The 215,300-nt window shown below is 40.7% G+C and overlaps 15 protein-coding genes across 42 annotated transcripts; 8 read left to right on the top strand and 7 right to left on the bottom strand.

Annotated features, from left to right (window-relative positions):
* The first annotated feature begins 26,335 nt into the window (after nucleotides 1-26,335).
* hs6st3a (heparan sulfate 6-O-sulfotransferase 3a) lies at nucleotides 26,336-47,816 on the top strand. Its single transcript, XM_077015281.1, has 3 exons — nucleotides 26,336-26,414; nucleotides 26,595-27,682; nucleotides 46,807-47,816. Exons 2-3 carry the CDS (start codon nucleotides 27,126-27,128, stop codon nucleotides 47,546-47,548), a joined length of 1,299 nt encoding a protein of 432 aa, XP_076871396.1. The 5' UTR covers nucleotides 26,336-26,414; nucleotides 26,595-27,125; the 3' UTR covers nucleotides 47,549-47,816.
* Nucleotides 47,817-49,378: 1,562 nt separating this feature from the next.
* Nucleotides 49,379-61,027, top strand: LOC143521851 (DDB1- and CUL4-associated factor 6-like). 9 transcript variants are annotated; one of them, XM_077015274.1, is made up of 19 exons: nucleotides 49,386-49,531; nucleotides 49,711-49,767; nucleotides 49,881-50,022; nucleotides 50,171-50,232; nucleotides 50,312-50,404; nucleotides 50,486-50,668; nucleotides 50,855-50,968; nucleotides 51,076-51,211; nucleotides 52,111-52,322; nucleotides 53,730-53,820; nucleotides 54,168-54,281; nucleotides 54,413-54,589; nucleotides 55,605-55,749; nucleotides 56,573-56,614; nucleotides 58,424-58,562; nucleotides 58,847-59,003; nucleotides 59,220-59,308; nucleotides 59,926-60,031; nucleotides 60,179-61,027. In XM_077015274.1, exons 3-19 carry the CDS (start codon nucleotides 49,932-49,934, stop codon nucleotides 60,229-60,231), a joined length of 2,004 nt encoding a protein of 667 aa, XP_076871389.1. In that variant the 5' UTR covers nucleotides 49,386-49,531; nucleotides 49,711-49,767; nucleotides 49,881-49,931; the 3' UTR covers nucleotides 60,232-61,027. The 9 variants fall into 9 exon arrangements, with proteins under 9 accessions (XP_076871395.1, XP_076871390.1, XP_076871389.1 ...); XM_077015272.1 differs by having other exon boundaries at nucleotides 49,711-50,022; XM_077015273.1 differs by having other exon boundaries at nucleotides 49,386-49,767.
* A 1,307-nt stretch (nucleotides 61,028-62,334) lies between these two features.
* gpr161a (G protein-coupled receptor 161a) lies at nucleotides 62,335-66,985 on the bottom strand. Of its 2 annotated transcripts, none has more exons than XM_077015269.1 (6): nucleotides 66,795-66,985; nucleotides 65,845-66,271; nucleotides 64,672-65,393; nucleotides 64,025-64,132; nucleotides 63,802-63,921; nucleotides 62,335-63,540 (listed from the first exon to the last, which is right to left on the bottom strand). In XM_077015269.1, the coding sequence occupies exons 2-6, from the start codon at nucleotides 66,201-66,203 to the stop codon at nucleotides 63,281-63,283; spliced, it is 1,569 nt and encodes a 522-aa protein (XP_076871384.1). In that variant the 5' UTR covers nucleotides 66,204-66,271; nucleotides 66,795-66,985; the 3' UTR covers nucleotides 62,335-63,280. The 2 variants fall into 2 exon arrangements, with proteins under 2 accessions (XP_076871384.1, XP_076871385.1); XM_077015270.1 differs by having other exon boundaries at nucleotides 65,845-66,268.
* A 4,047-nt stretch (nucleotides 66,986-71,032) lies between these two features.
* atg3 (autophagy related 3) lies at nucleotides 71,033-76,042 on the top strand. 2 transcript variants are annotated; one of them, XM_077015268.1, is made up of 12 exons: nucleotides 71,033-71,446; nucleotides 71,968-72,009; nucleotides 72,107-72,156; nucleotides 72,590-72,660; nucleotides 72,840-72,947; nucleotides 73,028-73,077; nucleotides 73,216-73,306; nucleotides 73,405-73,439; nucleotides 73,556-73,711; nucleotides 73,844-73,971; nucleotides 74,512-74,588; nucleotides 75,249-76,042. In XM_077015268.1, the coding sequence occupies exons 1-12, from the start codon at nucleotides 71,375-71,377 to the stop codon at nucleotides 75,422-75,424; spliced, it is 1,056 nt and encodes a 351-aa protein (XP_076871383.1). In that variant the 5' UTR covers nucleotides 71,033-71,374; the 3' UTR covers nucleotides 75,425-76,042. The 2 variants fall into 2 exon arrangements, with proteins under 2 accessions (XP_076871383.1, XP_076871382.1); XM_077015267.1 differs by having other exon boundaries at nucleotides 71,046-71,446; nucleotides 74,512-74,580; nucleotides 74,997-75,364.
* A 1,208-nt stretch (nucleotides 76,043-77,250) lies between these two features.
* On the top strand, nucleotides 77,251-84,107 carry nhej1 (nonhomologous end-joining factor 1). 3 transcript variants are annotated; one of them, XM_077015265.1, is made up of 8 exons: nucleotides 77,251-77,527; nucleotides 77,925-78,118; nucleotides 78,216-78,431; nucleotides 78,564-78,702; nucleotides 78,819-78,877; nucleotides 83,219-83,420; nucleotides 83,518-83,585; nucleotides 83,843-84,105. In XM_077015265.1, exons 2-8 carry the CDS (start codon nucleotides 77,936-77,938, stop codon nucleotides 83,936-83,938), a joined length of 963 nt encoding a protein of 320 aa, XP_076871380.1. In that variant the 5' UTR covers nucleotides 77,251-77,527; nucleotides 77,925-77,935; the 3' UTR covers nucleotides 83,939-84,105. The 3 variants fall into 3 exon arrangements, with proteins under 3 accessions (XP_076871380.1, XP_076871378.1, XP_076871381.1); XM_077015263.1 differs by lacking the exon at nucleotides 77,251-77,527 and adding an exon at nucleotides 77,600-77,657 and having other exon boundaries at nucleotides 83,843-84,107; XM_077015266.1 differs by lacking the exon at nucleotides 77,251-77,527 and adding an exon at nucleotides 77,632-77,750.
* Nucleotides 84,108-84,555: 448 nt separating this feature from the next.
* On the top strand, nucleotides 84,556-91,136 carry ihhb (Indian hedgehog signaling molecule b). Its single transcript, XM_077013646.1, has 3 exons — nucleotides 84,556-85,549; nucleotides 88,249-88,510; nucleotides 90,179-91,136. Exons 1-3 carry the CDS (start codon nucleotides 85,250-85,252, stop codon nucleotides 90,865-90,867), a joined length of 1,251 nt encoding a protein of 416 aa, XP_076869761.1. The 5' UTR covers nucleotides 84,556-85,249; the 3' UTR covers nucleotides 90,868-91,136.
* A 514-nt stretch (nucleotides 91,137-91,650) lies between these two features.
* bin1b (bridging integrator 1b) lies at nucleotides 91,651-110,946 on the top strand. 9 transcript variants are annotated; one of them, XM_077015254.1, is made up of 18 exons: nucleotides 91,651-92,114; nucleotides 98,433-98,513; nucleotides 100,778-100,832; nucleotides 101,005-101,099; nucleotides 101,636-101,731; nucleotides 101,830-101,937; nucleotides 102,210-102,302; nucleotides 102,556-102,641; nucleotides 102,763-102,838; nucleotides 102,958-103,013; nucleotides 103,150-103,176; nucleotides 103,409-103,469; nucleotides 105,858-105,983; nucleotides 106,475-106,555; nucleotides 108,529-108,555; nucleotides 108,676-108,741; nucleotides 108,853-108,954; nucleotides 109,119-110,946. In XM_077015254.1, exons 1-18 carry the CDS (start codon nucleotides 92,034-92,036, stop codon nucleotides 109,218-109,220), a joined length of 1,419 nt encoding a protein of 472 aa, XP_076871369.1. In that variant the 5' UTR covers nucleotides 91,651-92,033; the 3' UTR covers nucleotides 109,221-110,946. The 9 variants fall into 9 exon arrangements, with proteins under 9 accessions (XP_076871369.1, XP_076871370.1, XP_076871371.1 ...); XM_077015255.1 differs by lacking the exon at nucleotides 103,150-103,176 and having other exon boundaries at nucleotides 91,652-92,114; XM_077015256.1 differs by lacking the exon at nucleotides 106,475-106,555 and having other exon boundaries at nucleotides 91,652-92,114.
* Nucleotides 110,947-111,829: 883 nt separating this feature from the next.
* LOC143521845 (tubulin alpha-1A chain-like) lies at nucleotides 111,830-115,991 on the top strand. The gene is made up of 5 exons (XM_077015253.1): nucleotides 111,830-111,971; nucleotides 112,183-112,429; nucleotides 113,427-113,649; nucleotides 114,644-114,792; nucleotides 114,915-115,991. Exons 2-5 carry the CDS (start codon nucleotides 112,427-112,429, stop codon nucleotides 115,890-115,892), a joined length of 1,353 nt encoding a protein of 450 aa, XP_076871368.1. The 5' UTR covers nucleotides 111,830-111,971; nucleotides 112,183-112,426; the 3' UTR covers nucleotides 115,893-115,991.
* A 1,491-nt stretch (nucleotides 115,992-117,482) lies between these two features.
* On the top strand, nucleotides 117,483-121,124 carry LOC143521843 (tubulin alpha chain-like). The gene is made up of 4 exons (XM_077015251.1): nucleotides 117,483-117,642; nucleotides 118,853-119,075; nucleotides 119,379-119,527; nucleotides 119,973-121,124. The coding sequence occupies exons 1-4, from the start codon at nucleotides 117,640-117,642 to the stop codon at nucleotides 120,948-120,950; spliced, it is 1,353 nt and encodes a 450-aa protein (XP_076871366.1). The 5' UTR covers nucleotides 117,483-117,639; the 3' UTR covers nucleotides 120,951-121,124.
* A 1,727-nt stretch (nucleotides 121,125-122,851) lies between these two features.
* On the bottom strand, nucleotides 122,852-133,643 carry map3k20b (mitogen-activated protein kinase kinase kinase 20b). Its single transcript, XM_077015252.1, has 12 exons — nucleotides 133,496-133,643; nucleotides 132,311-132,501; nucleotides 131,355-131,442; nucleotides 129,646-129,747; nucleotides 129,478-129,543; nucleotides 128,717-128,745; nucleotides 128,419-128,556; nucleotides 128,212-128,298; nucleotides 125,764-125,838; nucleotides 125,121-125,227; nucleotides 124,117-124,258; nucleotides 122,852-123,795 (listed from the first exon to the last, which is right to left on the bottom strand). Exons 2-12 carry the CDS (start codon nucleotides 132,467-132,469, stop codon nucleotides 123,451-123,453), a joined length of 1,338 nt encoding a protein of 445 aa, XP_076871367.1. The 5' UTR covers nucleotides 132,470-132,501; nucleotides 133,496-133,643; the 3' UTR covers nucleotides 122,852-123,450.
* Nucleotides 133,644-133,752: 109 nt separating this feature from the next.
* Nucleotides 133,753-158,932, bottom strand: rapgef4b (Rap guanine nucleotide exchange factor 4b). Of its 5 annotated transcripts, XM_077015246.1 has the most exons (30): nucleotides 158,223-158,579; nucleotides 155,485-155,627; nucleotides 155,286-155,374; nucleotides 153,109-153,255; nucleotides 144,853-144,925; nucleotides 144,411-144,475; nucleotides 144,005-144,111; nucleotides 143,531-143,652; nucleotides 143,083-143,266; nucleotides 142,828-142,912; nucleotides 142,574-142,634; nucleotides 142,235-142,311; nucleotides 141,989-142,135; nucleotides 141,796-141,902; nucleotides 141,609-141,694; nucleotides 141,406-141,484; nucleotides 141,079-141,229; nucleotides 140,725-140,813; nucleotides 140,545-140,575; nucleotides 140,364-140,442; nucleotides 139,144-139,290; nucleotides 138,422-138,519; nucleotides 138,223-138,348; nucleotides 136,641-136,819; nucleotides 136,424-136,514; nucleotides 136,293-136,343; nucleotides 136,088-136,175; nucleotides 135,725-135,789; nucleotides 135,082-135,136; nucleotides 133,753-134,804 (listed from the first exon to the last, which is right to left on the bottom strand). In XM_077015246.1, the coding sequence occupies exons 1-30, from the start codon at nucleotides 158,288-158,290 to the stop codon at nucleotides 134,677-134,679; spliced, it is 3,018 nt and encodes a 1,005-aa protein (XP_076871361.1). In that variant the 5' UTR covers nucleotides 158,291-158,579; the 3' UTR covers nucleotides 133,753-134,676. The 5 variants fall into 5 exon arrangements, 4 of the variants coding, with proteins under 4 accessions (XP_076871361.1, XP_076871364.1, XP_076871362.1 ...); XM_077015249.1 differs by lacking the exons at nucleotides 153,109-153,255; nucleotides 155,286-155,374; nucleotides 155,485-155,627; nucleotides 158,223-158,579 and adding an exon at nucleotides 146,110-146,688 and having other exon boundaries at nucleotides 144,411-144,521; XM_077015247.1 differs by lacking the exons at nucleotides 153,109-153,255; nucleotides 155,286-155,374; nucleotides 155,485-155,627; nucleotides 158,223-158,579 and adding an exon at nucleotides 145,751-146,033.
* An 8,392-nt stretch (nucleotides 158,933-167,324) lies between these two features.
* rin2b (Ras and Rab interactor 2b) lies at nucleotides 167,325-184,507 on the bottom strand. 3 transcript variants are annotated; one of them, XM_077015244.1, is made up of 13 exons: nucleotides 182,551-182,619; nucleotides 182,364-182,446; nucleotides 180,864-180,967; nucleotides 180,413-180,596; nucleotides 180,177-180,288; nucleotides 178,606-178,678; nucleotides 178,329-178,420; nucleotides 175,913-177,175; nucleotides 174,683-174,991; nucleotides 174,262-174,393; nucleotides 168,854-169,017; nucleotides 168,684-168,770; nucleotides 167,325-168,613 (listed from the first exon to the last, which is right to left on the bottom strand). In XM_077015244.1, exons 2-13 carry the CDS (start codon nucleotides 182,421-182,423, stop codon nucleotides 168,470-168,472), a joined length of 2,724 nt encoding a protein of 907 aa, XP_076871359.1. In that variant the 5' UTR covers nucleotides 182,424-182,446; nucleotides 182,551-182,619; the 3' UTR covers nucleotides 167,325-168,469. The 3 variants fall into 3 exon arrangements, with proteins under 3 accessions (XP_076871359.1, XP_076871358.1, XP_076871357.1); XM_077015243.1 differs by lacking the exon at nucleotides 182,551-182,619 and adding an exon at nucleotides 184,369-184,507 and having other exon boundaries at nucleotides 167,325-168,770; XM_077015242.1 differs by having other exon boundaries at nucleotides 167,325-168,770; nucleotides 182,551-182,618.
* A 510-nt stretch (nucleotides 184,508-185,017) lies between these two features.
* dtd1 (D-aminoacyl-tRNA deacylase 1) lies at nucleotides 185,018-187,740 on the bottom strand. The gene is made up of 5 exons (XM_077015245.1): nucleotides 187,610-187,740; nucleotides 187,011-187,101; nucleotides 186,684-186,919; nucleotides 186,062-186,159; nucleotides 185,018-185,837 (listed from the first exon to the last, which is right to left on the bottom strand). The coding sequence occupies exons 1-5, from the start codon at nucleotides 187,650-187,652 to the stop codon at nucleotides 185,682-185,684; spliced, it is 624 nt and encodes a 207-aa protein (XP_076871360.1). The 5' UTR covers nucleotides 187,653-187,740; the 3' UTR covers nucleotides 185,018-185,681.
* A 1,552-nt stretch (nucleotides 187,741-189,292) lies between these two features.
* On the bottom strand, nucleotides 189,293-192,934 carry LOC143521838 (small integral membrane protein 26-like). Its single transcript, XM_077015241.1, has 2 exons — nucleotides 192,661-192,934; nucleotides 189,293-189,569 (listed from the first exon to the last, which is right to left on the bottom strand). Exons 1-2 carry the CDS (start codon nucleotides 192,776-192,778, stop codon nucleotides 189,394-189,396), a joined length of 294 nt encoding a protein of 97 aa, XP_076871356.1. The 5' UTR covers nucleotides 192,779-192,934; the 3' UTR covers nucleotides 189,293-189,393.
* Nucleotides 192,935-193,414: 480 nt separating this feature from the next.
* Nucleotides 193,415-203,928, bottom strand: sec23b (SEC23 homolog B, coat complex II component). Of its 2 annotated transcripts, none has more exons than XM_077015240.1 (19): nucleotides 203,905-203,928; nucleotides 200,421-200,659; nucleotides 199,530-199,587; nucleotides 199,360-199,446; nucleotides 198,995-199,231; nucleotides 198,825-198,907; nucleotides 198,451-198,595; nucleotides 197,335-197,493; nucleotides 197,121-197,236; nucleotides 196,828-196,951; nucleotides 196,509-196,589; nucleotides 196,301-196,390; nucleotides 196,082-196,188; nucleotides 195,613-195,766; nucleotides 195,321-195,398; nucleotides 195,070-195,231; nucleotides 194,707-194,793; nucleotides 194,337-194,558; nucleotides 193,415-194,110 (listed from the first exon to the last, which is right to left on the bottom strand). In XM_077015240.1, the coding sequence occupies exons 2-19, from the start codon at nucleotides 200,639-200,641 to the stop codon at nucleotides 194,021-194,023; spliced, it is 2,301 nt and encodes a 766-aa protein (XP_076871355.1). In that variant the 5' UTR covers nucleotides 200,642-200,659; nucleotides 203,905-203,928; the 3' UTR covers nucleotides 193,415-194,020. The 2 variants fall into 2 exon arrangements, with proteins under 2 accessions (XP_076871355.1, XP_076871354.1); XM_077015239.1 differs by lacking the exon at nucleotides 203,905-203,928 and adding an exon at nucleotides 202,774-202,958.
* Nucleotides 203,929-215,300: the final 11,372 nt, after the last annotated feature.

The following is a 215,300-nucleotide window of genomic DNA, read 5'->3' as shown; positions in this document are numbered from 1 at the left end:
CAATTTTCGGAATTTTCGCCAACCCGGAAGTGAGATGGTACACCGGCTACGACGCGATTCTACGTACTGTGAGTGACAATGGATAATTTTTCATAAGCGATATTGTACAAAATATATATTCTAATACTAAACATTAACTAAGCGTTAGATTATAAACAGTTTTAGAGCGTTTGAGTGCTGCAGCACTCTGTATCGTGTCGGATGCTACCGGAGTTGGCTACGGTAACCTAGCTTATGCTGTCGGACTATATTGGACATAAATATGATATCATAACGTTCATATTTGGACATGGAATTTATTCATTGGAATTTTCTGGTCTTTCTGTAATATGTGCAGCGTTGTTGTTTGAAATGGCTCATCGGTTTCGTGTATGGAATTTGTTAGCATGTTAGCTTGGTTGACTAAGGGTGTGTACCGGGTGTGGCACATACTTAGCACATTTGGACAGGGTGTGGTGAACTGGACATTCCTTGGAACAAAGTGGAATAACTTTGCAATGCTTGCATGGATTTGCTTCATTTTTTCTGTGTTGTTAGAAAAGACCCTAGCGAAACTTTTTGCAATTTCCAATAAGAGATTTGAATAACTATGTGAATATACATTCCAGTCATGTTCAAGTTCAAGTCAAAATTTTTGACATTCCTGGCATTTTAGCATTTGTAATAGAGGCTCTAAAATAAACCAAATTATGTGAATATGATATTGAAGTGAATCAGTATGTTCCCCCAACTGTCTACTTCAGTTTGAGCCATGAATGATGATTTTCCTATATGTACAACTTGAGATATCTAGTGTTGAAGTGTACTAGTACCATTCGCTCAAAGATGGCTGCCAAACAGCGTAAAGCATCAAGGGCTAGTAAAACTGCAGTATAAGGTTAATGCCATTAGAATACTACAAAGTTCTGAGTTTCGAGGCCTGGTAGCTATCTGCTGCTTACAACTTACTCTGTTACATATCTCATTCTGATAGATATGCAGGAGGTAGTGTAACGATGTAGTGTGTATCATTTTTGGTCTTTTATTTTGAAAGACCGGAAATGCTCTGCGCACCCGCGAAAAATATATTGTGCTGCCTCCCCCCCCACCCCCTCACAGTTAGGGGTGGGCGATACTCGGAATTTTGGTATCGATACGATACCGATACGATACTGGTCAGTATCGCCGATACCGATACCGATACTTCCAAACCGTTGGGGGGGCGATACTTTTTACTTGAAATTATAATCCATTAATATAATAATTTATATTAAATTATATATATTTTTGCTGATGCTGGTCCAGCGTGTCGCGTGCCAGTGATTATGCCTCGTGCCAATGGTGGCACGCGTGCCATAGGTTGCCGACCCCTGCTGTAGACGGTCAACCAGTTTCAGCTGTGGAAAATTTAATTAAAACAGGCGAATACACCACAATTAAGCCAACTACAGGAAAGTCTGATGTATGGAAGTCATATTCCATTGTAATTAATGGAGAGGGAAATCGGCTTGTGATTGATATCAGAAAGTGTTGGTGTACGTCACCTGACGGCATGTGTTTGGACTGTGGTAAGAAATGGGACAGCGCAATCCATCGCTATATTGCTGTTTTAATAAATACATAAAATTTCAAGTACTAAATCTAATTAATTTAATTCATATTAGGATTGCGGGCAGGGGCGACAGAAATGTGTATGTGGCGGGCGGGTGCGGGATTAAAAACAAGCAATTTTTTGGCCGGTGCGGGCGGGAGCGGGACTAAAACAAGCAGGTGCGGGCGGGAGCGGGATTAAAACAAGCGATTTTTTGGCGAGAGTGGGATTAAAACAAGCGGGAGCGGGATTTTAAAAGCAGTCCCGCGCAGACCTCTAAACTGCAGCAAAAGAATCGATATTTTCGCCGTGGTATCGATCCGATACCGATCCTCACCTTTGTATCGATACTATCGATATAAATATCGATCCGCCCACCCCTACTCACAGTGGCATTTTACACTGATGAGGGTAAGTTTGCCCTCGTAACGTTATATTTATTTCATTCATTTAATATATTCATGCTGTTTTCACACGAACGAATGTTGTGCAGAAAATATTGTAAGTTGTATTATTACCGTTATTGCGTACTTTGGTGGGCTGATGAGAGTGTAAAAAGGATTAACGTTTTTAATCAGTCTTGATTTTATTTTAGCTAGCTAGCTTCAAGCTAATAGGGCAACCTTACGACAGTTTTATTTAATAGGGAGCCTGAGTGTGCCCGACGTATATATGAAGACTAAAATTGTGATTTTATGTCTGCCACAGTTATGTTTGTGTATTATATTTTCTTGTGAAAAACGACACCTCCACACAAGGGAGTTTTATATAGAATGATTTATTATTACAAGTTTGTACATGGTTCATTGGTATCATATAATACGAGTTAGCGTAATTCATACTGTGTACTAACGTAATATTGTGGCCTCTCTTAAATAGGTCTAGCCTCGGTGAAGATCAGACCAGAGAGAGAAATTGATGGCTGGTCAAGGTATTTAAACACCTGGGGCCTCATGTACGAACGGTGCGTACGCACAAAAACATTGCGTATGCTATGTTTCACGCAAACGGTCAGATGTACGAAATGTGATCTGAACGTGAGAAAGTGCGTACACCCACGACACTTTCACTTCAGGCGTATGCATGTTTCTAATGTGTTTTCGTCAATTAGCGGCACTTAGAGGTGATGCATTGAAATTACAACTATTAAGATATCCTTCACGCATACATTGTAGTAAGCCCTTATTAGGTAACATAAAGTAAATTAATCAGAAAATTTCACTGCCTTACTGAAATAATCATTCAAATAATGTTTCCACTTAGCCTAGATTATATAAACATGCATTAAATGTTGCGCTGGAGTTCTTACGTTTTTTTATGTATGTATTTTTCATGTTGCATGTATTCATTTGGCTACCTTCTATCTTTCTTACAGTGAAGCGGATTCACACTGCCCCCCACAGAGAGAATATTGCACTTTTGTTCCACTGCCAGGGCCATCAACCTCCACCCTCCCCCCAACTGCAGACACTCCTCACACTTCTGCTGATGGACAGGTTAGCGGCAGCTCCATCAGGCGACCTGCAAAGAGAAGAATGCCTACACCACCTCCAACACCTAGCACTTCCCAACAATGTAGTGCTAGAGGAAGGAGCATGAGCATGACTCCAGCACTGTGGTCCACAACCCCACCACCACCTGTTATGGCATGATGCTACAGAAGAGGATGAAGAACCTCGTCCACTGCCGTACACTCTGCAGAAATACCAATAGATATGCAGCACAAGAAACCACAGCAGGCAGGAAGAATCAGTGGATGGACGTTGATTCTGATGAAATGCAGAGGTTTATCAGCATGACAATCTACCTCGGACTGGTAATGCCTTCAGTGATTCAGGACCTATGGAGGAAGGACCATCTTCACAGCCATCCCTATCCCACCTCTGATGCCAGGGTACTGGTATGAGGCCATCAGCTCATACCGTCACATCAGCAACCCAGTGGAAGATGCCAAAAATGATCTGCAGCGAGGTCAACCTGGGTATTATGTCCTGTTCCACCTGAAATCACTGCAGGACCAGATCCTGACTGCCTACCAGGCGTACGATCATCCTAATCAGAACATGGCTATAGATGAGCATATGGTGGCTACCAAGGCAAGGACTGGGATGAAGCAGTACATGAAGGACAATCCAATCAAGTGGGGGTACTAACTCTTTGTCCTGGTTGACAGCTCCAACAGCTATACTCATAACTTCATTGAGTATATGAGGGGAAGGCAAGAAGACCATCAGGGAATGGACTCAGCTTTGATGCCATCACCAACCTTATCTATGTGCCTTCCATGGGACCAGGGTACAATGTATATGTGGACTTTTACACAACTTCACTACTGTTCTGTGGCATGGAATTGGCTTTGGAGCCTGTGGAACCATCTGGGAGACCAGGCTTGGCTTCCCAAAAATGGTAAATCAGGGATGGCCAATTGTGTTTTGTGAAGTGGAGGGACACTCATGATGTAACTGTGTGTTCCACTGTCCACAAGGCAAACAGCAGACAGTCTGTGCAGCAGTGGCTAAGAATTCAAACTGGTGCCTGGTCTACCAAGCAGATCCCTGTATCGGACACTGAAAGTGTACAACAGTGAAAGTCTGACGCTCTCATCGAATACTTCTCCGAAACATAGAAGACACGCAGATGGTATGTGAAGCTATTTCTCCACTTTATTGACATCACAGTGGTGAATTCATTATTCACAAGGACATGGTCCAGGCAAAACAGAAGCCCCTCACCCAGAAGTGCTTCAGGGAGGTGCCATGCATGGAGATGGCTCGTGCTGGGAAGCCACAGTCCCCAGAAGAGGATGCCAGTGAGGCATCTATATCATCTCTGCCTCAAGTCCCGCAGGAGAGACCACAGGGTTGCGTCCCTGTTACAGTTTGCAATGCAGTGACCGATCCTCACCTGAAATCTACACAAGGCAGGAGGAGATGTGTTCAACTACTTGATGTAATGAACACTAAGTTTAGGAGCACTGGTCTGCCCTCTTTCACTGTGTTCAACCCCCATGTGTCGACCAGACCACCACTTGAGGCCAGGGAGAGCTACATCCAGCTAGCTCAGTCTTGCGCCCCTATAGGGCCTTTTGTGCACTTGCATGTGTAATATTTTGTAATTGTTCTAAATATTTGTAGTTGTAATGTCACACTTGTAATTGTTCTAAATAGTGTATAGTTTCTGGTTTTGTAGGGAGTGGTGCCTTGTATTTTTGAACTTTATTGATGTAGGATTGTATCATTATTATTATTATTATTATTATTGCTATTTATTTTAGGTTAGCTTTAGCATTGTGGGGGTGGGGGGGTGTTTGCTATTTTAGGAACTTAGCCAGTCCTGACATCATAGCAGTGTTTATAACACATTTTTTCTAAATTGTTTTGTTTGTATTATAAATTAGTTTTTTGTAATAAATTGTAATAGTTGTTTGCCATACATTTGTTTGCTAGATTATTTATATTCATATTACATTCAACAAAGCGTAATATATTTCGGGCACTTTACACTAGTTATGGACATTGCAGACTGGTTATGGGCATTTTGGAGATGTTATGGGCACTATGGAAACGGCTAAGACTTCAAATAGAGCTGTGTTCATGCTCCTCCTTCTCTTTGTTCAAAGCTGGTCTAAAAGCACATCTGTTCCAGTTACCTTATGGATGAACATTTTATCATGTTTATCATTTTATTTTCTATTTTTATCTTGGTTGAATTCTCACTTTTTATTCTTAATGTATATTTTTTTAACCTTTGTGCAGTGTCCTTGGGGTTTCTTGAAAGGTGCTATATTTAAATAATTATTTTTTTTAACGGTTTATTATAATTAGCTTTAGCGATTGAGCAGAATGTACTGCATTGAAATGTAGTGCCTACTGCTTAAGTATAGCATTTCGGATTCAGTCATAGACATGCCCAAAAGGAGGAGGAGTCAGGGGCTGTACCGTGACTTGCAAGGACCCGTGATCACGCAGAACAGACTCTTTAACAGCACACGAAACATGAGGGAATTTCATTGACAGGGTGGCATCACACATACATGGCAGGAAATAACTCACACGGTACAACTACATAAGCAGGTACAAGGCAACTTAATTAAACAGTTCACATAATCCAATACAATAACGAACACACGTCTTTACACTACACATAACCTTGAACAGTATCATGGGGGATCATGGGTACTACCGTCACTCCCCGGTACCCCCATTGTGCTGACACTACAGTATAATTCTATGAATATGGGAAATATTCAAACCATTAAAACGAAATTAGCTGTAGCAAAGTTACATATTAAATATGAAATGGAAATGGCCCAGAAATGCTGAAATACAAATACAACCATGGCAGCATAGAAGAGACATATAAAAACAATATTTCCAAGACAACCCATGACCCCATTATTGAAGATAAACAACACACATCAAAGAAGAATCAAAGAAAAGGAATGCTTGGAAATCTATCTTTATCTATCATAAATTCAACGCAAATGAACACATCTAGAAGAAAAATACAACTCCAGAATCACCAGATTTATTAGCTTCCTCTTTTGTAAAATCACTGAGTTGACATTAATTATTGACACACAATTTAATTCAGACGCGAGGGGTTTAAGACTGGTTGAGGACCTGAAAATAAAGATACTGATCAGTTGGATGAACTACTGACAGGAATAATGAAGAGCCAGCAACCTTTGGAGGAAAAACCACATGATGACCATCTAGGCAGTTCACGAGGTTGAATCTTGTTCATGAATTCAATTTAATCTTGCTTTTTACTTTTCACCTTTAAGACAGTATTTGTGTCTGTGTCATCTAATGCGAAAACTTCAATTATCAATCTGCATTTATCTGAACAGTTATTGTTTCAAGGAGAAAGTCATATGGACATAAATGAAGAAGCAAGGATGGCAGTGTCTGCCAGTACACCTACTAGTCATTACAACAAAAGATTCACCCAGTAAGAGGTTGGAACTTGAATTTCATGAACATAAGATCAATTATGTTAATGAAGAACATGAAATGAAAAGAAGATACTGCAAGTAGAACTGGTAATAAGGATACAGGAGTAATATGGAAGTGTATGTACTGGCCTCTTAGTTCACAAATGGCCCTGCATACTCTGTGAATGACCTTACATACTGTTGGTTCAATAACACCAAATAATCCCCAGTATCTCAATGAAAGGTGCCACCTTAAAGTTATGCACGTCATGGTACTGCTCCCTTCAGGTATGTCTGTGTGTCTGGATTTGTTTGTCTACATCTATTTGTGTGTTTACTTTTGTGTGTGCTTTGTAGTGTGTATGTGTCTATCTTATCTGTATCACCTCTCTTCTCTTGTGCATTACACTTGATTATTGTTGTCATCTGTGTATTTGTCTCGTCCTTGTTCCTTCTAGTGTATATTACACCTATATTTGAGATCAGTATCAATAAATCTTTCTCACGTCTTGGCTGTTGAACTATCGCTCCATCAAATTGGACTCTTGATCCGCATGCAGAAAAGGTCTGAGAGCATGAATCAAATGCCAAGAACACACCTTACCTGTTTTTCACCTCTGTTTGAATTTTTGCAATCACAACTACTATATAAGTATTCATTTCTAACACAACTGCAAACACAGCTAACTATCTTAAAATTTATGCCTGTGTGGTGTACATAAATAAAAGTAGAAAATGTTCAAGACTGTTGCATTTCACTGACATTTGGACTATAGCAGCCTGGGAGAACTCGAGGAGAAATCATCACACTCACTGCAAAGTTTGAGCCATAGCATTAAGAAGAAAGAACATTGCTATGACGACTCTGTGCTGTTTCAGCAGTCTAGATTCTCTTCTACTTTTAGATTGTTCACCTCCAGAAGTCTAACAGGAACAGAACAGTAATTGGCAAGGGAATTTCTATACTGCCTACTTATGAAATCTATGTCAGTGTTCCCTCTTTCCCTTTCTTTCTCTCTTGCCTTCTGTGACATGATTTTTCTCAGTTTTTCTACGGAGGGACCATTATGGTGGTTAATTAACACGGCAGTTTTGGGCATTTCAATTAGTACAACATGGGGAAAGGTTTAACTAAATCTAAACTGATTACTTTTTAATTCTATTGTGGTTCTTTAAGGTTGTTAACAGTTTGGCCCAATTTAATTGCCTATGTTCTTATGCATTACATTTTTTTTTACATCAAGTCTATGAACTTGTATTGCAAGTCCCTAAGCTGTAGTACCCTACATGTGTGGACTATTTTCAGGCTGCATTCTCTGGGTTTTGGGTGTGACCAGTGTTGGTGCATTAATGCAAGAATCCCTCGTGAACAGGGCTTTTAATTTGGGTTGTCAGGCCTTTCCCAGTCAGTGAGCAAGGCCTGAGGCAGACAGGGGATGGCTGTCGTTAGACTGCTCACCATTCAGTCAGATTCCTCAGATGGTGACTTCTCAATGAAACTCCACTTTGCAGGAACAGCACCTGAAGATACGCAACCGAAAAAAAATATCCTGAGGGCATAATATTCAGAAGTAATGGTATGTAATCATTGTGACTGGGGCCTAGGGACAAATTACCACATTACTCTCTAAACATATAAAAATCTTTGTTTTTTAAACCTGCTGCAACCAGAGAGATTTGAAGGTATAACTAGTATGACTTGAATGTCAATAAGCTTGCTTAGAAAGGCTGTAAATCTTTTACCATGTTCCACTTTTTCATCCAGTGTCATTTGCCATTTTTATGAATGACAAACAAGCTTGCTTAACTCAACAGTACTTACCTTTATACATTACTGTTTGCCATGTGTGAGTGTGAAAATGCCTTACAGCTTTGTACAATAACTTCACAGAGCTATCAGCTTACTTACAAGGAACCAACTTTACAACGTCACAATCTCTCTCAAGATGCAGCACAGCATTGTTGCTGGTTTTTGAGATTGCAATTTATGTGATGGTATTCATCCATGTGTAGTACCTGCATGAAACAAGTATATCCAAAAAGAGTAGCTGAGAAGAGATGAAAGGAGATTAAAGGTGACATGTTAAAGCAAGCTTGGAACCACTCACCAGTGACTCACCCTTCTGGCACATGGCATCCCATTATTATTATTGCTTCTGCTAGACTCCTAATTCATGTTTTGCAGATTCAAAACTCTGGCCGCATTATAGTAGTTATTATGCAGCCAGAGTTTTAAATCTGCAAAACATGAACTAAAACTCAAAGCTGATAAATCTGAATTTTTACTAGTTAGAGCCATATCACTACTTTCTTTTGTCTCTGTTTTCTCTGTTGACGTGGAGACGTTGCTAGCGTCTCCACCAGCCCAAGTTATTAATATCCTCGGTTGTCTCTTTGATTCCTCTCTCACCTTTGAGTCTCACAAGTTAATCGCTAAAACTCCATTTTACTTTTAGCACACTTTTGCACCCTTACATGTCATGCTCAGTGAAAGTAGCTCTACAATGTTGATTAATACCTTATTTCTTTCCTGTATTGATTACTTGATGTATGTTCTATTGCCTTCCTGTCAAATTGATCAACCCTTAACGGTATATCCAAAACTCTGCAGCTAGAGCTGTTACATCTGCCAAGCACACTGCACATATTACATCTGTTCTGGGAAAATTCACTGGCTCCCCATCATTTCTCAGATAAAGTACAAAATTCTTCTTCTAACATTCAAATATTTACATAGTCTGGCTCCTCTCTATCTTTCTGAACTTCAGTCTCACATGTCCTTGCACATTTAGATCTTCCAACTCTGGACTTGGCTCTGGCTCCCCAAACTAGACATTCAACCATGGGTGGCAGATCCTTGAGTGCCTCTGCCTCTGGAGCTCTGTACACCAATCTCTCTGTTGTCAGTGCTGGCCCTGCTATACACACACCAGACCATCAGAGGGCGCACTCCCCAGAATTCTAGTGTCCAGGACAAGTGAACACTTTCACTTGTCTTGGATAATTACATAACTACATAAGCTTCCGGAAATCTCTGTCATTGCAAAATATTGCCAGCATTATTGTCTGCTTAACAAACCTTTCTCTCAATTGATCGCATCTATAAGTGTACTGATTTTTGCCTGTTTATTGTGATTCTTGGATTTTTGCTTTGCCCTTTTTGTACTGTTGCTATGTCTGCCTGGTTACTTTGATGTCAGCTTGACCCATACTACTCTTCTGCCTCTTGCCCCTTTTTATCTTATAATTATTAAAACCCCCCTGCAAATGAATCCTGCTTCTATGTCTAGAATGACTTCGTTACAACTGTATTCTTTCAAATCCCTGCTTAATACTTAGCTATTTTCTTTTATTTAATTTTTTCTTTTCCCTATGTGTACTATGTATTATGTGAAAGGAACTATATAAATCCAAGTCTAAAGTGTAGAACCTACTAAATGGAAAGTAGAAGAGTTTTTTTTTGGATAAGCTGACCACTCCTCTATGGCTGCAATACCAACACACATTTATGCCAATTACCAGCAATCAGCGTGCAATGTAAATATAACAGCAAAACTCGTTTAAATAGATCTCCTTGCCACTGTAAAATCATAGCTGCAGCTCCTGACCCATGGGCTGGCATGCTGCCAAATGAAGGCTGCAATGAAGCTTATAGTGCAGGCTTGTTCAGTGTAAACAATGCACTGTTAAGGCCATTCCTTTGGGATCAACCCATTGAAACAGACACAATACACCACACAATACTATGGGATACAAATGTATTTATATTTCTTTTTCTTGTACTTTCTTTTTTCAAACTTATTTATTTTAGCATTTAGCTCAATTCCTGTAGATTCATGTAGGCTATATGTACAAAAAAGCAGTGTTAGTATTCATCATAGAGTTTTTTGGGGGGACTCTATCAGAGACTGGGAAGATTGAGGGTCCTACATAGTATCTTAGCTGCTCCCAGGACTGTGCTCTTCTGGATGGAGATCTTGGATATTTGTTCTGAAATCTGTTGGAGCCATTCTCACATTCTGGGCCCTGGACTACTATTATCGACCATCAAGAAGTTTAGGACTGAATATGAATTACATAGAGAACTCATGTATATAAATATACACAAAGATGAGATTTATTTATCCTTCCCCATCTTTTCTTTGTTTTCTACCGTTGTTATAGTGACTGGCGTCGGCCAGAGGAGGATGGGTTCCCCCCTGAGACTTGGTTCCTCAAAGTTTCTTCCTCATGCCCTTAGGGAGTTCCTTTGCCACTGTCGCCCTTGGCTTGCTCACTGATGGCTTGGACCCGGACACTTGTGAAGCTGCTTTATGACAACAACTGTTGTAAATACATTTTGATTGATTGATTGACAACCCCTAATAAGGTTCTGATAACCTTAGGAATTGCTGTTTCCTTCATCTTCCATATCTTGACAAGCCTGTCAGAGACCTCTCCCCTGGCCACCAGAGGTCCCCGTTGCCAGAATACTAGTGACTACCATGGTACCCCAAATCATATCCCAGCTGTTCCCTACTGGCCTATTCACCTTGTCAATATAAATCCATTCAGCTATATCATTCCTTGTGAAGTAATGGTGACAGTTTCTGTGAGTGTACCAAGCTAGTTCCTTTGCCCTCTGTGTTCTGCCTGGTTACCTGCTTTGCCTCCTGACTAGCCCTTTTGTACCTTTGCCTGTTTTCGATTGCTTTCCTTGTATTTTTTTTTTGCCTTTGATCTGCCCTTGTTTGTTCTTTGCACAACTTGCGTCTGGGGTCCTGCCTGGTGTACAAGACCCTAACCTCCTATTGATCTTGTATTCAGAGTTTCCATTATTAGCCAGCGGTACATGCCATGCAGTGAGCTCTGCTCCCATGAAGGTTCCACCTCATTCCCATCCACCTCTGCTGGGTTTCCACAGTCTGAGGAACTTAATAAGCACTTCATCACTAAGTACCTCATCAATCTCTAGTTGTGACATGTGTTGTGCTGTTTGTGAATGTTGGAACACTGATCTGTGATTGTTTTTGTTTTAGTCTAGGTTTTGGGTTTTGCAGCATCCATAGTTCCCATATAGTCTGCATATGCCCTCTCACACCCTCTCATGTGAACGGACTGAAAGAAACATGTGGAAACTAAAACAAAAAAAGCTAAGGCAGAGCTAAAGGGAGAACAAAAACAACAATAACAGGTGGGGGCTGAGCCAGGCATGACAATATACATATTGCATCAGAATATAACATTGGTAACATTGAAAGGCCTAAGTAGTTGAAAGTAAAATGATTGTGGCAGAGGATAGAGCTGTTCTACAGTACACCAGAGCACTGATTGGAGCTGTATCAACTTTTCATTCAGAATGCACATTGGAAGGTTGAGACAAATTTTAGGCTATTACTTCCAGATGTAATATAAGTTGTTTATGTTAAGCTAATGAAAATGCTACTTAGCTGAGCTTGCTAGCTATGTTACCAATTTAGTTGACCTGTATCACTAGCTTCACATGTTAAGCAATGATCCATTTGTGTGTAATATGAAAAATGTATTTTGAACAATGTTGTCAAACAATAATATAAATGATTACTTTATACCCACCTTATTTTTATCACAAGGTTATCATAACTTTAAATTCTTCGTAAGCTTCTGTTATGACCCAGCCAGGTAAGTTGCAGTATTAAAATGAAAGTCTTCCTCAGCCCATTTGTCTCCTATTACCACCAGCTAGATATCTGGGACTATCTCTGTGGTGAGATCCATTTAGTTACCTGTCTTTAGTTTAAACAGGGTCACTGGCCGCTGTGCTATTTTTCCACTGAGAACCTTGCTAACACTGGCAAAGTATGAAAGGCAGGGGGTGAAAGACTTTATAAAAGACTTTATGTGTATTTTTACATAGTGTGTCTCTGCAAACAAAATGGTACAGGATTATGGAGGTATAGCAACAGAGATGGTGGGTTTAGATGTTTAATCTCACGTCTAAAATAGTAAATAGCTATGCTATTGTCAGAATCCACGGCCATGGCTCTTCTATAGAAGCACAGCTATGGTGTATGGAGGTAATGGCCTGTAAATGCAGGACACCCAGCTTCAACTTCCCTGTTAATCCATGAAATCTAGATTTTGCTCTGGTATCTAGGGAAGTCTGTGTAAGGTGAGGTGTCATTTTGGCTTTGTCTATTGTTAATGGCTTTTGTCAAGATTGGAACACACTGTTAAAACATGAAAACAAGGAACTTGAAGGCAATGGATGACTCAAAATGATGTGGAATAATTGATTCAAGACAGACCAAGATAAATGGTAATGGCTAGGAAGTACAGGTACATGACAGTCCTAACTGTGAACAGGTGTCAGTACTCAGGGAAGGTGGAATACTGTGGTAATACTGGAGAGGAGGGCAGGAGCAAATTAGAAGGCTATTTTTGTATGCTGCAGCCTGGAAAGCGAGATCTCTGGCTTCTTGCAGGTGAAAATTTAATTGTGTGGGTGGAGGTGCTATTGAGAGCTGAAGTGAGGTATAAGTCATAAGAATAGACGACTGCTTGTCATAGCCATTGAAAGATACCCCAAAAAGGCTCATCAATAGCATTTGTAAATGTGTCAAGGGAAGATACAGTGTCTTTCTGACATTCTGGACATGCTGTTTCCACCTACATTATCTGTACTATCAATGCAGAGCCTCAAGGCTTTATTTAACTAAAGAGCAACCTGTTTTATTCACCTATTCGGTGATATACTGTAATAAGTAGTACTGGTAGTTTGTGGCAGTCCATTGGTGAGGACACTGATTCCAAAATATTTGTGCTCTAGTACATTGTAATCACATTCTTACAAAAAGCCCACATCTGTAAGTATGTTATGGATTATGTTCTCTATGGATTGCTTCAGAAGTTTTAATTATTCCAAAGTGTGAACTCCTCTTCAAACAAGAATAATGTTCTCATAAAGGTAGAGGTCTCTACAACATTATCCACAATTCCCAAAATGCCTGCAGCCGATCACTTGCCACAGTATGACAAATGGCTGAAAGGGGCCAAACTAGCCACAGGTAGAGGAAAAGCACTATGTTATCAGTATTCAACAGAGCAACTAACTGCAACTCCTCCTTTTCAATTCACCAGTGGGCAAAGTCCCCTCTCTCTCATAACTATGTATGACCTATTTACAATCCCACTGCAAATGAAAATCTGTCAACCTTTTGGAACAACTAGTCAAAATTCTGAGCTTCTACAGGCAAGCATGCAAAGATAAATGTCCAATCCAAATATGATTTCTAAAATATGAACAGCGTTAGCTAAATGCTCCTGTTCTCAGACCCTTCAGATTCCATCAGCTTTCAGAAAAACAAGAAAGTTTCAAGGCAAGAAAAAAGTCTAACTGTATATTTATATATAATCTGAGGACATAATAAAAGTATGTAAAGTAAATTCTTCAAGTGATCTGTTTTGATAATTAAATGACAATGAGATTGAATGTCTGGCATAAGGTTTTATTCACATTTCCTCCCTGAGGGAATAATAGCAAGTTTTTCATTTTGCTTCAGAAGTTGATGTTGAAAGCTAATTTGGGGGTTCATTTCTGAAAGGCCTGGAAGATGAGAGGCAAGTCTGGCAGCTACTGTCATGACTCCTGAGGGCACAATGACTCACTACACGTCAGAGAACACACAGCTCTGTCCAAATCCCATTCTCAGCTAGATGAATTTCTTCAAGCATGTCGTCATCAAGACCACAGAATAAAGCAAAGTCCTGCACTCTGCCTGTGATCTGTGATTAGTATCAGCCTATAAATGAATCAAATGCCATGGTCATCTGTCTGCTGAACACATCTGATCATGTCCAAAATGCCTCCATACTTTCCAACAATATGTAGCTAAACCGTATTTCTTCAGTCCACCAGCACAATGTGCTTAGATTTATTTGCTTCAATTTATTGTCTATTTCTATTTCAGGGTGGTGTAACGAGTAGCCCCTCCCTGTGTCTGCCTCTCTTGTTTTTCCTTGGTTTTCCATGCCTTTCATTTAATTTGGGTTGTTATTACTTTCACCTGTGTTGCATTTAATTCTGTGTCGTTCTTCTATTTAGTTCTCTCGCGTTTCTCCATTGTTGTCTGTTATTTCGTCTTGGCAATGAATGTACGTCTGTGTTCACATAAGAATTACTGATGAAAATCTGCTAAGAGTAACCTGATCCTAGTCACGCTCTTGTCTAGTTATATTTGATGGTTTTGTCATTTGGTCTTTTATGTTTTGTCTCCTTGAAGTAATCGGTGTTTTTTCATGTCCTCTGTTTGAATTGTTTATGTGTATCGGAGTTGTTTTGAGTCGCGGTGTTTTATGTGATTGAGAAGTCTTCAGTTTACTCTCGTCCTGTTGTTCTTGTTTAAAGAGTGACTGTTTGTAATTGTTGTAAATATAAGTGTTCTGTGTGATCCCTATGTTGCTTAAGTAATCGTGTTGAGTGTTCTTTTGATAGTTGTCTTGCCTGATGCACTTGGTCAGATTGATTCAGTTATGTAGCCGTATTCTTTGTGCCTGTGTCTAGTGTATTGTTCAATTGGTGTCCGTTTGTATTAGAATTGTTATGATGTTGTACATGTGTATATTTTGATTGTGAGTTTTGCGTGTGTGTGATTTCTAGGATTGTGTTTGTTACTGTATATTGGGTTAATCATGCCTCGTCGATCCCGGAAGGGTTCGTCAAGCGTTCGTGTGGGTTATTCGTCTCTCTCCGTTGTTACGGAGAGTTTAACCCCTTGTGTACTGAATAAAAGTAAGCTCTCTTCGCAATTGTGTTCGCCCTCCGGTTTTTGCGAGTCTAAGATGTTACAGGTGGCTGCCTGAGGGTGACAGGCAGAAGAGAAATAATAGATCCCAGCACTTCTTTATTGTCTCCTACTTACAAATCCAAGTGGGGTCAGAGTGAACTCCAAAAACAACAAGGGAAATTTTTCCCATTTATTTACAAAATTTCCTTTCATGGACATCTTGATGTAGTAGTAGTAGTAGTAGTAGTAGTAGTAGTGGTAGATTTGGAAATCACCATGTATGTGAGTAGTGTAGGATACTTTTACAGAGTCCACTGTGGCATTTGTTTCTATCTCCTCCTGGCCTGCCTCCAAAAAGCTAATGTGATTATCCTATTGAAATAGCTCTGACACAGCCAACTATCAGCTCTCGAACTGCTCTTCTCATCCTGCTTCCAGGAATGCTCAATTATCTACCCCTTATCCAATAAAACACAGCTATAAAACAATCAATCACAACTTTAGAGTACCCATTTATCTTTGATAACCACTACCATACCAAGATGGAGTATTCGCATAGCACTCCACAACCACATGGAATATGAAATTTGAGATAACTGCATAATTTTCTTGCAGTAAATATAAAATACCCCTTCTAGCATTCTCTGATAATTAATTGGACTAATTTCTTCCAATTTGCTGCATGGTTTGAACTTGGCTCAAGCTTTTACGAATTACCACAGCTATAAATGTGATTAGGAACACGGTGTAGAAACAACAACACTAGTGTTGTTTCAAGAAAAACAAAACTCCATCACACAATTGTTTTCTTCTGAAAAATTCTTTATTGTGGTGCAATTTCCCATAATCTGAAGAGATTCAAGAAAAATGCAACAAAAATCAAGACTGCACTAAAAGTTGAGAACGCAGTTGTCCAGAAGCAGGGGAGCCTCATTTGGAAGATGCACCTGAGGTCACTGCTTCCCTCCACTAACCTCAGTTCAGTTATGATGTTTAAAAATGCATCTCACTTCTTCATCTCACTTCTTGGAGGTAGACATCCATTCATATAGAATTCATATAGGGGAGAGAGGGTCATAATGAGCTATTTTGTACATTTTGTTCACCTGTAACCAAGGGTATATGAGACAGGAATGAACCTCAGGATGTATGCCATCAATTTACATTTACGGCATTTGGCAGACGCCCTTATCCAGAGCGACTTACATTTTTATCTCATTTTTATACAAGTGAGCAATTGAGGGTTAAGGGCCTTGCTCAGGGGCACCTCAGTCATGGCCTCAGGTCTACGGTAGGTTGTCTACGTCTAGTTGTCTGCGTCTGTGGATCTCCGTGGGTGTGGTTATGTCTTTGTGGGGTTTGTGTTTTGTGGGTGTGCTCGTCGTTGTTTGAGTGATACACGTTCAACGTAATCGTGTTTTATGTGCGCCGTCTGCGCTTTATTTGTATAATTAAAAGTAACGTTTGCTGCACATGTTGGACTCGTGCCTTGTCCTTCAGCCAGCCGCCAGCATTATAGAACGATGAGCCAACCAGAGACCAAGATGCCAGGCTATGCCACCCGGGCCAAGAAGGGGAAGAGACCCAGCAGGCACCACCATGCCTCTTCCCCTGCCCAGTACCGTGGAGCACAAGTACACCCCGAAGAGATGCAACAGGACCCCTTGTGTAACATCATGCTGCTTCGGGCTTGAGAAGCCAAGACAGAGAACATGGCTGACTATTTTCGCGAGATAGTGGTGCAGATGTGGAGGGAGCGACACCCCTCTCCTTCCCGAGACCTCTCGCCACTGAGGTTAGGTGTCTTTGAGCGCTGCTCTATCGCTAAGACCCCGGAGAGCGAGTTCGAGGACGAGGAATCGGAAGGCGAAGAGGAAGAGGAGGGCAAGGACTATCCCCCCTCCATGTGCTCCGCCCCCACTGTAGATTATGGTGAGAGTGAGGAGGAAGAAGAGGAAGAAGACCATCCTCCCTCTGTGTGCACCGCCCCCACCGAGTACTACGGTGAGGCCGAGGAGGAAGAAGACTATCCTCCCACCGTGTGCTCCGCCCCCACCGAGTATTAAGGTGAGGGCGAGGAGGAAGAAGACTATCCTCCCACCGTGTGCTCCGCCCCCACCGAGTACTACATTGAGGGAGAGGAGGAAGAGGACTGTCCTCCTTCCGTGTGCTCAGATTTTACCGAGTACACGGACAGTGAGCAAGTTACGGAGGAAGAGGAGGAGGGGAGTTCGCTTCATTCGGAGTACTCCGCCGGGACCGTGAAGGGGAGGAGGAATCCGGAAGAGGGCGTATCCCCCGAACGCTCCAAGGGAAGCGCTATGTACGACTCCAGGGGTGACAGCCCGGAGGAGCCCATGAGCTGGAGCCTGGGCAGTGAGGAGGAGATGGAGGTTGAGGACAACGCTCCCACTGCCAGTTCCGGAGGGCGATCGCTAGGAGGAGGGGGATTTCCCCGATGTGGTCCACAAGAGAGAGAGAGTGAGGGTCGGCAGACCTACCCCGTGGCAGGCCCCCCAAGGGCTTCCACAGAAGCCGGTAACGTGCCCACCGAGAGGGCTGGAGGAGCATCCGCCAGCCGCACCGCGCCCGGTGGAGGGTTTGCGGCGAGGGCGGGGAGAAGACCGCCCACCACAGCTCCCACAGCTCCCGTGTTCTCTCCACTGGCAGCTCTCCTCCAGGCGCGAAGCCTGGCTCCGTTTATGTGTCTGTCTGTGCCTGTGTTCGTGTTTATCCCTGTGTTTCTGCCGAATCCCCTTTTCCCTTTCGTGCCTGTGTGTATCAATGTTCCTGTCTGTGTGTTTGTGAATGTTCCAGTGTGTATGTCTTACGTGTTTTGCCCTGTCTTCCCAGGGAGGGTGTTCTAAGCTGTTCGTGGCGGACTCTCCACCGAGGGTGTTCATCTCCCAGACGCAGGGCTGAGCGCTTCGGATCTGCCCATCGATGTGGGTTCGGGGCACTTGGTCCTGTTGGCACCCCGGGACAGGTAGTGCCCTTGGTGGGGGCATCTGTCACGTTACGGTCCCCGACCCCTCCCTTTTGTATGTGTGTTTACGTTGTCTACGTCTAGTTGTCTGCGTCTGTGGATCTCTGTGGGTGCGGTTATGTCTTGCGTCTGTGGCTCGTCTCGTCATCACTTGGGGTTTATGTGGTTTGTCTATTTAATGGGCGTTTGCGCAGTGTCCTGTGCTCGGCGTTGTTTGAGTGATACACGTTCAATGTAATCGTGTTTTATGTGCGCCGTCTGCGCTTTATTTGTATAATTAAAAGTAACGTTTGCTGCACACGTTGGACTCGTGCCTCGTCCTTCACCCAACCGCCAGTGTTACAACTACCAGTAAAGTCATTATTTGTTCATACATTCTTTTGTTTGTATCGTTTTGTATTGTTATAAAATGTTCCTGAATAAATATTGTTAAAAAAAATCAACCAATATCATGCTAGCATATTATTGTTATGTGTCACGTAGGGCTATGCCCCTCTCTCTTAGCTGTCACTCCGGTGTCTCTGTCCCTAGTGTCTGTGTTGTTCCCTGCTCCTTGATCCCGCCCAGCTCGTCTGTTGCCCTGGTTTCCCCTGTCTGCCACGCCTTGTTATCATCGTCCTCACCTGTGTCTTGTTAGTTCCATGTTCATATAGTCCCTGTATTTCCCCAGTCTGGTTATCGGTGGTTTTTTGCATTCATGTTCTTTGTGTTCCTGAATCCATGCAAGTGTGTTTCTGTGTTCATGCCTGTGTTATCCTGGTTCTGTGAGTACGTCTTGTTTTCGCTGCCCAGTCGCTCTGTGTTTTCAGTTTCCTGATTGTTTCGTTTGTTCTACGTGTATCCATGTTTGATTTCAAAGTATTCGTTCAGTCATGCCTCTCAGTGTTTCGTGTTCAGACTCCCTCACTGATCTGACCAATGCCTTTCTCTTCGTCCCTGATTTTGGAATTCCCTTTATTAAATCTCGCTCTCCTCAGCGTTTGTGTCCGCCTCCTCACTCCGCAGCGCGTGCTGCGTTACATTATGACATTATTTAGAATGTATTTTTAGAATTTACAATGTAAACAATGCATCAAACATGACTGACCGAATGTTATACCCTTAATCACCTACATTATGATTGGCCAATGTGTTGCTTTTCAGACACTCAGGATCATACATATAAATATTCAGAGGCACACAAACTCTGGCTGACCCCTTGCCCTGGCTGACGGTTCTGTGTCCTTTCTTTATGCCCTGGTTTCTTTGCTCTTGAATACATTATTTTTTGCTGACACGTTTTTGTTATCCTTTCGTTGAAGTGTTAGTGTAATGTGCGAGGAAGAAAGGATGCAGAGACAAATATCATGGAATGCGTAGAACGTTTAATGAGTTGCGGTATCATAGCGCATAAAGCACATGAAACACATAAAGGTGCAGACTCTGACAAATACGAGCACAGGACACTGTGTAAACCCACATTAAACAGGTAAACTAAACAAGCAATAGCAACAGGTGAGATGGATGAACACAGGCATATATAACCACATTTAAGGAAATGCACATATGGACATAAGCAGACGTAGACTACACTTACACACGCCCAGATGGAGGGGTCTGGGGCTGTATCGTGATGGTTAGAAGGGCCTGACTCCTCACCACTGACTACAGTTTACCAGTCCAAATAAACATGTGTATGGTCTGACATGTTTTGAAGGGAGTATGTACAAAAATCTCCTCCCAGACACTTGGCTTTGAGAGGCATTGATTCTAAATGCAGTGTAAATATACTTGGAATTAATATACTTGGCAGTAACGAGCCCTTTGTTGAGTTCATGGAAAATATGAGGAACCGTTTTCAGCACAGAGTGAAATGTCACTCATAGCTTACATACTGAGCTTCCATTTTTGTACCATAATTTTCTCTCAAACCTCAGAGTTGACATGAGATTGTCCTTAAATATTTCACCAGAGATTCCAAAAGTGTCAAAGGGTAACCTAGCCACCCCTCCCCCACACCCCTGCTAAAGCAAACGGGGAGCAAGGGGCACATGTAAGCCACTCACATCTTCAGTGGTTGTTCAGTGCTCAGTGCCAGTGGGAACCACCATCAAAGACATCCACATGGACAGCAACTGCACACTTAAACACTTCTTGCTGAATCATATAATACACATCTTAAATTATGCATGAACTTTTGAGTGCATATGGGAGATATCATGTGTTAGCAGCCTTTTCATTCCCCTTGTGAAATGCCAAGTGTAGAACAGAGCTCTAAATAGAGCTCTAAATGGCTTGGCACTCTTGGCTTACCAGTTTTGTCCACGGAAAGGGCAGACATAATTATATATTATACAAGCTGGAAATTGGGATGGTTTTAAAATTGTAGATTACATACTAATGTGTAACTGTCACACACATGCAGCAAACATGCAGGTATTTTAATTTATGTAAATGCTCTCACTCTCACTGGCCAATGTATCACCTCCCTCTCTCACACTTGGCAAAGTCACTTCTATAGAGGTGGCAGACACCTGAGAGTAGACTATCCCTTGCTGTGGCTGCCTGCTTCCTGTCCATGCCAATGTGGTCATGTGAACCCAGAGACCGAGGCCCAGCTCTCTGCCATTGCAGCCTGGCCTGCTGGGTAAGAGGGCTTTAATATCATGCCAAGTAAGGATGAAGGAGGGAACTGGCTCATGCTCAAACCAGTGGTGGTGGAAAGCTGGCACTAGGAACCTGGGAGCTGGCTCAAAGGCCCTGGGAGAGCAGGATAAGGCCAGGAACAGCCATGCATTAAAATCCCTTGTCCACATCCTTCACATAATATATGATGCATTATATCATACACAATGTCACACATGATCCAGTCTCATTATGTGACTGAGTCACCTTCAGATTTTAGGTCATTCCCAGGCTTGATTATGTCAGGAATCCAGTATATGGACTTGAATTAAAAATCTATATCACCCTTCCTGTCTGACAGTAGTCCATCTAAAGCTGCCCATCACCTTCCTATGCGTTTTTCTAAAGAAACAAGAATACAAAGTGCATTACTCATTCCAGACTTCATTCAACACTTGTCAACCACTGAAAGTCAGCCACGTATTTAGGTGGATTATAACAGTGCTTATTTGTAGTAGTTATACTATACATATAACTACAGTTATACTACGTCTATTAGAATTTTTGTGTTACAAGTAGTGGAATATTACTGCAGTTTAAAACAAATTGCTATTTTGTATGGAAGATGTGTATTTCACTGATTATAGATGTCTAATATAAACTCAAACATGTTCTGACGTTGTTGCCCATTTCCAGTCTCAGTGTGAGTTATGTCAGTAATCACCACGTACAGTAGCCATGTGTGTGTGTGTGTGTGTGTGTGTGTGTGTGTGTGTGTGTGTGTGTGTGTATGCGTGTGTGCGTGCATGCACAAGTATTTGGAGGATGGGGTTGCAGGGAGCCCTAAATTAAATTTTCCCAGAATCTCTGCCACCTTTGGGTTGTATATACTGTATCTGTGACCGTGAGAGGCGCTGACTCAGTTGTCTTTGGAGGGCTATTTCTCATGGTACTGTCTCAATGGATAGCTCTATAAAAACCACTGGCAGTCGAAGTGCATCATGGCACATTACTGAGCTGTAAGTAAACAGTGCATGGTGAGATGCTACACTGAAGGATCAGCCTGCTGCCTGGCTCCTGACCCTCATGCTGTTCATGGAAACCATTACTGCACACTGTAGCTTCAGCTGTTACTCTAAAATTAACATGAATACAACAATAAATTAAATGAAAATTTTATTCTTTGTGCAATTGACAGCTTTTATTTCATAATTAGTTGTAACTCTGATATAGGGTCTTTGTATTTTTATGGGGACCTTGTGCAAATTGGGACAGAGACTACTGAGTCAGCTGGGGTATGGTGGCTTCGACATTTGTATGGATGTCCTGGGGTCCTTAGGGGAGCTTGACTCATTCTGGTGATGCTATCGCAACAGTGTAGGGACAGGATTTGGAAGTACTTTGCTGTTTTCATTGAACATTTGTCATTTGAAGGTACCAGTAGGGACAGGTACCAACGAGACGCCCTGAGCTCCAGTAGCGTATGCTGTTTGGAACCGCTGTTTTGGTGCATGTCATGACAGCTGTGATGTACACATTGTGACCACACAGAGTTGGAAGATATGCAGACGGGGCACGCTTGACTGGACGTCAGCGTAGTTCGTGACTGATACTGGTTGTACTTTTAGTGCAGGCCCATTATGTTGATTTTAGATTAAAGCCTGTTTTTTGAGTCACACTCCTCCCCTCAATAAAGTTGATCCATGCAATGACTGGGTTTCCAGCTTCATTTCTCTTGTACTCTTTTTTTCAGAATTACCCTTTTCAGGTTTTATAGACTATCTGTGTTATTGCTGCTCAATGTTAAGTGTGTCATAGTGTTTTTAAAGTGTTCCTCCAGCTTGAGTTCAAATTGATTTAATTTGGTTGTCTGACTTTAAACGTTTTATTCGCCGGGGTCTTTTTTTAGTAATGTGTAGATTACGCTCGGATATTTGATCTTGACGCTCACTAATTGTGTGGAGTTTGGGATCCTACTCGAATTGTGGTGTGATTGTGTTGTGTTCACTTGTGTGAAGGATTTGCAATGCAGTATAGTGTGAGTGTAACGTTGGGGAGCTAAGAGGCGGACACAAGTGCTGAGGAGAGCAGGGTTTAATAACTGGGGTGCTGACATGGAGGGTACAAGAACGACGGGACAAAACTAATACAAACAAAGAACAACAAAACAAGAAACCAATAACCAGACAGGTAACTCACAGACCAGGAATACAATACACCAGGGATTACTAACACAATCACTACCCACAGGGAATCTAACACAAGTATAGTGCATAACACATTGACTGAAACACAGGGAGCATAGGTATCAAACAAATCAAAAGTAAAACCAGAAACACCTGAGAGCAAAGCAGGGGGAAGGATAGACAGGACAAGAACATGAGGGACAACGGAATACATGGACAGGACTAACTGAGGAACGGATCTGGAAGTGACTAAACAGAATACATGAACAGGACTAACTGAGAAACGGATCTGGAAGTGACTAAACAGAATACATGGACAGGACTGACAGAAGGAGTGAAACCATTTGTGACAGTGAGACTTTGCTGTGAGCTGCAGAATGCAATGTCCTTATATTCTGAATGTATTCACTTGTGCTACTGAGACTATATCTGTGTGGTAAATTACTCCTGTAATTCTTGCAAGCGTATGAAGTTTTAAATGTTATTGTTTTTACAGCGATATTTACAACTAAGATTGTCCAATAAAAATCTTCTGTATTTTCCTAAATACAAGGGTAGGTTAGGGTACAGTTCAAGCTCCATGACCAGTAGTAACCTTGGCTGAAGTGCACTTGAGCAAGGCACATAACCCCTCAGTGGGTCCCTGGATCCTGGTGATGGTAGCTGCCCACTGCTCTGGGTATGTGTGTGCACTCCAGGTGGGTTAGATGCAGAGAGGAATTTCCCTAAGGGGATTAATAAAGGTACTTCTTGTATGTTCAACAAGGACATGGGCATAGTTACAACCAGATGTTACAGAACATTTGCCTAAAAAAAATTATAGAGCAAAAAAAATAATAGAGGGGTGTGTATGTGTCTGAGTGTTGTGTGTAAGAGAGCAGAATATCAATCAATCAATCAATCAAATTTTATTTATATAGCGCTTTTTACAACAGTTGTTGTCACAAAGCAGCTTTACAAGTGCCGAGTCCTAGCCCCCAGTGAGCAAGCCAAGGGCGACAGTGGCAAGGAAAAACTCCCTAGTTTTATAATATAAGATGAAGTATTCTATGCCTTGGGCCTTGTCCAACCTTCTCTTGTTCTATCTCTTTCTGCTCCCTCTCAGGAGCAGGAAAGCAGAAACTAGGCCAGGGGCTAGAGCATTAGTAAAACTTCATGTATGGATTATTGATTCCTTACAGACATCCCCAGGATTCCTTACAGATGACCATAGGTCTGGGGACTCCTTACAGACTTTCATAGGTCTGCAGAGTGGCTGACTACCACTACACTTATGGAAATAACCAAAAAGACCAGTCTTTTCATAAAAACTTATTCATGCCTCATCAATGTTCATGGTAAGAGGCAACTCTGTCTCATCATTTTTTACTTCACACAAAATGTTAGGACTTTTGCCATAGCAAAAGGCACAACGTTTTCCTCAGTGACTCAGTGTCCCTTACATTCTCCTTAACTCTCTCTGCAGAGGCACGGAGGCCTTTGGTCAAACACCCACATTTAATATACAGCATCTCAGCCAAACAGACATTGTTCACAATCACTTCACAAACCCAGAGTTTCAGGGGCTAGCTGTAGCAGGAGGCTACAACATTGACAATGATAATAAGATAATAGATAATAAGATCTCATTATAGCATATATATATAGCATATAGCATACACGCACACACACATGCACAAATGCACACAAACAGACATACATACATACATAGAGAGCGAGGCAGAGGTGTGTTAAGGAAATGCTCTCAAATTTCACTTTTCCTATCTCAAAAAATCCTATCGTCCCATATATGTCTTCACAGAGTACATCAGTGAACACCTGCTGTGCTGTTTCGTAAACTGTTCCAGATTAATTGCATTTATCATGTCACCACGGCACTTGTGTTTATTTACTCTTTTAATTACTTGCATTGCTGTAAATAAAATAAACAATCCAATTAGCAGAAAGACTCATTCGTAACTTCTGGTTTCTAAAGATGAGTGTTTGCATGCATTCTCAGGCATTGCTGTAGAGTCAGTTTATCATTGGACTGTCATGGATGTCTCTCACTGCATATTGCAATGCATTTCTGCCTTTTAAATCTGTCACTAGGGAGCTATAATTATGAACGTGATGATGTGATTTGAACAGAGAAGAAGAAATTCACAACACAGAGTGCAGTGGAAAAAATTTTGTAGAATAGAATAGACTGCCAATAAATTACATTTAATTGGGTCATGCAAATCTTAGATGTTTTTTTATATGAGATTTATGTGACATTAGATACACACAGGAATAGAGGATCTGAAACATACATGCAATCCATTTTTCTTTCGTAAAACCTGCCTTAGGTACAAAGTGAAACTTTATTATGTTATTTGTGAATCTCTTTTGCTCCGATTCTCATTCTGTCACGCATGTGAGCAGACAAAGAGCCTGTGATATATAAAAGCCCCTATGCCTTCTTTTACTGGGGAGGGTGCGTTGGGACGTGTCTGTGGGCGAAATGCAGGAACTTTAGTCATCCTACCTCATTATTTCACTTCAACTGAAAAACAGGGGAAATAACCTCAATCTCGTGCTCTTTTCACTGTATGTACCTTCATAAGTGGGGGCAAAGGAAAAATACACCTGTTCTGTTGCTACAATCCACTACAGATAGCAAAGCTACTGCGAACGACTTATTTTCTTTTAAATATGACAATTTGCAGGTCTACGTTGGCATTGGCGTTACTCTCGTAAGTGTACAGCACAGACTATGATTAAAGCCTGTTGTGAACTGTCCTTAGTGCTGAAAAATCGCCAATTTTGTGGTGAGTGTACGTTACCAGATTTTGATCAAGTATAGTGTTTAGACTATTTGATTATATATATATATTCCCAATCACTGGACACTACGACATCTCCAAAGTGGAACTATATGTGGTGAACCCTTCAGAGTACAGGATAAAAAAGCTGGAAAGAAAAAATGTTAAAACTCGCATGAAACACGTATGTTTAAATACCAGTTATTGAAGACGTAAAAGCACGCATCAATTGGTCTTTTGGAACGTACACTAAACCTTTATATAACGTTAAACTTTATAATTCTATCGAAATAAAACAGCTTACATTAGGCTATATGCACATTCTACATGGTGTTCTGACTTTTTAAGTCATTCACTGCAAAGTAAAATACGTCGCAACTCCCTCGGTAACAGTAGCCGTCCATAACTATTTTGTTAAATCAACGGGTAGGCTATTACATTGTTTGAATCGGCTGAAGTAGGTCGTAATGTTTTTGCATTAATCAACAATTCTGTTTATCTCTATTGTGATTGGATAATTACTCAGGCTCGTGCTACGTTTGGTTCCAATTTCCGTCTTGATAGCTGGGACTGCAACGCTTCCTCGCTTTTCTGCAGATGAAGTAGGCTATGCATGAACGCTTTAAACTTTTTTCCATAAAATCGTGCGCTGAAACGGGGTGTTTAACAGCAAATACATAATTCTCAAATAAGTATATACGATCTGATAAACTGCTTATAGAGCTTTAAATAGCCTTTCCGTTGTGCTGGTATTTAAATTGGGACTCGCTCTATCGCTGCAGGACTTTAGTGCGCTTGGCCGTCCTCGCCTGCTGTGAAGGTTTTCCATCACGAAGTTCCACATTCGAAAGGAAACATTAACTAAATGGGGAAAGGACTGGACGATAAAAATATCTGTCAACAGAAGCCGGAGTATGCGTTTCTTGGATGGACGCCAGAGAGTGGGAACTGTTTGTTGTAAAGCGCTTTCAGTCTTGTCCTTTGGAAGAAGTAATTTCAAAGTTAGAATTAATGAATATTAGCTAATTATAATAAAGACTCTCTCGTATGCAGGCTTCAATTTGATGTAATATGTGTTTTTTTTCAACTACTGACAAAAATATGCAATTAGCTTTATATAGATTTAAGCATGGGTAGCCAAACTTGTTCAGCGTCGCATAATGAAGAGTGTCCGTCATTTATTTGAATGGAATAATTTTACAGTGAACCAACAGCTCGACGTCGATATGTTGTGCTATCAGTGTAATCCTCCACGGCGACTATCGCAGTGAACTGAGAATCGCAAATGGCATAGTCTTCTATTTGATTTTACAATGGATGATAAATCCAATAAACTATTTTTTATTCCTGTTCTGACCGTTTTATTTGTGATGATCGGCTATCAGTATATCTGTCCAGCAGGTAGTACCTCTTGCCGATTCCGGACTGCGCAGAGTTCGACAGGTTTGAGTTTTTTGCTGTCCAGACATACACCGGAGGTTGATCAAGACACGGAGGCTCAAGAGACTGACGAGGATGGTTCAATAACATTCCAGTCGAAATTCAACTTTACACTCGAGGATCTTGAACGCCACGTGGATTTTGACATGAAAGGAAACGACGTGATCGTTTTCCTTCACATTCAGAAGACCGGGGGAACTTCGTTTGGGAGGCACCTGGTAAGAAACATTCGACTTGAGCGCCCGTGCGACTGTAAAGCAGGGCAGAAAAAATGCACCTGTCACCGTCCAGGGAAAGCGGAGTCATGGCTTTTCTCCCGCTTCTCAACTGGATGGAGTTGTGGATTGCACGCGGACTGGACGGAGCTGACAAACTGCGTACCGGCTATCATGAACAAAAAACAAAGAAAAGATTCTCCACTTAACCAAAGGTAGGTGTAGATACCAGAATTTACTCAGTAGAAGTGATAGCTTGCATCAAGTAGCCCAGTGTTCCTACTGAAACAGTTGCATTAAATTACTAAAAGTATTCTTTTTGTAGAATATCGCTTTTTGATCCCTCAATGTCCCAAAGGCTTTCCATGGATGGTGCAAGCACATGTTTACAATCCTCTACTAAAGTGACCCCTTTCCACTGAAGATAAATGGCCCCTTTTAAAAGCGTGCAGTAGGCTGTTTCTCAAATATTTAGACCTCTGTGTCACACTTAAACTTATGGTGGCAAGCACACTGGTCAGCTGAAACAAGAATGTTTTTTAAAACCTCATTTGAATGTAGTAAAGTGAGGTAATGGAGTATAGTTAGGTACTATAGTTAGGTAGTTGCTGCTCTTGATTCACACTAATAAATTGTTTGCATCTTTTCTATTTACTTGTGTATGTGTGTAAAAGGGTTTAAATCATTCTGTAGTTGATGATTCAACTGAAGCAGAAATTTTGTATAAGAATGGGATATATTGATTATAATAATCTTCAATAAATTAAGCACCTTTGTTCAAAGCAAAATTCTCAGGATATTTTCAAATGTAAAACTGAATCAAGAAACATGGGTCTGCTCATTGTGTGTGCTCAGAGAAGCGTGTGTTAGAAGTAAGCAGGCCTTTGTGTCGGAGCAGAGGCAAAATATAGGCATCTTCAGTGCTGTTAGCCTAGTTGCTTGTGTACATACATAAATCCAGGTGTACATACAATGTAATTTATCACACTTAGTATAGCTTTTGACATACCTATAGCTGCAATCTGTTGTTAAATATCTCTGGATGGTGTGTGTATATAAGTGCAAGTGTTTGCAAGGATTAACCATAACCTACATGTGGTGGGAGTGCCTGTGTCATGGCTGATATAATCAGAGAGGCAGTGAGTTAATCCAACAAAGAACTGAGGGGATTTTGTAATCTGCAGCTTCTTTCAAGGAGATTAGTGCTGGCTAGAGGACGTCTTATCATCCAGGGGGAGATTACAGTCCAGATTTAAGCAAAATCTCTGGTTTGATATAACTGGGCACCTTCCAGTGCCGTACCAAAGATAGCTGCTCTTGGCATTTACAGTCTCTGACTAATGTGATTTTTGTGCCATGAGCACTGAGTTGTAAGCTTTTTTTCAGCAGTGATCTCACTACTACAGTGACTACTACAGTTCTTAAACAGAATAAAATCCAAGGGTGACACAACAACATGGCAATTTTTCCGAAATGCTATCTATAAGTATAGATATGTTCAAACTCAGACATTACTTTGGCACAATATTTTGTTACATACTGTATATCCTGGTTGCCAGTTTATCAGATTCAATTTGTGATGGGTAATTTAGGTTAAATATAGCTGACAAACTCTATTCATTCTGGGATACAGAGTGCATTTTTATCACAGGCAGACATTAATGACTGTTAGTGTATTGGACTCAGCTAACACATTTTGTGTTGCTTTGTGTTTGTTGTGTACTGTGAAGGTGAAGTTTGCAACTTGCCACAGTAACACAGTAAAGAGAAAAACTAAACTGGATATTACACATGCCTCATTATTGGCTCTGTTCAAAGTTGATGCCATGCATGTCCCTCCTAGTGTATCTCATGGACTACATACCCCATAATCCTCCTATTTATTCCCAATTCCTTTTCTATTGATCACGTGTCGTGTTTTGCTCTTCATGTGTATACTCCTTGTGTTTGTCTTGTCTTTTGCAACTTTGTCTAGTGATACAAAGCCATTTTGACTTCTCTGTTTCTGTGCTCTTGTTTTGAACTTATGGCTGTTTTCTCTGTTATTTCATTTAAGGCTTGTCTGTTTGGTTCTCCTGTAATCCTATGCGTGACCTTAGCCTGCCTTTTATATTGTTTATAGATTGCCACTTTTGTTGTACATTAAATCTGGGTTCATGTTGTGAGACAGAAGATTTACGTTCCCAAGCTATGGAGTCAGCTGGTTATGGGCTGTTATCAGACACTCAAGTGACTCGGTGACATTTTTTTGGTCAGCATCACTAGTACCTGGAATCCCTCTGAATATGGTAGAGCAGCTTTTGAGGCAGACTCAGCAACTTGCCACCCTTATCCCCTTCATAACTGAACTTACACTGCCTTGCTTCTCTTGCACCTGGCGAGGGAAGAGCCCTGAGATCTTTACTCTCTCTGCTCCTGTTCCCTTTCCTTTCCCCCTCTCTTTTGTATTGCTTTATATGACACGTATGAAGATAAACTCAGTTTCTAAGGGGTTTAGTTACAATGCTCATTACATTTCACCCACAAACCACCTTCCACTGAGGCCACATGCACTACATTCATCATTTCACTTTTGAATGGGACAGCATTCATGGACAAAAGCAGTATGGAGACAGGAGGGAGAGCTCACTAGAGACTATGAACATTTTACTGCCCAGTTCACAGCTGATTAATCATCCCTTAGAGGGTAAGGCCAGTTGAAAACTTATCTTGTTGTAGCAATGTTCTCGTTCAGCAGTGGACTATGCACTGGATTTCCACATTTTGACTTATGCCCCGAGTTATTTTAATTGTCTATCAAGTTGGACAACCTTTGTGAAAGAAAGGGGTCTGCATACTCTACGTTTCATTCTCATCTGCCTGCTTAGCACTTAGATTACATTAAGAAGATGCAAGAAGACCATATACACCTGCACCATATACAAAGAAGGCTATGAGTGGGGCTTTGCATCTACTGCCCTCTACCCCCAAGGAGCATAACGCTGTTTTGCCCAAGGTTTCCTTGCTCACTACTACAGTGAGTATATCCCCTGTTTCTTCTTTATCCTGTCCTTTTCTCTTTGAGACCATGAATCTCCACAATGGTTCATGTTGTCATTCTAGTACTGATTGCCTACAAAGATGCTGGTCATTTAACCACTACTGAATATGGCTACCACATGGCTCACCTGGTTCATTGATCAAAAGTGGAGGCAAAGCTTCAAAGACTAGAAGAAAAGGATATTTTGAAAAGGAGGACATTTTGTGCAACGTGGACTCAGACTGGGTCTTCAGTGATTCTGTTTGTAAAAAGAAAGTGGTGCAGTGCATATCTGTGTGGATTTCAAAGTCTGTGAATCCTGTACTGAAAGTTGAATAGTCCTACACTGCATCTTTGTATTAGGCTGAGGAGAGCTTTTCTAAAATATATTTTTTGCACAAGCATACCTGAAAATGAAACTCAATTACTTGTTGGTTAACACAAGATTACTGCAAATGATCATGAATGTATTGGCTAGGGATTATCATAACACCCAAAAATGGCTGTCAGACACAATTCTTTCACAGAATAGATCTGTGTGGTCTAAATGTGGTACGGCATGCTGGATGCAGCTTAACCAGGACCGACCATCTCCTAAATGCACAAACGGACCATCCCAAGTCAGTCTGAGTTTGATGATCTTGTACCTGACAATGATGTAGTGAAGTAACAGACTAAGTGACAGACTAACTTTAAAGAAGTGTTGCAAAACTTCCTGAAATGTTTAAAATGTATAAGAAGAAAAAGAAAAAACGGTGTGAGAAAGAAATATCCCTGATATAAAATAGTGGTTATTGTTGAGGTTATTATTTAGTTTGTTAGTAGACATCAATGCTGCAAGGGATCAATTGTGTATTGGACCAAGATAACACAATTTTTTGTAATGTGTAGTGTGCATTTATATCTCTGTATTCTGTCCAGATGTGTTTAGTGATTTATTCACAACTTGTTCACAGCTTGCAACTGTGACGCTTGAAGGAGGAGGCACGACGAGCATCTAACGGTGCAACAACAAACATTTAATGTGGACAAAAATCATGTGTAAAACACTCTCACACAGGCACTCTCACACAGGTACGAAACTTTAGACAAAGACGAGCACAAGACATTGCGCGAACGCACATTAGATAGGTCAGTGGTTCTCAAACTTTTTACACAAAGTACCACCAACTGTCAAACGAAAAACCTCCACGTACCACCCCCCCCCCCCCCCCCCCCCCCAAAAAAAAAAAAGAAAAAGCTGTTTGGCGAGTTTAAGTTGTTGACGGGGGGTTAGCGAACGTAAATTGTTACCGGGAGGATGTAAAATGGACACAAGATAAGTATTATATCGCGGTGGTTGGTGCCAGAGCAAACTAGTAACTCATTGAATCATAGATGTGGATCAGAGGTAAATAAACTAGATTTTTTTTTTGTCGGCGTGAGAAATCGGATGTGTGGCGTGTGAAGACGGTCAAATGCGTGTCTCTCACGCTCAATGCGTGAAAGTTGGCAACCCTGCTCATTACACACATATGTTATAATGTAGTTCTCCTGTAGTTCGTGTTGGTAGGGGTTTACAGCACAAAAAGTCTTCGTGCGACATGCCCTCATACTCATATCGCACGGAAACGAGCAAGTTGGCTAAATCTGCGACATCTATGGATTCATCTAACTGCAGTGAGAAGCATTTACTCATTTTAATTCTCTCGGTCAATGTTTGTCTGACGTTGTTCGCCATTTCATCAATTCTGCGAGTGACTGTGTCGTTTGAAAGATGCACCAGATCGAGCTGTTTAGCGACATTTTCTCCGCAAATAATACGAGTCATCCCTTTTAGTTTCTGAATTTCAGGACTTGTCATAATTCTGTTTTAATTAAAAAAATGTGTTGTGTGTGTGTAAAAAAAAAAAAAAAAAAAAAAAAACTCAAAGCATCTTTTATTTTCCGAGCTCATCTGGCGTACCACCGCGGGGTGCTCTGCGTACCACCAGTGGTACGCGTACCACAGTTTGAGAACCACTGAGATAGGTGATTGACACATACCCTCGTGATCTCGAGACAAGGTACACGTGCGACTACGAACACGCTCACAAACGACCCACACCCACGGAAGTACAAACATGGACATAACTGTACGCAGACGACATAACGACACGCCCACAGGGAAGGGTCCGGGACTGTGACCGTGACAGCAACAGTAAAGAGAAAACGAAATTGTATATTATAAATTGATTATTGTTAATTGTATATTATAAATTGTATTCATGAATTCATTCAAAATATTCAAGAATTGAATATTATTGACTCCCCACCCTAATTTGAATGCTGCATAGAAGATACGACATTTCTGCTTTGTGTATTTTAATAGGATCAGAAGGCACACGAGCAGCAGATTTGAGTTATTGCTTTGCCCCTTGGTCACCTGTAAGAGAAAAATGAAGTTGGTTCAATAGCATAGCACTGTTTTAGCCAAATCACAACAATCTATAAATGCCTACCATCAGACTGATTGGAGGGTGGCCACCAATCAACTTAAGAGCTAATGGTGAAAGAAAAGTGAGGGAGAGAGGTCTGAGATTCATAGATGGATTGACTCTGGCCCAAGTGCCATGGGAGTTTGCCACTTAGATGGAGTTTAACTGTTCTCCAGTTTCCAAGCATTCTGTTTATGTTGTTGAGATTTATGTGCGAGCACTATTGCAGCTAACAGGCATACACCTTCATATGTATACACAGACATATACACATTGTTCTCTCTCTTCTCACCTCTCTCATGCACACACCCTAGATGAAATATGCTAATGTTCTTCTAACTCCTGGCCCTATTCTCCAGGGCTTCCCTAGGTTGCCCAGAATAGCTTACTTGAAGGTCTAGGATCAGCAGTGAGGAACACTGTACAGGATGCGTTGAAACTGATATGTGTGTACCATAAAGTAGCACGCACACCTACACACTCTACACTGACTCTTCTCCTCAGCTCAAAATGTACAAGGAGAACCTCCACCTTTGTACATGGTCTGTTCTCTCTTTCCTTCAGCCTCCTCCTGAGACTGAACAGATCACATGTAGTGGACCCCTAATAAGCACTCTTGTACTAGAGTATGTTTTTTTTATTTTGTAATCACTTACATATTCCACTTATGTCTTCCTTCTGGCCTGCTGTTATAAATCATTTTTTTCCATGCAACACTCTAAAGATTCCAGGGAAGAAAGGCATACTCAGAATTAATTTAAAATGTAACCACATGCCTGAATTACTGTCGGTCAGATGCATGTGAACCTGAAAAATTAAAAGCAAGACATCCACATATTGTGAGGCTTAAACATGTGAGGTCTGAGCCAGTGATCATATCCCTACTTAATAGCAACCCTTCCATGTGTCACGTCTAACACCTAAGATGGTCTCAGATGTCCAAACTGAATTTTAGCCATATACCACTGACAGCATGCCATCTGCTTTGAAAAGAGATTTTGCATCCATTTTAGTCTGACAGATCAAACCGGGCCAGAACAGAACTGTTTTTATGCACGTTTTTGTAGTACATACCGACTAGCTAAAAAGTTACTTCCTCACTAGCAAGCCTCTTTTCTCTGTCAGTGTGTATGTGTGTTTCAGTGTGCAATGGTGTTTCTTGTGTGCACCAGGGTTATCTGTGTCTGTTGTTGTGTGTGCCAGTGCAGTGTTTGTGTGAAGTATGCCGAGTGCATGTCAGGTGTGTGTGTGTCTGTGTATGTGTTTCAGTGTGTTATAGTATGTATGAATGTATGTGCGCTATGGTAAGTGTTATGGTATATATGCTGATAAGTATGCTGTGATGCATGTCCCTTGCTGTGGTCTTCACCTTCACAAATCAGTATACCAGTATGTTAGCTGTACCCAGCTATAGTTGGAGGGAGTTGTGTGTGGTGTGTTTGTCTATCTGATGCAGTTCTGGTTTCGTTGCAACTAATTACGCAGGATCCATGCCTCATTGATCCTGATTGGGTGACGGGGCAGTGGGACGAACTGTAAAATGGAAGTAGATGCCATAAAAGGAGCCGTGTATCCCTTGGAAAGAAGCCTGGGGCTTGATTTTGATATTGGATTGTGTTTAGGGGGAAAAAAAGGTTGGTGTGGTTTTCATTGGTTTCATTGGTTTTCCGTGAGGTTTTGTAGTACTTGGTATAGATGGAGGGGTTTGTTTGTTTATACTATTGTTTTCAGCATTGGGTCATCCCAAAGTCATTGGCATTTGTTTCAGTGCAGATTATACAATAACAATCATCTATTTTTACAACTTGACTCCCGTTTTGTTGTAGTTTTCTATTTCCTATTTAGGTGCTATAGGGCTGTTCAAATAAAAGTGCGATTTGCACTGAATCAACAGTTAATCTGTCACACCTTGACACTGACCCCAGTTACCACATCAAACATGCTGCATTGTTCTTTAACTTTCACACAATATGCTTTGGAATGACACTTTTTAAATGACATGCGTAAAGTTTTATGTAAACTCAATTCAATTAGTTATTTCATTCTCAGAAGAACTAATTTCATTTTCATTCTGACTTTCCTCTATTGCAGTAACACAGGCTTAGTAAACTCCTCCCATGGGAAAAATTAAGGTTGTTATGCCAAACATAGCTGATGCTTGCAAATATTCATGTACATTATAACATCTCTGGCACACACACACACACACACACACACACACACACACACACACACACACACACACACACACACACACACACACACACACACACACTCTACTTTGAGCTTTAAAGATGAGCCATTTTTCATGGTAGAACAGCATGTGGGAGTGCAGTGGGGTAAGTCTGGTCTGCCCCTCTTATCTAATGAAAATTTATCAAAGTGAAACTCCATCTCAAATAGAGCACTTTGCTGCTAAAATGTGCTAAATAAGTAGACTAGCCTTATCTCCTCTCAGTTCTCTTCCTCTTAGCATGTGTGGAGGCAGTTCTTTCTACCAGTCCTTGTGCCATTGCATCAAACACTTCACCCTATGTTTACAGGAGAGACTTAGAGAGACCCTGTGAGAGTGATGGAGAAGCTTACTATCAATGAGCTAAAACACTGTGCACATGCAGTGTATTTGATTTCCAAGCCCTGGAAATAAAGCCCATTACAATTTAACAGCAGAAAACAATTCTGTCCAGTTTTTTTTACTAGCCATTTTAATCAATATTCTCATTTAAACTATATTTGAACATCAAATGCTTCAACAGTGCCATAATGAATAGTACTGTTTCCCATTTCAGGCAATTACCGAGCTTGTACAAATTCACACAAAAACACTTCTAAGTGGATTATTGGCACACATTATTGCCAACAGTGGACCCAATAAAGGGCCAGCTCAAATCAGCAAAAATCAAAGCATCAATTAGCTGTGTTGGAATCCTATGAAGAATAAAACCCTGGTCTGATTGTGTACTAGATTGAAAATCTCTGTTTTATGTACACCTGTATTCTACATGTTTCTAATTTTAAACTTTTTGCTACTTTTTCTTTTTCATTTTACGTGTTTCTCAACAAAAGTGCTGCACAGTGTTCTGCTTCCACATTCTGACTCACCCTTCCCTTGAGTTTCACCATGGATGATGCCACCAACAGACATTCAAGAGCAGGTGATGTCCTGTACTGAAGATGTGATTTCACTATTCAGATACTCCTGATTTCTATGTGGTCGTCAGGTCAGGTTGTGGCTAGTGGTTCTTAGTGGAGTGTTGGTGACTGAAGTGCTTGTAATCACTTAAATGGACTGTGGATCTGTTTCCCATCATTAAGTGGGGCAATATGTTCTTGTCACGTTTGATTCACAGTCGTGCGATAGCAGCTGCTCTCTAGTTTCTCTTCAGTGCTTTGTTGTAAAATTAGCAGATCGCCCACATGCTAGATAATGATCTAATATGTTACTGTAAAATCAATTGTTTTCTAGAGTCCATAATTTGGAGGCATAATCGCTTTAATAAGGAAGTAAACGGATATCTCTCATTTGTGGTGACTAGTCAAGAACAGCATTCAAAGGTTGAAACATCTATGCCGCAGACCTGGGACATCCCCACATTTTCCCTGGTGTACAGCATCATAATTAAATTTGCTGAATTTCACTATTCAATGTTTCTAATATTATGAACATCTGAAGACTATTCACTGTGGATTCCCCCAGCCTGTCTCTTAATTCTAACCCTGTATCCTTCATTCATTTATTTGTGAAGTATTGGCTGCTATGCCATACATTTCTTGTGAAACATTTGCATACATTGGTGCCTTAGAGATGCTGATATAATTATTTGAGAAGACAAAAAAAAAAATCACAGTAAGCATTTATCTGCTCCAGATATTGTATAATGTAAATCAATTTTGCAGTGAATCTGGGTCAGTTGATAGAATTATGCATGTATATAAATGGTTCTCTGCAATGTCATTAGGGACCACATATTGATTAAGATGCTTTTGTATTTACTTACAGATTAATGAGGAAATGTAGCTTCCTACTTCAGTACAGCTGCTAAGCATCTAAGTGACTATAGCTCCGTGATGATCACTATGCCAATTAAGGGCTTTGAGCTTTGACCTCTCTTTAGTGAATTAGAAACATAGAGGTGACCGTATTCTCCATTGCTTTAATTCCTATATAGCTACATGTTCTTCTCTCTGTCTGTACTTGTGCCTGTTGGAGTATGACCCTGGGGCACCTCAGACCTCTGTGGCTAGCCAATAATGAGTCAGCGTGTCTAAGCAGAGTAGGTGGAAGTGGCCTTTGGAGGGATTTGTGCTTTGCTATCTGTATGGTAATGGCAAGCTGTTCACTCTGTAGCCACACCCTGTATGACTTGAGCCTAGCTGCATGCCTGATTGACTGTACAACCCACCATCTGCTCAGATTCTCCAGGAATGCAGCTGAAAGGAAAATACAATTTCCTGAAGCCCTGCAGCACACAAGGGCAGTCAGACTTTTCAGAATGCATTTATGGTCAGAATATGAATTTAATTATGATCCAATATCAGTCACTGCCAGATTATGGATTGAACATGTACAAATGATGAAGGATAGATTGAGCAATAGTAGTGAGTCATCCATTCATTTTAGAATCGCAACGCAATGTTTTGTTACCTCATTGCAATTTTTTTTTGTTTGTTTTTTTTGCTAATATCAACAAACTCTGAATATATTAAATTATCATCTGTTAAATTAATGTTTAGATTTGGAGAAAAATGTATAGAGCAATAATAGCAAACAATTACTGTTGGATACAAACAATATTATATGCATTATTATCCATATACAGTAAATTTTGATGTGCACTTTACAGACCCAAAAGCAGTTCAGCCCAACATAAATGTGAGAGACACATTTTTAAAGAGATTAAAGCTCTCTCCTCTAGCCCGACTGCTGGCTCTTACAGCTCCAACTGCTGCCTCAGCTGTATCTCCTCCATCCCTGATGCTATCGTCAGTCATTGCCCCACTGGCTCAATTCTAAGCTGTTGATGCCTGCTGATGATACATATTGTCTAGTTTACATTTAGATTTATGGCATTTAGCAAGTGCTCTTATCCAAGTGACTTACAAAAATCTTTGCTGTCTACTCAGAGTATCCAACAAAATTCAAGAGCAATTACAAATATAAGGGCAATTTAAATCTTTATCAAGAACCTGATGAGGTTTAATAAACGTGTTTTTAAAGTGATGGGTGTTCGTGTCATGGTACGGAGGCCCCCTGCCGGCCACCTCTGTCACCACCAGCAGTAATAATGTTGTCCTGTTGTAATGTGTTTGTTCCTCAGGTGGGCGGGGGCCATTATGAAACCCGACACCTGAGGGGCGTTTGTCTGTCTTTATATGTCTTGTCTTTGTATCAGTTGACTGCTGATTATTGAGTCCTTCATTTGGATGTCATTTGGACTGGTGTGATCACTTACTTTTTATTTGCACTCTTCTGTCACAGTTCGGTTCCAAGGATTCCATTGTTCAGAAAGTTATTGGAACAATATTGGAATCTTGAAATACTGTGGGTCTAACAGGTGGGTGAGCCACAGGTACCGGTGTCATAGAACCAAAAAAGGGCACAGGCTGAAACGCAGGAGCAGATTGAAGGGACCAAGACCAAGCACAGTCTGAGACACAGAAGAGGGGCCAGATGAAACCGGAACAGGAACAGGCAGGGACACGGGGATGGGACCGGATGGGGCAAAACTGGGCACTGAAATGCAGGAGTGGGATTGGAGACAGAGGATGAGGCGAGGATTGAGGCAAATATTTCAAAAACAACACAGGCACAGGGACGAAATGAGTAACAACTTCGGGGACTAACACAGGGGATGCATAGGTTTCTCATACGCATCACGGATCTTACTGTCACGTAGGGCTATGCCCCTCTCTTCTAGCTCTCACTCCGGTTCCATGTTCCTCATGCCTGTGTTCTTTACCTGCTTGTCGACCCCGCCTTGTTATCTGTTCCTATGGTTTCCCTCCATCTGCCACGCCCGTGTCGTCAGTATTTGCACCTGTGTCTCTGCTTGTATTCATTTTAAAGCATTAACGTTAAAGCATTAAGCATTAAGGTTGCCCTAGGAGAGATCCAGTAACGGCGCGTGTCCAATCCCGCCAAACAATCCCTCTCGGCAGCAGATCAGCGCGCGCTGTACTGTTTCCCCTTATAAAAATACTGCCTGTTCTTTCGTTCATTATTGGCTGTAATACTTATAAACTATAGCTATTTTACTAATTTACTGCCATTTTAATACACAAGAAAAATATTCCATATTGCACATTAACAAGATGGAAAAGAAGGTAAACAAAAGTAGCTTAATGTTTGAAACTTAGGCCACTGGTGAGTACTGGCCTACATGTTTGCCTCTACCTCTACCAACTGCTTATCTCATGAATAGGTGAGGAGTAGTCATAAATTGATTGGCACCCTTTACATATTTTTATTATCTGAACCTTCCAGATACTGATGACATTCAAATCTAAACACATAGGATAGTTTTTTTATGGTTATCTATTATGAAGCTCTCTACATTCTATATATGACATATGTCACACAGTACATACATTTAATACATACATGCCATATATTGGAATTTATATGATATGGGTAAAACTCATAAGACTCATATGTGATTAAAAAAAAACTTTTCCATATAGGTAAGAGGAGCCAGGGCAGTGGGTTGATTTTTCATCATAACTGGTTAGGCAGGAGGTGGCTGGCCCAGGGTGGATCTCTCCTCACCTCATCAGGTAGGTGGACAGCCATTTGGGAAAAAAGAAGGGACTATTAGCTCTGTATGGAACTACATGTGGGACAGAGGAACTGTAAACATTTCTGGAGTGTGGTAGCAGCTCCGGCATTAAATTATTACAGTCTAGCTAAAAAGGCAGAATCAGAAGGTAACACAGACTTGGGAGCATCTTGATTTTTTACATCAATCCACTACACTGTCAACTGACTTGAGTGATCACGTGCAGTGACGGGATTATAGCACCACCGCCAAAGTTTACCAAATTAATTACCAAATGCTAAACGAAATAAGTAAGTTTTCAACCTAGACTTAAAGGTTGAGACTGTGTCAGAGTCTCGGACACATTCTGGAAGGTTATTCCATAGTTGGGGGGCCATATAAGAAGGCTCCCCCCCCCCCCCCCCCCCCCTGCTGTTACCTTGTTAATTGTTGGAACTAATAAGAGGCCAGCACCCTTTGATCTTAGTGGACATGGGGATTCATAATAGGAGATAAGCTCTTGGAGGTAGTCAGGAGCAAGCCTGTGCAATGCTTTATAGGTCAATAGAAGGGTTTTAAAATCGATACGGAATTTAACTGGTAGCCAATGCAGGGCTGATAAGACTGGGTTGATATGATCGAATTTTCTAGTTCTAGTTGGAACTCTGGCTGTGGTATATAAAACTACTTGAAGTTTATTAAGATTCCTATTTGAGCATCCTGATAATAATGAGTTACAGTAATCTAATCTGGAGCTAATAAAGATGTGTACTAATTTTTCTGCATCATGCTGGGATAATGCATTTCTTTGCTTGGCGATGTTACAGAGATGTAGAAAACCTATCTTAGTAGTATTATCTATGTATTTATCAATTGATACAGTCAGAGTCGAGTATGATGCCTAGATTTTTGGCTCCTGAGCCAGGAGTAATGGGGTAGTCTGCGAGATGTAGAATTAGATCTGGTATTTTCTTGCAGTCTTTTGGCCCAGAAGGAGAACCCCCGTTTTGTCATCATTAAGTTGAAGGAAGTTTAGCGACATCCAGCATTTAACATCTCTTACACAGGTCTCAATTTTTCCATATCTGTCATCAGATTTGGCTGATATGTAAAGTTGGGTGTCATAGGCGTGACATAGGGCAGCAGTTTAACATGTCCACAGGATGGCTGTCATCTCCAGCTGAAGAAGTCAGTAGGTTACAATATTGGTTACAGGTTTCAGTTAGCATATTGAGGCGGTTTTAAGAAATTCTGTGCATTTCACTGACTTTCTGTTTGTATGGATTATTACTGTAAGATCTCAAATTATTTGTCTGGTTCAGTGTTCAGAATGAATTGATTCACTTTGGTTTGAAAAAGGTTAACAAAATGTTAACAAAGCTTGTTAAAATATTAAAACACTGAGGCTACTATATCTTTTTGAACTCATTGTCTACCTCAGACATATAAGAATGCCCATGGAAGACCCATGGTTATATGCATTAAGAGTCTATCACGCATTACTCCTCTCCGCTTAGACCATTTAAGTAAGTACCTCTCCCAGAAGCTGCAGGCATCTCAAAAACTCTCCCTAACCATATTAGCATCCTGCACTGCTCTGCTCTCTCACACCCTTCTCTGCCTAATGGACCCCTCTGCCCATTTCTTCCAAAGCAGCACATTGAGTTATTTGGTGGATCAAAGCAGATCTCCAGATACTAGATCATAAATACACAAACTTGATTATATATGTAAGATTGCTGCCCTCCTGAGGTTAATCTGAGGTAATCTGGCAAATTTTTATATATGCATAAAAGTTATATAAACATTTTATACAAAATATATGCAAACCTTAGCAAACTCATAGGATTTACGTATGTATAATGTTACATCGATGTAACTGTCTCTCATCTGCAATCATCTTTGCTTTAGTGGACTTTCTTCATTAATTGGTATATCTGGGGTATCTAAAGTGGGCAGTGGGGCATTAGAGACTGCCAGTGTGTAGATACAGTAGTACTGCATCATGATTATATTAAGAGTGAGAGTGTGCTATTAGAGACTGAAGAGAATGACTTAACTGTATTAGCAATGTGGTAGATATCTGTGAAAAATGGAGAGATCATATTTTTGTGTTCCTCTTTATGTGTGTGTTTCTGTGTTCACACGTACCTGTGTTTATTCATGCATTTGCATGTGCTCATTAGGATAATGTTGTCCCAGATTTTGATATCTCCAGGCCCATCTCCTCTAATATATTTATAAAATAATTTGAACATTTTTATAATTGCTACCTGCAACAAGAGCTGTACATATTATGTCCTGTGCCTGCTGTCTTGACCTTCAGATCATGTTTAATCATGGCTTGATTATTGAGCAGGTTAGCATTTCAGTAGATCTTTCCGATAGGTCAAAGCTTAAGGGCAGATGGGTGGTTTTGGTGCAAGCATATTGATTTAGCTACATTACTAGCCAGATATGCTGGATTGTAATTTGACATTGATGTGATAGATTAGTTAATGAGACTAATGCTCATATAAATGTCAGAGTTTTTCTGCAATGCCCAGTTATAGGCAGCAGTATCCAACTACAGAAGCCATGGGTTATCTAAAATGCCTTTTAACTATAATCTTATACCAGAATTGTTTCTCATTTTATTAGACCTCTGAGGTTTTCTAAAATTTGTTTTTATGTTCACAATCTCAGCCTTCATTCTAATGAGGTTACATTTGATCTAGAATACTGTATAAATAAATAATATGGCCCTAAAGCTGAAAATGAGGTCTGATTTTCAAATTATTTTCAAATCCTATCATTTTGATGTTTGAAATATGTTTATCAAAGTGTTTGCCGTGTTTGTTTGATTACAAAGGTAATCAAATATATAAATAGAATTATGGAAATGTTTTTAAGCATAAAAGTATATATATATTTTTTCCAACCACTTAAAAGTGTGGTCTGAGGGACAGAGAACAAATTTGACTGATAAATGATTATTATATCTCGAGTATCAACATGTAAAGATTCATGTGTACAAGTGAAAACAATTTATGGAAACTATTTTACAAAAGAACAAAAAAATGAGAACATATCCATTAATCTATACTATTACTCTACGCTACACTTTCAGACACAGAAACCTACCAAGTAAAGGCGTATTGGTCAGTCATTCTGTAACATTCAGACTGGGCAGGAGTGATGCAAGTGCGTAATAGGAAGTTTTTTTTTTTTTTAAGTTTACATTTTTTTTGGGAAGTTTATTAAAGCAATAAGACACATAACTCAACAGAAGGGGAAAAACGGGTAATGGGAAATGCACATGGCTATGGGGCTAATAAAAAAAGACACGGCAAATGGGCAAAACACTCCACATAACAGAAACACTACAACAATTAACGCATACTGTAACTACAAATTACACTATAAGGGATTATAACACGAATGAGAACAAAAAAGCGGGATTAACATACAGAGCAAAGGTAAACCACATAGCAAAAGATAGCTTGCACGTGGGCACAGGGATCAGAGAACACAATATAAACGCAATAATAGGGAGATGGGGGAAACGACGTACCAGAAAGCGAGTTGGTACAGCTTAATAATGAACCAGGAAACAAACAATGACCAACACGGAGACTCTAAACAACGAGGATTAAGTACTTTGAAACAGTATGGATCAAATAAGACACAGCTGGGATCGGTAAACCCACCTGTGTCTTATTTGATCCGTACTGTACTGGGAAAAACATTGGCTGTGTTCGAAATAGCCTACTACATACTACTGGCATACTGCTTGGGCCCCAAATCAGTATGCAGTATGCGAATCAAAAGAATTTTACTCGAAACATCCCCAGATGACATACTATCAATCAATCAATCAATCAAATTTTATTTATATAGCGCTTTTTACAACAGTTGTTGTCACAAAGCAGCTTTACACGTGCCGAGTCCTAGCCCCCAGTGAGCAAGCCAAGGGCGACAGTGGCAAGGAAAAACTCCCTAGTTTTTTTTGCATGAGGAAGAAACCTTGAGAGGAACCAAGACTCGGGGGGGGGGGGGGGGGGGGGGAGCCCATCCTCCTCTGGCCGACACCGGTCACCATGACCACAACAACAATTTAGACAGAAAGAAATTAAGAAAAGGAAAAGATGTAATAATGTCCACCTTGGTGTAGGCATATCCGGTTAGGCAGGAGGTGGCCGGCCCAGGATGGATCGCTTGTCTCTCCTCATCTCATCGTTCCTCAAGCAGGCGGGCAGCCATGTGGAGAAAGTAAAACAGGGAAAATTAGCTCCGTATGAGGACATGTACAGGACAGATGAAATCATAAACATTTCTGGAGTGTGGCTGCAACTCCGGCATTAAGTTAAATTATTACAGCCTAGCTAAAAAAGGCAGAACCATACTACTACTACTACTACCATACTACTTCCGCAAAATATTCCAGTACGCAAACAGAGCTATCTTCTATCTCATCATGCAACACTATGTTCATGTGACCCCATATTATGCTTTTCTTTTGTCGCATACTGGAAACTGTACTGCATACTACTACGAGGACCAGTATCCAGTATATACTGAGTGCAGTATATGTAGTAGGCTATTTCAAACACAGACACCAACATGGCCAGGACGACAGGACAACAGTAAGTTTTTATTATATATTTATTTATTTATTTATTTATTTTTTACATCTATGCAAATGTATATATGTAATATTTGTAATTTGAATAAGTACATTCAGAGTTATTTAACATTAATGAGTAGTTACATTTATAAGTTAATTATTGGACCTCTGTGGGCAACGATTATGCTCATGTGGCCCGCTGTGAAAATGATATTGAGACCCCTGGTCTACAGTATCAAAAGCTGCACTAAGGTCAAGTAGGAGTAGAACAGACACACATACTTCCCTTGGTCATGGTACAGCCCCTGACTCTTCCCTTCAGACATGTCCGTGTGTGTGTGTTCGTCTACGTTTATGTCTGGGTTTACTTCCGTGCGCGTCTTGTGTGTCAGTGTTTATCTGTATCACTTCTCCATTGTTTTTTCATACTATGCTGTACGTGTTGCTTTTTGTCCTCTGTGTATTTAAGTTGTGTCTGGGCCTTATTGTTTGTCAATTGTTGTTTTGACTACGTGGCATTTGCGTGTTGCTTATTTGCTGTTTAAAGCGCTAAACCTGAATGTCATTAATTACCTTAATTAGAGCAGTCTCAGTACTATGAACAGGCCTAAATCATGACTGAAATTTGTCTGGACAGGCAGATAGGAAATCAGTAAGTTGCTTGAAGATGATTTTCTCAATTTTGCCAATAAATGGTAGATTTGAGATAGATCTGTAATAACTGTGCACAGTTGCTTCCACATTTAGATTTTTTCACCACTGCTGTTTTTAGTGCATTAGGAAAAACATCCGATAAGAGCCAAGTGTTTACTATTTGAAGTATTTCATCTACTCAGTGAAACACATTTTTAAAGAAAGTAGTAGGTAGAGGGCCAATGTTGCATGTAGGTGATTTAAGGTGCCTCACTGTCTCAATTAAAATTTAATTGTTTTCACTAAATTGGGGCATTTCTATGATATTTTTCTGTGGTAATGGCCAAGTCACAGCTTGATTTGTGGGTAGAGACAGTTTAATAGCTTGTCAGGTATTAAGAATTTTAAGAACTCATTGCATTTGTTAAATCAATATTACTTCAGGGGCCATTTGTGCATTTGTGTTTGTTAATTTGTCTCCATTGAGAATCGATTGCTATTGTTAATGGTATTGTTGATGATCTTGGAGAAAAATGTTTGTCTTGCTTTACATATTATTATATTGTACACATGCAGCATGTCTTTGTAGATTGTTTTGTGTATCTGAATTTTTGTTTTACGCCATCTGCGTTCAGCCTTCCTGCATTCTCTTGAGTTTGAACTACAGTAGCATTTCTCCATAGTGCTCTCTGTTTACCTGAAATAGTTTAAGTGGAGAAATTTCTTATATAACGATAATAGTTTGAGTTGAAATTGTTAAGCAAGTCATCAACAGATCCAGATGCTTTCTATGGTGCTATACTGATTTTGTGAAAAGCTGCTCTGAAAAGCTGGTCATTGATAAACCTCTTCTTAAAATTGACATGCCAGGTCTTCTGTTCTGTTGAGGCCCGTGTATCAAAGAACACACTGTAATGATCTGATAAAGCTACATCCTAAAAAGAGGCTGATATGTTGAAATATTTTGAAATAACCAGATCCAGAGTGTGACCATGACAGTGCGTAATCCCAGCTACATGCTGAGAGAGCCCAAATGAGTCTAGTATGGCACAGAGCTCCTTGGCGTAACTGTCCTTCGGACTGTCTATGTATGTGTAAAAATCTCCAGCAATTATAAAATGGTTGAAATCTTTGGAAATGAGAGATAGCAAATCTGAAAATACATCAACAAAATCTGCATTGTACCTTGGAGGCCTATAGACCATCACTAGTAATATTTTTGGGATTCTGGTTAGAACTACACAGAGATACTCAGAGATGTAAAGAGATTTCTACCTGCAGTTATGCAATAATGCATCATGAAAGAGTTTTTTTGTGTGTAATGTAAAGTAGGCCTACATTTAATGTGAATTTTCATGTCATGTTTCTGCCAGAAATCTTACAGTGACAGTATAGACCTGCTCCATATTTCTGTTCTGGGCTAAGGGCTGAAATCAGTAGGAGCATGTAAATTTATCTAAACTATGACATTCTTTTTCCTCCCAAGTTCTGACAGACTGTCACACAGCTAGCAGTATTATGACACTAAGCAGTCATCCCAGGGTAACTTTACGGTAATTTGACCAGTTAGTTTATTTTGGTGGCAGGATGCAAATACTGATATCTATTTTTGCAATTTGCTCTACATTGCCAGAGAGGCTCATTATAAAGTACTTTACAACTTACAACTTTAGATAAAGTATATATAATTTTTTGTATTTTGTATTAAAGTTTGGAATTTTGGAGATTTCATACTAATTTGCAATCACCTCACAGTTAGGAAACAAAATTAACTAACCTAATGTGTTGTATGACCATTTCAGTAAGGTTGCTGCACTGATTACCTAGTGAATGAACCACCTTAAACACTTTCCTGTGTGTGTATTAACAGGAACTTCTACTACATAACACTGCTGCGCGACCCCGTGTCCCGCTACCTCAGCGAGTGGAAGCACGTGCAGCGGGGTGCCACGTGGAAGACGGCGGTCCACATGTGCGATGGACGCCCGCCCACGCCCGCCGAGCTGCCAGCGTGCTACAGCAGCGCGGACTGGACAGGGGTGTCCCTAGCGGAGTTCATGGCGTGCCCGTCCAACCTGGCCAGCAACCGGCAGTCGCGTATGCTGGCCGACCTGAGCCTGGTAGGCTGCTACAACCTGTCGTCCATGAGCGAGGCGCGGCGGGCCGAGATCCTGCTGGAGAGCGCCAAGCGCAACCTGCGGCGGATGGCGTTCTTCGGCCTGACCGAGTTCCAGCGCAAGACGCAGCTGCTGTTTGAGTGCACGTTCGGCTTGCGCTTCATGGAGCCCTTCACGCAGCAGAACAGCACGCGGGCCGGCGCGGTGGGGGCGGCGCTGACCACGCGACGCCGCATCGAGCGCCTCAACGCGCTGGACGTGCAGCTGTACGAATACGCACGCGACCTCTTCCTGCGGCGGGTGCAGCACTGCAGGCGCACGCTCCGGGAGAGGAGGCAGCAGGAGCGCCAGGCCCGGAGGGAGGAGAGGGCCTCGAGGGACAGGAGGTGTGAGGAGTCTGAGGTCAAGAGGGAGGGAGGAGAGCCAAAGAGACACAGGGGGAAGGGGAGGACGGGTGTTTCGGAGGACTACAGTGGTCAGGTGGTGCGGTGGTGAGGGTGTCTCCCTCCACACGTATGGTACCTGTTTGATTCCCCATCAACTACTCCACCTCTATACGCAGGAGGTCTGCTACCGTAGGGCTGCATGAGCAGTGCAAGAGCTTTCAAACAAAGGGAGGAAGAGTCTCATGTACTTGTTCATGTAATGGTTTAACCCTCCCATACCTGCACAGCCTTCCAAAGAAATGGGTGTATTTGTAATGGAACTAATTAGACTCAACAATGACTTTAAAAAGAACTTTAAAGATTTTTAGGTCCCATTTGAAAACATACTCATTTACACTTTTTTTTTGGGGGGGGGGGGGGGGGGGTCTGGAATTGTAATTTATTGAGATTGTACGGTATTGGTATTGAAATGAGGGCAGAGATGGAATTTGAGCCAGTACTCCGTTCCAAAACTCAATGCCATCATTGCAAATTGCTGTTATATAAGTGTACTTAATGACCAAAATAAAAAGATATGATCCACATTAATAATATAGAGATGGCCAGTAACATTTCTTAAACATACCACATAAATGGATTCCTTTGTTGTCCACTTAATAAATACAAAGTGGTGAGTTCGTAATAAATACAAAGTGGAGTCCTGGAGCCCTGATGCCTTTCCCTGGAATACATTCATTGTAAGATGCTACAATAATTCAGTAGTTTGAAATTTAAATTTAAGACCAAACTGTGTTCCTTGCAGAGCCAAGACTATGTGTACAATGTGTCATGGAGTTGTCAATTAAAAAAAAAAAAGCAATCAAAATTTATTTATATAGCACTTTTTACAACAGTTGTTGTCACAAAGCAGCTTTACAAGTGTCTGAGTTCAAGCCCCCAGTGAGCAAGCCAAGGGTGACAGTGGCAAGGGAAAAACTCCCTAAGAACATGAGGAAGAAACCTTGAAAGGAACCAAGACTCAAGGAGGGAACACATCATCCTCTGGCCGACGCCGGTCACCATAACAACAATTAGAGAGATACATAAACAGAAAAGATGGGAATAAAGAATTCTCATCTTTGTGTGTATTTATATACATGTATTCGCTATGTAATTCTTATTCAGTCCTAAACTTCTTGATAGTCGTTAATAGTAGTCCAGGGCCACAGAGATACAGCCATAGCAGGAGAGAATTTGGGGTGGTGAGTGGGGCCAGGGCTGTGATCCTTCATCCACAGCTGGTTAGGCAGGAGGTGTCTGGCCCAGGGTGGATATCAGTTGTGTGAAAAGGCAGCTAACAGAATATATGGAGTATTTAATTCATTGGACTGAAGTTTCAACTAATCCATAATGGGATTGACATGCACTAAAATCTTCCTGTCTGTAAATTTCTGTGTTATTATATGGCCATATAGCAAAGGAGTTACCATTAATCCAGTAAGACAATGTAACTGACAAAGAAGAAGTCACTGATCAACAACACATTCTTGGGGATCTATCCATTTGCAGCTGTTGCAATAATTACTGCTAAGATACAACCTAGTGCCTACATCTGTCACAGAAAGTGACTGAAGTTCGTGCCTCAACTGTGTTGCTGCAGTGTTCTCTGTTGTGGGTTTGTGGAGTGGAGAAGGGTTCACTTGTGTGAATAAGGGCTTGCATGAGTGTGTACTGTCTATTATGAGTCACAATACAGTATGGTGCATGGTCTTATACAACTGAATCCACTGTTATTAGTCATCCACTGCTTTTTAGACCAAGGTGCATCTGACGAGGTTAAGGTGACTAATTTCAACTTCATCTGAAAGAAACGGAGAACTCCCCTTCCCACTCACCGAGACATATTTTAGTTTTTGCCCAGCGGGGAGGCCCACTCAAAGGCGTTTATACGACTTTAAAAGACATGTGATGTAACAGGATCCGACCTGCGCCACAAGAAGGGGCCGTTGTACTTTCACACGGAATTTGACGGCTTTTTTCAGCGGTTAAATAAGACACTTTCTGCGTCACAAAAATGCTCATTGTGCATGTGATGTGGATTTACGAAAAATAGGTGAATTAGGTTTTAACTTGTTAAAAATTATTAATCATTACAGACAGCGGTTCTTGGAAATTTGCACGTGTACTGTGGGCAAGTAAATGAAATACACTGAGCATACCAGTACGAGCGTTTAAAACAGCACTTGTGTTTAAATCGTATGTTTTTACACTGACTTTATAACCATTTTACAGTGACTTTTAGCACATTTGGATAGCCATTTACAATGTTTGTCCAGGCGCTTCATTGTGGTAAGTGTGTGACTATCTGTCCGCGCCGGTGACGGTGGCGACAGCTGTAGTTTCATACGTAGTGTGTACAGTTGCACAACTTCAAAAACAGCAGCAAATTTGTGATAAACAAGGTTCCACAGCCACGATAGAATAAGAGTCATTTCAAGACACCGGACACAATCATGCCTCGCACGAGTAAACTAATTTGGGATTTAAGGAATCGTTCACTCGGCTTGGATGAAAGAGCTAATTTTGTGCGAGCTGGTTACATAGGTAAGAAAACGCTGTTTTGTAGTCCGTGTTCTGTAGCTACTGATTTCATAGTGGCTCGCTATTCACAGGATATTGCCTGTCATTTGTCGACCTGGCTGTAACAATTTTAAAATAAAGTCAATTTAGTTAATTTGTGTACTCTTTATAGGCACACGAGAATTTGTCCAAAGACTAAAACTTGAAGCTTCTTTAACTGTCCATGATGGCTGTGTGAGTAGTCCATAATACATTTAAGGAAGGATTCAACCTGCATAAAGGAATGTAAAAGTATTATTGCCTTTTTGCCCAGGTAAATACAATCTGCTGGAATGATACAGGTGAATACCTCCTTTCAGGATCAGATGACACCAATCTTGTCATCACAAACCCTTATTCTAGGAAGGTAAAAGTAGTTTTATTATAATTTATGGTTTTTTAAGCCGTCCAAATGTTATACCAACCTTGTGCTTTCTGTATTCACTAGGTGCTGCTTGGTTTTCCCTCTCATCACCAGTCCAACATCTACAGTGCCAAATTCATGCCAGAGTCCTGTGACAACTGGGTTGTGTCCTCAGCAGGGGATGGAAATATCCACTATACAAACATCAGCCGCAGCCCTGACATCACTCAGTACAAGTTTACATGCCATCATGGAACTGTATACGAGGTACAGCATCATTCAAAGGAACCCTTTTTTAGCTTGCAGAGGATTAGATGCTGTGTTCTAGATATATCTGTAAGTTTTAAAGACATCTTGGATCGTTGAAGTGAGAATTTTATCTTTTTACATGTAGGTAATGTACTATTAGTCCCTCATAGTTGGTTTTCCCTTTGGAACTAATGTTTCCTACAGATTCTTACAGTGCCAAAGGACCCACATACGTTTCTCACATGTGGAGAGGATGGAACTGTCAGATGGTTTGATGTCAGGTTAAAAAGGGAATGCAACAAAAGTAGATGCAAAGAGGTAACAAGTACATGCTTCTCTCTGTGTTTTCTGTGTACTGGTTCAATATTTACATACAGAATGTTCTGTTTATTGGTGTTCATTATCATTCTGTTGTGTTGCATCAGGATGTCCTCATAAACTGCCATAGGGCTGTCAGCTCCATGGCCATCTCACCTGTAGAGCCCTATTGCCTAGCTCTGGGTTGCTCTGATAGCTCAGTACGCATCTACGACAGAAGGATGCTGGGGACAATCACTACAGGTGTGACAAAAGATGTCTGAGGGTAAAAGGAAGTCATTGAGTTCATGAGTGTTGGATTTAAATGTTGTATTCAGAGAGCAGAAAACTACACTGTATTGCCAAAAGTATTCACTCACCTTCCTTGACTCACATATGAGCTTAAGTGACATCCCATTCATAACCCATAGGGTTCGATATGACGTTGGTCCACCCTTTGCAGCTAGAACAGCTTTAACTCTTCTGGGAAGGCTGTCCACAAGGTTTAGGAGTGTATTTATGGGGATTTTTGACCGTTCTTCCAGAAACGTATTTGTGAGGTCACATACTGAGGTTGGACGAGAAGGCCTGGCTCTCAGTCTCTGCTCTAATTCATCCCTATGGTGATCTATTGAGTTGTGGTCAGAGCTCTGTGCAGGCCAGTCAAGCCTTTCCATTCCATTCTTTCACTGTTTGTAAAAACAGTCTGCATGTCTAGGTGCTTAATTTTACCTGTGGCCATGGAAGTGATTGGAACATCTGATCCTGATATTTGGATGGGTGAGCGAACACTTTTGGCAATATAGTGTATGGTAATCCTAATCTATATATATATATATATATATATATATATATATATATATATATATATATATATATATATATATATATATATATATATATATACATATATATATATATATATATATATATATATATATACATATATATATATATATACATATATATATATATATATACATATATATATATATATATATATACACATATATATATATATATATATATATGTGTGTGTGTGTGTGCGTGTGCGTGTGTGTGAACACAAAAGATCTGCCTGAACACAAGATCAGAGACTTTCCAACGTATGAGACAATGTACTAAGAATTTAGTATTCTTTATTCTTCTGTAATATGAACCAGGGAGCTTCTCCAGTGGTGGAGCTACAGGTATCTGCCTACGCTTTGTGCCTCCTCATCTGCTCAGCAGGTCATGCCGTGTGACCTCACTGTGCTACAGCGCTGATGGGCAAGAGGTACTTGCCAGCTACTCGTCAGACTACATCTACCTTTTTGACCCCAAGAATAACCAGGCTTCCAAATTAAAGGAACTGTCTGAGTCCAAGAGAGAAGAGGTGAGGTTAAGGAAGGGAACTGGCAAGACCAATTTCTGTAAATACAAAAAAACTTTTCAAACAGTGGGAGGTTAAGCTGGTTATGTTACCTGGATCTTGGTGGTTGAGACCAGACAGTATCTCAGTAGTTAGTCAGAATGATGTTAGGAAAGATGATGTAACTGGACAGTCTCAGACAATTTACTTCATTTAAAAGGGGTCCTTGCTGAATCTCTTTTCACAAGATATATCAAGTAATATTTATTATGCCACTGTACAGTCTTACACCATTGCTACTAAACTGTAATGCTTACATTCTGTTTTAAACCAGTTCTGATGGGGACCTGTTCACATTTTGCTGTGGAACAAAATGTGCTGATGCCACATGATGCCACATTCTTCCCAGCAGGCTTTGCGTATTCTAAGCTGTGTGTCAGAGTGGAGAGCTTAGATGCCTTTCCCAAAACAGCCTTCAATGCAGGCAGCTAGCTACTGTAGACAGAAATAAACTAGAACTGGCTACCACCATCACAGTAGTCTTTTGAGCATGCTTGACTTATTTGTCAAGTATCACTCTCTTATTTCATTTACTGTAACTCAATTATGGGGGGATACATGACTGAGAAACCTAGAAGGAATAATAATTGTGTAGCTGAGCACTGATTACTTCTTATCAGTTTTTATCCCTCTGTTTGACCATTTGTTCCCATAGACTTCTCATATATTTTAACACAATTCAAGCTAAAATGACCAAACTTGCTGGGTGATCAGTGGATTGTTGGCGATGACATGTCCACTTTTCACACCTGGATCATTCATCCCTTCTCCTCTATCCTTCATTCTTCCTCCAACTTTAGAAACAGAACCACTACATTTGCTTATTGAACTACTAGGTCCAGTCACCAAATTGCATTTTATACTGACTGCACTAATCTTTCTACATCTTCTATCATTTGATTTAACCCTCCGTACTTCCATAGGAACCTATAAATTTTATAATTCTCTTAATTCTCAAGCTTTTGCCATCAAAGACTCAGCAGTTGACCCCAAGCTGTGAACTTATTATACCGATATCCTTCATCTGTCCCTCACTTCCACCCTTTTTTCTATTCCTTAATCCTCCAATTGAAAATTTATTTTAAAGATTTTTTCATTTCTAATGTAGTTATCAGGTTTATGTTCAATTTGTGATAAAATCATATATCTTCATAATAATTGCATTACTGATTGGCAGTTACCATAGTCATAGTTTTCATACTGTTACATCTCAAAGTTTAGGATTTGTTATTTGTTGCTGGAACTATATTAAGGAATGCAAAGCTAACTAAGGATGCCACTGGAAAGTTATCTGAGCCAGTACTGGCAATAGGAATATTTTTGTCATTTATGTGAACCCTGACAGATCTTTGGTTATGTCACCTCTAACAGCAGAAACCATCTGTAAAGCGACTGAGACTGAGAGGTGATTGGTCAGACACTGGTCCCAGGGCCCGTCCAGAAAGTGAGAGGGACCGAGATGGTAAGTGGTACCTAAAGCCTCACCCACAATAAAACCTCACTGCACACAAATACACAAACACATTAAAGCATAGGGGAATTAGCTTTCTGGTATGCTTAGAAAACTGTGTGATACATGCTGCTCAATTTATTTTGAGCAATTTGCCCTAAAGTAAGGGTTTGAAAACACTTTTGAGCTTGAGTAAAGTCAGCTCTCTTTACCATTTCCAAAGAAAGGTTTTTTTTAATCTCATGTCTCTCTCATATAGTCCCTCCATCACTGCAGCTCTCCAATGTGTAGAACAACTCTGTTTCCTTAACATGTGTGATATGAGCAGATGTCCACCCATGTGCTTCTTCTCCCATCAGGAGAGTCCAGCTCAAATGTGTCACTGATGCAGAGGATGTCAGGCATGTTGTCGCATTGGTTTGAAGAAGCCATTGAGGCTCATAGTGGCGGGGTCCGCTCCTCACACCCAAGTGGTGAGTCTTCCCATAACGGGGCATTTCCAGGACATGTCATGCTATAAGACCAAATCTGCATATATGTGCAGTGCACACCTTGGCCACCGGTAGCCAGGTGTGTGTGACGTCATTGTGGATACGTTTTTTAGGGGCAGTCACTCAGTCAGCTGATACCAGCATGGTTTCTGCCGGAGCTCAAGCAGAGTCCAGTGTTGAGGATGGTGTGCAGGTTCAGGCTACCCCACACCCCGTGTCTTTCCACACCTCTGGTGCAGGCTCCGCCTCCTCATCAGGCCCCACCTCATCTCATACTGCTCAGCATGATGGTGAGTTCCACTTCGTTTCACACATGGAAAAAATGTGGTTTTATGTAATTAGCCAAATTCATGTTTCAAGTTTGTTAACTAGATGTACAAGCATGGAGTGTGATTTTTACTGGGAGTTCATTGTAGTGTTCACTCAAAAATCCACTGATTTTAAACTTATCAATATTTTCACTGCCTGTGAGAATGTGAGTTTAAAGGTAGATAGAAGTTATACAGAATTGGCATTTATTTAAATAATGTCTAATCAATAATTTGATTAATCTAATTAAATGTCAGTGTTTCCTTTGCCTCTTTATTTAGATTATTTATTTAGATTATTATTCAGGTTTATACATTTTATTATAGTGTATGTCAGCAAACCTTTAATCAATATGAAACCCGTTTCCTCTTTTGAATTACATCATGGGACAGTGATGTAAAAGTGTATTGCAGATAAATAAATAAATACAGAAATCAGGATGTGTGCAAGGATGTTCTTTCCACTTTCATCAGTGGCAACAAAGGATTTGTTCTTCAATGAACAACTTCCTGACAGCCATTATTGATATATAATTTGAAAGCCACAGATTAATACATTTTTCAAGACTTGTGAAAACCATTAATTGATAATTCAGCAATTGTATGTCAGGGTTGGGTTCTTACCCTGGTGGTGTTCCTCCATAACCAGAGCATATCTTCAGCCTGCAATACAGCATCATCAGACTTCCAACAGCAGTTGAAGGTGAAGCTCACCCTGGACTGTCATCATGCATAAGTGGACAGACAGGGTTTTTTTAATGTATATGTTTAACTGGGCATGGCCTAATTAATAACCAATCAGGACTGAGTTATAGAGCTCCGTGCAGCAGGAGGCTCAGTATAAGAGAGAGCAGAAGACATGCCCAGAGAACAGGGCTAAGCAAGTCAGGTGAGGCCTCCAGAAGACAGGATGTAGGAAATAGACATATCAGTCAGTCTTAAATGTGCCAGTCATAATCATATGACAAATGTTGCATGTGTGTGCACACTGGGACAGAGATGGAAGGGCACAGCAGAGTGGAGGCTGAGGGACACTCTCACACAGAGCTGAGTGCAGCCGTCCAAGGGTCAGGCACTGAAGACAGCGGAGATGAGACAGTACAAGCTCCCTCCACACACACCCTTAGAGGATCATCTGCAAGGTATACACACAAACACACTGGCCACTTTATAAGGTACACCTGTTCAACAGCTTATTAAAACAAATATCAGTGCATATAGACATGGTGAAGATTATGTGCTAAAGGAATAAGGCCTTGTTGATGTCAGAGGAGAATGGTCAGACTGGTTCAAGCGGTTAGAAAGGCAACACTAACTCAAATAAGTACTCTTTGCTGAGGTATGCAGATGATCATCTCTGAAAACACAGCATTCTTAATAAATGATTAATAAAAACATTTAGTATCTTTCAAACCACAGCTCACCTGTGCTGTTGCTGACCATGTCCATCCATTTATGGCCTCAGTTTTCTGATGGATATGTTCAGTATGATAACACATCACGTCACAAAGCTCAAACCATCTCAAACTGGGTTCTTGAACATGACAATGTACTCAAACGGCCTCAACAGCAGATCTCAATCCAATAGAGCATCTTTTGAGATGTGCTGGAACCAGAGAATTGGCATTATGGATGTGAAACCAACAAATCTGCATCAACTGCATAATGTTGTGATCATGTCAGTATGGACCAAAGTCTCTGAGGAATGTTTCCAGCATGATGAATCTGTACCACAAAGAATGAAGGCAATTAAGAATGGAGAAGGGCTCCAACCCAGTACTAGCAAGGTGTATCTAATAAAGTGACTGGTGAGAGTGTGTGTGAGAGTGTTTGTGTGTGAGTGAGAGCATGTATATGTATGTTTGAAATACACATTAACACAATGCAACATGTAATACTAACAGTCAGATTGTCAGTTACACTGACTCCCATTTGTTTTATGATCTTTTTTTTTCTGCCCCAAAGATTAAACTTAAGGGGATCAACTATAGGAGATCGGGTTCTCAGGTAAAGATTCATTATTATATTACATTTGTGTGTGTTCGTGCATGTGTAAGAGAAATCATTCTTCAGTACCACATCAATAACAAAACAAACCTGTACATCTAAGTTGCCACATTTAGTCAATTATGATTTTCACCCCAATCGAAATTTGTCCTCCACATTTACCCATCTATGCAGTCAGAACACACACACACTAGTGATTACTAGGGGCCTGTGGTGCACGCGTGACCAAAGTGGTGTGCAGCCCGCTCTGACTACACTCACAGCCACTTTATTAAGTACACCTGTGCAACAGTTCATTAACACAAATGTTGAATCAGCCAATCACATGACAGCAACTCAATGCATTAATGCATGTAGAAACGGCCAAGACGATCTGCTGCAGTTCAAACCGAGTATCAGAATGGGGAAGAAAGGTGATCTAAGTGACTTTCAACGTGGCATGGTTGTTGGTGCCAGACCGGCTGCTCTGAGTATTTCAGAAACTGCTGATGCTGGGATTTTCATGTACAACCATTTCTACAGTTTACAGTGAATGGTCTGAAAAAGAGAAAATATCCAGTTAGCGGCAGTTCTGTGGGTGCAAATGCCTTGTTGATGCCAGAGGTCAGAGGAGAATGGCCAGACAGGTTCGAGCTGATAAATCAGCAACAGTAATTCAATTAACCAACCATGTCGTTACAACCGAGGTATGCAGAAGAGAATCTCTGAACACACACGTCAAACCTTGAGGCAGATGGGCTACAGAAGCAGAAGACCACACCGGGTGGCCCACTTGTCAGCTAAGAACAGGAAACTGAGGCTACAATTCGCACAGGCTCACCAAAATTGGACTATAGAAGATTGGAAAAACGTTGCCTGGCATGATGAGTCTCGATTTCTGCTGCGACATTTGGATGGTAGGGTCAGAATTTGGCGTCAACAACATGAAAGCATGGATCCATCCTGCCTTGACTCAACGCTTCAGGCTGGTGGTGGTGCAATGGTGTGGGGGTTATTTTCCTGGCACACTTTGGGCCCATTAGTACCAAATGAGCATCGTGTCAATGCCACGGACTACCTAAGTATTGTTGCTGACCATGTCCATTCCTTTATGACCACAGTGTACCCATCTTCTAATGGCTAGTTCCAGCAGGATAACGCGTCATGTCATAAAGCGCGAATCATCTCAGACTGGTTTCTTGAACACGACAATGAGTTCACTGTACTCAAATGGCCTCCACAGTCACCAGATCTCAATCTAATAGAGCACCTTTGGGATGTGGTGGAACGGGAGATTCACATCATGGATGTGCAGCCAACAAATCTGTAGCAACTGCGTGATGCTCTCATGTCAATATGGACCAGACTCTGAGGAATGATTACAGTACCTTGTTGAATCTATGCCATGAAGGATTAAAGCAGTTCTGAATGCAAAAGGGGGTCCAACCTGGTACTAGTAAGGTGCTTCTAATAAAATGGCTGGGGAGTGTATGTCCTGAACATCATAATAGTCAGGTTTGTATCATAATAGTCATGTGCTTCTGATGATAGCAACAGCAGGGCCTTAAAGTCTTGGTGCTCATGTACGTTTCTCACACTTAACGTTTCTCAGCATTAACACAGAACATGTACAGTAGCTTATCTTCAAGTTTCTGATTGTGTGGTATTGAGTAGGACTGCTGCCATCTACCTTCACTGCACACTTTTAAATGTTCATAGCTTAGTATTCATATCTCCTCAAACACAAACGATTGCTTGTGTCCTTGTGCTTCTTCAAATGGCCGCCAGGTGTATTTCCTGCATGTCTTCATGGCTCTTCCTCTGGTTTAGACGGGCAGCAGCTGCCAGGATTCAGGAAATTTTCCGCAGAAGGAAGGAGCGAGAGGAGATGGAGGAGACTGAGGCTCTGAACATCACAAGGCCTATTGCAAAATTATCCTTCAAGGGCCACCGTAATTCCCGAACCATGGCACGTTCACAGTGAACAGTGACAGACCTAGATATTAGTTCATCAGGATTTTAGAAGTATAAAATCCCAGGAATGTTGATCATTGATCACCTCTTTGTGTTGTGGAGCTGGAGTTTAACGAAACTGCATAGAAAATCTCAACAATATGTGGTTAACAATCTGGCATACGCTGAGGCATGTCAGTATACTGTAGTATTGTATCGAAATGATGAAAAGTTAAGGAATACATTACAGTGATGTTCCTTCAGCCTTTGAGGACACTGATTATATATTTGCTACAGTAGATTAAAGAGGCATGTTTCTGGGGCAACAACTTTGTGCTGAGTGGTTCAGACTGTGGCCACATCTTCATATGGGACCGCCACACTGGAGAGCATGTGATGCTGCTGGAAGCAGATAATCACGTTGTCAACTGTCTACAGCCGCACCCATATGAGCCATGTAAGCATTCCCAGCATCCTAAGCACTGCTCAGCTGAAGTTTTAAACACTGAAATGCACAGTATATGAATATATCGCATATATAGCAACATATAAAATACAGGTATACAATAGAGTTCTATGATCATTATTACATTTGGATGCATGTATTTTAGACCACATATATAATGTCTTAAATGTATGCCTTATAATGTCTTTGTGGGTTGTTTTTTGTCAGTGCTGGCATCATCTGGAATTGATTATGATATAAAAATATGGTCCCCTATGGAGGAGTTTCCATCATTTGACAGGGTGCTGACTGAAGAAGTAAGTTCCTTCTGTTTCAGGTCTGACTCCATCAAATGAGTGGCCAAATTGTAATACACACAATACATTATAAGCTATTTGTCCGCAAAAACACTGTCCAACATATCAATAAACATTAGTGCAATAGCATTTACTTTATTCATATTGTATTGATGTAAATAAACATTCACACATTAAGAAGCCACAGCAATTTTGTTGTGTTTTTTGAAAAGGTTGTAATATGTTAGGAGAATGGCAACACAATCACGTTTAGTTCCCATACCTAATTGTGACTAATTATACATTTTGGCTTCAGTGTTCAACATGGGAATGACTTTATACACAATAAACATTTCAGTTAAAACCTACAGATTAAACATTTGCAAACTGGCCAAAACACATAACAGAAGTTGTGTAGAAGTGTATAAAAGAGCAAAAACTAAGTATGTGGGTTGTCTGTTTCTTTTATTTAAATCAGATGAACACTTACAGCTCAAATAAATTTTTCCTGTTAAATAACTTTTATTTAGTGACCTAAGATATTTCACATTACTTTAAACGTGTACCTCAGACCAAGTAGTATTTCAAGCAAAACCATTTTAATACACGTTTATGGGATGGTTTGTCTCCCCCTGCAGGTAATTATGCGTAATGAGCGGATGCTGGAGGAGAACAGAAGCACTATAACAGTACCAGCATCGTTCGTGCTCAGAATGTTGGCCTCCCTCAGCCACATACGCTCAGGTGAGTTTACCTTCCGCCTCTGCAGTAACACATCAGCTTTAGTTCTGATTTGTTCAGCAAGAGGTCCATTATATTGCCTTATATTTTTTTACAAAACTCAGATCATGTTGTCTTCATTCAAGCTCACTGTAGTCATTTTCTTTTCAGATCGATTCGAAAGAGATTCAGCTGAAGGCTCAGGACAAGAGAATGAACACTAATCCACAGTTTGGCAAATGATGGCCAATGAGATCTTATGTGTTATGCAGTATTTATTTTGGCAAGAGCTTAATTTGCTAACTTGTAAATGTGCCATATTTTGTCAATTGTGATTTTTTTTTCACCACAATCGAAATTTGTCCTCCGCTTTTTACCCATCTGTGTAGTTAGAACACACACACACACACACACACACACACACACACACTAGTGACTACTAGGGGGCTGTGGATCACACGTGCCCAGAGCAGTGGGCAGCCAGCCCGGCACCCGGGAAGCAGTTGCTCAAGAGCACCTCAATCATGGCCTCAGGTCTGGGAATCGAACCCACGACCCTCCGTTCACAAGACCAGTTTCCTACCACCAGGCCATGACGGCCCCATAACTTGCTTAGTGTTGACATCCACATGCACAAATATTCACTATTTACTAAAGACATTTATCATTATTTATTATTTACATTTATCAAATGGAACAAATATGAATGCTTGATTGAATAGTTTTGTTGTTTAAAAATGGTAATGTGCCACTATCCTAAAAGCATCACCCATATTAAAGAGATTTATAATGATCCCCTGATGGGTGGGGCACACCATAGTAGCTTCTGTGTTTCACATAAGTGACGTGCTGTTCTTTCCTTTGAAGACAACATGAGGATGTATGCATTTTAAAAAATGACTTCAAGATGCATATTGTAAAATCAGATACACAATGCTTTAAATTGCATAGTTGGTCACCTGAGACAACTATGTTAAAGCAATGTAATAGGGTAGATTGTAAGTTTTTTTAATAAAAAATGTATCTGCTTAAAACAAAAATATTTCAGGTTTCTGCAAATTGTTTATTTTAAGAATGCTTCAGCTAAACCAGGTGTACATCCTGATTGCTATTACTAAAATAGCTGGGGGGAAAATGAATGCCTCTGTGCACATCCTGGGCTCAGCAAAAAAAAAAGAAAATAAAAAAAAACATATCCCAGTCGTTAGCCAATAAGGAAATTTCTCTACAAAGAGGTCTTTCCTGCCTTTCAATTGTACATGTGTATGCAGCAAATAAAAGTGCAAGGATGAAGAATGAAGAGGGCATGGAGTGAAGTGGACCTTCTGATATTTCTAGAATAATAAAATTAATTAAAACTGATTTAGTTTTTAAATAGAAACACTGCTAATAGCTGCATAGTTTTAGTTGATAATGGAAAACAGTTTGATTTGTTCCTCTGCAATCACTGCATGGAGTGGATGCCAGAATATGACGATACAATTCTGCTGTTGAAGAATATGGGTCCATTTAAGATTTCACTCCAATCCTATTTTTTTTATATTATAAATACAAAACAGAAATTACTCCTCTATCCTGTCCAAAGCATGTGTAAGCTCTGGATCCAGTGATGAATTATCAAAATAATGGATTTTTTAAAACAAACAACAATTCTAATAAAGTCATATTGATTTTTATAACAAGCACATGGGTCCAGATACCTAGTATGCACCAGCACAACTAGAGTGAACACATAATAACATGACTGGATGACAGCATCAGCTTCTCAGATTACCAAACGACTCAATGACAGGGTCCCTGAGCTCCACACCTTCATATGTAGTCCATTACCTTGATTAAGGTAAGTCTTGAGTCTAGATTTAAAGATTAGGACTGTGTCAGAATCTCGGATTGGAGCTGGAAGACTGGGGGACTTTAAAGGAGAAGGTTCTGCCTGTAGTTTTGATCACTTTTGGAACTAAGAAATCCTGCATTTTGAGAGCACAGCAGGCAAGGCAGGTTATTGTATGCAATGAGTTCACTCAGATAGTGTGGGGCAAGACCATTTTAGACTTTGTTTAACCAGAAATTTTACCAGAAGCCATTGCAATGCAGAGAGTAGGACTAATGTGACTGAATTTTCTAGCCCTAGTTAAGACTTTGGCTGCTGCATTCTGTACAAGTTGGAGTTTCTTTAGGGACTTTTTAGAGTATCCAATTAAAAGACCATTACAGTAATCCAATCTTGATGAGGCAAAAGTGTGGACCAGTTTCTCTGCATCTGAAAATGAAGGTAAATGTCTCAATTTGGCAATATTACATAAAAAAAAGTCAAACACATCAATAAATGTGACAAAAAAATTACAATTTTATTTAGACTGCTTTATAAGAATGTTGAACTAGTGGTATAAAACAGTGTATAATCTTTATTATAGAATACAAAATTTCAGTGAAATATAAACCTTGAATAACATTATGCTTAAAAATTTCCACATCATGAAATGTGTTTTTATCCATCTTCATTTTGGCAGGCTACATAACAATACTTAACCATTAAATAAGTATTTTCCTTATTCACATATGTATTTATGCCACTACTGAAAACAGCAGGAAGAATTAACCAGCGCTCTAAAGTCATATATGGACTAAAATGGTCTAAAACGTTCCAAAACGGCTCCAGTTCTTTTGCATATACTACTACTTTTTTACAATAAGTTAAGTAGTGAAATGGTGATTTGATGTAATTTGATGATTCAGAACTCAGTATTTGGCACTGCACTGACAAACAAAACAAATAATTTACAGTCAGTTGTATATACGAGAGTTATTTTGGTGTCGGATGTCATAGTATATCATTTTATGTCAGTTCTTAAAATGAAAGTCCAAGGCTGTGTTCGAAATAGACTACTACATACTGGATACTGCATACTGGACTCAGTATATACTGGATACTGCATACTGGTCCTCGTAGTAGTATGCAGTACAGTTTCCAGTATGCGACAAAAGCAAAGCACACTACGGGGTCACGTGAACGTAGCGTTGCATGATGGGATGCAGTACACCATGAAGATAGCTCTGTTCGCGTACTGGAATATTTTGCGGAAGTAGTAGGTCATCCGGGTATGTTTCGCGTACTGGAAATTTTCATTTTGGTCACATACTGCATACGGCATACTGATTTGGGGCTCGATCAGTATGCCAGTAGTACGTAGTAGACTATTTCGAACACAGCCCAAGACAGTTCAATATGTTATGTCACTGACATGCAACTGGCACTGTGTACATTCAGCACTACTATGCACATATTTCTTCTATTTCATCTTCATCCTTCACTATTCCTTCATCAATGCTCTCTAGACGGATCCTCTGGCCATTGTGATAACGGGGACCTCTTTGTGGCGGGCGTGCGAGCAAAATGCTCTCAGTCAGGAGTTCACCTCCAAACAGCTGCAGCTTGACATCACTCTCAATAGACTTTGCTAATAGGGACGCATAGCTGTCAATTGTTTGGTGGTTCTCAATCGTTACCTCATGAGTGCACTGGCTGAGATCACCTGAGCAGGAGCAGAGTCAATAAAATCACATTATATTACAACCACTACACACAACATTATTCATCACACATTTCGGTAGTTTCTTACTTTGTAAGTTTAAGTTCTTACTTTTTTTATTTTATGGTGTTCCTTAAGACTCGAGAGAACAGTACGTTTGTGTGTAGCAAAGCATTTAGTCTATTTAGTCTATATGTCTAATGGATTTAAAAGCCCAAACACACATTCTGCACCATTCATGCAACAAGGGCCATTCTGCCGTACCCTTAGAATGATGATCTGGCTGATCCTCAAATGTCACAGAGCTCCTGCGTTTGCTGAATAATCCACTGTAGTGTGACGTGTTTGATGTCTCAGAATTATCCAACAACATGATGTCAGTGCCTGCACAATCATCCTTAAAATAACTACATGGAACACCTAAGCAAATTATACACCAGCCATTCACCAGCCTGCCATGACATAATATCCCTGATGTAGAAGATACCTGACTCCTGGGAGAAGCTAAATCCAGTGTCTTCTGTACTGCTTCCTGGTCCTAACATCTGATCTCCACCCACCAACATGGCCGTGAGATGCGGCGACATACCAAGATCTGCAGAATGTGAAGAAAATCTATTTTTTTGCCTGCTTTTAAAGTCATAGAAACCTCAGCAAGTGAGCAAGTCAGTCATTTTCAACATTACGTGAAAAAATCTTTGAACATTAGCTCTAGTTTAGTTCAGATTTTGCAAACCCTTGCATACCCATTTACCTTCTCAAAATAAGAATTGGCTTCCTTTTCAGTTATGCAAAGGAACAATATCAGCACTAGCCAGACGCTTATTCATCACAGGCATTTCAATGAAGTGCAGACAAAGAATGGAAACCCTAAATCTAGCCAGAACAATAGAAGGTGTTAAAAGGTTTAGCATTTGTGGATAAGAACCACACAGTCAAAACAAAAGCCAGCCTCACTTAAGTATTCATTAGAAATGTTTTACAGCCTTTTAAAAATATCTTTAGGGTATTTTTGAATTACAACTGCCTCTGTGGGTTTATTTCAATTTCCTTTTTAAAAAGAGAAGATAGATGCAGTATATATCTGCATGTATGGGCATAATGTTTAGTGTGCTATAATCAATACCACCTGACCTGTGATCCGGTTTGAGACGCTGAAGAGGCCGGAGCTTCTGTGGTGGCTGATGAATGACTGTCGGTAGTAACGGTCACCAAAGCACATCCCCATCAACTCCTTACGCACAGTTTTATTCCACAGCCCATAGATGACAGGATGGCATACAGCACTTACAAATGACAGCCAGGTAACCAAAGTCTCAATCCGTGGAGACACACTCCCCTTCCCCGACATTGCCTCTGTGCTAATCACAATTACGTATGGCCCCCACGTCAGTAAGAACGTCCCAATCACCACTAAAATAGTAACCAGAGCCTTGCACTGGCTGCCAGCATACATCAAGTTCCTCCGATTGCCAAAGGAAGAGCTGGAGGTGGTGGAGCTCTTGCGCCCGTTTTTCTGTGAAGAGGACGTGCCATCCTGGTCCACAACTACAGTTCCACAGTGCACCTTGCGTGCTTTGTGGCGTGCCACGCGGAAAATGAGACCATAGCACACCACCATAGCCACAAGTGGAAGTAGGCAGCACCACACTACCCAGAATACAGTGTAGCTGGCCTCCTGATGCCAGGCCGCCATGCATGCCCACTTGGAGTGGTCAAACTCAAAGGTGGACCAGCCAAAAAGGGGTGGAAGACATCCCACCAGGGAGTGCAGCCATACATACACGATGGCCACCACTGCCCGGTTCCCTGTGATCTTAGTAGGGTAGATCATTGGATGTACTACGGCATAGTACCTAAACAAACACACAGGAAACAGCCATATTGTTTTTTGTTAGTTAGCATACTAGAACTGTCAACTGTACTGCTGCACTAATAAAGCTTTTAAAATAATTACAGAATTACTACATAATTACTGTGAAATAATGTACTGAATCATATAATTTGAATAAAGATATGATGCAGTTTCCGCCCACTGTAAACTACAAAGGGTTTATGCCCCAGTATAACAATTGGGCCGATCACTTCCATTTCCATTTCAGGATGCCTTGAGCACAGATTTGAATTTAACTGAAAAGGTCCTATGTCACAGAACAGTGGAGGAACACATACTGTACATATAAAGGACAATAATAAAAACTTAACCAGATAATTAACCATATTCGATTTGTACATCACTCTTACATATGACACACCATTACATTTTCACCATGAATCTAAAATCTAAAAACAGAAGACGAACCTTACCGGTCAATGGCAATGGCTCCCAATGTGAGCATGCTTGCAGCACTGATGAGCAGATACAACAGTGCTGTGAAGTTGCACCAAACTACACCAAATAGCCATTCCTGCTGCAGAGAACTGGCAACTACAAATGGAAGCACCAAGACAGACAGTAGGAGGTTGGACAATGTTAGGCTGAAGACAAACTTGTTACTGGGGGTCAGCAGATATGGTTTCCGGTAGAGGGTTAATACTATGAGCAGGTTGCTAAGACAAACTAAAAGAGCAATGGCCAAGACAAAAACTGATTCAGTAATCCTGCTGCTGTTGTCGTTCGTGCTGGTGGCATTCCTGAAAAGGGTGTCGTTGCTTGTATTCATCATAGGAAAGGTGTAGTTCACCCAAGTGGTGAGCGAGGCTTAAGATCCATGACTCGGTCATCTCAGACCTGCTTTGGAGAGAATAACACCTTAGACCCTGGTAATGTTAATACGACGCTGCAATTAACCGGTTCTGAAAATTACAGGAAACTCTGGAAACTACCTTATCTTTACAGTCACATACCACGAAAAATGTGCATAATGGACATTTTGCATCGTTCTATACAAGTATGCGCAAATAACGTAATCTTATTGACGTGAAAGTAATATTTAAGCTACCTATGCAGCCATGGAGCGGAGTTTTAATGCATTTTTAAACAAGATGTAACAACAAAAATCAGATTTCTGACTGCAGAAATTCAGTTAATGCTCCAACGACTCCCCTGACTGTCGAGTCGGTGAAGTTCTCGGTCAAGTTTGGCCAGTACCTTACAATAAAGTCGTCAAAAGATTTTTTAAACTCAGCTTTCAATTAATCCAACAACACTTCTTAAATGAGCTGCTAGCTAATGTTGAATCTTTACGTTCTTTAGTGTTAAGTATTTACGCTGCTTGAAGAATGGTAGCGATTTATCTACTTTGAAAATAACTCACCATGGTATTGCGCCGTATTAAATCCTAGTTTTAAACATCGTTACAGTACACTACACGCTGACGTTTGGTGTCCGGCAAATACACATTGATGGAGAGGGACGGGGAAGGAGAGTCGCCTACTACTGCAATGGCGCCGAACTTCTCTCTCTTTTCCTCATATCCCAGCCTGTAAGTCTGTGTGTGGTCTTCATTCGCCATTGTGTGTAAGTGAATATGGGGAACTCTAAACTATCAGGAGAATGTATCCTGAAGCTCATTTTAACAACATCGAAAATTAGGCAACAAACGTTTTATTGGTAGTATGTAGTACCAGAATGCATTTTTTTACTTCTGAGGTGTATTGTAATGTAACTCGTGTTACATATGGCATGAACCCGTTTGCACAGAATTACATCTGGGCAAACGGGTTCAGTGCTAATGGCTCACCAACACTTGTTATAATTGGTGCGTAACTGTTTATTTTGATAGTTGTTATTAAGAAAGATTTCCGACCACCAAAGACCATTAAAGGTTCCCGCAGACTACGTCATGACGGTCATGTGATCACTCTTGACCAATTATTAATGGATATACACCCTAATTTAGAAGATAACGCCTTGGTTTATCTTGACCAATCAAACTCATCCGTAGTATTGCACAACACTCCTCTTTTGGAATAAACTCCTTGCTTCAGTATAGGATACACACTCATAATCATTAAATCTATAGCCTACTGAAAACGAGCCGCACTTTCACGAACCTTTGGCTAATGTATTTACAAAAACGCAACAGATGACCTGTTAACATCATTTAATGTATTGTGTGCCACTTCAAAGAAATCCTTACCTGTATTTCCAATTACCCTCCAGAAGGACGTGCACAGTCTAGATAACATTGGATACTCATGAATTTGAGTTTCGATCGATCTCTCGTTATACCGTGTCTGTGAGACTGACATGTAATCAGAGTTCCTACCCTTCCAAATCATATTTTAGTTAAATAAAAGTTAATTATTATATTAATCATAATCGATCTTCACTTTTCTTTTCCTTTTTTTATTTTCATGTGCCCTAGTAAAATGTTTCCATGCTATAAACACAGGGTTTAACCCTCCTGTCGTGTTCGGGTCAAATCTGACCGATTTACAACTTAAACCACTCATAAATATTGTGTTTTACATCTGATTGCTGCAAGGCCTTATGCCATCCTCCACACTATACACTGGAACATATAAAAGTGATGATCATCTTTTTCATTGAATTTTGAGTGTTTTAAACCAACGTTTTACATCTGTGTTGTTGCCGGTCAAGCGTGACCGTCACAGGAAATGAATGGGTATTCAGAATATATTCATCTATCAGACAGAAAACATCCCCATACACACTCACACACACACACCTACACACACCTACACACACACCTACACACACAGACACACACACACTCACACACACACACACACCTACACACACAGACACACACCTACACACACACAGACACACACACACACACACACACCCACAGACACACACCTACACACACACACACACTCGCTCTCTCACACACACACACACGCACACCTATACACACACCTAAACACACACACACACACACACCCACACACACACACACACCCACACACACACACACACCTACACACACACACACACACCTAAACACACACAGACACACACACACACACCTATACACACACAGACACTCACTCGCTCGCTCACTCACTCGCTCACTCACTCACTCGCTCACACACACACCTACACACATACAGACACACACATATACAGACACACCTACACACACACCTACACACACAGACACACACACACACATGTTATGCCTATGTTTGCAAGGCCCCTCTGATCTGAGTGTGACATGCCACTCATGTGCATGAATTCACACACACACACACACACACCTACACACACAGACACACACACAGACACACATACACACACACCTACAGACACAGACACACACACATGTTATGCCTATGTTTGCAAGGCACACTCTGATCTGAGTGTGATGAATTCACACACACAGACACTCACTCGCTCGCTCACTCACTCGCTCACTCACTCGCTCACACACACACCTACACACATACAGACACACACATATACAGACACACCTACACACACAGACACAGACACACACACACACATGTTATGCCTATGTTTGCAAGGCCCCTCTGATCTGAGTGTGACATGCCACTCATGTGCATGAATTCACACACACACACACACACACACACACACACACACACACACACACACACACACACACACACACACACACACACAGACACACACACACAGACATACACACACACACCTACAGACACAGACACACACACGTTATGCCTATGTTTGCAAGGCACACTCTGATCTGAGTGTGATGAATTCACACACACACACACACACACACACACGCACACACACACACTCACTCACTCACTCACACACCTACACACACACCTAAACACACACACACTCACTCACTCACACACACACACACCTACACACACAGACACACAGACACACCTACACACACACCTACAGACACAGACACACACACGTTATGCCTATGTTTGCAAGGCACACTCTGATCTGAGTGTGACATGCCACTCATGTGCATGAATTCACATGCGCGCGTGCACACACACACACACACACACACACACACACACACACACTCTCACTCACTCACACACCTACACACGCACCTAAACACACACACACACACACACACCTAAACACACACAGACACGCACACACACACACACTCACTCACACACACACACCTACACACACAGACAGACACACACACACACACACACACACACACACACACACACACACAGACACACCTACACACACACCTACAGACACACACACGTTATGCCTATGTTTGCAAGGTGGTGAAAATTTTTTTTGTGTGTTAAAACAGACCGGTCTCTGAAGACCGGGAACACTAAAGTAAAAAACGTGAGGTCAACAAAACCGAAGGGTTAAAAGTCAATATGATAGCCATAATGCCTTAAATTTAACCTGGGTTATTGAGCATAACTACACAACACATTTAACACCATGCAATTTCAGTGATGTGCTTGATTTAGGGACATTTTCAGTGGAGGTGAACACTGGAAAAGCAAGCGATTAATCTCAAGTACATTTCACTTCACACGTTTTTCTGTGGTTCATTGACGCAATAATACACGAGAGGGAGTGCTATAACGGGTAATATCGGCACTGCTGTGCTGCGGTCGTAGGCACGAGGCCGCAGGCCGAGTGCCGTAGATCAGCACAGCAGTGCCGATATTACCCGTTATAGCACGAACCTCGAGTGTATTATTGCGATTATACCACAGTTCCATTATCGCTGTTTATTGAAAGATTTTGAGTAAAAGAGGATGAGAAAATACGACCTGTTTGGTAAAATACTCCGCCAGTTAAAATAGTTCCATTCAATGGCTCGCTGCTAAACTTACACAACACTGGAATAGCCTTACCCAATAAATATTATAGAGGTAAATATACACAAAAACAACTATTGATAAAGTTGAATTTATTAAAAATAAAGTACAACAATTATTGTCCATCCACGGCTGATCGGATGTTCGTTCAGGTATCTGTTCAGTCCAGCTCTTAAACCAACGAAGCTGCTGATGCTATATAACTCTCCCTTCACGTTTCTGACGGATCCATAAAAACGGCGTAAAAGCTGATTCATTTCATTTTTGTTGATAATACTAAAATCGACTGCAATGTCATTGCTTTTTAACCAGGATGTAAATATATTAAGAGCCCAGGACGTTTGTTTTACGGTATTAACTTCGTTTCTCTGAATTTCCAGCTCATCCAAATCATTGTTTGTAAGCGTGACAAACCTTGGCTCATTGGAGGAATCAGGCTGGTCATTTATAGCTTCATCCTCCAGTTTCAGATCGAAACAAATGCTTTCGAAGCCAATAGATTTAACGAACTCCCTGTAATTCATTTTGATAATGTTGCTGCTTGTTTATAGTTGCGCTGTTTGGCTTGTAAACGCTGCTTCGTTGCTAGGTTACCTGTTTGTGGCGGAGTAATACATGGAGAGCTTCGGTTACAGTGCTATAACATGTAATATCGGCACTCCTAGATCGCCTCTCAGCCAATCACATTGTAGGGTCGGAACTAACTGTGGTATAATATTCCTTGTTCAGCACGAGGTCACAACTTGGGACAAATGCGTTGAAAAGTTACTTTCATTCACCCCATCAAATGTTACATTCATTAAAATATGGTATTCGAGAGCATGGTGTGTCCCTGGAGATGCAAACACGAGAAACATTTTAAAGAAAATACTTCAAAGATCAGCACATTTGCCCAAAACGCCTCGAAGGACAGCGTTCTCGTTAAGAACAGCGGTGTTTCGCGAGATCTTCGTGGCGGAAATAATAGTCAGATGGTGTCGGTCATGTGACTTATGGTGTGCTTGCTGGATGCTGGAGAAGTCAGTAAACAGTGCTCGTTTGTTCCTGTCGTTGAATCCAAAGCGTCGTTGCGGTGTAGGGGTTTCTATTGTGTAAACGGTACTTTGGCATTATGCAGAACGTGATTAATTCAGTCAAAGGCACAGCTCTGGGGGTGGCCGAGTTTCTAACGCCAGTTCTGAAGGTAAGAGTACGTGTGCTAGCTTGTCATGTTTCCTACCTATCTCGCTATCTAACGTAGCCAGCTGTCTAGGTCGGAACACCAGCCAGGTGCACTTCAGAGATGTTGTTTGGCAGTATGTTTCCTCTGTCCCTCCATCAACCAGCCGGGAGGTATAGATCACTCCAACACTGCCAAATTGCTCATTTCGAAGAACGACGTGTTAATCCTACATTCTGTAAACTCGTAAAGGGAAACTAGCATTGCCAGCCGGCACAAAGTTCAGTGACAAGCAGGCAATTAATTCTTCTCCTGGGTAAATCAATATTTGATAGATAAGAACCTGAATTGATTCTAACTGATTCTATTAGTAATATAACTCGCATGCATTAAGATGTCTACAAGCGTTACTGTTAGCAGCAGCCGACCCACATGAGTCTGGTTCTCATGTATGTGTGAACATTTCTGCCGTAACTGCAACGTTTCGCTTTATCTCGAAAGCGTTTTTCAGAGTTTGTTTCATTGTTCTTTGTTCTCCATTTCAGGAATCCAAATTTAAGGAAACTGGAGTTATAACTCCAGAAGAGGTGAATGGTTTATTGTTGTTGTTGTTGTGATTAAGTTTTTAGGAATAGACAAACTAGACTGTAAACTAAAAATAATCATTGTAAACGTTTTGTGCAGTTTGTTGCTGCAGGAGATCACCTTGTTCATCATTGCCCCACATGGAAATGGTAAGAACTACTGTAGTTTGTTTTTAGTGTCTGAGACCCTGTTACAACGTTCACTTGGGTGTGACCTTTGACTGGTATACACTAAAGTTCTAGAGCCAGTTTAGTTCTAGTTTGGTGTAGTCTTATGTAGCAAGATGCTGTGCACATCTGCTGGACTCTCCTGAGGTCATTACTTCAACTGCACAACATTAGATGTTCTGAAATGTTCTGAAAATCCTGAATTTTGAGTTCTGCTGTCCTGTGGACAATTTGAAACTAAACTGACCACCAAAAGAGGCATTTTTAGTTGCTATGTTAGAATATTGATTGTGGGTTTGCATTGAATAATGTCCATATAATTCAAATGAGAATTTGATTTGACATAAACAAAATATAGGTTTGCTCTGATCAGTCAGCATACACAGTTAAGTGAAATGTATTTATTTTTATGTAGGGCATCTGGAGAAGAAGCAAAGGTGAAGCCTTACTTGCCTAAAGACAAGCAGTTCCTCTTAACCCGAAATGGTAAGGAAGAGGGCCATTTAAGCTGTGAAATTCTAGTACTTATTCCCATATGCAAAACAAATCTAAATGGAATTAGATTTTTTTACCTGCTGGTGCTCATAAAATGGTACTATGTACATAAAACAAGTCTTGAGATGCCATTGAGATGAAAATTCACAGTACAGCCTTTTCCACTTCAGTTCCATGTTACAAGCGCTGTAAACAAATGGAGTACTCCGATGAGCTGGAGGCCATTATAGAAGAGGATGATGGAGATGGAGGCTGGGTTGACACCTATCATAATGCTGGTAGGACAACATTGACATGTGTGTATCCTTTCTTTGTGAGGAAATGTGGCTCACCAAATGTATAACTTCGACATTGCCAGGTATCACGGGCGTTACAGAGGCAGTTCGGGAAATCTCTTTGGATAACAAAGTAAGGCTGTACTTTAATGAAATACTCAAATTTCTTTTGATTTTCAGAAAATCCGGTGTTTAAGTTTTGCAGCTATGCAACATGATCTGGACAATTCATAATTTAACATGACAATTGACTGTTTTATTAATTCTGTAGGACAATTTGAACATGAATGTACAACTTAATAGTGGAAATGGAGATGATGATGACGAGGATGATGAAGAAGGGGAAGCAGCAGATATGGAAGGTTACTGCAGAAAGCTTTGCTTCTTTTTGGTTGGAACGTTGACTGTCTTCTTGAAGTGAACATGTGCTCTGGATATAAACATAGACTTTATATTTCAGAATATGAAGAAAGTGGGCTTTTGGAAACAGATGAGGTACAGTGTAAAAGAGTTACTACCAGAGGTCTTCCTAAAATTCCTAATGTTAATCCCTCTTCTTCTAAAATCCTTTTTTGTTTTTTGCTTGTTTTTTTTGCCCTTCATCTGAATAGGCCACCCTTGATACCAGTAAATTAGTAGATACAGCCAAAGGCAAGGCTGAGGCAGGTGGTGAAGATGTCATTCTCCAGACAAGAACCTATGACCTATACATCACATATGACAAGTACTATCAAACTCCCAGGCTCTGGCTCTTTGGATATGATGAGGTTCGTGTACAGCCCTCACAGAAAGATGCAAAAGTTTTAAAAAGTAAAAAATGTTGTGCATATGTAGTGTATTCATGTCATCAGTCATTGTGTGTGTGTGTGGTTGTGTTGTGTTGTGTGGTGGTTGCTTAGGAAAGGCATCCTCTCACTGTAGACCAGATGTATGAAGACATCAGCCAAGATCATGTAAAGAAAACGGTCACCATTGAGAACCATCCACACCTGCCTCCTCCTGCAATGTGCTCTGTGCATCCATGCAGGTAATGAAGTACTGACAGGATGCTTTGCCGACTCTTCTAGAACATTCCTTTGTGACAGGAATGAAAGATGTACTCTGTTGGCCAGATCAAATATTGCATTCTTTAGGGCAATTATTCATTACATATATATCATGATTACTGATATAGTCTTGCCTCCATATCCTGTTTAAATATGAAATGTGGAAATGTAGAAATGTCAGAATTTTATTAAATATTCATAACAGCTGCTTAACACTGTCAACATTGCAATTTATTATTTTTTCTTCACATGCCCTTCACTTATGTTAAAGATATGCTTATGTTGTACATGCCCTGAAATATTTACAACCTTTTGTTTAGACCCTTGTGTCTATATATGGAAGAACAACTCTAATCCAATTTAAAAACCCCATAACAATTCATGGGTCGGTAGTTGGACTGTGATGCTTTGCCTAGTGCATTAATATTTGTCCGCTGCTCCCTGGATCCATGAGTTTGTAAAACTGCTTTACAACTACTTGTGTTGTTAAAAAAACTTGACTTTGCTTATGTCCTCCCAAGACATGCAGAAGTGATGAAGAAGATCATCGAGACTGTGGCTGAAGGTGGAGGAGAACTTGGGGTTCATATGTATCCTTTCATAGTCAATAACCAGTACACATCAACAGTTGTAGTACATTGTGAGTACAATGTTTAGGCTGGGATTACAGCTACAATTACCTTGAATGTATCATGTTTTTAGATAAAAAGTTTAGCCCAGTGTGTATTGTATTAAAATGTTTACACTTTATAGTTTATAGACCACATAAATTCATTTTAAATTGAGGGTTTTTGCTTTTGGCTCCTCATGTCTCTGAACATAAGTTTATAACGTAACTTTTTAAGTTCTTTAACGGGGACCAAAATTACATGTTACATTCTTTGTCTCAGAGTCTTGACATTTCTTCACTACTGCTTCATTCTATAGGGCATTAATGGCAGAATGAAAATAATTATTAGTCATAGGTTCTTTTACATTTTAATGCTTCCTTAACTATGACCCCCAGGTACCTCCTGATTTTCTTAAAATTTGTGCAAGCCGTCATTCCAACAATAGAATATGATTACACAAGACACTTCACCATGTAAACTCCAGACTGCCCAAAATTAGCTGTCATCAACTTTTTTAATAGGAGCTATATGTCACTATGCAGACAATGTCAAGTAACATGTAGACAAGTCTGAAATATTTAACATTACGTGTCGTATGAAATGGTGTATTTGCATGGGAAAAGGATCTGCTGAATGGGTGACGGCTACACTATTCCAAAATGTAATATCACCATGGCTGCCTCCCATTTTCTATGAAAGGCACATAGTTGCTCTTTTCCTGTTGCTGTCTTCATGCTTAAAGCATTTAGTACTCATATTGGAATTAAACATGTGCTACCACAGTACTAACTGTACTATTCTGTTACACATTACTGGTAAATGAACTGCTTCAGAAAGTGGCTATAATATGCTTTATTGGTCTAATCAACATTACGTATGCCATCTGTAGCCTCTGACAGGGTGTGCAATAAATTTCAGTGATTGACCTGTTGATCTTGTAAAATGGTCTAATTTATGCCAGTCTGTCTTACTATGTTACTGTGTGAATGTTGGAACTAGTGTCTGGTCTCCAGGCCACTATAGTGTTGAGATGCTGTACATCTGCTGTAATTTCTTTTAACATTTTTTTTATTTAATATTGCACAGCCCTTATGAAGTTTACACCAAATGTTTTGTGATGTATTTACTGTGTTAGATGTAAAAATCTGCATATTGATTTGCCATTAGCACTTTAACCTGTAGCAATGGCTTTGAATATACATCACTGCAGAAGTGTGAAAAAAGAAAGCAAAATGACAGTTGTTTTGCCAGTGTCATTCAAAACATTAGTCATCAGGGACACAACAGCAGATCATCTTTTGGTGTTGGCAGAATCATCTGCTGTTCTTTGAATGTGCTTTTGGCAGTTTTGGAATAACTCTTTTGGCTGTGCTTAATTGTTTTTCTGTCAATTTTAATTTTTGAAATGTGAATGTATGAATAAAATTGTAATTTTATAGTTTATTTTCTGTTTTCTTTTGAAATAAAAAGTTATAACAGTATAAAATACTTCTACTGAGTTTGTCTAAGTTTGTATTTTAAGTTTAAGAACCTTTTTATTAAATTAATGCATGCTTTTCTTTCTGTTTCGAGTTGCTTATTTTTCCCGATGAAGAGCTCTGCGAATAAATTGAGCTTCAATATCCACAGGATCCTCGAGGAAAGAGCATGCCACAATGAAGTGTATTTGTAACTCAGGCATAGGTTTAAGTAAACCTGCCAACAGGCAGGTTAGCTTCAGAGTTGCTACAGCAACTGACACTGTGTTTGTTTTAACCTGTTTTCTGGAACAGAAAATCTGGGTTTTAGTGAACTCAGAGTTAACATACCCTGAGTTGGACACTTAACCTGCTTCTGGAACACCCCCCAGATGTCCACAATGTGCCCATCACAGACTATATGGTTAACTGCAGAAAAATGTGTGTCTGTGTGTATATATACACATGCACAACAGATATATAGATCAAGTGGTCTTAAACTATATATATAGTTTAAAAAAAATAAAGGGAACACTTAAACAACACAATGTAACTTCAAGTCATCCACACTTCATGTTCAGATAGGAAGCAACACTGATTGTGAATCAATTTCATCTGCTCTTGTGCAAATGGAACAGACAACAGGTAGAAATGAGAGATTTTCAACTGATTTCAAAGATTTTTATTAATTGAGGTCTAGGATGTGTTATTTTAGTGTTCCCTTTATTTTTTTGAGCAGTATATGATCTCTTCCCAGTGCTTTTATTCCTCATATGTGAAACTGTGATATTATATCTAACCTCTGTATTTTCCTTTTAATGAGAAGTGTCCAGAGGCAGGCATTTGATTTCAGTATGCATCCATGTTGTCTTGGCCTTTAAATGCATTTTAAGACCTCTGGTTTGCAGAAAATAATTACCATTCAAAATAACAAGCAACATATCAACACACACAACGTTTAAAACACAACAGTTTAAAAAAACTGAAAAAACAAATAGCCAAATGTGCTTCCATTTATATCTTATCCACATAGTCCAAAGTTTACAACACTCAACAATCTAAAAGATTACGTTTCGGAGTTTGTATAAAGAGCTTGTTTGGAAGAGCTGTTCAAGAAGTCTGAGGTATAAAAGTGTCCCTTCTACGAACAGTCTTGCATATTTTACAGTGAAGATGACTGATGCACACCACTGAATGACAATGTACCACTGGAGACACCATAGTCTTCTTTGGGAGGCAACAGGGTGCGTGTTTCTCAAGCCTTTTATTTGACTGAACGTAAGCGACTTTTGAGGTGAATCCAATCCAATATATGGTGCATTTTGCTCAAATACAATATATCCGCCCCACCACAAAGATACGATAAACATTACACTAAATAGATAGCCGCCCCTCATCAAAAGAGGAACGTTTTGGTCTAGGTTGACGTTTATAGAGGATCAGTACGTGCGGCGGAACGGTCCCCACCGGTGAGTATTCATTTGGGATGGTTTCTCGACTACGAGTTTGATTGCAATCCTCTTTAGAACTTATATTCGCTTTAAAACACTCTGGATATGTCACTGGAGTCCTCAAACAACCTGACAATATATAATTATGGTGGTTATCTCTGGTCTTGAGTCAAAACTCGAGATTACATCTAGCTAGCCAGTTGGCTAGCTAACTAGCTATCTCAGCTAACTGATTTGACATGTATGTGTGGAGTGTAATTATGCCCAGTTGCAAATGTCGTGAAGTTGATACTATTTTTGTACTATTTTTTATTATAAGTTGATATATTTTGTCATGAAATTTGTAAACAGAGCCGAAGTCTAGCTGCAATTGTAGAGACTACCATCGCTGATGTGTTACGTTGTACAACCACAGGTGTCGTGGGTATGGAGAGCACGGGTCACGACGCAGCCGTAGCGGCGCTACCGTGGGTCCCCGTGGATATAGGGGACTCCAAGCTGCTGGCCAAAGCCTGGTTCGGGGACACCGAATATCGAGTGCTGCTCAGCGACCTGAGTAGCGTGTGGGAAGAGGACATGAGCTCGGAGAGCATCCGGAGTCGAGCACAGGCAAGAGTGTTGGCATGCTGGCCGACAACATCACGGACAGATTTCACAATCCCTTGAAATGGACAGTTGGACAGCCGTCTGCGTCTTTCTCTTTCAGGATCTGAATAAGCGTCTAAAGGCTCCAGTGCAGGCGTTCTTTGCTCACCTGAGCTCCGTGGCTCGGCCATGTCTCTCTGGTCAGTTATATGACCAGAGCACAGCACATTTCTCCCTCGAGCATCACGACAAGCGCCTAACCGTCAGACTCAAGAGTGAACTGGCAGGAGTGCCTTTCTACTGGGAATTTCGCTGCGCTCTTGCCCCTGTAGCAGTGGTAAGATCCATAGGTTTGACACTGTAGATAAAATAACATTATAGGCGTGATTACATCTATAAGGTGAAATTACATGTGCAGAGAACGTGCATGTGTATAAAGTTGAACTAATATTTTTGTGTCGTGTTAAAGGTCTCCGCACAACTGGTGCGCCCTCTGCTGGCTGTAACCCGAGTGCTGCAGAGGCAGGTTGGAGAACTGGCTGCCCTGCTGGTGAGGAAAGATGCAGAAATACTGGACTACAAAGAAAATGGAGCCATGCTCAGCAGAGGTTCAGCCTCCACTCCACACAAACACACAGTTATATACTCTCTCTTTCCCATGCACAGATGCTGGTAACCCTGTTGATTCTTTAAATGCTGCCTACGTATGTTTGTGATTCTGCAGCCAGGCTACAGACTGAGCCATTTGAGGAGGAGACATACCGAAAAAACTTCATCATCCAGGTGAGAGACACACAAAGCCACTTTTAGAAGAGCTTCACACTTACTCAGAAATGTACAAATTTTAATGTGTGCCCTTTAATTAATGTGTGTGATTGCTCAATATGTTGACAGTATAAGCTTATTTCACATAATTTAAATGGTGTGATGGTTTTGGTCCGCTGGGGCTAGAGAGAGTTTTGTGTGATGTAAAACTGAGCATCACTGAAAATGTGCTAACATACTGTCACCTGTTTTCATCTTAAAGAAATTGATTGCCCTCTCTCTTTCTTTCTCACACACTTAAATCATGGAGAAGCAAAGAGCATCGCACATATTTATCATAAAAACTCTTCAGCAACCTTAATTCTTGGTCATCTTTCAGGGTGTTTTATTTCTCATCAAATGGATGAGTGAGAGACACTCATCTTGTCCTAATTATCATTTTCGACCACTTTGCCTACCCAAGTATTTAAATCACATACCTACCCAGCAGACCCAGTTAAGGTCAATTAAGAATATTTATTTGTGCATGTGCGCGTGTTCTCCTGATGTATACCAGAATGATCTTGTGACTGATAGTAGTTGTCAGGAGTGGCATCAGGGTTTGTGTCTGCTTTTTCTTAGTCTTGCTTTGTCCTTTGATGTGTCTGTGTCCTTTGCTTGCAAATGTATGTCTGTTGCTTGGCTGTTGCATTTCTCAGTACTGTGCTGATTCCTACATGGCAATGACAAACCGTTTTTAACCTAATTCAGAACTGAAACGGACACGTTTTTGAAAAATTTCTTATGTAAGTGCTAACCAAACATTGGCAGTTTGCATGTACCTGAAAAAAATGTGACAGTTCCTGAGACAAAAATGGCATGTTGAACCTGTGTGCTCATGTGTCTCCATGAATAGCTGTGCATACTTAAGGTGAAGAAATAGCCAGAACCAAGTTCATTTCCTGCAATGACCATATACGGTAATGTGGTCCAGTGAGGTGACCTCACTATGACTCAAGCAGTGTCTGTTTGGAAAGTTTTTTTTGGAGTCATGACGCATGCCGTGGGTCTGTATAATGCTAAATGTGTGTATGTACCCATGTCTTGGAGAGAGAGGTGTGTTTGGACCATGACGTATGCTTAGGTTTTGAGGGAAGAGGATGGTGGATGTTTTAGTGGTGTGTGTGTCTGTGTATCTGCTAGATAGACAGAAGGACAGTATGTATGTCTGTATATTCTTCTTTTTAGTGAAGCATGCTATTGGTTTTGGGGTTTAAGAGGGAGGGGGGCATCTGAAACTGAGCAAGTTGTGAAAGTACTGGGGTTTTGGCACTAGAGCCTTTATCCTACCAATCTAAACTCCAGCACAACAAGCTCACACACAATGTAATGTTTTTGGGGGGTTTTTAAATTGCATTTGAAGTAGCTTATGCTCAAATGTGCAAGTCAGACTTCTCAAAAGGTGTTGGGTCTTTTAGGAGTCTGTCTCTTTCCACACCGAGGTGCGGAAGGCTCAGTACCGCAGGTTAAACGTTGGCGGCTTCACTCTGAGCCTGCAGGTCGAACCACAGGGGCCCGAGGAATTTCTGCCTTCTGTGATAAAGTGGTGTGACTTCATAGGAAAAAAGAGTTATACACCAGGCTCCTTCTCTGAAATGTTGTCCTGCAGCAGTGCTTGGTTTTGAGCCTGCTTCTTTTTTGTGGCTGGTCTTCCACACAGACCTTGCTTTTGGAAAGGAGGAGTTTGAGTGTAAAATTCTAGAAGTGTGTAGGATGTTGATTTTGGATATTCGCAATTGAACCCAGAAGTCCATAATACATGTGTCCTGTACAGCTATGCAGAGTGTATTCAGTCAAGGTGAAATGCATCCAGGCCGCTGAGTGCAGCTCTGTAGAGTAATGTGAGCTTGTGGGTCGGGCAGTGGTTCGGGCTTCAGGTTTGACTATAATGTGGACGAGAGGGGCAGTTGCTGCCTGTAACTGAGACCCTAGTCCAAGCTTCATAATCACCCCTAACTGATGAGCATGAAACGGGCTAAGAGCCATACTGGAGGCCTTATGTCATTGTGGGCAAGAAGAGAAGGCAATGAACAGGGCTTATCCCTTTCCTGTCCTCCTTTTTCGTTTTTGTCTGTCTGTCCTTCTGTGTCCTCTCTCTCTTTCTCTCTCTCTCTCTCTCTCTCTCTCTCTCTCTCTCTCTCTCTCTCTCTCTCTCTCTCTCTCTCTCTCTCTCTCTCTCTCTCTCTCTCTCTCTCCCCCTCTCCCCCCCCCCCTGCCTGCCTGCCTGTTTTAGGTTTTTCACAGGGCCACATCTGGTTTGTAATTAGTGCTCGCTGTGGCTGCTCTGTGGCTAACTGCTATTTTATTTTATTTTATTTATTTATTTTGAAGTTCGTCATAGAGCATCACTGCCAGTCATTCAACTCCAATGAGAGCATGTCCGTCTCCAAAGTGCCCCCAGTTGTGCATTCCTTATTTTAACCCCGTCAAATGTGGACTAGCGTCCCCGTCACCGCCTGCCCTGCATTTCCTCTCTAAGGGAGCCTGACGATCTGACATGAAGAAAGCAAGTGTAGCAGGGAAAAGGCAACATTACGGTTCCATGGTTATTCCTAAGACTTCACAGCAGTGCTCTGGAGTCGGGATCCTAGAGTCCTTTTCCCCAGATAAAACATACCTGTTTATTAGCTGATGAGTTCAGACGGGTATATTTGGAGTCAGGAAACCCCTAAACCTTGCGGTGTGGAGTGTTCTCGAGGAACGGCACTTTAGAGAAGGGAGTGAAAGTGCACAGCGGGGGACGGGGAGAGAGAGAGAGAAGACAGTCAAGATGAGGGCGCGTGAGGGTGAGGACAGATTTATGGGGCCATGTAAAGTGAGGCTCTTTTCAGAGTTCCTTTCGTGGCGCTCCGTTAAAACTTCACCTGCCTCTGTTTGTTTTTTTTTTTTTTTTTGAGCGTTTGAGCGCACACTGGCACGCGTATTAATACAGGCAGCCGGAGACTTTTCTGTTGTCCTGGTATCAGTATGTTAGACTCCAGTATGGTGCTGTTTCCAAATGTTACCCATTTTGATCTATATTTGTGAAGAGATTAAGGTTGATGTTACTGTTTTCCACTCTGCAGTTGAGTTGAGTTCAGATTAATGCTTTGTGGACAGACTTTATATGATAGGATGATTGTATCAAGCAAAGCTTTGTATCAAATTTTGGAATTTGGGAGATTTTCTAATGCAGCTTTCTGGAAAGGTTACCCTTGAATTGAAGGTATTGCTTGGATGCTCCGCCTCAGTCTTCTGGAATCTTCCATGAGTTGGAGTGGAGTGTGAAGCCAGGGAAGGAGAGCCACAGACAAACAAAAACTACACAACAACTGCTGCAAAATCACCACTGTTGTGTGATTTTGAATAGTGGAGTTTCAGCGCTGCACAAGCACATGCACGCCCCTATAGTCCCACACACACACACACACACACACACACACCCCCTCTTATATTCCTCTCTGCTGTATGTTATTTATGACACCTCTGTCTGTTGTTCTGTCTCCTATTAATTGTGTGTGTGTGTGTGTGTGTGTGTGTGTGTACGCGCGCGCGTGTGTACTTATGCTGGCGAAATGGTAAAAGAATGTGTTAGACACCAAAATTAATAAGCTCTTTCCTGACTATGAAGTGTAGCTGACTACATATTAAACAGTCTACAAGCAGTTGCCCAACTGATTCTCAGACACGATGCTCCTAAGCAAGAATATTTAGATGCAGAGAAAACTGAGTCACTGAGAAGAAGCAGAGAGGAGGGAGGAAGGTCATGTTGGTCCACTGTATCTCTGTTCCTTCACATTGCTCGCTCTGTGCCCAAACAGGAACACTAAGCAGCCAGAGCATACATTTATTTTCACTGTATTTAAACAAATAAATAATAAAAATAAATCTGTGCAAAGCCCCAAAGCCTTGTTTGTATTTTAGGAGCTCCTCACTGGGATAGCAGAAGGTTACCACTGATTTCACCAGGTCAATATTTGGAGAGCTAATTTCGAGGGCTTGTCCCCGTCTCTGTTGTGAAAGTGTGTGTTTGAGTGCACATGGAAGTGAGTTCATCCGTGTCTGTGCAAGCGTACATGCACTTTTAAATGTGAGTGTGTGCATGGGGGTGAATGTGTTGTGATCTTCGCAAAGGCACATTCATTGTTTGTGTGCGTGTGCAGGCTCTCTTGCTGCACCGAGCCCTCCTAGTCATTCTGGGTATTCTCATACACAATAAAGGACTAAAAGGTTTAGTTTTAGTTTAGTCTACTAATCCATAAATAATGCCCACTCACCCCCAGTCTCTTATATATGTATAATTATTTTTGTTTTTTTGTGTATTCTTTTGCTATTTCTAAGACTCTTCCTCAGATGAGTATTCTTCAGGACAGTCTGGAGTTTAACTCTGAGCTTCGGGAGCTGTATGTTGCTGTGAGCACCGTGAGAAACACCTTGAAACGAAAGCGTCTTGGCGAACACAGCTCGGCCTCGGTGGACAGCTTCAGCTTTGTACCTGAGCACCCTGCAGCTGAGCAGGACCAGGCGTCCGCCGTGCCCTCAGGTCATTCTCCTGTTCCTACACATCAGAATACCAAACCAGCACTGCATGTGTGCTGCTGCCAAGTTTTCCATTGTCTTCTGGTTGGATAATTTTGCAGATATGAAGTCTCCCGTGTCTGATGTAGGGCAGCTGCTGGAACAAACACAGGATGCCGACAGTGAACAGGTGTGAAATTAACCTACAACATTATTTTTTCAATCCTCATTATTTTTTTCAATCCTACCTCAGTAACATCACAGCTTGGTTCAATTTTCATAGTCCTGGTTCCTCTTTTGTTTGGTGAATTTGCATGGGGAGTGATGGCTGAGTTAAATATGACTAGTGCCTTAATTAGTGTAAAACCCCTTTAGTCTTTTATGACCAATGCAGTGCTTTCCTTTGTAGCGAGACATCACTGTAGCCATTTTTTATGTCTCATTTAGACTGTGCCACTTCTCCCTGCTGCGTTAGCTGCAGCGCCTACAGACCGGTCGACCATGCGCCCCAAGAAGAAGAAAGCAGTGGGGCTCTTCCGATAACCTGTTGTTTTTACTCCACCTTCAAACTGTATGAAATTCTCATCACTGGACTATTATTTATACCTTTTACTTGTTTAAGTCCATTCATCAATTTTTAAAAGATACATTTGCATTTTTAATTTTGTATGTTTATTTTTAATTGTTCTATGACGATGAATAAAATTCAGTTATTTCAATCAAAATTCCATGTAATATGATAGTTTCTTAAACAGGGTCTTTGGTAATAACAATAATTTTACAGATGGCGTCAGTGCACGTAAGAAGAAAAGTTACAATCGCAGTCCCACCCCTGTCGCCCCCTGTTGGTTGCTAGCGGAATTGCATTGCGCACCGTGCTTGGTCTCGTTAACAGATAAGTTATGTGTAATCTTATTAACGCATTTTAATAGCTTTCCTTTCTTTAAAAACATGCGTCGGAATTCTGCCATTAGAACGACTGATGGAAGAGATGGATTATGATGGCCGTTGCCGGGTGTAGAGTGTTCAGTCTCCATTAATGAAACCGGACCTGACGGCTACGATTTATCTCGCTTCTCTCTGTGCTACGGCTCGATTCTTGCGTGAAATTCGCTCTTATATATAGTGCTGACTTTACTCTGCAAAAAAAAAAAAAAAAACATCTGTTGCTAGTGTTCGTGGACTCCGAGGTCCAAGAGTTTAAATGGCACTTGGCTGGCCAGCCTCTGGTTGTAGTGGAGAGGAGAGCGGGTAATAACGTGAGGCCGATAGGAGGGGAGGAGAGGTAGGCTGGGACTGGCAGGGTGCGGTCTGCTCCACTGGCATCTGACCTCTCCGGTCTCTTCCATTTCCATCTTAGCTGAGAGCTGTGCGCCACAGGGCCGTATTCAGAGCCAAGCCGGGAGCCAAAAACCACTGCGGGGACACCCTCTAACCACGACCCAAAAGCGCAGCGAAGTCTATGCACCTGGACCCGCCTGTAGACGCTTCTCACCACCACGGAGGCTTTGAACGCATTTGCCAAGATAAACGGAAATTGGCTATTTATTCTGCTGCCTGAGCGTGTACAGAGAGAGCGAGCTTACGAGACCCGAGACGAGGACGTACTGACACCTAACAACCCGCAACTCTGTTCACAAAACCCCTGAAGAAACCCTGCGTCTCACGATCTGTCCTCTCGTGCGCAAGCATGGTGAGCAGAGGGGGCACAGCGACACGGTGGTAAAGGTGACCTCCTCCCCCTTCAGTGACCCTGCCTGGGGACAGAAACCGCTACTAGGGGGAGGAGGGGTGTCCTCACGTCTTTTACCGATTTTGACACTCCGACTTGGAGTGCCCTCCAGCGTTCTTGTAATGAGACTCTCCACAGTGGTAACGTTCTTAACGGGGTGCGTCTTTGTCCTCTCGTCGGCGTGTGATGGTTGCGGTCCAGGCAGAGGTTACGGGAAGAGAAAACCTCCGAGGAAACTTACACCCTTGGCCTATAAGCAATTTAGCCCCAAAGTTGCCGAGAAATCTTTGGGTGCAAGTGGCAGATACGAGGGTAAAATTACTCGGAATTCTGAGCGTTTCAAAGAATTGACACCTAACTACAATCCAGACATCATCTTCAAGGATGAGGAGAACACAGGTGCAGACCGGATGATGACACAGGTAAGGCAGGAATACTTGGGCCATTGCAAAGGAATAAGTATAATTCTGAAAGGAACAGACCGAGTTGGTACGACATTATCCATTTTGCATCGTCGTTTCCTTTTTCCCTTCCTTTTCAACGTCTTGATTTTTTTATTAAGTGGCGCGTTGCGAGACCGATGAACGACATGCCCGTTTATGTTGGGATGGTGGGAATGACATGAAACCATTGTAACAATGCGGGGAGGCGGGGTAGCTGCTTTAGTTTCAGTAATAGATGACAAAGGGCAGCTATCTGACATTTTAGCAGACACAACATTACTTGGCTAAATATCACACTGGAACTCTCTCCGAACTAGGCTATATTGCACGGTTTTTGAATTAAAAAAAATAGGCTAAATCACAAGTGCGCAAATATGACATTTGAAATCACTTTGAAAATTAGGAAACTTGAGATGCATTAAAACACTGTTCTAAGTTATAACTGCGTTTGGAAAAGATAACATTAAATCGACACATTTAGACTGAGCATGACCTAGTGTTTGAATGTTTACTGTAAGCTTAGGCGCGACTGCTCAGGGGTGCTCCCTTTTGGGATTGTCAGACATTTTTACGACGCCTTCATTGATGTGGTTCTAACTGGAATTTATTCGACTCCTATTGCGTAGAATAAAGGTATTTATATCGGCGCTCTCCTGACCGTCAGCTTTCTCTAAATGCCCCGACGTTTATGTCCATGTGGGAAATGGAGAGGGGGGCATAGATCTCACCCCGTCTTTACCTGTCACCTCTCCGGCGCGCTCGCACAGTGCGGCACGTTTACCTGACTTGAGCACAATTTATGAGGGCCAAACTGTGGCAACCGCCGCCGACCGCGAGAGACAACCTCTGGTCTGTTTTTTTATTTTGTGTTATTTTTCTGTTTGTTTTTCTAGCACACAAGTGTAAAAATAGCCCACTTCACATGCATTTAAGCCTTAATTATACACATATTTTCACCCCTTAGTTTTGATTCAGTGGCGACTCTCCCGCCTGCGAGTGGCACCGACTCGTTATAAGACGTGACTGTTCAGCGCCCCGGTCGTCACTGCGTACAGGCGCGTGTTGTCAGCGCAGCAGCCAATGTTTGTATAGCCCGCGGTCAGTGCGAAACCGCTCCTCCTGAAACGCCGGCGATCTGTACCTTGAAAGCTAAACCAACAGTTCTTGGGCTGATTTATGATGTCCAGTTCACTTTTGCAACCGCAGTGAAAAAAAACGGGGCCTGAAATCCACACCAGCATGAATAGGCATCTATTTTAGCTTCGCTAGACTCTATTCTTATTCTGAAGTTCGGAGACAGAAACGGAAAATGACGAATATATAAATATGATTTGTTTAATGATTAGACAGGGTAGCTTATCTATCTATAGATAAGCATACATACCATAACCGCCCCCCACCCTCCCCGCGAAAAAAGTAACAAATCTGGTCATCAGATCTTGCCGCGTAAAAGACACATAAATGATAAGCGTCAAATAAATTCGTTATTGACCCTAAAGCCTTCCATTAAAACGATGGACAACTGCAACACGTTCACGTGTGCAGGCATTTCATTTTTAAACAATTGGCTTCACGTTCTTTGAAATATTAACCTATCAGAAATCTCAGGGCTTAAATTAATTTTGTGATAAAAACATCCTAAATGATTCATTCTAGCTTTTTAGTAATTTACCTAGATATGACGATAATGAAAAGCAATGTATTTTAAACACTGTTTAACATTTAATATTAAAAGGGCATGTGAAATTGTATGTTTTTGAGACCAGTACTGTATGCTCTGATGGCAGTGTAACCCTGCACATGCACAGTGTGGGAGAATACATATGTTATCATTGTTGATGCATTGGCCACAGTCTGGGAATGTGCTGTCCCACCTGTTTTGACTTCAGTCACCCTCTCAAGTGATTCAGTGTAACAGAGGTTAATGCAAGGTTTTGAAGCATTTGCTTTAGACCATTCAGTACCCTATTCTGTCTGTCTGTCTGTCTCAGTTCTCTGAGAACTTGGCTGGCAACGGAGAGCACACACAGGTCTATATGAGTTACTCACTGTGGGGGCCCCAAGAAAGATGCTTTGAATTTTCAGATGAGGCAGAGAATGTGAGAAAGTTGGAAATGTCCCAGTAGTCTTTTAGCATTAGAAAATGCACACATCATTTATTAACACCGATGATGGGATCAACAAAGTATTAAATTGGAAGAACAATGACCTTTTAATAAGGGAACACTGAATATTTTTTTTATGTTACATCAACTCATTTTTTCAATAAGTTGCAAACTGTGGTTCACTGTACACTCCTGTTTGACATCTTTGATGTCTAATTTGACTGTTCAGATTTCCAACATGTCACGATATTATATACTATTCTTATAATTGTTTTCATATAAAACTGATAATTATTAGAACCATATACTTTCCAATTCCACATTTTCAGAACACTCATGTATAATCCTGGTTATCATTTTGATTATCCTCGTTAAACTATTGCAGATACTAAATGATTATATATGTTATGCACCAAGTTACTTGGTCAACATTTTCACTAACTACAGCTATATTTTATGCTACATTTTTCTCAGTCAGCATAATTTTGGCTAATAAATTATTTTCTTATAAACAACAGGTAATTGTTTATCAAAAAGCCTACAAATTAAGTGTTGTGCTGTGTGTCTCCGCAGCGCTGTAAGGATAAGCTGAACTCTCTGGCCATCTCAGTAATGAACCTATGGCCCGGGTTACGTCTGCGAGTGACTGAGGGCTGGGATGAGGATGGCCATCACTCTGAGGAATCTCTGCACTATGAGGGCAGAGCTGTGGATATCACCACTTCAGACCGCGATCGGAACAAGTACGCCATGCTGGCCCGACTGGCCGTAGAGGCCGGCTTCGACTGGGTGTACTACGAATCCAAAGGCCACATCCACTGCAGTGTCAAGTCAGGTGAGAGAGAGAGAAAGAGAGAGAGAGACAGTGGGAGAGGGGGTGCTGTGGGCAGGGAAGTGAAAGAGAATAAAAGGTGGGAGAGGGAGAGAGAAAGAGAGAGAGGTGGGAGAGAGTAAGGGATTTGAGAATTAAGATTGAATCAAAAGGGAAAATGGGAACAGCGTAGCTGCAATCCAGAGCTTGAATGTATAATGTCCATCTAACCATGACTAACGTAGCAGCTTCTCAAGGCACTTGTGCATACAGCACGTTACACATGCTGGAAGGGCTAGCTTGCCACAACAGATATTCATATAACAGAAAGACTGACCAATTCCATGCCAACAAACACAACATTATTCTGCTCCTCTGCTGTGTCTCCAATCCAGGAAGGAATAGACAAGAAGAGAATATTTGTAAGTGCTTCTTTTCTTGTCTTGTGATTATTTACAAATTGGCCTTGTTTTGCATCACCATGTACCACTTGTATAACCTGAAGCAGGACTGGGCTCTTTGTTACGCATTCATCTGCACATTCTCTAACCTTTTCCAAATTCCTCTTTTGACTTTACTATGCTTCAACTTCTTTGACACATCACAGCCCGTGCTATCATGGGCTTTAGGCAAAATGCTCATTAACATCTGAGAAGAAAAATAAGGAATGTCTAAGAATGTGTAACTGGTTAGGAAAGTGGATCAGCTGGTCTTGCATAGATACATAGATTAAAATCACTGTAGTAGTTGAATAAATGGTGATAAGTTTGTTTGACAGAATGGTAGCTACTGGTACTTTATGACTTTAAGACCCTCTTTTACAGAATACATTCATGACCCAGCAAGTTTTTTGTGTGTATTCATAATAAAAGCAATAATGTTATTTATTTCTCTTTCTCCCCTTTTCTGTTTCCTTTTCTTTTGTTTTCCCTTTTCATCAATTTATTATACTTTCTCTCTTTCCTGTTCTTACTGCCCAGATCGTTATGCGAATTCGCTGTCTTTGACATGACTGGAAGGAAACACAGCAATCTTATCTTTAAATTAATTGCCTAATTTTATATTTTACACTTTTATATATTATTGTTTTGAGGTCAGAAGCCACAGCATATTTATTTTTCTTACATAAAATCAAGAAGATAAATATAAGGCAACTGTTGCTGGCAATACTGATCTTAAAAAAGGATGCGCTGCTACCCACAACTTGTAGAATTGAATAGGAAGGCCAAAGCATTATCCACCACAGTGGGAAGCCATTCTCAGAGGCCTTGTGGATCCTATAGCAGCTCCACCAGTGAGGGGAAAGGAGGCCAGAGGTATTAGGCATGGTCATTCTTAACATTTTTTGAAGGTGCAAAGGAGAGGACTTTATATTACAAAAGCAATTAAGATCTGCTGAAATCCTTACATAGACGCAGTCTGACATTTAACTTCTAGCTCTTTGAGTGTTGCAAAAAAACATCCATTCCTATGTCATATTCTTTCATGTGCTATGAATTCAGTACACAAATAGCTATAATGTAAGTATAAGAGATTATATATAATACATTTTACATTAACACCCTCTGTTAAGACTCTGTTCTTAAACTGTTAACCTGACCATCTCATTTTTCTGATATACTTCCTCTCTTCCCCACTCTGCACACCCTGGCCTGTTTCCTATCTATGTCCACTTCTGACCCCTGCCTCTAGAGCATTCTGTGGCAGCTAAGACTGGGGGCTGCTTCCCAGGCAGGGCATGGGTGACGCTGGAAAACGGGCACCGGAAGCCAATCCGGGACTTGCAGGCTGGTAATCGTGTCCTGGCATCAACAGAAAGAGACAGTAATGGCAATCTCATCTACAGCGAGGTCCTCACATTCCTGGACCATGATCCCACGACCCAGAAACATTTCTACGTGATTAGTACGCAGAACGGGGCCACCGTTTCCCTGACTGCAGCCCATTTGTTGTTTGTGTGGGAAGGAAACTGTACTGGAACTACTCAGCCAGCAGAGGGAGCCATGCGGACGATATTTGCCAGTGATTCCCATGCGGGACAGTGTGTATTGACTGTAGGGGATAAGGGGTTGCTTAAAGGGCGACTCTCGCGCATCACTAGAAAGCGTGTGTGGGAGGATCAGGGTGCATATGCTCCGCTCACTGCCCACGGGACCCTAGTGGTCAATGGAGTGATGACCTCCTGTTATGCTGCAGTGGAGAAGCATCAGCTCGCTCACTGGGCCTTTGGCCCATTGCGCATGCTGTACAGCTGGACTGGACCAAAGCAACTCCAGGGAGGCGGGCTACACTGGTATGCTCATATCTTACACTGGGTGGGCAAATTGCTGCTGGCCTCAGAACTCTTTCACCCTTGGGCAGTGGAGGACACTGAGAGATGAAGGCCTGGAACAAGTGGAGGAGAGTGATGGAGAAAACAAAGAAAAAACAGTGTGTGTAAGCTCATGACTGAAAGAATGCAGGTTTTGGACAGCCTAAAAGGACATAAAGGATTATTTTGGATAAATTGAGATCCAGGAGCAAAAACAAGACTTAAAAGACTAAACACCTGTTGTTTTGTGCTTTGTAAGAATACACTGAACAAATATTTTGTGTCCGTTTTGTTAAGTCGCAATTATATTTTAATGGTAATTAAAGGCTCCCCTCCAAGTAAAATTCTTCTCATGACCTAATAATGTACATGTAATAATTTAAATAAATAAATAAATTGAAAAAAAAATCTGTTATAATAAAATGTCATTTTCAAAGATTCAAAATATTTAAAATATTTATCAATTTAATTTTTTTTATTAAACTTTGTACAGATATGATGTGGATTAGTCTTCAAGTTTGTAAATATCCCGTTCCTCTAAATATTTAGTTCCTCTTTTATCGGAAATTGCTCATTAATCTCGTTTGTTCCTACTGTACTGCCAACTTCCTATCGGGAGATTTTTAGCACTGGAATATGTAACCGATTTATGGCTAAACTTCTCTTAAGTATTTGACTCTGAATTTCAAGAGCTAAACTGTTGTCGACTAAAATAAAAGCATTTGACAAGCTAAAGTTATATATATACAGGCCCACATCCTTCCTATGTCGGCAATGTATGCAGTGTCGGCACACGTTGGTTTTCTCTGTCCCTTTAAGGGGGCGTCCAGCAGGAGGGACCGTAATCCATTCCGTTATTTGTGTTACGAGTCATTTTTAAGTCACATTAAAGTTGACAGAACCAACAGCCATGTGGATAGCTGTAGCAGAAAGAGTCGAGCTATACTGATCTCTACCTCACAACACGTAGTTTAATCGATATTAAGAGAGCTCGCCGAAGTAGTTTGTCGGAATCGCCTTTAAAGGGGCTGTCGTGTGGGACTGCGCTCTGGTACCGCCATCCCTTTAAGAGGTTTACCATCAAACCCAGTGCTGATCCAGGCTCTCTGGCTGGAGTTCCTCTCAGCAGTGCGCTTTTGTTTTTGTTCATCCGCGTAATTCTCGCAGTTTCTCTTCTGTGTCTATTCCTCTGTTAGTTTATTAACTGCGTCTTCGGGGAGGCTAAAAACGCACATTATGTCTGAGACAGGGAAAGGGGTCAACGCCGGTAAACTGGCTAGTAATGTACAGAAGAGGATAACTCGAGCACAAGAGAAGGTACGAATATGAAAACCTATTATTTCCACACTTTCATGTTGTTGCCACAGTTCTGATTCAGTTCGTAGGGCTTCAGTATTTGTGGTTAGACAGAAGAGGTTGTAATGGTAGTCTGTTTCTACTTCAGTCGGTTCCTTGGCCAACTTAAATGTCAACGCAACAGGAACGCTGCTGTTTTCACGGTCGCTCCGAGGAGGAGTGAAGCCAAACCGCAGTATCAGTGACTGTGTTTGCTGTTTTTACGCTCATAAACATAGAAAACATGTTATAATTAATCCCATCTACTGTTTTAGTTTGTTTTCTATTATTTTAATGTGATATACAAGTGCTTGGATAGCTTCCCTTTAGTTAGTTTTCGAACTAAACCGATCATGAACAGCGAAGACGGGTCACAGCTGTTATTTAGGTCTGGATGGGTCGGGTTGGGGCGTCTGGATTTGAGGCAGTACCGTTCGTCCGTCAGTTAGGACAACTAAGTAGTCTTGACACTGAAGTTTTAAGCCTCCTGTCCTGAACCAATAAACGTATTTAGCACTACATCCGTTCTAAAACAACAAAGCCGATTTAATGAAAGTGCCTCACGCCACCCGCCTAATGTTCATCCTAAACACACTTACCTGGCGCACATGCCCTGATTGTGCGTCTGTTCGCCGGAGCTATGGACATACCTGGCGGACGCTAATTTCGTTTCACTTTCTTTAATGTATATATGAATGATAGAAACCTTATGTACTTTTTCAGCGTTTGTTGTTGCTTAGATATCATAACTGCGGATGACCTTTCGTGCCACGTATTAATGATGAATGACTTGGCATTGTTAGATCTCCAACTTACAGCTACGTGTAGGTTTTAGGGAACAATCCCAATTGATTGTTTTTGTTGCTTATGTAGAGCGGAGAGGATTTAACTTATTTGTGACCGCATGTTATGAAGAATCGGGTGCAAGAAGGAGGGGGTATAATTGCAGGTTACAAAGAAAAAGGCAATAATGTCATTCTGCTGGCTGGATCCTAGCCTGCACCCTGCTACATAATGTGTGTGCGTGCGTATCTGTGTCTACATCTAATTAAGGGACAAAGAGTTCATTAACGTCTCTGTCTGCCTGCAGTCTAATCATCTTCAATATGCTGTTCATTAGCAGATCACTTTTCTCTTTCTCTTGTATTCTTGTGACGTCTGTGTCAAAATCTACAAAAGAAAACATAAGACTTGAAAATAAGAGCCATCGAAGACCAATGTGCTGCCGATATGCATATCTCAGTACTGACAAGTTGACATGCTGTATATAATATTCAAAAGAGTCATTCATTCATTTTAATCCTTAACATGTAGGATGATAATGGCTGTAAATGTACTTGCCCATTTTCTAATACATTGACCGACTATCCCAGTATAAGTATTGTTTATTCATTGTACATTGTCTGTTCGGTATTAGTTTATAATTGTGGCACAACCTAGAAACACATCAGAAATGTGAACGTGTGTATTCTCCCTCTCTATGATATGACACACCTGTGTGATTTCTCCGAGGGGAGGTCGTATGAGATGAGCCGAGACATTAATCAAACCCGCATCTTCTCACATCTCTTGCAGTCTTTTCTTACCCACCGCCAATCTGCCCCGTACCTCTTACGTCACAACCCGGCACATGTATGCTCCCACTGTCAGCATCACTTCTCGCTCAGTCATTTCCCTCCCAGGCCAGGGTGCTGTTGTTAAGTTGGGAAGTTTCTAAAATCGTTGGTATGACCAGTTGCTATAGAGACATGTGTGATCTCAGGTCACTGTGATATGTGTGATATGTCACTGTGACATCAGAGCAGGGAGAAATGGGAGTGGAAAGCCACCAGGCATCAGATTCACACAGGCATCTGCTCCCAAATTAGACACTCATGAGGGCGCCCATAGTCATGACCCTGCCCCATGAAGGAAATGCACATCTAGCCTTCTCTGTTCTGCCTACTGCTAACAGTGAACACACCATATGTCAATCAAATTATCCCAGACCAGCCCTTCTTATAGGCGCACACCTGTCCTGTCCCAGAATGCCTTTGGTCAGGACATGAAGAGAAGCTAAGCTATGAATAGCAGACAGGCTGTATCCTGCGAGTTAATCTCTTAGAACTATACCCCTCAATATAGTTACCCCCTTGAGTGACACACAGATGGCTTGGTAAATGTGATGAGGGTTTTTAGATCTGCGAAGAGTTAACTGAGTCTCGTGTGTATTTTTGGACCTGTCACTGGACACCGGTTCCCTTTAGCCAGACGCCAGTGGCTCCTATAAAGCACAAAACGTATCTGAACACACACATAGAGAATGACTATTATTACATAGACATACATATTGTTAAACCTGAATGACTCCTGGTAGATATCACCTAACCTAAACCTCATTGGTTTGATGTGGAAAACTACAGGAAAACCAGGCATAAAATAAATAAATACACAAACAATAAAAAAGTTCTGTATGCATATTAGCATTAGCACATTATTTTACATCTTTTTAAAGTAACTAATATTTCATCTACAATATGCATAAATGTCTTTTTGTTTGCCTTTCCATCTCATGCTTTTTTACATATACACACAGGACTCAGACAGCTGCAGCAGGGCAGTCAGTGTGTTGAGAGCAGCGTGAATGAGAGACAGCTGACTCAGACTGCACAGAGGGGCCTTTCCAGTCTTCCTGGATTTAAGAGCTGCCTAGCAGATCAAGATTATTGATACAGTCCATCCCAACATTACAGCTTAATGCAAACACCAAGTTATGTTAAACGAAGGCTTATCATAGGACCATTTCTTTTCTTATGTGTATATTCCAGATGCACATTTTGGAAATATTAACTGTTTTCACACTGTTTGGGACCATTGTATAGGGCCTCAGATGTCAGAGGTATGAATATTGTGCCCAATAAGATATAAAGCTCATGTTGGGGATTTGATGGAAGAGCATTGCACCCACACAAGGAGTAGTTCTTAGAGTTGATAATATGACTGGATATCTGTAATATAGGACTGGATAGATTACACAATAATATATTATCTAAGCTGTGTCCAAAACTGTATCTGAATCACTACATAGAGAACTATATTAAGAAATAAAATTTGTCAATGTAGTGAATGTTTTCAGAAACTAAGCATGTTAGTACCTCATTGTGACAGGAGATTGCTTCACATAATCTGATCATCATACTATAGTCCGCCGTAACAAATATGACAACATGTTTTTTTTATTTCATACAAAGTTATGACATACACACACACACACACACTTTTTTATATTTATTTGTATATATGTATATGTGTGTGTGTGTGTGTGTGTGTGTGTGTGTAAATGCATATATTAATATATTTATGCCACAGTTGTTAGGAGTCACTGAGGTTAAGCGTGTTGAGTGGCACTGTTAAGCAGATGTGGTTACCGTTGATCATAGTTTTAGTTTGATGGTACTTCTCTGCAATCTGCAAGTGGCAGACGTCAGCAGTGCCTCAAATAATATTAACACATTTTGGTTATCTGCCTTAAAACTTTTTTGTTTTGTAGCCTACATTTGTATCTAGCGTACTCCTGTGGATTACTTTATAATTGGTGTGTTTCTGTATACTTTTATTACTTTTTTACAGTAGGGTACATTTGATTGTCCATCTGTTCTCCATTGCTGTTATCCATTAAACAAGCATTCATCTTTGTCTGGTTGTTTATCATCACTACATTAAGTTAATTTAACAAGCTAACTGTCATTAACTATGTATTCTCCAGATATTTTCATATGTTAATTTAACAAGCTAACTATCATTAACTATGTATTCTCCAGATATTTCATTCAGGCTCAAGGCTTGACAATGAAGAAAATGTAGCTAGTAACTTATTGTGATGTGAATGCATATTACGTATATAATTGTTTACATAATCACAGATGGCACTGGAAATTACTGGACAATAATAGTTTCTCAAGCAACAAAGGACAAACCAAAAAACTTTGCTAAAGTTATTGGCTTATATTTGAAAATGTGCCAAATGCAGCGAAAAACACCACAAACCACCAGCATAACTAACAATAAATAAAGCCAACTCTGTATAATTCCTGAATCCCTTCAGGTTGCTGTAAACTCTGATAAGTCAACACAAGCTCTGCCCTTTTAGCTTGCTGGCTTTTCCACGTTTGTTTGACCGCAGGTAAAGCCACAGAAAATGATTGGGTTTTCCATTCCAGTGTCCAGTATCTTTCTCCTAACTATTCACTAACTTTAATTGCTGTACAGATCAGCACTGTTGAGCCATACCTGTTACTTATGTTACTCTGGTAACCTGTCAGACCATCTTTCTACATTAATACATGAAGGCGACTGTTGTTTTCTGAAAAAATTGTGCCAAGCAGACCAAGTAAAGCCAGTACACAGCTAGTTAGCTACCTAGCATTAGGGACACTTGTTATTCAATTACTGGGCATAACAAGATGGCGGTGCTGTAACTTCAAGATTATTACGTCATTGCCAGTCAGTTCTACATTATAGATCAGTGGTTCCGAGTCACAGTCCCTTTTTGCAGGTCTTGCAATCGCTTTATTAGTCAAATATTTCTTTGCACCAAATCCTTTTTTAACGCAGGTTTAATTAATCAACAAAACCATGCAATTAATAAATAAACAGTACAAATAGAAATTAAACATCTCCTTAGTAGGATGTTCCATTCATGTGTTGTGTACTGGGGTGTGAGGTATGATTAGTAGAGCTCAAGTACACATCCTTAGATCCACGAGTTCCTGGAAGATCTTGTAGTGCAGCACACCCCCCAGATACAGATGCTCCATGTAGAAAGTTGGCAACAGGCTAATCAGTGTTGTTGTATTTTAAACAGTGGGGTTGAAGAAAGATAGGTTTTAACAACACAATTTGTTGTGACAATTAGTGAACCTTGCATCAGGCTGTAGCGTGCCCCAGCTTGGGTCAGCCTAATCTTCTCTTCTGCATTTCTGTATACAGTGGTTAGGATATATAGAGATACAGAGTCATAATTCTCTGAAATTGAGCTACAATACACAGACTGTTTGAAAGGGGCATCTAAGTCATTCCTAAAGGCCAGTACCTAAGGGAGTTCTGTCTAGAACCAGGTGTGGATGTGGTTATTTTGGAGCTTGCCGTTTGTTCCTTTGGGGGATATTCTTCACAGAACACACCGAGTACAACCCTTGCCTTTGAATATGGTGTCATAATATGTGCCTGACAGGTTGTGCCACTGTTGCTTCTTCTACTGTTTCTGAGCAGCTTTAATGTCTGTCTAGTAGGAGTAGGTGTCTATCTAAAGGGTTGCGTTTTGTATTCAGCTGACTACACACAAAAAGAAACAGACTCAGAGGGAAGTGAGTCAAATGCCTTTCCTGGACTCTGAAGAACTGTTTTATGCATGATTGTCTGGCTGTGTCACAGAGGAAGTGTCTCTCCTTCTGGTTCATAGCTTACTCATGTGGTTTGGATTAAAAGAACAGATTGCTCTTAAGACTGGCTAAGGCTAATCTCTTCATCCTTATTCTTACCACTTTTGGCATTTTCCTCGTCTTGCCCTTTGTCCATTTCAAAATGTTCTGACTTTTGCTATCTTTCTGTCAGCGCTGAGGTTTGCAAGATATTTTGCATAACCCAGTTTGATGAGTCAGGGATTTTGTGGAAATGTACAAATGTTGAAATGAAACCCTGACAATAATGACATTTAGGAGCACTCGTCAGAGGCACAACATTACAGACACATTATATACTTTACAAATAATTGTTTCATTATGGTACTCAATTGAGCAATCATTTTGCCACATGTAAAATGTGTCTATAGTTAAATCTATGACCAGTTTAACCAGTAAATTTGTTTAATTTTTAAAAAGGCATTAATTACCTTAAACATCTGTTTCTGTCCATTCCTCTCTAAATTCATGTGTGCAAAGGCAATGGATGTGATATGAGATACATATTACATAATAGCAAGTGTTACTGTATATATGAAATATGGAAACGTGGACATGAATGGAATAAGAAATTGTCTTATGTGATTACTAAAGTCCAAGGGAATTATACAGCAGCAAACAGCACAAACTGCTTTAATCATATCTGCTTTAACTATCAGTTTTCATGGTTATCAGCTAGAGAGTATAAATGTTTCCTACATTTTAGGAAGGTGCAGGAATATAGCACAACAATATAAAAAGTAAATGCATTGTTGAATGACCTCATTAAGATAAAGTAAAACAGGGCAGTTTTTAGATTGATCCTCAACTCAGTTTGAAATCTTGTGTGTGGGTCTGTGTATATGCTTGGTCTGATTTCTAGATGATGCAGAAGTTGGGAAAGGCTGATGAGACCAAAGACACAGTATTTGAGGAAGGTGTGGCTAACTTCAACAAGCAGATGGTGAGACTCACTCCCCTCCTTCACATCAGAGTTCGAAACCCAACACTTCTGCTTGGACGAATCTTTGTGCAGGGATTAAACCATGAATCCTTGTACAGGGATTCTTTAATGTTGAATGATAAGCTCAGTATTTTTGATCTGTAGTTAGTTTACTTCACTTTTCACATTGTAAAAGCATGTCAGTCATCCAGCACAGTTATTTCATTGACTAAACCTTCAGTAATTTCTTTCCATTGAGGTTTACAAAAAGGGGCTTTGGGGTAGCAGTGTCAGGCAGTCTGAAATGTCTGTGTACTGCCAAGGGGCACATTTATCCTGCATCCTGCTTTTACAGTATACAGTGGGTATGGAAAGTATTCATACCTTTAAAATTTTCACTCTTTGTTTCATTGCAGCCATTTTGCATTTTATTTCTCATTAATGTACACTCAGCACCCCATCTTGACAGAAAAAAACTATACCGTAAAAAGCTTTGCAAATGTATTAAAAAAGAAAACCTGAAATATTATATGGTCATAAGTATTCAGACCCATTCAGACCCCTCTTATATTTAACTCACATGCTGTCCATTTCTTCTGATCCTCCTTGAGATGGTCATGCTCCTTCATTGGAGTCCAGCTGTGTTTAATTAAACTGATTTGACTTGATTGGGAAAGGCACACACCTATCTATATAAGACCTCACAGCTCACACACCTGTCTATATAAGACCTCACACCTCACACACCTGTCTATATAAGACCTCACAGCTCACAGTGCATGGCAGAGCAAATGAGAATCGTGAGGTCGAAGGAACTGCCCGAGGAGCTCAAAGACAGAATTGTGGCAGCACAGATCTGGACAAGGTTACAAAAGAATTTCTGCAGCACTTCCACAGCAAGGTTCCTTCTGCAGTAAGGTTCCTTCTACAGTAAGGTTCCTTCTACAGCAAGGTTCCTTCTACAGCAAGGTTCCTTCTACAGCAAGGTTCCTTCTGCAGTAAGGTTCATTCTACAGCAAGGTTCCTAAGAGCAAAGTGACCTCCGTAATCCTTAAATGAAAGACGTTTGGGATGACCAGAACTCTACCTAGACCTGGCCTTCCTGCCAAACAGCAATCGTGGCAGAAGAGCCTTGGTGAGAGAGGTAAAGAAGAACCTGTCTGAGCTCCATAGATGCAGTAGGGAGATGGAAGTTCCACAAAGTCAACTATCACTGCAACCCTCCACAAGTCAGGGCTTTATGGCAGAGTGGCCAGATGGAAGCCTCTCCTCAGTGCAAGACGTATGAAAGCCCACATTTTTTACATTAATTCTAGTGGTATGTGTAGAGAAAACCAGGCACTGCGCATCACCTGCCCAGTACAATCCCAACAGTGAAACATGGTGGAGGCAGCATCATGTTATGGAGGTGTTTTTCAGGTGCAGGGACATGACCAAGATATCCTGGAAGAAAACCTCTTTCAGAGTGCTCTGGACCTCAGACTGGGCCCGAAGGTTCACCTTCCAACATTTAACGCACAGCTAAAATAACAAAGGAGTGGCTTCGGAACAACTCTGTGACCATTCTTGACTGGCCCAGCCAGAGCAGCTGGCTAAACCCAATTCAGCATCTCTGGAGAGACCTGAAAATGGATGTCCACCAATGTTCAACCATTCAACCTGACGGACCTGGAGAGGATCTGCAAGGAAGAATGGCAGAGGATGCCCAAATCCAGGTGTGAAAAACCTGTTGCATCATTCCCAAGAAGACTCGTGACTGTACTAGATCAAAATGGTGCTTCTACTCAACACTGAGCAAAGGGTCTGAATACTTATGACCATGTGATATTTCAATTTTTCTTTTTTAATAAACTTTTACATTTTTGTTTTTTTCTGTCAAGATGGGGTGCTGGGTGTACATTAATGAGAAATAAAATTTACTTTTTTGAATGTAGCAAATGGTTGCAGTGAAACAGTGAAAATTTTAAAGGGGTCTGAATACTTTTAATACCCACTGTATGGTCATAATTACTGGCTTCTGAATGTAACATTTGTATAAGGTTTTAAGGCACCCATGTGCCTTTTATCTCAAATGTGAGCATACTACAGGGACTTTCTAAGGCAGATCATTTTTATTATTAACTCAATAAATAAATATTCCACAATATTTCTACATAAGACTCTGATGTGTGGAATGACATTATGAATAAGGAAAAATCAAGTGAACCTAGAAAATCATTTAAAATCAGTAACATGAAATAACGTGGAATGTGTAAATGATAGCTAGTGTTCTCTTCTGTGCACAGGCTGAAGGCACAAAATTACAAAGAGACCTGCGGGCATATCTGGCAGCAATCAAGAGTAAGTGAGATTATGATTAAGATTATGACCCTGACGGTGCACTTTAGCTGTAGCTGTGTGTGTGTGTGTACAGATGTTTGAGACACATAAAGGCGGATTGTATTGTTTGCTTTCCGATGCTTGGGTGTGCGTCCTCTGCCTGCAGTCTAGCTCTGTGTTTGTTTCTCCTCAGCAATGCATGAATGCTCCAAGCATCTGCAGGAATGTCTAGCAGAGATGTATGAGCCAGACTGGTTTGGGAAGGAGGAGGTAGACTCCATCGCAGAGGTGTGTAAACACGTCACTGTCAAGTTTCTTTTTGGAGGCATGAGGGGTTTCAAATTGGTATGGAGGCTATGCTAAAATGGCATGTTGCGTCATCAAAGCAGGTAAAATCTAGATGAAATGCTTTAATGGAGTTTTTTTTAGGGTTCTGCACTCAGATGTCATCCACATTCTATAGTTTCTGCTGTGTCACAACCATTTGCTTTACCTTGGCTACCTTTTCCCTAACATCTCTTCGTTGAACCCAGTGTTTTTCTCATTCTGTCATTCACTCTGCTTATTGACACTGTCTCTCTGTGTAAAGGAGATGATCGAAAAGATGATGGATAGTAATTTTGAGGTAAAGGTGATAGGCTGCTCTTCCAGCATATAGGTGCTTATAGATTGATGTAGTGCAGTTGCTGCGTTAGAGACAGCTTGGTACCATAGCATCCTGTATGGTATTTAGATATTTGTGATTTATGTAGCATACAGAAAGGGGGTATATACGTGCCCGTGTGCCTACAGTTGTAGCATTTTTGATCAACACTGCATTGTAGGACACAGATCTCCTATGGGGAGACCTCCATGAGAAGCTTGTGGACACTGCTCTCATCTCCATGGATACGTACATGGCTCAGTTTCCTGAAATTAAGGTTGGTATCAGCTGTAATTAGTGGAGTGTTGTTTATTTGGACAGAGGGGGCTTTTTTTTCTTTTTTTAGCTAAGCTCTGCTCGACTCTTCCCACTTAGGCCCGCATTGCTAAACGTGACAGGAAGCTGGTTGACTTTGACAGTGCCAGACATCACTTTGCCTCCATACAAAAGTCCAAGAAGAAGGATGAGGTCAAAACCGCCAAGGTACACCTTGCAGTGCGTTTCACTAAAGCAGCAACATGTCCACTGCCTTTGTGTGTTTTTCACACAATTCTTGAATAATCAGTGTAATAATTAGAATTGGTGTTCTTAATCTTTCGGGTGTGTGTGTGTGTGTGTGTGCATTTCTCTGCAGAATCTGCATGGGATTGCTCTCCTGTTTTGAATTTCCTGACAAAATCTGTGTGTACTAACAAGAATGCTCGTTTGGCTTGCCTTTGTCTCTTCTGTTTGTCTCTCTCTCTGTCCGTGTGTAGCCCTTGACTTTAATGGAGAAAGCTGCTCCAAGTTGGGCTCAGGGAATAATCTCAGCACATCAAATTGCACAAACTAACCTCACCCGATGTCAGGTGACTCACTGTCAGACTTTACACTACAGAGCCTTAATGCTCTAAATCCTGCCTGCTAATTCACAGCCCTGGCACTGTAAGCTATCCCATGAAAGAACTGCAGCACTGGTGTAACTGCTCTGAAGTGAAAATGTTCCACCTGAGGTGTATCTTTTGACGTCATTCTAATTCTGATATTGTGTTTGTTTGTGTGCGTGTATGTGTGCGTGTATGTGTGTGTGTGTGTGTGTGTGTGTGTGTGTGTGTGTGTAAGGCAGAGGAAGAGTTGGCTCGAGCTCAGAAGGTGTTTGAAGAGATCAACTCTGATCTCCAGGACGAGCTTCCATCATTGTGGGATAGGTACATCCCATATCCTCATATTTCTGCTACATCTCATCTCTTAATAATAAGACGTTTTCTTCAGACTGGTTCTAATATGATCCCTCTGTTTCTCTTGCTTCTGTTCTGTGCATCCTCACAGTCGTGTTGGTTTCTATGTGACCACCTTTCAAAGTATAGCGGGACTGGAAGAGAAGTTTCACAGAGAGATAGGCAAAGTAAGAGCTCAGTGAATTCATCTTCCATAGCAGTCGATCCTGCCCTACATCAGTTATATGGGTTTCCTTTGAAATCTCCTTTCTTTGCTTTCATTCTCATGTTTTTAATTAATTCCCAGCTCAACCAGAATCTGTGTAATACACTGACCAAAATGGAAGAACAGCAAGAGATCAAGTGAGTGGACATTGTCTTTTGTTTCGTCTGGTCTATAGAAGTCCATTACCTCTAGTATATCAAACGTCAGAGCTATGCGTTGTGAGCACCTATATTCCCTATAGACTAAAACAACCCTCCCCAAAACTTCCTACAGAAAAGCTGACAAGACTACTGGGAAGAGGTAATTTACTCTAGGGCTGTGTTGCTGTGTGTGTGTGTGTAAAGCACACCTGAAGGCATGCATTTGACGATTTATATTAATGTGGTGTTACATGAGAAATACAGGTTAGTTTGTCGTGAACTTTTAATATGTGCATGGCTTTGGTCTCTTCACCAGTGCTGCCCCCCAGTGGTGCATGAATGTTGTACTTCTGATTTTCTTTCCTTATTTTTCCTTCTTTTCTTTTCTGCAGTGGAGCAGCAGCCAACCACAATGCTACAGTAGAGTCAGACAGCACTAAATCTGCATCCAAGGTATTGTGTGTGTGTGTGTGTGTGTGTGTGTGTGTGGGGGGGGGGGGTGGGGGGTGCTCTTGACCAAGGCACTTAAGCCCAACTGCTCTCTGGGCTAGGGCTAGGGCTAGGGCTAGGGCTAGGGCAGCCCACCGCTCTGAGCACGTGTGCATCACAGCCCCTAGTGATCACTAGTGTGTGCACGTGCTCTCACTGCACAGATAGGTAAAATGCGGACGACAAATTTTGATTGGGCTGAAAATAGCAGATATGGCAACTTAAACTAATAGTTTTGTAACATGTTGAAAAGGCAGATGTGTGTTGAATTGTGAATGCTAAAATGCACTTGTACAGTGGGATGCGAAAGTTTGGGCACCCTTGTTAATTTTCCTGATTTACCTTTATAAATCATTGAATGTTTGGATAAAAAAATTCAGTTAAATATATCATATAGGGGACAAACAAAGTGATATTTGAGAGGTGAAATGAAGTTTATATGATTTACAGTAAGTGTGCAATAATTGTCTAAACAAAAATAGGCAGGTGCATAAGTTTGGGCACCCAAAAAAAAACCTTAACTTAATATTTAGTAGATCCTCCTTTCACAGAAATAACAGCCTCTAAACCAGGGGTACTCAAATAGAAATGATGACGGGCCACATTTTATTTTTTCAATGAATGAAGGGGTAATTTCCCGCCTGGGGGGGGGGGGGGGGGTGGCAGCGAACGTAAATTGTTAAGGGGGGGGGGGGGGGCATTTGGGCATCTGCTGTCTGTTTATTGTTTCCATAGAGGCAATCCCCAGCCCCAGCAGTGCGCGCGATTTCAAAATAGGAGCGGATAGCGCGATTGAAAAAATAAAATAAAAAAACTTTTCAAAACAGCTCGCGGGCCAGAAATAGATGCAGCCTGCTATTTGAGTATGGGGGCTCTAAATGCTTCCTATAGCTTTTAATCAGAGTCTGGATTGTGGCTGAAGGTATTTTAGACCATTCTTCTTTACAAAACATCTCTAGTTCATTCAGGTTTGATGGTTTCTGAGCATGGACAGCTCTCTTTAAGTGACACCACAGATTTTCAATAATATTCAGGTCTGGGGACTGAGATGGCCATTCCAGAATGTTGTTCCTCTGCATGAATGCCTTAGTAGATGTTGAGCAGTATTTAGGGTCGTTGTAGATGTTGAGCAGTGTTTAGGGTCATTGTAGATGTTGAGCAGTGTTTAGGGTCGTTGTAGATGTTGAGCAGTGTTTAGGGTCGTTGTTCTGTCGGAAGATCCAGCCCCTGCGCAGTTTGAGCGTTGTCATTGATTGCTGGACATTGGTCTCCAGAATCTGCTGATATTGATTGGAATCCATGCGTCCCTCAACTTTAGCAAGATTCCCAGTCCCTGTACTGACCACACAGCCCCACAGCATGATGGAACCACCACCAAATTTTACTGTAGGTAGCAGGTGTTTTTCTTGGAGTGATGTGTTCTTTTTCCTCCATGCATAATGGCCCTTGTTATGGCCAAATAACTCTATTTTAGTTTCATCAATCCACAGCATCTTATTCCAAAATGAAGCTGGTTCGTCCAAATGTGCTTTAGCATACCTCAAGCGGCTCTGTTTGTGATGTGGGTGGAGAAAAGGCTTCCTCTGCATCACTCTTCCATACAGCATCTCCTTGTGTAAAGTGCGCCGAATAGTTGAACGATGCACAGTGACTCCATCAGTAGCAAGATGATGATGTAGGTCTTTGGTGCTGGTCTGTGGGTTGACTGACTGTTCTCAACATCCTTCACTTCTGTTTATTCAAGATTTTGCTTGGTCTACCACTTCGAGCCTTGACTTGAACTGTACCTGTCTTCTTCCATTTTCTCACAATGTTTCTCACACTGGAGACTGAAAGCTGAAATCTCCAACATAGCTTTCTGTATCCTTCCCCTAAACCATGATGGTGAACAATCTTTGTTTTCAGGTCATTTGAAAGTTGTTTTGAATCTCCCTTGCTGCAACTCTTCAGAGAAGATGCAAAGAGGAGAAAAACATAAAATTGCCACCCTTAACTACCCTTTCTCATAATTGGAGTCACCTGTGTATGGAGGTCAAGGGTCACTGAACTTACCAAACCAAATTTGAGTTCCAATAATTAGTTCTAAATATTTTTTTTGTTTAGACAATTATTGCACACTTTCTGTAAATCATATAAACTTCATTTCACCTCTCAAATATCACTGTGTTTGTCCCCTATATGATATATTTAACTGATTTTTTAAATCCAAACATTCAATGATTTATAAAGGTAAATCAGGAAAATTACCAAGTGTGCCCAAACTTTCGCATCCCACTGTATAACTCTGAAATGCTCTTTGAATAACTTAACGATCTGCATGTGTGTCTTCTGTCTGGCACACTTGTGTGGCAGCTAAGTCCAGGGCTGCCTGTGCCCCGGCCCCTGGGGCCATCTCCAGCTAAAGAAGAGAAACAAGACATCATTAACCTCTTTGAGGATGAGCTGACTCCCAATATTAACTTTACCACCCCATCACAGGTCAGAGGTCAAATAACCTTCTTGTCGGTACTGAGCGCCCTCTTTATCCAGCCTTCACCTGTGCACCTGTAGCCTTACATTCCTCCTTCTCAGCTTGGAGCCGACCATGTGCCAGTCATAATAACCATTTTCTCGACCACCCATAAAAAATTGCTATTGTGCGTTAGGAAACCCTTGCCCTCCACCTTTCCATGAATGCTGCTGTTCTTCCGAGCCTTTACATCGTCTTCCTACTCTGGCATCGTTCCCTCACCAGCACACCCACCCAGCATGGCTCCCTGCGCCCATCCTGCCAGACTTGAGCTTTTTCTCCACCTGCTTTTGAATGAACTCCTGTGAGCTTGCAACCCAGTGCCTCCAGTGAATGTGTGTAATTTTGCCTGGGATCAGCTTCTTCCTATTAGCCTTTCCTTAAAAGCTGCTGTGTGTTATTCCCGTGTGTGTGTGTGTGTGTGTGTGTGTGTGTGTGTGTGTGTGTGTGTGTGCTGCAGTTTGACAGCCCCAAAGTGGGCAGTCTGCTGGACATGGACGTAGATGCTGTACACGTGGTCAACGCTTCCGTTGCCCCCCAGGTGGGTGCAGCAGTTTAAGACGGGTCGAGAGGACCAAGGCTGAAGATCAGAGAGTGGGAGAGGCTAGACCCTAACCAGTGTGCCTACGCAGATTCTCACTTTAGGCTGCGAGGCCCTGGAGTGGCAGGAAAACCAGGGGGAGATGTGTGAAGTTCTTTTTGATTTGATGTGGAAAGGTCCTATCAGAGTGTGCTCCTACATGAAAGAACCTGGGATTGACTGCTTTACTCTGGACAACAATAAGAACCCAAAGCTGTCTCCACAGTTATCATTGCTAGATACATCAAGCCTCTGGGTTTTGATGCAGATTCCCTTATCCACCACACCAGTCATCCTGGAAAAATACATGAGTTGAAGTTCATATTCATTCTCATTTGGGCTGATGGATTTGTTCAGCTCGAACGTTCCCCCTGGTTAATCTGCACTCTTTCTGCATGTATATAGCCCATTCACAGCATGCAAGGGAAGAGTTAACCACTAATCGCCACGGTAAGAAGGCCAGACCAGATCGAAGCGTTTAATATGCAAGAATATCACACATGGTGAAGATCAGACATCCATATTGAAATCACATGTTCCATCACGTTACAAACTTGAATGCTTTGATTGTCTGGTGTTGCCAGGGACTGAGAGAGAGGATAGCACATCGTTATTCTGAAAGAACCTCTGTTTAGGAACCTTACTCCTCCCACCTTGGCCTTATGATGTCGGTTGCCATGCTGGAATTAGCTATTTTTGCTAGGTTTTTATTGTTCGTTTATCTTGCTCCCTCATTCCTTAATGCCTTACGGAAGGTGGATTATTGGGACTCGTGGGAGGTAAGAACATTCTGGTTAAAGCGGATGCAGTTTTTAAGATTGGCAATCTATGAAAAGTTCCATTCATAACCATCATACAGCTTAACTGAACAAATGTCTGCCAAATTGACTAATTTTGTGTTCAGAACTCAAAATACTTAGTGATCAACACCACCTACATAAATATAAAAATCTATTTCTAAAGTTATCCTTAAAGGTGAATTCATAATGTCAAGTCATAATGACATCATGTTGATGACCCAATACAAAGCATATCACAATGTACACATTATGAATGAAAGATAAATCAGCTATAGTGTCTCCATGGGTGTGTGCAGAGGTCCTGGACTAGTTTGTTGAAATTTTACTCTGAAAGTGAAAGTGAAAATGGATTTATATTTGTAACTAATGGATGCAAAAACTGCAAAAAGCTGGAAGGGTACCCACAGGGGGAAGGATCAAAAACAGATCAGAATGATTTACATGAATATTTTTCTCTTTCACACACCCGTACCTTCATCTCCTCCCCCATTGTCCCTGGGTGTAATTTTATACCAAAGCTTCCAATTATTCTGAACCCCCCCCCCCCCCCCCTCCCCCATAACATGCCCCACCCTGACGGCCCCCATGCACGGGACCTGGTTGAAGGGACACCTGCCCACGTGCAGCTGTGCTCTTCATCTCTGAAGCCAACTAAGACCTCAGGCTGGGCCCATGAGGGCTCTGTCACTGTGTATCTGGATCAGGCACCTATCTGTAATGCCCAGTGCCCTGCAGTGGAGGCAGCAGTCAGCCAAGCAGGCTGGGGCAAGGAAGGGGGGTGAGTGGGGAGAGGGGGAACTAGAAAAGCTTATGAGGAAGTGAGAGTGTGGTGGATTTCCTTTTTGATGGGTTCCCTTTTGAGTCTTGGTCCTCCCGAGGTGTCTTCCTAATCCCTGCCATCTTAGGGAGTTTTTCCTTTCCACTGTCGCCTCTGGCTTGCTCATTTGGGATCTGGACCCATACAATTGTAAAGCTGCTTTGTGATAACGTGTTGTAAAAAATAAATTTGACTTTGACTTTGGGTAACCGCTGTGGATTAAGAATGTGTATGTAAGGTCTATGTTTATGTTTGACTAGTGTGATGTAGGTGAACATTTATGTGTGCATATGTATTCATTCCATGATATCTTTCAGGCTGACACAACTGCTACTACCAAACCAGTGAGTACATTTTAAATCTTATACAAATTTACACATGAAATTATCCCACAATAGAACATTGGATATAACCATCTCTTTAGCCATTCATGATCCAGGCACTTATCATGTTTTTATGCTCAGAATGCTGATGCTTCCGTGACCAATGGCTCCTCAGATGCTGAACTTCCATCAGGATTTCTCTATAAGGTTAACGTCACTCTGGCTACTCAGTAGGGTAGACAGTTAATGTCTTATTAGGTGACTCTGCATTGATGTATTTGTGTGTGTCTGGGTGTGTGTTTAATTGTGTGATGGCAGGTTAAAGCACTACATGATTATGGTGCCACAGACAGTGATGAGCTAGAGCTCAAAGCTGGAGAGGTCGTATTTGTGATGCCCTTCAACAACCCCGATGAGCAGGTCAGTAAGTGATCCACCCACAATGTGACGAGGCATGACGAGACATAACACATTGCTGTGGATCTAAAAGTTACTGATGAATATGTTGGTATGTGCATATAGCCACATAGAACTGTTCTCTCAAATGCAGTGTTTATCTTGTGTCTCTGCATATCCACGTGTAGGATGATGGCTGGTTACTTGGTGTGAAGGAGTCTCACTGGCTTCAGAAGAAGGACTTTACAGCTAAAGGGGTATTCCCTGAGAATTTTACCCAGAGATTGTGAGCAGGACATCCATCTGTATTTGTTCTCAACTCCATTTCATCACACATTTTTCCCCGTTATATAAACATATTTCTTGTTTGAAAAACAAGGGCTTGTTAATGAAACCTAACCTAGGTTTTCTTCTGAGTACACTAATCCTGTAGTTTATATCGTGTGGGTGGGGGTGGAGTGCATTGCAAAGGGAAACGTGTGAGCGGAGCTCCCCTTTATCTTTGGGGATGATCTCAGCACAGCACCATGATGTTCCAGAACGCTGAAAGTGAAGCTGAGTGGATGCATTTAAACCTTTGTACTGATGCATATTAAATGTGTGAGATGGGTGCATTTAAACCCTTGCATATTAATTGTGTGTGTGTTTTAAGAGTTTCAAAGAAATAGATAAATACAGTGCCAGTGAGATTAATTGTTGGATAAATGACACATACCATTGTTGAAATCAATCAGTAAAGTAATACATTTATATAATTTGGTTGGAAGCACACTTTTGATTAGTAGATTTCTGTGTACCTTATTATTGTGATCTGGATTTTTCATTACTTGCATGAGAAAAAAAAACCCAGTAACTATAATGGACTATGGCATTGTATCTTTTAAGGTTTTAATATGTTTGAGTCTGTATATTATTTTATTGTTAACCTAAGTTCAGAATATTATTTGAAATGAAAATCACCAAAGAAACCATCTGGGGAAAAAATGTACACTGTATGAAAAAGTATTGCTTGAAATGTTTGTTGCAGTGTAATTATTTTCAACTTTTTGTTATGACTGCATGATTATTTTATAGTGTTTTGTTGAACGGGGCAAAAATTGCCTCAAACTCTCTTAAAAATCTGGAATAGACTGGACACAGATGCCACCTGAGTGAGTTAGTCTAATATCAAAAGTGTCATGACGTTGCATTTCTTATCTCTCATCTTGGCAGTCAGCTGATGTTGGCCAATGATGGCACTCAGAATTCCAGTTGGCTTACATTCATTTTTCTGTGAAGCAAAAAAATGCAAAGCTATAACTGTATTATCTGCTGATGTACTGTGAAACCTTTGCTAGGGCTGATTAGCCTGCACTGTAGCCTATAATCTATACTGTATTTTCTGGCTTATCAGCCTCTGTCAGAATGAGAGTGAAAACTTTTAACTTTCTCTCTCTTACTACCCTCATGCATGTTTACAGAGCTGTAATTATACCTGATGATAAGTCTCAAAGCTTTATATTTTTATATCAGTTTTGATACTAGTTTTATCAGGCCATCGAAATGAACAGTCAGGCCCAAAAAGGGAGAATGTTACTTTAACCTGATATATACTATGTATTTTAATCTTTACGCTTATCATGTTTATTTTAAATGTATTTGACTCTCTGAATGTCAGGATGATGAAAGTATTTGAAACATATTTTTTAGGCTTCCACATCAATTACAGTGACTTCTTTGAAGCCCCAAAGATCCGTTACCTCCAAGTACAATTTCTTATAAAACCAAACATTGATCTCTAGGATGTTCTATGCAACAAGTGGCTGTATATGAAATTTGCAATCAAGACATTTTTATATTAAGAATGAATCCTTATACAAGAAAGACTTTTCCAGCACATGAGTAAGCACAATTTCTGGCCAGATGAAAAACTGAGGCAGCTTTGTTTGACCTGCCCAAACATGCTGGGATTCTGTAAACACATCCTCTGTCTCACAAACTGTGAGCGTTTCAATATTAAATGTTGATTTACCACCAGCTGTGACCTTATGCCTCTCATCCTTCATTAGAAATACTTTATTTCTAATTATACTTCTAATTTCTAAGAAATACTTTATTTCTAATTAATACATGGTTTGAAAAAAAACACTGATGCTTGATACTTTGATCAGTTGATATTTTTAGGATATACAGTCATGTCCTGTATAATCTGCATTATCTCCACTGACTGTTATAATCCAGTACACCTTTTATTACCAGTCTCTATATCAGCACATCAGTTATACGTATTTATAACAGCTTTTTATTAGACAGATATTTCCTCTGAATCTGGAGAATTCCCAGTGCCTATAATTTAACCTTTTAAAAAAATTTTATGTAAGGTTATGTCTGATCTCTCCACCAGAGGGCATAATTACTTAAAAACAACAGCAGGATCTCCAATTACAGATGTATGACAACCTGCACTCTCAACAGTCAAACTACACCAAAATCAAGACCCAGGTATCTGAGGCCAAGGAAAAAAGGACTAAATGACTCAAACCAGTGTTTGCCAAATTCACACCATTTTGCTGCCTACCCTGGAGTCCCAAATGTTCACTTGTTCTGCTAGAATTCATATTGTGGAACGCCTGGTCTAGCAGTAAATGTATTTTCCTTTGTTGGCTGAAGTGGTGGGAGTAAACTATATGAAAGTAGTCTCTGGTGAGGCAGGTTTATCATAGCTCATGTTGAGGAAGAGAACCCAGTTCACCGAGTCCCACGGAGAAGAGTAGAGCTGAGCTGTGAGTTGTTGGGTAGGTAGGGGTCACCATGGCAATGGTGGTTTCCAATGTCAATATGTAAGCTTATGATGCAGCCAGCTGGGTGCTAAAATACAACAGAGATTCTGCATGCAGGGGGTAGGAGTCTGGAGTGGAGAGAGGTAGGTGGGGGCCAGTGTTAAAGGAGCAACACCACAATGGCAAGAGACTGGAGGAGGAGGGGTATAGAATAGTGAGAGCTGGGAGAAGGAATTTGCTTATGAACAAAGGATCGCCAGCTGAAATTGAAGTTTGAAGCAGGTAAGTGTAACCCTACACCTTGGGCCAACTCCACTGTCTATGTGCTATCCCCCCTCTACATGTACCTTCCACTCGTGTCTTAGTTTTGTTGTTTAGTTTTCTTTGTCTTTGGTTGCCTAAATGTTCATTTATCTTTGCAAGCCAGAGTTGAACATTAATATATGTACATGTATGTGTGTGCATACTTGTTTGTTTTCATGTATTCTAACAGAGAGGAGGGGCACTGAGATGTAACTGTTTATTCAGTAAACTAAGGACTTGTATGACTGGCTCACCTCTAAATCACGCAAGCAACAGAGCAGTACATGCAAACGGGTTTAACCCCTTTGTTGCCAACAACAAACCTCGTTTCCACGACATCATCGGGGGCCTATATATACCAAAACCATTCCCAGACACCTAAACACAAGATTTCTCCTCCGAACTCCTGACAGCGGTCTGAGAAAAGAATTAAAATGGTAAGGAATTTCAGCAGCTTAAAGGTTTAGCCACAAATGTTTTGAAGAATTTCAGCATAAGTTGTGATTTTAGGAGAGGTAGTACAAACATTTGCATAACAAGGAAGTTTCTTTGCCATATATTATTTATCAGACAATGAAAGAAGCTAGCTTCAAGGGGAAATGAAGGAATTTGCAGTTATGAGAAAAGGTTTCTGAAAATGAGTTCATTAGTCATGATTAAAAATAAATCCATTAATTTTAAGCACATAACTGTATTTTAAATTGTTATTTATTCATTTAACTTTATTAAGACATTGTTTATGGTTTAAACCAAAAATTATTGATGGTAAAAGAACTCTTATGATGATCTCTTATAAGCACATTTAGTAAGTAGGGACAATAACCTCAGAGAAATGCTTTCTTGTAGCTATGTAGATTTCGTCTAGCTTTTGGTCTGTTCCTTTAAAATAAAACTCTATCGGTTCATGTACATGTTTGGCATGGCTTGCTTTAATGATCAACTAAATTTCTGCTCTCAGAGCATAGTATTTAGTGAAAGAATGGGACTTTGACTTGCCAATTCTAAAATACAGACTTTCTTCTGTTTGAGCCACTAGGATGTTAGGATGACCTAACCATCCTTTGAGTTGTACAACACATCTTAACATCTTAACAACGGTTCCTAATGATTGCACTGATTTCTTTAGATAATTGTTCACTGTTAGTTTTAAATACTCATGAAAACACATGGTCCCAAATGCAAGATATGCTCACATATCCTGTGCTAACTAGGGCTCTTCCTTACTTTTGTTGTACCCTTGCACAGATTTTTGTGTTGGGCACTGTCACCAGAGGACAGTAACTGTACTTAATTTCACTTAACTGATTCTCTGCCTCATATCAGTTTATTAATCTGCCTGCATGTACGGTAGATTGCACTCTAGTCTTTAAAGTGCTATTGCTTTGTAAACTGTTTTGTAAACTCACCTTGGAAGCTCTTTTCAACTCTCCCCAGCGTGAGTGTATTTCAGTCCATGTTGGCCAAGCAGGTGTACAGATGGGCAATGCATGCTGGGAGCTGTATTGTCTGGAGCATGGGATCCAGCCAGACGGACAGATGCCTAGTGACAAAACCATCGGTGGAGGAGATGACTCCTTCAATACTTTCTTTAGTGAGACTGGAGCTGGAAAACATGTTCCAAGAGCCGTGTTTGTAGACCTGGAGCCCACCGTCATTGGTAATTTAATTTATATATATATATGGAGCACAGTACTGGAGCCCACAGCCTAGAGCACTCAAATGTGGCCCGCAGCTTCATTTTGTGTGGCCCGCGAGAGCTTAAAAAGCCAAATTGTATTTAAAAAAATCAAATACGTGCAGTGATCAAGAACTACATTTCCCACTATTATGTTACCCGCGAGGTGACGGTATCTCGACACTGTTGTTTCCGCATCGATGCGATTTTCCCAAAAGGCTAAGTGTAATTGATAAAAAATGATCCCAAAATGTCCAGGAAGAGAACAATCGATACAGATGGAAGGGTGTTTCAATAAAGATGGGAAAGCGAATACGTTTGTGCTTCAAGGAGAAAAACCGGTATGTCTTTTGTGTTATGAAGTGATGGCTGTCAAACAACATCAGCATTTTGAGACCAAACACGGGGCCCTATGCCAAAATAGCCAACGAGAAAAACAACAAATTGACAAAGAATTAAGGCAAACTGATCGCAACAGAATCCGTTCACAACCACAAACAATGCGGCAATAACAGTTAGCTTTGTTGTGGCTGAAGAAATCGACCACGCAAGTATTTTTCAGAGGGAGCATGTTTGAAGCACAATTGCTATTTTCAGTTATTTGATATTTCAAGTTTTGAACAAAGTAAATGTGATATCTTTGGTGTTATTTTTCTCTATTTACTTGGATAGTTTATCGTTGATTGGTGGAGTAATGTGGGTTTCATAACCTAACAAAAGGATTTGTTATAATAACAGAGCAACAAGCAAACATATATATTTTTTACATCTATGCAAATATATATGTAATTGTAACTTGAATAAGTAATACATTCAGAGTTATTTAACTTTAAGGAGTAGTTACATTCATAAGCTACATATGGCCCTCCGTGGGCAATGATTATGCTGATGTGGCCCGTGGTGAAAATGAGTTTGACACCCCTGGAACATTATATTACCAGAGCATTAAAAAAATGCTGTTTGTATGACTCTGTAGACGAGGTCCGCACAGGTACCTACCGCCAGCTCTTCCACCCGGAGCAGCTGATCACAGGGAAGGAAGATGCTGCCAACAACTACGCCCGTGGCCATTACACCATCGGCAAAGAGATCATTGACCTGGTGCTGGACAGAACCCGCAAACTGGTGAGAGACTAAACGGTGTTTGGAGGGCACTCGGAGCAATAGTGTATTACAGTATAGAATGTTCAAGTCACTGAATTTGTATGTAAAGCAAACACATATCAACTTCTTTCTGGACCATCTAGGCTGACCAGTGCACAGGACTGCAGGGCTTCCTGATCTTCCACAGCTTTGGTGGAGGTACAGGCTCTGGCTTCACCTCTCTGCTGATGGAGCGCCTGTCTGTTGATTATGGCAAGAAGTCAAAATTGGAGTTTGCCATTTATCCTGCACCACAGGTCTCAACAGCTGTGGTGGAGCCCTACAACTCCATCCTGACCACACACACCACTCTGGAGCACTCCGACTGTGCTTTCATGGTGGATAATGAGGCCATCTATGATATCTGTCGTAGAAACCTCGATATTGAACGCCCCACCTACACCAACCTCAACAGGCTCATTGGCCAAATTGTTTCCTCCATCACGGCCTCCCTCCGCTTTGATGGAGCGCTGAATGTTGATCTGACTGAGTTTCAGACCAACCTGGTTCCGTACCCTCGCATTCACTTCCCCCTGGCTACCTATGCCCCTGTAATATCTGCAGAAAAAGCATACCATGAGCAGCTCTCTGTTGCTGAGATCACCAATGCTTGTTTTGAGCCAGCCAATCAGATGGTGAAGTGTGACCCACGTCATGGCAAATACATGGCCTGCTGTCTGCTGTACCGTGGCGATGTTGTGCCCAAAGATGTCAATTCTGCAATCGCTACCATCAAGACAAAGCGCACCATCCAGTTTGTGGACTGGTGTCCCACTGGCTTCAAGGTGGGAATCAACTATCAGCCCCCCACTGTGGTTCCTGGGGGAGACTTGGCCAAGGTGCAAAGAGCTGTTTGCATGCTGAGTAACACCACAGCCATCGCTGAGGCCTGGGCTCGCCTGGACCACAAGTTTGACCTCATGTATGCTAAGAGGGCCTTTGTGCACTGGTATGTTGGAGAGGGCATGGAAGAGGGAGAGTTTTCAGAAGCCAGAGAAGATATGGCTGCTCTGGAGAAAGATTATGAAGAGGTGGGCACAGACAGCATTGGAGATGAGGGAGAAGAAGGAGAAGAGTACTAATACCCCTCTTGTTTTAATAAAAAAAAAATTGTACATTTTGCATGAAAGCAAATTACACAAATGCAGGATTTTCATTTGATTAAAATGTTATCAACATTACTTTCATCTACTGAACATATTTCTTTTCCCATTGTCTTTTCACTACCATAAAATTCCTTGAAAATCGTTAATATCTTATTCTACTACTATATTTATTAGAAGATTCCAAAGTTTCTACATAAAGTTGATTACCTGATCACAAATGACAATAAAGCTGATTACCTGATCACAGGTGAAACAGTAACAAACATGCCAGCTGCTCTCATAGAAATAGCTGAAACAACTGATGATTTTTTAAATATGAGTTTGAGATAAAGAACTGAATTTAAATGCTGAGACTCATTGTTGTGGCATAAATTTTATACACAAAAAAGTACTATATGTTTGCATCTTGGAATTAATTTGACATTTAAAAGGACAGCAGAGATTCAGAATGGCCAAATACTGTCATATGTTAAGCCTAATAGATTACAGCTTGACTTTAATGTACTCTCACTGTCTGGGGAGTTTATTGAACAGGGCTGTAACTCTTTGTATTGACATGATGTCATCATTATTACCAGCACATTTCAGACATTTTTACAAATAATTGTAGATTATGTTAGAAAGACTTAACATGCATTCTGAATCACAGAGCTTTAAATTTTAAATAGTAATAAGTTGAAAACACTCAAATCACAAGGACAGGTTACAGGTTTCTTTCTCTCTCTTCAAGCCACATAATACATGGTACAGCGTTACCAAATATAAGTACATGGACAGTGGCACAGAACACAGAAACTTTTGTTGTTTTGGATCAATACTTAAGGTCACTACTCTAAAAAAGAAAGAAAGAAAACATTTTAGGTTAGAGTGCAGAATGTCAGCTTTGTTTTGTGAAATTATCTGTGAAATTCTAGTGAACAATAGGAATAGCTTTGAAACTAGCACAACACATAAGTAATTTCAGTCGGTTTGAATATTTTGTTCCGCATGCTCCCTACATTTCCAACAGGTCAACACACCAGATCTTGTGATGATATGCAATGATTGATGGGTCCATTTTAGTTTTGATGTCGGGATTATACAGGTAGCTGTTACAATTTGCTGGGCATTGCTGCCTGTCGCACCTCTACCGGTGCCCATTGGTTAGACGCAGGTTCGTCATCAGCAAGAAACCACCATTCACCAACGTTTCGCTCCTTTATTTCTGGTACGTCTCCTGGTGGCGGAGCAGTGACAAGGACGTCTCCCTGTCACCCCTTGTGTCATATAATAATAAACGGTTATTGTAGTCGAATTTAACGTCTATGGAGAAAACTACTACAGCGAACGGAATGCACCTGCATTGTTTGTACCCTGCCATATGGAATATCCATGTTGATGCGTGTTTACTGATGTATTAGCCTGATTTTAATCTCTATGGCGGTTTTTTTGTAAGGCCTGTGGGTCGGGAGTATATTAATATGCGATTTACAAAAGGTTTTCTAAACGCCGGTATCTGGCTTTCTTTGTCCAATCGGCAGACCGTTTGCCATTCAAATTAAACTCCCGCCTACAATTTTCAGCGGCAAGTCACTGGCGCCAATAGAAAATGAAGCTCAGTGCGTCTAGAGCTCTACCCCAGCCCGCCCCCAGGGTATATAACACCACCCAACACACGTCTCAGTAATACTTCCCTCGTTCTCCGATTCATCGACGTCGGTCTGAAGGAAAAACAATTGGAATAATGGTGAGTCTTTTGTGCATTGTAAACCTTATAATAGGTTGTATGTAAAAAAAAAAAAGATTCATAATGACATTTTTCCTTATTGTGCAATTTTTTTATCGCCCACGAATCTGTATTTTGTCATTCTTTATGATCGGATTGGATGAGAATTTTCGAAATATATGGGAGGAAATACTTTCGCTTTAGAAAATAAGTAAAAAAATATATAAGCTCGTAGATGCAGTAATTGAGGAGTGCGCAACAACGTCCCTACACAAAAGAGATGGACAACATGTATCGCGATAAGTGTAACGTTTTAATCGAATGACTAGCGTGGACGTGCTTCTCTACCATTGTTGAGGGATGTATGTGGACTAAATAATCGCACCACCGCCCTGTTTGGTCCGCCTTGTTCCTACCGTTGGTTTTTGCTTCCCTCCATTTCTGAACGCGTGATGGAGGACGCTGGTGGAGGAAGGCGGGCTCTGCCCCGCGGCCTTCTCTAGTGCGCGCCTAATCGTGCACCAATTCCTCTCCTTTTCACGAAATAAGTCACTGTGAGAAACGTGTTTGTCTTCACTGAAGGGACGTGAAATGGTTACTATGAAGGGTTATTTTACACGGGTTGAGTCCGTTCGGGTGCTTAGAAACCGCATGAGTCATTTCCTCCTCTAATGTAGGCCGAACATCCCGTTCTGTAAACTGAGACGCAGTTTCGGTGCGGCTGCTACAGATAACGATGATGAACACGAAGTTAATGTTTCAGTTGGTTTCCTGAAGTATAGTCTGTGTACCTGAAAATAAGGACACGCTTATTCCAGCTCTCGCAGGCCATGCATATAAAATATATTAAATTGAAAGACTTTCGAGTGACTGAATTTTGGAGTCGGGTGTTCGGGCTCGACAACGATCGGTCAGATCTGATTCGTGTTCGCCGTGAAGGTCCTTTAGTTCGGATGAAATGGTGGATGAAATGGTTGAACAGTACAAAGCGGGACACGTCACCGTCCTCCGCTAATGGCAGGAACAGATGTGCGACAGGGTTGTTCCCCTTTTAAAAAGACAGACGAGAAAGAGCAGTTCACGAGCTCATCTGGTGATAACACTAAAATTGGTGTCTGTACGCGTTTTATCTGTCTAAAGATTGCCTAAAAATTGTCAAATTTTTTGCTGTACAATGCGTTTTGATGTAGCAAGTAGTAGCTGAAGCTAAACGTGCCTCTTCTCTCCCCAGCGTGAGTGTATCTCCATACATGTCGGCCAAGCCGGTGCTCAGATGGGCAATGCATGCTGGGAGCTGTATTGCTTGGAGCATGGCATCCAGCCAGACGGCCAAATGCCTAGTGACAAAACCATCGGTGGGGGAGACGACTCTTTCAACACGTTCTTCAGTGAGACTGGAGCTGGCAAGCATGTTCCAAGAGCCGTGTTTGTAGACCTGGAGCCCACCGTCATTGGTAAAGACTGCTACTTATTGTAGTTTTATTTTTATTGGAAATGGATTAGTCATTTGGCTGATGGGTCTGCATTGTTTGCAAGACGTTTTTGTGTGTTGATTAATAGTAATGAGAAACAGAACAATGAGAGATTTGCATTAGCTCTTTCAAAATATCAGTTTTAGCCTATGCTCAAAACCTTGAGCAATGAACTAATTGAACTGTTAAATGGTTGATCAAATATCATAGAATTGAACTTTTGAGTAACAGATTGGACTAATTTTTTTTTTTTTTTTTTTTTTTTTACTTTTTTGTCTCCCCCAGACGAGGTCCGCACAGGTACCTACCGCCAGCTCTTCCACCCAGAGCAGCTGATCACAGGGAAGGAAGATGCTGCCAACAACTACGCCCGTGGCCATTACACCATCGGCAAAGAGATCATTGACCTGGTGCTGGACAGAACCCGCAAACTGGTGAGAGACTAAACGGTGTTTGGAGGGCACTCGGAGCAATAGTGTATTGTACAGTACAGAATGTTCGTCACTGAATTTGTATGTAAAGCAAACACGTATCAACTTCTTTCTGGACCATCTAGGCCCATGACCATAGGGGGGGGGGACTGTTTGGCCCAAAGCCCGTGTTTGAGTATGCAAAGACCTTGTTTACATTTGCAGATGCTGAAGTACATCTTGCATATTTCAGAGCTGTGTTTGTTAAAACATGGAACAAATGTTTACAAATTTACTAACTTTCCCCATTGACTTGCATAAACATTCTTGGAAGTTACTTAATGAGGATATTGGTCTGTAGTGGCATCATCTACAGTTTAATTACCTTTATTTACAAAAGTGGAAGTTTGGATTAACAGTTTTAAAACTATTAAATGATTCCTCACTGCATGTTGTCCAATTTCTTCAGGCTGACCAGTGCACAGGACTGCAGGGCTTCCTGATCTTCCACAGCTTTGGTGGAGGTACAGGCTCTGGCTTCACCTCTCTGCTGATGGAGCGCCTGTCTGTGGACTATGGAAAGAAGTCCAAACTGGAGTTTGCTGTGTACCCAGCCCCCCAGGTCTCAACAGCTGTGGTGGAGCCCTACAACTCCATCCTGACCACACACACTACTCTGGAGCACTCCGACTGTGCTTTCATGGTGGATAATGAGGCCATCTATGATATCTGTCGTAGAAACCTCGATATTGAACGCCCCACCTACACCAACCTCAACAGGCTCATTGGCCAAATTGTTTCCTCCATCACGGCCTCCCTCCGCTTTGATGGAGCCCTAAATGTTGATCTGACTGAGTTTCAGACCAACCTGGTTCCGTACCCTCGCATTCACTTCCCCCTGGCTACCTATGCCCCTGTAATATCTGCAGAAAAAGCATACCATGAGCAGCTCTCTGTTGCTGATATCACCAATGCTTGTTTTGAGCCAGCCAATCAGATGGTGAAGTGTGACCCTCGTCATGGCAAATACATGGCCTGCTGTCTGCTGTACCGTGGCGATGTTGTGCCCAAAGATGTCAATTCTGCAATCGCTACCATCAAGACAAAGCGCACCATCCAGTTTGTGGACTGGTGTCCCACTGGCTTCAAGGTGGGAATCAACTATCAGCCCCCCACTGTGGTTCCTGGGGGAGACTTGGCCAAGGTGCAAAGAGCTGTTTGCATGCTGAGTAACACCACAGCCATCGCTGAGGCCTGGGCTCGCCTGGACCACAAGTTTGACCTCATGTATGCCAAGAGGGCCTTTGTGCACTGGTATGTTGGAGAGGGCATGGAAGAGGGAGAGTTCTCAGAAGCCAGAGAAGATATGGCTGCTCTGGAGAAAGATTATGAAGAGGTGGGCACAGACACCATTGGAGATGAGGGAGAAGAAGGAGAAGAGTACTAAAGATAACATGGTTCACTTTCCTTTTGCTCTAGCTTGTGAATGTTCTAGCATTTAGCATAAAAAGTCAACTTTATGGGCAAGCCAAAAAGCATGAGAATCATTCCATTGTATAAGCATTCCGTGAAGCTCTTGTCTTTTTAAAATGATTTCTCAATAAAAATTAATTCCTGCTTATGTGCATTTTTGTGAGTTAAGCAGCATATACCTGATTCAGCGAGTCAATCATGACATTGCAAACCTAACTTTACTTCCTGCATATTGACCTGGACTAACTTCTAGAACACTTATATTTGTCCATCGTCATGGACAATAATTCTTGGTCATTCTCAACTGCCTTTTGATTCAGAAATGGTGAACAGGACATGCTGTAGTTTATGGGATACATTCAATGTCCAGGATCTACCCATAATGTTGCTAGGTAAAGCAACAAATGTAGTTCTTGCATGTTACCACTGCAACACAGCAGTATTAGCAGTGTGACTTAAAGTTTGATGGCAGCAAAACAGTTCTTGTAACAGACTAAACAAATTTTTATATAAACACCTAATGAAGGCTTTATTGCTCTATGTAACATGAGAAATATTGACAATCATTACTTTTGTATAGGGTGGCGTTGGTGGTTAAGCGTTGTTGCCTCACAGGAGGGTGGACTGGGTTAGATTCTCGGTCTGGTCTGTACAGCATTTGAATGTTCTCCCTGTGCCTGAGTGGGTTTTCTCCAGGTACTCCAGTTTCCTCCCACAGTCCAAAATGTCCAAAGACGTGTGTTGGTTGGTCACTCTAAATTTGCCTATAGGTGAGTGTGTGTGTGGGCCATGTGGTGGACTGGCGACCTGCCCATGGTATACCTGCCTTCGCCCGATGCTGCTGATTGGCTCTTGCCCCACCATGACCTCGACTAGTTATTGTTTTATTATTATGGACTACTTTGTATGCCACACACCAGATGATTATATTATAATACTTAGTTATTTGGCATTCATTCATTTCCACTGTCCATATATCTTTGGATGTCTGCTTTGAAGGCACATCAGTAGAAATGTGAGCTGTAAGTTCCCTACACACGCACATTTTTGAAACTAAACTTTTAAGTCCTCAGCCCCTGCTGCTAAAGCCCTAAGAATCTGCAGCCACCCATTTCACACTTCATTTAACCAAGTTCTCAGATCCCACGTCAGTAAGGCTACGTCTACAGCAGAGCTGTACTGGACAGCCCTGTGCTGATTACACACCAACAAAATGGAGGGAGACATCTAATTTAGGCTTTTAATGGCCCAGGTCTGCAGCTAAATACATCCAGTTCCTAAATTCCAGTTCTACTAGATATCAGAAGAATGTCAATTGAACATTTCCATAATTCATAATTTCCATGAAGGAAACATCCTTAAAGGATCAATAAAGTATGAATCAAATCAACTAACATTTTTGTCAATGAATGTGTATACCATGAACAACAGACCTGACTATCATTGACCATGTCTTAAATTGGCACTCAGCCTATCTGTTTCACACATGCAGTAGAGATGTGGTCAGCCAACCGTTAGCTGTCCCGCGCAAAACATGAAGTGGGGAAAAAAAACAAACTAGACATGCTTGTCATGATTCCAGTAAGAGGAACTGTGGTATCTGCTCATATGCAAGCAGGGTTTTAGCCCAAGCTTGAGCAGAAAAGTTATGGCCTAAGATCTCAAAGAGAAGATCCAGAAGAGAAGGCACAAGGCAAAGACATTTTACTGCCAGTACATGAGCTGAGAACAGCTGGAAAGGAAAAATGTGTTAAGTTCATCAGATTTTGAAAACATTTAATATCAGCAATTCTTTGTGACTACAACATTTTTATTTATTTGACAAACATAAGCACTGTATATTTCCTTGTGTACTTGGAAAGGAATTCAAATGCACAGCAGTAATACCTTTATTTAAAAAATAAGGGCTTTACAAAATCACCTTCACAAATCCCCCTCACAGCCTTCTGCTCACAAACAGTTCAACAGCCAACAACAATGAATTTGCTCATGTTTGCTCATGTAGAATTTGCTTTCATAGTTTGATGCAATAAGGACCTCACAATTCACTTTGAATATGCAGATTAACACAACTGCTTATATAACTGAGGTGGCTGAGGTAAAACCCTGATTATAGTACATAGTTTTATAGCTTTACACCTGTCTGCTTGGATTGGGAAAGTGTAATTGCAGTTCTTCCTTAAAACAGACAGAATAGCAATTCTATTACTCACAGAGCCAGTGCAGTGTCGAGGTCTGCTCAGTATTTAATAAAACAATGGGCCACAGCAGACTTGGGCAAAACATTTAAAGTATTTCTAAAAATATTCTTCATCCTCTTTCAATTTTGTTTTCCCAAATAATAGGATGGATCATCCTATCATATTACCTCATTTATAGTATTTAAACATTTTAGAGATATGCAACATTTGATCTAGCTCAGACCTAATGTCCGCTCACATATCTGGTCACGCTCACATCCATTATAAAAGCCTCTAGTCACTGTCGTCCGACCAGCCAAAGGCATCCATGGCGATGGCCATGTTGAGTTTGCGGCCCTCACGCACACAAGAGGACTTTGAGGAGTTTTGCTTGGCCTGCATGTTTACCTGCATGCCTGACTGGCGCATGGGGCCGCACCCGGTCACGCCCACGTCCAGGTCGAACACGCCCCCGAAGCCACGCATTAGTGCCTGCAGACTGGCACCACCTAGATCACCGTTGCTGCAGGAGGATGAGATCTGGCAGCTTACTTCTGAGCTGTTGCTCTCCTCAGAGCGAGACTCGTAGAAAGATTCGGCGCTCAGTGTGGCAGCCATGGGGGATATGGGAGAGAAGAACTGAGAGAGAAGGAGACAGAACAACACCAACAATAATGATAAAAATTCAATTAAACCTGAGGATAGCTGCTGAATAGTGTCTGTAGTACTGCAAAAGTTAGAATAAAAACACAATACTGAGATCATTTTAATCTTCAGTCGCCCCCTAGTGGTTCTAAGTTATGTTTGCAACCAAGATTTGTCTTGAAATGGTGCACAAAAATACATCTTGTATTTTTGAATGTTCACAATTGTTCAAAGTGTATATACACAAGATACACAAGTCTTGTAATTATTCTTATAATAATATATTTCATTTAAGTTATTTTGTATGTTTCTTACAGGAGTGCACGATCTAGATCTTTCCATGAGTCTGTTCTCCCATTCTCGTAGTCTCCTCTCCCTCTCCTCCAGCTCTTGTTCCTTACAGGTCAACTCTCTCTCAAGCCTCTTCAGCCGCTCCAGAGTTGCATCAATTTCACATCTTACAAAGAATGAGAAAAGAAGGGAGGAAATAACGCTGAATTGATGGCTCTAACAAAAGAGGTGTTTTAAGGCTCAAACAACACTGGTCCAGGAAGGCTGCTAACATTGCACCAAGGAAGCCACACCATCTCACCAACAGGGGTCGCTCTGTGCCATGCTATAAACAAGTGCCATGTCTGCTTACACAAAGCCTTCAGTGCAGCTATTTATAAACAGGTATGTGCTACAGGGCCAGGAACCCCCTCCTCGTATATTTTAGCCCCGAAGCCATGTCTGCTCGTGCCAAGCTCACTCCCCCCACACACACACACACACACACACTCTCCAAACGTCCCTCTTACTGCTGAAATTGGTCGCTAGCCCTACCATGCTCATGGCAGACCCTCTCAGAATTTCTCACCCTCTCTCTGTCTCTCTATTTCTCTCTCATTGGCTTGCTCTCTACACTTTTTCCCTGTCTCTAGATCTGCTAGAGCGAAGCTCTCTTCATGTCCCTTGCTGTTCAGCCTTTATTAGCTCTCATGACTCCAGAATGTACTCCCATAACAAATGCTAGCCTATTTTTGCCCCTCACCCATCTTACTGATACATCTGTCCCAGCTGTCTTTCTTTCCCTTAACCTCTCATTCCTCCTCAACTCTTTATGCACTCTTTCCCAACCTTAATATAGATTGTGGACTGGAGTGATCAAAAAACAATTCTGACTTCTTGAGAGCCATGTGAGTCTGTGTATGCTTTTGGACATGTTTGATTATGAGTTTGTGTGCATGTGAGGGACACCTTTATGTCTTTCACTGTTTCTGTCTCTCTACATGTGTCTCTCTGTATGTGTGTGTGTGTGTGTGTGTAAGCATAAATACCTCCACTCTGCTTTGTTGTGTAGGAAAGAATTACACTGGTCAGGAAGCTTACTGTCATTACACATAGATTCTAAAGTGGTCAGGATCTGTTTAAACTCCGGTCTCTCCTGAGAAAAGGGCATAACAATTTTCTTGTAATTCATTACTCAAATGCAGTTCATTACTTCAAATGCATTACTAAATATTCTTCAGAATCATAACAATTTTAAGTTAAGTTACATTTTATAACCAATTTTATATTATCATAACAAGAAAATACCTCAATGTTTCCTCAGTGTTTCCTACAGTTTCATATCTGCTTTATTTACATATCTGCTTTATTTAGTGACTAATTTACATTGTGAACTAAATGATACTGAAGCTGATCTTCTTCATTGGAAATCCTGTTTAGTCTAGACTTATGCCTAGTCTGTGTCTCTAATGTCAGTTTTGAAAGATAAATGTCTATAGTAAGCTGACAAGAGAGAAGACAAAGTCTCGAAAGAAGACTGAAATCCCTATTTTGTCTTCTCTCCAGTTCCTAAGATGTAGTCATATTCTCCAAAATCTCTTTTGTAGCACAAAACCCCAAACCCAAACCACACTAAAATCTCTATAAATGTTCTTCAAGGAGAATGACATGTTGGACCTGCAGGGCACTCACCTTGGGTTCAGCCACCCAGCATGATCTCATCAGCTCTGCAAAACTGGCAGGGCAGCTGCTTGGAATGGTTGGCCTCTGATACACACACACACACACACACACACACACACACACACACACACACACACACACACACACACACACACACACACACACACACACACACACACACACAAATCATTATGGCCATCCTTTTTTCAAATTTTAAGTCTAATTATAGCATGCAAACTCAACTGCTGGAAAAAACTCTCTCAGGACTGTTTATAATAATGCATCAGCAGTTTAGTGTGGGGTGGTGCTTCATCATATCCATACAGCATTAGGATTAACAACATATGTGATACATATGAATCATAAAATGCTGCCAAACAATCACATTTACTTGAAATTAATTAATACTACTGAAAATGTTTAGAATGTAGATGTGCTGCACACTCACACTGGTGAGCTGAACAAAAAGTGCAGGTCTTATGTGTGACATGTATTTTACTGATAAACCCAAAGCACATATCACAACAAATATCTTGACCTTGAAGCAAAATATCTTTCTGTCCTCTCCCACTCCAGACTATGTGACTTTTACTGCTTTTAGAATCCATTTGTCTTCCCATTTCTCTCTCTCTCTCTCTCTCTCTCTCTCTCTCTCTCTCTCTCTCTCTCTCTCTCTCTCTCTCTCTCTCTCTCTCTCTTTTCCTCCCTCCCTCTTTGACTAACTAGGCTGTTTAGATAAGGTATGTTTCCTGATTGTTCTCTCGTTCTGAAGTCTCTATGGTCTAATTTACAAGAGCCCACATTAAGTAAGCTGGCTGTCTTACCACTCAGCAACAGCAGCAACAGCCAACAACAAGAACACCCAAACAACAACTAGCAACCACCACCAACAAAAGTACCAAAACAAAAACAACAACATCAAAATAACAATAAACAATAACAATAACATCAAAACAGCTGCAACAACAACAGCCATATCCTGTGGACAAGATTTTCACTGAGTAAAGTGAGCGTGTATTCTATTAAAGCAGCAGAGACTTCACTTGCTCAGTCACTCTAAGTGTGAGATCAACCAACTATAAATACTAAATGAGAACCACCCAGGAATCCTTTATCAGTTGGTTCTTCTACATAACTGAGAGGGTGCAGCGCTTCAGAACGTAATGCGAAGTGTCATGGAGTCATAAATAATCATTCAGTCCATTTCATTTTGCTACTAGAATTATGGAGATACACTTGCCAGCCACTTTGTTAGGTACACCTTGCTAGTACCGGGTTGGACCCCCCTTTTCCCTTCAGAACTGCTTTAGTCCTTCGTGGCATAGATTCAGCAAGGTACTGGAAACATTCCTCAGAGAGTCTGATCGATATTGACATGGTAGCATCACACAGTTGCTGCAGATTTGTTGGCTGCACATCCATGATGCGATTCTCCTGCTCCACAAAATCCCAAAGGCGCTCTATTGGATTTAGATCTGGTGACTGTGGAGGCCATTCGAGTACATTGAACTCATTGTCATGTTCAAGAAACTAGTCTGAGCTGAATCGTGCTTTATGACATAGCGCATTCTCCTGCTGGAAGTAGCCATCAGAAGATGGGTACACTGTGGTCATAAAGGGATGGACATGGTCAGCAACAATACTCAGGTAGTCTGTGGCATTGACATGATACTCAAGGAAAATATTCCCCACACCATTGCAGCTCCACCACCAGCTTGAACTGTTGATACAAGGCAGGATGGATCCATACTTTCACGTTGTTGACACCAAATTCTGACCCTACCATCCGAATGTCGCAGCAGAAATCGAGACTCATCAAACCAGGCAACATTTTTCCAGTCCCCTATTGTCCAATTTTGGTGAGCCTGTGCGAATTGTAGCCTCAGTTTCCTGTTCTTAGCTTACAGGAGTGGCACCTGGTGTGGTCTTCTGCTGCTGTAGCCCATCCGCCTCAAGGTTTGACGTGTTGTGCATTCAGATGCTCTTCTGCATGCCTTGGTTAACGTGGTTGACTGGCTATTTGAGTTACTGTTGCTGTTCTATCAATTCTATCAGTTCTACCAATTCAAACCAGTCTGGCCATTCTCCTCTGACCTCTGGCATCAACAAGGCATTTGCACCCACAGAACTGCTGACTGGATATTTTCTTTTTCAGACCATTCTCTGTAAACCCTAGAGATGGTTGTGCATGAAGTAGATCCCAGTAGATCAGCAGTTTATGAAATTCTCAGATCAGCCCATCTGGCACCAACAACCTTGCCACGTTCAAAGTCACTTAAATCATCTTTCTTCCCCATTTTGATGCTCAGTTTGAACTGCAACAGATAGTCTTGGCCATGTCTAAATGCGTAAATGCACTGAGTTGCTGCCATGTGACTGGCTGATTCGACATTTGCGCTAACGAGCAGTTGAACATGTGTACCTAATAAAGAGGCCAGTGAGTGTATAATGCTTTACCTCATTTTTCTCCACAACCAGCCAGGCCACCTGCAAGCCCTCAAATCCTTTAAAAGGCACCTCTCTGGTCAGCATTTCCCATAAAACCTGAAGTAGAGATTAAAATTCATGAAAGCTCAAAAGTGTAAGCAACACATACATGCACAAATGTGTCATTGAACAAACCCTCATATGTGCACGTACACATACACACATTAAAATACTCACCACACCATAGGAATATGTGTCGCATGTTTCAGAAACAGGCAAGCTCTGGATCACCTCTGGGGCCATCCAGGGGAACGTGCCCACCAAAGACATATGTGTGGTATGAGACAGGAACTTAGATGCCCCAAAATCACAGATCTGACAGATCGAAGTATCAGTGGTTTGGAAAGGGGGGGGGGTGTTGACATAATTCATACAGACAAAAAAAACATTAAGACACAGATGTATATTACAACAGACAGAATGTCAGGTGTTTATTTGAACAGAAATATTGAACCCTCATTAAAATTATGTATACCTTGAGAACGTTGTCTGCAGCTAGCACCACTAGAAAGAAAAAGTCTAAATTAGTACATTCATTATACTTCCTGTTATATAAAACACACACTTACACAGACACACACAGTGTTTCTCCAATACCAGAAGTAATATTTTATAGCCCGTTATATCTTCATAGTTAAACATAATATATCCATATGAGATCCAGTACAAAATTGTCTATTGTTAGTGATGTAACACATGTTAAACTATGGAGCAATGTTTGACATCTGCATAATAGCAAGTGGCCTATGGATAAACAACTCAAATTAATATGATATATTTGTTCTACCCTAAGAAAACACCCTTATTAAGGTGTCTTTTAGTTACAAATGTTTTACATTGTTAAATCAATTAAATTGACTAAATAATAAATGAATGAATGAATGTTCGATTTATATAGCGCCTTTCAAGATACCCAAGTTCACTTTACAATTTTAACACAGGTAATACAGGTACAAGTACATGTAAATAATCATATATATATTGAATATATTGCAGCTACAAGAGTATTCCTGTTCAAAGTCTTGCTAGTGGTGGAGCTGACCTAACAATGTCTGTAAAGTGAATAAGACTGGCAACAGTGTCAACACATGCTCCCAGCATTACGCAATAAGCATCATCCACCAGCAAAAGTGCGCTTGGTCTCTCCCCAAAAAGGTGTTGTTAACTATTTTACCCTTCATACGCCCGGGATCAGGAAAATTACATGGAAAACATCTAAATGAACAAAGATCTTACCATTCCGTGATTTTAGGTCCCGGTGAATGACCTTCACTGGAGCTTCTGCATGTAAATAATGCATTCCTAAGAAGAAACATCAGTCCATAAGTCACATCTATTACAAGAATTACATGAGAATTTGCTAATGACACATACAAATATGCTCATGCATGTACATGTCCCTACCTTTAGCAATGTCCAATGCCCATGTCATGACTTGATCCATGTCCATCTCCTCACTGTCTGTACTGGACAGATACTCATACAGTGACCCCCCGCTGGCAAATTCTTATACACACACACACACACACACACACACACACACACACACACACACACACACACACACACACATCCAGAATTAAAGGTCCAGCATCACATGACAAATTTACATCTTTATTTTGAAAAAAAGGAGAAAACAGAAGTTGATAGGAAGAAACAGAGAGTAGAGAGAACCACTGACACAATAGTGATCACAATCACAAGTTCACATTCATTACAATAGTGATCACAATCACCACATCATCACAATCGCAAGGACTAACAATTATCACGTGTCAGGAGAACCATAAGTTAAGTTGCCATATTGTTAATTGTGATTTGCACCCCAATCGAAATTAATCCTCCACATTTACCCATCTGTGGAGTGAGAACACACACGCTAGTGATCACTGGAGCACTGTGGTGCACAAATGTCCAGGGCAGTGGGCAGTGTTAGCCCAGCACCCAGAGAGCAGTTGGGGTTTAAGTGCCTTGGTCAAAGGCACTTCAGTCAATCGAAATGGTTCCCTAACAACCAGGCCAGACCATGACTCCCCCATAGCCAGGCCACGCAGAACCACACATAGCCATGCAGAATCACACAGCCACATCTGTGCTTAGCACAGTGTTTTCTACTTTCTGTCAATCCCAGCTCAAATGAACATCGGGTAATTCACAAATCCTACATATGAGTAGACTTAGTTGTGTTACGGCATAGGAAGCCCAGGACTGGGATTAGGGATTAAGAGAGTCACAAAAAACACAATAATTAACAGCCTATGACTACAACCATTAAGTGTTTTTCACCCGCAAAATAAACAGCCAAGATCAACTTTCAAATGTACTGCATAGCCACAAGTCCACCAAGCAACAGGAGAGACTTTATTATATAGACACAAAAGGAGAGAGAGAGAGAGAGAGAGAGAGAGAGAGAGAGAAAGAGAGAGAGAGAGAGAGAGAGAGAGAGAGAGTGGATGGGTGACAATGATGGGGGTCATAATCATAATCAGAAAACAGTTCAGTTTGTTATGTATTAATATGATTTTAAATACCACAGCTGCTAAAAAGCACAGATAACAGAAAAAAACATCTTTGTCATCATGCAACTCAGTGACTGCCAATTTTTGTAAATTTGATGAATGTAGATTAAATACATCTAAGATGATTTACATCTCTGAAACCAGAGATCACAACAGAATGTTTACAAATGAACTCATGGCCATGTTCATGGCCAGCTTTAAAGCACTAGCTATATTACTGCCACAAAGTACAGCTGAAGGATAAAAGAATATGGAAACTCCTGCTCAGTAGAGGAAGGCAAAGTTGACAAAAGTGTGATAGAGATTGGACAGACCACAAAGAACCTTCCACTTTGTTCTAAATAAGGACATGGGGGGGTCTACATTTTCTCGTCTGTCCTGTGGACCACACGCACACCACAGAGCACAGAACAGTCGGTGGACAAAACTGTATTACGTGGATACAATAAAATTTTTCATTTAGATTTGGAGTAATACCATGCAAAACACACAAGAATATGAACACACTAAAATTCAGAAATCACAATTAAGTAGGCTAACAAATGTTTATCATCAATATAATTAGTTGCCTAGACACACTCACACTCATGTTACCTGTGACGATTCCATAGTTTGGGGCTTCAAGAACTGCTCCATAAAACTGAATGATGTTTTTGTGGCTCAGAACACTGAGAATCTCAGCCTGAAAGGAAAGAGATACACTGAATGGCACTGACCAACCAACCACATTTTGCTTTAGTGTTGTAATGCAGCGCAAGGCTAACTTAGCTAACAATGTAGGGAAGCTTATGTTCACCAATTCTCATCATGCAACTCTGATTCTAAATGAATGAATGTTCAACTTATATAGCGCCTTTCTAGATACCCAATCATCACACACTTTCCTCAGAAGACATTATTTGGCTTTGTATTGTAACTAGCAGTTTCAAACAAAAATCAGCTAAATATGTGTATGTGACATTTTAAATATATCAGTTTCACCAGCTATATGATAACTAATTTACTATTTTTGGCTGATCGGCCACATTTGGGATAAGTGAAGAACTGTGTCAATTAGATATTTTGCTCGAAATAATTTTTGGTGTAGAATGTTTAAACTGCTGTAGAAGCCAGCAAAGCTTCCTAGGGCTTGCTCCTGGTAGTGTTCTTGAAACTCTCTTGAAACATCCTGGACAGAGACTACAAAGCAGTTCTGCACCCTGCACTCCTACAGAACCATGCCACCTCTTGATACAGAGAGCATCAGATTTGCTTTATATAGAGAGAGGGGGAGAGGGATAAAGAGTCATGGAAAGAGTGTGCTACACAGTCATCTCATACCAATCAAGCACTCCCTCTTTCCTTCTCTCGTGAACAATAAACAAGTGTCAGGGAGCAAATAAATTGGATGAAAAAAACAGAAAATCTGGAACAGAGAATGAGAGCCACATTAACCAGAAAGAAGCCCCCCCCTATCTGTGTGTCAATCTGGCCCCTAAGTTGTGCCCTACGTAGAAATAAAACCCTTATATAGTGGCAGGATTGTGAGGGGTGCATATGTATGTCACAACCTCCGCATCAATCTTCAGCAGCTTTTTAACAGCCACTATTTTGTCTTGCGAAATCCAGCGTGCACGGTACACGCTGCCGAAGCTCCCCCCACCGCAGTTCTCATAAAAGTGGATGTCATCGAATTGTATCTGCACGAAGCTAGCGCCAAGGGACGTCATCTCATACTGACGTGCACTCAAATTGCCAAGATCTGCAATAGGATGGGGAGAAAAGTAACTGCTTCTTAAGCTTTTGAGTTAAAATGAGCAATGTGATAGCAACATTAGACCAACGGTCTTCTAACAGCAAACCTTGCATGCAAAAGTTAGTCCTACAATTCCTAAAGTTTAATATAAGTCAGAAAACATTAAACAAATCACAGATTTGCCATCATACGTCAAGTGTGATAACAAAAGATGATCAGAATGTATACGCATGGTTCATGAGGAGAGTGTACATCCGACACTAATCTAATTCTAATGTATTCATGTGTGCTTGATCTGTCCCTGATCTCTTTTACGGATCACCTTTAGTCTACATTTACTTTACACTGATACCTTTGGCAGAGCAACTTTAAATCAAGTAAATATAGAACTTCCCAATAACCTATATTATGCATATCAAATATAATATCATAAAAAGCTATTGGAAGTGTTTTAGTAAAAATATGTAGAAATATAAATAGGCCTACATGACACTTCCAATGAACCCATACACATCACCCCGACCCCAAACTGTTTCTCATTAACAAAAAAAAACCCTCTTCATTTTGACAAGGAAACCAAAATTCATTGGGTCACACGATCAAGATCTTAAGAAAAACTCCTCCTATTGCCAAGGTTCCCCGTTCTTACACACTTCCTCTGGGGAAAAAGACTCCAGTCCAAAAGTATTGTTTTCAGAGATGAAAGCTTAATTTTTTACGATCTTTGTTTAGATTGCGGTTTCCAACTTTTCAGTAAGACTATTCTAAGAATTTTGTTTAAATAAAAGGCCCAAAACACACAAATAAACCAAAAACAAGTGAGAAGTCCATACAAAATATTTGCAGATGAATCAGTTATGAGTACGATTAAACTCCATGTTTATTAAACCCAAGCACGACAGATTTCTGAACTCATTCTATGTCTTCAAAAAGTCATTCTAAAGCGAATTAGACAAGTTGTTTCATTATGAAACAATTATTTAAAACCATGTTCCCATACCTGTTAGTCGTTTTTTCCGTTGTATCCCGTATAGTATGGCTCGGGCTCGCGCTCTGGACAATCTCCGTCATAAAATAATGTGGAGTCTTATTGTCTCGTGTTACGGCACTTCCATAACAGGACACGCGACAGTAGCGCACCAGCGGTGAAAAGCGCATGAAACCAAACAAAAGTCAACAGCGCCGCTCCATGGGCACAGGAAATAATCCTCGCATGCAAACAGTCGAAATCAGATATGAACAACATATTTATTTAGATTATACTATATACAGGATAAGTGTAGACATATTCCAAACGATTAAGAACCCTACAGTTTATAAGAGATGCAGAGTGAAAACTAACCACAAGGCATTTTGAGGCTCATTAAAAAAGATACTAACCAAAATGTACAAATATACCCCAATATACAAAATGGCATGCTACAGGCTACGGTGAAAGGTAAGTGTCTAGCACAGAAAGAAACCAGCAATAAAAACAGTCCTTGAGCAAGAATACTGATATAGCCCACTGTCCTACTTAATATTATGAGTAGGATTTAAGGGACTTCAAATGATCTTTTAATGACCATAAAGTAGTATTCTGAAGGTCATACTGATGGATGGTTAAGTACTGAAAACAGGAGTACACTGGTCTCAAATAGTCTACTAGTGACATAACTGCTTATTCCAAGTATAGGGGCAGGCTCAGATTATCTTAGCACACTGTGATAAATTGAAGGAAACACACACAAATTACATGCACCATTCAGAACTGAATATCAGCTAATTGAATGCCAGCACAGAGGTTACTTTTAAATCTCTACATATGACTGGCAGTGCTAATTGACATGAGGTAAACACAGGCACCCACATACAGATTTCAATGTGCATCCACACACCCACACCCACACCCACACACACACACACACACTCATACACCTCAATGTAAGTATGCACCTTAACCTTAAGTTTTTAAGCTTAAACTTCGACAGGAATGCCAACAAACACTGAGGACAGACAGTTCAGTTGGTACTGGCAGCGCACATAGTGAGTCAAACAGATCAGCTTTACTGACTATGGTGGACACTGTATATAAGCTGCAGATATGTTTTTGTGTGTGTCTGAGAGAGGAGGAAGAGAACATATAAAGCATAAGTGATGGACAGAGAAAAAACGTGGAGGGAGCAGATGGATTGTGGCCTCCTATGTTCGCCTTGGCTCCAGTCTGAAGGATAGTTGCGACAGGGTCCTCTGGTTGTCAATGACCGAGAGCTGCCGAACATAATTACGTACTTCCTGGGGATTCTTACTGGCTGGAGATGCCTCAATGTCTTTAAGAAACAACAGAAAACCCCAACAAAACTCGCATTTGTACCTCATAAATTACATTTATCACCAAAATTCACAAAGAGGGTTTTATGTTAAATAATTCATTATTATAAATAAATATAAACATGTGAAATTACTGTATCTCTTACTGTATCTTCTCTTTAAATTTGAAGATAATGCTTGTTTAAAATGTTTCTTATGTATAAGAGTACAGTGTGTTGGAACATATTGTATCTAATAATATTTGACAGGGTTAGCTAATCATGAGTGTCAACTTACTGAAGGTTTGGCTCCTGCAGTGTCTCACTGCCCGAATGGTATTAGCAATCAAACGCTAAGAAAAACATAGACATGAATATACTAAAGACCAAAGATGTTATTATGCTCTAATAAACAAATATTAGATTATTTGAAGTAACTATCCAATATATGTTGACAGCATGAGGCAGCACCTATGATGCTTTTCCATCAGTCCTGAACACATTCTCACACTTGTAGAGTGAGGAATTAAGTTCTGAAATAAAACTGCTGAGTGTGCATTTAAAATTGTGTACGTGTACACACACACACACACACACACACACACACACACACACACACACACACACACACACACACACACACACACACTCTTTAACCTGAATTCAACAACGTATATATCCCAGTCCAATTTTATGCTGTATGACCACAGTGTGCTAAAGAACATGAACAACCCTCTTTCTGTCCTCTTTCACTGAACCTATTCTGGCTTGATACATCTACCATGTATGTATGTACTATGTCCAATCTATGTAACATTTGTGTCTTGCCTTGGTGCTGACAGTTCTGGCTTGGTGACTAAAAGGTTTTAGAGCTAATATTTGTTAGAATGTTGACTAGGAATGAATCCATATGATTAAAAGCAGAACTGAATTGCACTTACCATTTTCTCGAAGTTCACCAGCCCATCAATGAATGTCTTGTTGCCCTCATGAGTGAAAGTCATGTCTGTGAAATGTAAAGAGTAGTGAGCAGCACTGGAACTGTAATGGAGATCTGGAACTATAAAAAATCCAAAATAAAACATGCACAATTTGCCCTGCCAGCAGTATTTTGGTGCTTGAATTTAAGAATTAAGAAATTGTGCCTATTTCTTGCAAATAATGGCCGTAACCTGAACTGGAGTGAATTAATTCCAAATTGCTTCACATGGACTACTGCTATGCAAATGTGAATAACTATGGGTAAGAAACAAGATAAATGACAATAACGTGAAAGCCCTCACCTCTCTTGGGCGTGGCCTTACCTTTAATGAGGAGGGGCATGAAGGGGATGATTGGCGGCTCCATCTTAGCCACAGTGAGGCGGTATGCACGGTGGTTTCTTGAAGGATCCTAAGTAGGCAGAAGCAGAAACAGCAATACTGAGTGTCAGCTTAATCAGTTAGAAGATACACAGATGTGATACAAATATGTTAATCTTAGTAGGTGTGCAATTTTTAAAAAGCATACTAGTAGACTCTCAAATTCTGCGTAGAATTTCTTAAATTTGCTGGGTAGTTTCTGCAGAGAGAAAACAAAATCAGAGATTATTATTTGTTTATGTCAGTGTCTCTGTGCAACTGTGTGTGTGTAAATCTCACCTCCCATGTCTGACTCAGTCGGCTGACGGCTGGATTGCACATGCCCATAATAATGGCAAAGAAGGAGTTGAGATTCCTGAACTCTCTGCAGCTAATAAAATACACACAACCATGCTTTTCATGATTTTTTAAATACACAACAATGCTTAATCAAGATTAATATGAAATTTAAAAATGTTATTCAGTAGAGAACGCCTGTGTTTCTTGCTTTTCTTACTGGGCTGCGATCTTGATGAACTTCTTGAGCAGCTGCACCCGTTTGCTGAGTGTGGCACACAGGGTGACCTCGGTCACAACCCACAGCTGCACCTGGTTGAAGCGACGGAGGAACAGCTCCAGGTTTGCCGTGGAGCGCCGGTATGCCTGTCGCCCAAACGTATGATATACCAGCTCATACTGCAAAAAAGAAACCATGCATAGCTGTTAATTATTATTAATTAGAGTTGCTCGCACAGAGTCCCTCTCAGGAGCACATGATGCAACCTGTGGGGCTCCCAGTTGATCTTTAAACCAAAGAGTTGTAAAAATCACTCGACTTCCTTTAGAGAATCAGCTTTCATTGAAATATGTATGACCAAGGAGTCTTTAAGACATGAAACATGGACCTGGGATCGCGTGCAGTAGGGTTATTGTAGGAGAAAGCTGAACTATTTGCACATCTTCTGTACATTAGGACTGCACTTAGGACTAGATAGCAGCTCCATGAATACTTGGAGATTCTGATGTGCTACAAAAATAAAATGTAATTCCTGGATATGTTTGTGACTGTACACTTCAGGAGAGCAGTCAGGCACCTCCTGCCTAACCAGTTATGATGAAGGATGAACCCACTGCCCTGGCCCTTCTCACAACCCCGAATTACCCCCTGCTATGGCTGTATCTCCACAGCCCTGGCCTACCATTACTAACCATCAAGAAGTCTAGGACTCTTAATAATAAGAATTACACAGAGTACATATGTATATAAATACACACAAAGATTAGAATTATTTATCATTCTCATCACTTCTTTGTTTATGTATCTCTAATTATTGTTGTCATGGGGACTGGCGTCAGCCAGAGGAGGATGAGTTTCCCCCCCCTGGTTCCTTTCAAGGTTTCTTCTCGTGCTCTTAGGGAGTTTTTCCTTGACACTATCGCCCTTGGCTTGCTCACTGGGGGCTCGGACACTTGTAAAGCTGCTTTGTGACTGTTGTACTGTTGTAAAAATCGCTATATAAATCTTACACACAGCCAGGGGTGAATGGTACCGGTTGTTAATATCCATAAATTGTCTTATGTGCACAGACTGGAATCTTCCGGTAATCCCCAAACCAACTCTACTTAAAACATTCTGGTTGCATCCTTGATGTAAAACTAAAACAAACTTCAGTATATTTCAAACTCTTTGGCAAAGGGTTTTCATCAGCACCAATCTGCACCTACATCTTAAAGGTTCTGTGGGTTGTGGGCTACAAATGGGTTGATGGTGTCCTTTCACACATGTTTAGAGAAAAATCCTGCATGGCTGTTGTGCACTGAAACTCCTGCACAGACCCAACTGCAGAAAGATGATCAAAGATAAAAACATTTAACAAACTGACTACCCATTTGTTTGCCAGGTAGTTACAGCTAGCTGCCTGCTCTTCAAGGGAATGTAAAGAGATCAGCTGGAAACCTCAGTGTGGAATAACAGTTAGATGCTCTTCTGGTTGCTATGGAACTAAAGGTATGCAGGAAGTAAAGGAGACAACATCTGACAAAAAAGGAAAAATATGCTCATACTATATTTATATGCACATATTATACACACATTATACCTCGTGTACACAGCTGAAGAGCTCCCAGTCATATAGGGTCATCTGAAAAGCCAGGTCTTTAGAGCTCATGAGTTCGAAACTGGACATAGACCCTGTGGAAGGACCTTCTTGCTCTGGAAGAGGAGTCTGTACACAAAAGGAACACTTAGACTAGGTTTTACAATACTGAACCTTCCTTTTTATCGGTTGATTAACTTACCAGTGAGTCAAGCTGTTCTCTTGTACAAACAAAAATGCGGCCATTCACTCCTAGTGACTGGAACACTGATACATCATTGGGCTTCAGAATCTGCTTTTCTGCATCAGAACAAAAGTTGAACATCAGTCAGTGCATTCTTGAGATTCTTTTGAGAGTCTTTAAACTGTACGCTGAAGGGCAACATGTAGTTACATTTACAAGAATGTACTGCAGATTTTTCTCCAAATTTAGTCCTGACAGGATTGTAGGTATTAAAACAGGTCTCCTGTACAAAAAGTGACCAAATTTCAGTTTAAAACAATAAACTGTAAAATCAACAAGAAATTAAAGTGTCCCACTTGTTATGAGAAACCGTCAGAAACTTTAACAGAATTTCAGAACAAACTATTCATAAAACGTATTTTCTGTAGCTTTAATGTAAGGTTCTACATATATTACAAGGTTGGTGATGACTACCATAACCTAAACATGGGTGAATAAAGACTTTGAACTGATGTGCTTTTATCTAAAAGAAAAGTAAATATATCTAAATATATCTCCTTTCAGTGGCCTTATAAAAGTGCCCATCTCATGAGTCATCTACCAGAGGATACCATAACAACATAAAAGCACTCAGACAGAGCAACACAAAAGCACAAGGTGCACAAATATGGGAAGCCTTGCTCTAAAGGGTGTGGGGTGGGGGATAGTTGGGGGTGGACGGGTGGATTTGGGGCAGTTACCTCCTGAAGCACTGAGGCTGATCAAAAGCAGCTCCTCAGTGGACCCAAGCTTGTCAGCAACTGCTGCTGTCACCTCTCTCCCAGATGCCAGCACAGGAAGTCGGATAGTGGTATATGTATGATCGCTGCAGTATACCTTCAGGAGTACTAAACACACATAAACAGAGAGAAATGTGAGTGAGTGAGTGAGAGAGAGAAAGATAGAGAGGAACGAAGGAACTTTGGAAATTGTCAAATCAAAAACAGAGATCCAAACAACACCAACATACGCCTTCTCAACTGTGCGACAATAAAGGGACATACGTGTACACTCAGAACCAAAATGACACAATACACTCTAAGCAACTGACACTAATCAAGGAGTAGATCAAAACAAACCAATTTGGGGACAACTGGAACAAGCTTAAAAAAGAGGCTGAATAAAATGAGGAATACAAAATACAAAGTGAGGAAATCTGAACAACACATTTGCAAACCTTCTTCCAGAAAGTCAAATCTTCAATAAAATCATATAAACAAAAACTGGAGGAGATTGAATTGGACTTACTGAACAGGAACCCAAGGAGGAAATGAACAAACTTTAAATAAAGCATGTGGGTCTGGTGGTCCTGAATGAAATGATCAAATTCTCAAGCTCAAAATTTCATTTGGCTATTCTAAAACTGTAATCTAGTTCTGAAATTTGGAATCAAGGACAAACACCAATCTTTAAATCTGGAGATAAATTCAAACAGAGGCATCTATTTGAACAGTAATGTAGGGTTAATGTTAATGTGTTTTTTTCCATTTAAAATCCTAAGTTTCTGAGCTGCCTTAGTAAGCACAATGTCCTCAGTATAAGTCAAATCGGTATAGCACTTTTTACAACACCCTATGTTTGGTGTTTCTTTGCTGGTCTTTGTTTTGTATGCAGCCCTAGTTATAGTGTGAGTTAGGAGACTTACAATGTATGGTTTTCGATATAGGGTTTGTGTGGTTTATGTGTTTGTATATTCAGCCCTGTATCATTTGGGTGAATGTTCTTATTTGACAGTTCACTGTTTGCTTGTGTTGTATGTTTGGTTTTTGTCTATTGTCTGTTTAGTTAATGTTCTGTAGTAATCATGTCTGAGCCTGTAGTTGTCTCTGTCTTGGAATTACCCAGCTTTAGACATTATATCATATCTCATGTCCCTTACCCACAGACACATTTGGACTTACTTGGACACACATGGACTTACTTTCATCAAAGCTCCTGACTGGTTGCTTTTTTGCAAGCCTCTCTTCTCCTGAGCTGAACTGACGCAAAAGGACTTTATGCTGAAAGAAGTGTAACAGTGAAACAGCAGCAAAAATACATCTTCACTATACAACTAGGAAGGGAATAGACAATTAGAACGCTGACATACAAACAAAACATACCTTTTTCTGAGAAGTTCGAGTATCATCAGGACTGAAAAGAAGAGTAAATAGTTGCTTTTTACATTTATCAGTTTAGACCAACATACTGTCACCAATAGCAGTTTATTACCAACATACTGTCACATCCACACACACATTCTGTAGTCTTTTACATTACGAATACAGACCACACATACTTACTACTGTCTGATGATTTTCTCCAGCTCTGGCAGTAGTTCCTTAAGTGGGCGTAAAACTCTGGCATCATTGGATACAAACCCATGCAGCTCCTGCATGTGCACACACACCCACATATATACAAACACACATGCACAGATATGTTTGCACATAATACAGAAAGAGTGATTGTGTGTGCATTTGCAAGAAATGATGTTGAGCTGTTTTAGTACCTTGTAGAATTGCAGTGAGCACCTGGTTTCATCATATATATGTGTATATGCAGATCTGAAGAAGTGCTAGCCTACAGTAGATGGTGGGCCAGTACTTTGTATAGATGTGCGTATTTGTGTTTGATCATGTGTGTGCACGTCCAACCTCTAGAAAGCTGAGCACAGTGTCATCCTCCAGCAGGTAGTGGGCCTGCAGGGCGGCCCAACGCAGAGCCAGGCTCAGAACACGTCTCTTACTGGCCACGGCGTAGTCCAGGCGCTCTTGCTCAGAACCTTGAGATGCCTGAGAGTGGTAGGTACACACACGCTAAGGAACACACACATGCACATGTTGTTTGTGTACAAGGAGCTAACTTCACCAGGAGGAAAGAAAATAGCTATGGATAGTAAATACATTACATTTACATAGCAAAAATAAAATCATTACAAAAAAACAAAAACACATGACAAGACATGAGAGAGGGGAGGATATTGGGCCAAGAGAGCAGGACACAGCTGGCTGTTGGGCATGAAGACACAGTGCATGAGAACAAAGTCATCCAGAGCAGGATCTGTGCAAGAAAGCCAGTTATCCAATTAATAAACAACACAAAGGATCAATTAATGCATCTGTCCATTTCTATGTGATGTACAGCACTGTATGTAACTTGTATGCAAGTTTAAGGTACTAATAACCTGGATCAGAGAAATGAATGTCCAGACGCATTGTCTCGAGCAAATGTTCTAGAATCTTCTCTGGGGTCCCTGACATCACAGTGTACCTATGAATCAAATACACGCCGATCAATACAGTGCATGTTGGATAAATGAACAGAGACACAGAATGAATTAATAACTGATGAATTGATTGATGGGTTAATACTTGAAGTGGGAAGGGACATTTCCATGAGTAGAAGGGCGAAGACTCTTCTGAAGCACCAACACATCCTTATCATGTTCCTTCAGGCGCACTGTGTTCGCCTCAACGTCCTGCACACATATACGCACATGCTTGCAAATGAACTTTTCAGACAGCAGGAGACGATGCAAAGCGTCTGCACGTATGTGTATCATACCCTGAGAATGCGGTTGAAGTCTTCTTTGTCCACTCGTAGAAAGTGGCAGTTGTCTTCTCGCAGTACAATGGAGGCAGCACGAGGAGCATCATTAACCAGTGCTAACTTTCCAAAGTCATCACCCTCATGCAGCGTGCACACGACCCCCTACGGACAGGAAGCTGCCACTACACATCAGTAGTACTGAGCTTCAGGGTTCAGTATCAGCAGGCTGACTGCTGAAGTTAAGCTACGTGATTGGCTGACCTTGCCATAGATGACAACATTTACAGATCCCTTCTGAATGATGTACCAGGAGGTGCCTTCCTCGCCCTGATTAAACACTAAGCAGCACACACACACACACACACACACACACACACACACACACACACGCGCGCAAATATGTTCCCACACATTATGTAACACAGTATTTCATTTTTTCAGATTTATTATCTGTATTTTTGAACAGATTGTAACCCTGCTGCTTTACTTCTTCTGTGGGTAATCAACCACAACTGCTGCAGAAACTGCACATGAGAAAGCATCTTAAAAATGAAGGGGAAAAAAACATAGTTTTAATTATTTACAAATACATTTACTTACAAACAGTGCCTGCTTTGGCATGCGACTCAAAGATTAAGACACCAGCAAGCTCCCGTTTCACCTGAGGAGGGCGACATAGTCAATAGTGAGTCGACCGACTCTGAATTAGTCTACAGGACTAGTAATAATGTAATAATAGGGAGAGGAGTGTATCGTATTTTCCAGAAACAGTGCTAGAAAGACTGCTATTTATTAATATGCCTATTAATGAAAAAATAAATTAAAATGTAAATATTCTTAATATAAAGTCTTACAGTGTTGGACAGGTGGGTGAGGGCTTTGATATGCAGTATTTCATCATAAATAATTTCCAGGTCTTCGGGTGTCCTCTGCCCTGGCCTACAGAAAAATGTGAATATTTAGCGCTGTCTGGCTCTCTCCAAATTTTGCACTTCCAACAGGGTAAAATACAGAGTCTGAGATTAGTGAAATCAACAGTATTTCTTATCATTTTAGTTATAACAAATGGAAGCACACTGGCCTATAGGGGAGTGCTACTGGCCACTCACACTTTTCGGAGAATCATGCGCATGTGTGCGTCCGGCCCAATCTGAGAGAGGAACAGGAGGGTTTCCTGCAACTCTTCCTCTGCCTCTCGTTTCTCATCTTCACTAGGCAATTCTGCATCCTCTTCCTCATCATCAAGGAAACGATAGAAAAGGTACTTGTCTTGGAAGTTAAGCTCCTGGTCAACTGTAGAAGAAATAACCGTGCTGCTAAAGAAATCCTGTAGCTACACATAGTTTGTGCGCATCGGGGGAGTGTTTTGTACTTTTCAGTGATCTGACTCTTATCCTTATTGTTTTTTTAGTTATCTGCTAACTGATGTTCGCAAAGGTATTCTTCTACATAAAATCTACATAGTTTTTCATTCTAAAACTACTGAAATACTGAATTTCCACTACATTTACTCTCTTGGCATGATAAACATGGTGGGTGTGGGCATTGCAGTCCTACCATGGTTAAGAACTCCTTCCTCCAGCAGTGCCTGCCACATTCCAACAGCATGGGCGCGACTGTGAACACATGAACTCTGCTGCAGCTGCCAATCCACCAGCTCAGTGCCCACACAGCACTGTCTGTGGACACATGACAAGCATGTGTATAGACATGTGCATACAACCACATTTCATTAACGTTTCATACCTGCAGATAAAACCCGTGGATTGATGCTGACAATAGCAGACTTTTTCTTTAGCAAAACATGAATTATAATAGATCAATATATATGTTGAATATAGTAAACATCCTTACTATGAAGTCTTAATATGATGTAAATTAAAATGAACAAGTACCAGTCATAATATAAGACCAATACTACATAGTGATTATAAGTAACTACCCACTGCTATGTTATTATGGATGGATATTTATACAACAGCTCATGTTATTTGAAAATAAGCTTTGCTCTCGTAGGCATGCAGAAAGTACCTGTAGGTTTTCAAATGATATTTTCTGTCTCTGATCATGTGGGGAGCTCTGGCCAAAATAGAATAACGCAAGACCTTCCCTGCCCTTAAAATCTTCTCTGATGGGACCTGAGAGAAGTGGGGGCCAGTTAAGAGCAGAACAGCAATAGGGGGATGGGAGATGGGGGGGGGGGAGAGATGGGGGGGGGTTCATTTCAGATCTTACACAGAAACCCATTCAGCAGATGGTGCTTTTTATTCTCCATGAAAATCTTTCCATCGTGTGTGACAGGATGACAAACACCTGTGGCCATATGGTGGTGTAACACCCCTGCGCAACAGCTATACTAGTAGCTAGGCATTTTAGTTAAAAACTGATGATATCAATGAGTGCTGATTTAAGGCATTAAGAGTTATGACAAATATACCTTGTTCAAGTTTTTTGACATGAAGTTCAAGGGGTCTGAGCTCAGACTGTCCTTGTCGGGCATTCCTGCATTACAGAGATACAGCTGGAGAGGGTTATGTCTTTCAAAGACCTGCACACACATATCTAAATATTCAACAGCTCATTTACTTTAGGTATCATTAGTAGATGCGAGTTTAGTAATATGTCTTGACAGTACAGCATGTAAGTAACACAGCTTACAAGGCAACAGAAGCACTGAAAGACTCGCATCAAAGTTAAATGTGCAGATGTGCAATGAGGTATTACGTTTTTGTATGGTGTTTCTTTTTGAATGTGTGTTTGTGAGCAAGCGAGAGGAAGGTAGTGGAGTGTGTGTGTGTGTGTGTGTGTGTGTGTGTGTGTGTGTGTGTGTGTGTGTGTGTGTGTGTGTGCGTGCGTGCGTGTGTGAGAACAGAACTTACTATCATTGCTAGCTCCACTCTCCATCACCCCATAAGGAGGGGCCAGCAGACCTGCCATGCACTGCCTGTATTTCTGCAAACAGACATTACTCCATGTTACAGTGAAGATCAACTGCATATGTAACTTTGTTCCTCTTAAGCTAAACAGCTTCCACTGCACACTACCCTTTGTGATTTAAACGATGAATATTCAATTTGTTTCTCCTCATTTGACCCATCTATGTGTGCCACATCGTCTGGTGATGAGTGACGGGCGATGATGTAATGGGTGCAGTTAATTGACATCGGTCTGAGGATTATTGAAAAACAGAGCTACAGCCATGCTACAACAGCCAGCACATGATTGTGATTTTAAGAAGAGAAAAAGAAGAATCCTAATAGCATATCAATAGCATAATAGCATTTCACATAAACCACCAAGTATCTATGCAGCTGATAACACCAGTTACTTTACAAATAGCCCACCTTCAGAAGGACTGAGGGATAACTGGAAGGACAAATATACTAGTATGGTATGACATTATAAGGGCAAATGTATATGGAAAAAGATTTTAAATGTTGATCCAGAAAGAAAGTTTTCCTTAAAATGTGTTGAGGACTGCTCAACAGAATGGAATTATGTATCAATGCATTTGTATTAAATCGAAGGAAACTGAACAGAACTGAATTAAATATATTCATAATCTGTACAGAATATTGCATGAACTTCTGCACATACTCAAAACAAATGTGTTTTAGTTCATCTTGCGACAATTCTGTTTCGTTACACTACAAAAGTCATCACATCCGTTCTCAAACAACTCGCTGCCCCCTCTCTCCACACAAGCATCAAAACAGGACACTCCTTTCATCTAGCATGAATAGATAAGGCTTGATTATGTAATTCTCTTTTACTCACACACACACACAAAGACTCAAGAACAGGAAGTGAGTTCTTTTTGGGATGCGTGTGCCAGGTCAGGTTGAGTCCCATGCTGCCGGGCACAGTGCTGATGTCTGAGCAGGAAGCTCCTCTACATGCAGTTCACAGCAGCCCTGAACTGGATCATCCGCAGCTGCAGGTTCAGCTTAATGACTGAAAGCATCACATCATAACAGAGCCACTAGTGACCTAACTGCTATCAGCAATCGTACTACACTCATATGAACACCATTCTACACTGATAAGAAGCCTGGGCCGGTAAATAGTATTGTCTTCAGTTTATGATACAATCTGCAGCCGCATAGATTCTAAAATGCTGGCCAAGTAACACTTACCCTGGGGAGGTTTTTGAAGTGCAGTCAGACAGAGTCCCTTAAAAATGAGATTTTTGTCTCCGCCACTTCCGAAACACAGCCAACATGCCAGCATCATCTACTACAGCCCAGGAAATGTCCTCTCACAGGCACGTGCATACCTACAGAAAAAGGCTTCACTCACACTCTTCCTTGGATGAGTGTGAATGTATGCATGCGTGTTCATAGAGTTTCCCTGCCTAAGCATCTGACTGGCCTCCAGCAGCCATTGCCAGGCGATTGCTGCAAGCCAATCAGGTTGCTGAACCCAACGCACCCTGCAGCACAACACAACCACTGTGAGAGAGTGTGAGAGAGAGAGACGGAGAAAGAGAGACAGAGAGAGAGCAAAAGCAAAACAGTGAATATAGAAAGCAAAGGAGTGGTGACAGGAGAGAGACAGGAAGAGGGAGGGATGAGATATGGAAAAAGCAGAAGGATAAGTACAGGCTACTAAAGGGCGACTGGCTCTTGAGAGCTGGCTGTCTCCTAAATTATTAAGGATGGTAAATTGTATTTACACAGAGCAGACATACAGCTACGTCTAATAGTGTGTGTTCGTGTGTGTGTGTGTGTGTGTGTGTGTGTGTGTGTACACCCATTAGGCACAAAGTAATTACATTTAACAGATTAAAGTGGAGGTGTTTGTCTTTGAGAAGAGATCGGTCTAGTGTGTATACCCCAGTCAAACATGTTGCTGCTTTATTGAGGCTTTTAAGGACTTGCTGTCTCTGTGCACTCTCTGTGTATCATCTAACACACAATAAAACAAAACAAGATATACATAAATGATTATAAAAGCAACTCTCATTATACTAAGAACTTCATGCAAATGTTGGGAAAAGGGGTCAAAAAGGTTCTCACAAATGTTTTCTTTCTTATATATGAGAAACAAATGTTTTCTTTCTTATGTATGAGAAACAAATGTTTTCTTTCTTATGTATGAGAATGAATTGCCTCTAAACATTTGTGAACCCTTTTGAATGACTTGGCTTTGATCATAAATGGTCCCCGTTCCTGCTCTACCTAGAGTTGGCATTCTACTCCAGTTAATGTGTTTGCCATAAAAACTCCTCCCTTCCAGCTGATCTCTGTCCATGAGAGTCTCATAGGTCGATCACTAAAAAAGGGAGGGGAGTTACCACACAGAACCACTGCTCATTCCACTCTAGTGACTCTAGGGTCACTAGATGAGGGGTGCACAACTCTTGTCTGAGTTCCAGAATCAAGCACTTTTTCACGATTGTCCCACTCAAACAACAACAAATCGAATAATCTGTTGAGCCCTTGCAATAAAAACTGTACATATCCATAAACTGTTCTTCAATGTCCTACAAAATATAAACAATTATATAAAGTGTTTATATTGCAACTTTTATTTTGAAATGCTCACATGAATGAAGTACATCTAAATAAAGCATATTTCGTAAAGGCTCTATGAAATTAAAAACTAAAATAACTGATTACACAAAAAGAGGAAATGGCTGATACATGGTTTAACATTCCAATGGCTCAATTAGTTTAGCAAGTGTGCCAGAGCAGTGAAATCATGGAAATCACAAAGCTGTGCTAGGCACTGGCTCTCCGGTACTAGAACAGGGCATCCCTGACCTAAACATTCCACCATTAGACAAACGTTTACTCAACACATGAGAGTGTTTTGCACTTTTGCATTCTGCTTTGCTGCCTGATGCCCTGAAAGGATTGAATGGGCTCCAAGCTCAGTTCAAAGCTGCATGAGGAAATTCAACAGAACAATGTTGGGGCATCAGTGTGTGATCTCATACTCTAAGGAGGTTGGGTCACACAGCATGACAATAATGGCCAATTCAGAGCCCTGACCTCGGTCCCATTGCAGTTCCAGTGCTGTGGCCTGATGTGAAAGCAGGCCATTCAAGAGGGACATCAGGAGCAGGTACTGAAGGGTGGACGTTTCTGACTGTAAGAGGTACAATTATTTCATTCGCGTAACTATGACAGTTTCCTTAGGTTATTCTTGATATGGCACTGAAAAAGGTTGCACCTGCAGTTTGTTAAATAACTATGTCTTCATTTGTCTTAATGAATTTACATTTTTACAAAATTAACGAAATACTGAAACAATAATAAAATCTAATTTTAATGTAATTCCACATGGTTCATCTATGTTTCTGAAACTGCACATGGTGTCTTTGCTCTTATTTTGTTTATACATCCACTTTAAAAGCTTCAATATAATGTAAATGATAAATTAGATTAACCTTACCTGCTTTGGATCTATATTTTAAAACATTTTAAACACTATTGAACAATGGATTTATCATAACAGATATTAGCTTTGTTCATTTGTTACGTCCTTATTTTGAATCTACAGTTTTAAATATATTGTGCAATATATATTATGTAATATTTGGGAAAAAGCTAATTAAGAAATACACTTTAAGAGTAAGGAAGAGTAATTTATTATTTTATATATTTATTTAATCCTTGTTTAACCAGAAAAAAGTCCCATTGAGCCACAATGGCTCTTCCTCCAGGGAGTCCTGGCCAAGAGTGGCAGGCAGCAAGTAAAACATTTTAAAGAAAATACAAAGACACAAGACAAAACTGCCAGAGGACTAAAGACAAAAATCAAACTACAAAATCATATAAAGAAATAAAATATGTAATGAATTTAAAACATGTAACATACACTAAGGAAAAAGGAAAACAACTAAAACAAGACAATTCTCATAAACACAACTGACAATACATTTAGAGAAATAGACTCATGGACACCATATTTAAAAGCAATGGCAATGATCTGTAAGAGTTGATTTTAAGAGGTTTTTAAAAATATTGACAGGAGGAAGTGTCTCTAAATGCCATGTGTTCTGGAGTTCATTCCAGGCATATGCCGCATAGTATGAGAAGGATGTCTTACCCAGTTCAGTCCTTATTGAGGGTATGATTAATAATAACTTATTTGTTGACCTTGAACTGTATATACTGGTGTGTAAACATAGCAATGTTGAGATATACTGTGGCAAGTTACCCAATAATGCAGTGGTTCCCAAACTTTTTCTGCAGTGCCCCCCTTTAGTAGATGAGAATATTTTTGCGCCCCCCCTACACCCCCCCCCCCCCCCCCCCCCCATATTGACACATGTGCACGTTTTACTTTCAAGCTCCGCGCCCCCCCCGCAATAGCTCCGCGCCCCACCTAGGGGGCGCGCCCCCCACTTTGGGAACCACTGCAATAATGCTTTCAAAGTAAAAGTCAGAAACTGAAACTTTCTTCTAAAAGAGAGGACCATTGCACCATTTCATATAGCAAGCAGTGATGAGTCCTATTTGCTGTTCCTGTAATAAAACGCAGAGCAGAGTGATATAAAACATCCAGTTTTTTCAATAGCAATTGTGAAGAATGCATATAAATTATATCACCATAGTCTAATACTGATAAGAATGTGCTCTCTAATAACCTTTTTCTTGCTTTGTATGGAAAATACTTTCTTTGTCTAAAATAAAATCCTAGTTTAGGTCTATGTTTTTAAAGAAGCATTCAATATGTGTACTAAAAGAAAATGTATCATCCAGCCATACTCCTAGATATTTATAGGAGGATACCCTTTCTAACTGTGTTCCATTTGTGGTAAAAATAGTCTAATTACAAGATTTGTGTGAACGTGTAAAGACCATGAATTTACTCTTTTTAGCATTTAGAACCAGCTTAAGCCCTACAAGGGAATTTTGTACCAGATTAAAAGCAAACTTTTGTGGGACTTAAACCCACATCTAAGTTAGTTATATAAATAGAAAACAAAATAGGGCTTAGAACTGATCCTTGGGGCACACCCATTTTAACTTCTAAAGAGGATGAGGTGCAGTTATCAATAGTTACACATTGAGATCTACCACTCAAATAATTAAAAAACCAGTTAACTACAGAGGGGCTAAAATCTACACTTTTCAATCTTTGCAATAAAAGATCATGACAGACTGTATTGAATATTTTAGACAAATCAATGAAAAGAGCAGCACATGAGTTTTTGTTGTCTAAAGCAGAAATAATATCATTTGTCACTGATGTTATTGCAGTAATCGTACTGTGTCCTTGCCTAAAACCAGACTGCATAGGACTTAAAATGCTATGGTCAGCCAAGAAATGTTTTATTTGTTCATTCAAATAATTTAGCCATAACAGATAGTCTGGAGATAGGACGATAATTGTCCAAATTAGTAGGGTCACCACCCTTTAACAGTGGGAAGTCAAGGGCAGATTTCTAGGAATTTGGAATAGAGCCGCTGATCAAACTGAGATTAAAAATAGCAGAAACGGGGTCAGCTATCAATCTTGCAGCTCATTTAAGAAAATATGGCTCAATATGATCTGACCCAGCATACAGTTTAATTTTATAAGCGCCTTTTGTACCTCGTAAGCATATATGTAAGAAAAATTAAAAACATTCAAAAGGTTAGTAGAGACAGTTGAGGATTCACTGTCCACATTAGAGGTTGAGAGGGTCGCCTGTGTCACCATTCCTGCCATAATAAAATGCTTATTAAAAACATCTACTAAATTTTGTTTACCCCTCACTTTTCCTTGTTCTGTTATAACAGCTTCAGGAGTGATGGGGGTGGCATATCTCCGGAGGTAGATTTAACCAATTTCCAGAAAGTTTTAGGGTCATTTAGATTTTCTTGTATTAGGTGTATAATTTTATTAGCTTGTATAATGCTCACTTTTTGTATTTTTTATTAATCTAGTACATTTATTTCTTAAAATCCTGTAAGTTAACCAATGTTTATCATCATTAAACCGTTTAGCTTTAACCCAAGCCTAATTTCTTTCTCTTATGGCTCCTGCAAGTGTTTCGTTAAACCATGGGTTATCCCTACTGAGAGAAAATATGCTTCTTTCAGATCTCACCCCTTTGTCTCTATGGAGATTATTAATCGTCTGCTGTCTGTCAACCCCTGGTGGCCAAACCACCAGAATCCCTGAGAAGTGTGATGGTTGCCCACATTTGCATGCCCAGCACCTCTGTCCTTTGTTGTATATCCTTTGAAGTCTTAACCCTAAGGTGACGACTATCAACTACCCTACCCAATGTTGATTGCCCAAGTGCCCTCACCTTCATCCCACAGTGACCCCTCCTTAAACTCCTCTTCCTCCTCACCTTCATCCCCCACTTACCCCCCTTAAGCTCCTTGTCTTCCTCCTCCCCATTCCACAATGTATATAAGGCTTCCCAAATAGACCACAGTAGAACTGGTCGTGATCCACCTTATGTTACATGCTCTGTGTGTCAATAAACTTGTCAACACTGAAGCCATCCAGTCTCCTGACTCCTGAATCTGATTCCTGAAGGCCAAATTTCTATCCCTACCCTTCACCCTATATCTGCGTAGAGGCACATGCTTGTCAATTATAGATAGAAATGTGTTTCTGAAATAATCCTATGCCAGTTCTACATCATCCATATAACACACTCTGTTCAATTCACTTTGATGGATGTCATGCAAAAAATAATTTGTGGCTTCACTTTAATTGCTTTACCATTTTTTACGCAGACAACTGCACAGTGGTCACTAACATCATTAGAGAAGACGCCCACAGCAGGGTACTTAAGTGGAGCATTTGTGAGAATCACGTCAATTAGTGTAGATTTGTCCATTTTTTTTGGATTAAGACGCGTTGATGACTACCAGCTGTGTGAGGTGTAGCGCATCACACAAGTCCTTTATTGTCGAGGTAGATAGCCAGTCCCAGTTTATATCACCAAGAACAACGAACTCGTGTGGGAGCTTCTGTAAAAAGTAAGGAAGATGTTTTGATCATATTTCTTCTGGCTGAGAGCACTACATGATCACAATCACTGATTTTCACTCTACATGTACCCCTTCCACACACCTCCATCCCCCAACACACACACACACACTTTCTCAGATAGCAGACTTGAGTTACAAGATGGAAAAGTAAAATCAAGAGAAAAACAGACAAAGAGATTGAGAAAGGGATTTGCTCCATTACACTGATCTCAAATTCATGCTGTATGTTTTCTCTCTGGTCTGTTCTCTTGTCTTCTCACTTCCAGAGTCCTCATCCAGCATCTCACCCTGAACTATGAGTAACCAATACAGTAGCAGACTGTGTTTGTGTATACACACTATGGGTGCATGTGTGATAATAAATAAAAAGGAACATATGGTCATTGGTATGAGGGGTGACACTGTTTACAAACACAGCATTAACAACACAGATGCCTGGCCATCCTCTGATATCTGTTAAACCAGCAAGCATTAGACTTGTACCTCTATCACTTCTATCATCAACATTTCTATCAACATTTCTATAATCAACGCAAAATCTAGACTGCAACTTTTTCCAAAGCTCGCAAATGTGACATAAGTAGTAAACCACTATCTTGAATCTAGTGCCAACAACAACAAAAGTACTGAAGACTTTGGAAGCCCATTCCAACTGAAGGAAAAAAAATCGATATAGTATCTCATAATTATGACTTAGTATCTCATAATAATTACATAATATGTCATGACTTACAATCTCATATTTATGATTTACCTCATTATTATGAGATACTAAGTCATATTTATGATTCTTAATTAATATGAGATAGTCATAATTATGAGATTGTAAGTCATTATTATGAGAAAGTAAGTCATAATTATGAGATACTATATGGACTTTTTTTTCTTCAAGTGGCAGGAACGGGCTTCAATAGAAGACCCTGCAAGTTATCTCGGAGGTGTCAAATGTACCATATGATGACAAATCACACAGCACCCTCCAGTGGAGAGCTATGGTACTTCGGTAATGTTGACTTTTTAACAGTGCCATGCCTGCATACTCTCTCTCTCTCTCTCTCACACACACAAACACAAACACACACACACACACACACACACACACACAAACACACACACACACACACACACACACACACACACACACACACACACACACACACACACACACACACAGAGTCCTATACACACCTCCCACAGGGTCTTGAACTCCCTCTGCTCGATGCGCAGAAGTTCACTGTTCTCTCGGCTGACGATGGTGGCATGTCGTGGAGTGTTATCCAGGATGGACTCTCCAAACGCTGTCCCTATGCCCAACGTACAGATAGTGACAGCATCCTAGAGAGAGAGGATAATATATCAGTAAAGTGTGTGCGAGAGAATTTTTGAACGTTTATTATTACAGAATCTTTAAAAAAGGGTTACACTTTAGGTTAGGGGTTAGGGTTAAAGGTTAGGGGTTAGGTTGCTGATTTGATCTGTGTCATCACAGCAGCAGATTATCCTGTGTAGCAATTCAACAACCCATGTCTCCCTCAATGCTACAACAGAGTGAGTATTTGATCAGCGACGCATGGAGCCACACATGCATACACACATCTGACCACAAAATGAATATTCATGACGGCAGGCAGATCTCTGTAGGAACAGGGAGGTAGAATTGTGAGGAGTATTGTGTCTGAAGTCCTCTATTGATTCTCTGTCTAGTTACCACACAGGCAAAGTGACATTAAGCTAAGGATTTGGAGATATGGCACATTTCTTTCTAGAGAGACCTCGGTGTGTTTAAAGGGTTGACCTTTACATGGAATTTTCTATTGATTTCAATGTTTTCAATGTTGCTATAATCCAATGTGAGTGAAATAACACATTTCCAGTTATATTATGTGTATTCCAGTTAGGTTACGTGTACAACAGTAAGTGTGTGATCATATACCTGAAAGGTATATTGTACTGAAGGTTTGACAAGCTCTATTGGCATGAATCTTTGATGATTATAACAAAAAGTGTTATATTTTGTGTGCCATCTTGAAGTATTTCTTGTTTTAGTCTTAGAAAATATTGAAGTGTCTCTCACAGCCTTGGGATGTGGACCATGGGTGAGCAGTAAGGGGTGGGGCAAGGACTCCCAGGATGCCGAGCAGCTCTGTGCAGACATATTTAGTTGAAATATAGCATTCGATGTGGTGATAGAAATGTTCTGCTGCAGCTAATGACATATAATAAAGCTGCAGCCATGATGTTGCCCAGCTCTCCTTGTTTCATGTTGACACTATGACATTAGCAATAAGCAAACTATGTTGGTATTTTGTGTTTTTGTATTATTGCCTTAAGTTCCTTATCTGGAAACTGCAGTGTGACAGTCCCATCTTCTTCATGATTTAGTTACTGCCTCTCAGATTTGGTTACCATTCTGTTTATTTGGTTGTCTATTTTTGTCCCTGCTATAGATCTTCTCCTACACTGGTTACTGAGACTGCTCTATTGCTCTCTCTCACATAACATGTAATATTATTTTAATTATTTCCACTAAATAATCAGTTAACATGCCACTCCCTATTTTGTTTTGATATTTTATTTGCTGAGCACAGTTAGCTACTTCATTTAGTGATTCTATTCATTTTGACTCGATCATTCATTCACAACTTTGAGATCTGAGATTGTAATCTCGGCTTCTTTTCATGTGTTTTGGGGTTTGACAGAACTCATTTGTGCCATATTCTACGATTAAATTAAAACTATGTAGGTGAAGTTTCCAGGTGATGCAGTTCAGTATTTCTGAGACCTGCTCCTGTAGGTAAAGCTCCTCCTTACTTGATGGCCATGGTAAAACCCAGATGCATACCTAGAGCCCTCCGCGCCTCAAGTATGTCTCGTCTTGACCCTCCATCATCCAGGACACATGGGAGACAAGCATCCAGACTTTTCTCTGTCCTGGCTCCAAGGTGGTGGAATGAACTTCCCTTGTGTGTCCGAACATCGGAGTCACTTGCTGTCTTCAGACGCCGACTGAAGACCCACCTCTTTCAAGTGCACTTTGCATAATTATGCTTTGTCTATTGTACTTTATCGTCTCTTTCCTCAGGTATTGTGCATAATTGGGTTATAGGAATTGTTTACTGTCTTTTTCCTCAGGGGATGTGTATATTCAGGTATAATTGTTAGGTATCATTTGACTTTCGTCTAGTGGTTTTTCCAGCTTAGAGTACCTTGTGTTCAGGACTATCTATTCTACCTTGGAGATTCCAAGCAACTACATAGCACTTTTGTAAGTCGCTCTGGATAAGAGCGTCTGCTAAATGCCATAAATGTAAATGTAAATGTAAAGCCTTGCACAAAACAGAGATCTATGTGTTGGTGTTTTGTACCTGATGGTTGGCTGTCTCAGACACCTTCACATCAAGTGAGCCAGACAAAACAGCGTACCAGCTTGTGCCAATATCACCCTGTCGATACACTGGAGACAAAAATAATTGACCAATCAAAAATCAATCAAAGCTTATATGAGCTTCACTGATAAGTTTGAAGCTTATGATTTAATTCACATCTACTTCTGAATCAACTTACAGGTGATTCCTTTCTCCAGGTACTCATAGAAACCACACTGACAGATCTGCTGTAGGAGGCTGGGGTGGAACATCTCGAAGGCCTTTACCCCCTTCAGCCTTGCCAGAATGATGTCCACATCTTCTCCTGAGCGCTCTGCTGGTCTGGAAAAACACCAAACAAGCACACATTGTTAGGAGAGTGGCACACAAAAATGAAAGAGTGCAGGACAACTTGTGAGACTACAAGCCAAATTACACAAGACAAGCTTACACAAGCTGTCTTTTCAAGTTGTACAAGCTGTACTATGCATAAGTTACACACATCAACAGGCCAGCTGCATATGTTCCTAGCTTCCTGCGTACACATTATGTGAATGCATGCACTTCCTTTGATGGTTTTAATAAAAAGAAAACCGTTCCTACATTATCTGAGTCAAAGACACTGTATATGTTGCTATGGAGACAGTGACATAAGGTGACACAAAGGACAAGAGATAGACAAGTAGTCTCACAATTTCTGAAGACTAAAAAAAGAATATGTCCGCCTGGGATAGAGAGTGGTATAATATAGCTTTTGCCCACTGTTCATTATATCAAAGTCTCCAAGTTCAAAAAGCACACAGCCCCAAATTGTTTTCTCCAATTAAGAAGACAAAGTTTCTTTTTCATATGTCTGTTCTAAGTGTTGGTGTGCTGACAAAAGAATAAGCAGTAAGAACGTTTCTACACACAAACTACACAAACACTACCTTTCTTTGTACAGTGAAGGCAAGGTAAGTTAACTTCTCTAGTGTCTCTAGAGGGAAGACATATAATTGTATCTGCAAAGCTGTAGGTATTTGCCCTGCAGGAAAAAAACAAACCAAGTAACTGTTGCTGAAGACTAATAATAACTGATTAATAAATAATCTCCTTCTGCTTGATAGGAATGAAAACCTGCAGTCCCACTCGCTCTTTGAAATCAAGCCTGCCTTATCTTGCTGTACAGTCTTAGCTTTGAAGAAAATATCTTGATATTATTTGTTAAGTAAACACATTATCTGGACTTGTGTGGCAAGACATGCAACTGCAGTGTTATTTACTAGAGCATAACACTAAGCTGTAGAATGAAAACAGGACAGTGAGTTATTAGTAAATTAGCTATTGTCGAGGTTGCTAGACTAACAATGTTTACAGTGTGCATTGTGTCCACATGTTGATATTTGTGCTGTTACTTTTAAGCATTATTGCATCCAAAATAGTTGGCAAATTTTAAATCATGCATGTGATGAAATATTACTACAGAAAATACGTTCAATAATTTATCAATATAATATGTGTGATCATTTATGGTGAGTTTTAAACACCAATTATTATAATCATCAGTATAATATACTGATAATTATCAGAATTATAATACTGTGATAATGTGTCTGCAGTCAGTAGTGCAGAAACAAGCAGATATCCATTGGGCAGAGAACTGCTAGTGCACTGCAGACCCCATCAAAGCAACCCATTTCTTGTAATTGATATTCTCTTTCTTTCTATCATATCTTTTCTGAACTATTTCCTGGCAACTGAATTTCCCACTCGTGGGATCAATAAAGTTTATTCAATTCAATATTTTCTTGCATCACGACTGTTATGTTACTGCAGGAAAATTAACAAGGATCCCTTTTCACTTCACCTTTTCAGACTTGGCCACATGTACTGTTGGGTCACTAGCATTATTAATTACAGAGAGATGAGGTCACTCTTCACTGTGTCTTACACCTCAGCCTGTCTATTTCAGACAGCAAGATTCACATTAATGAACCTACCACAGCTGATACGTGTCCCAGGCATGACTGCTTAGTTAGCTTGTCTCACACACATACATACTTTTTGGTGTAAGTAAACACAATTTTTGAGCATCGGCTCTTACTGCTCATCTGCATGTACATCTGCACTGATCTCCAGAGTAAACGGCTGATGCTGAATACTCCAGAGTTAAGTGCTTGGTCATGACAGGCAGAGGCACACCGAAGTAATACAGTGATTCGTGATTCAAGTTCAAAGACATTAAAACCATCGGTAATTGCCACCTCAGTCACAACAGGCTGTAAGGTGATCTCATTGTCCCCTTTATTACCATGGTAACCTGCAGGGATGGGTTTGACCGTTTTTACCAACCCAGGGATGGGTTTGACCGTTTTTACCAAACCAGGGATGAGTTTTATACATCTAACAGTGAAAATGGGAGAGATATCGATGATATGCAATCTAAAGTCAGAAAGAGAAATCTAGTCAGAAATAGTCAGGAGATTTTAGGCTTTTGTAACATTGTAATGCACTGCAACATGACAGTTAATTTGCTTAAATAAGATTTGGTGGTGTGTTCACGAGAGTCCTGCCCTCTCTCTCCATCACATACTCACACACGCATGCCCCTGCAGTACCAGTCTCTCTTACCGGCGGCTCCTGATTAGCCCTTTACAACGGAGAGATCGGGTATGTGTCGTTGATTTAGACAGCAATCCAAGTGTCATATGAAAAATACTGAACCGTCGTGCTGCCGAAATCACAAGCCAACCAAAGAGCTTAAAACATCATATGGTGAATACCCAATACAATCGTATATCGAAATAAATCACCAGTACCAAATACGTATATCCATCTCGTTATAAGAGCGGAAGCCGATGGCGGATCCGTATCACGCTGTCACCTTCGGCCGCCCAGGACACAGGAAAGGATGCGTGCGAACTGAACTGGTAAAACACTTAAATGAATATTGCTCACCTCTTGTCAAGGCAGACAATCCACTCGGTGGATGCAACAGACTGGGCTGAGGTGTACACCGCTACCATTTCGGCTAGACTCGTGTGAGGTATAGAGGATTTACCAGCCTACACTACATCAGCTCGCTTTTAGTCTGCTAGGGGTTTGTCCCCCCTCCCTCCCAACCTCTGCCGTCAAGTAGGTGGTAGTGGCGTGGTTTCAGCGTCACTATGTCACTAAATTGTTATAACTCCCGCTTTACACATGGTGTCTGGTAGAGTGGGGTGTGTGTTATGTTCTGACGGGCAAATGATAGGCTTGTTATCGGTCATTGGTTGTAAATTTAAAGAATATACGGAAACTATAGAAAACAAATACACGTCACCAAAGTTACACATCTAATTATTAAACATACTGATCGCTTCGCATTACATGCACTGCATGTGTTCGTGATGGGCTGTGCTCGTAAGCCTTAGCAAATTAAGCATATAATGAAATGCAGCTGCTCAGATAGGATTGCAGCGGTGTTGCTTAGGCGGGTGAGACGCGATGAAAACGGCCAGTAGTGGCTGTGACGACGTTGATGCCGCTGCAGCAGCAGGGAAAGGGCGTGGGCGCGAGAGGAAGTGATGAGACGTTCAGGCACAGTGACTTTCCCGGGAGAAGGACAAGAGGCAGAGGGGGTGCGTATGTTGTTGGTGCGAGGTAAACGCTTGACTGAAGCGACAGCAAAAAACAGGACAGACACAATTTCTGAGTGAACCCATTGCCCTTCTGCGCTCCCAAAATGCAGGATTTTAAACCTCCTATAGGTTTAGGGATGGTCCTGTCAGAGGATGATGGTGCTACAGCACTGGGAGACTGGAAACCTGCAAAAGAGGAAAGCATATAATAATAAAAAGCACTTAAAACATTTAAAGACATTTTAAATAAAACATATACCTTGAATCTGAGCTTCAGAATCCTTGGCAACCTGATCCTTGGCAGCAGTCAGTAGAGCTACATCGCTCTACTGACTGCTGCACTCCTAATCCAGACTCCATCACAGACGTGCTTCCAGAACACTGAGGCATGATGCTGCTACAGCAGGAAGTCAAACAAAGGCATTGTTGGATTAGCTTCTCTGTAGCTGTCTTCACAAAGCTACTCACAATGCCTGACTGCACTGCCTCTTTGGAAAGGTCAGGATCTGATATCACTGACTGAGTCCTTCTACAGCTTATTTGTACCTTCACATCATCCAGAGCAGAAATACTGTCCAGCAACAGGTTCCCCACTATGGGCATGAGCTCCTGGGAGGACTGCCTGAGGGAGTCTTGGGAGAGAGTTCTGTCCAGTGCTTTACAGGAACACCCAGGCCCCTCAATTTGCTCAAGGGCTCCAGAGTTGATCAATTAATCAGCAATTATTTCAAAAACATCTACAACAATGAGGTCACTGGGGGCTTCTAAATTTATCATAGAGTGTGTCAAGAGCTGCCTTATGTAAAAAATCTCCAGACTTTCACTCAGTGATTTTAGAAATTTGTAAAAAAAAATTAATAAATCATTACCGCCCTCCCATCCAACTTGAGATCTTCTAGGACCTTAAAGAATATGAGACTCTGGCCTGGTTGATGCATGGAGAGAGTTACACCCCCTTGAAAAAGATTTTACATTTTATTCTCGTCCTCACAAATCTTACTCTAGGTTGGACTATTGTTTTAATCCCATTGCAATATCTGTATACCATTTCTTCATGCAATATAGGTACCATTGCACTGACAGACCACAGCCCTGTATACCTGAATTGCTAATTATGTCTGACTATTCTGCGATCCTCTTACTGGAAACTTTACTCTTCTTTACTTCATAACATAACATTCTGTAATGTAGTCTGGGAAAGCATACTTCAATACTGGCAGGATAACCAACATTCTCTGGTATGAGCTACAGTTTGGGATGCAGCCAAAGCCACTATACCTGGCACCATTATCTGTCAAACCTCCTTACTAAATAAGCAAAAACGGCTGAGGGTGGAGCAGTTTGAGGCGAAGCTTGGTAGAATACCAACACAAACAACACAGATAAATTGGGATGCCGTATTAAAAGTAAGTGTCACGGTGAGGCGGCCCCCTACCGTCCGCCTCCGTCCACAGCGGCTGTTGTTGTTGTTGTTTGGTGACGTCATGTGCGACCCTCAGGTGGGCGGAGCCCGTGATCCGTCTCACCTGAGGGTCGTTTGTTTGCCTATATATGTCTTGTCTTTGTACCAGTTGACCGCTGGTCATTATATCCTTAATTTGGAGATATTGCACGGGTTTTTGGTTTGCACACTTTCTATTAAAACCATCCTTTTTCCCTGAGACTTGGCGTGATCGCTTTCTTTTAGTTGCTCACCCCCGCCCGTCACAGTAAGAACACAATTGAACATTCTCTGTGACGAACAAACAAAAAAGCACTGTTTGACAAGGCAAAAGTATTACGAACATAGAATCAAATTCGGCCAGTTACTTGCACATCAGTTGAAGAAACGGCAAAATGAGAGAACAATTAAAGCAATTACATTACCTAATGTACAGACAACATATGACCCACTGCTTATCAATCAGACTTTTTGAGATTTTTATAAAAATTTAAATTCTTCCAGGTGCACGGGCACTGACAAGGATATTAGTACATTTTTGGACAAAATTTCCCTGCCCTCAATGCTCCATTTACTCCTGGCGAAGTCTGGGAGGCAATTCAGTCTATGACACTGGGTAAGGATCCTAGTCTGGACAGCTTTCCGAATTTTATAAAACATTTTGGCCTGAATTATGTCCTATACCAGTGGTTCTCAAACTTTTTACACAAAGTACCACCAACTGTCAAACGAAAAACCTCCACGTACCACCACCCCCCCCCCCCCCCAAAAAAAAAAAAAAAGAAAAAGCTGTTTGGCGAGTTTAAGTTGTTGACGGGGGGTTAGCGAACGTAAATTGTTACCGGGAGGATGTAAAATGGACACAAGATAAGTATTATATCGCGGTGGTTGGTGCCAGAGCGAACTAGTAACTCATTGAATCATAGATGTGGATCAGAGGTAAATAAACTAGATTTTTTTTGTCGGCGTGAGAAATCGGATGTGTGGCGTGTGAAGACGGTCAAATGCGTGTGTCTCACGCTCAATGCGTGAAAGTTGGCAACCCTGCTCATTACACACATATGTTATAATGTAGTTCTCCTGTATTTCGTGTTGGTAGGGGTTTACAGCACAAAAAGTCTTCGTGCGACATGCCCTCATACTCATATCGCACGGAAACGAGCAAGTTGGCTAAATCTGCGACATCTATGGATTCATCTAACTGCAGTGAGAAGCATTTACTCATTTTAATTCTCTCGGTCAATGTTTGTCTGACGTTGTTCGCCATTTCATCAATTCTGCGAGTGACTGTGTCGTTTGAAAGATGCACCAGATCGAGCTGTTTAGCGACATTTTCTCCGCAAATAATACGAGTCATCCCTTTTAGTTTCTGAATTTCAGGACTTGTCATAATTCTGTTTTAATTAAAAAAATGTGTTGTGTAAAAAAAAAAAAAAAAAACTCAAAGCATCTTTTATTTTCCGAGCTCATCTGGCGTACCACCGCGGGGTGCTCTGCGTACCACCAGTGGTACGCGTACCACAGTTTGAGAACCACTGTCCTATACTAATGCCTGTCCAAAATGCTTTACATAAACATTTAGTACTGCTGTACTGCATTCATGGAAAACAGCATCCATCAGCTTACTCTTAAAGAAGGGCAAGGATCTGCTCGGCTGCCCATCCTACCGTCCCATAAATGCGGACTTTAAAATTGTGGCTAAAATGCTTGCTCATAGAATGGAAGCTTTGCTCCCTCGCCTTATACACCCTGACCAGACAAGCTTTGTTAAATCAAGGTATGGGTCGGATAATGTGAGGCTCGTTCTGAACATAATTGATCATATAAACAAAAACATTGTTTCAGCACTCGCTCGACGCCGAAAAGGCTTTTAATACTGTTGAATGGAATTATATATTAGCATTCCTTCATAAATACAACTTTGAGCCCACTTTCATTTTGTACAATCTACAGACGAAATAGTAGATTGGAACACCTGTTGATTGTCTTGCTTTATATAGCTAAAAATGCATATTGCTGCTATGGATGTCCCCAGCGACTACCACAAAAAACAGTGGCTGACCCAAATATACACTGTTTTGCACCTGGAAAAATTTACATTTGAAATACACCACCAAACAGATATATTCTGGGAAGTGTGGTCTCCAGTGTGGACATTACTGGGATTGTCACGATAACGCATTTCAACCAGTGCACTGCTGTATTACATGTGGATACACACAATCATTCTTATTCTTCAGGTTCAGTTCCTATATTAGAGGACCCTATAAGATGAGCTCCTTCATAAAAATTTCAAATAGGGCCTCACATATGAAATAATTATAGATTTACTGAGAACCAGACACAACATTTACATGAGTCTGACAACTTTAAAAAGACTGTTGAGTGCAGGGTTAACTAGAAGGACTAACTACACCCCTGTTGCTACTGTGCGTGCAGTAACTTTGGAGGAATTGAAGGGATCGGGCCAGCTTCTGGGCTACAGAGCGATGTGGTAGGTCTTGCAACAGAAGTATTTCCTCACTGGTAAAAGACATGATGTGATGCATTTGATGGCAGAATTGGATCCAGCTGGAGTTCAAAAGCACTCTTCACATAGGTTTGTGTAACGTTTCTCGCGCTGCGTAGCGAGGAGACGGACACAAACGCTGAGAAGAGCGAGATTTATTACAGGGCATTCCATAATCATAGTCGAAGTAGCTGGCAGAGGTCACAACGGGAGAGCCATCCAGATTAGACAAGTAAATGGGCATTTCAAGACTGGACTCAACACAACGGGGAAACACGGAACGGGTAACAGAAACACAGAGCAGACTCACGTAAAACAGCGAACAGGGAGGAACAAAGCATAAGCCGACTGGTAGACAAAACAACCGACAACCAGACAGGGGAAATACAGGGAGTATATGAACACGGAACTAAACTAGGGACAGGTGCTAACAATGATGACTGGGGCGGGACTAACAGGCAAGGAATAACAGAAAACACGAGGAACAGACATTGGAGTGACAGCGGGGAGAGGGGGGCGTAGCCCTACGTGACCGTTTGTCTGAAGAGGATATTACTCCATGGGACCTATTACTCCATGGGCTATTACAAACTGACACTATATGGTGTGGCTTTCAGTGGCTGTATCGATGGTTTTTCAAGAAGTTTTGTGGCTCGAGTGTGGAAGCACTAACAATGATCCACCTGCTGTCAGCTTGGTTCCAGAATAGCACATGAAAGGTTTGAAGAGTGATGCTGTTCTAGGGCATTGATTACATGAAATGTTGCTAGTCCCTCCTTAAATCTAGAAAAAAACTTATTATTACTGGATCATGTGATTTATTTATTTTGCTATAGCTCTCATAGTGTGATTAATTGTGCCACTTATTTCTCACAGACATCAATATGGCCTGGCATTTCTGACAGGCTGTATTTCGGTTCAATACAAGGACTCAGTCAATGGCCCAGATGATATGGACTGATCATACCCAAGCTCAAGGCTCTGCAATAAGCATATAAAAAATGCAAGCTTGAAAACAACTCTGCAAGACTCCAGCCCTCTAGCACAGGGGTTCAACAGCCCAGATTTTAGCACATGTACCCTTCAAGCTATTTTCCCCCATGGATGTCAGCACACTAACAATCCTGTACTGTCAAATACTAGGAGCAGAAAGATGTGCATACAGAGTTTCATCTGCATTTCAACACACATCACATTACAAATTGTTTATATACATAGATACAACTGTACATCTATGTCCTTCTGTAGTAGTTGTATATATACAAGAGCTTGTCCAACCATGCCTGATTCACTTAAAAGATACTCAGGAGAATAACCATCATCTGGACATTGCATTTCCTCAAGCAATTTACAGCGAGTGTATCCCCTGCATCGCAACAGCTGAAATCCACCACCAGGGGTGATAGTGGGAAAAATTCCTGAGCCTGAACTTTTTCTGAGCGGGGGAGGGGGGGGATGTGTTAGTGTACCATATTTAGAATATTTAATAATTAATCTTTAAATAAATAATAATAAATAAGTCAGGTAATCATTATAGTGAAATAAAAAAATAAGTTCCATTAATATTCTGAGAAAATGCTGTAACCTAAAGATTTAGATTAGATACAATATGTTAAAAACAGGCATGATTAATTATTTATTCATTACTGTTAGTAAATTATAAGATACCAGACAACTCAAAGAAATTATGCAAATAAAGTTTAAAAGAATTACAAGTATTATGATTATAGTTCGTTTTAATATATAAAATATTTAATAAATATTTTGTGTTGGTTTATTAGGACATACATTTTGTGCTTTTGTTCATGTTTTTTGTTCATTACGCCGTAAGGCGGCCATGATGAACCAGATCGTCTGACCACCTGTACCGGCTCAAAAAAAAAAACACTTTCTTATATTTCTGATAAAATTTTAACTTAATCAGAATAAAGATAAAATACTGAATTTATCTTGTATCTACCTCTGAAGCTCTTCCGATGTCTGAAATACAGGCGGTCCCCGGGTTACGACGTTAATCCGTCGTAAATCGATTTTCGGTGTAGATCGGAACATACGTACATACTGTAAGCAAATAACGTACTATACGCAGTTATCCTATCCTAAAGCTAGCCTTTTGGCAAATACCTTTATCCATAGCTGCATTTAACTAATCCTGACGCCGCGCACACCAAACACCAAGTTCCGTTTACGACGCAGAACCACTTGGGTCCAAACAAGGCTTTATACAGTAAATGGGAGATGTGTAGTAACCACGAAAAATCGTAACTTGGGAATCTCGTAAGGATCATAAGGATCATATTTCGGCCTCAAAACAGATAGCATGCGCGCGCGTGTGGTTTATCATTATGATTTGACGGATTTTTCCCCCCCTCAAAATTTTTTTTTCTCGCAGACATGTCGGTACGCCGGAATTCCGGCGTGGCGCCTGAAAACTATCAGGCCTGCACCACATTCCTTCAATGCAGGGAAATTTAAAAGTAGACGCTCTGAAAAGTCCTTTGGACTGCAGCATTTGTCTGAAATGATGGAACAATTTCAAAGTTTATTATCAAACCTTCTCATTAAAAATAGTAAATCAATTGATTTATATGTTATTTTGAGAAAGGAGCTGTGAATTTCTAACAAAAATTGCTAACGTAATGTAAAGAACATATGCTCCCAGTTAATATAGACAGCATATTCTGTACCCAATGAATAAAATACCGGGGAAAGTTATCCTCTTCTCTCCTAATCCTTCTCTCTCCAATTTGCTTTTTTGTGAAGGGTTTGGCACCTCCTTTCCCTTTCTTTTGGAAAGGCAAAAGAATCGATGGGTGTAAGAAGACATTTTCTTTTTGTTTTGACTGGAAGAGCAGCGCTATGTCTAGGATGTGGGATGTCTAGTCCCTATGTTTCATATGGAGCAAATCATCTCTGAACTTCAGCTGCAATAAAACATGAGACCTTCCAATAAAATATTTGCTAATAATTAAAAATCTAAACTGTATAGATTACAAGTATTGCTCAACAATACGTTTAAGTGCAAATTCGTCACATTCCCTTTGTTTTGGGCCCACTGGGTAATCTATGAACTTTCTTACCATCTTGTAGTCCTGATTGACTGCCTGAGGTGGAAAGCTGTTCATTTTAATATTGACGCAGAATAACTTCCATAACAGTTAGCCAAGTGCATCCCTGTTTTTTAACATTAACATTTTAAAATAAATAAAATCATAGAAAAATGATTTTGGGGGGAGCTGGAGTAGTGACCTTTAGGCCCTGTGAGGCAGCCTACGTTTTTGTCCTTAATGGCATTTTCCCCCATGCATTACATTTATACTTCAAGTAGTTTTGAAACCAGTCATTTTACACTTTTACTGGAGTAAAAACATTGAGTTGATACTTCAACTTCTACAGAAGTATTTTTAAACCCTAGTATCTATACTTCTACCCAAGTAATGAATGTGAATACTTTTGACACCGTTGCTTCTGCCTGCATGACCTTGCTACATGCTCCTTAAGAGGTTGGTAGAATCTCCTCCCAGACCTGGATTAAAATGTCAGTCAACACCTGGACAGTCTGTGGTGCAACGTGGCGTTGTTGGATCAAACGAGACATGATGTCCCAGATGTGCTCAATTGGATTCAGGTCTGGGGAACGGACAGGCCAGTCCATAGCATCAATGCCTTCATCATGCAGGAACTGCTGACACACTTCAGCCACATGAGGCCTAGCATTGCACAGGCATATAATCTTACCTCTGGCTAGCACATGGAGGTCTATGCAGCCCTCCAAAGAAATGCCTCCCCACACCATTATTGACCCACTGCCAAACCGGACATGCTGGAGGATGTTGCAGGCAGCAGAACGTTCTCCACAAAGGAAGAGGTAGTGGTCCTGCTGTTTGGTTGTTGCCCTCCTAAGGCTCTCTCCTGGTGTACTGGCCTGTCTCTTGGTGTCTGATCCATGCTCTGGACACTGACACAACAAACCTTCTTGCCACAGCTGGCATTGATGTGCCATCCTGGATGAGCTGTACTACCTGAGCAACTTCTGTGGGTTGTAGACACCGCCTCATGCTACCTCTATGGTGAGAGAACTGACAAAATGCAAAAGTGACCAAAACATCAGCCAGAAAGGATGAGAACAGAGAAAAGGTCTGTGGTCACCACCTGCAGAACCACTCCTTTATAGGGGGTGTCTTGCTAATTGCCTCTCATTTCTGCCTGTTGTGTTCCATTTGCACAACAGCAGGTGAAATTGTTGTTGCTTCCTAACTGAACAGGTTGGTTTCACAGAGGTGTGGTTGACTTGGAGTTACATTGTATGAGTGTTCCCTTTATTTGAGCAATGTATTTTACTTGAGAAATCAGTATTAAGTTGAACTGGTCATGTATGATTTTCTATTTTAAAATGTGAATTTCTACTCTGATAATTAAAAACATGTCAAATTTACTTACTTATCTATTAACAAATGGAAGTTCAGAAAGCATACATAAACACTAACAAAATGGTTGTAGGCCTTAATAATTAAAACTATGGGAATCAAAATATCTACAGGCATATTAGTACACAGTTCTATTAATTTACAGAGCAATAATTGAGTCCAAAATGAAATAACAAAGGAAAATATGTGTATTTTACCCAGTTACACAGTGAGAAGACTGCAGTAGTTTGTTGCATGCTCGGGCCAGTCCTTTGAAGTAATTTGAAGACTACTCTCATTAGACCACAGCCATAGGCTCTTGAAACTTAAACTTGGAGATGCAACCAATAGGCAAGAAGCAGATATGTTGGTGGAACAATTTTAAACTCCTTTTGCATAGGATTAATGGCCTAACTAACCTTATCCATGACATTTCTGAACAATAGCAGCCTCAATGTATTTTACCTTCCTTCAACACATTCCATTAGAATGATTTACAAGTCACAGAATCAACCTGATCAAAACTCCATTGGAAAGGTCTGGAGAATCCTCAAGGCTCTGAAAATGAAGGAATAGTCTTCTATTCCTACTATAATTATCCCTTGTCCCACAATCTACAAATCTTTTTCACAAAAAGAATAACTTTTTGTTAAATAACTTTTTCGGTTTCTCCTAGAACTATTATTCATTCTTGGCAAAAAATGAGCCAAGCGCAAAATTATATTGAATTGTTCAGGCAACAAATGACTGGTCAGAAAATAAACTTGCTGCAGCATTGTTTGGAAGAAAAACTGAAAACAGTGAACTTCAGTTACATAGTCTTCTTATATACAAAGATAAAAGCATGAAAATATTTAACCTTAATATAAATTTCAAATTAATACATGCCTGGGTGTTAAAGCTTTTCTGATTTGCTGTTGAGACCTTTAAAAGCTTACTATTATGTAATTTGGGGTTTGGCCCTTTTTTGTTGCCCAGGAGTATATGAGTTTAAATTATACAGTTTTTGCATTTTGTGAATATTGAAATGTTCTTGTTCAGAATTTTTGTTTGACAATACTTGATGGTAGCAATGATTCAGTAGGACATAGAATATATCTCATTTTATCATCTATATTTATCAAGTTCAAGGATCCAAGAGAAAGTAATGTATCTCTTTTTAGCTGTATTGCTTCACATGGCTTGACATCACCACAACCTTCCATATTAACTAGCTCAGTCCAAAAAAATCATTGCTCAGTCTTGAACACAGCTGCTGGGATTTGGCAGTCTCCTATACACAAAATGGAAGGTCTGGGGATGAGGGCGGCTCTGGAACTCTGCTTTAATCCACTGAGGGTACGTGTCTGGGGCCAGCTGCTGACTACTGTCATCTGTGAAGAGGAAGAGGGCATAGTTTTCTGGATCGGTCACACGGAATTTGTGGGCACAGAGGCGGCTGACCTCTTCCGTGGTATCGTAGGGATGCACTTGCAAAGTTTTAGCTGTGCAGCCGTTGGTGACATCTTGTAGAGCCACTCTGAGGAAATTCTAAACACATGCACATAAACGTTTAAAGTATCGCAATATTAACAACACAAAAGCAACAACCATCACATGCGGTATTACAATACCTGGAAGTCTTCCACAGAAGGAAGGTTTCCTTCAATTGTGCGCCTTTGGTGCCACTGGTGCAATGTGTTGCGTGTGGCAGAGTTGAGAATATAAGCAGCCTGATCCTCCTGGAAGTTCTTAATCAGAGACATGGCTCCATATGCACTTGTGAGATAGTATCCACCTAAAGTTGAAAGTTGTTAAAATAGTTTTAAAAGTTCATTAATGCATACATAAAGCTAAATGGCTCTAGGCTACTGTCTAAGGCAGAGGTACTCAAGGCCCGCGGGTCAAATAAAGTAAAAGCAGTAAAAGCTAGCTTTGTTGTGGCTGAAGAAATTGCCCACGTTTCAAAGTATTTTTCAGAGGGAGCATGTTTGAAGCACAATTGCTATTTTCACACTTATTTGATATTTAAAGTTTTGAACAAAGTAAATGTGATATTTTTTATGTTATTTTTCTTTTATTCACTTGGATAGTTTGATCGTTGATTGATGGGGTAATGTGGGTTTGATAATCTAACAAATGAAAAGGACATGCTATAATAACAGCAACAAGCAAACATTTTTTTACATCTTTTTTTTACATCTACATGTAAATATATATATGTAATATTTGTAACTTGAATAAGGAATTCAGTTATTATTTAAGGAGTAGTTACATTTAATGTTTAATCCTGTAAATTAGCGATCAATAAACCTCTGATCAAGAAACCAAATTTTGATCCAACTGTACTATCTAATTATAGACCCATTTCGAACATATAATTTATATCCAAGACCATAGAAAAAGTTGTAGCCCAGCAATTATGCTTATATCTGCAAAGGAATCACATATTTGAAAAGTTCCAATCTGGATTTAGGCCCCACCACAGTACTGAAACAGCCCTAGTTAAAGTAACAAATGATCTTGCCTCAGATCAAGGCTATGTATCTGTACTAGTGCTTCAGGATCTTAGCACAGCTTTCGACACAATAGATCACAGGATCTTGATAGAACGGTTAGAAAGCTGGGTTGGAATCTCTTTCCACAGCACAGTTCTTTCATGGTTTAAATCTTACTTAACTAATCGCTATCAGTATGTAGAGCTCAATAATATTCCGTCCCAATGCACAAAAGTGAAATATGGAGTCCCGCAAGGCTCCATCTTAGGACCAAAACGGAAGTTCTCCTTTTGGGCCCAAAGGCCGCAAGACAGAAAATACCAGATCTAATGCTAAATCTCGCAGACTACCCCATAACCCCTGGCATAGTAGCCAAAAATCATACTCAACTCTGACCTATCATATGATAAATACATAGATAAATACTACTAGGATAGCTTTTTTACATCTCCGCAACATTGCCAAGCTAAGAAATGCATTATCACAGCATGATGCAGAAAAATTGGTACACGCCTTTGTTAGCTCAAGATTAGGCTACTGTAACTCATTACTGTCAGGATGCTCATATAGGAATCTAAATAAACTTCAAATAGTTCAAAATGCCACAGCGAGAGTTCTGACTAGAACTAGAGAATTCAATCATATCAGGCCAGTCCTATCAGCCCTGCATTGGCTCCCAGTTAAATTCCGTATTGACTAAAAAATTATTCTACTGATTTATAAAGCACTGTACGGGCTTGCTCCTGATTACCTCCAGGAACTCTTATTTTGAACCTTCACATCCACTACGATCACAGGGTGCTGGCCTCTTATTAGTTCCAACAATTAATAAGGGGGAAGAGCCTTTTCTTATAAGGCCCCCCAACTATGGAATAACCTACCAGAATGTGTTTGGGACTCTGACACAGTCTCAGTCTTTAAGTCTAGGTTGAAATTTTACTTATTTAGTTTAGTGTTTCGTAATTAATGTGCCCCCTTAGGGCGTACTCACACTAGGCACGGTTTGCTGGTTCCGTGCTGGGGCCCGGTTATCCCCCTTCCCCACTCCCCCTCTGGCCTGCACTCACACTGGCTTCATCAAGCCGGCCCGAGCACGCTTACGTCATCACAACGTGACTTTATTTGGAAAAAAAGCGCACTCGCACAACACTATGGAGTTCACGATTCTCTTTTTATTGTATTTTTGGAGTCGTTTTGGGAGTGCAGAAACACGGTGCAAGCACAGATTTATCGATAATTTAACACAACGATTGTCTGCTAATCGCTTTGCCGCTATGACTGTTTAACGTGAGCGTCGCATCACTGACGTCATGTTTGAGTTCCAGCGAAATGAACCAGACGAGGCACCAAGCGGGCCCGGGCACGGATAGCGCTCACACTAGAAGCGAACCGTGCCCGAGTCCACATGAATCGTGCCCTGGCCCACCTCTTCAAGCGGGCCCGAGCACGGTTAACTGATCCGGGCCCGGGCACGGTTGGAGCGCTCACACTAGCCAAACGAACTGCGCTTTGGCAGGGAACCGTGCCCGGGCCCGGATCACAGAGCCTAGTGTGAGTACGCCCTTAGATAAAGGTACAGATCCAGGGGTTCATGGGCAAAGGGTTTTATGGTAAACTGGGACCGGCTCGCCAGAGGGTTCAGTCCAGCCCGTGGAATAAACCTGCATTATTAAAGAAGAATAAACTCAATTTTATTTTAAATCTGCAGCTCCTATATTGTCTGCTAGGTGCGTGTTTAAGTCAGTTCTATCACTTTACCCGCTTTTTCTGTTGACCTGGCACATTAAGTGAAATGTCTTTGTCAAAAAAGAGAAAAGTGGTCACAGAGTGTCGGATTTTTCAAGAGTGCATAATGCACTTAAATAAATGTTTAACTGAATAAAAGTGTTGTTGAAATTGCATATACATAAAAAGAACAATTCATTTCATATAAAGGTTTTTATCATTTACTTATTTGCCCTAATACAAAGAAAAAAATGGGACTTATTGTTAGTTCCATGTAATTTTGGAATGAGTTTACTGGTTTGGCCCCCTTGCGATCCGATTAAGTTGTATGTGGCCCCCAGACCAAAATGAGTTTGACACCCCTAGTGTAGTGGATGGATGCCAATGTCTCAGGATTCTCCCGAGTCTGTGTTACCTTCTGGTTCTGCCTTTTTAGCTAGGCTGTAATAATTTAATGCCGGAGTTGCTGCCACACTCCAGAAATTTTAAATTTCATCTGTCCCGCATATGATCCCATACAGAGCTAATTTTCCGTTTTCCATTTTTCTTTTTCCATATGGCTGCCCGCCTACCCGAGAAATACTGAGACAAGGAGAGACGAGCCTTTCCCGAGATCCATCTTGGACCAGCCACCTCCTGCCCAACCAGCTATGATGAAGGATCAACCCACAGCCCTAACTAACCAGTTGTGGATGAAGGATACACCCAATGCCCTGGACCCTCTCACCATCCCAAATTCTCCCCTGCTATGACTACTATTACCAACCACCAAGATGTTTAGGACTAAATATAACATGTATATAATTACACACAAAGGTGAGATTTATTTATTCTTCCCATCTTTTCTTTGTTTTTCTACCGTTGTTATGGTGACCGGTGTCGGCCAGAGGAGGATGTGTTCCTTCCTGAGTCTTGGTTCCTTTCAAGGTTTCTTCCTCATGCTCTTAGGGAGTTTTTCTTTGCCACTTATCTGTCACTTTACAAGTGTCCGAGTCCAAGCCCCCATTGAGCAAGCCAAGTCGCCCTTGGCTTGCTCACTGGGGGCTTGGACTCGGACACTTGTAAAGCTGCTTTATGACAACAACTGTTGTAAAGAGCGCTGCATAAACAAATTTTGATTGATTGTTTGATTGATTACATTTATAAGCTACATATGGCCCTCTGCAGGCAACGTTTTGCCCAAAATCATTTTGCGACTGCCATTCTGAATCAAATGTTTTCTTTTTATCGCATTCTTCGTCAAAAGGCTTTGTGCTGCATAAAATTAGCTGACAATAGCCCTATCCGGACGGGATTAGTTTTTCAGGGGGACGTCTGTGAAAAATATTTCACCCTTGTACTCAGTGATAAAACTCTTGCATCCGGACAGCAATTGAAAAAACAGGAGGACCCGTGAGTTTTTGGCTTTCTCGGTCACATGACATCGCCTTGTCACGTGATAGCATGTTTAATAATGTCACACTGCCAACTCTGATGATTCCTTTTTAACTTTTAACTTTACTACTGTTCAGTTCAGCATTTAAGATCTCCGTTTAAGTTAAGCTATTTTGTTAAACCAATACAGAAAACACATTATAAAAAATCGCTAATGAATGTAAATAGCTAAATAAATCCGTTAAATAAAATAAAATAAATCCATTTAAAAATCCAGTAAATCCATTTTCGCTCGCCGCTGTCTTTACGTGGATCTCCGTGAAAACGCGCGCCCAACGTGTAACTACGGTGCGTGGCAGTGGACATATAGCTGTTTTATTAAACGCGAGGTGATGTCTGCATGTATAAACTCAGACATGTGGATCCGGACGGGACTAAAATTACCAGACGACCACGGAGTACAGCGAAAAACAGTAGGTAATTCCGCCTGTAATTTTCTCTGAGGACGTCTGAGAAAAACACGGACATGCTCGTTCCGGACGGGATTAAAATCACAGAGGACCCCCCGTAAAAGAGAAAATTACCCCAGGACCCCCTGAGAAACTAATCCCGTCCGGATAGGGCTGACTCAATTTGTTTATCTAATAAAAGTTGAGTTTTTGGCTCAAGCCACCCGCAACCCTGAACAGGTGTGGTAGAAAATAGATATATGGATTAAAATTTATTAAAAGGTTTTACATTTTGAACTTTATTTTTAATACTGTGATTTTTGTAATGTATTTACGTGTACATGGAATTATTAATTACTTATCATGTTAGGAAATATTGAGTCAACTAAGATTTATCTGTAAGTCAGATGCAGTAATCAAAAGAGCCACATCTGGCTCATGAGCCATAGGTTCCTGACCCTTGACCTACGCAGTGGGTTGGAACATGAATTAAAAAAACTGAAGCATATTTGGATACAGAATAATGCCTACTGCCAAGTATGCAGAGGATGTTTTCATGGCCTTCAGGTAGGTGGCAGTATGGGACTATAACTACAAAACGTCTATATTTTAGGCTAAAGCATTATAGTATGAGTAACTTAACTGAAGCTTTCAAAGAGGCCATGTTCTCTGTAGCAAATTATTGAGTTGACAGTTTTCCTGTTTCATCTTATTATTTTTCCTCTGTGTAATATGGATGAATTGAGTTAATAGTGTTCTGTCTATAGCTGATCATTTTTATGTACTGTATACATTCTCACACTTCAGCAATATAAAATTGTAATTTCAACTACCACAATGTATGAACTGCACTAGTAATATATTTACTGCTTTAGCAACTTTTATCTATCAAAGATACATCAGTATGTTTGTATACAGCTGAGTGAGCTGAAGTGTGAGAATTAGACATTAGACAGTAGAGACAGTAGATTATGATGGTATATCCATGACACTTACCTTCTCCGTGAAGTAGAGAGGGGTCCAGGAGCTCCATCATATACTGGACCTCTATGTCTAGCTGAGGCATGTCACACTGAGCCAAAACATAGGTCAGCATGGGTAAGAAATCATCAGCTCCACACAAGCTGCCTGTCATAAAGCATAAAGAAAAAGGCTATCAGATTTACAAACAGAAAGTCTTCATTTTCTAATCAGCACTTTAGCCAAGACATTTATAGCTTAATTTTCTGCAATGATGACACAATGTAACAGTACAGTGCATTATTGTTTAGCTTATTTCAAACATTATTTCTCTCTCTCTCTCTCTCTCTCACACACACACACACACACACACACACACACACACACACACACACACACACACACACACACACACACAATACACACACACAAATACACACATATTTCCCAGACTCACCTAAGTGATTCTGCATAGCGCTGTAGATAAGCTTGCATACACGCAGTAGCACTGTGACCTTTCTCTCTGGTGAATACATCTTGCACATGGAGCGGAGTTTACGTCGGATGCACTCGATGACATGGAAGTCTGGCAACTGCAACGTGTCTACTCCCAGCTCTCTTGGTTGCTTGGCCTTGGCTAAGAGCAGGTTCTCTTGCAGCTGCTGCCATATGCCACTGCTGACCTGCAACTCGTGCAGTGCCGTATTCACTGAGCCATGCAGAGGCTTCAGCACACACTTGTGCATAGCTCTCTCTAGTACCACATCTGTGAGAGGAGAAATGTTAGTTCTCAACTGCACTTTTCCTAAGAAAATACCAATGTAGGAACTTGGACAACACATGTGGGAAAATGCAAAATAATAGAATTTGAGAAGTTTAAAACATACTAGTGCTCCATACTGCTGTACAGCTACAGTTTTAGGCACAGCAAATTAACTGGAATGAACACTGTATAGTTTATGAATTTAATTATATAAGGTTAATGTGATTGCTGCTTGATCAGTATATTTATTATAATATAATTTATATTATTGTTTGCTTCACCATCTATACTTGTGGCAAAATTCAATACAAAACAGTCAAATATCTCACACTGTCAGTATTCATTAGCATTCACTGGCACCTTTGCACAGAGCATCTGTTTGTTTTCTCTTTTTTCTTAAACACGAGTGATGTACTAGATTTATCAAAATGTAAAAAAAGAAGCCCAAAACGCAGAAAATAAAGAACAACAAAAATGGTTACATCTGGTACTAGCCTGGTACTAGAACTCAACTCCCTGATTACGGCTGTTTGATTAAGGACAAAAATCTAGTGGTGAACTAATCCAAAATTCAGAGTAATGTTACTGCCACTGTCACATAGTCTTTTTTTTCCTCTTATGTACTAAGCACAAATTGCTTGCCACACACTTCTCATATTTAGCTATTTCTTTCACAGCCATCAAAACAAGTACGCATATATTTAGACTGGTTATTTAGATATGATACAAGCTCACCAAGGAATGGACTTATTTCTAATTTATAGTTAACAGCAAAAACAGATGGTAAAGTAAATCATGTAAAAATAATAATTACTTATAATAATAATATAATTACTTTTCTGCGTCTTTTGCTTTTACTGTTTTTACACTATACCATCAAATACAAATAATAATGACTTTATTATGACAATCCAGAATATTTACCAATCTGGTCCTCAGGTATGAGGGATTCAATGGGAGGATTCAGCTCAGAGCCCTGTATCAAGTAGGCCTTCATCTGGGTCATGAACTGTCTGATGGTTTGCAGCAAGTCCAGACCAGACATGTGGCAGCTCTGGTTCTCCTGCACAAAGCTTACATAGTCCTGTACCAGGCAGCCAAAATAAGAGCTTTTGTTTCTTGACAGTTCCACAATGCGCCGCACAGCTCGTCTCTCAGGGGTGGCTAGCACACCCAGGACACCCCTGACCTTATGTAACTGTCCCAATAGTGCCCGCGGCAGGATCAGGAGTGATCCCGAATGAATCTCCACTTCTCCCATCATCAGGAGCCTCCTGGAGTTCTGTGAGGCATGTAGTCGCAGGTGCAGGTCCCTCTGAAGTCCTGCCCCATAGTCGTCCTCCTCTTCCTCGTCTTTATCCTCATCACTGCTATTGTCTATGAGGCCTTGGTCTGGGCTAAGGAACCGATCAAAGTTGAAAGGGATGAGGGGTGAGTCCAGGCAATCAGAGGAGGACGTAAATGTACTTAGATCACTTGATTCTTGTCTTGACTCTGCTTTTCCACAACAGTGCTCCATATGAAGTACCTTTGTACCAGTACAAGTTGGAGGTGCCTTTTGAACATTGCTGGCTTGGTACAAGGCCCTGGCCATGTTCTCGTCATCCAGAGCCATAGTGCTGCAGTGACTGTCAGTGCCTGGCTGCTTTTGTGGAGGAGGAGAAAGAGGAGGTGAATGAAGCTTTTTTGGACTGCTGTGTTTAGGTCCCATAGAGCTTGTGGGTTCGTGTTTCTGTGCTGGGCTGTGATTGGTTCTGTCACACGCAGCTGTCATGGGTATTCTCTTTTGACCCGAATGACGAGGCAGGCAGCGAGGAGGAGGAGGCCTGGGTGGAGGAGTGGGTTGAGATTTGTTACCGGCTTCTTTTGAGTTAGGCTTGGAGAGGTCTTTGTGAGTCACTCTGATGCTGTTTCCCGTGAGCCGTTGGTGTGTCTGGAGAAAAAGTGGATTGAAGAAGGACAGCGCTTCACTGGAGCCACTCGTGCTGTTAGCACTAATGGTGCATGTATGAGCTAGCAGAGGAGGAGGGCACTGCTGACCCTGTTTGGTTCTGTATCCCGATAGCGTCCGACACTGTGTCCTTGTTGCCGATAGTTCACAGTGCAGGAAGGTAGGAATCTTGTTCTGAACCAGCAAACAAGGAGTCAGAGTCTTCTGTTTTCTACAGAGAGCTGCATCCCAGAAACCTGTAAATAAACAAAAAAAGACAGTGAAGTAACCAGATAATAGCATGCTAAGTAACAAATCTAAACAAGTGAATCCACTTAATCCAAATATATACTTACACTTGCTTTTCTTCAAACTAATAGCTAATAGTACATTTGGATGTATGTATGTGAATCAACAGTTCTGTCCTGTCTCTTTAGGCTTCAGAAATGCATTGTTATCAGCTATGTACACTGATTCAGTAGTGCTAACCAAACATCTAGACATAAACACACCCAAAAGTCAGTGAGTTACTTAAAAATAAAGTATCTGTGTGGACAGTGAACTTTATATACTACAGAATGTTCCCTCCTCTTTCTCCTCCCCCTTCTCAGCCACTTCTGTCAGTGGGCGTAGTTTCATTTCATGCCCATTGTCCTAGAACAGTTACTGAGCGATTTCTATTAATTATGTATAGGCCCTTCTGGTCATGGGAAGTACACAATAAAAAGCCTAAAAAAATAGTAATCACACTGAACTGGTTCAAGTCTCCATAAGGCCTTTTAAGAGGAAATATAACAAATACAGATTGGTTATAACCTTTGAAGAAACAGCCCTTGATAAGTGAAAAAATATACACATTTAGCTGTATCTAGAGTTATACCCTCTATGTAAAGTCAGATTCACATTCTCTGTGATGCTAATTTAATCTGTGTCATGCTCACTTGGCAACACTAATAATAACATGGAATGAAACTGTAATTGGAGTGTGAGTAATACTATAGCAATGGCAGCAAGTCCATGATTACAGAGGGACACATCAGTCTTATGTCTTTCACAGTAGGTGAGATGATTCTTACTAATTCTTTGTGAGACCTTACATAAAAGTATAACTTTTACATTTTATGTTTAAGCAAAAAAAAAAAAAAGACCATTTCAAAAACAGCATGATGATGCTTTTTGCTCATTCTTTTATGTCAGGAACACTATGAACGTGAATATGCCATCTTAGCAGTATGCAGAAATTACTAGACATTACTAAATATTAGACATTAGTAGACATTTCTGCAAGTCTGTTAATTTCCTTGCATCAGATTACTATTTGAGGAAGAACAATGTTCGTGAGTGGAGTGTGTTTTTGTTCTGTGCTTAGATGTGGTAGTAGCATTTGCCAGCCAAATCCAGGTTCATTACCAGCTCCCAGCATGGCCAATCCCTTCAGCTCTGCAGGAGTTGTCGCCAAGTTGATGGCTTCAGGGAGCTTGAGGGTGAAAGGTAGAATGTCTCTTCAGAAGAAACCAGAAGAAACCATGAGATGTGGTCAGAACAGAAATATGGAGAGAGGGCAAAAAAGATGGAATTCTGAATGGGTGCTCAGACTTTCTTTGTCATTTGGTCTTAATTTTGTAATTTCCTACTTAGCACTCAAAGAAAGGTCTTGTGAGGTGAGGTGGTATGTCATGTGGCTTACCTGCTAATGCAATAAAAGGCCACAAGACGAAAAACATCTGCAAAGCTGATTCTTGAGCCTTCCAAAGAGAATGCTAGATCATAATGCACAAAGACAAAGCATTTATTTATTTATTTATTTTTTACAAAGTATTTGTTACAAATTATTTCCACAAAATATATGTGCAATCAAGTAATCTCTGACCCTAGCCTTCAATTCATTGTCAAATGGAGCAAGCTTATTAAGATTTTCAAACATTACTTATATCTGATCTTTTGGTGCATTTTCTATATTTTATTTGACTACAAATATTCCAATGTCACGTTGTGCATGGCAACCAGAAGGAGAGACATGCCACTGAAACAGACACCACACCTGCCCAGCTCCCAGTCAACTGAATATTGATCACATGAACATATGCCTCATTTGTGCTATTTTATTCTCTCCCCTTTCTAAAGCCCACAGGTGACAACCTACAGAAGACACCTGTTTCACGATGATACACGACTTTACTGACAGCACTTTACAGACAGTGGTTTACTGACAACGCCTTTCTGGCAGCATTTTACTGACAGCACTTTACAGACAGTGGTTTACTGACAGCGCCTTTCTGGCAGCGTTTTACTGACAGCACTTTACAGATAGTGGTTTACTGACAGCGCCTGCCTTACTTTACTGCTTTGGAAAATAAAGCCTCTGTAACCACACTTGTATCTCGCCCCTCAATGCCACCGTCACATTTATAGATTTATGTTGGACATTTATATAGGATTTTATATTTGATAAACATTTAAATAGATCTTCATTGGAAGAGACTTACAAGTGTGAACGTAAGAGCAAGTGAGACAGAATCCCCAATGTTTTGTTAATTTGCAACTCATTGTCTTTTTACCCCATCCTGTTTTACTTTTATTGAAACATTGGTTGAATTCAAGGATTAAATTAAAAAGATAATTCATTATTCTGTACATATGTTTTCATTTAAGTCAAAACTCACCGTATATCTGCTATATACATCAAGTTCAGCCATTATGATTGACCCTTCACCCCAACTGTAATCATTATGCCCATTCCTTCCCACCACCTAGCTATCTGTTCTGTCACATCACATCTAGCAACCATGGGATTGGCAGCAAGCCCATGGGGTTGGTAACAAAGACGTTTCCTCAGAGAAACACAAAGCTTTTTTCAAGCTGCTGCCCATGCTGCAACACAAGATAGGAAGGAAAGTGCAGCTGCCCTCGACAGTGAGGACGAAGATGTCCACAACTGGCTTATATCACCGTGAGTGAAAGGGCACAGAGTAATGCCAGTGCTCCCGCTCTGAAAACTGTGCCAGTTTTTCTCCCTCAGCCACAGACAGTTGTGGCATCTTCAGGGCTTGAACCAGCGAAACCCACAATGATGAAGGCTTTTTGGTTGTGACACCATGCATAATAAAAACAATAATAATTAAGCTGTAATGTATATGTATAAATTACATATGGTAAGTAAAGACAAAATTATACCATAATGGAAGAAGATCATTATATGCAGGGCTATTTTTAAGAGATGAATGAAGGATAGCATTGTGTGAATGGAAAGCAACGTACTGTACAGGCTCTCTTTAAGAGGGTAGTGCATGATGGGAGATCCCTGTGTACTGTCCACACGAAATGAGAGTACCTTCCTCTGAAGGGAAGATGACCTCCTCACCAAAAACACCTGCAAGGGGCACAACTCAAAAAGACTATTAGTAGTAGTCTCCAACTGGCTGGACCATCCTTTACACTTTCCTTAATATTCATATGACACGCACTCAAAATAAAATAAGGAATAACTTTCTTACCCCTACTGGTTGCTGCAGTAGGATGTGTGTGGCCTCCTGCTCTGAGACAGACAGCAGTAACCAGATGGAGTGTGTAAGAGTGAGTTTCTCCAGTACATTTATGTTTTTGCTTAAACTTTCACTGTCACACGACCCCCCTACCAAATGGTACTGCAGGTACACCCCACTCACCTCTCCCTCCACACTACATGCAGAGAAGAGACAGAGAAAGAGAGTGCACAAAGACAGAACATGATTACTGAACGCTAAAACTGCTTAAAACATCCATATTATTTATTAAGTTAACAATGTTGAGGAGCTTTACTGCAAACCAAAGTTTAGACTGAACATTATCGCCCTCTTTTGACTAATTTTATAAAAATTCAGCATAATTCAGTATCACAAATACATGGGTGTCATAATTCTACCACACATACCTATAAAACAGCACAAACCACACTATTGAACTTACTCAGGGAGGAGAGGGGCTTCAGGCTCTCTGGTACGTCTCTGTGAGGCTTTGTAAACCATCTCCTGCTCCAACTGTCCAAGCTCTGATGCAAGGGCATCTACTAGCTTGAAAGAGACATGTTAGCTGGAGACAGAACTTTACAGAAGACACAGGCAGACAAAAGAAGAGAGAAAAGAGAAGAGAGATCAAGGAGATAATGAAAGGGAGAATGAACAGAGCATGGAAAATGAAGACCGTCAGGACAGAAGCTCTGCTCTTATGAAAATGCATACAAATGTTTTGACCTCCTCTAATCCTCCCACCAGGGCAAAGGATGTTGGTTAGTCACCTTCCTGTACTCATAACCTGTTCCCCCAGACAGGAAACTGGATGTAGAATGGCTACAGTAAGAAAAGAGCCACAGAGGACCCCTTCATGAAAAGCAGGTAATAACTCCTGTCAAAATAGGGTAGATTGCTGCTTATCAGCCCAAAGGAAACCCAAGAAGCATAAACATTTTATTGCTAACTAAATACACAGATGAATGATTGATATGAGAATTCAATACTGAAGTCTGTATGAAATGCTTCTCTTTTTTATTGCAAAATGAGCTTATGACAATATAAAAGTGATTTTATACTGAGCATATGACATTATGAAAGGCCAGGATAACTATGTGAAAGTTGAACAATAGATGGCAGTATTTTGTACAGTACTGTATATAACAGGTTATTTTCATCAGAAGGATTGTAGGGTCTTAAAGCATGCTTTCTGAAATCAGTGATCATGATTTAGACTGAGGAAGATTATCTTTAAAAATGTATTTGCATTTGCATTTCTAGCCACTGATGTACCCACTGATGACATCCTTTAAACTGCTCTGGTCATTGCAAACTTTGTACATTGCCAACTGCTGTAGTTTAAAGTTTGTCAACCCTCAAGATCCTCCCACTGGCCAAGGACCTGAAGCAGTTGCCTGCTTTGCCTGGTGGCCAGCATCTCCTCTGAATATGAGTTAGGTTCAGGTATGCTGCACAAAATTGCTAAAGCAAAAAAGGTAAAATGAGACAAAGGAAACAAAAACAGCAGATAAGAGTGCAGATAAACAGGGAATACAAAAGGAAGCTGAAATTGAAAGAGAAAAGACTTTCTTGTTTTGGATTTTCCCATGGCTCAAACACTAGCCCATACATGATGGCTAACACTAATGAATTATGAAACTGGCCCCATGAGCTAATGCTAAGAAACATAGTGCAATGTTTAAAAATGAATCATAAGTAGTACAATCAATAAGTTGCCTAGATATTATCACTAAAAAGATAATAGCTTAATTGTCTGAGGGTAAATGTGGGAAGCGATTAGTACTTAATGGTAAAGGCAGTGAAAGCCTCACTCAAGAGAAACACAGTGGGAACAATCAGAGAGGAACAAAGACTAACAGATGACAGAAATGTACAACATCACTGAATACAACTTCATAGCACAAGAATAAATGGTGACAAGAGTGCAAAATCAGCTTACCTTAAAAAAGCTCCCAGTTTTGTCCATGCTGCTAGGCTGGGAAACTGTATTCATGGCCATGCTGATCTGCCCATTTAAAGACCCTGCCAGCATAACAAACAGGGGGAATGCACATGAGGCATTTAGGCAGTACACAATTGCAATTTGCTACTGCTTTAAGCTATTTTTTACTTTATGATGCTCTTACACTGGTCCACCTCTTCGTTCAGTGTTCATGCTTCTGTCAAACAGTGTGTGCATGTGTTGAATTGTTGGACTGTGTAGGCATGCAGGAACTTAACTGGATGAAAGAGGCAACTGTGAGAGCTACTTTAAAGTCTGCTGGCTGTTGCCACTGCCACAGTGATTTTGAAATCAATTTGTAGGTTTTTATAGCTAAAAAAATTTAGCTGTTTTTAATAACTTTATTTTCATCTCTCCAAAATACATAATTAGCCAAAAGAATATATGATTGCTTGACATTTCCCATGTGTTCTCTTGTGCATTTATAGCAAGCGTATTGTAAATATGAGAAGGAACTTCATTATTTGTTAAATGTTTGCCATCCTGTTAAATGTTTGCCACAGAGGAGGATGGGCTCCAATCTGAGCATCGGTTCTTGTCAAGCCTGGGATTAGTAGTGATAAAACGGACACAAAGAACAAAACAATGAAACAGGGGGAACATAAAATACAATATAAAATACAAATGATCTTGTGCATTTCTTATTAAAACACTGAAACAACACCATAGCTCAGTGCCTGAGATATTCTTAGCACATTTTACATCAACATAATACTTAGCTTAGGAAGGGAAAAGCAAATGGTATTTATAAGTAATGTATTTAATTTAAGCAATATTTGTTGTAATTATTAAAACAGAGACCCTCGATTCTGAAAGAATCATAGTACAGAATCCACATTGCCTGAAGTGGTTGACATCACTCATGGTACTTTTCAGGTGCTTTCTCCATTTCTTCTAATACAAAACACAGAAGTACTGATGTTGGGTGCCATGTTTAAAATAAGGTTGCCATTTTTTTTAACTAATACATACATGACATTACAGTTATCCAGAACCCATGTAAGATGCCGCAGAGCCCCAGCATAATTAAGCACACTGCAGGTTTCATAAAAACAGCAGGGGGTCAAAAAGGGACAAGCGGCAACCGAAAATACTGTCCCATAAATATGGAACACCATTTGAGTTGCAAACAAAATTTGTTCTTGGGTGATAACATCTGAAAAATATCTTCACTCATTCAATTTGTCTTCTGTGAAGCAATAGCAAAAATGTAAACCATAATTCTTTTTTAGCACAATCAATGAAGAAACTTCCAGACGAGTCACTGAATAAAGTATGATCTCATCTACAGAACTATGAGAAATATGATCACATCTTGAGGGCTGACAAGTAACCAAGGAGAGTAACATAACATACATATCTTGTCATAATGCTTAAAGTGAAGATTGGCACCAAAAACTACTGATCATTTTTTCATGATATATTCTAGCTGTGCTACAGTACACTGTGAACATACAACAAACAGGATCACAAAAGCACTAATGCACTCAAATCACTGCACAAAACAGCAAACAGCTACAAAAGAAGCAGACATTCAATCAGTTAAGAATATCCTTCATTATGAATATTGTATTTCATAGAGCATGGTTACATAGCCTGTGAAAGAGAAAATATTCTCTAGTAGTTTGAGTAGAATTAGTCAGCAACCACATAAAATGGTTTGGTAGACAAGTGTACAGAGAGCCAGGCTGAATTTTGGACAGATGGATGGAAATACAAAACTCTGCGATTGTATAAATGTCAAATCTAAAGCAACAAACTCCAGTTACAATATTTGGTGTTAAAATCTTGCATGCAGTCTTTATAGAAGGGCTCAACACAATTTTCATTATCAAGAAAGTTTTACACAAGGACTAAAATTACATATTTACAAACTGAAAAATCATATAACACGTAGAAGTACCGGCGCTAGATGATAAAGAACCATAATGTAGTGACTAACCATTTGGTGCTACAATTCAGATGAAAGGCAAAGTGACAAAGGAGTCCATCCAAGATGCCACGATATGCCCCATCCAGCCATCCATGTCTGTATTACTGTATTATCCATGTCATATCTTCTAATATGCAGAACAACTATCGATACAATGTCTAATTTACTATTTTTCAACAAATCACGTCCTCACATGCAACTTCACAAGCAACAACTTTTATAAGATAGGCTTATAAGGCAATGCGTCTACCACAGGCATTTCTCAAGCTTGGCAAGAAAAAGAGATAAAGCAGATCTTTGGGCTACTACAAACAATGAATAATTTGTTTACTCCATTTCTCCATTTACTCCATTTGAGAACAAAATACGTGTTCGTAATGAATGAGCCACTGTTTTCCAGTTCAATTGTACTTCTCTCTTTGTGGTTCTAAAGTAACGTGCAAGAGTAGGCAGTGTTAAAAGAAACTCACTGTTCTTTAAGGACAGCTGCATATATTCCCTTCCCCAGATCCAGAAAACAACCCTTCACAGTTAATTAAAAACAATAATAAAAAAGAAATTCCATTGCACACACATTAATCACAAAATCTAATTGGTGTTTTTAAGATGGATTTTTTCCTCTTTACTCTGGACTAAAAATCACAATGCAGCTTAGTACTTGTATTGTACATTTTTGTATTTGTAGTCCAGGAGGTAGTGCAGAATGACAATTTCATTGCACAGTGTAACTGGTTGTTTCTCTTTGCATATGACAAAGTCTTGAATCTTGAATATAAATATTTATGAGAGTTCTTACTGCAGTCCACAACTATAATATGTATTCATAATTTCAGACCAAAATGTTGTAAATACATGGCCAATTTTATACCATCACCCATCAGATGTACTGATGTTAAGACGATTAAAGTTTGACAAGAAAAATAAAACTGCACAGTGGTTTGGATGTGCAATCAGAGATGGGAAAATGATGGTCATGTCACTATGGGAGTCAGGTTTAGATGTGATACACTCTGAAGTCCCTGAAGATGGCAGCCTATCTTTGGACGCTGGACATTTCAATCTTAAAAACCCTCCTACACAGATAAACAACCAAGGGTAAACAGGGAAACAAAGAAAACATTATTGTAAGGATATCACATTCATGCAATCTGAAGTTTAGTTATAACTGAAAATTACAACCCTGAAAAAAAGAAATCTCTTCAGCCATAAAGCAAAAATCTCCAGAGTTCCCAATATGTTTTTTCATTGTCTTTCAATTCCATCAATTCATCTACCCCCTTACTCTGAGAATGGGGAGAAAGAGTGTCTAATTAATTTCTTCGTCATGGTTCTCTTTCTGAAGACACATCTCCCTCTGCCCCACTGCTGGCGTTCGGATCTGCTTTACTGCGCTGTGCTGCCTTCTCCCGGCCCGGCTCCGCAGGGCCTTTGGAGCGCGTCTTCTCCTTACGCTGCTGCTGCTTCTCCAGTTTGGATAACTGACATGCAGGACAACAGCGCACACACAAACATGCAGACAAAATGTCTCATGAATTCCAAAAGCAAGAAAACGACCAAAAGGATTACGTTTAAAAAATTTGTTTTTCCTTTTCACACTCCCAATTCTGCCTTATGCTCATACTTTGATTTTTTTATTACATTTAAAAGCTGAGCATCATGTTAACCAGTATGACATAGCAATTAATTTAAGGGTAAAAAAAACCTGTTTGGCATCTGTGGGTCCATTTGGAGACTCTAAATGAATGGTGACAGGTCCATCATTTTGAATATGCACCTGCATGTATGCACCAAACTGGCCATCTACAACAAGATGAAGGACTGATCAGTGTTTTGTGGTTGAACTTGTATGACATTGTAATTATTCTGACAATTGACACATTGTACGCCTACATCTAGAAACTCTATACTAACCATAGTCATATACAATTGTGCTGGTAGTTTTCCAATATTACTGGTCTGATGCTACCATTTCTAGCTCAGTAGTGATTGCTAAAACTTCAGCAATATTGACATGTCTAATACATGTTTCATTGATTCAGTGCAACACTCATTACTATTCCACAACAGTGTCAGCATGACTGCTGTGTATATTCAGCTCCAACACCCACATAATATATGGTCAGTAGCAGTCCTGTCTTTAATTACTGACCAGATCACCAGGACAGCTCATGAAATGTGGACACAAGCAAGCAGTGCTCAGTCTATAACTGACCGAGATAGATGTTTATAATAAAGTGGGCAGTCCACTGACAGAAATCAGTCAGCTAATGATGAAAGACTGAACAAAATGGCATTTGGCCGACAGCTCAACTGTTGAGTCTCACCTTTAACGCACTCTGGTTTGTATGTAGTCCTCATTTGCTCCAGAATGTTGTTGTAGAAGGATTGAGATATTTCAGCAGGCATGGCTGAATGAAAGTCCGGCTTGTTTCCTTTCAGAATATGCTGCAGTGTGAACTGACTCACACACAAGACCTCCAGTTCTGTGTCCATCACACTGCGACTCCATGCACGGCCATTCTCATCTTCAAATAAACGGAGGTTCAGGATCTTGCGCACCCTGGACACAAACACAAACAGACACATAATAACTGGCAGTTACAATTTTAATATTGCATCAATGCTGAGCGTCCAGATGTGATGTTACTCACATATAATCTACATCTTTCTGTGTATCCTCAGATGAGATTCCAAGCAAAACGCAAAGGCCTCTTCCGATAGAGCTGATCTGCTCCTCCCCAACTGTTACAATGACAAAATTACAGTGCAAAAATGGTCAAGTGTTTATTCTCAATGGGACCACATTAAAATAGCTATTGGTATGACCTACATGTACCTTCCTGGCTATAAACCGTTACTTCGATTGACTTTATATGTATCCAACAATAATATAGTTAGCTACTTAGACAGACATGTCCATATATGGATTCCATAATACAATTATGATCTTAACAATTCATCTTAGCAACTTACGCAGTTACCACAAACTGTAACTGGTACCTAGCTAACTAGCTAAGATAACCTAGCTGCTTAATATCTAAATTGGGCAACGTTTGCTAACTCTGGCTAACAAACTAGCGTTAGTTAACCCTAAGTAACATAGGTTAGCTAACTAGCTAGATGGCTGAACAAGCTAGCTCATTTAAATGGGCTGTCAAAACATGTCATTCGCGGAGTCCGCGATTTTAATCATAGGAAGCAATGGCAAAGTAAAGTTGTACTGCATACATAATACTACGTTAGTTCTTACCTGTAACACTCGCTTTAGTTACTCTCTGAATTACTGCTTTCATTGTTATCGTCTGAGGTCCAGCTTTGAAAGAGTTTGAATTTCCGGTCTCCCAGTGTTGCCCGTCTTCGTCACTTAAACACACAGAAACTCACGAATCACGTTAAAGACATAATTACACGAGTTTACTCTTTATCCTAGACCCGGACGTGGCACGACACATCACATGCCACTTTAAGTTTAAGTAAACTAGTTTTTTTTGTTTGTTTGTTAGTATCTGACAATTGATCATAGATTCAGATTCTTCACTTTACCTGGAAAATGCTTTATTTAGTTTCAGTGTTATATGCAGTGATAAAGCTGAACTGGATAATATCATTGTCATTTTAACTTGTGAAAAATTCCATTCATAAATCTAAATTAATACATGAGAAGCTGTGAATAGAGAGCATTCAGTGCTGCTGTAGAGTATATCAACACTGGGACTATACAGTGTAATTAACTAATTACAAAAGCAATATCCATCTTAGATTTAACAAACTTTGCCATTAAACTTAGCTCACCATAATCACATATGTCAGACACGCAACTTCTGTGATGCTATAGCATATGATCAGACATACAATAAACATTTTCATTTGTGTTGTTTGTCCTGGTTTGTTCACAACCAGGTTTGTGCTAATATGTCTTGCAGTCCTTATGTCTGGGATTGCTTCTGGCTCCATCCGTATAGCTGTGCTGCCATAGCTTGATTTATATAACCCCCTAATTTACACACTTTAGTATTTGAACATGACTAATCATTTATCCTCTTTCCTCTGAGGTACATCCACTCCTGGTGTCATGCTGTTGCTGTCCCAGGTGTGACTGCTTCCATCACCGCTGAAGACCCCCAGCTGTGGCCCATCACTCCTCCACCCCAGTCACTCACTTCTCTGTCAGTGTAGGCAGATGTTCTTGTGCCAGATGGGTTTTGGACATACCTACATTCATCAAACCCAGAGGAAGACATCTATAAACCTGGAACAGACTTTTATTGCTTCTGTTCATATTACTTATTGTTTATTTTGCTGTTTGGTGTCTGATGTCAATCAGAGAAGGATGGACCCCCCAGTTGAGCCTTGGTTCCTTTCATGGTTTCTTCCTTGTCCTCTTAAGAAAATTTTCCTTGGCACTGTGACCTTTGGCTTGCTCACTGGGGGCTTGGACTCAGACATCTGTAAAGCTGCTAAGTGAAGTGTCCTTTTGTTGTGTTCCAGTACAGGCTCTCACAAATCTTTCGTATAAATCAAGTGGTAATGAACAGGAGACAGAAATGTGTTTAAATATATAGCAATTGTTTTCCAATATCACTGGTCTGATGCTACCATTTCTACCATCTCAGTAGTGATTGCTGAAAACACCAGCAATATCGGTGTGTCCAATACATGTTCCATTGATTACTGACTATGCAACATGTATGTATGTATTTTCTGAGTAGTTGCTGCTGAGGGCTCTTTTAGATGCATTACCATTCACACTACATATTTAATGTGATCTGATGCATCCTTGACCAAGAAAAGTGGTCGGGTGGAATGATTTAATAAAAATGCATCCTCAAGTTGCATACCAAGTCCTGGCCACTTATAATATGATCTCCCTGGATGTATGTAATTATTGCCTGAAAAGAAATCACATTAAATTTTTCAAAAAGAATATGCAGGATGACAGGAATCTGTTGAGTTTTATTTTTGTACAATGTCAGTAAATACATTCCAAAGCAGGGCAATCGTTATTCTTTACAATTTTCTATGCATATATGAATTTTATTTTTCATTGTCTTGACTTCCCGAAGAGCTGTCAGGTGTGAGCCCAAAAAATTTTAGCAGTCTGGTCGAGTATGGCACAAAATTTTCTTTGTAGACTATTGTGCCCGACACATATGAAGACTTGAACTGTTTCGCGTTTGGCCTTGCGTCTTCCTCTTCTTTAGGCATTTCAACTAAAAAAAGAAAATAAATATTGCTTAGAATTCATAGAATGGAATAATAATATTGCAGTCTTCAGATTAGAATATCATGAATGCCACCACTATCCACATACAACATACAACAGTCTGCATATACATAATATAAACTTTTGTAAACCATTACTGGCAATATTTAACAATATTCTCAGCTCTTGGATTTTTCAATAAGTTAAGAAGTTCAGAAAAATCAGTTGACATGGCTTCCCCGACTTGGAATTGGTATGCGTTTCAGGGCTAACCTCAACTTGCTTACACAGACAATGTCATGAATGGAAGAAGTTTGGAAGAAGTCCCACAAAACATTGTTCTTTGATCACAGATATTTTCTTTATTTAGATATGATGTCATTGAGGTCAAAAAAGTCACCTTGCATCAGATATTTCATGTACCTACTAGCATACTTAGCATAAATATTAAAATTTTCATATTCATTGAATACCCAGGGAAGGGAACATATTGTAAATATAGTTTTAAAATCTTTAAATAAAATGAATGCTTAAATTGTTTGTATCAATAAACAAGACCACTCATGCATGATTAAAACATCCTGTCCATGAAACCTGAAGGCTATGACCTACGTCTAGAAACAATTTCAGAAACATTAACAATATGCTCATTTTCACTGACTGTTCATAGTTTTATATTTGGAGCTTACTATAATATATTTACATGTTTTAATGTACCAAAACCACATTTTTCTTCTTATATTGTCCATCTGTATTCACCCTGAAATGCTCTGTTAAAAGTTCCCGTGTCCTTAATCCTCCTCTCCTGATGAGCCCAGTGTGTGCTCGGATTTGCCAGCCATTCTGTTCTTATCGGGTTTTCTGGAAATCTTGTGTACTTCATTGCAATTCTAACTCTCTACATCCCAGGTCTGTGTCAGAAGCTGGAGGAACAGGGCAATCTGATAAAAAGTGGGCTACGGGGATTCCTGAATGAATAGAGAACAGCTGACTGTTGGGATGCTAATACTCAAGCAACCCCAGCATGGGAGGGTGTTTGCTGAGGAAGCATACACCAGGAAGATGTCCCAAAGTGACATGGTGTTTAGGGAGCACCTCAGACGGCGGACCTCCAAAGAGGAGAGGATTAAGGAGGAGCAGGTGCCACGACTGGCTGGAAAAAGGCTGGAAGGAAAGACAGCACAGATGCACTAATCATGGCAGCACAGGAACAAGCTCTGAATACAAGATCAATAGAGGCTGGGATCTACCACACCTGTAAAGCACTCAGACGCAGGATGTGCAAATGTGCCCCTGAGGTAATCCAGCACATATCAGTGGGGTGCAAGATGCTAACAGGCAGACCATACAGGGAACACTGTAAACAAGTGGCTGGCATATACAGAAACATCTGTGCTGACTATGGGTCAGATGTCCCAAGGTCAGAATGGGACACTTCCCCGAAAGTAGTGGAGAACAACCAGGCTAAGATACTGTGGGACTTCCAGATACAAACTGATAAAATGGTAATGGCTAACCAATCATAATTGTAGTTGTAGTGATGGACAAACAGCAGAAGTTGTAGTGATAGATGTGGTAATCCCATGTGAGAGCAACATAAGCCACAAGGAACACGAAATGCTAAAAAAATACCAGGAGTGGGGGAAAATGGTAAAAGATGTGGAAGGTGAAGGTTACAGTGGTTTCCATGGTAAATGGTGCATTTAGCACTGTGACCCCCAAACTGGGAGAATGGCTCCAACAGATCCAGTAACAACAGCCAAGATCTCTGTCCAGAAGCGTGCACTTCTGGGAACAGTCAAGATACTGTGCAATAACATCAATCGAATTGGTGTCATAACAAACAACTGGCAATGGAAATGTTATTCTTATTAACCAAATGTATATTAGTATAAAAACTGTCTTATCGCTGGAAATGAGAAATCTTCTGATGGTTTGAAAGTGTACAACAAACTCGCCAATATAAAGCTGATTCTCCAATATATATTAATCCAATATATAGTTGATTACATCTCTTGCAAGTAAAACAGTAGACAACCCCCAAGCTAATGCATGAGGAGAAATAGGTAATAATACCTGATCCTTTTGAAGTAGTTGTCTTAGTGGCTGTGTTAATACATTTACATGTAGCACATTTTAAGCAGTTGCAAGCTACAATATCAGTTATTATTTGAATTGCCAATTATCTCACTCGACAAGCATGTTTTTGTCAGTTAAATTATCAGGTAAAAAGCTGGATCAAATACATTTAAAAAATTAAGTTTGAAATTCAAGTTGCATAAGTGGGTGGAGATTCCATATTGTTATAAGAATACTTTGTTTATGTAACAACCATTGGCATCAGGCCTCTCGGCAGTGGCAGTTTCTATTGAAGTCCAAGAACTTCAATGGGTGCTCTACAATCACTGCCAACTATGTAACATATTTACAAGGTATTGCACATGTGCATCTGCATGTGAGAGATGGCATATTACATCACCCAACTATGGTGCAAGCAGTATTCATGTCCCTTAAAAAGAACACTGAGAAGTCTAACCAGAAAACAAGGACAGTCAATTAAAAAAAGTTACAGAGTCACATTCTACCGGACAGAAAATCTCATTTGTACGATATGTATATATATATATATATATATATATATATATATATATATATATATATATATATATATATATATATACTGTGAAGAATATTCAAATATACTTCTCTACCTTTAATGGAGATGCACAATTTATAGTGTAAAAGTCATCTGTGATTAGTACGGCAGTTTAACTGCATTTAAAACTGTTTAACTGTTTGTATTCTAAGCTTCAGGCGATTTTTAAGCATACATTTGAAATTCACCTGGCGAAATAAAGTGTTTCTTTCTTTAAAGAGTCGACCTGCGAGGTCAAACGTTTAACAAGGCCTATACGCACACAACGTTAAACACTGGGTGAACACAGCCTACTCACAGCCTAGTGAACTAGCTCCGTAGGATAGCGATCAAAGACTGGACAGCTGAAGTGGTGACTCCTTTTATGTTAGAGTAAAATAGCTCATGACTATCACTCTTTGCCCTTAATTTAGCGATATAGCTAGCAGGTTGTACGACATACCTTTTGGGTCGTTTCTGTGCCTATACGTGTAAAATCCAACGGACCCGAGTGCAGTCCAAACGCCGATTGCATACAGCAGTGAGGCACGCTTATTCCATTTCACAGCACCATGTGACATACTGTACCGTTGTTTATTTACACTTTAGAGGTCTTTAGAAGTCAATCCAACCGCCTTTCTATTCCTGTTTCATTTGAGCTATTTGGGAAGACATGAACATTTAGCCTTCGAGCTAACCAGCTCGTTGCCCGTCAGCGGGAGCACAATTTTCAAAATAAAAGTTTGAAAACGTGAATCACCCATGCACTGAAAAACAGGCCAAAACAAGTGAAATGGAGGTTATAGAATAGTATTCATGTTATGGTTCAGCGTTGTAAAGGTCTTCTGGTATGCAGTCCTTGCATTTGCCATGAGTGTGGATCAATACTGACTACAGATCTTAGTTTTAAACCTCTATACACAATGAGTTCTTTTTGACCCCTGGCCAGCCATTTGCTGAATATCATATTGGAAAATTATCGATAAACAAACATCAGTCCTACTTTTGATATTTGTTCTGTATTATAAAAAAAATCTGTTTCAAAATAGTTCACTCAATTTCTCTCATACGGGTTATCAACAGAGCCTGTTAAAGATGCTGACGAAAATACTTATTTCAGCACATTTCTGAATAAATAGATCCCTTTCAGTTGTATGATTCCTGAATTTACTGATCCAAATATACATCTGGCCTCAAATTATATAAACAGTTGAGAATTTGCTTAAATATAATTTATCGACAGAATTCATCATGAATGCATAGACAGATCTGAAACAAGACAGATTTAGATCCATACATTTACAATAGCAACTCTTTTCCATTAGCATTTATCCAGTTGAAACAAGGTCTGTTGAGACAGTCAAACTAAATGTCACAGTTTAAGAGTAAGGTAAATCCAGTGGAATGAAACAACAAAAGAAATGATAGAAAATCTAGCCATTTGAGCAGCTTCATGATCAATCACTTCACAAATTAATTAAAAAATCATCACTGAAATAAAATATTACTGGCCTTTCAGCTGACCATCAAAAGTTTCTTTAGAAAGTGCCAAATGGCCGAAGTTAAACATTATAGCATTATTCACACATGTACGACACAAATGAGCCAAACAGAAACTAATAAAAATATAGACTTAATTTAGCATTTACATTTGTATGAGAATGTGAAAATGTCCAGTCTGAATCTAGTTCAAACTAAGATGACACCAACACGTTTTGTTTTGTGTAAAGTGTCGAGGCCATGGTCTGAAATGGTAATGTTGAAAATTCTCCCCCACAGAAAAAGGACCAAAGTTCTGGTTTTTGCACTTCTTTCCTTGTGCTTTAGGCAGAAGTAGATACTGCTAGTTTCTTTAGATGGTCCATGAACACTTGCAGGCTGACATCATCTGTGAGAATTGGTGCTCCAGACTCCTAACAGGAATTTAACATATTATGGATTAGACACTCATAACTAGTTATAATGTATAAGTGGATTCATTATTTGCATATTTACACATTTTTAATGTAGTCATCATTCACAGAAACAAAACTACCATCATCAACTTGGGATATAATTAGCTACAGCTTTAGAAGACTTCATAAAAGTGCTCTATTTGAAGATTTGGTCTGTATTACTGTGAATGTAAATGAAACATACCTGTCCCCAGGCATAGAGGTTGTTGTGTGTTTGAGAGGGGTTCACTTTGGAGAGCAGGAAGCGTGCTTGAGAGCCTCCATGCTCCGTATCAACGTAGCGGGGCATTGGGAAGCGTGTTTGCAGGATTTCCTGAGCATCATCTAGAGGAGCCTGCAGCAGCTGCTTAAAGTTCTCATATTCTGGCATGTCCTGGTAGCGTGCTTTCCTCCACTGTGAAATGGTCTAAGGAAAAAAAAAAGTGATGTACAGGTGTCCAAAACATGTAGTGTAGACTGAATTTATAGTTACACTATCATTAAAAAGCAATGATATGTGATGTTTGTAATGCCTTGGATGAGCAAAGAGGGCATTTATTGGAAAATAACTTTACCTCTCCATGGTAGATGACTAACTGGAAGAAGGTATCCATCAGCAGGATGCGGTCTGGAAGGATACTGCTGCTGTCCAGAAGCACAGGCTACAAAACACATAAATCAGATCACAGTCCATTGATGATCAGCTTATGCCCATACATACACAAAACACATCACTTTATTTACTTAAAATCATCATTGGTGGATCAACAACTCATTGATTATCCAATTCTGCTCTCATCAAACTTTAAGCAACTAGCTTTAAGTTGCCAGAAGCGCACACAAGGGCACGAGTACAATTTTTTAAAGCATACTTGTCTGGAGAGCATAAGACTAACCCAGTGGTTACATGTAGATATGGAAACTGTGTATAAGCAAACCTCGGGTGGGCCATAGAATGAATAGGAGTAGAGGATGGGCTGGATCATAATAAGCGACTGTGTTAGATCCTGGCGGACAAAGTGGTGCCTGTAGTAAGATGACTCATCGGGACTGTTATTGAACACCTGAAGGAAAGGTGACCTCCTCAAGTGGAACATAAACTAAAACAGAAAGATGGAAAGAAATGTTAGAGGGACTTTTAAATGTTTTTAATATTTGTTTACATGGTGTATTTGGAAAGTTGTCTCACCTGAGGGTAAAGAGACAGAGACTCAGACAGCCTGAAGGAACTAGGGTCTTCCTTATTGAACTGTCCAAACTTCTGACACTGAAACCAAAGCCAGCACTCAATGTCAACAGTAAATTATACACATTTTGTGGGATCACCATGATCATTTGCGATAATCATATATTTAGGCTTCAATCGAATCCTCAGTTTAAGATTATTGAACAATTGTCAGAACAATCTGCACCAGCTTTAAAGGAAGAAAACAAGGGTGGGAATTGGATTTACTGAGCAGGGCTAAAGTCACAGGACGTACCAGACGTATGAGCTGTCTGTCAAGCCAGCGGAGCACGTCAGGGCCCTCCTCTGACTCTGCCCTGAACACACCCAGCCTGGCCATGAGAACGGCAGCAGCCTCTTGGTCAAAAGATGCCTCGATGTGCTGGATCTGAGACTGTGCATCTGCCCAGCTAGTAGAGGCACAGAGATGATTAACTGGTTAGGTATTAGTGACACACCCACTTTAAACATGCACACAAAGGAAACGCCCTATCTATACCAGCATGAGTTATGTTTCTATAAAAGAAATGGCTTCAAACAAAAAAATTGGCACATTCCAATGTAAAAGAATTTTCCATGTGGCTAATAATACTACGTGGCTTTGGGCCAAATTTAAAATCTGTCTGCATTGGTGACGACAAAGGAAAAAAATAAAACTTGACATACTGGTTTATCGGAGGGGAAAGAATGTGACATGTCTGCAAAACAGTGAAGGTGTTACTTACTTTCGTGCAAGGGTGGTGACGCGGATCCTCTTCTGCGTGTTTGAGTGCTGGTACTGTGTAACAAACTGGATTGCACCTCTGCCACCCTGAGGGATGGGAGCATTGTGCTACAACAGAAGAACAAATGAGGCCCACTGAAGATCAACATACAGAACAAACTGGAACCACCCTACAAACCCACACACTTTTTTTTCCCCTTCAGCAAATATTTAAATATACCTGATTAACAACTTCAAAATACAGAGCAAGTGTCGTAGATGGACTGAGACTACATATCTTCCACTGGCAGGTACCACCGACTCCCAACTCCTACAAAAAGACAAAACAGGAGTCTTGTCTTAATATTTGTTTCAGAAAGTGCCAATGTCCCATTTTCACATTAATGAAGGTTAACTGCATGAAAGATCAGGATGGTTAGATTACTTACATTCTCAGATACACATGGTCCTTTACTATTAAGAGATACACAGGGTCCAATAGCTCCCGAGACTTTCAGCTCTCTTGAGGTCTGTTGTTAAAAGTACATGAAAAGGGCATAGAAATGCATGATTAGAAAACCTGGACATTCCCAGAGGGATTAAGGAATTAATCTAGAAATAGAGGGAAAGATATAGAATACTAAATGTCATGTGTCCAGCACAGTAAAGCAGTAGAGTACACTGCTCCCCTGTACAGTACAGACTTAAGTGTTATATTTGGTACACCAAAATTAACTTCCAATAAATTGCAAAAGGACTCTGTGCTACCTTCACTTCTAAAACGCCTCCAAAAGCCATGCGAAATTCTCCATTGTAGTCTTTACTGAAGACTCTCTGGAAGGTCTGCTTGAACAGGGAAGTGTTGAAGGAGTCTCCCATGACAATATGACCCCTGACACAAAACAAAACCCCAGTAATGAGCACAGTACCAGCTCAGCAATGTACCACAAGTACCCTGACTTGCACCAGTGTGAATTTATATTAAATTTGAATGCATGTTTTTTTTTTTATTATTATTTTTTTAAATAAATGTTCATACCGATGTATTTTCGCACACATACCCTGTGAGATTGGACAAACACTTGATCTCCAGTAACCCGGTCTGGTCCAGAGCACAGGCATAGATGTCAATGCTGTGTCCATTCACTGCAGCACGGTTTGCCAGAGCCTCATAGTACTAGAACATTTTCAATAAATATTAAACATGGCTCCATACATCCAGTAATATATCTTATTCAGTGTTGGAAATACTGACTGACCCCTTTGTCAACATACCTTGGTGGCCTTCTTCAGATGACGAGCATTGTCCTTTTGAATGTCATGCCATGACCGGATAGGGGTCTTCAGTTCATCTCCTACCACCATGCCAGGACCTTGGGTGGGAGGCCCACCCGTGAAAAGCATCACACGGGCTCCAGTATTTGGGAATGTACCCTAAACATGGTGAAAAGACTTTTTTAGTCTGGTAGAAATCACCATCCATGTAATGTTTGCAAGCAATATTCCAAATATCATCCCACAGTTAAAATATTAATCTAGTAAATACTTTGACGCCACATTAAAAACAGTCAGTAACAATAGTCAAATTATGTGAAGGCTTTTGATGCCAAACTTAATTGAATTCAAACTTCATTTTCACTTCAAAATTCCCTCTGTCAAACTCTAGATCACAGGTAATTACAGGGACATGACAATCTAATTGATGTTACACAACTGCAGGAAGCACAAAGTGCAAGCCAATATGGTGACATGCAAGCACGAAAGGAGCTTTGACCCTTTCAGCACTATTGACATGTAGTCCCACATGAACCCAGAGCCCTCAATATTAAGTGCTGAGAGAGGATGACCAGCAGCACAACTCACGGTTGCACGCAAACAATGACAGGGTCATTGGAGAAGTAAACCATGAACAGTGAAACACAGAATAACTGTGCTCAATTTAGCAGTTAAAAATACAATACGTTTCTATTGTACATTAAACACTGAATAAATAATTCAGCTGCAGAAAAATTCTGATAAGCTATCAATGCTTTGGTAAGCACAAAAATGTATTTCCTTTGTTTATTTTCCTGAAAACATGAACTTTACAGGCAATCTGTTAAGGACGAATGATGAGATGGACTAAGACTCTCTTTTACACTTACATGGGATGCCTGTTTTTCATTCTTTGTAATTGGTGCCAAGTGATGATGTATATGACACAAGGTCACTCACACTGTGTTCTGAGATGGTGTTAAAGTTTATCATGTCCTTGTGATAAGTGCATACTGGTTGTTTGTATAACGCAATAGTGCAATAGTTATGAATGCTGTGATCCTCTCTACAAATCTGAATTGCTTTTCTGAACAGGGATTTCTCATTTCAAACAGAAGCTCCGTGTGATGGCAGTACCTCAAGTAGACCAACAGCAATGGAGAGTGCAATGCCAGTGGAGCGGAGAGGTCTCTTGCCCTGTGGAACAGGCCAGGGATCTCGCTGCAGCTCACCCAGAAGGTCAGTGAGGTTCATGTCAACTTTATGCACAGGTTGCAGGAACCTAAGGAACATGGAGGAATCAGACAGTGTAGCCAGGCAAATTTCAAAGCAAGGGCCACATATACTTTTGAGCACACCAATGTCTGGGATGTACTGATGAAGAGCTTCCTAAACTAATTAGTCTAACAATGTCCTTCGGACCTGTGATTTTGTCACAGCATTAAAAGAACGCTTAAAGAACACTAAGAGTTTGTCCAATCATTTGGTGCGTCACAATTACACAGTCTTACCTGCAGGAGACGGCAGCATCGTGAGGGGCCAGCGGCTGCCCAGGTTGGCCCGAGACTGCTGGCTTCATCAGTCCCAGCATCTCCTGCAAACAGGCCACAACAGTTTTAGCACTATCCCGTTACTCCACTTGTGGGATTATGGACACTTACGAGATGTTCAAGACTCTGACCTGTATCTGTTTCGGGGTGAGCTCCTTGGTGCCACGAAACACGTAGCTTTTTGCAATGCCCTCACAGCTGAGCTCGTGCACCTGGATCATGCGGCCAAAGGTGATGAGACCCACCAGGGCATTTGGCGGCAACAGGCTGAGGGACATCTGTAGAGATTCCCTCAAGGCCTGCAGGTCCTCCTCCTCTAGACAAGTGTCCACTACGTACAAAAAGATGAGTGGAGTGGGAGGACCACGCTACAAAGAGATGCAGAGATGACGGTGATTATTGAGGTGACTATACCATTGATGATGGTGATTATACCATTGCTTAGCTATTAATACAGTTAGGAAAGTATAAAGTGAAGAGTACACCGACTATTTACCTGTACTATGTACTCGATGGTGGAGAACTGTGGCATTAGTTCAGCTGGCTGGTTCACCTCTGAAATGCCTGCATATGAAGGGGGAAACTGAAATTGAGAGAATAATTAGTCTGTGCAAGGTTTGCATAAATAACATTTGAAAAATGTAGCACTGGCATGCAAGGACTTACTGGGTTTCTCTGGAAACAGAAATTGCATGCCCAGATCTTAGCTCTGAAGTCCACCTGACTAGAAAGGTAAAATATATATACAATATGGCTTTTATGAAATAAGACATCAAACATCTATACAAACACTAAATACAAGCAACGGTTTTTTTTTTAACCTTTTAAATGGATGCCACTTACATACATTCTTACTCTATTATTGGGTGAAGCCCCTTTTTATAAACATTTTAGAAAACCGTGACAAACTGACCAAAGTAATAAATTAAAACAACAGCAACAGTCACTGTTGGACACAATGCCTCATTAAAATATCTGCTTGCTTCTGCACTGAGTCTCATCTCATCTTAGAGAATTGTATACTCATTGACCCACAGTTCAAAACTGGCATTCAAAAACAGCCCACGTTGTTAGCCCCGCTTTTAACTATTTCATGACATTGTTATGCTACAAGGTAACAAATACTTCTGTAAAGTTCAGAATTCATCCAGCTCCTGCCATGTCCTCAATGTATAAATTTGGTACAGATTAATCTTTATCTCACCTGTCTATAAGATTGTGTGTCCAACTCTACAGTTTCTTTAAAGTACTTTTAACAAACATTAACCTGGTATTTATGTTCAGAAATTTACAAGTGATCTCCATCTTGAGGTAAACCTTCTGAGGGCATTCTGGTGTATTCTTCTTTTTGTTGTTTTATTTCATGGTATTATGGTATTTTATGGTATTGATCCTTCTAACAGTAAAGCACTCTTCATTCCGAATTACATAAATATCACTGAATTGGTCTCAAAATTTTTCAATTTTTAGCCGTTTGTATGAGACAAAATGGCATGATTACAAACAAGTCTCAACATTAAGGAAGCTAATCTTATTGACAGCAAGCAGCAGACTTACCAGAGGGGGTTGAGCACAGCCTTGCAGTTGGCTCGACTGCAAAGCACAGGTTCGTAGTGCACAGGAGGCAAGTCAGGCCGTTCTTTGAGAGGCGTGAACAGGCATGAGACTGGCACCACCATTCGTGTGGCCTCTATTCTGCTGGAGGGCCAGAGGTTCCAACTGCATCGTACCCCATCACGGTCCTCATTCTGCTGAATAAACTCCTGGTAGGTTGACATAGCTGTTGTGTAGGGGGACTGTGAGCAACAAGACACAGTAGGGTAAAATGAGAGACCAAAGAACTGGAAACACTTTTTAATCCTGAGCTTCTAGTTGTAGGTAACACCTCCTAACTGGAATGACAACATACCACAAATCTTACTCCAATCACTTCAAAGAGACAACTGCGTCACTACATGCTCTAGCAAATATGTTTGTCATTCACAACTGTTTCGATGCATCATTGAATGATTGAAAAGACTGCAAGGGATGGACACTACTTGAGACAGATATGTTCCATGCGTAAAACTGATGCCATTTAAAGCTTCTGTGACACACCTACTGAAATACCTACAGCAAAAAAAAAAAAAAAAGCAGTCTACTGGCTAGACGGCCAATAATTAAAACAACACTGACTGCAGATGGACTTTATCCCCTGAAGTTAAAGGACTCTTATATGAGATGACCTTTCTTCCTACATCATATCTCTTCCTCCAGGTGATGACACTGGTTGACGACGTATTGTGTGTATTTTGTGTATTTGATTATGCAGTGTTAAAGTTAGCACATTTCCAGTGTTTGCTTCCTACTACCATAACAGGTTTTAAAATACACATCGAAAGGTTTAATGTCAATATCTGTACAGTCCGAAAATTGCATCCCAATTATTAGCAGGCAGTAACAAAACGTCACGACGGCTGCCGGTGTTACACCGGAATCTGTGACCATCGTATTCTGTGACGGCAGAAAAGGCACGAAGAGTGTTTACACAAACAACTCAAATATTGGAGTTCAAGCTTGTAATCGCTGGAAATCATTGCTCAACCTATGACAGAGGCAACGTTGGTCAAGAATATTAAGCACTCTATGCATGTCGGTAGAAAGTACAAACATTAAATTAAGGTTTTAACAAAAAGGTTTTAGAATCAAAGTTTAATTTTACTCTTTCTACGTTACGTGAAATTAAATTTAAAATTCAAAAGTGTGTCATTATGTCTACATGAATGAGGGACACGTCGTTTTGGCCTAATCGTTGAGAATTCCTTCTAAACTACAATAAATGATCGAGGACCCATGTGCAGTTATCGGAATATGTGAGTACATGTGCGAGTACATTTTTCGAGACAACACGCATGCAGAAAAGTAGCAAATGGTCCGTGGTTACACAATGTTCACGGACTTGGGTGCAAATACCTGTATGAACGTTGCTCCTACAGCGGGTGATGTACGTTTTGCGCTTATTAACGGTAGTTCTGCGTGTTAACTGTACAGATCAGATTTGTACATGTTTTGCGCAGTTTGAACTTGTGAAAAAAATATAGCATTTTTTGCTATTGTCAGCATAACCCAGAAAGAATTGCATTGTGCATTGATGTTTAGATACATTTGTGTTGTTTGGGTACATATATGCACCATTTCAGTTCATTCCGTCAACTAAACTAATACGAGGTAGATCCGAAGGTTGCGTATCCTTGCTGGGACATTTTTCGTCTGGGTGCGCGTAGATGCTCCGCCGGGAGGTGGAGAGACGTGATGGAAGTATAGCCAACTAGCTAATGCATCGCCTAGGTTAAATTTACTTGTTCGTAGCTTACATCTGGAAGTAAACCAACTAAAAAACCGTCCTCATCCGTTAGAAATCGAAGTCCACTTCATAGCCAAATTTTAATAACCACTCGGATGCACATACATCTCACTTAATAACTAATAACTATATTAGTTAATTGGATTAGCGACAGCGCTATCTATACCAAAGACATCCAGAATAACACTGCGACCCTCTAATGAAGATTATTTCAACATTTAAATGGTTGAATCTCCAGGATGTCACATGGAAACATTACTAACTTGGATATTACATTTCCATCCATCTTCAAGGAGAACGCTAGCTAGCCAACTAACTAGGTATCTAGTAGTTAAGTTATCTAGACAGGTTAACTAGCTCGCTAATTTAGCTCACAGAACTGTAAAGGAATATATATCTAGAATACCTTCAGAATACAGTTTAGATAAGTAAAGTAAAATACAAAACACATAAAGGTGAAATTTTACTATCGTAATCTCCGTTACTGATAGCCAACTAGCTAAACCGAACCGGTGTGCCAGGATTCAAAGGACAAGGCCTAGGAACTTGAAGATAATGCCGACATACCTTTCTGTTGGCTCCGGTTTATAATCGTAAAGGCAAAAAATAATTTATAAATACAATGTCACGTCGATATTTAAAGTGGAGCTTAGTGACAAATGGACACTGAGCTTAAAATGAGAACTTTATTGCTAAAGATTCGCCACTCACTCCCACCGGTTCCGGTATTAGCCTAGAATGACGTGTTACTACATATTCTTCATCTCGCCATTGGCCGTCTAGTGAAACGTCAATATAAACTGCTCCACCCCCAAGAACACTGCAAAGAGGTGGAATACCAATAAATTGCTTTTTGTTTATGAGCAATATTATTAAAACTGATATTTCACATATTCGTATGACAACTTCGCCTATAATAGCTGTAGGCTGCTGAGAAATTTACTTCTCTCTGCTAATCGCAGCTGAAGACTTTTAACCCTGCACAGACTGCCATAAATCCTTAAAAATGGATAAGATTGTTATATTTGGCAGTTGCATTGCAAGGTCCAAATTCTAATTTAATGTAATATCTAAATGTAAATGTATCTAATGTAAAATCTAAACTTTTATTCTACCGATAGACTAATTAATAAGAATGAACATGTTATTGTTATGTTGATTGAAGTTCCCGTTCACCCTACTGCGCCACTTTCACTTTAGAAATTTTGTTGTAGAAATCAGCTATTTTAGAGAATGATGTTGCACTAGTACAATGAATGACCTCATTGCTGTTACATTCAGTCCAGTGTCAAGTCATAGATTACAGCAGTATGACAAAGTACAAGCGATCTGGCTCAGGGCCAGTTTGAGCTGATTATATGTAGGCTGTCTGTTAAACAGGATATAAAATAATTTTAAACGTTTTTGTTTACTCAATCAACTTGCCATGTACAAAACATGATGTTCTTTTTATGTGTATAAACCTATACCCAAATAGAATATAATGCACAAAAATCACTTGGAAGAGAAAAACAAACCTGCTTATGGTTAAGAAAACCCAGCAGGATTATCAAATACTCACAATAGTGGCTGTCAGCAGGGTTTAGCGAGTAAATGCAAATATATAAAACAAAAGTAAATGCTTTCTCCTCTCTCAGCCATTTCTGTTATTGAGAGAGCACAAAAACACCTTAACACAATGTATGACAGAATACTTACTGACACATCCAATAAACTGTGACTATACAGTCCTGCTCATCGTTATTGGCTGCCATGACGTTTAAATACATAATGTGGAATATCTCCTGAAAAAAATAAATCAAGCGTTACAGATTTTTTTGTATAGAGCACTTGTGTTTAATACAAAAGAGCAAATGATAAACAATTTAAATAAACAATGGGAGACAGAAATAGAAAAACCTAAAACTTGCTGTGACACTGGTCTTGGCACCCTTTACATTAAATTAGTATGCAAACACATTTTAACTCGCCTGTGGTAAATCACAAATGACAATCACCTGTGTTGAACTGTCGGTACCCGTTGCTCATGAGTTAGCAAATAACTTCAAAGTATTAAAAAGCCACATGTTCCTTTGTCACAATAGTAAAGAAAAATAAGCTGTCTGAGAACATCAGAAGTGCTATTATTTGCAAACAACAGACTTCAAAAGGGTACAAGGGGAAAGAGGAAAATTGACGAGAGAAGTCTTTGAAGGTTGATGAGAATGGTGGAAAAAACAACATGTCAAACATCTAAAGACCTCGGGGCCAACCTGGAACATGGTTTCAAGAAGTGCCATACGCCACACACTAAACCAAGCAGAGCTTTATGGCCGAAAATGAATGAAGAAACCATTGCTAAAGAAAAGACATAAAAAGGAACAATTAGTCTTTGTCAAAGATTACCTGGACAAACCCCAATACTTCTGAGAAAATGTTCTGTAGACAGATGAAACAAACACAGAGCTTTTTGACAAACAAACTGCAAAGCAACAGTTTGTTTACTGGTGGTGCAATGAAGCTAAGAGTTAAGCATGGTGGAGTACACATAATGCTGTGGTGTTGCTTTGCAGTGTCTGGTGCTGGGGGACATAATCATATCACACAAATTGTGAAGTGAAATAATTATGAAGAGATTTTACAGCAAAATGTTCTACCTAGTGTGCGAAAACTTGTTCTGAGTCAAAGATCATGCGTCCTCCAGCAAAACTGACCCAAAAACACACATCCAAAAGTATACACAGGAATAGTTGAAAAGCAAAACATGTACCGTTTTAAAATGGCCAGCAACTAGTCCTGACCTCAGTCCGAAAATCTTTGGTGTGAACTGAAATCTGCCACTGGGGGGAAAGAACCCTGCAAACATTCAAGAGCTTGAACAAACTGCAAAGGAAGAGAGGTAGAAAATATCAGGGCAGAGAAGAGCAAAAGCTTATAGATAGCTACAAGAAATGTGTGAAGGCTGTCATAACTGCCAAAGGGTGTGCATATTAATATATATTAATAATTAATATTAATTATAATTAATATTAATGAGGCATGGCTTTATTGCACCCTTTTATTGCACAGTGGATTCCAGCGTGGAACTGTGATAGGATGCCTGTGACGGGCAGGGAGTGCGAAATAAAATGGAAGCGATCACGCCAAGTCTCAGGGAAAATGGATGGTTTAATGGAGAAAGTGCGCAAACCAAAAACCCGTGACATGGTCCGAATTAAAGATACAATGACCAGCGGTCAAATGGTACAAAGACAAAACATATATAGACAAACAAACGACCCTCAGGTGAGATGGATCACGGGCTCTGCCCACCCGAGGGACGAACACAACGCAACGATTGACAGGACAGCTGCCGCTGTAGACGGGGGCAACCAGTAGGGGGCCCGCCGTACCATGACAGATCCCCCCTCCAAGCCGCACTCCCCTCCACCGGCTGTGCGGCACACAGCGGCAGCACACAAAACAAAGGGGCAGGAAGGCAGGGACAAGGCAGGGACACAACCCCTGCAGTCCAGGAGCTGAAACACAGAACACAAACATAAGTTAGCTCACCTCCCTGGGCGAGACCCAGTCGGGCCATCAATGAGATGACAACCACGCCCCAGTCAGTCACAGGGCCATCGCACCCCAGCGGGCTTCTGACCGCTGAGCCCCCCATGGTGTGCGGACGGAGAGCAACAGCTCCCCACTCGTCCGTGGTGCCTGAGTGCGCAGGGTGCCTCCCTGGGGCGCGGCTACTCCACCCACTAACCACTCCCGGCTAACTTACCTCTCGGAGCTGACCCCTGCCCTTTGCTAGGGGTCACCCCAGGCTCCTGGGGAGTCAACCCCTCCCGGGGCCCCTCATCGCAAGGTGGACTCCTCCACCCAACCCAGGAGCACCAGAGACCAGGGCGCTGGGAAATCCGCCACAGGAACACCCTGGTCACCCCGAGCTCGAAGGGGGAGGTCTCCTTCAGGAGAACCCCACGCTGTCCGAGAGAGCCGCCTCTCGCCACTAGGAACCTGCACACACAGCACTTCACAACCATGAGTACATAAAGGCGCCGAAGTGGGAGGACCATGCGTCCTACCACACTATACACAATACAACACAAAACACATAGACGCCAACATATAACACATACGCGCATAACCCTGACCATTTTAACCCCACTACCCAGGAAGGAGAGGACTCCTTCTCAGCAGGAGGTGACACCCTGTTACACAAACCCCCAGGCATACCTTGCCTACTTACTAGGATTCAGGGGCACCTACCGGCTCAGGAATCCATCCAACTGGTCAGGGCCTCCTTCCGGAACTACGTCAGCTACATCATTACAAGAGCTGATGTTACTTAGTTTGTATTGGTTTAGAGTGTTGTAATAGGCCTAAACCACCTCAGCACTCTTGCTATATTGCTGCCAACTCATGGTGACATGCTCCCTCTAGAAGCAAACTAAAGTTATTTTTCTCCTCTACCTCATATCCCTTCTCCTCTTCTTCTTCTTCCTCCTCTTCATCTTCTTCTTCCTCATCTTCATTGTCTACTTCTTCATTCTCTGAGATTGTTTTTTTTTCTCACATTTCATGTTAACCACTACTGATTTTAGGGTATTGTCAGCACTGCTTAGTAAGTCACTGGTGCATGAATCAGGAGAACTGGCAACTGAAAAACAATCCTCTGCCTTGGAGCTGGTGAAGGTCTTGTTGATGAGTTTTCTTATGACGTTTCAGTTTGCTGGCCTGGGTACAAGCGTGGTGGCACAGGTGACACTTGTAAGGCTTCTCTCCTGTGTGACTGCGTCTATGAACGATCAAGTTGCTCTGGAACTTGAAAGACTTACCACAGAACTCACCACAAGATTTGAAGATTTGTGTAGTGAGTACTTGCTGGCTGCATGTCGAATTGGGGCTAGAAGGAGATTTGCAAGTCCCAGGCTGGAATGGCTTTAGAAGCTTTTGCATAGGGCTGGTTGACTTAGGAGACATGGGTGGTGAAAATGCAGCAGAATTTGCACCAGCTAGCTCCTTCAGCCTGTGTGAAAAGTCCATAGATGGAGAATTCAGTGAGACTAACCTGTCAATGGTGTTTGGGTGGTGATGGGCCAGAGTCACATCATCAGGGCTTATGTCTTGACATGAAGAAGGAATGAAAAGTGGAGGTGTCCTAGGATATTGACCATCACTTGTAACTAAAGTATCATCCCTGCTTTGTATCCTCATCAAGTTGAAGGGTCTGTTATCCACTAGAAAAGTTGCATGCAAGGGTGGGTGTGAATCACATTTTCCCATCATGTCTGAAAAAGCTGCAACACATGGTGTTAATGGGCCTCCTGGTTCACTTTCCAAGTAGATGCGGAAGCCATGTGTATTTTGAGCATGTTTCAGCAGCAGTGATGTCAGTAACGCGTTACTCCAATCTTACCACTTTTTTCGGTAACGACTACTATTTCCAGTCCAGTAATCAGATTAAAGTTACTTATCCAAGTAACTGTGCGTTACTATTTTTATTTTCCCTAGTAAAAAATATATTTTTGCTTTCTTCTTGGCTCAGTTCTACTTTTGCGTCTGACGCGACCCTGTGAGAGTGCGAGCACGTTTTACACGTCATTTTTTGCAGTGTCCTCCCGTAACGATATGTGGTAGTGTAAAGAAACACTCCTCAAAAACAGGGGAAGGAACATTTACCTGATGAATTTTAATGTTGCATTGTGTTCCTCGTTTGAAAAGTGCTGGAATTTTGACTAACGTAGCCTACTTTAAAATGCTTGAAATTGTAATGGTATTTCATTTCACAACAAATAGCTATCTGACTGAACAGGGGTGGGTTTCCCGAAACGTTCGTAGCGCTAAGTACTTCGTAACCTCGTATGAAACGCTATGAACGTTTCGGGAAACCCACCCCAGTTAGTTTGTATTACGTTTACAAATAAATTTACAAAAAATACCGTGCAGCTACACAAACATAATGTCAGGAGATACTCTAGCGACTACTCCTCACAGCGAATTCCCTAACGGACAGACACTTGGCCACTCAAGGAGTCTTAGCCCTTTAAGTGACACTGGGGGGCGGCGCCTGAGCGCGCCAGGGTTGCGTTATCAATAAAGATTTTTGGATTAAGCAGTTTCTAGGGTTAGAACCAGCATCAGCAAAAAAAAAAAATTAGTAATAAAAAATCTCAGACAGAGAGCACAATCCTAAGCGGAGGCGTTTATACTTGGTGATCGATCGCGATATAATATAATTGCAATATAATTGTGTCCATTTACACCCTCACTTACATTCGCCACCTACGCCCCCCCCCGCTCAACAACTTACGTTTGCCACCCCCCCGCCCGCTACTCGGCACACTCACTGACTAGACATGTTAAAGTTGGCACAAGGTTGCCGACCTTTGAGGGTAAGTGTACCAAACAATATCTAAGTTTTGCAAATGTCTAGATACTGACATTATTTGTAAGTGATATCGTTTGTTAAAGGGCAAGATTTAACTCTCATTTGAATATTTATGTACATTTCAAAATACATAATTAAGAAATTTTAGGGAAAACATCAAAAGTCTGGCATGGGCTTAATTGGTACCATAGTACCATTTAAGTCCATGTGTGTTCCAAATAAGCCCATAACATAATTTATTGATTAAATAAACTTGTTTAATGATTTGTTTTTAAAGAAAACAGCAATATATTTAGTCCATAACAGTGAAAATGTTTTTTATCCCTTTTGAACAAAATTATCTGAAAAAATAATTTAACATGACAAACAGTGTAGTACACAACATGGAACAATGAATCGTTTAATTTAGAAAAAAAAATGTATTTAACTTGTACTAGAGAAAATTCCCTATTGAAATACATGAGGTGGACTTAAATGGAGCATACGGGCTTAAATGGTTCCGCAGAGAAGAATGCTGAAAAAAGACAATGATTTCCTTTCAAAATGTAAGATATGCTCACAAACTCATGCATAAAGCTTAAATATAGTTTGCATCAAACATTAAAGCAGTTACTACTGTGCCCACATTCAGAAATATAAAGTTTTTGCCATTGAATATTAACATGTGCTCGTTGCAGTTTGCATGCATTTTGATGGGATGTACCATTTAAGCCCACCTGTTTAAAAAAGCGAATTTATTAAATTAATCGGCTTCACAACACAATTTATGATGCATTTATCTAAATATCAATGTTAAATGTATAACAAAATGCTTATTATTTCTTACTGACAACCTTTATTCTTGTGGAAGTATAGCATTAACAGGGCTAGGGGTATTAGCATGAGATTAGCTATGTTTGCTAGCTCATGAAACTCATATTTCCATTTGAAGGGAAATAGTATAATTAGGCAAAATTCTAATTATATACATATCAAAATTGGTACATTTAGCTCTTATATTACATAATATTAATGTGCATACCAAAGATGTGGGGCAGTCATGGCCTGGTGGTTAGGGAACTGGTCTTGTGACCGGAGGGTCGTAGGTTCGATTCCCAGACCTGAGGCCATGACTGAGGTGCCCTTGAGCAAGGCACCTAACCCCAACTGCTCCCCGGGCGCCGGGCTAGGGCTGCCCACCGCTCTGGGCACGTGTGCACCACAGCCCCCTAGTAATCACTAGTGTGTGTGTTTGTGTGTGTTCTAATTGCACAGATGGGTAAATGCGGAGGACAAATTTCGATTGGGGTGTAAATTCACAATTGACAAATATGGCACATTTCATTTCATTTTTCATGTGGCTAAAAATGTATGATTCCTGACAGGTCTCAAAACACCAAAGTGTCTTGTCAGGGGTCTGTATACACTTGGGCTAGGCTAACTCAACAATGGAAAATGTGATTGCAATGAAAAATGTTATGGAAGTAACAAACCATTTGATTGGATGAAGTAATGGATGCTAAAATATATGTTTTCCTTTGTTTGTAAATTGACATAAAAGTTGAAAGTGGCTTACAGGGTGCATGGGCTTAATGGGTACACTTACCCTATCTATCTTGATAAATTTTGATGATGGCTGGTGGATTTTAGATTGAAACAGAAACACTTCCAATGATTAGTGTATATATTATACATGTCTATTATATAATGTATACACATTTAAATAATCAATATGAACATAGATTTTTTTTCCAGATGTTAATGGGAGCTGCAGTGAGGAGGAGGTTGTCACCTCCAGTGGCCAAGCAGCAAGACAAAAGAATAAGAGACCAAACAAAGAAAATGTGGCGTGGAAGACTGTGAAACAGACTCAGAGCTCTGCAAAAAATGTGCCCATGTCGCAAGGTGATCTCCCAGAGAATGACTCAATAAGACATGCCTATGGAATATTTCCAGACAGTTTTTGATACTGAACTCTTAACTCTAATTGTGAATCAGAGCAATCTGTACAGCACATAAGAAAATCCAAACCATGCCTTAAAATTAGACCAGAAGGAATTGGAGCAGTTTATTAGAACTGTTATCTGCTTGTCTCGCTCTAGAATCTACTGGTCTAATGCATGTCGTGTCGACCATGTGGCCAATGTGATGCCCCGTTACTTAGTAACGCGTTACTCTAATCTTACCACTTTTTTCGGTAACGAGTAATATAACGCGCTACTATTTCCAGTCCAGTAATCAGATTAAAGTTACTTACCCAAATAACTGTGCGTTACTATTTATATTTTCCCTAGTAAAATATATATTTTTGCTTTCTTCTTGGCTCAGTTCTACTTTTGCGTCTGACCGTAGCGCTCGACTCCGCACGCTGCGCGCGACCCTGTGAGAGCGCGAGCGCGTTTTACAAGTCATTCTGTGCAGTGTCCTCCCGTAACGATATGTGGTAGTGTAAAGAAACACCCCTCAAAAACAGGGGAAGGAACATTTACCTGAAGAATTTTAATGTTGCTTTGTGTTCCACGTTTGAAAAGTGCTGGAATTTTGACTAACGTCGCCTACTTTAAAATGCTTAAAATTGTAATGGTATTTCGTTTCACAAGCTGTCTGACTGAACAGGGGTGGGTTTCCCGAAACGTTCGTAGCGCTAAGTACTTCTTAACCTCGTACGTTTCATACGAGGTTACGAAGTACTTGGCGCTACGAACGTTTCGGGAAACCCACCCCAGTTCGCTTGTATTACGTTTACAAATAAATTTACAAATAATACCGCGCAGCTACACAAACGTAATGTCAGGAGATACTGTAGCGACACGGCGAGTCTTGCCCTTTAAGTGACACTGGAGGGGGGGGGGGGGGGGGGGGGGCGACTGCGCGCGCCAGGGTTGCGTTATCAATAAAGTTTCCCTCCTCGGGATTTTTGGATTAAGCAGTTTCTGCCTCGGTTACCGAACCTGCTTCAATACATTGTTACTGTTAATAATGCACTTCCAATAAAGTGAGTATTGGAAAAAATTATTTTGCTGCTGAATGTAACTACTAAAGTAACTTGTAATCTAACGTAGTTACTTTTAAAATCAAGTAATATGTAACGTAACTAAGTTACTTTTAAAAGGAGTAATCAGTAATCAGTAATCGGATTACTTTCTCAAGGTAACTTAGCCATCACTGCCCGTGACAGGTGGGAAGAAATTAAGCATTGCATTCATTTCAGTGACAGCATGGCAACCAACACCAGTGACAGGCTGTTCAAAATTAGGCCATTAATTGATTCCCTGCTCTCCAAATTCCAAGCTCTACCTCAAGAACAGATGATGTCAATTGACAAACAAATGGTGCCATTCCAAGGCAGATCTGTTCTAAAACAGTACATCCCGAAAAAGCCGTACAAATGGGGCTACAAAATCTTTGTTTTGTGTGACACAAAAAGCCTGGTACACTCATTTGATGTTTATGCAGGAAAATCTGATCCTCCACTGGGTTCAGAAGACATTGAGGCTAGCAGGAATGTTGTGCTAAAACTTGGACAAGTTATTGAAGGCTCTGTCAACCACCTGCTGTACTTTGATAACTGGTTTTCCTCGCTCGATTTGTTTGTAGCTCTTGCCAAGAGAGGGATACCAGCCCTCAGCACTGTTCGGCAAAATCGCCTGCGAGACTGCAGTTTCAGCAAAGACGAAACACTCAAAAAGAAGGGAAGAGGGACATTTGAGGAGCAACAGGCTGTTATTGACAGTGAGGAGATTAGGGCTGTCAAATGGTTTGACAACAGAGGGGTGATTGTTGCCAGCACCTTTGCAAGTCCCCAGCCTGTGTCCTTCACAGAGAGGTGGGACAGAAAGCAAAAGAGGAAAGTGCCTGTGCAATGTCCTAGCATCATCACCCTCATGGGTTCATGGGTATTGTTGATGCACTCGATGCCCTCATTGCCTACTACCGCATCCACATCAGGTCTAAGAAGTACTACCACCGATTCTTCTTTCACTGTCATGTCAACTGGTGGTTGTCAACTGCTAGCTGCTCTATCGCCGTAATTGTGACAGTTTGAATGTTCCACGGAAGAAGCAGAAGGACTTGCTGGCTTTCAGGCTTTCCATTGCACAGGCCCTCTGCATGCAAGGCAAAGATCTGACGGCCAAAAGTAGAAGCCGGAAACTCTGTTAGCAGATTTATACAAGACCAGCCAGGTCAGCAACCTCATCTTCTACTCTGACCACCCCAGCTCATGGCACAGAGCTCTGACCTCCCACTACACCGCTGTGAAGAAGGAGGGCATCTGTAATGGGTGGAAGCTGAAAATCAAAGACCCCTGTGACCCAGATACAGTGATGACCACAGTCAACATATATAAGAATGGAACACTCATGGTCCAGGGGAACCTCAGTGAGTTTCAGGAGGCCTTCAATGACCTAAAGGAGACTGCAGAGAAAGAAAAACCCAGTGATGCTCCCTCAAACAGTACCAAAGCACTGAACCTTCACCCACCGCACAACCCAACACAACCCTCAACTCAGGAACAGATAGACATTGAGCAAGACCAACACCCGTCAATCCACACCTCCATTAGGCTCATAAAGGAGCACTTCTCACGACTGGAAGTGGAGGTAGTACACCTTCGGGAGATGGTCCTCATCTTCGGGAGAGACCTACAGAACAGAGCTGGTGGAACTTAAAGAACAGCTGAGAGTTCTACAGAAGGACAGGGAAGAAGACAGGGCCATCCACAGGAAGGAGATGGCTGCTCTGAGAGAGGAGCTGAGACAGAGAGATGAGATAGTTCAGAGTCTGAGAGAACACCTCCTCTCCCTCAATCCACAACAGGGTTCTATAACAGCAGAGATCCCCATCCAGGACAGCCTGTACACCCAACCACAAGCTTCAACCTCCACCAGCTCACAGCACCCTCCTCCCTCAACCAGCAACCTCCAACAACCTCCACCTTTAACCCCCACTGACTCACAACAGCCTCCTCTTAGCCAGCAGACATATACAGAGTTAAGTGACCAGGACACAAACTCTAATGAAAGGAGAACTACACACCATCTGGACAGCATACTTCTAATGGACTCCAATGGGAAGTTTGTGGATGAGAAAAAGCTCTTCCCTAAACATAGAGTGGCTAAAATCTGGTGCCCTACTACAAAAACAGCACTGGAACTACTGACGGAGGCAAAACTGGGTTCACCTACCCACATCATAATCCATACAGGAACAAATGACCTGAGAGCTCAGCAAGAGAGAGTGGCGTTATCCCTGAGAACGGTTTTAGAAAAGGCCTGCAACATTTTCCCTACTGCAAAAATCATTATCTCCACCCTGCTGCCCCGCAAAGACTTATACCCACCCTTATACAATCCAGAAAATCAACGCCAGTATCTCCAGAGAATGTGCCTTCCAACAAAACACCCACCTTGCCCACCACCCGTCACTGGATACAACCTGTCTCTTCGACCAGGTCCATTTATTTAAAAAGGTAATTCCTGTGTTTGCCAAGACCCTAAAGGATGTCACACTAGCCCGGAACATCACCACCCCCCAACGCAACACTAGATACGGTTCACAATCCACATGGCCTTCAAGACCCTTACCACGACCCACAAATGGACTAGTCCCCCATCTTAGACCTCCATGGACATGGAGGTCTGGAACATTGACATCATTATCCATTACTGCCAGATAAGTGGAGGAGTCACCACAAATACGTTGGTGACCCACCTCCACACTTACATACCAGTGTTACACATGATGCACCGATGAACCAAGACCTAGCTCCTCAGTAGGTCCAGTTCAGGCCAGGAAGTCTGACCTACGCCCAGGCTGTCAGCAAATCAGCAAACACGAATAACTCTGAGCTCAGAGACATTCAGCAGATGCTCAATCACATCTGCACCCATCTGGTGGGACACGGTCCATGGTAAGAGACATGGTGAAGGTAATCATTTTCCAGTGTATATAACTGACTGACTGTTCTGAATGTTTTAATGTATTTATATACTTTATAGTTTACTCTGAATTTATATGTAATTTACTTATATACTTATCTATTTCCAATTTTAGCTCTTATTTTGAAAACCAGATAACAACACATGTTCATTCATGCAGTATGGCATCTTTTCGTATCTCGCTATGGAATATTCAGGGTTTAAACTCTTCTATATTTGGGTTAAAGAGCAGAAACCCAGATTTTTTGAAGGAAATAAGAGGCATTGATATACTGATTTTGCAGGAGACATGGTGTAGGGGAGACAAGCCCACTGGTTGTCCCCCAGGTTACAGGGAATTAGTGGTCCCCTCCACCAAATTAAAAGGAGTAACACAGGGAAGAGACTCAGGGGGGATGCTCCTTTGGTTTAAATCTGAACTGATTAATTCAATTCAAACAGTAAAACAAGGAGAAAATCATCGTTGGATAAAAATTAACAAGCAGTTAATCTCAACCCCCCAAAATATCCTTCTCTGTGTCATCTATATCCCCCCAGCAGAATCCCCCTATTTTAACGATGAAACCTTCCCAGACTTAGAGAAACAGATCAGCCAATTCCATTCACAAGGACACATCATCATCTGTGGGGACCTGAATTCTAGAACAGGAGATCAGCCTGACTCCATCAGTACTCATGGTGATCACTTTATAACAGGGTCTAACATAAACTTCCCGGCCTCCTCCCCCAGAAAAAACTACGACACGTGTGTGAACGCTCACGACAGGAACCTGCTGCAGCTCTGTCGAAGCCTGGGTCTGTACATCCTGAACGGATCG

This window comes from Brachyhypopomus gauderio, chromosome 8 (assembly GCF_052324685.1).
Source record: "Brachyhypopomus gauderio isolate BG-103 chromosome 8, BGAUD_0.2, whole genome shotgun sequence".
Taxonomy (NCBI): Eukaryota; Metazoa; Chordata; class Actinopteri; order Gymnotiformes; family Hypopomidae; genus Brachyhypopomus; species Brachyhypopomus gauderio.
The sequence above is the reverse complement of the archived record's forward strand: the minus strand, read 5'-3'. Positions and strand labels throughout refer to the sequence as shown.

Coding starts and splice junctions, on each gene's coding strand:
- sec23b (XM_077015240.1), bottom strand. CDS start 200,641: ATGTCAACCTACCAGGAGTTTATTCAGCAGAATGAGGACCGTGATGGG. Junction 196,952..197,120: donor TGTTTGTCCAATCTCACAGG/GTATGTGTGCGA, acceptor GTTTTGTGTCAG/GGGTCATATTGTCATGGGAG. Junction 196,590..196,827: donor GAGGCGTTTTAGAAGTGAAG/GTAGCACAGAGT, acceptor TTTTAACAACAG/ACCTCAAGAGAGCTGAAAGT.
- nhej1 (XM_077015263.1), top strand. CDS start 77,615: ATGTCACTGGAGTCCTCAAACAACCTGACAATATATAATTATG. Junction 83,421..83,517: donor GGCGTCCGCCGTGCCCTCAG/GTCATTCTCCTG, acceptor ATAATTTTGCAG/ATATGAAGTCTCCCGTGTCT. Junction 83,586..83,842: donor AGGATGCCGACAGTGAACAG/GTGTGAAATTAA, acceptor TGTCTCATTTAG/ACTGTGCCACTTCTCCCTGC.
- LOC143521845 (XM_077015253.1), top strand. Junction 113,650..114,643: donor CCTGGAGCCCACCGTCATTG/GTAATTTAATTT, acceptor ATGACTCTGTAG/ACGAGGTCCGCACAGGTACC. Junction 114,793..114,914: donor TGGACAGAACCCGCAAACTG/GTGAGAGACTAA, acceptor TGGACCATCTAG/GCTGACCAGTGCACAGGACT.
- bin1b (XM_077015254.1), top strand. CDS start 92,034: ATGTCTGAGACAGGGAAAGGGGTCAACGCCGGTAAACTGGCTAGTAAT. Junction 102,642..102,762: donor CTTCCATCATTGTGGGATAG/GTACATCCCATA, acceptor GCATCCTCACAG/TCGTGTTGGTTTCTATGTGA. Junction 108,556..108,675: donor CAACTGCTACTACCAAACCA/GTGAGTACATTT, acceptor TTTTATGCTCAG/AATGCTGATGCTTCCGTGAC.
- LOC143521843 (XM_077015251.1), top strand. Junction 119,076..119,378: donor CCTGGAGCCCACCGTCATTG/GTAAAGACTGCT, acceptor TGTCTCCCCCAG/ACGAGGTCCGCACAGGTACC. Junction 119,528..119,972: donor TGGACAGAACCCGCAAACTG/GTGAGAGACTAA, acceptor CAATTTCTTCAG/GCTGACCAGTGCACAGGACT.
- atg3 (XM_077015268.1), top strand. CDS start 71,375: ATGCAGAACGTGATTAATTCAGTCAAAGGCACAGCTCTGGGGGTGGCC. Junction 72,948..73,027: donor TGACACCTATCATAATGCTG/GTAGGACAACAT, acceptor CGACATTGCCAG/GTATCACGGGCGTTACAGAG. Junction 73,972..74,511: donor TGCTCTGTGCATCCATGCAG/GTAATGAAGTAC, acceptor TGTCCTCCCAAG/ACATGCAGAAGTGATGAAGA.
- LOC143521851 (XM_077015274.1), top strand. CDS start 49,932: ATGCCTCGCACGAGTAAACTAATTTGGGATTTAAGGAATCGTTCACTC. Junction 50,023..50,170: donor TGTGCGAGCTGGTTACATAG/GTAAGAAAACGC, acceptor TACTCTTTATAG/GCACACGAGAATTTGTCCAA. Junction 53,821..54,167: donor AAGTGAGAGGGACCGAGATG/GTAAGTGGTACC, acceptor TTCTCCCATCAG/GAGAGTCCAGCTCAAATGTG.
- dtd1 (XM_077015245.1), bottom strand. CDS start 187,652: ATGAAAGCAGTAATTCAGAGAGTAACTAAAGCGAGTGTTACAG. Junction 187,102..187,609: donor AACTAAAGCGAGTGTTACAG/GTAAGAACTAAC, acceptor TCATTGTAACAG/TTGGGGAGGAGCAGATCAGC. Junction 185,838..186,061: donor GACCCACAGATGCCAAACAG/GTTTTTTTTACC, acceptor CCTGCATGTCAG/TTATCCAAACTGGAGAAGCA.
- map3k20b (XM_077015252.1), bottom strand. CDS start 132,469: ATGACGTCCCTTGGCGCTAGCTTCGTGCAGATACAATTCGATGACATC. Junction 129,748..131,354: donor AAACTATGGAATCGTCACAG/GTAACATGAGTG, acceptor TGTGTGTATAAG/AATTTGCCAGCGGGGGGTCA. Junction 125,839..128,211: donor TGGTTGTGGAGAAAAATGAG/GTAAAGCATTAT, acceptor TGTGTGTATCAG/AGGCCAACCATTCCAAGCAG.
- rin2b (XM_077015243.1), bottom strand. CDS start 182,423: ATGGCCATGAATACAGTTTCCCAGCCTAGCAGCATGGACAAAACTGGG. Junction 180,289..180,412: donor TACTGCAGCAACCAGTAGGG/GTAAGAAAGTTA, acceptor TGCCCCTTGCAG/GTGTTTTTGGTGAGGAGGTC. Junction 169,018..174,261: donor CTCTCTACTTCACGGAGAAG/GTAAGTGTCATG, acceptor TTTCAACTTTAG/GTGGATACTATCTCACAAGT.
- hs6st3a (XM_077015281.1), top strand. CDS start 27,126: ATGGATGATAAATCCAATAAACTATTTTTTATTCCTGTTCTGACCGTT. Junction 27,683..46,806: donor GATTCTCCACTTAACCAAAG/GTAGGTGTAGAT, acceptor GTGTATTAACAG/GAACTTCTACTACATAACAC.
- ihhb (XM_077013646.1), top strand. CDS start 85,250: ATGAGACTCTCCACAGTGGTAACGTTCTTAACGGGGTGCGTCTTTGTC. Junction 85,550..88,248: donor CAGACCGGATGATGACACAG/GTAAGGCAGGAA, acceptor GTGTCTCCGCAG/CGCTGTAAGGATAAGCTGAA. Junction 88,511..90,178: donor CCACTGCAGTGTCAAGTCAG/GTGAGAGAGAGA, acceptor CCCTGCCTCTAG/AGCATTCTGTGGCAGCTAAG.
- gpr161a (XM_077015269.1), bottom strand. CDS start 66,203: ATGATGAATACAAGCAACGACACCCTTTTCAGGAATGCCACCAGCACG. Junction 64,133..64,671: donor CGTCTCAAACCGGATCACAG/GTCAGGTGGTAT, acceptor CACATTCTGCAG/ATCTTGGTATGTCGCCGCAT. Junction 63,922..64,024: donor TAGCTTCTCCCAGGAGTCAG/GTATCTTCTACA, acceptor ATGATTGTGCAG/GCACTGACATCATGTTGTTG.
- LOC143521838 (XM_077015241.1), bottom strand. CDS start 192,778: ATGTCACATGGTGCTGTGAAATGGAATAAGCGTGCCTCACTGCTGTAT. Junction 189,570..192,660: donor GCACAGAAACGACCCAAAAG/GTATGTCGTACA, acceptor TTCTTTTTTTAG/TTGAAATGCCTAAAGAAGAG.
- rapgef4b (XM_077015246.1), bottom strand. CDS start 158,290: ATGGTAGCGGTGTACACCTCAGCCCAGTCTGTTGCATCCACCGAGTGG. Junction 141,903..141,988: donor ACTTCAACCGCATTCTCAGG/GTATGATACACA, acceptor ATATGTGTGCAG/GACGTTGAGGCGAACACAGT. Junction 136,515..136,640: donor TTCATCAAGATCGCAGCCCA/GTAAGAAAAGCA, acceptor GTATTTTATTAG/CTGCAGAGAGTTCAGGAATC.